General features: G+C 47.9%; 1 protein-coding gene across 2 annotated transcripts; it reads left to right on the top strand.

Moving 5' to 3' along the window:
* Nucleotides 1–56,402: 56,402 nt before the first annotated feature.
* Nucleotides 56,403–282,209, top strand: TCTN1 (tectonic family member 1). 2 transcript variants are annotated; one of them, XM_063964399.1, is made up of 15 exons: nucleotides 56,403–57,830; nucleotides 85,372–85,492; nucleotides 100,687–100,814; nucleotides 162,167–162,321; nucleotides 184,909–184,996; nucleotides 187,070–187,176; nucleotides 187,583–187,603; nucleotides 188,014–188,139; nucleotides 230,288–230,407; nucleotides 232,935–233,017; nucleotides 235,020–235,160; nucleotides 235,249–235,423; nucleotides 237,816–237,938; nucleotides 279,468–279,633; nucleotides 280,572–282,209. In XM_063964399.1, exons 1-14 carry the CDS (start codon nucleotides 57,812–57,814, stop codon nucleotides 279,609–279,611), a joined length of 1,551 nt encoding a protein of 516 aa, XP_063820469.1. In that variant the 5' UTR covers nucleotides 56,403–57,811; the 3' UTR covers nucleotides 279,612–279,633; nucleotides 280,572–282,209. The 2 variants fall into 2 exon arrangements, with proteins under 2 accessions (XP_063820469.1, XP_063820468.1); XM_063964398.1 differs by lacking the exon at nucleotides 56,403–57,830 and adding an exon at nucleotides 76,749–77,208.
* Nucleotides 282,210–288,358: the final 6,149 nt, after the last annotated feature.

The raw sequence follows: 288,358 nt of genomic DNA, 5'->3' as shown, positions 1-288,358 counted from the left end.
CCATGAAGTGGTTAAATGTTGTGTCTGCTTGCAAGTAAGTAAAGTAGCTACCACATGAGGCACATACAGGATTCAGGACAATATCTGCAGATTTGTGAACTAAGATTGCGGCAGCAGCCACTGCTCGCAAACACACCGGCAAGGCTCTGGCAACTGGGTCCAAAACCGCACTGTAGTATGCCACAGGGCGATGTTTATTTTTATGTCGTTTAGTTAACACACCTGCAGAATGTCTCATCGCTTTATGACAAAACAGGGAAAAAGCTTGTTCTAATGTGGAATGCCTAGCGCTGATGATGGTGTCAATGACTCTTTTGTCCACAATTGTTCAGGGATTTCTGAAAGCCAGCCTGGCAGTGCCTGTGAGACAGGCAGAAGCCTGTTGTCATCATACTGCCACAGGGCATCTCGTACAGCATCAGTGTGTTGCTCTGGAACATGCAGAAAGAATCCAGCAGATGAGCAGCTGATATAACATCTAAGTTTTGCGAGGAGATCGCGACTAAGCAAACTGACAGGGGCACTAGTGGACAACAAAAAACGTGTTTGTAAGAGGACATAGCGTGAAAGTCAAGGGCTCTGAAAGCATCATTTCAACGGGACTGTTTGAGATTCCTACTGCAGTGACAGTCTTGTCAGAGGTAGGAAAATCCTGATTACCTGCCATTAAAAAACAGAGGCTCCGGTGTCTATTAAACAAGAAATTGGCTTATTATTTATTATTAAATTTATCATGATTATCTGTAGCCAGTACTGGATACACTGGAGGCATGACCTCCTGTCAATCCCTATTCCCGGGACGTTGTCTAAAATCCCTATGATTGTAGTTGTCAGATGATTTAAGTCTCCACTGCACGGTGGTTTTCTTTTACAATCATGTGACAAGTGTCCCTTTTCTCGGCAGTTGTAGCACACTATAGCTCTCCAGGGAGCGGGCCCCCTCCCACTGGAGTGTCTTGTGAACTGGCTGAGCCGTCTGCTCAGCGGTTTCGATCTTGTACATTTATTAACTTCTGCCTGTTTATATCCTTTTCAACTAGGTTGGCCTCGTGGTGTCTATTCCACTCAATAATACTAGCAAGGGTTTTAGTTTTCCAATCAGGGGACTGAGTTTTGAGTCTGGACTGTATGGGTCTTTTCAGTCCTTCTACGTATGAAGTGACTAACAAAGGGGCTAGATCTGGCTTCCCTTGTATGTCCGGGATGCCACTGTGACATTTTATGGTTTTGAAGAATTTGGCAGTATAATCTGCTTCCTTTTGGTCCTGGGTAATTCCCATTATTTTAGTCCAATCAATAGTGGCAGGGAATGTTTTATGAAATGCTGTTTCTAGTTCTAACCACTTAGCAGCTAGCTGATCACTCGTGAGTTCAGCAGCCGCTGCAGCAGCAGTGTCCCATTTTAATTGCTGCATGAGGGTTGTATAATCATTGGGTTTGAACACGGCAAGTAATAATTGCAACAGATCTCTATATGTGGGCTGGTGAATTATTTTAGTCAGGATTAGATGATCCCATGCTGCCCTGGGATCTTTTCTAGGGTCGGGCATCTTCTCTGCTAAGGCTCTAAGATCCGATGCCGTCCAAGGAACATGCATGGAGTATGTAACAGCCGGCCCTGCACCTCCAGCCGGTGGGGCGGTGATGAGCCTCACTGGGTATAGTGCGGGCTGCAACATACTGGGTTCTGCAGGGGTCGAGGTCTGTGGTATCATGCGTTGACCTCTACCTCTGCCTAGGGGTGTTACAACGTAATCCAGGGTCCCAGTACCAGAAGAATCGGGTGACTGAGTCTGGAGGGAAGTTTCCTGTAGTGTAGGGTTATCGGGGAGGGGTGAAGAGGCTGCGACACCTCGAAGGGATGTCACGGACTGTTCATCCCCTGTTCTACTAACAGAAGAAGGAGCAGAGGCAGAGTTTGGGGACGTACCCACTGCCTGTGCTGCCTGACTCTGTGTATTCTGCATGAACTGATGCAGATATGGGTATAAAGCCTCCTCTCTTTCTCCTGTTTCCTCATCTTTGTCTGTTTTTAGGACCATAGTCCTTGCTGCATAAGGCGGAGGATTTGGCACTACTGATGGAAATAACAATGCCTCTGCTACCCATAAACAATAAGATTTCCATTCATCACAACTTTTCAACTTATTTCCTAAATTATTCAAAACATTTGCATCAAAGGTACCTGTAAGAGGAAAGGTTAGATAATTCTGTGTTTTCTTATTCCATTTTCTCAAGAATTTCACAGCCAAAACACCATGCTTGAATTTCATAATACTGGCCGGTGCACTCAGAGGGATCTCCCTCTTTGTGGACTGATTCTGCCCCATTTGCCTTCCTCTTGTGTACACAATTTTACCTCAAAAACCGGCTCTCACAAGCAAATGGAGTCTCCTGCCACTTGTAAGGAGATGAATCAATTATTTTCAATACAGTAAAGTATACCCACAAGCGTCACGTCTGACAAGAGTACTAGACCTTTTCTTTCCCCAGGCCGCTGTAAGTTTCTTAACAAGAAAAAGCAGTTTTACTGATATTTTTCTTATTAACCACAATACCTGCCATGAAAGATGGTCCCACAATTTTCTTTATACCTTCACCATACCCTGGGCAAGAAAGTCATACAATCTATTTCTTTTCCCTGCGTTATAAAGGCTGGTATTGTGAAGCTTTTACCTTTTTCTCCGTCCCTGACACGGGTACAGAGTTCAGTTTACACTCATACACTTAGTGTCATTCATCTCTTACATACATACATTGCAGCAGAAAAACCTTGTAATCAATTATTGCATCAGTTTAACCCTATACAGTACCAGCCTTCAATGCTGCGTAACACAACTGTATGTTATACAATGTATACCCTTTATATTTGTGGTAAATAAAAGAAGGTTAAGACTTGATAAAGAAACAATATTATCTACAAGCTTGAATGTTGCCGGAAAAATAGAAATGGTAATGATTACTGGAAAAGAATGGTGTTAGGTGTTAGTTTGAAAAAGAAGTATTATTCACACATTTAATCCAACACAGAAAAATATGCTTTTTCGTCTAGTCCTTACCTCAGAAACGAGGTTCTTTTCGGAGCGAGCACTGCACACACTGGACAGACGTGCTGTTTTGCTTATGCCGCAGAAAATAGAAGGTACGAAAAGTTTCTCACCTTACAGCGCTGTTTAGTTTCTGCGGCAGAGGACCCAGCAGTCTTGTTTGTCCCGTATGCGAAATGGGTTTTGTCCGACCGGGCACAGAAACATTAAATGTGGTCGCAATCAATCAAGGAGATACGCCAGGATCAGATGAAAAAGCATATATGGTTTATTTTACATCTAGGGCCCAGATGGGTGTCAGCAGAGCACACAGGCTCAGTGAGACAATTTGTGTTACAGTCATCACAGTTTATATAGCATAAAATACACATTACATCAGAAATGGCTTACGTGACAGGGAACATAGTTCGTCTTTATTACTGTCATCCAAATACAATACTTATTCATAATTATGAGCCAAGAACAACCCCGGGCAGTCACTTAGGGGCCACGAGTTACTAATAAAGCACTATACACCACTCTAAGCCCCTTAATTACGGAAAGTGGCCCTTATCAGTAGGTCATGCACATAAAGCACAATTAACAGAAAGCAGGTGCAGATGAGAACAGAACACTTCTTATACATGGTTCAGAATATATGTTTTCCTGCAAACAAGGAATATATTGATACATCAAGCGTTTTAACCCTATAGACATTCAGTCCCGGTATAAGGGGTCCAAATTTCTCTGACATAGGTCTATGCACAGCACCTGCAAGAGTGTAAATAGACTTCAAGCAACCCTCCACACGCTTATCCGTCGGTTCCTTCAAAGAGGTGACTGTAGTGACAGGCAGAGTAAAAGACACCACAAGACGTGCGACATGTGAGTCCACCGGCGGCAGTTTTTCCCAATTTTTACTTAACTCTGCAGCGAGGGGATAATGAGCTAGCATCTTTTTAGACTTTCACCTTGCGATCTGCACTAACTTTTCTTACGATTTTGACTCTATAGTCAAAATTGTAAGAAAAACTCTCACCGTGTGTACACACCATTAGGGAGACTCCCTGAAATAGTAGCAATCTCTCTGACTCCCTGAATAGTATAGCAATCTCCCTGATTGCACCTTACTCCCATTAGGTATAGGGTTACCATAGTATCCCTTTACACCACAATGCCTATGATTTACACAGGTTCTGAGGCTCAGGGGCGGATCCAGAAGAAAATGATAAGGGGGGCACCATGGAAGGGGCAAGTACATTTGCGTGTGGCTTCGGTGCATGTGAGGTGGCGCTTCTTATACAATGCCCACAGTTGTAGCGCTCATTATGCAATGTCCACTGTACTGGTAGTGCCCCTTATATAGACCCCATAGTAGTGGTGCCCCTTTTGCAATGCCCGTATTGCCCCCAGTAGTAATGTTGCCTGTAGTAATGCCCCCAGTGGTAATTCCCCTGCAGTTATGACCCCAGTAGTTTACCCCCCCCCCTTTAGTTTAGCCTCCCAGTGGTAATGCCCCCAGTAGTTTAGCCACCAGTAGTAATGCCCCCCTGTAGTTTGCCCCATTGTAGTTTAGCCCCTGTAGTTATGCCCCCTTGTAGCTTAGCCTTCAGTAGTAATGCCCCCAGTAGTTTGGCCCCTGTAGTTATCCCCCAGTAGTTTGGCCCCTGTAGTTAAGCCCCCAGTAGTTTGCCCCCCCTGTAGTTTAGCCCCCAAGTAGTAATGCCCCTGTAGTTAAGCCGCCAGTAGTAATGCCCCTGTAGTTAAGCCGCCAGTAGTTAGCACCTTTGTAGTTGGCCCCCAGTAATAGTCCCCCAGTAGTTTGCTCCCAGTAGATGCCACCTAGTAATAATGTCCCCCAGCAGTTTGCCCCAGTAGATGCCCCCCAGTAATAATGTCCCCAGTAGTTTGCCCCCAGAAGATGCCCCCCAGTAATAATGTCCCCCAGCAGTGTGCCCCAGTAGATGCCCCCCAGTAATAATGTCCCCCAGCAGTTTGCCCCCAGTAGATGCCCCCCAGTAATAATGTCCTCCAGTAGTTTGCCCCCAGTAGTAATGCCCCCTAGGAGTTTGCCCCCAATAGATGACCCCCAGTAGTAATGCCCCCAGTAGATGCCCCCAGTAGATGGCCCCCAGTAAAAATGTCCCCCAGTAGCTGCCCCCAATAGATGACCCCCCAGTAGTAATGCCCCCAGTAGATGCCCCCCAGTAGCTGCCCCCAATAGATGACCCCCCAGTAATAATGCCCCCTACGAGTTTGCCCCAATAGATGACCCCCCTGTAGTAATGCCCCCAGTAGATGGCCACCAGTAAAAATGTCCCCCAGTAGCTGCCCCCAATAGATGACCCCTCAGTAGTGATGCCCCCAGTAGATGCCCCCCAGTTATAATGCCCCCAGTAGTTTGCCTCCCCCCAGTAGTAATGCCCCTTGTTGATGCCCCCCCAGTAGTAATGTCCCCGGTAGTTTGCCCCCAGTAGATGCCCCCGCTGCATTAAGGAAGAAAAAAAACATACTTACTGAGCCCCGTTCCCGTTCCAGGCCACTGCAGTCCTCCTCCTCCATGGGCGTCCGCTCCTCAGTCAGCACTATGAGAGAGACGTCATGACTGACGTCTCTCCCATAGCGCACGGCGCACAGTGACAGCGCCGGAACTCAGTACTGAGCTCCAGCCTCCGGATGCCGCTGTGCAGGGAGACGGGTGCCCGCTGGTAACACAATCTCAGCGGGCGCCCATCATCTCCCTGTGCTGCGCCGGCGCCGGGTGGGGGGGACGGGGGACAGAAGGCCACAAATGACAGGGGGGCACGGGCCCGAGTGCCCCCCCCCCTGGATCCGCCACTGCTGAGGCTGGTGACATCGAGCCTGCATTTCACCTGGTTTAATCAGCCACAGAACCTTTGTAATCCATGAGTGTCCCAGTTTAAAGTGATAGTATGGTAAGCCTAATTATGTAGCTGTTATGTACTTGGAAAAAAATAAATGAGATATATATTTTCAAATGGGATCATCAGGGCCATATCCCTGCATTAATTATAAGGCACAGTGATCCCTATTGCTACAGTGTTTCTTGTGGCCACTTACCACTTATGGAGAACCACGTGTGAGTAGAGCACAAAACATGAACAAGACCTGAAATGTTAAACTGTCTTTTCGTCAATTGACATACCTCCCAACATGACCCTCTCCAGGAGGGACACAATGCTCTACTTCTGGACTTCTCTTAATTTATGATTGCCATCACCTGTTTTGAACAGGTTAATGGATAAGAAAGGTGTTTCACCACAGGTGAGGGCAATTGTAAATGAAGAGGGAAGTCCAGGAGCAGAGCAATCTGTCCCTCCTGGAGAGGGTCATGTTGGGAGGTATGAATTGAATGTCCGATATATCGTGGGCACGTCGGCAGGTGTGTACCAGCAAAATGTCTGTGGATATGTGATAGCCCACTGGTATCTGGTATGCAAGATCTGCGGTCACTGTGTATAGTACATCACCCTTACCTTGCCCCAGCTGGTCATGTGTTCAGGCACAGTTACCAGAGGGTCCCCTGAAGAATCAGGTCTTTAACTACAAGTACATTGTGGGTGTGGACTACAGGTGTCGGTGCAGCGCATAAAGAATTGGGCGCCAGGCCATCTCAGAAAAACAGCATAAAGTTTATTTCAACATCAAACGGATATTTCAGGGATAACTTGTGAACACTCCTCCAGCACAAAGCATATCAGTTACAGTGGATCCCATATCAGGGCACCTCCTCCAGCGCATCGCTTAGTCGCAGCCGCATTTTTATAGCGAACATCAGTACATACCAGGGCATTCTGTGACCAGTAGTGCTACACATCAGGTTGCCGTCTCTCTCTCTCTCTCTCTTACTTAGCGAGGATTCTTTTCCTTGGGGGCGCTTACTCACGCCGCATGGCTTTCCGACCACTTCACCCAGATACCTCTCGAGATACTTTTCCATGGGGGGCGCTTACTCACGCCACGTGGCTTCCGACCACTTCACCCAGATACCTCTTGAGACTCACACCTTGAGTACACTTTTCTCCTGGCATCACCCTTTCACTGGATTCTGCATACTGCTGCTCTCACACTGCGATGTCTCCCTCTGTCAAATGCTTTGCTGTGGCTGGCATCACTCCCCACCTAAACATGTGGGGAGCCCTCACTGAGGCTACATCTTTCTGGTTAATCCACCACACTTCAGCTAGCTAAAACATGTGCTTCTCCTCACTGTCTGTCTGCTCTCTCTGCTCTGCTGCTGCTGCTCTCATTCTGTTGTAGCTGTGTCGTGTCTCACTGCAGGACAACCTTTTTATAACCTTGCATTCCCAGGGTCACATTCTAAATCTGGGATTTCCCGCTCTGTCTTTCCCGCTCTCAGTTTCCCGCTCTGAGTCTGCAAATGAGTGAGTCATGCCCTTTGCATTTTGCAGACTGATCTGTATAGCTATGAGCTGTGCTGTTAACTCCTTCTGTGCTGCAAGCTGTAGGCTGCTGGCACAGTGCTTATGCAACTCCAGCAAACATTTTACTTTTATTAAAGTCATGCTGGCACCTGTAGTGCCACAGTTGATTTGGGCTGCAGTTTCAGGGTATCACATGCACCCCAGCTAAAATCTTGCGTGTCCTCACGCAACAGCAGTTTTCAACATAACATATAATGACAGTACATGTGACAAAAAAACAACAACAATCACATATTCAGGAAAACATGGCATGTCAAACATCACATTACATACAAATCACATATTCTGTTGCGGTTTTCAAACGAGTTACAGTCCAGAGTCACATGTGATAGTAAAATGTTCTAGACATCTTGTGGCAATTGCGCCAAACACAGAGAACCTGCCCTCGCCTGCCCTTGTCTCCCCCCACGTCTGGGTCAAAAGAGACAGGTGGCTCTCGTGGGCCCCTCCCATTAAACAAGTTTCTCCAACTTTAGGAAAATAGATATAGGGGACTACATTCCCCTTGCGTTCCTTGGCTCTTTTGGACACTCAGAAATGGCCAAACACAGTGCCCCCAAGGGTTTTGCTCCGACCGGGTGCACTGCATAGTCCCGATGTCCTGTGACATGAGTTCCACCTCCACAAATATTGCCCTTAGAGCCCCACGTTGGTAACCATGGTTGCTCGTATCCTGTTCGTGACGCCAAATGTGATAGCCCACTGGTATCTGGTATGCAAGATCTGCGGTCACTGTGTATAGTACATCACCCTTACCTTGCCCCAGCTGGTCATGTGTTCAGGCACAGTTACCAGAGGGTCCCCTGAAGAATCAGGTCTTTAACTACAAGTACATTGTGGGTGTGGACTACAGGTGTCGGTGCAGCGCATAAAGAATTGGGCGCCAGGCCATCTCAGAAAAACAGCATAAAGTTTATCTCAACATCAAACGGATATTTCAGGGATAACTTGTGAACACTCCTCCAGCACAAAGCATATCAGTTACAGTGGATCCCATATCAGGGCACCTCCTCCAGCGCATCGCTTAGTCGCAGCCGCATTTTTATAGCGAACATCAGTACATACCAGGGCATTCTGTGACCAGTAGTGCTACACATCAGGTTGCCGTCTCTCTCTCTCTCTTACTTAGCGAGGATTCTTTTCCTTGGGGGCGCTTACTCACGCCGCATGGCTTTCCGACCACTTCACCCAGATACCTCTCGAGATACTTTTCCATGGGGGGCGCTTACTCACGCCACGTGGCTTCCGACCACTTCACCCAGATACCTCTTGAGACTCACACCTTGAGTACACTTTTCTCCTGGCATCACCCTTTCACTGGATTCTGCATACTGCTGCTCTCACACTGCGATGTCTCCCTCTGTCAAATGCTTTGCTGTGGCTGGCATCACTCCCCACCTAAACATGTGGGGAGCCCTCACTGAGGCTACATCTTTCTGGTTAATCCACCACACTTCAGCTAGCTAAAACATGTGCTTCTCCTCACTGTCTGTCTGCTCTCTCTGCTCTGCTGCTGCTGCTCTCATTCTGTTGTAGCTGTGTCGTGTCTCACTGCAGGACAACCTTTTTATAACCTTGCATTCCCAGGGTCACATTCTAAATCTGGGATTTCCCGCTCTGTCTTTCCCGCTCTCAGTTTCCCGCTCTGAGTCTGCAAATGAGTGAGTCATGCCCTTTGCATTTTGCAGACTGATCTGTATAGCTATGAGCTGTGCTGTTAACTCCTTCTGTGCTGCAAGCTGTAGGCTGCTGGCACAGTGCTTATGCAACTCCAGCAAACATTTTACTTTTATTAAAGTCATGCTGGCACCTGTAGTGCCACAGTTGATTTGGGCTGCAGTTTCAGGGTATCACATGCACCCCAGCTAAAATCTTGCGTGTCCTCACGCAACAGCAGTTTTCAACATAACATATAATGACAGTACATGTGACAACAAAAAAACAACAATCACATATTCAGGAAAACATGGCATGTCAAACATCACATTACATACAAATCACATATTCTGTTGCGGTTTTCAAACGAGTTACAGTCCAGAGTCACGTGATAGTAAAATGTTCTAGACATCTTGTGGCAATTGCGCCAAACACAGAGAACCTGCCCTCGCCTGCCCTTGTCTCCCCCCACGTCTGGGTCAAAAGAGACAGGTGGCTCTCGTGGGCCCCTCCCATTAAACAAGTTTCTCCAACTTTAGGAAAATAGATATAGGGGACTACATTCCCCTTGCGTTCCTTGGCTCTTTTGGACACTCAGAAATGGCCAAACACAGTGCCCCCAAGGGTTTTGCTCCGACCGGGTGCACTGCATAGTCCCGATGTCCTGTGACATGAGTTCCACCTCCACAAATATTGCCCTTAGAGCCCCACGTTGGTAACCATGGTTGCTCGTATCCTGTTCGTGACGCCAAATGTGATAGCCCACTGGTATCTGGTATGCAAGATCTGCGGTCACTGTGTATAGTACATCACCCTTACCTTGCCCCAGCTGGTCATGTGTTCAGGCACAGTTACCAGAGGGTCCCCTGAAGAATCAGGTCTTTAACTACAAGTACATTGTGGGTGTGGACTACAGGTGTCGGTGCAGCGCATAAAGAATTGGGCGCCAGGCCATCTCAGAAAAACAGCATAAAGTTTATTTCAACATCAAACGGATATTTCAGGGATAACTTGTGAACACTCCTCCAGCACAAAGCATATCAGTTACAGTGGATCCCATATCAGGGCACCTCCTCCAGCGCATCGCTTAGTCGCAGCCGCATTTTTATAGCGAACATCAGTACATACCAGGGCATTCTGTGACCAGTAGTGCTACACATCAGGTTGCCGTCTCTCTCTCTCTCTTACTTAGCGAGGATTCTTTTCCTTGGGGGCGCTTACTCACGCCGCATGGCTTTCCGACCACTTCACCCAGATACCTCTCGAGATACTTTTCCATGGGGGGTGCTTACTCACGCCACGTGGCTTCCGACCACTTCACCCAGATACCTCTTGAGACTCACACCTTGAGTACACTTTTCTCCTGGCATCACCCTTTCACTGGATTCTGCATACTGCTGCTCTCACACTGCGATGTCTCCCTCTGTCAAATGCTTTGCTGTGGCTGGCATCACTCCCCACCTAAACATGTGGGGAGCCCTCACTGAGGCTACATCTTTCTGGTTAATCCACCACACTTCAGCTAGCTAAAACATGTGCTTCTCCTCACTGTCTGTCTGCTCTCTCTGCTCTGCTGCTGCTGCTCTCATTCTGTTGTAGCTGTGTCGTGTCTCACTGCAGGACAACCTTTTTATAACCTTGCATTCCCAGGGTCACATTCTAAATCTGGGATTTCCCGCTCTGTCTTTCCCGCTCTCAGTTTCCCGCTCTGAGTCTGCAAATGAGTGAGTCATGCCCTTTGCATTTTGCAGACTGATCTGTATAGCTATGAGCTGTGCTGTTAACTCCTTCTGTGCTGCAAGCTGTAGGCTGCTGGCACAGTGCTTATGCAACTCCAGCAAACATTTTACTTTTATTAAAGTCATGCTGGCACCTGTAGTGCCACAGTTGATTTGGGCTGCAGTTTCAGGGTATCACAGATAACACTGTTTACAGACATCACATGTGCCTGTCCAGTTGTGACTTCAGACACAATACATCGGGCCGATGATCAGTAACTAGGGTTGCCACCTCATCCCTTTAATCCTGGAGACCTATGAATAATACAGGTTCTGTGGCTGATTAAATTCAAGCCTGCATTCCACCTGATTTTAATCAGCCACAAAACCTGTGTAAATCAGAAGTCTCCAGAATTAAAGGGATGAGGTGGCAACCCTATCAGTAAGTGTATAAGCACTTACTGATTACCAGATACGGTAGTGGATTGGCCCGATTGTCAACCTAGTGTGTACCCAGTATTACTGAGCAAAGCTCAGGCACCGCAGTACACATCCACACCACGCTCACAGGTGCTGTTGCTTTTACAATCTTCCTAAAATGCTTTTTTAGAGTAGGCAAGTATGCATTGTTTTAGCTTACAGGGGGCGAAGGAGCCAAAGCTAGCCCCCGCAGCCCTATAAGGGGGAGTGGTGCCAGGCGGCCCGCGGGCCAATGGCGGGAATCCCGGGAGGGGGAGGGAGGGGGGGGTTGCAGGCAGGCTGGCAGGTCCCCTTCCTAAAACATGGCTGGCCCTACCAGCCAGTGGGAGTCAGCAGGAATAATTGCATAGGAGGAGGCAGCCAGGGGGTTAAAACAGGCTGCAGGGAAGGAGGGGGCCGTCTTACCCCCCAGCACAGCCAGGACACACACAGCGGAAGCGTGCTGGGCCCCTAACCCAGAGGTCGATGGATCGAAACCATCCTCTGCTAGTTTGGGGGATTACCAGCACATGCTGGTGGAATTAATACCCAAAGCCACCGAATCAGACTGTCCAGAGTCAGGAGGGGAAGAGCAGAGGCCCCCCCATGCCGCAACAGGCCTATAAACCCCCTCCCATAGAACCACAGCAACAGCAACTTTCACCCCTCATGCGGGAGAGTAGCAGACCCGACTCGAAATACAGGGTAGGGAGTAGGAGCAGCAGAGAAAGCTGGCATCGGTCGCCAGAGAATTGGGGGAAACGGGTGTTCGTTGCAGAAACCAAGAGGTATAACAGCCCCGCATGGCATCCCGGTTTTACTCCTAGGGGCACAAGCAATAGCGGACGGCGTGGGGGAGTCACTATGGACAAGGTGTCACTGGGGAGGCTGCAGGATTACCTCACCCACTCCCCCCTGTTCACCTCTCCCCCCCAGAAGGAGGTACCAGGATCTTTCAACCCCCGCCAACAGGCACCTTTCAATCGCGAGGGCAGAGAGGCAACGGAAGAGACGCCAGGGGCTGCGACAGGAAAGCAGAGGCCCTATATTAATGACAATGGCCCATTACAGCAAGGAGGGCAAGAAGACCCGTTACATACTCTCCTGACGCAAGCCAGAGGAGGAAAACAGGCGAGGCACAGCGTTCCCAAGGGCAGTGCGGACTACGCCTCGTCCAGTGGGGCAGCAGCGCAGCCGAGCTCCATGGCAAGCGCGGCAGAGGCTCCAGCGACAGAGGCCGTCACCCAGGCAAGCACGGCACAGAGATCTATCGACACGTCATCCCACGGGAACAGTGAGATGAATCATGCTTATAATGCTGCTGGTAACATGTTGGTTCAGCGTAATGAAATGCACAGTGGGGTCGTTAGTAGGGATAGCGCTGGTAAAGCGCACAGCAGTAACTCTAGTATTGTGCAAAGTCCAGCGGTTCAGTTAGCTAGCAGCAGCACACGGTTCAAAGATAATGGTCATGCAGGTGCGCAGGTCAGCAAGGGAGGCAATAGCGCATCAGATTCAGAGGACGACAAGTCCTGCAGGGTGCTAAAAGAGCAGCTGCGCTTGACAAGAGATTGTCCACCCCAGCGGCAGACGCGGCTTTGAGTAAGATGGGTCAGGCTGGGTTAGCTAAGTCAGAATTCTTGCACCAGGGAGGAGCAATGGATCACAAGCTAAGCGCGCTAGACTCACATCTTCCCATGCAGCTCAGGAAGGAAACTGAAAGGAGAGATTTCATCGATATATGCTCCCCTACTGAAGAAGGCTGGAGGGACAAGGAATGATGCAGCGAAAAAGGGGTGTGGCAAAAAGAGTCCTATAAGACAATCGAGCATTGGGTGAGTGGAATGTTAGCGTACTCAGGCTGATACGTGCAAGCGTTCCCTGACATGGCCATGAATATGATGAAGTACATCAACCTCATCTATTCTATTTACAAGGATCATGGTGGACAGGCATGGCGTAAATACGATGAAGCGTTAAGGCTTCGGGCGCAGGGTCAGAAGCCCATTAAGTTTGGCTCAAGAGATATCGATTTGTGGTTTAAGGCACAGACGAGAAGTGGAGGAGATAAAGGTAGTGCAATGCATATGCTGACAGGGAGGCCTAACACCCCCAGACAGGACAGGCTTAAGTGCACCAGAACTGCCTGCAGATTTAAGCACGGCTGAACGCACTTTAGTGGGAATCATCCTGCAAAAGAGTGCTATAAGCAGAAGGGAAAGCAGAGAGAGATGGTATCCGGAGCGCCCGTGCCTGGCAAAGGCAACTAGCACAGTGAGGCTGAGGGGGATCTGGTAGTGGCTATCCAGGTACCCCAAATGTTCGGAAGCCAAGTTGTTGTAGGAGGGTTTCCAGTGAGGATTTAGGATCCTGATAAAAAAAGGCGGTCCCCCAAGCGCCTTCAGCAGGAACCTGCGCTCCATCAGCGCGCAGCCAGAAGCAGCACGCAAGAAGTTTGTAAAAGAGCTATCCCTATCCGCCTTGCACAATTGATCCAGGGACGTGCCACGGGGAGCCGCTCAAGAAGGTCCAACAGACCGAGTAGAATGGGCCTTGATAGTATCAGGAGCTGGAAGTCCAGCCTGTACGTAAGCTTGTGCAATCACCATTCTAATCCATCTGGTCAAGGTCTGTTTATTCGCAGGCCAGCCACGCTTGTGAAACCCAAAAAGGACAAAGAGAGAATCAGATCTCCTAAGAAAGGCGGTTCTCTTCACATATATACGGAGAGCCCATACCACATCCAAAGACCGTTCTTTGGAGGACAAATCAGGAGAGATAAAGGCCGGAACCACAATCTCTTGGTTAAGGTAGAAAGACAACACCACCTTAGGCAGATAACCAGGGCGAGTTCTAAGAACTGCACGGTCACTGTGAAAAATCAGAAAGGGTGGACGACAGGATAAGGCACCCAAGTCTGAAACCCTTCTAGCAGAGGCAATAGCCAGCAAAAATAAGACCTTAAGTGTAAGCCATTTAAGGTCCACAGACTCAAGAAGTTCAAACGGAGACTCTTGGAGGGTATCCAGAACAACCGATAAAGCCCAAAGAGCCACAGGAGGGACATAGGGAGGTTGAATCCGTAAAACGCCCCGAGTGAAAGTATGAACGTCAGGCAGAGATGCAATTTTTTTCTGTAACCAAACCGACAAGGTTGAAATATGAACCTTGAGGGAGGCCAGACAAAGGCCTACGTCCAGGCCCTGTTGCAGAAAAGCCAAAAGTTTGGCAGTACTAAACTTCTACGCATCATAATTCTTAGCCGCACACCAGGTGAAGTAAGAATTCCAGACCCTATAATAAATCCGTACCGAAGCCGGTTTACGGGCTTTCAACATAGTTTGAATGACCGCCTCAGAAAATCCCTTGGCCCTCAGAACTGAAGCTTCAAGAGCCACGCCGTCAAAGGCCAGTCGGGCTAGATCCTGGTAGACACAAGGGCCCTGAATGAAGGGGTCTGGGCATTGCGGAAGTAGAAAAGGACGCTCTTTCGAGAGACCCTGCGGATCTGAGAACCAATGCCGTCTGGGCCACGCTGGAGCGATTAGAAGTAGTAAGCCTCCTTCTTGCTTGAACTCCCTTATTACCCTGGGCAGGAGTGACACTGGAGGGAACACTTATGGCAGCCGAAAGCTCCATGGAATTGCCAGGGCGTCCACGAACACTGCTTGAGGATCCCTTGCCCTTGCTCAGAAGATAGGAACCTTGTGATTGTGTCGAGACGCCATCAGGTCTACATCAGGTAGGCCCCACTTGCCCACTAGGAGTTGAAAGACTTCCAGATGAAGGATCCACTCTCCGGCATGTACGTCCTGACGACTGAGGAAGTCCGCTTCCCAGTTGAGGACCCCCAGAATGAACACTGCCGATATGGCTGGCAGATGGCGTTCCGCCCATAGAAGAATCTTTGACACTTCCATCATTGCCATGCGGTTTTGAGTGCCTCCTTGATGAGTTATGTACGCCACCATGGTGGCATTGTCCGACTGTACTTGATCAGGCCTGTTCTGTACCAGAGGCAGGGCCAGTTTCAGAGCATTGAACACTACCCGCAACTCCAGAATGTTTATCGGAAGGAGAGATTCCTCCCTGGTCCACCGACCCTGAAGTGAGTGTTGCTCCAGCACCATGCCCCAACCCCGTAGACTGGCATCCGTCATTAGGAGGACCCAGTTGGAGATCCAGAAGGGACGACCCCTGCTCAATTGTTGGTCCTGGAGCCACCAACTCAGAGACAGATGAACCTCCGGAGTCTAGGAAATCATGTGAGACTTGATCCGGTGAGGCAGGTCGTCCCACTTGGAAAGGATTAACCGCTGCAGAGGGCGAGAATGAAATTGAGCGTACTCTACCATGTCGAAAGCCGACACCATGAGGCCTAGTACTTGCATCGCCAAGTGTATTGACACACGAGGGCGAGAAAGGAAGCATCGTATCCTGTCCTGAAGTTTCAGGACCTTCTCCGGAGACAAGAACAAGCATTGGTTGTGTGTGTCCAGTAACGCCCCCAGGTGTACCATACACTGAGCAGGAACCAGCGAAGATTTCTTCCAGTTGATGAGCCACCCGTGGGCTTGCAGGGATTGGACCGTCAGTTCCAGATGACAGAGGAGAACCTCTGGGGAGTTCGCCAGGATCAACAAGTCATCCAGATACGGCAGGATCCTGATACCCTGACGGCGGATAAGGGCCGTCATGACCACCATGATCTTGGTGAATATTCGCAGAGCCATGGTCAGTCCAAAAGGCAAGGCCTGGAATTGATAATGGAGGTTGCCAATAGCAAATCGCAGATATTGCTGATGCGACATGGCAATAGGTATATGTAGGTAAGCATCCTGTATGTCCAGGGAGACCATATAGTCCTTGGGCTCCAGGGCCAGAACAATAGAGCGAAGAGTTTCCATACGGAATTTGGACACCTTCACAAATTTGTTCAAAGACTTGAGGTTGAGAATGGGCCTTGAGGATCCATTCGGTTTCGGAACTAGGAACAGCGTTGAATAGTACCCCCTGCCTCTTTGAGCCAGAGGCACCGGCACTATTACTCCTGTGTCTAGGAGGGATTGTACCACCAATTGTAGAGTTTTTGCTTTCAACGGATCCGAAGGGATATTTGTCGAGCAAAACTGGAGAGGGGGACGTTTCTTAAAAGAGATGGTGTATCAGTAAGTGACGACTTCCCTCACCCAGGCATCTGAAGTGGTCTGTAACTATACCTGATTGAACCGCAAAAGTCGGCCTCCCACCCTGGGGTCCCCCAGGGGGAGGCCCGCCCCGTCATGCAGCAAGCTTGTCTGGTTTGGAAGCAGGCTGACGGGCAGCCCAGGAACGTTTAGGTTTGGGCTTAGAGGTTTTGGAAGTGCGAGCCTGTTTCGGGTACGCCTGACCCTTTTCTTTACTTGGAGGTCGAAAGGAACGAAAGGTGGTACTCTTAGCCTTCGGAGCCGAAGGATTAGTACTCGGCAGACATGCAGTCTTAGCAGATGCTAAGTCAACAACAATCTTGTTCAGATCTTCCCAAAAAGGATGTTTCCCTTAAAAGGGATCACCTCCAAGGTCTTTTTAGAGTCCAGATCCACAGACCAGGACTGCAACCACGGAATCCAGTGAGCCAGAATGGACGTAGTAGACGCTTTGGCTGCCAGCACACCAGCATCAGAGGCCACCTCCTGTATGTAATGAGAGGCTGTGGTAATATATGAAAGACACTGTCTGGCATTATCAGAAAAATTCGGAGGTAGCTCCGCTTCAACTTCTTGAATTAAGTCTTCAATAGCTTTTGCAGCCCAAGAAGCCGCTATAGTAGGTCTATGCACAGCACCTGCAAGAGTGTAAATAGACTTCAAGCAACCCTCCACACGCTTATCCGTCGGTTCCTTCAAAGAGGTGACTGTAGTGACAGGCAGAGTAAAAGACACCACAAGACGTGCGACATGTGAGTCCACCGGCGGCAGTTTTTCCCAATTTTTACTTAACTCTGCAGCGAGGGGATAACGAGCTAGCATCTTTTTAGACTTTCACCTTGCGATCTGCACTAACTTTTCTTACGATTTTGACTCTATAGTCAAAATTGTAAGAAAAACTCTCACCGTGTGATGAGCGGATTCGGTTTTACTCGGTTCTCAAAACCGAATCTTATTGGCTCACTGATGTCACGTGTTTTGGATAGCCAATAAGATTCGGTTTTGAGAACCGAGTAAAACCGAATCCGCTCATCACTAGACTGTGTACACACCATTAGGGAGACTCCCTGAAATAGTAGCAATCGCTCTGACTCCCTGAATAGTATAGCAATCTCCCTGATTGCACCTTACTCCCATTAGGTATAGGGTTACCATAGTATCCCTTTACACCACAACGCCTATGATTTACACAGGTTCTGAGGCTCAGGGGCGGATCCAGAAGAAAATGATAGGGGGGGCACCATGGAAGGGGCAAGTACATTTGCGTGCGGCTTCGGTGCATGTGAGGTGGCGCTTCTTATACAATGCCCACAGTTGTAGCGCTCATTATGCAATGTCCACTGTACTGGTAGTGCCCCTTATATAGACCCCATAGTAGTGGTGCCCCTTTTGCAATGCCCGTATTGCCCCCAGTAGTAATGTTGCCTGTAGTAATGCCCCCAGTGGTAATTCCCCTGCAGTTATGACCCCAGTAGTTTACCCCCCCCCCTTTAGTTTAGCCTCCCAGTGGTAATGCCCCCAGTAGTTTAGCCACCAGTAGTAATGCCCCCCTGTAGATTGCCCCATTGTAGTTTAGCCCCTGCAGTTATGCCCCCTTGTAGCTTAGCCTTCAGTAGTAATGCCCCCAGTAGTTTGGCCCCTGTAGTTATCCCCCAGTAGTTTGGCCCCTGTAGTTAAGCCCCCAGTAGTTTGGCCCCTGTAGTTTAGCCCCCAAGTAGTAATGCCCCTGTAGTTAAGCCGCCAGTAGTAATGCCCCTGTAGTTACGCCGCCAGTAGTTAGCACCTTTGTAGTTGGCCCCCAGTAATAGTCCCCCAGTAGTTTGCCCCCAGTAGATGCCACCCAGTAATAATGTCCCCCAGTAGTTTGCCCCCAGTAGATGCCCCCCAGTAATAATGTCCCCAGTAGTTTGCCCCCAGTAGATGCCCCCCAGTAATAATGTCCCCCAGCAGTTTGCCCCAGTAGATGCCCCCCAGTAATAATGTCCCCCAGCAGTTTGCCCCAGTAGATGCCCCCCAGTAATAATGTCCCCCAGTAGTAATGCCCCCAGTAGATGCCCCCCAGTAATAATGCCCCCAGTAGATGGCCCCCAGTAAAAATTTCCCCCAGTAGCTGCCCCCAATAGATGACCCCCCAGTAGTAATGCCCCCAGTAGATGCCCCCCAGTAATAATGCCCCCAGTAGCTGCCCCCAATAGATGACCCCCCAGTAATAATGCCCCCTACGAGTTTGCCCCAATAGATGACCCCCCTTTAGTAATGCCCCCAGTAGATGGCCCCCAGTAAAAATGTCCCCCAGTAGCTGCACCCAATAGATGACCCCTCAGTAGTGATGCCCCCAGTAGATGCCCCCCAGTTATAATGCCCCCAGTAGTTTGCCCCCCCCCCAGTAGTAATGCCCCTTGTTGATGCCCTCCCAGTAGTAATGTCCCCCGTAGTTTGCCCCCAGTAGATGCCCCCGCTGCATTAAGGAAGAAAAAAACATACTTACTGAGCCCCGTTCCCGCTTCCAGGCCGCTGCAGTCCTCCTCCTCCATGGGCGTCCGCTCCTCAGTCAGCACTATGAGAGAGACGTCATGACTGACGTCTCTCCCATAGCGCACGGCGCACAGTGACAGCGCCGGAAGCCGGAGCTCAGTACTGAGCTCCTGCCTCCGGATACCGCTGTGCAGGGAGACGGGCGCCCGCTGGTAACACAATCTCAGCGGGCGCCCGTCATCTCCCTGTGCGGCGCCGAATGGGGGGGACGGGGGACAGAAGGCCACAAATGACAGGGGGGGCACGGGCCCGAGTGCCCCCCCCCCCCCTGGATCCGCCACTGCTGAGGCTGGTGACATCGAGCCTGCATTTCACCTGGTTTAATCAGCCACAGAACCTTTGTAATCCATGAGTGTCCCAGTTTAAAGTGATAGTATGGTAAGCCTAATTATGTAGCTATTATGTACTTGGAAAAAAATAAATGAGATATATATTTTCAAATGGGATCATCAGGGCCATATCCCTGCATTAATTATAAGGCACAGTGATCCCTATTGCTACAGTGTTTCTTGTGGCCACTTACCACTTATGGAGAACCACGTGTGAGTAGAGCACAAAACATGAACAAGACCTGAAATGTTAAACTGTCTTTTCGTCAATTGACATACCTCCCAACATGACCCTCTCCAGGAGGGACACAATGCTCTACTTCTGGACTTCTCTTAATTTATGATTGCCATCACCTGTTTTGAACAGGTTAATGGATAAGAAAGGTGTTTCACCACAGGTGAGGGCAATTGTAAATGAAGAGGGAAGTCCAGGAGCAGAGCAATCTGTCCCTCCTGGAGAGGGTCATGTTGGGAGGTATGAATTGAATGTCCGATATATCGTGGGCACGTCGGCAGGTGTGTACCAGCAAAATGTCTGTGGATAACATTGTTCACAGACATCACATGTGCCTGTCCAGTTGTGACTTCAGACACAATACATCGGGCCGATGATCAGTAACTAGGGTTGCCACCTCATCCCTTTAATCCTGGAGACCTATGAATAATACAGGTTCTGTGGCTGATTAAATTCAAGCCTGCATTCCACCTGATTTTAATCAGCCACAAAACCTGTGTAAATCAGAAGTCTCCAGAATTAAAGGGATGAGGTGGCAACCCTATCAGTAAGTGTATAAGCACTTACTGATTACCAGATACGGTAGTGGATTGGCCCGATTGTCAACCTAGTGTGTACCCAGAAAAAATACAATATGAGAGTGCGCTTTTCAAATCCAATGTAGATTTTATTATATTAAAATTTTTTTAAAAATTATTATTGTATACACACAATTTATATAATATAATATCTGCCGGCCGGCTACATAAAAAACTTATTTCCAATGTAATATAAAAGATACTATTATATATTCATAAACTTGCTTTCAAAAAACAAATCCTAAGTACTTAGATTCTCATTGTGCTGAGTTCTTATCCAAAAAAAACTCCAATCACTTTTCTCAAGTCACTCTGCCCAAGTCCATATATGTATAAGAATGTTTAGCAACTTATTGCACCAATTGTATTTGTTAGCAATCTGTTGAGCAAATTTAGACGCCAAGCAGGTGGTTAATAGTAATCTAAACCACAGCCTTCCTCACGGCTGAACAGTTCCATTTAGGCAGTTCATAAATTGATTTTGTTACAGCTGTAACTAAATGGAAATACTATGCATCGGTTTAAAATTGTATACCGTACAGAATGCCTCTGTTGTCCAGCTTGAAAGCATGCATACGGCGTCCCTCCTGGTTAGTGTCTCTCGTCACTGTCCATTTTCTCTGGAGGGGAGTCACTTTATATGTCAATCGCCGTTCTTATCCTCCCGGCGCCTGGCACTGAGGAAGCCGCCGATGCTCTCGAGTAGGCGGGGAAACGCGTCTGTCAGACACTCTCACACAGACCGCAGCATTCTGCACATCAGCTGGTCGGCGATTACAAACACCCCACAGGTTAGGGGTAGTGTGTGCCTTCTCTGCCGACATCAGTCCACGAACCTCCAGCAAGGCTGACGAGGAAAAATACCAGCCGTACGGCCAGGCGCCGGGAGGATAAGAACGGCGATTGACATATAAAGTGACTCCCCTCCAGAGAAAACGGACAGTGACGAGAGACACTAACCAGGAGGGACGCCGTATGCATGCTTTCAAGCTGGACAACAGAGGCATTCTGTACGGTATACAATTTTAAACCGATACATAGTATTTCCATTTAGTTACAGCTGTAACAAAATCAATTTATGAACTGCCTAAATGGAACTGTTCAGCCGTGAGGAAGGCTGTGGTTTAGATTACTATTAACCACCTGCTTGGCGTCTAAATTTGCTCAACAGATTGCTAACAAATACAATTGGTGCAATAAGTTGCTAAACATTCTTATACATATATGGACTTGGGCAGAGTGACTTGAGAAAAGTGATTGGAGTTTTTTTTGGATAAGAACTCAGCACAATGAGAATCTAAGTACTTAGGATTTGTTTTTTGAAAGCAAGTTTATGAATATATAATAGTATCTTTTATATTACATTGGAAATAAGTTTTTTATGTAGCCGGCCGGCAGATATTATATTATATAAATTGTGTGTATACAATAATAATTTTTAAAAAAAATTTAATATAATAAAATCTACATTGGATTTGAAAAGCGCACTCTCATATTGTATTTTTTCTGGTCTATATTGGGGTAAATGACCTAGTACCCCAGAGAGAGCTGCTTTCAAAACCGACAATTGCAGCGCCAGGAATATTGTGTTGTTAGTGTGTACCCAGTATTACTGAGCAAAGCTCAGGCACCGCAGTACACATCCACACCACGCTCACAGGTGCTGTTGCTTTTACAATCTTCCTAAAATGCTTTTTTTAGAGTAGGCAAGTATGCATTGTTTTAGCTTACAGGGGGCGAAGGAGCCAAAGCTAGCCCCCGCAGCCCTATAAGGGGGAGTGGTGCCAGGCGGCCCGCGGGCCAATGGCGGGAATCCCGGGAGGGGGAGGGAGGGGGGGGGTTGCAGGCAGGCTGGCAGGTCCCCTTCCTAAAACATGGCTGGCCCTACCAGCCAGTGGGAGTCAGCAGGAATAATTGCATAGGAGGAGGCAGCCAGGGGGTTAAAACAGGCTGCAGGGAAGGAGGGGGCCGTCTTACCCACCAGCACAGCCAGGACACACACAGCGGAAGCGTGCTGGGCCCCTAACCCAGAGGTCGATGGATCGAAACCATCCTCTGCTAGTTTGGGGGATTACCAGCACATGCTGGTGGAATTAATACCCAAAGCCACGGAATCAGACTGTCCAGAGTCAGGAGGGGAAGAGCAGAGGCCCCCCCATGCCGCAACAGGCCTATAAACCCCCTCCCATAGAACCACAGCAACAGCAACTTTCACCCCTCATGCGGGAGAGTAGCAGACCCGACTCGAAATACAGGGTAGGGAGTAGGAGCAGCAGAGAAAGCTGGCATCGGTCGCCAGAGAATTGGGGGAAACGGGTGTTCGTTGCAGAAACCAAGAGGTATAACAGCCCCGCATGGCATCCCGGTTTTACTCCTAGGGGCACAAGCAATAGCGGACGGCGCGGGGGAGTCACTATGGACAAGGTGTCACTGGGGAGGCTGCAGGATTACCTCACCCACTCCCCCCTGTTCACCTCTCCCCCCCAGAAGGAGGTACCAGGATCTTTCAACCCCCGCCAACAGGCACCTTTCAATCGCGAGGGCAGAGGGGCAACGGAAGAGACGCCAGGGGCTGCGACAGGAAAGCAGAGGCCCTATATTAATGACAATGGCCCATTACAGCAAGGAGGGCAGGAAGACCCGTTACATACTCTCCTGACGCAAGCCAGAGGAGGAAAACAGGCGAGGCACAGCGTTCCCAAGGGCAGTGCGGACTACGCCTCGTCCAGTGGGGCAGCAGCGCAGCCGAGCGCCATGGCAAGCGCGGCAGAGGCTCCAGCGACAGAGGCCGTCACCCAGGCAAGCACGGCACAGAGATCTATCGACACGTCATCCCACGGGAACAGTGAGATGAATCATGCTTATAATGCTGCTGGTAACATGTTGGTTCAGCGTAATGAAATGCACAGTGGGGTCGTTAGTAGGGATAGCGCTGGTAAAGCGCACAGCAGTAACTCTAGTATTGTGCAAAGTCCAGCGGTTCAGTTAGCTAGCAGCAGCACACGGTTCAAAGGTAATGGTCATGCAGGTGCGCAGGTCAGCAAGGGAGGCAATAGCGCATCAGATTCAGAGGATGACGAGTCCTGCAGGGTGCTAAAAGAGCAGCTGCGCTTGACAAGAGATTGTCCACCCCAGCGGCAGACGCGGCTTTGAGTAAGATGGGTCAGGCTGGGTTAGCTAAGTCAGAATTCTTGCACCAGGGAGGAGCAATGGATCACAAGCTAAGCGCGCTAGACTCACATCTTCCCATGCAGCTCAGGAAGGAAACTGAAAGGAGAGATTTCATCGATATATGCTCCCCTACTGAAGAAGGCTGGAGGGACAAGGAATGATGCAGCGAAAAAGGGGTGTGGCAAAAAGAGTCCTATAAGACAATCGAGCATTGGGTGAGTGGAATGTTAGCGTACTCAGCCTGTTACGTGCAAGCGTTCCCTGACATGGCCATGAATATGATGAAGTACATCAACCTCATCTATTCTATTTACAAGGATCATGGTGGACAGGCATGGCGTAAATACGATGAAGCGTTAAGGCTTCGGGCGCAGGGTCAGAAGCCTATTAAGTTTGGCTCAAGAGATATCGATTTGTGGTTTAAGGCACAGACGAGAAGTGGAGGAGATAAAGGTAGTGCAATGCATATGCTGACAGGGAGGCCTAACACCCCCAGACAGGACAGGCTTAAGTGCACCAGAACTGCCTGCAGATTTAAGCACGGCTGAACGCACTTTAGTGGGAATCATCCTGCAAAAGAGTGCTATAAGCAGAAGGGAAAGCAGAGAGAGATGGTATCCGGAGCGCCCGTGCCTGGCAAAGGCAACTAGCACAGTGAGGCTGAGGGGGATCTGGTAGTGGCTATCCAGGTACCCCAAATGTTCGGAAGCCAAGTTGTTGTAGGAGGGTTTCCAGTGAGGATTTAGGATCCTGATAAAAAAAGGCGGTCCCCCAAGCGCCTTCAGCAGGAACCTGCGCTCCATCAGCGCGCAGCCAGAAGCAGCACGCAAGAAGATTGTAAAAGAGCTATCCCTGGATAGAATGGCAAGCCCATTCGAGACCCCCTTGTCATCATCCGGAGTCTTACCTCCGGTTCTGGGCCCTACGGCCTTCCTGTTAGCTGGCTGGTGTGGCTGCGGCGGATGGGAGCTGCAGCAGCGAGGTCCTCCGGTGCGGCTGCCGGACGTCTTGAGGACGGGGTCCGGGTCCTGGGGAGCGGAGCATGGCAGCCGGAGGCAGGGCTGCCATCAGAAATTGTGGGGCCTGGGACTGGACATAACTGGCAGGGCCCCCCCAACTTGCCACTACGTTAAGACTCTTTAGGCTGGTCCCTAACAGTGGTGCAAGTAGAAAATAAATGCTTGCCAAAAAAATGGGTCTGGCCACGTCACACGGGGCGTGGCCAATGAAAATGGGGGCATGATACACATATGACCCCAATAGTGCCAGATACACATATGCGCCCACAGTGCCAGATGCTCCCACCGTGCCAGATACACATCTGACCCCAGCAGTGCCCGATACATCCCACCATGCCAGATGCACATATGCCCTCACAGTGCCAGATATGCCCCCACAGTGCCAGATGCACCTATGCCCCACAGTGCATATCCTTTTGCCCCATCCCTGCTGCTCACCGCTGCTGTGTGAGGGGAGGAGAGTGCAGCGCAGCGCCTCTCCTGCCCCTCAATGCTCAGTGAAGTCTGGTCTCTGGTTGCGGCGTGAATCTGAAATGAGGCGCCGGTTCATTAGTCTATCAAAGCTAATGAACCGGCACCTCATTTCAGATTCATGCCGCCACCGGAGACCGGACTTCACTGAGCATTGAGGGGCAGGAGAGGCACTGCGCTCTCCTTCCCTCACACAGCAGCGGCTGCAAGCATGGCAGTCAGAACCGGCGGTACTGCGTACCGGCTGGCAATTTCTTATTGGTACGCAGTACCGCCCCGTACAGTCATACTTTCAGCACTGGTCCCTAACCACCCTCATTAAATGAATCACTAATTATTCAATAAACTAATCACCTAATTAAATCAATCACTTGAATGAATTGTTTTAAAAAAAATAGCACTTTATTATTGCATGCAATTTTTTTTAATCAGAGACTCTGTTTTAAAGCTTATTAAAAAAGAAATGTGCGGTGGCCTGCGAGAGGCATATGTGATAACACAGGCCACAGCACAAGTGTGATGCATGACTGCAAAATATACCATACTATCCTAGTCTTGCTGCTACTCCCCGTCCGACCGTCACGCCTCTCCGGTGCTGCTCCTCAATCCGGCATGCAGCGGACCCTCTCCTCTACACTGGCGCAGCGTGATGTCACGTCACGCCACGCTGTGCAATAAACTTTATTGTTGTACAATAAACTTTATTGTACAGGTAACGGAGAGCGGGAGCAGAGATGGGGGGATGCCTGCAGGAACTGCTATACATGTGGTGGGCGGAAGCCCACAGCCCAGCTTCGCTTGGAGAACGGGGAAGCCGGGCGGTATGAGCTGCCCGGGCCCTCCACTCTCTGTCAGTGTGGCCGTGCCCGGGACAAGTGGACCCAGGGTAGCCCCTTGATGGCGGCCCTGGCCGGAGGTTTCGGTTTCCAAGTGTCCTGTTGCTAGAGTGCGGCGTCTGGGAGGCTGAGGCCAAAGGTAGTGGCTGTGTGCTGGTTCTACATGTGTCCTCTGTGCAGGGAGCCGCCATATTGGAGACCAAGCCAATAGGTATCCCAGTTCGCGTCTTTCACAACTGAGGGCTGAGGCTGACCTGGGGAAGCCTCAGATGTAGGGGCTGGCGTGTAGGTGAACCGAGGAGGTAGTATTGGGTTCGTAGACATACAGGAGATCTAGTACCATTTGCCCGAAGGCGTGACCACGACAACGAAGTTGTAAAAAGTATAGTCAGTTTTATTGAACACACAGCTTTAGACACCTTGGATATGCAATAACTTCACAGTAGATGTGCAGTGATAAATTACAGTACAGTTCCCAGAAGCGCAGAGGTAATTAGTGCTGTGGCTTGCAGAACAGAATGTTATAGAGACCTTGCCAGAACTGGAGATGATAAGTCCGTATGCCACAGCTAACCGCTGAGGAGAGGTATGAACTGGTACTGCCCAGCAAATGGTATACAGAGGCTGGAGTAACACAGATGCACAGAAGTATATGGTACTTGGAACAATTGCAGAGAGTGCCGGATGGAACTGGTATGAATGAAAGGTGTGTAGAACTCACCACTGTAGTTAGAGTCCGATGGTGAGCATCGATGGAAACTGTGGTTCGATGGTAGAATGGTCACAGATGCGAGCGATATGGGAATACCACTGATAACGTTGAAATGAACTGAAGAAACTGTAGAGCACCGTTTGTAGATTACCAGGCGACTCATGAGCACTGTGGAAAGCTTGGTAGGCCATGGAATATGCGCTGTGAAGTATGGAGAGCGGTGCTGCAGGAAGGAGAAGTTGAAACCGATACCAGGACACCGCTGGAGGCTGGAGGTGAAGCAGGACCAACGCTGTGAGCAGGAAGCCGGTGTCTGATTGTAGCAAGTAACCAGGAGCAATGCTGAAACACTGCAGAAGTCACGCTGCACAGCAGGATGGAAACAGGTGCGGGTCTCTTAGTGGAGCTGAATCACAGGAGCTGGGATACCTGGAGAAACAAGCAGTAGAATCCACAAGCAGGAGAGACATTTGTATAGGTTAGACAACCAAAGCACTGACGATTATCCAGCCAAGGAGCAGGATATTTATACCAGCTGGGAAGCAGGCATTGGCTGGATAATTAGGCAGAGTCCAGAGTGCAGCGGATAGGTTGTAGAATGACATGTGATGGGAACAAACATGGCTGCGCCCATGTTTGCCTTTGGAGGGAAAGTCTGTTTGCATATTCCATGTGGTAAACAGCAGTAATGGCGGCGGAGGTCGCGGAGGGCAGGAGACGCCATTCTTAAAAACAGTGCAACTAAACTGTAAGGCTGCCATGACAGCGCTGCGGGATCACAGGGAAGAGACCTGAGGCAATGACATACAGCGCACTGCACGCAGACAGCACAGATGGAATCCCATTTTGGAATGCTGGACCAGTCTCAGGAGACACTTGGAAGGTAAATAATGATGTTCAATTACCCGGATCGTGACAGCGTCCAGCCAATCCAGTGCAGTCTTCCCTTATAAAAAGGGGTTGATACTTAGCTATGGTGCCAGTGCTTCAAGTTACTTGCTGCTGTAAGGTGCTCAAGCGCTGCGCTCCCAGGTTAACCCCTGGTATCCTGGTTCTGTTGTGGCTGCCCGGTGGTCAATTCTGTTATTGCAGTCCTTTGCTCCCAGTCCACCTGCTCTTACTGTTTATCCGCTGGGTCCTCTATCTGGTAGAGAGCCTCAGTTTGCTGATGGTGCTCACAGCGATCCTCTCTTCAGCATCGTTTACAAATCACAAGTCATCTCTTCATTCAGTGTTCTTCAGCATTGTTTACAAATCACAAGTCATCTCTTCATTCAGTGGGGTACATTTACTAACATTCGTAATTTCCGAAAATAGGTCAAAGCTCAATCACGAATGACATCGACAGTGTAAAACTGCAACTTTTTGAATTTATTACGATGGATTTACTAAGCTGTCGTATTCGTGTTTTTCTTTTCTTCCGATGTCGATGTCATTCGTTTTTTTTTACCTAATTTTACGGCAGTGATTAGCAAAACACTGCCGTTTTTTTTTACAATCAATCTCGGCCGGATCTGTGTGATCCGTGCTGGGGTTCTTTATTTTTTATTTTTAATTAAACAATGTAAAATCCCCCCAAAAAATGCGTGGGGTCCCCCCTCCTAAGCATAACCAGCCTCGGGCTCTTTGAGCCGATCCTGGTTGCAGAAATATGGGGAAAAAAATGACAGGGGTTCCCCCATATTTAAGCAACCAGCATCGGGCTCTGCGCCTGGTCCTGGTCCCAAAAATACGGGGGACAAAAAGAGTAGGGGTCCCCCGTATTTTTAAAACCAGCACCGGGCTCCACTAGCTGGACAGATAATGCCACAGCCGGGGGTCACTTTTATATAGTGCCCTGCGGCCGTGGCATCAAAAATCCAACTAGTCACCCCTGGCCGGGGTACCCTGGGGGAGTGGGAACCCCTTCAATCAAGGGGTCCCCCCCCCCCAGCCACCCAAGGGCCAGGGGTGAAGCCCGAGGCTGTCCCCCCCCATCCAATGGGCTGCGGATGGGAGGGCTGATAGCCTTTGTTGTAAAATAAAAGATATTGTTTTTAGTAGCAGTACTACAAGTCCCAGCAAGCCTCCCCCGCATGCTGGTACTTGGAGAACCACAAGTACCAGCATGCGGCGGAAAAACGGGCCCGCTGGTACCTGTAGTACTACCACTAAAAAAATACCCAAAAAAACACAAGACACACACACCGTGAAAGTATAATTTTATTACATACATACACACATACATACATACATACTTACCTTAAGTTCCCACGCAGGTCGGTCCTCTTCTCCAGTAGAATCCAAGGGGTACCTGTTGAATAAATTCTACTCACGAGATCCAGGGGTCCAGGCTCCTCGGCAAATCCAGGGATAATCCACGTACTTGAATAAAACAAAAAAAACGGTTGCCCGACCACGAACTGAAAGGTGACCCATGTTTGCACATGGGTCACCTTCCCACGAATGCCAGAAACCCACTTTGCCTTCTGGCTAAGTGGGTTTCTTCAGCCAATCAGGGAGTGCCATGTTGTAGCACTCTCCTGATCAGCTGTGTGCTCCTGTCCTCACTGACAGGCGGCACACGGCAGTGTTACAATGTAGCGCCTATGCGCTACATTGTAACCAATGATGGGAACTTTCTGCTCAGCGGTGACGTCACTTTAGGTCAACCGCAGGGCAGAAAGTTCCCATCATTGGTTACAATGTAGCGCATAGGCGCTACATTGTAACACTGCCGTGTGCCGCCTGTCAGTGAGGACAGGAGCACACAGCTGATCAGGAGAGTGCTACAACGTGGCACTCCCTGATTGGCTGAAGAAACCCACTTAGCCAGAAGGCAAAGTGGGTTTCTGGCATTCGTGGGAAGGTGACCCATGTGCAAACATGGGTCACCTTTCAGTTCGTGGTCGGGCAACCGTTTTTTTGTTTTATTCAAGTACGTGGATTATCCCTGGATTTGCCGAGGAGCCTGGACCCCTGGATCTCGTGAGTAGAATTTATTCAACAGGTACCCCTTGGATTCTACTGGAGAAGAGGACCGACCTGCGTGGGAACTTAAGGTAAGTATGTATGTATGTATGTGTGTATGTATGTAATAAAATTATACTTTCACGGTGTGTGTGTCTTGTGTTTTTTTGGGTATTTTTTTAGTGGTAGTACTACAGGTACCAGCGGGCCCGTTTTTCCGCCGCATGCTGGTACTTGTGGTTCTCCAAGTACCAGCATGCGGGGGAGGCTTGCTGGGACTTGTAGTACTGCTACTAAAAACAATATCTTTTATTTTACAACAAAGGCTATCAGCCCTCCCATCCGCAGCCCATTGGATGGGGGGGGACAGCCTCGGGCTTCACCCCTGGCCCTTGGGTGGCTGGGGGGGGGGGACCCCTTGATTGAAGGGGTTCCCACTCCCCCAGGGTACCCCGGCCAGGGGTGACTAGTTGGATTTTTGATGCCACGGCCGCAGGGCGCTGTATAAAAGTGACCCCCGGCTGTGGCATTATCTGTCCAGCTAGTGGAGCCCGGTGCTGGTTTTAAAAATACGGGGGACCCCTACTCTTTTTGTCCCCCGTATTTTTGGGACCAGGACCAGGCGCAGAGCCCGATGCTGGTTGCTTAAATATGGGGGAACCCCTGTCATTTTTTTCACCATATTTCTGCAACCAGGATCGGCTCAAAGAGCCCGAGGCTGGTTATGCTTAGGAGGGGGGACCCCACGCAATTTTTTTTTTAAAAATAAGCACTTTCCCACCCCTTCCCACTGATATACATGCACGGATCTCATGGATCCGTGCATGCCTATCCAATCACGAATAAAAAAAAAAGTTCTGTTTTTTTTTAGCACTTTTTTACGAGTTGAAATTTTTCACGGCAGTGTTTGTTCTTTTTTGGCTTTGCACTTCTTAGTAAATGACCGAGATTCATACTTAAACAGCCGCGTTTTGACCGATGGTGTATTCATTCGTAATTTTTTACCTGAACTTGCAAAAAATTACGAATGCCCTCATCACTGCCGTGATTAGTGTTTAGTAAATGACCGAGATTAACCGAGATGACACTTTGAAGAAAAAACGGCATCTCGGTCAAAATCGGGAGCTTAGTAAATATACCCCAGTGTTTTTCCGCATCGTTTACAAATCACAAGTCATCTCTTCATTCAGTATTCTTCAGCATCGTTTACAAATCACAAGTCATCTCTTCATTGTGTTCTTCAGCATCGTTTACAAATCACAAGTCACTTCTTAGTAACATAGTAACATAGTATCTGAGGTTGAAAAAAGACAATTGTCCATCGAGTTCAACCTATTTGTGGTCTCCTATGCATGATGATTTGACTAAAATTTCTGACTGATGCTGCTGTCAGCCGTTACATTTTATCCCTATTTATAGTAACTATAATGCATGACTATGCACCATACCCCTGGATATCCTTATCCATTAGGAATTTATCTAACCCATACTTAAAGGTGTTAACAGATTCCGCCATTACAACTCCCTCAGGCAGGGAATTCCAAACACGTATTGTCCTTACCGTGAAAAAGCCTTTACGCCGTATTGTGCGGAATCTCCTCTCCTCTAACCTGAGCGAGTGTCCACGAGTCCTCTGTGTGGATTTAACCAAAAACAGGTCCCGCGCAAGCTCTGTGTATTGTCCCCTTATATATTTGTAGATGTTGATCATATCCCCTCTTAGTCTCCGCTTTTCCAATGTAAACATGCCTAGTCTTTCAAGCCTTTCCTTGTATTCCATCGTCTCCATGCCCTTAATTAGCTTGGTCACCCTCCTCTGAACCTTTTCTAGCTCCAGGATATCCTTTTAGTAGTACGGTGCCCAGAATTGTACACAGTATTCAAGGTGTGGCCTCACTAGTGATTTATATAATGGGAGTATAATACTCTCGTCCCTAGCATCAATACCCCGTTTTATGCATGCTAATATCTTATTAGCCTTCTTTGCTGCAGTCCTACTTTGGGTACTACTGCTTAGTTGCTATCTATGAGGACACCTAAGTCCTTTTCCAGTACAGAATCCCCTAATTTTACCCCATTTAGTAGGTAGGTGTAATTTTTGCTCTTGTTATCACAGTGCATTACCTTACACTTGTCTGTGTTGAAGCGCATTCTCCATTTGGCTGCCCATGCTTCTAATTTAACTAAGTCGTTCTGAAGAGACTCGGCATCCTCCTCTGTATTTATAGCCTTACACAATTTGGTATCATCTGAAAAAATTGACACCATGCTCTCTAGACCTTCTGTTAGGTCGTTAAATATTGAACAATAGCGGTCCTAATACTGAGCCTTGCGGCACACCACTTAGCACTTCAGTCCAAGTTGAAAAAGATCCATTAACCACAACGCGCTGCTCCCTATTATCTAACCAGTTTTTGACCCAAGTGCATATTGTGCTTCCTAGCCCTGATTCTTATAGCTTGTAGATAAGTCTCATGTGTGGTACAGTATCGAACGCTTTGGCAAAGTCTAAAAAGATTACATCCACGTCTTTACCCTGATCTAGGTTTGCGCTTACTGTTTCATAAAAGCCAAGTAAGTTGGTTTGACAGGATCTGTCCTTCATAAACCCATGTTGATTCCTTTTAATGACCTTATTGACTTCAAGGAACTTCTGAATACTATCTCTTAGAATACCTTCCAATACTTTTCCCACTATAGATGTAAGACTAACTGGTCTATAATTACCTGGTTCAGCTTTACTTCCCTTTTTGAATATAGGCACTACTTCCGCTATACGCCAGTCTTTGGGAACCATACCTGATATAACTGAATCCTTAAAGATCAAAGATAGCGGTTTTGCCAGTTCAGAGTGAAGCTCCATTAGAACCCTTGGGTGAATACTAGAGATGAGCGGGTTCGGTTTCTCTGAATCCGAACCCGCCAGAACTTCATGTTTTTTTTCACGGGTCCGAGCGACTCGGATCTTCCCGCCTTGCTCGGTTAACCCGAGCGCGCCCGAACGTCATCATGACGCTGTCGGATTCTCGCGAGGCTCGGATTCTATCGCGAGACTCGGATTCTATATAAGGAGCCGCGCGTCGCCGCCATTTTCACACGTGCATTGAGATTGATAGGGAGAGGACGTGGCTGGCGTCCTCTCCATTTAGATTATAAGAGACTGAGAGAGATTTACTGGAGCTGACTAGGAGGAGTACTGTTACTGTAGAAGTGTAGAGACTGAGTGGAGAGAGTTTACTAGTGAGGACAGTGCAGTTTACTTTATAATCCGTTCTCTGCCTGAAAAAAGCGATACACAGCACACAGTGACTCAGTCACATACCATATCTGTGTGCACTGCTCAGGCTCAGGCCAGTGTGCTGCATCATCTATTATCTATATATATATAATATTATATATATCTGTCTGACTGCTCAGCTCACACAGCTTATAATTGTGGGGGAGACTGGGGAGCACTACTGCAGTGCCAGTTATAGGTTATAGCAGGAGCCAGGAGTACATAATATATTATATAGTGAGTGACCACCAGACACACAGTGCAGTTTATTTAATATATCCGTTCTCTGCCTGAAAAAAGCGATACACACAGTGACTCAGTCAGTCACATACCATATCTGTGTGCACTGCTCAGGCTCAGGCCAGTGTGCTGCATCATCTATTATCTATATATAATATTATATATATCTGTCTGACTGCTCAGCTCACACAGCTTATAATTGTGGGGGAGACTGGGGAGCACTACTGCAGTGCCAGTTATAGGTTATAGCAGGAGCCAGGAGTACATAATATATTATATAGTGAGTGACCACCAGACACACAGTGCAGTTTATTTAATATATCCGTTCTCTGCCTGAAAAAAGCGATACACACAGTGACTCAGTCAGTCACATACCATATCTGTGTGCACTGCTCAGGCTCAGGCCAGTGTGCTGCATCATCTATTATCTATATATAATATTATATATATCTGTCTGACTGCTCAGCTCACACAGCTTATAATTGTGGGGGAGACTGGGGAGCACTACTGCAGTGCCAGTTATAGGTTATAGCAGGAGCCAGGAGTACATAATATATTATATAGTGAGTGACCACCAGACACACAGTGCAGTTTATTTAATATATCCGTTCTCTGCCTGAAAAAAGCGATACACACAGTGACTCAGTCAGTCACATACCATATCTGTGTGCACTGCTCAGGCTCAGGCCAGTGTGCTGCATCATCTATATATATTATATATCTGTCTGACTGCTCAGCTCACACAGCTTATAATTGTGGGGGAGACTGGGGAGCACTACTGCAGTGCCAGTTATAGGTTATAGCAGGAGCCAGGAGTACATATTATATTAAAATTAAACAGTGCACACTTTTGCTGCAGGAGTGCCACTGCCAGTGTGACTGACCAGTGACCTGACCACCAGTATAGTTAGTAGTATACTTATATTGTGATTGCCTGAAAAAGTTAAACACTCGTCGTGTGACTTCACTTGTGTGTTTTTTTTTTTTTTATTCTATAAAAATAAAACTCATTCTGCTGACAGACAGTGTCCAGCAGGTCCGTCATTATATAATATATAATATATACCTGTCCGGCTGCAGTAGTGATATATATATATTTTTTATATCATTTATCATCCAGTCGCAGCAGACACAGTACGGTAGTTCACGGCTGTGGCTACCTCTGTGTCTCTGCACTCGGCAGGCAGTCCGTCCATAATTGTAATACCACCTAACCGTGGATTTTTTTCATTCTTCTTTATACATACATAGTTACATAGACATCTTCTCTTTATCAACCAGTCTATATTAGCTGCAGACACAGTACAGTACGGTAGTTCACGGCTGTGGCTACCTCTGTGTCTGCACTCGGCAGGCAGTCCGTCCATAATTGTATACCACCTAACCGTGGATTTTTTTCAGTCGTCTTCTTTATACATACATAGTTACATAGACATCTTCTCTTTATCAACCAGTCTATATTAGCTGCAGACACAGTACAGTACGGTAGTTCACGGCTGTGGCTACCTCTGTGTCTGCAGTCGGCAGGCAGTCCATAATTGTATACTAGTATCCATCTCCATTGTTTACCTGAGGTGCCTTTTAGTTGTGCCTATTAAAATATGGAGAACAAAAATGTTGAGGTTCCAAAATTAGGGAAAGATCAAGATCCACTTCCACCTCGTGCTGAAGCTGCTGCCACTAGTCATGGCCGAGACGATGAAATGCCAGCAACGTCGTCTGCCAAGGCCGATGCCCAATGTCATAGTACAGAGCATGTCAAATCCAAAACACCAAATATCAGAAAAAAAAGGACTCCAAAACCTAAAATAAAATTGTCGGAGGAGAAGCGTAAACTTGCCAATATGCCATTTACCACACGGAGTGGCAAGGAACGGCTGAGGCCCTGGCCTATGTTCATGGCTAGTGGTTCAGCTTCACATGAGGATGGAAGCACTCAGCCTCTCGCTAGAAAAATGAAAAGACTCAAGCTGGCAAAAGCAGCACAGCAAAGAACTGTGCATTCTTCGAAATCCCAAATCCACAAGGAGAGTCCAATTGTGTCGGTTGCGATGCCTGACCTTCCCAACACTGGACGTGAAGAGCATGCGCCTTCCACCATTTGCATGCCCCCTGCAAGTGCTGGAAGGAGCACCCGCAGTCCAGTTCCTGATAGTCAGATTGAAGATGTCAGTGTTGAAGTACACCAGGATGAGGAGGATATGGGTGTTGCTGGCGCTGGGGAGGAAATTGACCAGGAGGATTCTGATGGTGAGGTGGTTTGTTTAAGTCAGGCACCCGGGGAGACACCTGTTGTCCGTGGGAGGAATATGGCCGTTGACATGCCAGGTGAAAATACCAAAAAAATCAGCTCTTCGGTGTGGAGGTATTTCACCAGAAATGCGGACAACAGGTGTCAAGCCGTGTGTTCCCTTTGTCAAGCTGTAATAAGTAGGGGTAAGGACGTTAACCACCTCGGAACATCCTCCCTTATACGTCACCTGCAGCGCATTCATAATAAGTCAGTGACAAGTTCAAAAACTTTGGGTGACAGCGGAAGCAGTCCACTGACCAGTAAATCCCTTCCTCTTGTAACCAAGCTCACGCAAACCACCCCACCAACTCCCTCAGTGTCAATTTCCTCCTTCCCCAGGAATGCCAATAGTCCTGCAGGCCATGTCACTGGCAATTCTGACGAGTCCTCTCCTGCCTGGGATTCCTCCGATGCATCCTTGCGTGTAACGCCTACTGCTGCTGGCGCTGCTGTTGTTGCCGCTGGGAGTCGATGGTCATCCCAGAGGGGAAGTCGTAAGCCCACTTGTACTACTTCCAGTAAGCAATTGACTGTTCAACAGTCCTTTGCGAGGAAGATGAAATATCACAGCAGTCATCCTACTGCAAAGCGGATAACTGAGGCCTTGACAACTATGTTGGTGTTAGACGTGCGTCCGGTATCCGCCGTTAGTTCACAGGGAACTAGACAATTTATTGAGGCAGTGTGCCCCCGTTACCAAATACCATCTAGGTTCCACTTCTCTAGGCAGGCGATACCGAGAATGTACACGGACGTCAGAAAAAGACTCACCAGTGTCCTAAAAAATGCAGTTGTACCCAATGTCCACTTAACCACGGACATGTGGACAAGTGGAGCAGGGCAGGGTCAGGACTATATGACTGTGACAGCCCACTGGGTAGATGTATGGACTCCCGCCGCAAGAACAGCAGCGGCGGCACCAGTAGCAGCATCTCGCAAACGCCAACTCTTTCCTAGGCAGGCTACGCTTTGTATCACCGCTTTCCAGAATACACACACAGCTGAAAACCTCTTACGGCAACTGAGGAAGATCATCGCGGAATGGCTTACCCCAATTGGACTCTCCTGTGGATTTGTGGCATCGGACAACGCCAGCAATATTGTGTGTGCATTAAATATGGGCAAATTCCAGCACGTCCCATGTTTTGCACATACCTTGAATTTGGTGGTGCAGAATTTTTTAAAAAACGACAGGGGCGTGCAAGAGATGCTGTCGGTGGCCAGAAAAATTGCGGGACACTTTCGGCGTACAGGCACCACGTACAGAAGACTGGAGCACCACCAAAAACTACTGAACCTGCCCTGCCATCATCTGAAGCAAGAAGTGGTAACGAGGTGGAATTCAACCCTCTATATGCTTCAGAGGTTGGAGGAGCAGCAAAAGGCCATTCAAGCCTATACAATTGAGCACGATATAGGAGGTGGAATGCACCTGTCTCAAGTGCAGTGGAGAATGATTTCAACGTTGTGCAAGGTACTGATGCCCTTTGAACTTGCCACACGTGAAGTCAGTTCAGACACTGCCAGCCTGAGTCAGGTCATTCCCCTCATCAGGCTTTTGCAGAAGAAGCTGGAGGCATTGAAGAAGGAGCTAAAAGGGAGCGATTCCGCTAGGCATGTGGGACTTGTGGATGCAGCCCTTAATTCGCTTAACAAGGATTCACGGGTGGTCAATCTGTTGAAATCAGAGCACTACATTTTGGCCACCGTGCTCGATCCTAGATTTAAAGCCTACCTTGGATCTCTCTTTCCGGCAGACACAGGTCTGCTGGGGTTGAAAGACCTGCTGGTGACAAAATTGTCAAGTCAAGCGGAACGCGACCTGTCAACATCTCCTCCTTCACATTCTCCCGCAACTGGGGGTGCGAGGAAAAGGCTCAGAATTCCGAGCCCACCCGCTGGCGGTGATGCAGGGCAGTCTGGAGCGACTGCTGATGCTGACATCTGGTCCGGACTGAAGGACCTGACAACGATTACGGACATGTCGTCTACTGTCACTGCATATGATTCTCTCAACATTGATAGAATGGTGGAGGATTATATGAGTGACCGCATCCAAGTAGGCACGTCACACAGTCCGTACTTATACTGGCAGGAAAAAGAGGCAATTTGGAGGCCCTTGCACAAACTGGCTTTATTCTACCTAAGTTGCCCTCCCACAAGTGTGTACTCCGAAAGAGTGTTTAGTGCCGCCGCTCACCTTGTCAGCAATCGGCGTACGAGGTTACATCCAGAAAATGTGGAGAAGATGATGTTCATTAAAATGAATTATAATCAATTCCTCCGCGGAGACATTGACCAGCAGCAATTGCCTCCACAAAGTACACAGGGAGCTGAGATGGTGGATTCCAGTGGGGACGAATTGATAATCTGTGAGGAGGGGGATGTACACGGTGATATATCGGAGGGTGAAGATGAGGTGGACATCTTGCCTCTGTAGAGCCAGTTTGTGCAAGGAGAGATTAATTGCTTCTTTTTTGGGGGGGGTCCAAACCAACCCGTCATATCAGTCACAGTCGTGTGGCAGACCCTGTCACTGAAATGATGGGTTGGTTAAAGTGTGCATGTCCTGTTTTGTTTATACAACATAAGGGTGGGTGGGAGGGCCCAAGGACAATTCCATCTTGCACCTCTTTTTTCTTTTCTTTTTCTTTGCATCATGTGCTGATTGGGGAGGGTTTTTTGGAAGGGACATCCTGCGTGACACTGCAGTGCCACTCCTAGATGGGCCCGGTGTTTGTGTCGGCCACTAGGGTCGCTAATCTTACTCACACAGTCAGCTACCTCATTGCGCCTCTTTTTTTCTTTGCGTCATGTGCTGTTTGGGGAGGGTTTTTTGGAAGGGACATCCTGCGTGACACTGCAGTGCCACTCCTAGATGGGCCCGGTGTTTGTGTCGGCCACTAGGGTCGCTAATCTTACTCACACAGCTACCTCATTGCGCCTCTTTTTTTCTTTGCGTCATGTGCTGTTTGGGGAGGGTTTTTTGGAAGGGACATCCTGCGTGACACTGCAGTGCCACTCCTAGATGGGCCCGGTGTTTGTGTCGGCCACTAGGGTCGCTAATCTTACTCACACAGCTACCTCATTGCGCCTCTTTTTTTCTTTGCGTCATGTGCTGTTTGGGGAGGGTTTTTTGGAAGGGCCATCCTGCGTGACACTGCAGTGCCACTCCTAGATGGGCCCGGTGTTTGTGTCGGCCACTAGGGTCGCTAATCTTACTCACACAGCTACCTCATTGCGCCTCTTTTTTTCTTTGCGTCATGTGCTGTTTGGGGAGGGTTTTTTGGAAGGGACATCCTGCGTGACACTGCAGTGCCACTCCTAGATGGGCCCGGTGTTTGTGTCGGCCACTAGGGTCGCTAATCTTACTCACACAGCTACCTCATTGCGCCTCTTTTTTTCTTTGCGTCATGTGCTGTTTGGGGAGGGTTTTTTGGAAGGGCCATCCTGCGTGACACTGCAGTGCCACTCCTAGATGGGCCCGGTGTTTGTGTCGGCCACTAGGGTCGCTAATCTTACTCACACAGTCAGCTACCTCATTGCGCCTCTTTTTTTCTTTGCGTCATGTGCTGTTTGGGGAGGGTTTTTTGGAAGGGACATCCTGCGTGACACTGCAGTGCCACTCCTAGATGGGCCCGGTGTTTGTGTCGGCCACTAGGGTCGCTTATCTTACTCACACAGCGACCTCGGTGCAAATTTTAGGACTAAAAATAATATTGTGAGGTGTGAGGTATTCAGAATAGACTGAAAATGAGTGTAAATTATGGTTTTTGAGGTTAATAATACTTTGGGATCAAAATGACCCCCAAATTCTATGATTTAAGCTGTTTTTTAGTGTTTTTTGAAAAAAACACCCGAATCCAAAACACACCCGAATCCGACAAAAAAAATTCGGTGAGGTTTTGCCAAAACGCGTTCGAACCCAAAACACGGCCGCGGAACCGAACCCAAAACCAAAACACAAAACCCGAAAAATTTCAGGCGCTCATCTCTAGTGAATACCATCGGGCCCTGGTGATTTATTAATCTTTAAATGTTTTAATCGGTCACAGACTACTTCCTCGCTTAAATAAGTACCTATCAGTGGGATATTCTTCATTCAGTGTTCTTCAGCATCGTTTACAAAGCACAAGTCACTTCTTCATTCAGTATTCTTCAGCATCGTTTACAAGTCACGAACCTTTCGTCTTTAAGAATTCACTCAGACTTATCTCCTAGTCGTGTGTATGATTGAGGTCTCATTAAAACTGAATTAATGTTTCTTCAGTGTATTGTGCTCAGTCATTGTCCTCATTGCCTACACCTCTACATCTTCCGGCCTAAGGGGGTCATTATAAGTTGATCACTAGCTGCATTCGTTCGCTGTGCAGCGATGAGGCAAAAAAAAGGCACTTCTGCACATGCGTATGCGGCGCAATGCGCACGCGCGACGTACTATTACAACGAACGATGTCGTTTCACACAGGGTCTAGCAAAGCTTTTCAGTCGCACTGGTGGCCGCAGAGTGATTGACATGAAGTGGGCATTTCTGGGTGGCAACTGACTGTTTTCCGGGAGTGTTTGAAAAAAAGCAGGCGTGCCAGGAAAAACGCAGGCGTGGCTGGGCGAACGCAGGGCGTGTTTGTGACGTCAAAACAGGAACTGAACAGTCTGAAGTGATCGCAAGCACTGAGTAGGTTTTGAGCTACTCTAAAACTGCACAAAAAAACTTTGTAGCCGCTCTGCGATCCTTTCGTTCGCACTTCTGCTAAGCTAATATACACTCCCAGTGGGTGGCGGCATAGCGCTTGCACGCCTGCTAAAAACTGCTAGCAAGCGAACAACTCGGAATGACCACCTAAGTCTTCAATTCATGAGTAAGAACTACATTCAGCCACCTCGTTTCCTTCCATTGCCGATAGCTGCTCCCTCAGTCAATTATCAGTTGTCAGATCTCCAACTCAAGCCATGCGTGACACCCCCTGCTGCCAGGCTTGGTAATTTCCCCCTTAGGTCTGGTGCCGAAAAAAGCGTTGGGAAAGTTCGGGCTCATTCAGCACCTATCCTTCCCAGACGGGGCATCGGTGAACAACGCCCTGGATGAGGAACAATGTTCAGTACGGTATCTGGTTGATAGATAGACAGTGTCTAGTTAGACAGCCAATAAATAGATACCATATGTTAGACAGACATTAGGTCGACAGGGTCAAAAGGTCGACATGAAAAAGGTAGACAGCACAAAAGGTCGACAGGGTCAAAAGGTCGACATGAAAATGGTCGACATAAAAAAATCTAGACACTTTTTTTTACATTTGACATGTATTTGGACTATTTCATACCTTCTCTATCCATGTCGGCATAGAGTTGGTTATAAACCTTATGGCGAGCACAGCAAGCCACCGTTTCCGAAGCATGGCGAGCGTATGCCTTTCTACAATTGGGGGTCCCAGATGACAAAACTATCCACACAAACCACAAAAATGCGAAAAACATGGTGTCTACCTTTTTTTTGTGTCGATCATTTTCATGTCGACCTTTTGACCCTGTCGACCTAATGTCTGTCTAACATATTGTGTCTATCTATTGACTGTCTAACTAGACACTGTCTATCTCTCAACCCACACCCGTTCAGTACAGTACCAGTCATTTGATCATTCTATTGCAATGGTCAGGAAGCAGGGGAAGGGAGCCTTGTTAGCAAAGCTAGACTTTGAATCAGCGTTTAGGCTGCTCACCCTACACCCGGATAGTTTCCACCTCATGGGTTTTCATCTTGATGGTAAATTTTTTTCGTGGACAAATGCCTGCCCATGGGCTGTGCCATATACTGCGCTTTGTTCGAGACCTTCAGCTCATTCTTGCAATGGTGCCTAAAAGTGCGTGCAGGGCACAGGTCGGTAGCACACTATTTGGACGATTTTCTGCTGGCAGGCCCAGCACAGTCAGATCAGTGCGCACAATTGCTGCATGAGCTCAAGGTTATGCTGGATGAATTTGGGGTCCCCATTGCCAGGTAAAAAAACTGAAGGCCCTAAAACAAAAATGTTGTACCTGGGCATTGAGATTGACACAGAGAGAATGCAATGCCGGCTGCTGACGGAGAAGGTCGGAAGGCTAGGCAGGGAGATCAGTAAATGCGCCAGGGCAGAAAAAGTGACCCTGGAGAGGATGCAATCGTTACTAAGCTTGCTCAGTTTTGCCTGCCGGGTAATCCCAAATGGGTAGGCATTTAGAGAGGGCCACTGCGGGGGTGGTCTTCTGTTTGCCGGCGGTCGGGCTCCCGGCGCTCAGTATACCGGCGCCGGGAGCCCGACCGCCGGCTTACCGACACTTATTTTCCCTCGTGGGGGTCCACGACCCCCATAGAGGGAGAATAAAATAGTGTGGCGCGCGTAGCGCGCCACCGTGCCCGTAGCGTGGCGAGCGCAGCGAGCCCGCAAGGGGCTCATTTGCGCTTGCCAAGCTGTCGGTAAGCCGGCGGTCGGGCTCCCGGCGCCGGGATGCTGGTCGCCGGGAGCCCGACCGCCGGCCACCCGTAGTGAACCCCCACTGCAGGGGTGAAGAAAAGGCATCACCTCACTCGTGTCAATAGGGAGTTGAAAGAGGATTAGTTGGTGTAGGAAGATTTCTTGCTACAGTTCAATGGGGTACGCATGTGTTTCAGTGCCGGGCAGTCAAACAACACATTGGAGCTATTCACAGACGTGGCAGGGGCCACAGGTTTTGGTGCATATTTACAAGGAGAGCGGTATGCAGAGACATGGCCAGACAGTTGGAGGGAAAAAGGCCTCACTAAATACTTGCCAGCATTAGAGCTATTTCCTATTGTGGTAGCGGTAGGCATCTAGGGCCATAGGCTTGCTAATAGATCCATCCAGTTTTGGTGCGACAATACGGGTGTGGTGCAAGCCGTAAACAAGCAATCGGCTTCATCACCGCCGGTAATTAGATTGCTGCGAAGCCTAGTGTTGGCATGCCTCCGGCACAGCATCGCATTCAGGGCAAAACACATGCCTGGGGAGCAGAATGTGATTGCAGACGCACTATCATGCCAGAAATGGGAGCTATTTAGGGCAGCAGCGCAGTTTGCGCGAGAAAAAGGCTTAACATGCCCCTCTCATCTTTGGCAGATAGTTGAGCCGATCAAAGCGAGTTGGTGGAAATGTCCCTGGCACCTAAGACGCAGAGAGCATACAGGGCAGCATGGGTGAGATGTCAGCAGTTCCAGGGGAGGGGCATTTCTGAGGGGCAAGATCCACTCCAGCAGTTACTGTCTTTTCTAGGAAAGATGAGGCAGGAGCATGTGTCAAAAGCCACGGCCAACGCCACGCTGGCAGGTTTATCTTTCTTTTCCAAACTACATGGCAAATGGAATCATACTAAGGCATTTGTGGTGTGCACCGTCATGAGAGGATGATGCTTGGTAGAATTAACCAAATTTTTCCCGGGTTGTGCAGCAGCAAGTACGAAGTGGTGCTGTTGTGGGCAGCATTTATTATAGCATTCAGCAGAGCGTTTAGAGTGGGGGAGCTGGGTGCAGAGTCAAATAGAGCATTGGGATCTGGGCTGCTAATCAAAAACTTAGTGGTAAGCAAGGGCATGGTGTTGTGCAGGATCCACAAGTCAAAGACGGACCAGGGAAGAAAAGGGAGATGGATCGAGCTGGCCAGGCACCAGGACACAGCAGTCTGCCCATTTGTGGCGACACGTAATTTTGCAGAAGTTAGGCCAGCAAGAGGCGAGAATGTCCTCATTCACGTGGATAGGGCGGCACTCACCAGGTACCAGTTCTCTGTAATCTTTAAGAGATGAATCACAGGATTGGGCTGGGATACCAAAAAATTCGGTACTCACTCTTTCAAGATAGGTGCGGCAACATACGCGGCCTGTCAGGGTCGGTCAATGCAGGAGATAAAAGGATTAGGAAGGTGGAGGTCTGACAGTTACAAAGCATATGTCAGGCCCATGGTTGCAACGGCACCACAAGAGTAATTGTTGTAATCTGCTGATGCTGACATCCCCTCCCCCCCTCGTGTTTCACAGAATTCGGTAGGTAGAAGTGGGTTTGGATCATTGGGCATTCGTATGTACACTGGGCAGCGGAGCGGGCTGCAGGCAGGCCATATGGGAGGCAGCTGGGGCTGCGGTAGGAGACAGGAACTGTATTTTGGTTCAGCAACAGGGGCATGTCATGGGTGCAGGCCAGAGAAGCCTTACATAAGGCCGAATGGGTGCCGGGGCAGCACGATGTGATTGTGTTTCACCTTGGTGGAAACGACCTCGGTAAGATCAAGTCGCTAGATATCATTAAGCTTGCCCGGGAAGACTTTGCTTGGATAAAGGCGCAGTGGGGCAGCGTACACATAATATGGTCTAAAATCATCCCGGGATTAACGTGGAGGGGAGCCAGGGTGGGCTCAGGAATTGACATGGCCAGGAAGAAGGTAAATGCAGCCATCAGTAAGTTGGTCACAGCCAGTGGAGGAAGCACCATTCAGCACAATGATTTGGCGGTAAAGTGCAGTGGTTTATACAGGAGCGATGGTGTACACCTGTCCAGCATAGGCCTGGACATATTCAACACATACTTGCCTACTTTTGAAAACTAGTTTCAGGGAGATTGTAGGTGTAAGCAGAAAGCTGCGTGTCATTCTCCTCCCAAAGGGTGTGTCTAACTTCACCTATGGGCATGTCTATTGCCACAAAGGGGTGTGTCCTTCATTGTTAGGCGCACACTCCACTGACTATATGGGAATTAAATAACAGAAATAGAGTACAGACACATAATAAGCCTAAGCAATGTAAAACAACCCCTTAAATGAGCAACACGGATGGTGTAATGGTTAGCATTACTGCCTCACAGCACTGAGGTCATGGGTTAGATTCCTACCATACCCCTAACTGTGTGGCGTTTGTATACTCTCTCCGTACTTACGTGGGTTTCCTCCGGGTACTCTGGTTTCCTCCCACAATCTAAAAATATATGGGTAGTACATTTAATTAGGCTCCCAATAAAATTAACCCTAGCGTGATTGTGTGTCTGTGTGTACATGTGGTAGGGAATATACATAGAGTGTAAGCTCCACTGGGGCAGGGACTGATGTGAATGGGCAAATATTCTCTATAAAGTGATGCAGAATATACGTGTCCTATAAAAATAACTGGTAATAAATAATAATAGAGAAAAAAACCCAGCATTTAAATGTAAACATATCGACCTACACAACCATTGTAAAGCAATTTGACATAAAATAGATGTAAGAGGCCACATAACAAGCCATGTTTAGGGATATCCATGCTTGAAAACAGACCGTGACATCACATTTGCGCTAAAAAAAAACCTATTAGGTCACCTGTGCTCAAGCAGGGCTAGACTTAAAACATGGATTTTCAGGGGGCAGCATTTAAATCTAGCTTTTACAACAGACCTGCTAACATGGTATGCAGTTAAAATACCGCCCGTCGGGATCCTGGCGATCACAATACTGACTCCTTTAGCCCGACAGGGCTACAATCCTGCCGCCAGAATACCTGCGAGGTAGGTGTTTCTTCCTCTGTGGGTGTCCACGACACCCATAGAAGGAGAATAGAACCTGTGGCGAGCGAAGCAAGCCACCGTGCCCGCAGCGTGATGAGTGCGAGCCCGCAAGGGGCCTCGATGCGCTCGCCCCCCTGCCACATTCTGGCGTATGGGATGCTGCTGTCGGTATAGCGACAGCCAGCATCCCGTATGCTGGGATACCATACCGATCCCGCTAACACATAACATACCTAAACAATGACATAGAGCATCACTTTCCTAACGCTCCCCCTAGTACCCTAACCTAACCATAAACATTTACCCTAACAACCTATCCCTGGTCCTAATAGCCCAACAACCCTAACCCAACTGTCATTCCAAACCTCTCCCTTACCATAACCCCTAATCTTAATATCTAAACCCAAACCGCTAAACCAACCCTAACATCCAATCCCTAATACCGAAACTCCTAAACCAAACTAAACCTAATACCCTAAACCCCATCCCCTAAACTAACCCTTATACCCTAACCCAAACCACTAAACCAACCCTAATACTTTAACCCTAAAGGGCAGAGTGGATGGGCCATTTGGTTCTTATATACCGTCAAATTCTATGTTTCTCTGGAAACTATAATACAAAGAGCAGCATACCACAGAGCAGATTTGTGTACGGGTAGCATACTACCAGAGGATACTGTAACACTGATCCTATCCCTATAACACTGACCCTATCCCTATAACACTGACTCTATCCCTGTAACACTGACTCTATCCCTGTAACACTGACCCTATCCCTGTAACGCTGACCCTATCCCTGTAATGCTGACCCTATCCCTGTAACACTGACTCTATCCCTGTAACACTGACCCTATCCCTGTAACGCTGATTCTATCCCTGTAACGCTGACCCTATCCCTATAACGCTGACCCTATCCCTGTAACACTGACTTTATCCCTGTATCACTGACTCTATCCCTGTAACACTGACCCTATCCCTGTAATGCTGACCCTATCCCTATAACGCTGACCCTATCCCTATAACGCTGGCCCTATCCCTATAACGCTGACCCTATCCCTATAACACTGACCCTATCCCTGTAACACTGACTATCCCTGTAACACTGTCCCTGTCCCTTTAACACTGTCCCTATCACACAACACTGGCACTATCCTTATCCCTGTAACACATCACTGACCCTATTCCTGTAACAATGATCCTGTCCCTATAACCCTATCCCTTTGATACTGCCCCTGCCCCTATAACGCTTACTATAATGCTGACCCTATCCCTGTAACACTGACCCTATCCCTGTAACGCTGACCCTATCCCTATAACGCTGACCCTATCCCTGTAACACTGACTCTATCCCTGTATCGCTGACTCTATCCCTGTATCACTGACTCTATCCCTGTAACACTGACCCTATCCCTGTAATGCTGACCCTATCCTTATAACGCTGACCCTATCCCTATAACGCTGACCCTATCCCTATAACGCTGGCCCTATCCCTATAACGCTGACCCTTTCCCTATAACACTGACCCTATCCCTGTAACACTGACTATCCCTGTAACACTGTCCCTGTAACACTGTCCCTGTCCCTTTAACACTGTCCCTATCACACAACACTGGCACTATCCCTATCCCTGTAACACATCACTGACCCTATTCCTGTAACAATGATCCTGTCCCTATAACCCTATCCCTTTGATACTGCCCCTGCCCCTATAACGCTTACTATAATGCTGACCCTATCCCTGTAACATTGACCCTATCCCTGTAACGCTGACCCTATCCCTATAACGCTGACCCTATCCCTGTAACACTGACTCTATCCCTGTATCACTGACTCTATACCTGTATCACTGACCCTATCCCTGTAACACTGACTCTATCCCTGTATCACTGACTCTATCCCTGTATCACTGACTCTATCCCTGTAACACTGACCCTATCCCTGTAATGCTGACCCTATCCTTATAACGCTGACCCTATCCCTATAACGCTGGCCCTATCCCTATAACGCTGACCCTATCCCTATAACACTGACCCTATCCCTGTAACACATCACTGACCCTATTCCTGTAACAATGATCCTGTCCCTATAACCCTATCCCTTTGATACTGCCCCTGCCCCTATAACGCTTACTATAATGCTGACCCTATCCCTGTAACATTGACCCTATCCCTGTAACGCTGACCCTATCCCTATAACGCTGACCCTATCCCTGTAACACTGACCCTATCCCTGTAATGCGACCCTATCCTTATAACGCTGACCCTATCCCTATAACGCTGGCCCTATCCCTGTAACGCTGACCCTATCCCTATAACGCTGACCCTATCCCTATAACACTGACCCTATCCCTGTAACACTGACTATCCCTGTAACACTGTCCCTGTCCCTTTAATACTGTCCCTATCACACAACACTGGCACTATCGCTATCCCTGTAACACATCACTGACCCTATTCCTGTAACAATGATCCTGTCCCTATAACCCTATCCCTTTGATACTGCCCCTGCCCCTATAACGCTTACTATAATGCTGACCCTATCCCTGCAACACTGTAACACTGGCGCTGTCCCTATAACACAACACTGGCACTATTCCTATCCCTGTATCACTGACTCTATCCCTGTAACACTGACCCTATCCCTGTAATGCTGACCCTATCCCTGTAATGCTGACCCTATCCCTGTAATGCTGACCCTATCCCTATAACGCTGGCCCTATCCCTATGTAAAGATGTGCCCTGTGGGCACATCTGTGTTGCTGTCCCTAGCTGGGGACAGCGCTGGGGCAGCTTGTCTGTCCCCAGCGCTTGGTGCGTGGCGGCGGGTGTCCGGTGCAGGGATTACCTTTTTCCCTGCACCGGACCAGAGACTGCAGGGGCGTTTGAATCTTGGCGCCCTCCGGGAGCCAATCGCGGCTCCCGGAGCGGCAGCCAATCGGAGAGTGACGCGGCGAGCCAATCGGCGCTCGCCGCGTCATAAGCCCCGCCCCCCGGCGTCTGACGTCAGACGCCGGGCGGGAGCCTGAAGAAAAGGCCGCGCCGAAGAGCGGCGAGGAGAAGAAGGAAGACGACGGGCGGGGGAAGGAGAGACCGCGTGCGCGGAAGAGCGCGGAAGATGACGCCGCAGGAAGAAGACGACGACGGCCGCGGGGAGAAGAGCTCCGGTGGTCGCTGAAGAGGCCGGAAGACGTCGGGCCCCGGGAAGGAGATGTCCAGCGGCGGCTGGACGCGGAGCAGCGGAGGCGACGCCGCTGGCCAGGACGGGTCAGCGGCAGAAGAGAGTGCCGGAGACCCCCCGGATCAGGTGAGGCCTCGGTGAGGCAAACTTCACCCCCCTCCCCTCTTCCTCCCTCGACCACCAGGGACGGGCATTAGGCCCGAGGGCACAAGTCAGGCCCTCTCGGCCTGTGGGCATTCAGTCGGGCCCTCCCGGCCCGTGGGCACAAGCGTGGTCGGCTCTCTGGGTCCAAGGCCACGTGCAGCCGGGGTTCCACCCGGCCCGTGGCCCAAGTACCCAGACCCGACCACATTGATAGGGGGTTTGGGCATTAGGCCCAAGCCACCTCAAAGCGCCGCAGTAGGCGGGCACTAGGCCCGGGGGCAGTTCAGGCATTAGGCCTGTGGGGACGTTAGAGGGCAGTAGGCCCTAGTGTATTTGTGGCCAATTAGGGATACATTAAGGTGACCTTGGGCACAAGGCCCAGGTCACCCAACGGGCAGCAAGTTAGGCGGGCGCTAGGCCCGTGGGCGAAGTCAGGCCTCCGGCCTGTGTGCAGTTAGGGGGCGCTAGGCCCAGTGAATAAGAGCCTCCGAGGTGAGTACAGGTGGCCCTGGGCGCTAGGCCCAGGCCACCCCTAAGTATTTAGGAAGGCAGATCTGAGGCCCACCTAAGGGAAGGCACAGGAGGTGGGTAGGCCGTGCGGTGCCCACCCCCTTCCAGCGGCAGGTAGGGATTTAAAGGGACAACACCGTGTGATATTGCATTCCGATATTGTGATGTATGTTGTTACCGTGCAGGGCAAAATGTCTGTGTTTGCATAGTTTTGTTGCACCACACCCACAGAGCTAGTTTGAGGGCTCTGCTGTTGTATTTAGTATAGGGTGTGACACTAGGGTAGAGTTAGGCCCTGCACGGCTGTTTCTCTTTGCCTCCTTACAGGGACCTGTAAGTGGAGAAGATCGGAGTGCAAGACTTGTGACGGTGAGTAGCATCCGTGTACGTTTGTCCCTTGTTTGTCCCCGAGCGCCGGAGTCGGGATTGCTCACGGACGTGAGAATCCTTTTCATCACACTACGTGCGAAAGCGCGAGTGTGTGAAAACTGGGTGGCTGAGGCTTTGTGCCGGTGATGACCATTCACCCAACCGGTGAAGGTCGCGGCCACCCCTGGGGTATCCCCTGTTCCAGTGGAAGAAGGGTCGATACCCCCTTTAATGTAAACCATTCTCTCCTCAGCTCGGTCGTCGGTCAGCTCCGAGAGGGAATCGCCGTGTCCGGATCCGAGTGAAGATTTCCAGGTCCGTTGAAGGTTCCGGTACCTGAAGGTGAGAGAGAGCGGCGCCTGGTGAGTACCGAGTCTACACCTGCACGGCAGCAGGCACCACACGCACCCCGCAGCCGCACCTCTCACACTTGGCGTAGTCGGCAGGATAAAAGAGACCGGATCACGGACACGATGTGGAACGCCACCAAGAAGACCTCCCTGCGGACGGCTCCGGAGAAGACTCACCCCCGGATGTGTGCGGACCAGAGCGACTGGGTGACGGTGTCTGGGGCAGACATCCTGAAGATGGTGCAGCGGTCGGTCCAGCGTGGAAAAGAAGAGCGCCGGGAGAAGGGGCGCAAGAAAGCCGCTGTGACGCCCTGCAAGAGATGTCGGCAAACAGGGCACTTTGCCAGCGAGTGCACTTGGCGAGAGACGTCCCCAAAGAAGGTGGTCCAGGAAGCGGACCGAAGACGTCAGCAGGGCCAAGTGAAGAAGGAGTCCCGATGTTTGCTCTGCGGAAACTACGGGCATGAGCACAACAGTTGTCCTTGGGACGAAGAGTTGAGCGAAGACGAGGTTGATTCCCGGTGTGAAAGCTGTGGAGATCCCCGACATCGGCTCCTGGAATGTCCATGGACGGAAGACAGGACGGACTACGAGGCCACGGTGAAGCAGATGACGGAGTCTCGTCAGCAGCTTTGGGACCGGGTGGCTGCAGAGACTGTGTGTGCGCTCTGCGAGGCGAGAGGACATGCGCTTCCCGATTGTCCGTGGAATGAAGACCGGATGATTGCGGATGGTCGCGCCCAGAGATGGGAGGAGGAAACCAGGGAAATGGAGCGGAAGACCCTGCTTGAAGGTAGTTCGCAGGTACCCATTTCCTCTGAGCCGGAACCAACGGGTGAAGATTCCCCAGTGAAGGAGGTGGACCAGGAACCCGTCTTGGAGAAGGCGGCAGTGGCCCTCCCTTGTTGGAAGTGTCGGCGACCAGGACATGCGGCCAGTGAGTGCCCCTGGGAAGATGCTGCGGACCTACTCTGTCCCAAGAAAGTGACCCCAGTAAGGCAGAATCCTTTCCCGCATCAGACGGAGGTGGACGACTGGGAGGTGAAGAGACCACGCTGCGAAGAAAAGCGTGAAGACCCAGTGACGGAGATGTCCGGAATCTCCCCGCGATGGAACCGTCCACGACCAGGACGTGCGGAACAGGAGTGTCCTGGGTACCAAGAGATGCCAGCGGAAACGAAGGAGTACGCTGAGGAAGTAAAGAATCCAGCGGAAGCGAAGGAGTACGCTGAGGAAGCAGAGGTGCCAGCGGAAGCGACGAAGTACGCTGAGGAGGAAAGTAATACCCCAGTCCAGATTTCGGAGGAAGACTCGGACTACGGTGAGCTGTCCGCCGACGAATCCCTCCCAGAACAGATGGAGGACGACTCTGGCATCGGAAGCGCCGACGAGAGTGACTGGCAGGATCGGGTGGAGTCGTGCTCCCAGTTGAATGCCCTCCATGAAGAGGAGGAGATAGTCCTGGAGCAATACCTGCCGGAAGTACCGAAATGGACGGACATACGGGGACAGGATCGCGATGCCGTGGGAGGACCCGTTCCAGAGGAAGACACAGGACCTTTGGAGATGCCCCACGAGGAAATGCAACATATGGTGGCTGTTGCCCGGGAGGAAACGGATGCCCCGGAGGATTCCGCTGTTGGGTGGTGGTCGATACCACACCCGGAAGACAGGGACAAAGCCACAGACGATATCGGAGGTCAAGAGTGGGTGACTGTTGTCCCCGTGGAGGAAGATTCCCCTTGGTGGCCCACGTTGAGCGACCGTGGGGAGATGCCACTTCCCCAGAGGATCCACCGATGGAGGTCAGGAGGAACGAAGAAGAGGAACCCGGAGCTGGAGGTGGAAGGATGTGGGGTCACAGCCTGTCCGGGCTGGACCCTTGAACACAACCTCGCCAGAGGGACCTCGGAATTCCCTGACCCGCGGACAATGGACGTCGTGGAGAACTTTGTAGGGACTACAAAGGAAAAAGGGGGGGGAAATGTAAAGATGTGCCCTGTGGGCACATCTGTGTTGCTGTCCCTAGCTGGGGACAGCGCTGGGGCAGCTTGTCTGTCCCCAGCGCTTGGTGCGTGGCGGCGGGTGTCCGGTGCAGGGATTACCTTTTTCCCTGCACCGGACCAGAGACTGCAGGGGCGTTTGAATCTTGGCGCCCTCCGGGAGCCAATCGCGGCTCCCGGAGCGGCAGCCAATCGGAGAGTGACGCGGCGAGCCAATCGGCGCTCGCCGCGTCATAGGCCCCGCCCCCGGCGTCTGACGTCAGACGCCGGGCGGGAGCCTGAAGAAAAGGCCGCGCCGAAGAGCGGCGAGGAGAAGAAGGAAGACGACGGGCGGGGGAAGGAGAGACCGCGTGCGCGGAAGAGCATGGAAGACGACGCCGCAGGAAGAAGACGACGACGGCCGCGGGGAGAAGAGCTCCGGTGGCCGCTGAAGAGGCCGGAAGACGTCGGGCCCCGGGAAGGAGATGTCCAGCGGCGGCTGGACACGGAGCAGCGGAGGCGACGCCGCTGGCCAGGACGGGTCAGCGGCAGAAGAGAGTGCCGGAGACCCCCCGGATCAGGTGAGGCCTCGGTGAGGCAAACTTCACCCCCCTCCCCTCTTCCTCCCTCGACCACCAGGGACGGGCATTAGGCCCGAGGGCACAAGTCAGGCCCTCTCGGCCTGTGGGCATTCAGTCGGGCCCTCCCGGCCCGTGGGCACAAGCGTGGTCGGCTCTCTGGGTCCAAGGCCACGTGCAGCCGGGGTTCCACCCGGCCCGTGGCCCAAGTACCCAGACCCAACCACATTGATAGGGGGTTTGGGCATTAGGCCCAAGCCACCTCAAAGCGCCGCAGTAGGCGGGCACTAGGCCCGGGGGCAGTTCAGGCATTAGGCCTGTGGGGACTTTAGAGGGCAGTAGGCCCTAGTGTATTTGTGGCCAATTAGGGATACATTAAGGTGACCTTGGGCACAAGGCCCAGGTCACCCAACGGGCAGCAAGTTAGGCGGGCGCTAGGCCCGTGGGCGAAGTCAGGCCTCCGGCCTGTGTGCAGTTAGGGGGCGCTAGGCCCAGTGAATAAGAGCCTCCGAGGTGAGTACAGGTGGCCCTGGGCGCTAGGCCCAGGCCACCCCGAAGTATTTAGGAAGGCAGATCTGAGGCCCACCTAAGGGAAGGCACAGGAGGTGGGTAGGCCGTGCGGTGCCCACCCCCTTCCAGCGGCAGGTAGGGATTTAAAGGGACAACACCGTGTGATATTGCATTCCGATATTGTGATGTATGTTGTTACCGTGCAGGGCAAAATGTCTGTGTTTGCATAGTTTTGTTGCACCACACCCACAGAGCTAGTTTGAGGGCTCTGCTGTTGTATTTAGTATAGGGTGTGACACTAGGGTAGAGTTAGGCCCTGCACGGCTGTTTCTCTTTGCCTCCTTACAGGGACCTGTAAGTGGAGAAGATCGGAGTGCAAGACTTGTGACGGTGAGTAGCATCCGTGTACGTTTGTCCCTTGTTTGTCCCCGAGCGCCGGAGTCGGGATTGATCACGGACGTGAGAATCCTTTTCATCACACTACGTGCGAAAGCGCGAGTGTGTGAAAACTGGGTGGCTGAGGCTTTGTGCCGGTGATGACCATTCACCCAACCGGTGAAGGTCGCGGCCACCCCTGGGGTATCCCCTGTTCCAGTGGAAGAAGGGTCGATACCCCCTTTAATGTAAACCATTCTCTCCTCAGCTCGGTCGTCGGTCAGCTCCGAGAGGGAATTGCCGTGTCCGGATCCGAGTGAAGATTTCCAGGTCCGTTGAAGGTTCCGGTACCTGAAGGTGAGAGAGAGCGGCGCCTGGTGAGTACCGAGTCTACACCTGCACGGCAGCAGGCACCACACGCACCCCGCAGCCGCACCTCTCACACCTATAACGCTGACCCTATCCCTATAACACTGACCCTATCCCTGTAACACTGACTGTCCCTGTAACACTGTCCCTGTCCCTTTAACACTGTCCCTATAACACAACACTGGCACTATCCCTATCTCTGTAACATTGACCCTGTCCCTGTAACACAACACTGACCCTATTCCTGTAACACTGACCCTGTCACTATAACACAACACTGGCCCTGTAACACTGACCCTGTCCCTGTAACAAAACACTGACCCTATTCCTGTAACACTGACCCTGTCCCTGTAACACAACACTGACCCTATCCTGTAACACTGACCCTGTCCCTATTACCCTATCCTTTTTACACTGACCCTTCACCTATAACGCTTACTATAACGCTGACCTTATCCCTGTAACACTGACCATGTCCCTGTAACTCTGGCCCTGTCCCTATAACACTGGCCCTGTCCCTATAACACTGGCCCTGTCCCTATAACCCTATCCCTTTTACACTGGCCCTCCCTCTATAACGCTTACCATAATGCTGACCCTATCCCTGTAACACTGTCCCTGTAACACAACACTGGCACTATCCCTATCCCTGTATCCCTGACCCTATCCCTTTTACACTGCCCCTGCCCCTATAATACTTACTATATTGCTGACCTTATCCCTGTAACTCTGACACTATCCCTGTAACACTTGCGCTGTCCCTATAATACTGTCTGTGCTCCTCCTAGGATGAGTGATAGTCAGCTTGGGTTTGCAAGTACCAATAACATGATTACATGCAATATCATCATGTAACCACAAGCACTGGCTCATGCTGCGCCTCACACAGAGTAGACACTCAGCACCCACTTTGTTAATTTTCTCCAGCCCTGCTCTCCCCACACCAGCCACATGCACCCCCATCCGTAACGCAGGATGGCTTAGTTAGCTATCTTACATTTAAACCGCTGCTGCTCCTGCCGCTGATGGGTTCTCCACTCCTGCCGCTGATGGGGTCTCCGCTGCTGCCGCTGAGGGGGTCTCCGCTACCGCCAATGATGGGGTCTCCACTCCTGCCGCTGATGGGGTCTCCGCTGCCGCCGCTGAGGGGGTTTCTGCTACCGCCGCCAACATCCTCCGTGCACACAGCCTCTCAGCCAGCTGCGCACTGCATGTTAAGCGGCCACCGCTACCAATAACCCTGTGGTGGCCGACAATTAAGCAACATGACATCGTCCATCCAGGCCCCGCCCCCGGCACTTCCAGAATGGCATATGTGCAGTCCGCATATTCTCACAAAAATAGTGAAAAACCGGGAGAACCTGGTAGATTTGTGGGGCAGCGGGAGGTTGAGGTAAAAACCGGGAGCCTCCCGCTGAATGCGGGAGGGTAGGCAAGTCTGAATCAACAATGCTTTGCAGGATGTCCTGGAAGATTTGGGGTGGTAGCCGCAGGGTGGGGCTTCGGTCCCCCAGTCAAGGGGACCTCGTGTGGTGGGAAGGGAGCGGTGCACAAGGCATGAAAGTAGGGAATTGTCAGAATGCCTCGCATATTCACCAATAGGTGGCCGCACTCCTGGTTCCAGCAATAATGCGGCATGGGCCATACGGGTTGCGCACCAGGTGAGGGTGCTGTGCGGATGATAGCTGGTCCCAAAATTGGAGGGGACATGGTCATGTACCTGCAAGTTTGGGACAGGCACGCCCCAGGTGGTACAACGTTGAGAGAGCCTTTACTCGCTGCTTTCCTTTTCCTTTCCCTACGATATGGTTTGTTGTGTTTAAGTGATTAATAAATAAAGCTGTGACCGATTTAATTAGCCCAAAGTTACTTAGTCTCATCTCAGTTATTGGTTGGCCAACATGTAAGGGCACCAGTAAGTTGGCCTCTACATCCTTACGGGGGCAGCCCGCGGGCCAGCGGCGGGAATCCCAGGAGGGGGAGAAGGTTGCAAGCAGGCTGGCCGGTCCCCTCCCTAAGACCTGGCCGGCCCTACCGGCCAGTGGGAGCCAGAAGGAATAATTGCAGAGGAGGAGGCAGCCAGGGGTTAAAACAGGCTGCAGGGGAGGAGGGGGCCGTCTTACCTCACAGCACGGCCAGGACACCCTCCCACCCAGCCCGGCGAGTGACAAAGGACGGGGGGAGAAGCTGGCATAGGGGCTAAACGCACACGATCCAACTGTACCTTTTTAGCAGTTACAGTACTTTTTTTCATGGTCTGTACCGATTTATGGCCCTCCAAACTTTCATTGAAAGTATAGGAGAAGGGGCGTTACCACACCCCCTTTACCCATGGCCACTCCCCCTTTCCTAATTTGTACCGATTTTTATGTGTAAAATGTTGTAGGGTATGTTAAGGAAGGACAGCCAGTGGTAAAGTTGTAATAAGGCCATGGCTAATTTTATGATATGTTTTCTTTAGTGAAAGTGTGTAAAAAAATTTGTAAAATTAAAATATATATATAGACACACAGCTTGAGTATCCCTTATCCAAGATTCAAAATCCCAACTTTTGGGGTCCCCTACTGAGATAATGACATATATATTATATATTATGTGTATATATAAATAATATATTATATAGATATATAATATACATATATATGTGTCATCTCAGTAGGGGAACCAAAAATGTGTGATTTTTTAATTTTGGATAAGGAATATATATATATATATATATATATATATATACATCCAAAAGTCCGGCTCTCCACATTAGTAAGACTTGCTGCGCCGGGTGCTTGCACAAGGGAGATAATGGGGGCGAAGGAGCCAGAATGGCCGCCGTAGCAGAATAAGGGGGAAGGCCGCCAGGCAGCCCACAGGACAGCCACGTGAATCCCAGGAGGAGGGGGGATAGGTTGCCAACAGGTGGGCTTACCCCCCCTTTTTTATCTGGCACCTGGCCGGTCCAGCCAGCCAGTGGTTGCAGCAGGGCTGTTTTTAGGGGAGGGGGCAGCCACCAGTGTTAAAAGCAGGCTGCCGGGGGAGAGGGGGGCATCTTCCTCCCCGTGCAGCCAGGACAGCCAGGACCAGCGGCAGGGACCCGCTGAGAGCGTTCAGCTCCGCCAGCAACATCAGAGGCAGCAGTCACCGCCACGGCAGTAACAACGGCACCAGCACCAGAGAGGCTGGCAGATGTATTAACCTGGAGAAGGCATAAGGAAGTGATAAATCAGTGATAAATGCAAGGTGATAAACACACCAGCCAATCAGCTCCCATATGTAAATTAACAGTTAGGAGCTGATTGGCTGGTGCATTATCCCCTTGCACTTAACACTACTTTATCACTGGTTTATCACTTCCTTATGCCTTCTCCAGGTTAATACATCTACCGTAGGGAGCGGAGAAGGCTAAGGAGGCAGCGGTAATTTCTACACACAGAATCAGCAGAAAGGATCGGAAAAAGGAGGCTGGCAGCAGGAGCGGGTAAGCAGTGATGCTTTACCGACCCATCCTCCTCTAAGCCCAGCAGCCCCATTGCAGCTAGTGCCCGCCCCGGCGACACGGGCAACGGCATCACAAGGACCACCGGACAGCGTGCATAGACCGGGAGGAAGGAGCGGCAGCGGGGGAAGATCTTCCATAAGCGAGGCGGTCGCTACTCGGGAAGCGTGCAAAGAGGACACTTCCGGAAGCTCCCACGGACCGAGGCATCGCTGGCAACCCGGACGCCAAGCACAGATGGGGACAGTGGGGAACAGGCGGGAGAGATGCAGGAGAGCTCGCGGATCGCCAGGAGGGAGCGGACCACGGAGAGCAGCGAGGCAGAACATCGGTCCCGGGGCAGGTAAATACGTGCTCCCTGTCTCCTGCGGCGCTCTGTTTATTCCCCGTGCTCTCTCCACCTCCGCACCGACACTGATCACCGGAACGCAGGGCACCACGGGTGCAGCACAGACCTCCCCCCGTCTCCCTCGGCCAGCATCAGCCTCCGCAAGCTGCCTTCAAAGGATGGTGAGCGATGGGGGGGGGAGGTGCCCCCGGCCCCACACAGGCAACTGTACCCCGCACTTCACCGCCGCCAGCTTTCACAGCCCTTGTTGGAGGTCTGCTAACGGCCGGACTTACTTCACCAGCACACCGGAGGGATGCGTGCAATCGCCGCAGCTCCGGCTCCTGCTACAGGGGCATCTGTGGAGGGACAGAGGATACCCGTGGTCATTGGACACCAAACGGGGGCGGGCGGGAGAGATGCCAGAGTACTCACGGGACCACCAGGAGGGAACGGACCACGGAGAGCCACTCACCAAGCAACGTCGACAGATGCTACCCGCGCCCTAGCTCGGCCACCCGCATCCCGCCGGTGAGGCCGAAGCGCACCAGGGAGGCTCCTCTATGCACCGCCATAAAGGAGGAGGCTTCCATCGACCAGGGCATCATGTGCAGCCAGGTCGGCGAACACGGACGGAGACGGCGGTGACTCTCCTGCTCACTAGAGCCAGGCATGCGGCCAGTGCGGTCCATGCCATGACCATCGGGTCATCAGGACAGCCGAGCGCCATAGCAAGCGCAGCACAGGCACCAACGACAAAGACCGTCGCCCAGGCAAGCACGGCGCAAGGACAAGATCGATGAGTTAAATCACACATATAATGTGTAGAATGCTGGTGTTTTGTTATTTCAGGGCATGCCTGCTTACTTGCGGAAACTAGAATAAGGAAGATCGCAGTAAGAGACGGCGGGCAAAGCGTGACGTGCCACCAAGGGCATACTCTGCCTTAAAGACATGGCTAGTTCCACATATGGTAGGGTCTAGGCCTAAAGGCTTGTTGTTGCAATACTGTATATTTCTAGTTGACAGTAGTAATGTAATTTGGGAAGTGTTGGAAGTATGGGATGCTAGCAGGGCTGTCTGCAATTTGGGTTTCTTGTTTGCAATATACACTCGCTATGACATGTCTTTTATCCACATAAACTAAGGGGGGATCCCCAGGCAATGCATTGAATATGCATTAGACCTGCGAAGGCATCCCTGGACACACAAGAACATTGTAAGTTTGGGGTATCGAATGTTGTTCTATCACGAGCACTGACTTGCTTACATCTGGCAGGCACTCCCTATAGTTAAGGTACAGTATGTGCTATTTTTTCATACCGTTACAGCATTAGCCAGATCATTACAGAAGATTCTGTGATGGCTTACGGGGCTTGTAGCCTGATACGGCCCAAATTAGTGACAGGGAAGCACAGGTTCTATTCCCCATACAGCTTTCTTTCACCAGATACTCAGAGTAATTAAAATGGGTAAATACAGAAAGATTGTTAACAGCAATTCTTACCCCAACGCTGCAAGCGGCAGCACACTATAGATGGGGGGACAACAGCAAGTAGCGCGTGTGCAAATGCTGCAGTATCTCCCTATCAAAGGTACCCGCAAGGGGGGGATAATGAGAGTTGGCAGCACAGTTATGTGCATTAACACGCAAAGCGTCGCCAATTCTGAATATCGTGAGCGAAGGGCATAATGGTAATGCCAGTGAGGTGTAAGTTACAAGTAAGGTTCCTCAGGCACAGACTGAGGGTAATGAGGATGCAAGTGCGCAGGCGAGCCGCCAAGCTACTCAATTTAAAGGATAATGTGTCCTGACAAGGGCTGAAAGGACAGCGGCATTTGGCAAGGGTAGCTGTGTCAGGAAGAGTGTTGGCCTATATGCTGGACACAGCTTGATGACTGGATGGTCTAAGGCGCTAGATGCAGGAATGATCTCTTGCCGGCATGTGGGAGCTCTGGTACCCGATTGGTGGCGTGGGTTCGGATCCCACCTCTGACACGTTGTGTGTTACTGTAGGGTTACGCGGAAGCATGTGCTAGCTTGGCCCGAATGCGATGAGATACATCAGGTTCATCCAGTGTCAATTTGGGGCACTAAGGGCCCAACAGGGGAAAGTAAGGATACTGGCCCACGTGTAGATCCGTGGCCAGCGGCCAGAGGCGGCATGACCAGCCACTACAGGAGCTTAGCTTGCCATCAGAGTGAGCATGGCCTTGGCCCGAGTCAAGGATACACTTAGTAAAAACATTCCTAGTGCATCATGATAAAGAACCAGATTATTTACAGCAATGCATGGTAGAAAATACACTATAGTCTTGTGCAGTATAATGTAACGCATGTATAATACACAATACGACAACGCGTTTAGGTGAAACTGTGGTTTTAAAGGGTCAGCGGTACATTAATCTTGGCGCGTGATAGCAGGCTGGGAGGGGTAAAGTGTAGGCGTGCGCGCAAGACAGGAAAGTTGCGCAACTCAAAGGCCAGCAGGTAGGCATGGCATGGCTGAGCAGGATCAGGTTAAGGGGATGCTTATTAAAGTTAAGCGCCTTGCAAAGGAGGATTATAAGCAGGGGGGTCAGCAGGAAGGTTTCCCGGAGCGCCTGCGTCTTATGTGGCTCACTAGGTGGTGTCTCTGATGTTGGGTGTGGGAAACCCAGGTGCAGTTCCCATGATGGGAAGTAGATATTTCAGCCTAGTCAGGCCAAAGGGGAGCCAGGAAAGGCCATCCAGGTGCCTCCAAGCTCCCTGAAGCCACTTTGTCGTGGGTTGGTTGTTGGCAAAAAGGTTTTTATTCAGCACTCGGAAATGTATGCGAGTGTTGATGCCGGATAGGTGGGAAGGCCCGCCCGCGGCTTACCTGAAAACAAGTGAAGAAACCCCCCCCCTTAAGAGGGGAATGCGAGTAAAGCGCATTAAGGGGGTCATTCTGAGTTGATCGCTCGCTAGCTGTTTTTAGCAGCCGTGCAAACGCTATGCCGCCTCCCACTGGGAGTGTAGTTTAGCAGAAGTGCGAACGAAAGGATCGCACAGCGGCTACAAAATAATTCTGTGCAGTTTCAGAGTAGCTTCAGACCTACTCAGCGCTTGCGATGACTTCAGACTGTTCAGTTCCTGTTTTGACATCACGAACAGCCCTGCGTTCGCCCAGCCACGCCTGCGTTTTTCCTGGCACGCCTGCATTTTTCTGAACACTCCCTGAAAACGGTCAGTTGCCACCCAGAAACGCCCTCTTCCTGTCAATCACTCTGCGGCCAGCAGTGCGACTGAAAAGCTTCGCTAGACCTTGTGTGAAACTACATCGGCCGTTGTGAAAGTACGTAGCGTGTGCGCACTGCGCCGCATACACATTGCATCGCATACGCATGCGCATTACGCCGCATACGCATGCGCAGAAGTGCCTTTTTTGCATCATCGCTGCACAGCGAGCATTTTCTGCTAGCGATCAAATCGGAATGACCCGCTAAGTCGCACGCGTATTCAGCACCTATTCCCCCTGTAAGGGACAGCTGTTAACGATGAACCGGACAAGGGACAACGTCTGGTATAAGATCAGTCGGACAACCGAAATGGTCAGAGCAGTCAGGAGGCGAAGAATGGCAGTCTGGCTAGCGAAAGCCAGAGACTGCCCCTGCACACAGGCAATCTCAACCTCATGGGTTCCCGGGTCAATCTGATATTTAGTTTTCATAACCTAAGGCCCTGTGCCATATGTTCTTATCCTTCTTGTGGTCGCGTAGCAATGTATTTGTTTGCGGCAGCACTGCATCCCCCTCCTAAAGATGGCACAGGGAGATAGCGATCATCAAGCACTTACTTCCCTGAACCCTGCCAAACCCACAGCCCATGCGCACTCCCTGGGCGCTGCACCTTTCTTATGACGAATTGCAATGGTTATTGTGGCAACAGGCCTATGACACAAAAGCGCATTCAGGGCGAACCCAAGGGGGGGGGGGGGGTAGCCTCTGAAATGTGAAATGTGGGACCAGGCATCAAGACGCTGCAGTTTACCCAAAGTGGGGAAGTGCAGGATATGGCGTAGGTGGGCCAGCAGGAGGAAGTTTTTCCCTAATTTGGGCGCCTTTCTTGAGGGCATTAGTCTTTAAGAGGGGCATCTCGCCAGTGGGCCGAAAATTCGGGAGGCGCCACCTTTTGGGGGGCTTAGCGTAGCGACTTCCGCTGCCAGTTAAAGGGTTAAGGAGGCGCGAAAGGGGAAGATGCGGTCAGTCATAAATCATATTTTCCGTCTGTGGTAGCGACAACGTCGCTAGAGCGATTGTTGTAACCTGCCATCAAATCACCCACCCTTGTGCTTTGCAGAGCTAGTTTGGTAGTAGGGGGTTTAGGAAGCATTGGCCAGTCAGGTGTGCAACAGGCTCCGGGAGGGTGGGGGTGGGATGCAGGATACATGGGCTGCAGCCAGGGGCTGCAGCAGGAGGCGTGTCATGGCAATGGTATATTAGTGCGGCAACAGTGCAGGTCACGAGTGCAGGCCAGTGAGGTCCGGGGCAAGGCCGAACAGGCACCAGGGCGGCCTGACACAATGTTGTTTCGCTGTGGTGAAAACGAACTAGGTAAGATCAGGTCACTGGAGCCAGCCAGTGGTGAGCGGTCACAGACACTGGAGGAAGTTCCATTCAGCGCAGTGTAGGAACCGTGAAGTGCATAGGCTGCACAAGAGGCGGAAAGGTTCGAGGTAGTAGCACAGGGTGGGGCTTTGGTCCTCGGGTTAATGGGGACCTTGTGTGGCAGGGAGGGAGCGAGGCACAAGGCATGAAAGTAGGGGATTGTCAGAATGCCTTGCATAGTCACCAATAGGTGGCTGCACGCCTGGTTCCAGCAATAATACGGCATGGGCCATACGGGTTGCGCACCAGGTGAGGGTGCTGTGCGGATGGTAGCTGGTCCCAAAGTAGGTGGGGACTTGCACGCCCCAGGTGGTACCAAAATTGTAGAGGGCATGGTCGCGTACCCCCAAGGTGGGGACGGGCACGCACCAGGTGGTAAAACGTTGGAAGAGCCTTTGCGCACTGCTTACTTTTTCTTACCCTTCAATTGGTTTGGTTGTGATTTATGTGAGTAATAAATAAAGTTGTGACCGATTTAAATTGCCCAAAGTAAAGTGGTCACGTCTCAGTTATTTGGTTGGACAAGTCGGGGTGCCAGTAAGTTGGCCTCTCCATCCTTATGGAGGCGAAGGAGCCAGAATGGCCGCCGTAGCAGAATATGGGGGAGGGCCGCCAGGACACCCACAGGACAGCCACGTGAATACCAGGAGGAGGGGGGGTGGGGTAGGTTGCCCCCACTTTCGGCCGGCACCTGGCCGGTCCAGCTAGCCAATAGTTGCAGCAGGGCTGTTTTTAGGGGAGGGGGCAGCCACTAGTGTTAAAAGCAGGCTGCCGGGGGAGGGGGGGGCATCTTACCTCCCCGTGCAGCCACGATATCCACCCAGCCTGGTGAACGTTAAAGGTATGCAGGGGGCTGGCCGGCCAGAAGCCAAGAAGAGGCCAGTCATTGGTAATTGTTAAAATTTCATGGGTGTTGCATTACATGTTTATTTGTGAAAATATGTCAAAAAACAAACATACAAAAAAAAATAAGATTTTGAATACCTACCGGTAAATCCTTTTCTCGTAGTCCATAAGGGATATTGGGGACAGAATTAGTACGATGGGGTATAGACGGGTCCAAAGGAGCCAGTGCACTTTAAATATCTTCCACTGGGTGTGCTGGCTCCTCTCCTCTATGCCTCCTCCTGCAGCTCAGTTATAGGTAAAACAGAGCCCGAAGGAGAGTGACATACTTGAGAGAAAGAACAACAACAGGTTTGGTGAGATTTGAACACCAGCACACCAATACATAAATAATTAAACATCAACAGCAACAGCTGAACAGGAACACGTAACAGAGAACCTGCAAAAAGTCACTGCACAGAGGCAGGCGCCCAATTTCCCTTATGGGGCCTAATTCAGATCTGTTCGCTCGCTAGCTATTTTTTGCAGTGCTGCGTATAGATAGACGTCGCCAATAGGGGAATGTATTTTAGCTTTGCAAGTATGCAAACGCGTGTGCAGCCGCCCTGTACAAAAACAGCTTGTGCAGTTTCTGAGTAGCTCTGAGCTTACTCAGCCGATGCGATCACTTCAGCCTATTCGAGGCCGGATTTGACGTTAGACACCCGCCCTGCAAATGCTTGACATGCCTGCGTTTTTCCAACCACTCCCAGAAAACGGTCAGTTGCCACCCACAAATGCCCTCTTCCTGTCAATCTCCTTGCGAACGGCTGTGTGAATGGTTTCTTCGCTAGAACCAATGCACAACAATGATCCGCTTTGTAACCGTATTGCGGTGCATACGTATGCGCAGTAGTTACCTGATTGCCGCGCAGTGAAAAACGCTAGCAAGCGAACAGATCTGAATTAGGCCCATGGACTACGAGAAAAGGAAAAACCAGTAGGTATTCAAAATCCTATTTTCTCTAGCATCCATAAGGCCGCACGCCTGGTTCCAGCAATAGTACGGCATGGGCCATACGGGTTGCGCACCAGGTGAGGGTGCTGTGCGGATGGTAGCTGGTCCCTAAATAGTAGCGGGCGTGGGTGTGTTCCCCCAAGGTGGGGACTTGCACGCCCCAGGTGGTACTAAAATTGTAGGAAGGTTCATAGCCGCGTACCCCCAAGGTGGGGACGGGCACACACCAGGTGGTACAACGTTGGAAGAGCCTTTGCGCACCGCTTCCCTTTTCTTACCCTGCGATTGGTTTGGTTGTGATTTATGTAATAAATAAAGCTGTGACCAATTTAAATTGCCCAAAGTAAAGTGGTCACGTCTCAGTTATTTGGTTGGACAAGTCGGGGTGCCAGTAAGTCGGCCTCTCCATCCTTATAAAAACAGCGGGTGTTGCGGCACTCCAAACGGCGGAGGAATCAGAGACGGTACACGGTCATATGAAGGACAACGTTTCAATGCCGGTTAATCTGGCATGACCTGATGAAGATGCCAGATTAAACGGCATTGAAACGTTGTCCTTCAAATGACTGCGGCCCTCATTCCGAGTTGATCGCTCGCTAGCTACTTTTAGCAGCCGTGCAAACGCATAGTCGCCGCCCACGGGGGAGTGTATTTTTGCTTTGCAAGTGTGCGATCCCATGTGCTGCAGAGCGGTACGAAAAAGTTTTTTGCAGTTTCTAAGTAAGTCTGAACATACTCAGCCCTTGCGATCACTTCAGCCTGTACGGTCCTGGAATGGACGTCAGACACCCGCCCTGCAAACGCCTGTGGTTTCCCTACCACTCCCAGAAAACGGTCAGTTGACACCCATAAGCGCCCTCTTCCTGTCAATCTCCCTGCGATCGGTTGTACGAATGGATTCATCGCTAGAAGCATTGCACAGCAACGATGCTGTTTGTACCCGTACGATGCGCATGCGCATTGCGGTGCATACGCATGCACAGTAGTAACCTGATCGCTGCACTGCGAAAAATGGTAGCGAGCGATCAACTCGGGATGAAGGTCCGTGTACTGTCTCTGATTCCTCCGCTGCTTAGAGTGCCGCACCACCCGCTGTTTCTGTTTATATATAAGGGCGGCAACACAGAGGCTACAGGTTTAGCTGCTATTTTGTGTTATACATACTTGAAATGGGTGGTCTTCAGTATGCCGACTGTCGGGATCCCGGCGGACAGTATACCGGCGCCGGGATCCCGACAGCCGGCATACCGACACTTTTTCTCCCTCGTGGGGGTCCACGACCCCCCTAGAGGGAGAATAAAATAGCGTGGCACGCATAGCGCGCTACCGTGCCCGCAGCGTGGCGAGCGCAGTGAGCCCGGAAGGGGCTCGTTTGCGCTCGCCACGCTGTCGGTATGCCGGCGGTCGGGCTCCCGGCGCCGGTATGCTGGTCGCCGGGAGCCCGGCCACTGGCATATCATACTACACCCCTTGAAACAGCCGGAGCCAGTATCTATCCGTTGGTTTTAAGGTATGGAGTCATCCTGCAGAACCTAATATGCTGTTATAAAGACCCCCGCTATATAGGAAGTACCCAGATTCAGAGGGTATTATTATATATACTTTCTTTCTTTCTCACAAGGATGTGGGCACATGATTTTTATTAGATACTCTCTATTGCACGAGGTGTTAGAAGTATTGCAATATTGCACTATCAGGGATCTTGTTCTTCTTCTTTTATACTCCATACATCGGATGAGTCTGGAGCATGGAGAAAGGAGAGACCGGAGGAGTAACAAGACCCTGCTACACGTTTGAATTTATCATCTATCTCAGCGTTTTTCAACCGCTGTGCCGCGGCACACTAGTGTGCCGCCAGCGGTTGTCAAGTGTGCCGTGGAGTCAGCGGAGTCAGAGCTGCCTTCAGTTTAATAGAATGGCCGGGCAGCGCTGGACTCTCCTAGGCGGCTCAGGCATGCCGCGGCCGTGACCTATGGAGACGTAGCAGCGTGCTCTGCAGCAGTCCTGGCCTGACAAGTGCACACACACAGGGATGACACAGGAGTCAGGTGCTGCCTGAGATGACACGAAGAGCCGGCATTGTGTAACACACACAAGCGTCCGGCGCACCACGTGACCGGCTTCCTGCATTCCAGCCCGGCCAGGGATCCACACGTCTTCCAGTCAGCCCGGTCACCTTTGCAACGGCCGGGCTCTGTCACCGCCTGATGTTACATTAGTCGCACACAGTGTACAGGGGGGTGCCGGGGTTACTGTGTCATTTGCACCCTGGGAGTATCCTGCAATCCTGCACTACTGTGCCATGTCCCCTATATATATATCAGTAATAAAGGGGCATCAGTCATTCATGGTCCATAGGCTGCAATGAGAGACAGGTGCATTTGCAGACACTGCTGGCCTATATTAGTCCAGGTTTTTTAATATTAACAAATATTGCTTACATGTCTGGTTGCTGTAAGGTTGCAATGGATTTGCATGTAATGTTAGTATAATGCTGCAGAAGGAAAAAAGTACAGTACGTGAGAGGAATTTTGCCTTCCCTACCACAGAATATAAATAGTATGTTGGAAAAGACAGACTTCATAGCTGATACAAGTCAATTTTGTGGACGGATCTTGCGTATTCCAAATCTGTGAGTATGAAACGTCAAACGACAGGCAATTATGCAGGACTCGGCCACTTGCAGCGGAAGGAGTGCAAATCGATAGTAACAAGGGCGTGTTGACGCAATTGCGGGCAATGCAGAGTTATACGTAGGCAGAAATACTACTTGCAGCAAGGATCAGGCTGGTGCACCTGAGCACTGATAATGGTGGCAGATTAGAAAACAAGCTTACGGCTAGGGGCGGTGTGTTCAAATAGATGGGCTCTCCTAGGCGGTTCAGGCATGCAGCAGCCGTGACCTATGGAGACGCAGCAGCGTGACATCATGAGTCACACATGCTCTGTTGCCTTCCTGCGAGCCCGCCAGATCACCTGCATGCCCGTCCCCCCGCCAGCCAGCTTGCCCCCTCACACTGCTCAATGCACAGCAGCGCGAGTCTTACTGTACAACCCCAGCTGATGAGGGACAGGGACAACAATGTGTGTTATTTTTTTTCTATAGAGAGCAATGTGATTGTTTTTTTCTGTGGGGGCCAGTCAATATAATGGTTTTTATATAGGGGCCAATGTGCATGTTTTTTTTCCCATGGGGGACAATGGTGTGCCTTGGCAATTTTAAAAACTTTTCAGTGTGCCGCAAGTTGAAAAAGGTTGAAAATCACTGATCTATCTGGTACGCATATAAATGCTTATTGAGTTATTGACACTGTTTACACGAAAGGTGCTAGGTCCTACCACTTCTATCTATCTATCTATCTATCTATCTATATATATATATATATATATATATATATATATATACACATACACACTGCTCAAAAAAATAAAGGGAACACTAAAATAACACATCCTAGATCTGAATGAATGAAATACTTATTAAATACTTTGTTCTTTACATAGTGGAATGTGCTGACAACAAAATCACACAAAAATTATCAATGGAAATCAAATGTATTAACCCATGGAGGTCTGGATTTGGAGTCACACTCAAACTTAAAGTGGAAAAACACACTACAGGCTGATCCAATTTTGATGTAATGTCCTTAAAACAAGTCAAAATGAGGCTCAGTAGTGTGTGTGGCCTCCATGTGCCTGTATGACCTCCCTACAACGCCTGGGCATGCTCCTAATGAGGTGGCGGATGGTCTCCTGAGGGATCTCCTCCCAGACCTGGACTAAAGCATCCGCCAACTCCTGGACAGTCTGTGGTGCAACGTGGCGTTGGTGGATGGAGCGAGACATGATGTCCCAGATGTGCTCAATTGGATTCAGGTTTGGGGAACGGGCGGGCCAGTCCATAGCATCAATGCCTTCGTCTTGCAGGAACTGCTGACACACTCCAGCCACATGAGGTCTAGCATTGTCTTGCATTAGGAGGAACCCAGGGCCAACCGCACCGTCATATGGTCTCACAAAGGGTCTGAGGATCTCATCTCGGTACCTAATGGCAGTCAGGCTACCTGGCGAGCACATGGAGGGCTGTGCCCCCCCAAAGAATTGCAACCCCACCCCATTACTGACCCACTGCCAAACCGGTCATGCTGGAGGATGTTGCAGGCAGCAGAACGTTCTCCTTGGCGTCTCCAGACTCAGTGAGAACCTGCTTTCATCTGTGAAGAGCACAGGGCACCAGTGGCGAATTTGCCAATCTTGGTGTTCTCTGGCAAATGCCAAACGTCCTGCACGGTGTTGGGCTGTAAGCACAACCCCCACCTGTGGACGTCGGGCCCTCATACCACCCTCATGGAGTCGTTTGAGTAGACACATGCACATTTGTGGCTTGCTGGAGGTCATTTTGCAAGGCTCTGGCAGTGCTCCTCCTGTTCCTCCTTGCACAAAGGCGGAGGTAGCGGTCCTGCTGCTGGGTTGTTGCCCTCCTACGGCCTCCTCCATGTCTCCTGATGTACTGGCCTGTCTTCTGGTAGCGCCTCCATGCTCTGGACACTACGCTGACAGACACAGCAAACCTTCTTGCCACAGCTCGCATTGATGTGCCATCCTGGATGAGCTGCACTACCTGAGCCACTTGTGTGGGCTGTAGACTCCGTCTCATGCTACCACTAAAGAGAAAGCACCGCCAGCTTTCAAAAGTGACCAAAACATGAGCCAGAAAGCATAGGAGCTGAGAAGTGGTCTGTGGTCACCACCTGCAGAACAACTCCTTTATTGGGGGTGTCTTGCTAATTGCCTATAATTCCCACCTGTTGTCTATTCCATTTGCTCAACAGCATGTGAAATTGATTGTCAATTAGTGTTGCTTCCTAAGTGGACAGTTTGATTTCACAGAAGTGTGATTGACTTGGAGTTACATTGTGTTGTTTAAGTGTTCCCTTTATTTTTTTGAGCAGTGTGTATATATATATATATATATATATATATATATATATATATAATAGGATTTTGGTACTTACCGGTAAATCCTTTTACTGCTGGGGACTCCAAAAGGACCATGGGGTATAGACGGATCCGCAGGAGCCTGGGCACACTATAAAGACTTAAACTCTGTGTGAACTGGCTCCTCCCTCTATGCCCCTCCCCCAGACCTCAGTTAGAAAACTGTGCCCAGGAGAGATGGACATTTCGAGGAAAGAAGTTGTTATTATAACACAGTAAGTGTCATACCAGCTCACACCTCAAACACACCGTAGGCCGTGGCATCCAGTAGAATACCGGCCCACGGCATGCACAACCCACAGCCACATGCTGCGAGAATATATAACACAAACCGTGTGTTCACATAAGCAACCATAAGATCCCGCATGCCATGGCATGAACGACAGTACCAATCGCCTGACAGAGAAACCACACCACCAGGGTGTAAATAAAACCAATCACTGCAGACATAGTACGCACTGGGACGGGCGCCCAGCATCCTCTACGGACTAAGAGAAAAGGATTTACCGGTAAGTACCAAAATCCTATTTTCTCCTACGTCCTAGAGGATGCTGGGGACTCCAAAAGGACCATGGGGATTATACCAAAACTCCAAAACGGGTGGGAGAGTGCGGACAACTCTGCAGCACCTAAAGAGCAACAAAAAAAAATTCCCCAACAAAAAGGATATCAAACTTGTCTACAGCAAAACCGTTTGATACCGACCAAAACACTTCTCTGCAAAGTTGACACGCCGAGAATCCCCGGGCATCCGCCCAAGATAAGCCCATCTACCCAGAAGAATGGGCCTCCAGTTAGAACTGTGACGGCAATCCAGCCGTAAAATGAACAAGCCTAACCGCATCACAGAGTCAGGATATAACAGACTGCATAACGGAATTTCCCAAACTACCCTGGGCCCCTGCCAGACAAACAGAGCTTCTGTTACTTGACACTGAGCCAAATTGGCGACCAGCACACTCAGAATCCCCGGCTAGATCGGTGAATTTTGACACAGCTAATGCGTAATTAATTACCAGCAACAAAATGGTCCGATATCTGTTAAATCCAGAAACCATTCTAGGTAGGACTACCAACCTAGTACCCAATTCTTCTGTGTCCACAAGCAAAGGTCTTGTGAAACAAAAAAACCACTTCCGACACCCGCCTTGCGGATGTTAAAGCTAATAGCAAGACCACCTTCCGAGAGAGAAATCTTGTAAAGAAATATTATTAAGCTTGCGTCCACCCCGGCCTGCAAAGTATGGATAAAACCGATCTAGCCGAAAGAGTTCCACAGAAGTCTTCGTGGATACACACCAAGACATAGAAGTACTCCAACTACGGTGGTAACCCTTTGTCGTTAGGTCCTTCCTATCCTGAAGAATTGAGGGAACGACCACGGCGGGAACATCCGTCCGGCTTAGGATATGGCATTCAACAGCCCCACCGTCAGACGAAGCCGCGGTAAGATCATGCTACCCGCCCTGATCTTGTTGTAACATTACCCCCCGAAGAGGAGGAGGGCCGTAACCTTCTATGAGTAAATCATGAAAAAATTGGATAGGGAACCCTCACCGGCTAGCCCGGATTTAAGAGGGCCACCGGAATCTTCTAACATCTTCCGCTGACCACCGCGAAAACAGTGAAAACGGAGAGGCCACATAGACCAAACTAAAGACACCCCTAGTGTCCCGAGGATGTCCACTACTATATCTTGAGTGTCCCTTGACCTGGACTAATCTCCTTGAGGCCTCTCTTTGAGGCGAGATGCCAACACGTCCAATTGTGACACTCCTCAAAGATTTGCCGCGTCTGGGAAAGCTTCTTAAAGATGACCGAAATTTCTCCGGCTGGATATCGCGTCAGCAAAGGAAAACTAATTTCCCGTCATTTACCTCCGAAACCGAAGACTGCTAAAATAACGTTTTCCAGACCTCCCCTTCAACTGCAAACTGTGCAACTTCTGCCAATGCCACTTGCTCCATTTTCCGCCATAGCGGCCTACGGACGCCACTGGTAACAAGTCGTCCAGCAGAGCCAAGACGGCAGAACCCGACGGCTACGTTCGACGAAAATAGCTCTTAAATCCAGAAAGCCAGCATCTGAGATCAGTATGTACGGACACCGGGCTCTAAACCTGGATCCCGAACCTTCCTTCCTCTAGAAGGAGAGAACCGAGTAGACACCACCTGAGCGATATTCTGGCCGTTTGTATTATGTTCCGGTGCCTGCTCCGGTGAGACCCAGACCAACTTCCCTACTGGTCCCGTAAAAAAAACCACTCTGGTAATACACCTGCACACCGAACAGGCCTCTTAGGCCGCAGCCATCTGTTTTGTAAGCGGAAGATATTGAAGAGGTGTCACCTCAAACCAACTCTGGATCCTCAGACCTCTTTCCACAGGAAAAAACATCTAACCAAAACCGGTCAGCATCTAGTCCGAAAACCCCATTTCCAACATCCGCGTCGTTGGGAACAACAGCCAATTCCTGAGTTTAAAAGCGTTAGAGGGAAACAACGATTTGCACCTTAATACAGGGACAGCCAGAGACTGTCTTGAACCTGACGCACCTCTGTATGGCATCGCGTACTACCTCCCTTTCCAGAAGGGAACGGCAGAACTATTAGAAAAACCAGCAAAGGGAAACAACCGGAACTCAGAATGTCCCCCTTTAGATTCTATGAATAACTCACCGGTCCTAGTCTATACCTGGACTGACTGAAACTTATCAGACAAGGGGTCACCGGAGTGGAAACCCGCCAGATAGACTCAGCGACCATTGGTGGATGTAGTGGAACAGAAACGACATCCGCTTCTGCGAACCTACAAGGCTGCAGTACCCTTACCTTCTCACTTTTCCTTGTCTGCACAGAAAGTAAAAAACAAGACCGGTATCGAACCGGTTAAAAATGACTGCATCCCACAAAAGAATGCATCACCAAACGTTGTGAAGGAGGGTAACTCACGAAATTAGACTTACCAGAGGAAACCGCCTAGAGTGACTGAATAGAGGCCACACTCTCAGTTGTACACCTCCCTCCAGCTTTTCCCTGGTACCTCCTCCGCATTTTTCCGGTCACACCTCCCGCTGTCACGAGGCGGCCTGCTATAACATTAGAAGGTAGACAAGCATAGGCATGGCTACCAACTCTGGGTAGGGTAATACTGTCGGATGCTTACCCGAATACAACACTTTCTCAAGTACAACCAGTGCAAATACTGTAAAATTATAGAAATAAAATTTCACTTAGCTGCCTGTGCATGCTCTACTGCGACCGGGCTCTGCGTCGACCAGGAGTTGACTGTCATAATTTTCTCTCTGCGTTGCGAAGAGAATAACATTCGGACTCCTTGAGAGGATTGAACCCAACTCGTCCCGACCAATCTAGAGCTTAATCAACAGAGCGATCAGCACATGATAAGAATACCATTATTTCAGCATTCATGGATAAACATCATGTAATACACCCCAAAAACACATACATCCTAAGCATGCATATATAAACATATATCTACATATACACCCATATAGATATAACCTATACGCAAGTGGATTGTCCAGACCTGTCAGGTCGATAGTGACAGTAATGTGTTGTAAACGTGTATGAACATGTACCGATATCTACCAGGAAGGTTAAGGTCGACATAAAACATAGTAAACATCGACCGGCAGGAATATTAAGCGACAAAATTAATAAAAATAATAACCTTGGGACCCCGAGGGGTCTGAGGGAAACATACCAAATAATTTGATAAAACTCCCCCTACATATCCCTATAAATATACATATATACATATACAGGTATAGGGCAATAACAGCCTGATAATTTTTTTACACGGGAAATACCGTTGATTCCGACAGGGCATCCACCAACGACTGTATCTTCGCTATCGTGTTTTATGTTCTAGGCATACGAACACCAATCTGCTAATACTTCATTTCCCGAATAAAGCTTCGCCATGTCCTGCGAAACCGACAGTTAACCCCACAGCAGCTCATGATCAAGCCCTCACATCTGCCGACTTATGTCGACCAACCGATAGTGGGTAACCAAACAGGGAAACAGTGAGATTATGCCTTACTACGAGGAATATGTATCCAATTTCAAACTTAATGCTATATGCCACCCCTATAGTATTAAAACACTGTGCACCCCCTCCATCTTCCTTTACAGCAAGTCCTGGCGGGGATCTTGAAGAAAATGGTGCTGACTCCTCAGAGAAAGCTAAACTCCGCCCCTTTCCGGTGCCTTACCGCCCCTTATCAGTATACTGGCTGGCCCCATATATCGTGTAAAACACGATATATCTTCTAAAAATGTCCCTCAGGGCACCCCCCCCCCCCCTTGCACCCTGCAAGCAAGAAAATCGTTGGCGTGTGGGAGCACCGGGGCGGGAACGCCGCTATGTCGGAAACGGCGGTGGGGGAGAAAAAAGGCGCACAGTGGCCTAACCCGCGCTATCGGGTGTCCGGGACACGGAACCCCCGGCTGCGCCAATCGCTTGTTCAGGGCGCTCCCCCCTCCGCGCGCTGCACCCGTGGGAAGCAGCGGCGGGGAGGAGAAAGCGCGTCGCACACCAACACGCGCTGGCAGGGGTCCGGGACACGAAGCTCCCGGCCGCGGCATTACTGTAATAAGTTGCTCAGGGCGCTCCCCCCCCAGCGCTCTGCACCCGTGGGAGGCAGCGGCGGGGGAGAAAGGCACGCAGTGCGCAAACACACGCTGGCGGAGGTCCGGGACACGGAGCCCCCGGCCCCGCCATAAAACAGTAAAAAGTTGCTCAGGGCGCTCCCTCCCCAGCGCCCTGCACCCGAGGGAGGCAGCGGCGGGGGAGAGAGGCGCGCAGTGCGCAAACACGTGGTGGCGGGGGTCCGGGACAGGGATCCCCCGGCAGCGTCAAAATAACGTCCTGCACGAGCACAATAGTAAAATGTTACACAGGGCGCTTTCCCCCCCCCCCTTCTATGTCATCGGCGGGGGGTTAATGGCGCGTAGCGCGCTTTACAATGCTGGCGGGGGGAATTAGACACGGTGCTCCCAGCACCTAACACGTTTTAAAGCCAGACTAATTCAAACCTCAGTAACCTGCCGCCCAGGGCGCTCCCCCCCAGCGCCCTGCACCCAGTGAGTGCTGTTGAGTGGGAGCAGGAGCGCAGCGCGACCGCTGTACCTCCGTTACTGAAGTCTTCTGCCGTCACTGAAGTCTTCTGATCTTCTAATACTCACCCGGCTTCTTTCTTCTGGCTTCTGTGAGGGGGTGACGGCGTGGCTCCGGGAACAAGCAGCTAGGCGCACCAAGTGATCGAACCCTCTGGAGCTAATGGTGTCCAGTAGCCGAGAAGCAGAGCCCTTAAACTAAGAAGAAGTAGGTCTGCTCCTCTCCCCTCACTCCCACGATGCAGGGAGCCTGTAGCCAGCAGGTCTGCCTGAAAATAACAAACCTAACATAAGTCTTTCAGAGAAACTCAGTAGAGCTCCCCTAGTGTGTGTCCATTCACTCCCGGGCACAAAGTCTAACTGAGGTCTGGGGGAGGGGCATAGAGGGAGGAGCCAGTTCACACCCAGTTTAAGTCTTTATAGTGTGCCCAGGCTCCTGCGGATCCGTCTATACCCCATGGTCCTTTTGGAGTCCCCAGCATCCTCTAGGACGTAGGAGAAATATACACTGCTCAAAAAAATAAAGGGAACACTAAAATAACACATCCTAGATCAGAATGAATGAAATATTCTTATTAAATACTTTGTTCTTTACATAGTTGAATGTGCTGGCAACAAAATCACACAAAAATTATCAATGGAAATCAAATTTATTAACCCATGGAGGTCTGGATTTGGAGTCACCCTCAAAATTAAAGTGGAAAAACACACTACGGGCTGATCCAACTTTGATGTAATGTCCTTAAAACAAGTCAAAATGAGGCTCAGTAGTGTGTGTGGCCTCCACATGCCTGTATGACCTCCCTACAACGTCTGGGCATGCTCCTGATGAGGTGGCGGATGGTCTACTGAGGGATCTCCTCACAGACCTGGACTAAAGCATCCGCCAACTCCTGGACAGTCTGTGATGCAACGTAGCGTTGGTGGATGGAGCGAGACATGATGTCCCAGATGTGCTCAATTGGATTCAGGTCTGGGGAACAGGCGGGCCAGTCCATAGCATCAATGCCTTCGTCTTGCAGGAACTGCTGATACACTCCAGCCACATGAGGTCTAGCATTGTCTTGCATTAGGAGGAACCCAGGGCCAACCGCACCAGCATATGGTCTCACAAGGGGTCTGAGGAACTCATCTCGGTACCTAATGGCAGTCAGGCTACCTCTGGCGAGCACATGGAGGGCTGTGCGGCCCCCAAAGAAATGCCACCCCACACCATTACTGACCCACTGCCAAACCGGTCATGCTGGAGGATGTTGCAGGCAGCAGAACGTTCTCCTTGGCGTCTCCAGACTCTGTCACGTCTGTCACATGTGCTCAGTGAGAACCTGTTTCATCTGTGAAGAGCACAGGGCGCCAGTGGCGAATGTGCCAATCTTGGTGTTCTCTGGCAAATGCCAAACGTCCTGCACGGTGTTGGGCTGTAAGCACAACCCCCACCTGTGGATGTCGGGCCCTCATACCACCCTCATGGAGTCTGTTTCTGATCGTTTGAGTAGACACATGCACATTTGTGGCTTGCTGGAGGTCATTTTGCAGGGCTATGGCAGTGCTACTCCTGTTACTCCTTGCACAAAGGCGGAGGTAGCGGTCCTGCTGCTGGGTTGTTGGCCTCCTCCACGTCTCCTGATGTACTGGCCTGTCTCCTGGTAGCGCCTCCATGCTCTGGACACTACGCTGACAGACACAACAAACCTTCTTGCCACAGCTCGCATTGATGTGCCATCCTGGATGAGCTGCACTACCTGAGCCACTTGTGTGGGTTGTAGGGAGGTCATACAGGCACGTGGAGGCCACACACACTACTGAGCCTCATTTTGACTTGTTTTAAGGACATTACATCAAAGTTGGATCAGCCTGTAGTGTGTTTTTCCACTTTAATTTTGAGGGTGACTCCAAATCCAGACCTCCATGGGTTAATAAATTTGATTTTCATTGATAATTTTTGTGTGATTTTGTTGTCAGCACATTCAAGTATGTAAAGAACAAAGTATTTAATAAGAATATTTCATTCATTCAGATCTAGGATGTGTTATTTTAGTGTTCCCTTTATTTTTTTGAGCAGTGTATATATATATACATACACACACACACACACACACACACACACACACACACACACAAATAAACAAATACGAAAATGAAGTTATAAAAACAAATGATGAAAAACCCCTTTTGCTTTCAAGTTTAGGTACATTGGTTCCTGATATAGTTTGATGTGAAGCTGTAATTCTGTCACAGTATGTGTGCGGGGAGGGAGCAGTGCACAAGGCATGAAAGTGGGGAATTGTCAGAATGCCTTGCATATTCACCAATAGGTGGCCGCACCCCTGGTTCCAGCAATAATGCGGCATTGGACATACGGGTTGCGCACCAGGTTAGGGTGCTGTGTGGATGGTAGGTGGTCCCAAAATGGGAGGGGGCGTGGTTGTGTACCTACAAGGTTGGGATAGGCACGCCCCAGGTGGTACACCATTGAGAGAGCCTTTACGCACCGCTTCCCTTTTCCTGCGATTTGGTTTGTTGTGTTTAAGTGGGTATCCGGTCTCTAGGTCGACAGTAACTACAGTGTTTAGGTCGACCACTATTGGTTGACAGTAACTAGGTCGACAGGGTCTCTAGGTCGACATGTTCTAGGGCGACAGGTCAAAAGGCCGACATGTTTTTCACATTTTTTTTTCTTTTTTTGAACTTTTTCATACTTAATGATCCATGCGAACTACGATTGGGAATAGCAACCGTGCCCAAAGCATGGCGAGCAAAGCGAGGGGACACAGTGCACTAATTGGTGTTCCCGGTCACTGTACGGAGAAAACGACACCAAAACAAATTAAAAACTCATGTCGACCTAGCATCCAAGTCAACCTAGTTATTGTCGACCTAGACACTGTCGATCCTCCATACCACACCCGTTTAAGTGATTCATAAATAAAGCTGTGACCGATTTCATTAGCCCAAAGTTACGTAGTCTCATCTCAGTTATTGGTTGGCCAACATGTAGGGGTGCAGGTAAGTCTGCCTCTCCATCCTTACTGGAGCTGCCATTACTATTTATTACCTCCCACAGTTGACAGCTATTTAAACTAATTAAAAACTAAACCTAAGAACAGCCACAAAACAGAAGATAAAGCCACTTTCATACAAGGTGCAGTAATAGGTGCAGTAATATAAGCGTTTAGTATTAAACTACAGCAAAATGGAGGACGTCTCAGTCTCTCTGCACAACTGCAGACATATTTCTTAGCTCAGCTGCTATATTCCCTGTCCTAGCCTTCCCGTAATGTCGTCATGAGCGAGGTGGCGTAGTTCCTGGAGCCCGGGCAGTAGGAGCCTTATTGTTTATAGCAACGCAGCAGCAGGCGGCCGCCATGTCCCGGTTACAGTGCTGCCTGCTGTTGGTGAGCCTCTGCGGGAGTGAGACAGGCGGAGCAACCACCGCAGATCCCCCGGGGACTGACCGACCCGACACCGAGCACGGCACCTTATCGCCCGATAACGTGACCGATCTCTTGGAGCTACTGGGGAACGAGACCGGCGGGGGTACAGCAAGTTACCCTGAGCAAGATACAGGCCGGCCCCCCCATACCGTTACCCTGGCAGCCACCCCAGGGCCGGACACTACGGACCTTCATTCAGAGGCACCGGGAGAGGCTGCTGTCACCCAGCCTCCAGTTCTCCTGGGAGACCCCGGCTCATCTGAGCTCCCACAGTCCCGGTCTGTCGCTGCCTATGTAGCCAGTGGTAAGCCTGGTCTCTGGGGCACATGTGAAGGGGGCACTTATGTGTGTAATGTCAGCAGGGAGTAATTGCGGAGCTCTCCTCTTTGACACTGAAGATTCTTTTACCGAAGTGTAAATCTGAAGCGCAAATAAATGCTCCTTTCTGATGTTTTACGCCCGTTTGCACCGGTTTTACAGTTAGGGGCATACTTATTATTAATAAAATGGATACAATGGCTCTCACCATGATGGCGTTAGCTACTGGGGTAAACTCAAGCGTGGCAAATTTTATAGAAAAGGAACAACATGGAAACGGGAGACTGCTGTAGATATCTTAGATGTCTGCTGCAGGCCATCATACCTCCGGAGGATACTTACTATTTACAGGTATCCAAGAAAATTGGGGGATATCCCACAAATAATTATTGATAAATAGGCTCTAATATTGGGCATACACTGTCCAATTATTGGTCCACCGCATTAAAGGGAAAAGGGGAATTTGTTGCACAGGAGACTCAGATGAACTTAATTTTATTTAGAGTTACAAAATATATAATTGAAAAGAACCCCTGTTATTAATTTTACTATTATATGAATATATAGATAGGGGGTGCTACCACAGATCATATCATTATTGTAGAAAAAAGAGAGAGAAGAGAGAAAGAGATCTGTTTCCGGTGCACATGAGTTTTTTGTAAAAATTAACTTTTATTATCTCCTTTAAAATAATTGGAAAGAATCTACTATTGCATCCAGAGTTTCCTGGATGCACTAATGCGAAATATTAAAACAAAACAAAGTATAAAGTGATATGAGAATAGACAAGACTTGTGTGTGAGAAAAAAAAACAGAAATAAATTGGTTAAAAACTCTCAGCTGGGCGTCTTTTTTGTGTCTATTAGCTGATATGTATTGTCTTATCTGACTAATAACAGTATATTCTGATATAATAGTGCTGCAGTAATATTTATATAAAGGAACAAATATTTACTTCTGGGTTTCTCTAAAATGTTACACAAATGTTACTCTTTAATTCTCCCAGACTGATAAATGTAACAATGTTGTTATATTGGCTCATCTAAAGGATTCTGGCTCACTGCCCAGATTATTGTAATAGATGTTTGCAAGTGACTGCTGGTTTACCTCCAGAGTGTTACAGGAAAATATTGTTAAATCATACAATATATTCCTATATTGCCAGTGATGTTATAATTATAAGAGTGAATCAGCCTCCCAAAATATTTCTTTGATATAATCTCAATATTCACGGCAAATCAGGTTATTCCTAGATAGATGATTTGTATGTCGATATACAGTAGTTAATTAGTAAAATAATATTTCCATTTGTTGGTTGGTATTTAATCCTCTGGGTTTAGCCAGTATATAATTTTATATCTATAGCAATATAGAGAGGGAAACAGCAAACACCTGTGATCTATATTAGATGTTCTATTGCTTAATCAATTATATAGACATATATATATATTATTGATCTTACAGGTGGCTAAATAGAGAAAAATGGTCAGAGTATATGTATTAAGTAGCCCTTAAGTGCATATAGTATATGAAGGCTTAGCATATGTCAGCATAGATAAATGATAGTAAGAATTACATGTATATTGATGCCGTGGGCTTACTTGATTAGTATAATGCCGCAAGTCACTCTCAAGTGTATGTGTGCTATAATCACAAATGAATATTCATTTGCACATTAATTAATACTGGTGGCTAGCAGGCACATATACACATCAGATTTTATCATATCTTTGCATAGATAAATTATATGCACGTGTGGTTATTGAAGAATCTCCATAGCCATAGTTATTTTGTTGAATTTATCACTCGCTTGTATATATGGATGCCTTTAGTATCTAATATATAGGTGCCGCCGGATTTAGTAAGGAAATACCACATTAATTAACACTCTTATATATAAAATAGATATATTCTGTGTACAGTGATTAAATTAGTAGTCACACATACACACTGTGTAGTACAGCACAGAGCGCTAATGATTACAGCGTGTGTGCCGTCCCGTATGTGATTAACTAACGTACACCGATGAGCATAGATATTAGAATTAACTTTTCAGTTAGACATTAGGATAGACATGTAGGACGCCCAGCCGGTACCGTCCTACGTACGTTTCGCAAAAAGCTTCGTCAGGGTCTTACTATCATTTATCTATGCTGACATAGGCTAAGCCTTCATATACTATATGCACTTAAGGGCTACTTAATACATATACTCTGACCATTTTCTCTATTTAGCCACCTGTAAGATCAATAATATATATATATATATATATATATATATATATATATATATATATATATATATATATATATGTCTATATAATTGATTAAGCAATAGAACATCTAATATAGATCACAGGTGTTTGCTGTTTCCCTCTCTATATTGCTATAGATATAAAATTATATACTGGCTAAACCCAGAGGATTAAATACCAACCAACAAATGGAAATATTATTTTACTAATTAACTACTGTATATCGACATACAAATCATCCATCTAGGAATAACCTGATTTGCCGTGAATATTGAGATTATATCAAAGAAATATTTTGGAAGGCTGATTCACTCTTATAATTATAACATCGCTGGCAATATAGGAATATATTGTATGATTTAACAATATTTTCCTGTAACCCTCTGGAGGTAAACCAGCAGTCACTTGCAAACATCTATTACAATAATCTGGGCAGTGAGCCAGAATCCTTTAGATGAGCCAATATAACAACATTGTTACATTTATCAGTCTGGGAGAATTAAAGAGTAACATTTGTGTAACATTTTAGAGAAACCCAGAAGTAAATATTTGTTCCTTTATATAAATATTACTGCAGCACTATTATATCAGAATATACTGTTATTAGTCAGATAAGACAATACATATCAGCTAATAGACACAAAAAAAGACGCCCAGCTGAGAGTTTTTAACCAATTTATTTCTGTGTTTTTTTTTTTTCTATCACACACAGTCTTGTCTATTCTCATATCACTTTATACTTTGTTTTGTTTTCATATTTCGCATTAGTGCATCCAGGAAACTCTGGATGCAATAGTAGATTCTTTCCAATTATTTTAAGGAGATAATAAAAGTTAATTTTTACAAAAAACTCATGTGCACCGGAAACAGATCTTTCTCTCTTCTCTCTCTTTTTTCTACAATTATTGGTCCACAAAATATTGAGTGGTACAGAAGGCTGTTCAAATGTTGCCAGCAGCCACTAGATGGCGTCCAAATGGAGCTATTCAATTGTAGCTCTGTTGGGGTGCAAATTACTGCCGGCATCTGCGTTTCAGCTTGCATCCTACGGGGGTGGTGAGCTGAAATGCTCGAAAAGTGACCCATTTAGTTGCCCAAATGGCACTTTTTTGCATTCGCACCCAGCACTTTGGACAGGTTTAGCCGCATATTGTATGCGATCTCCCGTCACTTTAAATGGGAGATTGGGCGTGATAATCATTTGAATACTGCACACGGTCTCTAAATTCATGTCCAAAAAAGAGGTGCATAGATGTTTCCTCATAGGTAATGCACCAAGGTCCTGAGGGTAGACTCACTCCTGTGAGCAGGGCTGCCATCAGAAATTGTGAGGTCAGCACTGCCAGAATAGCCAGGACCACCACTCTCTCCTCACCTTCCACTTCCCCTGCAGCCCCCACAACTTCCCGTGCTGGGCGCCAGTTGCTGCTCCAAGGGCAAAGCCGCAGAACACCAGGTGGTGCCCCTAGGCATAACTGTGGCAGGCTAGGATCACAGCAGCAGCATAGGGAAGGAGTCAGGAGCAGGCAGCCATAGAAGGACAGCGCTGGTAGTATTTCAAATTTGGAGCATGCCACGAACCTAGTAGAGCTCATGGATCAGCAGCCAATCAGAAGCTGCCGCTGTAAATTCAAAATGCTGCCAGCGTAGCCAATCTAAAGGCAACCTGCGGTGGGCTCCAATCCACACCACTGCCATGTGATTCCCCTCGTTATCAGGGCCCAGGACTGGAGTCCCAGCAGTCCCCTTCTCCCTTATGGTAGCCCTGCCCTTGAGGGCAATCCATGCAGAGACTTTGTATCTATTCTGGCCCTCGTTGAGGCCACGTTCTTGGTCAGGAGACCGCCGGTCAGCCATACTACACCCTTTCATTCATTTGCGTAAAATGCAAAGAAAATATGTGCTTGTTTAAGTGATCATGTAATATTTCAATATAAGGGTTAATATAATGGAAATAAGGCAATTTAACAGCCATAAATAATTCTCTCTCCATGATATGGTTACATTAAAACTTTTAACAGTAAATTTAAATCCATAACCGGGAAAAGATTAACAATTTTGATTATTTATTCAAATTTTCAGATATTGCCTTAAAATTCAGGGGCTGATTGACCAACGAGTTTTATCATACGCAGCAAGTTTTAAAACTTGTTGGCTATGATAAATGGTGCTCTAGCCAATCAGCTCCTAACTCTCGTGTTTGAAAAATGATAGCTGGGAGCTGATTTAGCCACTTAGCTGACGAATATTTTTTCCAAAACCTGCTCAGAAATTAAATTTTTGTTAAATTATTGAATTTGGTTTTAAATATTTAAATAAAGATTGTCCAAAATTAATTTTCTATGAAAAACAAACTAACATTCAACAAAAAAAAAATATTTTTAAAACATCAGTGCAAACGTTGATGGTTGGAACATCGTGACCTCTGTTTCCTGGCATCAGATCCTCTTAGCAGCCCCCCGGAGCGCCTTGAGAAGGTGAGAGGCTGTTTTGCTTTAAAATTTCCCCAGGCGCTGCTAATGTCTGCAGCCGCTGGGTGGGGGGGGTGCTACCTGGCTGACAGATCGGCAGCACGGCAGGCCCTGGGGGGAAGGGAACTAGGAAGCAGAGTCCCTCTGACAGCAGCAGCAAGCTTTCTGACTTATCGCATCAGATGCGACTATGTCAGGGAAGGCCCAGTCTGGTGTGGTCGCATCTGTGCGACTATGTCAGGGAAGGCCCAGTCCAGTGTGGTTACATCTGATGCGACTATGTCAGGGAAGGCCCAGTCTGGTGTGGTTGCATCTGATGTGACTATGTCAAGGAAGGCCCAGTCTGATGTGGTTGCATCTGATGCGACTATGTCAGGGAAGGCCCAGTCCGGTGTGGTTACATCTGTGCGACTATGTCAGGGAAGGCCCAGTCTGGTGTGGTTGCATCTGATGTGACTATGTCAGGGAAGGCCCAGTCTGGTGTGGTTGCATCTGATGCGACTATGTCAGGGAAGGCCCAGTCTGGTGTGGTTGCATCTGATGTGACTATGTCAGGGAAGGCCCAGTCTGGTGTGTTAGGGAAGGCCCAGTCTGGTGTGGTTGCACATCAGATGCGACTATGTCAGGGAAGGCCCAGTCCGGTGTGGTTACATCTGTGCGACTATGTCGGGGAAGGCCCAGTCCGGTGTGGTTGCATCTGATGCAACTATGTCAGGGAAGGCCTAGTCCGGTGTGGTTACATCCGTGCGACTATGTCGGGGAAGGCCCAGTCTGGTGTGGTTGCATCTGATGCTACTATGTCAGGGAAGGCCCAGTCTGGTGTGTTAGGGAAGGCCCAGTCTGGTGTGGTTGCATCTGATGCGGCCATGCCAGGCAAGTAGTTAAAACGAGTTGCATATGATAAAACTTATTGATCAATCAGCCCCACAGTTTTTATATTAAATTTTGTGCTCATTACGACTGGTAATTCCATTACCACAGCATGGTGATTCTGTTGCTTTGTGCCCAGGTTACACAAATTGTTATACTTTTACCAATTTTATGCAGATGTAGCCCCAGGATGTCCAAATCTTGCAATAAAATTGTGAAAATCTAGAGTAAATTCTAGAAGCTAAATTTATCAGTTTTGTGTATACACATAGTAACATGTCTCATGATGGGTGATTCCGTTGCTGACAGTGAAAGTAGGCTGATTTATCAAGGATACCTTACACAACATAGCACTTAAGCTATTTTGATAGTATTTTATAAGCGGTTTATTGTGGGCTTTTGGGTTATTAATTAATTTATTTATAGTTCTTATATAGCGCAGCATATTCTGTTGCGCTTTACAATTGGAAACAACAGTGATAAAACAAACCGGGGGAATAACAGACAGACATAGAGGTAGGAAGGCACAGCTCGCAAGCTTACAATCTATAGATGATGATTTGTTTACATTAGTGGTGGCAGTTGTATAATGAATAAAATTATCACTGTAAAAAGGGGATTTTGTTGTCCGTGGAACTGCTGTTACCACATCACTAACTTGGGAGATCTGCTAAACAGGCCCAACAGTAATCAGTAATATAAACTCCCAATACTTAATCTTACTAGATTGGTTGAATTGAAAGTTGCGCTTCCGGAGGTGATTTTGGAGTGGTGGGCATGGGGGAATCTTTGTCTTGGTTGCATTATTCTTAAAATTCAAAATGTATGCAAACCTCTGCATTATGTAAGTACATTATGGCGAGTGACTAGTGGGTTGGAAATAGAAAGAAGGATATCGTCTACATACTGAGCAGTTTTATATTTGTGAGAGCCTATGTTTATGTTTGTGCTACAGCAATACCCGGGATTTAGATGGATCCAGGCATCCAGTGGTTTGATCAATAAGGATCAGAGTGGGCATCCCTGTCTGGTGCAATTTTAATCTAGAATGACAGGGAGACAATTCATTGTTCCCCAATGTCTGATTTGTGTTAGAGCGGTTCCAGCTAGGTGGTGGGCCTTTTTGCATATTCAACCTTTTTTTTAATGGAATTCAGAAACATAATATTTAGCAATAACCCCAATCCCTAATGGTCGACAGGGTCAAAAGGTTAACATGTAAAAGGTTGACAGGGTCCAAAGGTCAACATGACAATGGTCGACACACTTTTTTCAATGTATTTTTCAACTTTTTCATACTTTATCATCCACGTAGACTACTATTGGGAGTAGTAACCTGTGCCAGGCTCAGAAAGACACCTTGCCTTCGCTCGCCATGCGAGGGGACGGGGTACACTTATGGAGCTTTGTTTGTGACAGAAAAGTGACAAAGTCCCCCCAAAAAGCTAAAGAAAATTGTGTCTACCTTTTTTGTATCGACATTTTGCCCTGTCAACCTTTTCTAATGTTTACCGATGCTATGTCGATCTTTTGACCCTGTTGACCTAACGCATGTCTACCATTAGTGGTAGACCTATTAACTGTAGACGTTTTTAGTGTAGATCTAATAATCTGCACCCATCCCATTTAACCCAAAATGTAACTTACTCTTTATTTTAGTTATGCTCAAGCATGAAATTAAGCTTCTTAAACACATGCTGAGTGCAGCGCACTGCCACCATTTATCAATGGTCAATAAATGTACATGGCTAACATACCAAATGGTATTCATGGCCAAGATCCCGAGAGATTCTTTTGTCTTGTTCCATAAATCTGGAGTAGCCTGGTCCATTCATCACAACCGGTCCCTCTCTCTTATACACCTTGCATAGGCCTTTATTCTTATTCTTATTATTTTGTTACCTTTGTTACCCGCTTTAGATTTCACACGAGTGGGAACTCCCTACTCCTTCCCTTCCTTGTTACTTTATAGTCGCCTTCCTCAACCTCTTCTTCCTCATTACCCTCCTCTATCTCCTCTTCCATGCTTTTTTCTCTTACAATAAGCCTTAAAAATGCAAGCATCGCTGATTTCCTAATGCACCTAAAGATTTATCTGTCCAATCTGGCTGGTTGGAATGAAAATCTGGTAATGTATGGGAGCAAATGACAATTGACCATTTGCTTCTAAATGCCGTAAAACTGACAAAAAGGTTGTTCAGACAAATTGGTTAAATCAAATGGATTTAACCAATTTGTCTGACCATTTTTGTCTGTTTTCCAGTGTTTGAGAGCAAATGGTAATTGTCCATTTGCTCTCATCCATTACCAGATTTTCATTCCAACCGGCCAGATTGGACAGATAAATCTTTAGGTGTATGGTCAGATTTATTATTAGTTTAACACTGAAAATGTCAGACACACAAGATTTTGTAGTTAAATCAAAATGTCAATATACTGTACTGTATTATCTGACACTTGAGTCACAGGAACCCATAATATAAAAATACTCCTTTTGATAGAAATGTTTTTGTAGTGATTGTGTCTAAATGTTATTGTGCTTTGTTGCCCTTAGTTACCAGCCTGTGTGTTTGCGACTTGCTGGTGGCCCAGTGCGATGTTAACTGCTGTTGTGATCCTGACTGCAGTGCTTCTGATTTCAGCGTATTCTCTGGATGTTCCATTCCTGTTGTAATGTAAGTTATCCGTTTCTGTAATGAACTCATAAAAAGTTAAGTGATTGATTTAATTTCTTGTTTTGTTTTGTCTTCTATATGGAGGGAAGTTTGACGCCACAGTTTTACTGCACCACTTTTACATCACATCTGTGCTATTGAGAAACCTTCTCTTTCCTCTATCTGACTCTCTATATATGGATTCCTGCTGGCTTACATTCACCCTCTTACAGAATGGCATTGCCCCAGTAAAAGCACTCTTTAGAGCTATTTATCAACTCATTCACATATAATACCTGCATTAGGACTGTAGTTTAGAAAAAGAAGATGGTTACAGCTCCAATCCACTAGGTGGCACTGTTATCATTTTTCCTTGTAAAGCATGCAAATACTGTGATCCTGATGCAGGATCTAAAGCAAATGTCACACTCGGAACTTTATATTTGAAAAAAAATAATAATGGGATTATGTTGGCATTTTTCACTTGTATAATTTAAGAGTGCACTTTTTATGGAATTTGAGACCACAGCTCCATAAAAAGAATAATGCACCAAAGCTTAATAGAATTTAGTGTTCATTCTAGCGACCTGCACCTTTTAAAACACGTGCAGTTCCTCTTTCCTGCTTTTCTTATTTGTCCAGCACTCTTGTATGCCTGGTGAAACTAGTTGATAAAGTATTTGTGCACCTGTGTACATGTACAGAAACAGCATAACATTATGGCTATAAAGCAAAGGGTTTATTTATCAAAGCTTGGAGAGATAAAGTACCAAACAATCAGGTTCTGTCATTTTACAGTCTGTGTTTGAAAAATGAGAGTTAATGGCTGATTGGTTGGCACTTTATCTCTCTCCAAGCTTTGACAATATCTCTCTCCCCCCCCCTCCCCCAGTCTAAAAATTGCTTTGACCCTGGACATTATGACAAATGTCATAGCCACAGTATATTGTGTCCTTGTATCTCTGTATTCCATAAGAATCCGCTTAATTGATTTTGCAACAACTTTGACGGTAGAGCAATTTAAACATGCTTGGGATAGGCGTATGAATATCCTTACAAAGAATTAAGTTTAAAAAAGGGTTGAAATTACCTAAAGGATACAAAAAGGGGCAGACTAGATGGACCAAGTGGTTCTTATCTGCCCTCAAATTCTATGTTTCTGTGAGAAAGAATCCAAAAAAACAGAATTGTTTTCTTTTTCTGTTTCCTATTTTATTAATGTTAGGCAGCTTGTGTCATACCTACTATTACTGGGCGCAATGTACATTTTGTAACGTGATGCATTCTTCACCATTTCTGCATTTTGAATGTTTTCATGTATTGTGATGTTACATGTCATGGAATCCCACACTTTCTTTATCTGTATGTTTTCAAGTTTGTATGACTTCTTTATTCTGTAAAATCAGTTTGACAAAAAAAAACCCCAGAATTCTGTTCCTCATTTTGGCCATTTTTCTCTGTAATATTCATGTAAAAAAAACCCTTAACACTATATGTTATCGAAAGTAAGCCCTAGTAGTCTTGCAAAAAATTCCAAAACAACATTTTAATATGTGCTCATGTTTACTAACCAATAAAATGGTTCCACAATACAAGAATTATATACAAAATGCGCTTCAACACTGGATAAATGGAATGCTTAAGACCGGTTTGTTTCCCAAAAATCTTAGTCTCTAATCGATGTCTCCAGGAATTTTCTCCAACAAGATAGTACATAGAGGAAGAAAAACAACAGAAAATTTCCAATCTGTGGTAATTTCTTAAGATGTAACAGGAATCATACAGAGGGACTATGGGATATAGAGTCTCCCCTCCTTAGGGTCTTTGTAAGATGTTCTGGGACCACCCGGAAAGTGTGTCAGTCATAAACACAGAATGCTCACTTTCTTGCTTACTTCAACATACGTATGTGGAACCACTATATAGAGAACTGTATAGAGAACCACTACACATTGGATTTTCTCTCTTTGCTTTTCCTCCTATGTCCCATATGTTGGAGCATAACCTGGTAAATTGGGAACCCTCTGGAGTGAAGTTTTTCTCGAAAATCCAAAAGATACCTTTATAGGAGTCCACATACGTATGTTGAAGTAAGCAAGAAAGTGAGCATTCTGTGTTTATGACTGACACACTTTCCGGGTGGTCCCAGAACATCTTACAAAGACACTAAGGAGGGGAGACTCTATCTGTATGATTCCTGTTACATCTTAAGAAATTACCACACATTGAAAATTTTCTTTTGTTTTTCTTCCTCTATGTACTATCTGGTTGGAGAAAATTCCTGGAGACATCGATTAGAGACTTTAAGATTTTTGGGAAACAAACCGGTCTTAAGTATTCCATTTATCCAGTGTTGAAGCGCATTTTGTATATAATTCTTGTATTGTGGTATTGTTTGTCTTCCAGTTGATAACTCCAGAATATATACATATTTGCAGCCTCTACACTTCCAGCGCAGGGAAGTATTGTTTCTTCTTTTTTCCCAATAAAATGGTTGTTCCCCACGTATCCAGCAAATTAATTAGTCTGGTCATGAGGGTCAGAAACCACCAAGTTATTTATTATTTATTTATTACCAGTTATTTATGTAGCGCACAAATATTCTGCAGTGCTTGCAGAGAATATTGGGCAATTCACATCAGTCCCAAGTGGAGCTTACAATCTAAATTCCCTACGCACTAGGGTTAACTTGTTTTGTTGTGGGACAATTAAACTACCTGTATATTTTTTGGATTGTTGAAGGCAACCGCGGTACCTAGAGGCAGTAATGTTAACCGCTACACAACTAGTTCCCAAACTAAAGGAACATACACACTTAGAGATATAGTAACCGATATCGCTTATTTTCCCCCTCCTGAGCGATATCATTTACTATATCACCCAGTGTGTATGCAGCTTACGACGGCCGATGTGCGGGTCATTAATGACCCTCAGTGTCGGCGCTACGTGCAGCTCAATTTGGACTCCTCGTCCAAAGCCACATGTACAGTCCGGCCATGGCATGACGTAATTGTGCGATATTGCACAGTGTGTATACCCACGTCGGGCGGAGCGGCGCAGGAGGGTTCACACTAGGCAGTGCCGCTCACGGAGCACATTACCTAGTGTGTACCCACCTTAAGTCTTCAAGGCACCCTAACAGTCCACATTTTCAGGATGTCCATGCTTGAACACAGGTTGTTTACTTAGTAATTTAATTTTAATGAATCCGCTGTATGGCCTGAAGCATGTATAGCCTTAAAGCCTGGACCGTTACAGTGCCTTGAGCATTGATTATGGGAACCACTGGGTTACACCATGGAGGTAGGAAAGATGTGATAACAGGATCTACTTAGTGGAGTGCGCAATCCTACCTTTCCAAACTGTCTTATTGTATGTCTGGACAATGACCATGTTCCAAGCCATAAAGAAATATTGAGAAAAATGATGCGCTGCCTGATTCAATATAAATGTAAAAAGTTTTAATACACATACAATCCAATATTTATACCACACGGCCGGTGATTCAACTATTCATATCACATATATTAATTAATAGCATAAGGGTTAAAAGTAGTAGCTATGTGTTAGTAATGGTGATCTTTAGACAGTCCGTTAGTCAAACAGAATCCAGTTTATAAAGCATGCTGTTAGAATGCAATGTGAATCCAGCATATTCCGTATTTGTTAATGCTTGCAAGCTCACAACCACAGTCTGTTATTAATTAGTCCATGAATTAGGTATACTTGCATGGCCACATTATAATTTGTTAGCACAGCTCAGCAATGAATGGACTGGTATACAGCTATTTGGCCAGGTGACGTCTCATCCTCTTTATAAGCCTTCGGTACTCACGCCGCCAGTGTTAGAATTAGTATATAGTTGCTGCCAACCACGGGTGACTCTCCACGTCATCAATGCATTTCTCTGCCTTTATAAGCTCAGCGGCTTCATCAGGGAGATGTTAGCATCTGACAATCACTCACATTTTAAAGCTGGCATCGCGTCTCAGCTTCCGGTAGCGCGTCTAGTTGCTCATGCGCACTTTGTGTGTTCCAATATGCGGATCACCGATTAGGAGCATTTCTGCTTCCGGTTACTCGTTTCTCACAAATCGCATATTGTGTGCGTTCCAGTCAATTCTCTTGCGCACGAGCTCTCCACTCCATGTCAATATTATGTCATTAGCTCTACAGTCCATACTGGAGATCATTCTATGTATGTACTTCTTTTTAGAGTGATTCAGCTGAACACCATACTTAAAATGCATATGTAAAAAACAACTTTTTATAAGAAAAGATATAATATACCAACTTTTTGCTTATGCCAAATTAGAATTATTTAGAATTATAATATACTATGGTCTGTCGGTACTAACAAAAACATTTAATATTGATCAATATAATATCACATCACTGCATAAAAATACATATCCTTAAAAAACATATCATATAATATTGCAATCTAGTACGATGGGGTATAGACAGGGTCCAAAGGAGCCGGTGCACTTTAAATTTCTTCAACTGGGTGTGCTGGCTCCTCCCCTCTATGCCTCCTCCCACAGGCAGTTTAGAAAAAAAGTGTCCTCAGGAAAAGATGCACATCTCTGCAGCTCCGGAGAGTTTTCTTCAATTTCTTTTTAAATCTTTGTTTTCTCTAACGTCCTAGTGGATGCTGGGGACTCCGAAAGGACCATGGGGAATAGCGGCTCCGCAGGAGACTGGGCACAAAGTAAAAGCTTTAGGACTAGCTGGTGTGCACTGGCTCCTCCCCCTATGACCCTCCTCCAAGCCTCAGTTAAGATTTTGTGCCCGAACGAGAAGGGTGCAATCTAGGTGGCTCTCCTGAGCTGCTTAGAGTAAAAGTTTAAATAGGTTTTTTATTTTCAGTGAGACCTGCTGGCAACAGGCTCACTGCATCGAGGGACTAAGGGGAGAAGAAGCGAACTCACCTGCGTGCAGAGTGGATTGGGCTTCTTAGGCTACTGGACATTAGCTCCAGAGGGACGATCACAGGCCCAGCCATGGATGGGTCCCGGAGCCGCGCCGCCGGCCCCCTTACAGATGCTGAAGCAAGAAGAGGTCCATAAATCGGCGGCAGAAGACTTTCCTGTCTTCATAAGGTAGCGCACAGCACTGCAGCTGTGCGCCATTGCTCTCAGCACACTTCACACTTCGGTCACTGAGGGTGCAGGGCGCTGGGGGGGGCGCCCTGGGAAGCAATGAATTTACCTTATTTGGCAAAAAATACATCACATATAGCTCCTGGGCTATATGGATGTATTTAACCCCTGCCAGTTTTCCAGAAAAAAGCGGGATAAGAGCCCGCCGTGAAGGGGGGCGGGGCCTATCTCCACAGCGCCATTTTTCCCACACAGCTGCGCTGGTAGGAAGGCTCCCAGAATCTCCCCTGCATCCTGCAACTACAGAAACAGGGTAAAAAAGAGAGGGGGGCACTTATTTGGCAAAATAACAGATATAAGCAGCTATAAGGGATAGACACTTATTGTAAGGTTGTCCCTATACATATATAGCGCTCTGGTGTGTGCTGGCAAACTCTCCCTCTGTCTCCCCAAGGGGCTAAGTGGGTCCTGTCCTCTATCAGAGCATTCCCTGTGTGTGTGCTGGGTGTCGGTACGTGTGTGTCGACATGTATGAGGAGGAAAATGATGTGGAGGCGGAGCAATTGCCTATAATGGTGATGTCACCCCCTAGGGAGTCGACACCTGAATGGATGGCCGTAATTAAGGAATTACGGGACAGTGTCGGCACGTTACAGAAAACTGTTGACGACATGAGACAGCCGGCAGCTCAGTTAGTGCCTGTCCAGGCGTCTCAAACACCGTCAGGGGCTATTAAACGCCCGTTACCTCAGTGGGTCGACACGGACCCAGACACAGACACTGACTCCAGTGTCGACGGTGAAGAAACAAACGTATTTTCCAGTAGGGCCACACGTTACATGATCACGGCAATGAAGGAGGTTTTGCACATCTCTGATACTGCAAGTACCACAAAAAGGGGTATTATGTGGGGTGTGAAAAAACTACCCGTAGTTTTTCCTGAATCAGATGAATTGAATGAAGTGTGTGATGAAGCGTGGGTTACCCCCGACAAAAAACTGCTAATTTCTAAAAAATTATTGGCACTATATCCCTTCCCACCAGAGGTTAGGGCTCGTTGGGAAACACCCCCTAGGGTGGATAAGGCGCTCACACGCTTATCAAAACAAGTGGCGTTACCGTCTCCAGAAACGGCCGCCCTTAAGGAGCCAGCAGATAGGAGGCTGGAAAATATCCTTAAAAGTATATACACTCATACTGGTGTTATACTGCGACCAGCAATCGCCTCAGCCTGGATGTGCAGTGCTGGGGTGGCTTGGTCGGATTCCCTGACTGAAAATATTGAATAGAGCATTTAAAGGATGCATTCCTATATATGCGAGATGCACAGAGAGACATTTGCACTCTGGCATCAAGAGTAAGTGCGATGTCCATTTCTGCCAGAAGAGGATTATGGACGCGACAGTGGTCAGGGGATGCGGATTCCAAACGGCATATGGAAGTATTGCCGTATATAGGGGAGGAGTTATTTGGGGGCGGTCTATCGGACCTGGTGGCCATGGCAACGGCTGGGAAATCCACCTTTCTACCCCAAGTCACCTCGCAGCAGAAAAAGATACCGTCTTTTCAGGCTCAGTCCTTTCGTCCCCATAAGGGCAAGCGGGCAAAAGGCCACTCATATCTGCCCCGGGGCAGAGGAAGGGGAAAAAGACTGCAACAGACAGCTTCTTCCCACGAACAGAAGCCCTCCCCCGCTTCTGCCAAGTCCTCAGCATGACGCTGGGGCCTTACAAGCGGACTCAGGCACGGTGGGGGCCCGTCTCAAGAATTTCAGCGCGCAGTGGGCTCACTCGCAAGTGGACCCCTGGATCCTGCAGGTAGTATCTCAGGGGTACAAATTGGAATTCGAGACGTCTCCCCCTCGCCGGTTCCTGAAGTCTGCTTTACCAACGTCTACCCCTGACAGGGAGGCGGTATTGGAAGCCATTCACAAGCTGTATTCCCAGCAAGTGATAATCAAGGTACCCCTCCTACAACAGGGAAAGGGGTATTACTCCACGCTGTTTGTGGTACCGAAGCCGGACGGCTCGGTGAGACCCATTTTAAATCTGAAAGCCTTGAACACTTACATAAAAAGGTTCAAGTTCAAGATGGAGTCACTCAGAGCAGTGATAGCGAACCTGGAAGAAGGGGACTACATGGTGTCTCTGGACATCAAGGATGCTTACCTCCATGTCCCAATTTGCCCTTCTCACCAAGGGTACCGCAGGTTTGTGGTACAGAACTGTCACTATCAGTTTCAGACGCTGCCGTTTGGATTGTCCACGGCACCCCGGGTCTTTACCAAGGTAATGGCCGAAATGATGATTCTTCTTCGAAGAAAAGGCGTCTTAATTATCCCTTACTTGGACGATCTCCTGATAAGGGCACGGTCCAGAGAACAGTTAGAGGTCGGAGTAGCACTATCTCAAATAGTACTACGACAGCACGGATGGATTCTAAATATTCCAAAATCGCAGCTGATTCCGACGACACGTCTGCTGTTCCTAGGGATGATTCTGGACACAGTACAGAAAAAGGTGTTTCTCCCGGAAGAGAAAGCCAGGGAGTTATCCGACCTAGTCAGGAAACTCCTAAGACCAGGCCAGGTGTCAGTGCATCAGTGCACAAGGGTCCTGGGAAAGATGGTGGCTGTCACGATCCGGGTATCTGGACGCCATTTCTTACCCATCAGATGCCTCCTAAGGCTGGCTCAGCGCTCCAGGACCGGATCCCATCTGTTATCCTGATGTGTACATTCCTGTATCCTCTCCTGTCACTCTGGGACACTGTCACAGTAAACGCCATATTACACCTGGCATGGCGTCTCCCGCGGCCTCCGCCGCCGTCCCTGAACTTCTGCATGCAGAGTGTCTGAGTGGCGATTACGTCAGCCGCGGCCTCCGCTGTGTCCGCGTGGTTGGATGTGCATCTGTCAGCCTGGCGCCTCCTGTCTCCGGTGGCCGGCGCCGCCATTACTGTTTTCATTACCACATGGATTACAAACCAAACTTCCCTCCAAGTGTCTGCATGGGCGCAGCCATCTTGGATTCTGTCAGCTGATCATTTCCACCAATCTGTTCTCAGTATTGATAATCTGCATAATTGCCTAGCCAATCCCTTCCTTGCTGCAGGTATAAATACACTGTGCCTGAGCAAGGAAGGCGTCAGTGCTTTGGTTGTCAAACCTAGTTCCTGTTTGTCTCTCTCCTGTGATTGTCTTCCAGGTTCCAGCTCCTGTCTCAAGACTTCCACCATAGAGACCCGCACCAGCATTCCACCTGCGGTGTAGCCTGACTCTCCAATCCATTGTGGATTCATCTGTTTCCAGCTACAACATTACCTGCTTCCAGCAGAGTACAGCTTCCCTTAAAGGGCCGGTGTCCTTTCTACACTTTACCACTCTCCACCGGTATTATTATTTCTCCGCTCTCAAGTTCTACATTTCAGTTCATATTTCATCGCTCCCAAGTTCATTTATTATTTGACTGGTTCCAGCCAGTATCCACTCCGTGCTAACAACAGTCTGGTTCCAGCCAGTATCCACAGCAGCTGTTTTATCTTCAGCAACCCAGCTTTTCCTGGAACACCAGCTGGCACAATCCTGGGTTATCTCCATTGCTACAGTCGGGCCTGGTAAGGACTTTCCATCTAGAAGATCATAAGAACTATCTCACACTACCAGTGCCCTGTGGCTCCTGCCATCCTGTAGTACCCAGGAACTGTATTTATTCTTTGCTGACTTTTACGTTTTCTTTTACTGCTGCTGTGTTGCGGAGTTGTCATAATAAACATCATTGACTTTTATCCAAGTTGTCGTGGTCACGCCTTCGGGCAGTTATTATTCATGTTACTTACATGTCCAGGGGTCTGATACAACCTCCCAGGTTCCGGTACATCTCAGCCCCTACAACTGAGGCTGCCTCCCGTCAGCTCAGGCCCTCAGTTGTGACAGTGGCTTCTTACGAAGCGATTCCATTCGGCAGATTCCACGCAAGAACTTTTCAGTTGGATCTGCTAGACAAATGGTCCGGATCGCATCTTCAAATGCATCAGCGGATAACCCTGTCTCCAAGGACAAGGGTGTCTCTCCTGTGGTGGTTACAGAGTGCTCATCTCCTAGAGGGCCGCAGATTCGGCATTCAGGATTGGGTCCTGGTGACCACGGATGCCAGCCTGAGAGGCTGGGGAGCAGTCACACAGGGAAAAAATTTCCAGGGCTTGTGGTCAAGCATGGAAACGTCACTTCACATAAATATCCTGGAACTAAGGGCCATTTACAATGCCCTAAGTCAGGCAAGGCCTCTGCTTCAGGGTCAGCCAGTATTGATCCAGTCGGACAACATCACGGCAGTCGCCCACGTAAACAGACAGGGCGGCACAAGAAGCAGGAGGGCAATGACGGAAGTGGCAAGGATTCTTCGCTGGGCGGAAAATCATGTGATAGCACTGTCAGCAGTGTTCATTCCGGGAGTGGACAACTGGGAAGCAGACTTCCTCAGCAGACACGATCTTCACCCGGGGGAGTGGGGACTTCACCCAGAAGTCTTCCACATGATTGTAAACCGTTGGGAAAAACCAAAGGTGGACATGATGGCGTCTCGCCTCAACAAAAAACTGGACAGATATTGCTCCAGGTCAAGGGACCCTCAGGCAATAGCTGTGGACGCTCTGGTAACACCGTGGGTGTACCGGTCAGTGTATGTGTTCCCTCCTCTTCCTCTCATACCAAAAGTACTGAGAATCATAAGAAGGAGAGGAGTAAAGACTATACTCGTGGCTCCGGATTAGCCAAGAAGGACTTGGTACCCGGAAATTCAAGAGATGCTCACGGAAGACCCGTGGCCTCTACCTCTAAGACAGGACCTGCTCCAGCAGGGACCATGTCTGTTCCAAGACTTACCGCGGCTGCGTTTGACGGCATGGCGGTTGAACGCCGGATCCTGAAGGAAAAAGGCATTCCGGATGAAGTCATCCCTACCCTGATCAAAGCCAGGAAGGATGTAACCGTACAACATTATCACCGTATTTGGCGTAAATATGTTGCGTGGTGCGAGGCCAGGAAGGCCCCTACAGAGGAATTTCAACTGGGTCGATTCCTGCATTTCCTGCAAACAGGACTGTCTATGGGCCTCAAATTAGGGTCCATTAAGGTTCAAATTTCGGCCCTGTCGATATTCTTCCAAAAAGAACTAGCTTCTGTTCCTGAAGTTCAGACGTTTGTCAAGGGAGTACTGCATATACAGCCTCCTTTTGTGCCTCCAGTGGCACCTTGGGATCTCAATGTAGTGTTGGGATTCCTAAAATAACATTGGTTTGAACCACTCACCACTGTGGACTTGAAATATCTCACATGGAAAGTGGTAATGCTGTTAGCCCTGGCTTCAGCCAGGCGTGTATCAGATTTGGCGGCTTTATCCTATAAAAGCCCTTACCTAATTTTTCATACGGACAGGGCAGAATTGAGGACTCGTCCTCAATTTCTCCCTAAGGTGGTTTCAGCATTTCACTTAAACCAACCTATTGTGGTGCCTGCGGCTACTAGTAGGGACTTGGAGGATTCCAAGTTGCTGGACGTAGTCGGGGCCCTGAAAATATATGTTTCCAGGACGGCTGGAGTCAGATAATCTGACTCGCTGTTTATCCTGTATGCACCCAACAAGCTGGGTGCTCCTGCTTCTAAGCAGACGATTGCTCGTTGGATTTGTAGTACAATTCAGCTTGCACATTCTGTGGCAGGCCTGCCACAGCCAAAATCTGTAAAAGCCCATTCCACACGGAAAGTGGGCTCATCTTGGGCGGCTGCCCGAGGGGTCTCGGCTTTACAACTTTGCCGAGCAGCTACTTGGTCAGGGGCAAACACGTTTGCTAAATTCTACAAATTTGATACCCTGGCTGAGGAGGACCTGGAGTTCTCTCATTCGGTGCTGCAGAGTCATCCGCACTCTCCCGCCCGTTTGGGAGCTTTGGTATAATCCCCATGGTCCTTTCGGAGTCCCCAGCATCCACTAGGACGTTAGAGAAAATAAGAATTTACTTACCGATAATTCTATTTCTCATAGTCCGTAGTGGATGCTGGGCGCCCATCCCAAGTGCGGATTGTCTGCATTACTTGTACATAGTTATTGTTACAAAAATCGGGTTATTGTTGTTGTGAGCCATCTTTTCAGAGGCTCCTTCTGTTATCATGCTGTTAACTGGGTTCAGATCACAAGTTGTACGGTGTGATTGGTGTGGCTGGTATGAGTCTTACCCGGGATTCAAAATCCTTCCTTATTGTGTACGCTCGTCCGGGCACAGTATCCTAACTGAGGCTTGGAGGAGGGTCATAGGGGGAGGAGCCAGTGCACACCAGCTAGTCCTAAAGCTTTTACTTTGTGCCCAGTCTCCTGCGGAGCCGCTATTCCCCATGGTCCTTTCGGAGTCCCCAGCATCCACTACGGACTATGAGAAATAGAATTATCGGTAAGTAAATTCTTATTATTTTCGATATCCTGTTTGGGCAGCAGCATACCTGCACCGTGGGAGTTAGGGGGGTAGGCGGTCACCGGCCTTACGAGGTGTCAGAGCCGCTTCCCCGCTGCAGGACCACTGTCCTGGGAGGTTGTTGTACAGCAGGGCACTGCGCCTTTGCGGTCACAATCGCAGCACGCTGCACACCCCTAACGATAGCCTGAAGGTGACATCAGTGGTGAGTACAAACGGGTCCCCCAGTTCATGGTGCGGCAGAACGCGGGCGCGGCATACGGGACACGCTATAGCCCCCTGTGTACACTGGCACGCGGTTGTGAAAACAGGTATTTATATTATGTTTTACACCAAAAGGAGACATTTGCCAGTATAAATAAGTGTATAGCTAGGGCGCCATTGCAGGGGGCAGAGCTACCTCAGAGCAGGACCAGCGGCTTCTTGGCACCTTCCTCTGCTTCCAGCAGCAGCAGGCACACGGCTCCTCCAACACTCCAAATACATATAGGGGTGTTAGAATGGGGTAGAGCAGCTATTATACTTGTAAATAATCCTCATAAGATAAAAAGACCGGTGTCCCACTGAGTCACAGTATACAGTTACAGCCTGCAGTCTCCCTGAGTCTGCTAGGCTTGGTGTGCTGGTCATTTTCTCTGGGTCTCCTACTCACATACCAATCAAGGGTAGGCCTGCTTGTACAGTGTCTGTGTTGTGTGTAAGAGTTTGTCTCCTGTGAATATGGTAAACACCATTTATGCACATGCAGGTTCTCTCCCCTCCCCTTTCTCATGAATAATGTTGCAAAGTCCTCACAGGCTTGTGAGGAGGCTGGGAGGGGAGGTGCAGCAGCCATCCTGGCTAAACTCCCTGGATGGCGGACATGTTCTCTCAGCCCTCTGCAAAAAGTCATAAGATACAGCGACAGCAGCAGACCATACTTGCCGACTTTCTGGCTGCTCTCTCCGGGAGAGAGCAGTCAGGTCGGCTCAGCAGCGGGGCGGGCAGTGATGGGGAGTGCAGAGGGGGGCGGGCCAGAGGCGTGACGGGGCGTGACAGAGGCGGAACGGGGCGTGGCTGCAGAAATAGCGTCACGTAAGCCCCCCCCCCCCCCCCCCCGCGGTGTAATGCCGCTATTACCGGCATTATACAGCAGGGGGCGTGGCTATGATGACGCGATTCAACAAGAATCGTGTCATCGCCTGCCCGGACAGTGGGGAACCCCTGCAATCGGGAGACTTGCCTGTTCTTCCGGGGGGCCGGGAGGGTCACCCAATTTTCGGGAGCCTCCCGGCCATTCCGGGAGTGTAGGCAAGTCTGCAGCAGACTGTATAGCAGACATGGCTGCAAGAGGCAGAGGAGAGACCCTTCTCCCTAGCTCAGCGCCGCATACACGTGGGCTGCCTGCATACTCTTAGTAACTGATGAAGAGGGACAGAAGGAGGGGGAGGAGGTGGACCCTATTATTGAGGATTCATCTCCTGCACAAGGGCTTGAGCCCCTCATAATTGCTATCAGGGATGTGTTACAACTCCCAGTAGAAGACGATGCAGTAAAGCAGTTGTTTTTCTCCTCACAGAAAAAGGTTAGCGTCACTTTATCTAATTCTAAGGAATTAGATGATATGTTTAAAGTTGACCTGGAAAAATCCTGATAAAAAATTCCAGGTGGCCAGATGCTTTTTAACACTTTCCCATTTTTTCCTGAAGGCAGGAGAAACTGGGAAGATCCCCTGTCTGTTTCCATATCTGTCTCACGCCTGTCTAAAGAGGTGGTGTTACTGGTCCCTGGCTCCTCGGCTTTGAAGGACCCTGGGGATAGAAAACTAGAAGACTACACTGAAGTCTATTCCACAGCAGCTGGTATATCACAAAGACCTGTGACAGCAGGTTTCTGGTTGACACATGTCATTCACACCTGGGCGGGCCAGTTCAAGAGGGCCTTGCGGGGGACATGTCTCTGGTGACTATGGTTAGTCTGATCAAACACATTCAGGATACTGCACGCATCCTGTGCGACTCTATTAAAGAGATAGGCGCTATTAATCTGAGTACTACTGCCATGGCAGTGTTGGCGCACAGAGCTTTATGGCTGTGCCAGTGGATAGCGGGCGCAGATTTCAAGCGTAGTGTGGTGTCTCTCCCTTTCTCAGGGGAGTGGCTATTCGGGGTTGAGTTGGTTTCGTAGATTTCCAAAGCTACTGCGGGCAATTCCACGTTTCTCCCCTCTGGGACCCCACCGGTTAGGCGTTCCTACCCGGGGCTATTTACTCAGTTCTTTTGGACCGCTATGTTTCGATCTTGAACCAGAGGTGCCTCAAACGCTGCACGAGGCACCAGAGGTAAGGCAAAAAAGCCAGCAGCTGCAGGTTCCCAGGAACAAAGCACCAGTTCAGCCTCCACTAAGGCCTCAGCATGACCGTGCATGCACACCCTGGGGGGATCTCGTGGTGGGAGCTCGGCTGCGTCACTTCAACCGCATCTGGGAAAGTTCCTGCTAGGATACCTGGGTACAGGACCTCATTTCTCAGGGCTACAAGTTGGAGTTTGATGGTGCTCCTCCCCACCGATTCAAATCAATCTTAACTGCTTTGGAGGATTTGCATATTACGCTGCAACAGGCCATCCTAAAATTGGTCCAGTACCGAGTCATTGTTCCAGTGCCACTGCAACAACGGGGCAGGGGTTATTACTCCAACCTGTTAGTGGTACCAAAACCGGGTGGTTCGGTAAGACCCATTTTGAATCTGAAATTCTTGAACCCTTTCTAGAGGTTTTCGGGTTCAATATGGAATCCTTGCAAGCAGTGATTGCGGTTCTGGAAGAACAGGAGTTCATGGTCTCCCTGGATATCAGGGACGCCTATCTCCATTGGATGCTGTGCGAGCCTTGAAGATCTATGTCAAGAGAGAGGCTCAGATCAGAAAGCCTATTTGTCGGCAGCCTTACTTGTTCCACAGTCTCTGAAAGCCCACTCTACAAGATCGGTGGGGTCTTCCTGGGCGGCTGCCTGTGGAGTCTCGGCCTTGCAACTATGCCGAGCTGCTACCTGGTCGGTAAAGAACACCTTTGTGAAGTTCTACAGGTTTGATACCCTGTCCAAAGAGGATTCCCAGTTTAAGCAGGCGGTGCTGCAGACGTCGCCGCACATTCCCGCCCGTTCTGGAAGCCTTGGGACGTCCCCATCGTACTAGTTTCGCCCAATATCCCTTATGGATGCTAGAGAAATTAGGATTTTAATTACCTGCCGGTAAATCCTTTTCTCGTAGTCGATAAGGGATATTGGGCGCCCGCCTCAGTGTGTTGACTTTCTGCAGGTTATCTTCTGTGGTTACCTGTTCAGCTGTTGCTGTCTTGTTTACAGCCGTTGCTGGTTGTTTTATGTTAGTGGTGTGCTGGTGTTTAAATCTCATCCACTCGTTGTTATGTTCCTTCTCCCAAGTATGTCCTTTCTCCGTCGGGCACTATTTTACCTATATCTCTAACTGCCGGTGGGAGGGGGCATAGAGGGGAGGAGCCAGCACACCCAGTTGAAGAAATTTAAAGTGCACCGGCTCCTATACCCCATCGTACTAAATTCCCCCAATATCCCTTATGGACTACGAGAAAAGGATTTACCGGCAGGTAATTAAAATCTTATTTTTATTTACAGTTTTTCTTTATTTTACAGCGGTGACGGCCAATTGTGTACACAGGTAGCCACTCTCTATTCAATCAATGCTTCAAGTGTTCCTCAAAGAATAACTGAAAAGGTGGAAGTAGTCAATCCGAATGTTTTCTGCATTCAAGCAACAAACTGTGAGTACCTACTAACGCCATCCACCTTAAAAGACAAAAAGAAATAAAATATGATGGACCCTTTGGGGTATATTCAATTAGAGCCGGAAACTGCCATCTTGACGGAAAGTCGGCAGTTTCCGACTGGAATTGGTCGGAAGGGGTTCCGACCTATTCAATCCGGGCTCAGTTTTTCCGACAAGTCGGGAAATCCGACTTGTCATAATACACGCAGATCGACGGCTTCAGCCGCCGAACCATGTGTATTGTCTGAAGCGGGGCCAGACCTGACAGGCTTTAGCCCAGCTTCCGACAATGTCAATCCGACATGGTGAATTGGGCCCAATGTCCGCACAATTCCTAATGTATATTTCTCTGACGTCCTAAGTGGATGCTGGGGACTCCGTCAGGACCATGGGGAATAGCGGCTCCGCAGGAGACAGGGCACAAAAGTAAAAGCTTTAGGATCAGGTGGTGTGCACTGGCTCCTCCCCCCATGACCCTCCTCCAAGCCTCAGTTAGATTTTTGTGCCCGGCCGAGAAGGGTGCAATCTAGGTGGCTCTCCTAAAGAGCTGCTTAGAGTAAAAGTTTTTTAGGTTTTTTATTTTCAGTGAGTCCTGCTGGCAACAGGCTCACTGCTACGAGGGACTTAGGGGAGAGAAGTGAACTCACCTGCGTGCAGGATGGATTGGCTTCTTAGGCTACTGGACACCATTAGCTCCAGAGGGAGTCGGAACACAGGTCTCACCCTGGGGTTCATCCCGGAGCCGCGCCGCCGACCCCCCTTGCAGATGCCGAAAAGTGAAGGTCCAGAAACGGCGGCAGAAGACTCTTCAGTCTTCATAAGGTAGCGCACAGCACTGCAGCTGTGCGCCATTGTTGTCAGCACACTTCATAGCAGCGGTCACTGAGGGTGCAGGGCGCTGGGGGGGGGGCGCCCTGGGCAGCAATGATAGTACCTTATTCTGGCTAAAAATACATCGCATATAGCCCCTGGGGGCTATATGGATGTATTTAACCCCTGCCAGGTCTCAGAAAAACGGGAGAAGAAGCCCGCCGAAAAGGGGGCGGGGCCTATTCTCCTCAGCACACAGCGCCATTTTCCCTCACAGAAATGCTGGTGGGAAGGCTCCCAGGCTCTCCCCTGCACTGCGCTACAGAAACAGGGTTAAAACAGAGAGGGGGGGCACTTATTTGGCGATATGTATATATATATTAAAATGCTATAAGGGAAAAACACTTACATAAAGGTTGTCCCTGTATAATTATAGCGTTTTTGGTGTGTGCTGGCAAACTCTCCCTCTGTCTCCCCAAAGGGCTAGTGGGGTCCTGTCCTCTATCAGAGCATTCCCTGTGTGTGTGCTGTGTGTCGGTACGTGTGTGTCGACATGTATGAGGACGAAGTTGGTGAGGAGGCGGAGCAATTGCCTGAAATGGTGATGTCACTCTCTAGGGAGTCGACACCGGACAGGATGGCTTATTTAAGGAATTACGTGATAATGTCAACACGCTGCAAGGTCGGTTGACGACATGAGACGGCCGGCAAACAAATTAGTACCTGTCCAGGCGTCTCAAACACCGTCAGGGGCTGTAAAACGCTCATTTACCTCAGTCGGTCGACACAGACACAGACACGGACACTGACTCCAGTGTCGACGGTGAAGAAACAAACGTATTTTCCTTTAGGACCACACGTTACATGTTAAGGGCAATGAAGGAGGTGTTACATATTTCTGATACTACAAGTACCACAAGAAGGGTATTATGTGGGATGTGAAAAAACTACCTGTAGTTTTTCCTGAATCAGATAAATTAAATGATGTGTGTGATGATGCGTGGGTTTCCCCCGATAGAAAATTATTGGAGGTATACCCTTTCCCGCCAGAAGTTAGGGCGCGTTGGGAAACACCCTTTAGGGTGGATAGGGCGCTCACACGCTTATCAAAACAAGTGGCGGTACCGTCTCCAGATAGGGCCGCCCTCAAGGAGCCAGCTGAGAGGCTGAAAAATATCCTAAAAAAGTATATACACACATACTGGTGTTATACTGCGACCAGCGATCGCCTCAGCCTGGATGTGCAGTGCTGGGGTGGCTTGGTCGGATTCCCTGACTGAAAATATTGATACCCTTGACAGGGACAGTATTTTATTGACTATAGAGCATTTAAAGGATGCATTTCTATATATGCGAGATGCACAGAGGGATATTTGCACTCTGGCATCAAGAGTAAGTGCGATGTCCATATCTGCCAGAAGATGTTTATGGACACGACAGTGGTCAGGTGATGCAGATTCCAAACGGCACATGGAAGTATTGCCGTATAAAGGGGAGGAGTTATTTGGGCTCGGTCCATCGGACCTGGTGGCCTCGGCAACAGCTGGAAAATCCACCTTTTTTACCCCAAATCACATCTCAGCAGAAAAAGACACCGTCTTTTCAGCCTCAGTCCTTTCGTCCCCATAAGGGCAAGCGGGCAAAAGGCCAGTCATATCTGCCCAGGGATAGAGGAAAGGGAAGAAGACTGCAGCAGGCAGCCCATTCCCAGGAACAGAAGCCCTCCACAGCTTCTGCCAAGTCCTCAGCATGACGCTGGGGCCGTACAAGCGGACTCAAGTGCGGTGGGGGGTCGTCTCAAGAGTTTCAGCGCGTAGTGGGCTCACTCGCAAGTGGACCCCTGGATCCTACAAGTAGTATCCCAGGGTTACAGACTGGAGATTCGAGACGTCTCCCCCTCGCAGGCTCCTGATGTCTGCTTTACCAACGTCTTCCTCCGACAGGGAGGCAGTATTGGAAACAATTCACAAGCTGTATTCCCAGCAGGTGATAATCAAAGTACCCCTCCTACAACAAGGAAAGGGGTATTATTCCACACTATATTGTGGTACTGAAGCCAGACGGCTCGGTGATACCTATTCTAAATGGGAAATCTTTGAACACTTACATACAAAGGTTCAAATCAAGATGGAGTCACTCAGAGCAGTGATAGCGAACCAGGAGAAGGGGACTATATGGTGTCCCTGGACATCAAGGATGCTTACCTCCATGTCCAAAATTGCCCTTCTCACCAAGGGTACCTCAGGTTCGTGGTACGGAACTGTCACTATCAGTTTCAGACGCTGCCGTTTGGATTGTCCACGGCACCCCGGGTCTTTACCAAAGTAATGGCCGAAATGATGATTCTTCAAAGAAAAGGCGTCTTAATTATCCCTTACTTGGACGATCTCCTGATAAGGGCAAGGTCCAGAGAACAGTTGGAAGTCGGAGTAGCACTATCTCAAGTAGCTCTACGACAGCACGGGTGGATTCTAAATATCCAAAATCGCAGTCGTTTCCGACGACACGTCTGCTGTTCCTAGGGATGGTTCTGGACACAGTCCAGAAAAAGGTGTTTCTCCTGGAGGAGAAAGCCAGGGAGTTATCCGAGCTAGTCAGGAACCTCCTAAAACCAGGAAAAGTGTCAGTGCATCATTGCACAAGAGTCCTGGGAAAAATGGTGGCTTATTACGAAGCGATTCCATTCGGCAGATTCCACGCAAGAACTTTTCAGTGGGATCTGCTGGACAAATGGTCCGGATCGCATTTTCAGATGCATCAGCGGATAACCCTATCTCCAAGGACAAGGGTGTCTCTCCTGTGGTGGTTACAGAGTGCTCATCTTCTAGAGGGCCGCAGATTCGGCATTCAGGATTGGATGCTGGTGACCACGGAGGCCAGCCTGAGAGGCTGGGGAGCAGTCACACAGGGAAAAAAAAAAAATTTCCAGGGAGTGTGATCAAGTCTGGAGATTTTTCTCCACATAAATATACAGGAGCTAAGAGCAATTTACAATGCTCTAAGCTTAGCAAGACCTCTGCGTCAAGGTCAGCCGGTATTGATCCAGTGGGACAACATCACGGCAGTCGCCCACGTAAACAGACAGGGCGGCACAAGAAGCAGGAGGGCAATGGCAGAAACTGCAAGGATTCTTCGCTGGGCGGAAAATCATGTGATAGCACTGTCAGCAGTGTTCATTCCGGGAGTGGACAACTGGGAAGCAGACTTCCTCAACACGACCTCCACCCGGGAGAGTGGGGACTTCATCGGGAAGTCTTCCACATGATTGTGAACCGTTGGGAAAGACCAAAGGTGGACATGATGGCGTCCCGCCTGAACAAAAAACTGGACAGGTATTGCGCCAGGTCAAGAGACCCTCAGGCAATAGCTGTGGACGTTCTGGTAACACCGTGGGTGTACCAGTCGGTGTATGTGTTCCCTCCTCTGCTTCTCATACCTAAGGTACTGAGCATTATAAGACGTAGAGGAGTAAGAACTATACTCGTGGCTCCGGATTGGCCAAGAAGGACTTGGTACCCGGAACTTCAAGAGATGCTCACAGAGGACTCATGGCCTCTGCCGCTAAGAAGGGACTTGCTTCAGCAAGTACCATGTCTGTTCCAAGACTTACCGCGGCTGCGTTTGACGGCATGGCGGTTGAACACCGGATCCTAAGGTAAAAAGGCATTCCGGAAGAGGTCATTCCTACCCTGGTCAAAGCCAGGAAGGAGGTGACCGCACAACATTATCACCACATGTGGCGAAAATATGTTGCGTGGTGTGAGGCCAGGAAGGCCCCACGAAGAAATTTCAACTCGGTCGATTCCTGCATTTCCTGCAAACAGGAGTGTCTATGGGCCTCAAATTGGGGTCCATTAAGGTTCAAATTTCGGCCCTGTCGATTTTCTTCCAGAAAGAATTGGCTTCAGTTCCTGAAGTCCAGAAGTTTGTCAAGGGAGTACTGCATATACAACCCCCCTTTTTGTGCCTCCAGTGGCACTGTGGGATCTCAACGTAGTTCTGGGATTCCTCAAATCACATTGGTTTAAACCGCTCAAATCTGTGGATTTGAAATATCTCACATGGAAAGTGACCATGATGTTGGCCCTGGCCTCGGCCAGGCGAGTGTCAGAATTGGCGGCTTTGTCTCACAAAAGCCCATATCTGATTGTCCATTCGGACAGGGCAGAGCTGCGGACTCGTCCCCAGTTCTCCCTAAGGTGGTGTCAGCGTTTCACCTGAACCAGCTTATTGTGGTACCTGCGGCTACTAGGGACTTGGAGGACTCCAAGTTGCTAGATGTTGTCAGGGCCCTGAAAATATAGGTTTCCAGGACGGCTGGAGTAAGGAAAACTGACTTGCTGTTATCCTGTATGCACCCAACAAACTGGGTGCTCTTGCTTCTAAGCAGACGATTGCTAGTTGGATGTGTAGTACAATTCAGCTTGCACATTCTGTGGCAGGCCTGCCACAGCCAAAATATGTAAATGCCCATTCCACAAGGAAGGTGGGCTCATCTTGGGCGGCTGCCCGAGGGGTCTCGGCTTTACAACTTTGCCGAGCTGCTACTTGGTCAGGGGTACACCCTAGCTGAGGAGGACCTGGAGTTCTCTCACTCGGTGCTGCAGAGTCATCCGCACTCTCCCGCCCGTTTGGGAGCTTTGGTATAATCCCCATGGTCCTGACGGAGTCCCCAGCATCCACTTAGGACGTCAGAGAAAATAAGAATTTACTTACCGATAATTCTATTTCTCGTAGTCCGTAGTGGATGCTGGGCGCCCATCCCAAGTGCGGATTGTCTGCAATACTTGTACATAGTTATTGTTACAAAAATCGGGTTATTATTGTTGTGAGCCATCTTTTCAGAGGCTCCGCTGTTATCATGCTGTTAACTGGGTTCAGATCACAGGTTGTACAGTGTGATTGGTGTGGCTGGTATGAGTCTTACCCGGGATTCAAAATCCTTCCTTATTGTGTACGCTCGTCCGGGCACAGTATCCTAACTGAGGCTTGGAGGAGGGTCATGGGGGGAGGAGCCAGTGCACACCACCTGATCCTAAAGCTTTTACTTTTGTGCCCTGTCTCCTGCGGAGCCGCTATTCCCCATGGTCCTGACGGAGTCCCCAGCATCCACTACGGACAACGAGAAATAGAATTATCGGTAAGTAAATTCTTATTTTTGCTTGATTACTGAGCATGTAACTATTGCTAGTAAGATAAAGAGATGTAGAAAAAAGTCGGATTGACACTGTTGGGAACGGGCCAAACCTGTCAGGTTTGGCTCGGCATTGAATAGAGAGCTGTCCGGTTCTTTCCGTGACCTGACAAAAATTGAATATACCCCTTTGTTGTAACACTTCAATAACACAATAAGGTGCCAGTCGTCATTCTTCCCATGTATTTAACATTACATTTTTGAGTATGGGCATTATTATGGGGGTACAGAAAAAAGAAAGTAACAACAAGGGGAATAAAAATGTAGGGTAGGGAAACAGGTCATCAACAGGCATCAAATAAACATAACAGAGAAGTTACAGTATACATAATTCAAACATCAGTGTCCATAGTTTGGGGTTTATTCTGATTAAATGAGGAAGAAGGACTCCACATAGTAGAATGCAGGGGGGGCACCTTTGCCTTCTGTGACATATAAATGCCATGGGAACCATTCCACGATAGGGGAAGAGGGGACTGTGGAATGTGGGCTCTCTCTAGTCTCCATTTCTCTAACGTCCTAAGTGGATGCTGGGGACTCCGTAAGGACCATGGGGGGATAGCGGCTCCGCAGGAGACTGGGCACAAAAGTAAAGCTTTAGAACTACCTGGTGTGCACTGGCTCCTCCCCCTATGACCCTCCTCCAAGCCTCAGTTAGATTTTTGTGCCCGAACGAGAAGGGTGCACACTAGGTGGCTCTCCTGAGCTGCTTAGTGAAAAGTTTAGTTTTAGGTTTTTTATTTTCAGTGAGACCTGCTGGCAACAGGCTCACTGCATCGAGGGACTAAGGGGAGAAGAAGCGAACTCACCTGCGTGCAGAGTGGATTGGGCTTCTTAGGCTACTGGACATTAGCTCCAGAAGGACGATCACAGGCCCAGCCATGGATGGGTCCCAGAGCCGCGCCGCCGTCCCCCTTACAGAGCCAGAAGACAGAAGAGGTCCGGAAAATCGGCGGCAGAAGCCGTCCTGTCTTCAACAAGGTAGCGCACAGCACTGCAGCTGTGCGCCATTGCTCTCAGCACACTTCACACTCCGGTCACTGAGGGTGCAGGGCGCTGGGGGGGGGCGCCCTGAGACGCAATAAAAACACCTTGGATGGCAAAAAATGCATCACATATAGCTCCTGGGCTATATGGATGCATTTAACCCCTGCCAGAATACATAGAAAAACGGGAGATAAGGCCGCCGATAAGGGGGCGGAGACTATCTCCTCAGCACACTGGCGCCATTTTCCCTCACAGCTCCGTTGGAGGGAAGCTCCCTGGCTCTCCCCTGCAGTCACTACACTACAGAAAGGGTTAAAAAAGAGAGGGGGGGCACTAATTACGCGCAGTATTAAAGATACAGCAGCTATAAGGGGAAAAACACTTATATAAGGTTATCCCTGTATATATATAGCGCTCTGGTGTGTGCTGGCAAACTCTCCCTCTGTCTCCCCAAAGGGCTAGTGGGGTCCTGTCCTCTATCAGAGCATTCCCTGTGTGTGTGCTGTATGTCGGTACGTTTGTGTCGACATGTATGAGGAGAAAAATGATGTGGAGACGGAGCAGATTGCCTGTAATAGTGATGTCACCCCCTAGGGGGTCGACACCTGAGTGGATGAACTGTTGGAAGGAATTACGTGACAGTGTCAGCTCTGTATAAAAGACAGTGGTTGACATGAGACAGCCGGCTACTCAGCTTGTGCCTGTCCAGACGTCTCATAGGCCGTCAGGGGCTCTAAAGCGCCCGTTACCTCAGATGGCAGATATAGACGCCGACACGGATACTGACTCCAGTGTCGACGGTGAAGAGACAAATGTGACTTCCAGTAGGGCCACACGTTACATGATGGAGGCAATGAAAAATGTTTTACACATTTCTGATAATACGAGTACCACCAAAAAGGGGTATTATGTTCGGCGAGGAAAAACTACCTGTAGTTTTCCTGAATCTGAGAAATTAAATGAGGTGTGTGATGATGCGTGGGTTTCCCCCGATGACAACTGATAATTTCTAAAATGTTATTGGCATTATATCCTTTCCCGCCAGAGGTTAGGGTGCGTTGGGAAACACCCCCTAGGGTGGATAAAGCGCTCACACGCTTGTAAGGGCTCTACCCTCTCCTGAGATGGCCGCCCTTAAGGATCCTGCTGATAGAAAGCAGGAGGGTATCCTAAAATGTATTTACACACATACTGGTGTTATACTGCGACCAGCAATCGCCTCAGCCTGGATGTGCAGTGCTGGGTTGGCGTGGTCGGATTCCCTGACTGAAAATATTGATACCCTAGATAGGGACAGTATATTTTTGCCTATAGAGCATTTAAAAGATGCATTTCTATATATGCGTGATGCACAGCGGAATATTTGCCGACTGGCATCAAGTCTAAGTGCGTTGTCCATTTCTACCAGTAGAGGGTTATGGACACGACAGTGGTCAGGTGATGCGGATTTCAAACGGCATTTGGAAGTATTGCCTTATTAAGGGGAGGAGTTATTTGGGGTCGGTCTTTCAGACCTGGTGGCCACGGCAACAGCTGGGAAATCCACGTTTGTACCCCAGGTCGTCTCTCAACATGAGAAGACGCCGTATTATCAGGCGCAGTCTTTTCGTGGACAAGCGGGCAAAAGGATCCTCATTTCTGCCCCGTGACAGAGGGAGAGGAAAAAGGCTGCAGAAATCAGCCAGTTCTCAGGAACAGAAACCCTCTCCCGCTTCTGCCAAGCCCTCAGTATGACGCTGGGGCTTTACAAGCAGAATCAGGCACGGTGGGGGGCCCGTCTCAATGAATTTCAGCGCGCAGTGGGCTCACTCGCAAGTAGACCCCTGGATCCTTCAGGTGATATCTCAGGGGTACAAATTGGAATTCGAGACGTCTCCCCCTCGCCGTTTCCTAAAGTCGGCTTTACCGATGTCTCCTTCTGACAGGGAGACAGTTTTGGAAGCCATTCACAAGCTGTATTCCCAGCAGGTGATAATCAAGGTACCCCTCCTGCAACAGGGAACGGGGTATTATTCCACACTGTTGTGGTACCGAAGCCGGACGGCTCGGTGAGACCGATTCTAAATCTAAAATCTTTGAACACTTACATACAGAGGTTCAAATTCAAGATTGAGTTACCCTTCTCACCAAGGGTACCTCAGGTTTTATGGTACAGAACTGTCACTATCAGTTCAGACACTGCCGTATGGAGGGTCCACGGCACCCCTGGTCTTTACCAAGGTAATGGCCGAAATGATGATATTCCTTCGAAGGAAGGGAATTTTAGTTATCCCTTACTTGGACGATTCCCTGATAAGGGTAAGATCCAGGGAACAGTTGGAGGTCGGTGTAGCACTATCTCAGGTAGTGTTGCGGCAGCACGATTGGATTCTCAATATTCCAAAATCGCAGCTGGTTCCGACGACTCGTCTTCTGTTCCTAGGGATGATCCTGGACACAGTCCAGAAAAAGGTGTTTCTCCCGGAGGAGAAAGCCAGGGAGTTATCCGAGCTAGTCAGGAACCTCCTAAAACCGAGCCAAGTCTCAGTGCATCAATGCACAAGGGTTCTGGGTAAAATGGTGGCTTCCTACGAAGCAATCCCATTCGGCAGATTCCACGCAAGAACTTTCCAGTGGGACCTGCTGGACAAATGGTCCGGGTCGCATCTTCAGATGCATCAGCGGATAACCCTGTCACCAAGAACAAGGGTGTCCCTCCTGTGTTGGTTGCAGAGTGCTCATCTTCTAGAGGGCCGCAGATTCGGCATTCAGGACTGGGTCCTGGTGACCACGGATGCCAGCCTGCGAGGCTGGGGAGCAGTCACACAGGGAAGGAATTTCCAGGGCTTATGGTCAAGCCTGGAGACATCACTTCACATAAATATCCTGAAGCTAAGGGCCATTTACAATGCTCTAAGCTTAGCAAGACCTCTGCTTCAAGGTCAGCCGGTGTTGATCCAGTCGGACAACATAACGGCAGTCACCCACGTAAACAGACAGGGTGGCACAAGAAGCAGGAGGGCAATGGCAGAAGCTGCAAGGATTCTTCGCTGGGCGGAAAATCATGTGATAGCACTGTCAGCAATTCCGGGAGTGGACAACTGGGAAGCAGACTTCCTCAGCAGACACGACCTCCACCCGGGAGAGTGGGGACTTCACCTAGAAGTCTTCCACATGATTATAAACCGTTGGGAAAAACTCGACAGGTATTGCGCCAGGTCAAGGGACCCTTAGGCAATAGCTGTAGACGCTCTGGTAACACCGTGGGTGTACCAGTCAGTGTATGTGTTCCCTCATCTGCCTCTCATACCCAAGGTACTGAGATTGATAAGATGGAGAGGAGTAAGCACTATATTCGTGGCTCCGGATTGGCCAAGAAGGACTTGGTAACCGGAACTTCAAGAGATGCTCACGGAGGATCCGTGGCCTCTACCTCTAAGAAGGGACCTGCTCCAGCAAGGACCCTGTCTGTTCCAAGACTTACCGCGGCTGCGTTTGACGGCATGGCGGTTGAACGCCGGATCCTGAAGGAAAAAAGGCATTCCGGATGAAGTCATCCCTATCCTGATCAAAGCCAGGAAGGATGTAACCGCAAAACATTATCACCGCATTTGGCGAAAATATGTTGCGTGGTGCGAGGCCAGTATGGCCCGACGGAGGAAATTCAACTGGGTCGATTCCTACATTTCCTGCAAACAGGAGTGTCTATGGGCCTGAAATTGGGGTCCATTAAGGTTCAAATTTCGGCCCTGTCAATTTTCTTCCAAAAAGAACTAGCTTCAGTCCCTGAAGTTCAGACGTTGTAAAAGGGGTACTGCATATACAGTCTCCTTTTGTGCCTCCAGGGGCACCTTGGGATCTCAATGTAGTTTTTGGGTTCCAAAAGTCACATTGGTTTGAACCACTTAAATCTGTGGAGTTAAAATATCTCACATGGAAAGTGGTCATGCTGTTGGCCCTGACCTGGGCCAGGCGCGTGTCAGAATTGGCGGCTTTATCCTGTAAAAGCCCTTATCTGATTTTCCATTCGGACAGGGCGGAATTGAGGACTCGTCCTCAGTTTCTCCCTAAGGTGGTTTCAGCGTTTCACCTGAACCAACCTATTGTGGTGCCTGCGGCTACTAGGGACTTGGAGGACTCCAAGTTGCTAGACGTTGTCAGGGCCCTGAAAATATATGTTTCCAGGACGGCTGGAGTCAGAAAATCTGACTCGCTGTTTATCCTGTATGCACCCAACAAGCTGGGTGCTCCTGCTTCTAAGCAGACTATTGCTCGTTGGATTTGTAGTACAATTCAGCTTGCACATTCTGTGGCAGGCCTGCCACAGCCAAAAATCTGTAAATGCCCACTCCACAAGGAAGATGGGCTCATCTTGGGCGGCTGCCCGAGGGGTCTCGGCTTTACAACTTTGCCGAGCAGCTACTTGGTCAGGAGCAAATACGTTTGTAAAATTCTACAAAATTGATACCCTGGCTGAGGAGGACCGGGAGTTCTCTCATTTGGTGCTGCAGAGTCATCCGCACTCTCCCGCCCGTTTGGGAGCTTTGGTATAATCCCCATGGTCCTTACGGAGTCCCCAGCATCCACTTAGGACGTTAGAGAAAATAAGAATTTACTTACCGATAATTCTATTTCTCGTAGTCCGTAGTGGATGCTGGGCGCCTATCCCAAGTGCGGATTGTCTGCAATACTGGTACATAGTTATTGTTACCAAAAAATCGGGTTATTGCTGTAGTGAGCCATCTTTTCTAGAGGCTCCTCTGTTATCATGCTGTTAACTGGGTTTAGATCACAAGTTGTACGGTGTGATTGGTGTGGCTGGTATGAGTCTTACCCGGGATTCAAAATCCTTCCTTATTGTGTACGCTCGTCCGGGCACAGTATCCTAACTGAGGCTTGGAGGAGGGTCATAGGGGGAGGAGCCAGTGCACACCAGGTAGTCCTAAAGCTTTTACTTTTGTGCCCAGTCTCCTGCGGAGCCGCTATCCCCCCATGGTCCTTACGGAGTCCCCAGCATCCACTACGGACTACGAGAAATAGAATTATCGGTAAGTAAATTCTTCTTTTCAATATGGAATTGAGTTTGGATACAAATTTAGCAAAAGGGGGAGAAGGAGATTTCCAATGCGGAGCTATAGTGGATCTAGCAAACAATTAAGATGTGCCTATATAGGATATAGCCCCACAAGAGGAAGTTAATATAGCCAGTCTATCAAATATTCGTAATGGGGGTGGGGGGGCTTTTGGGTAATGATCTGTCTGCAGCCTTAAGAGATGCAGGCCCAAATGTATTAAGCCTTAAAAAGTGATAAAGTGGAGACAGCTGAAGTGAGAAATGACCAGCCAGTCGGCTTCCTAAATGCTACGTTTCAAGCTGTGTTTGAAAAATGACAGGAGCTGGTTGGCTGGTACTTTACCATTCTTTATCTGTCTCCACTTTATCACATTTTAAGGCTTAATACATTTGGGCCTTAGTTTTAGTAGGAAGAGTGAAATCAAAATTAGTTGGTGAGCTCGAGATCCCAGGTAGAGGAAAACCATGAAGAAGGGCACCCTCCAAATATATCCAAGGTTTAGAGTGAGGAGGGAGAAACCAGTCACTTAATTGAGAAAGTAATGCCGCCTCATGTTACCTAGTCAAGTCAGGGAGCGTGAGACGCCCCTGCTTTTTAGTCTGGATCGTATGACCATAAGTCATTCAGGGAGCCTTATGTTTCCACACATAAGAAAGCATTAACCTTTTCATGAAAACCAATAGTTTGCGAGGAATTACATAGGGAATAGCACGAAATAAGTATATCAGTTTTGGCAACATCATCGTCTTAAATACCAGCAAACGGCCTAACCAAGAAACCTTGTGATTCATCCGTGCGGTGGCTAGAGACATTGGCTGAGCCAATAGAGGGATGTAATTAACATCATGGACATTTTGAATATGTGGCTTTATGAGTTCCCAGGTATGATAACAAAGATTCCTTCCAGGTGAAAGGAAAATGATTCTTCAAAGATTGCTCAGATTGTTTGTGGGAGGGGGGATATTAATAGGGAGAGCTTCAGTTTTGGTAGTGTTAAGTTCATAATGCGAAGCTGCACTGTAAGTGTACAGAATATAATGAAGAGATATCAATGATGTCTCTTGGCTACATCCAAAGAATAAAACATCATCTGCAGAAAAGCATAGTTTGTGGGAGGTGTTACTGATTGAAAGCCCAGGAAACACAGAGATGGATTGTTTGAGCTGGGGTTCAATACCTAGTACAAAATTTATCAGGGATAGGGGGCACCCCTATCTTGTACAGTACCAGTAGAGATTGGGAAAGAAGAATAATGAAAACCTTTACTAAACATGCATGCTGAGGGTCCAGTATATAGGGCAGACATAGAGCGGAAAATGTCCCCCTGGAGTCCAAGTTTAGATAGTACCTGCCACATATAGCCTGTCAAATGCTTTTTCAGCATCAAGAGAGAGGAGTAGGAATTCAGACAGGGTATTCAGCACCCACTCAACTAAATCTAAAACCTTACGAGTATTTTTGGGAGACTGGTGTCCATGAACAAAGCCCACCTGGTCTGTATATATCAATTGGAGTAGCAAGGGGTTTAGGCGATCAGCTTAACAACATTTTTACATCCATATTAAGAAGTGTTATAGGCTTATAATTCTTGCAGTCAGGGGGGTCTTTACCCAGCTTGGGAATGGTTACGATATGGGCGTCCACCATTTCCGCTGGAAAGGTACCAGTGCTAAAAGTCTCTGTATAAATCCATAAGAGAGTAGGGCAAAGGACCTCACAGAATGCTGAGTAAAATGAATTAATAAAGCCTTCAGGGTCAGGAGCTGTACCTTTTAGGTAGCTGTTGAATTATTAGCTGTATTCCTCTGTAGACCAAGGAGCTTTCAGAGATGCCAGGCGTTCCTCATCTAGAGAAGTAAGAGGGAGACTATCACGTAAAAGAAGGCTGAGGAATAGAGGGATCATCTTTCAGGTTATACAATTTACCATACTATGCTGAAAACAAATGAGCAATATCAAGGGGATTAAGACATTTTGAGCCAGTAGGAGTAAAGAGACATTTAATTCTATTACCGGCCTGATGACCTCAAAGCTTACGCGTCAGAAGTCGGGAGGCTTTGTTCCCAGCTATGAGAAACCTATGACAGAGGCGGTCAAGAGCCGTTTCCATACGAAGCATAAAAAGTTTCTGCAGCTGTTGCCTTACCTCCTCTAGTTGTTTGCGTAAAGCTCTGAAGGGCAGAGATTGATTCTGAGCTCACTTCTGTATGGAGCAGTGATGTGCGGTGAGGTGAGGCAGAGCCTTTCCTGTCTTACTTACATACATGCCATAGTTTTGACTATATAAAGTATATGAAAAATACAAAGAATATATTAGAAATATCTTTTTTGTATTATTCTAAACATTTTTATCATCAAAACTCTGAAGTAAAAAGTCTATGGGGGGTAATTCCGAGTTGATCGCAGCAACAAATTTGTTAGCAGTTGGGCAAAACCATTTACATTGCTGGTGTGGCAGATGTAACATATGCAGATAGAATTAGATTTGGGTGGGGTGTGTTCAAACTGAAATCTAAATTGCAGTGTAAAAATAAAGCAGCCAGTATTTACCCTGCACAGAAACAAAATAACCCACCCAAACCTAACTCTCTCTGCAAATGTTATATCTGCCACACCTGCAATGCACATGGTTTTGCCCAACTGCTAACAAATTTGCTGCTGCGATCAACTCAGAATTACCCCCTATGGCAGGTGAGGCAGAACTTTTTGGCACATCTCTGATCTAAACTCACTAAATTTCCAGCTTTGGCTCATATATTGTGTGTAAATATGGCTCTGGTACTAGCCAGTGCCTTTTGAAAAATGTACCTCACTGCATGCTCCTGGTATGGAGGAGTACCGCTTTCAAGACACACCAGTAAGTAGAAATAGAAGTATAGGGCCCGATTCAGTAAGGATTGCAAATTCTGCTAATAAGCAGAATTTGCAATCCTTTTGTTAGCATGGGGGCTGCCCATCGCAGGGCAAGGCTGCCTAGCATGCTGACCACTGCCTCCCCCCCCCCTTCAACATGCCGAAATTGCGAATGCCGCCACCATGTTCTTGATCGCGGCTGCGTGTGACGTCATGCAGGCGGCGCAATCACGCCCCCGACATGCTCCCGTTCGCACCGCCCCCCCTCGCTTGGCCCCTCCTGCGCAGGACAGGCGCTGCGCATGTGCCCATGGGGCGAACCCAATAATTCAGATTAGATTGCGGTTTGCGGTCCAACCTGACTTAACCCCATAATCAAGAGAATTATTTTGAGTATACAGGGTAAGAGAGTCAGTAAAGGCTTGTAGGTCTTTTGATCAGTCAGCTGCCACAGGCATGCAGAGGGGAAATGGCGACCATTGTCCAAAGTCCATAAAACTGGGGCGTGATCAGACCACGTAATAGGAAGAATTGTAGTTCTCTAGGTATGCTGAATGACACACTTGTCTAATAGTATAAAATCTATTCTGGAGTAGCTATTATGTACTGTAGAGAAGAAGGTATAGTTTCTCTCCGTACAAATCTGTGCACCAGGCATTGTATAGATCAAATTCCACAAGTAATTTCCTAAAAGCAAGGGAAGGACCCATATCACAAGAGGAACGGGTGCAGCCCAAGGAGAGTTTCTATCAATTTTGGGGTCAAGGACCAGGTTAAAATCACCCAATAAGTTAATTGCGCCTTGGCAAGTTTTCTTCAAAGTTTCTTATAGAAAAGGGACCTGGCGGGCGTATTAGGAGACTAATGTAACTGGGGTGTCTTCAACTATACCTGTGAGAATGAGAAATCTATCATTTTTCATAAGTGTAATAAATTTCTTACTGTATTACTAACCAGAACTCTGTAGTTTGTGGCATTAGTCTTAAACCAGATACAGATCTGACCTCATACATCTTTGCTGCAGTCACGCCAAACAGCCACTCTTGGCACGCCAGGTCGCGTGAGAATCCTCTAGTGTTAGGCGTCTTTTTTTTTTTTTTTTTAACGAAAATGTGTCTTATGAGCAATGTTGTGTGACTAGGACACACAAGGAGACTGTGCTGATTAATTTGATTTGATATTTGTATATTGTGTGTGACCGGGTCTCTGAATCTGTATACGAAATGTTACAATGTAGCAGCCGCAGCTTTTTTCCTATATAAGTTTCATTGTGCTCCGTTTACAGACTCAATAGGCAATATGCAGGTGTTGCATATCAAATTAATCAGCAACGTATCCTCGTGCATCCTAGTCACATTGTTTTAGCTCAAAAAGACTCCCGACGTAAGCTAAGTTGCATGGGACCTGGCAGATCACTCATGCAAGGCATCTCATGCTGCATAGATGTATGAGGACGCACCGGTATATGTGGCCAAATGATAGGTGACAAATACAATTTTTATATACTGGAGATTGTGTGGTGATGCAATGGTGTTCACAAATGTATGTGAGCTTATGAAGGTGTTTGTAGAATTGGGAGTAGATGTTCCGCTGCGGAATCCCAGGAATCCTATTTTTGGATGTCGCTGAAAGAGTCTGGGTACATATATTGGTGTATTTTTAACCTGACAACATTGACCTAAGGACATCATTGCCATGACATGGATAGTACGCGAATACCCTATTCTCCCTAATTGCGTGGCCACAGTCAATGATACTGTGGGTCACGAAAGTTTATCATATGCCAGCAATAATTTTTTCCACAAGTATAACAGAATCAGGTATATAGGGTCCAGATAAAGCTATGAATTGCCTCCCTTTTGATTGCAGTCGGTGTATTATCCAATGGTCTGTTCATTTGGTAAAATCGCATCCTATGGCTGAGAGAGAGAGAACTGCTTAAAATCACGCTAATTACATTTGTCAGCGTGTTGTGAATAGATACGAAAGATCTCCCCTAATACTAATAACGAACTAACAGAAGGTCTAGAGCAGGGGTAGCCAACCCTGGTCCTCGAGAGCTACCAACCGTGCACGTTTTCCAGGTCTACTCTTTTAAAATGTGACAGTAAGTAATAACTGCACATGTGCACCTGCCAGGTGAGCTGGAAAACATGAACTGTTGGTAGCTCTCGAGGACCAGGGTTAGCTACCACTGGTCTAGAGAGTATGGTGTCAATTTTTTCAGAAATTGTGTAAAGTTATAAATACGGAGGGGGATGCTGAGTCTCTTCAGAACGACTTAGTTAAAGTAGAAGCATGGGCAGCCAAATGGAGAATGCGCTTCAATACAGACAAGTGTAAGGTAATGCACTGTGGTAGCAAGAATAAAAATTACACCTACATACTAAATGGGGTAACATTAATGGATTCTGTACTGGAAAAGGACTTAGGTGTTCACATAGATAGCAAACTAAGCAGCAGTACCCAAAGTAGGATTGCAGCAAAGAAGGCTAATAAGATATTAGCATGCATAAAATGTGGAATTGTTGCAAGGGACGAGAGTGTTATACTCCCATTATATAAATCACTAGTGAGGCCACATCTTGAATACTGTGTGCAATTTTGGACACCATACTACAAAAGGATATTCTAGAGCTAGAAAAGGTTCAGAGGCGGGCGACCAAACTAATTGAGGGTATGGAGACTCTGGAATACAAGGAAAGGCTTGCAAGGCTAGGCATGTTTACACTGGAAAAGAAGAGACTAAGAGGGGACATAATCAACATCTACAAATATATAAGGGGACAATACACAGAGCTTGCTCAGGACCTGTTTTCGGTAAGATCAGCACAGAGGACATGTGGACATTCACTTAGGTTAGAGGAGAGGCGATTCCGCACAATGCGGCGTAAAGGTTTTTTCACAGTAAGGACATGTTTGGAATTCCCTGCCTGAGGGAGTTGTAATGGCGGACTTAGTCAACACCTTTAAGAATGGGTTAGATAAATTCCTAATGGATAAGGATAGCCAGGGTTATGGTGTATAGTCGCGCACTATAGCTACTATGAAAAGGGAATAAAACACAACGGCTGACATCCGCATCAGACAAAATTTAGACCAAAATAATCCTGCAAAGGAGACCACAAATAGGTTGAACTTGATGGACAAATTGGGGGAGATTCAATTCTTTTCACCCCTATCCACACTCGTTCTGTTTCTGCCCTCAGGGACGTTGTATCATTATTTCAGCTCGCTACCCCGGAGTAGTGAGGCACCTAACCCTTTACACAGTAAACCTGATTACTATGGGCACAATATGCACGATAACAGAGATCATTTTAGAAAGAAAATTGGGCGTGATATATCATTTGAATCTCACCCATTGTCTTTTTTTCAACCTTAGATACTATGTTACTATGTTAAAAACCACTTAACTGGCATGGTCAGATTTCATGCAACTGCGTCGTCCCACCATATCCCCCCGTTTTTGACGATGAGATCCGTTCTGCAGATGTGCATGATATAATGTTTAAATATTTAAAAATATACTTTTTCAACTTTATTAAATAAAATACATTTTAAAAAACAATGTTGTTAACTGACGATTTTTCCCTTCAAAAGCGTTAAGTGGTTAATAGGAGATGTATATTGGCGGATTATCAGTACAAGAACTGGTATGTCATCAATAAGGCACATGGCCAAATCCAACACCTCTGCTTGAAGACTCTGAAATGACAAGCGCGCAATAGATACTGCTGTCTTGCTGCACCTAATTGTAATGTAATAGTGTTTGAGTGTAGCATATATTAGTTTCTGGGGTTGGCTTTCAGTTGGAATATTGAATTATTTATGTTTTGTTTGTATTTTTCAATTTAAAATTCTTTTCAAATATTTGATATACAATAAAAAAAAAAAACTGCTGTAGAGAATGTTTTCTCATCCTCATATTAAATGTTTCTTCACCTTTGTGCTGTGTCTTAGAGGTGTTTATCATGTTTATCTGCTGCACTGTCTCCATTCATTCTACTGTTAAACCAGATCTTCAAGTTTGGGTGTCAGCACGCATTCTGCTTTGGCTAAATCTCATCCTTCATTTAGTGTTTTATGGTTAGTCAGTAGGCTAATCTCTATTGTGATGAAAGGGAACATGAGTAATCCTGGGTACACACTGTGGACATCACTCAGCATATCAGATAAACACTCTGATCCTCTGCAATCATCTGATTGTTGTGCACCATGTACACACTGAGCTATTTTTAGCTCAATGTGTACTTTATTTGGGCATCTCAATTTTCAAGCAGCTTATAAGGTGCGACCTCCCGATCCAACCATTGCAGGGGCATTTTAGCTATTTATCGGCTAACGCTCCTGCAAATGCACCTATGCAGTTATCAGCTTAAGAGCTCTGACTTGTATCTCTACAAACTAAACTGATCTACGTCTCAGAGAGCCTTCAGCTCACAAGAAGGGGCGTTACAACTGATCTACGTCTCAGAGAGCCTTCAGCTCACAAGAAGGGGCGTTACAACGCATTTGTATCTACATTTGCAACCATAATGTAGGCAAAGTTCTGAAGCAGAAATCACAAGATTCCTGGGCAGGTCTTCTCCAGCAGTGTATTCCTCAGGTGTACAGTATGTCAGGCACTCTTCCACTCAATTAGTAAATACATATTTGCTATTAGCTTTAAATAAAATGTAAAAAAAATACCCTCTAGAATACTGCAACATGTATAAAACTTCTATACGAATAAAAAAACAATACATCAGCCAGTCAGGAACAGTCAGCTGGTGCTTGCAACTGTCATCATATCATCATTATCTGCCCTCAAGCACCTGCATTTGATATGGGTACTGACAGGCGTTTATGTATCTCTATGCAAGTCTTCACATGTTCATGATTACACAAGCACACCCTGGCTATAGTCAGACTCCATTAGACCGGCCAATGCCTTTTCCCGCCTCTCCTTTCGGAAGCGGGTACAAGTGTCCTATTCAGACAAAGCTGCATACATAGGCTGTTTTGTGGGCATGTCCCAACTACAGTTGGAATGGTCACTTTTTTTTCTAATCCCTCAAGGGTGAATACGTCTGGATTCTGATTATTTATCTCAATAAAATTTCTGCTGCGGGGTACACTGGGTTCCACAGGGATAACATCGGTGTGTAGAGTTGGATCTTGATCCGAGGCACCAACAGGCTAAAAGTTTTAACTGTTCCCAAGATGCTCAGCACCGCCTCCTCTATAACCCCGCCTACGTGCACAGGAGGTCAGTTTGTAAGTTGGTTCCATGCAGGCAGGACACTAACAGACAGCTGAAAAGAGCTTTTAAAAGAAGATAGAAGACTTCAAGGGCTGCAGCATAAGCACTCTTAGTGCTAGATGTCATTTTGACATCTCATGCTGCAGCTCCATGACCTCCCCCGGCGGCGCTGTATACTGCCGCGCTCTGGTTGTTGGGTACTTACAGCAGAGGGCTCCGGTTTTTCACATCAGGCACACACACTCTCCGCAGCTCTCCGGGACCCGCTGTAAATCGCGATTCGGCGCGGCCATTAGGATATGGGCCTCGTGCGCTGGCGTGGACACTGTGTTGGTACAGGGACCCCACTAGACCACCAGGGCAGGGGCACAGGTCGGATTCTCCTATAATCCGTTTTATTGAGGCCCGCAGTACCCGGTGGTGAAGTCCAGCAAGGATATAATGCTCTGACCTGTAGCCCCTCCCCCAGCTCCAGGGCACCATTTACAGTAAATGTTCCCGCCCTGGAGCTGCATCTCTCTCTCTCCCTCACTCCCTGTTAGCGTTTGGGCGCCATCACTACATGCTGAGCTGATTCTGGGACTGCATAGGCAAAGTCTCCTCTGTAAAGCCGCCCGCATCATCAGCACTGTGCATTTTACAGTACACTTAAGTATTCTACATGTCTTTTGACAGTGTTAGTTAAGAAACAGTGCATTACTACAGGGCTATTTAGTACAAGTACCCTGTGGTCAGAGGCGGAACTACCGCCAGTGCAACCAGTGCGTTGCACTGGGGCCCGCCACTGTCCAGGGGCCCAAAGCATGTAATGAGTCAAACTGACTCATTACATGCTGCTGTGTGCTGCGGGCAACCGCCGCCCGCAGCACACAACCGCCCGGAGAGGAGAGGAGCGGAGCGCAGCGGACACGGGGGGAAGGAGGAGGAGGGAGGTGGAGGAGGGAGCCGCAGCAGCGCTGTTATAGGTTGAGGCGCTGCTGCTGCTGTCCCTCTACTTCACCATAGGCTGTCTTCCGACGCTGTGAAGCGCATCCCAGTATTCACAGCGGCAGAGAACAGCCTATGGTGAAGGACTGGGGCAGCAGCAGCAGCGCCTCAACCTATAACACAGCGCTGCTGCGGCTCCCTCCTCCACCTCCCTTCACCTCCTTCTCTCCTGCCTGGGAATCGGGATCTCTGCCAGAAGCTGCACCGAGGAGCCTGAGCCAGCGGAGACAGTAAGTATAATTCTTTCTTGCTTTCTTGCTTTCTTGCTTTCTTGCTTTCTTGCTTTCTTTCTTGCTTTCTTTCTTGCTTTCTGTCTGCCTTAATGTGCAAAAAGGGGGTATCTGCCTGCCGTTATGTGTAAAAAGGGCACGCTGTCTGCTGTTATGTGTAAAAAGGGCACGCTGTCTGCTGTTATGTGTAAAAAGGGCACGCTGTCTGCCGTAATGTGTAAAAAGGGCACGCTGTCTGCCGTAATGTGTAAAAAGGGGGACGCTGTCTGCCGTAATGTGTAAAAAAGGGCACGCTGTCTGCCGTTGTGTAAAAAGGGCACGCTGTCTGCCGTTATGTGTAAAAAGGGGGACGCTGTCTGCCGTTATGTGTAAAAAGGGGATGCTGTCTGCCGTAATGTGTAAAAAGGGGAATCTGTCCGCCGTAAGGTGAAAAAGGGTCTCTACCTGATGTAGTGGTGCTACTGTGCGGCGTAATTTGAATAATGGAGACTACTGTGCACCGTTTTATGAATTGGTATTATTTTGTGGCCGCACCCCTTCCCCACGAAGCCATGCCCCTATGTATTTTTGCTCGCGCCTACAGCGCGCACTGCCCCTGTTTTGCTTGCAGGGGTGGGGCTCCGATGCCGTTTCTTGCACACAGTGCTAAAATGTCTAGTTACGGCACTGTTGCTAGGTATCCATTTCTCTGGCTCTGAGCAGGTCCCCCTCACCAGATCCTCTCCAGGGGTGAGGGGGTGGACTTGGATGGGATGAGGAGGGGGGGCCCAAAGCATTTTGTCGCACCTGGGCCCACCTCTCACTAGTTCCGCCACTGCCTGTGATATACATCCAGTCTTTACTGTGCATTGATATATCTATAAGCCTATATAGCTTTACTTAGTACTACTTAGTATTGCTGGTCCAGTGCAGTTTTATTGTTTATCATAATTTCTGCATTGTACATGTGACTGTGTGTGCATATACTGTAGCTGCTGTGTGATATCTCCTTTGTGTATTTCACTCATACTGCTATCCCTATATTCTGAACCCTGAGGGGGGCTAAGTGCATCAGGGTTATTTTTTGATATAGGTATTTCACAGGATATACTTATTTTGTATTTTTCTCTCTGATTCTCAGTCACCATATACCTCCTGAATCCTCTGTTTGTGCTGTCACGCTGCATAGGGGTTTTTGGTTAGGTATCAGTGATCGCGCTTAGCCAAAAAAAAAGTGGGACCCAAGGACCCCTCACTTTTAAAAATTGGGGTCCTACCGGTCTTTTTCTGGGTCCCATCTGAATGAAGGTTCTTATTCATCTTAATCTTGTTTGGACACTACAAAAGTGTTGCAAGGTGGGGGGATGGGGTGACAATGCTGCTGGGCTGTGTAGCATGCAGGACACTCTGCACCAAAGGTGTAACTAGACATTTTGGTGCCCTTAGGCAGAAAATGAATTGGTGTTCCACCGCCCAGATCGCAAAGCATAGGCAGTGCCGCCGCAAAATTTTAGGGGCGTGACCACATAATAGTGCCAATTCACATTACACCACACAGTAGTGCCGCTTATACACATTGCACCAGGTAGAACCTCCTATGCACACTGCGCCAGGTAGAACCTCCTATACACATACTGCGCCAGATAGAGCACGTTATACATATTGCGCCAGATAGAGCACGTTATACACTTTGCTCCTGGTAAAGCACGTTATACACTTTGCGCCAGGTAGAGCACGTTATTATACACATTGCGCCAGGTAGAGCACGTTATTATACACAATGTGCCAGGTAGAGCACGTTATACACATTGCACCTGGTACAGCACGTTATACACTTTGCTCCAGGTACAGCACGTTATATATACACTTTGCTCCAGGTACAGCACGTTATACACTTTGCTCCAGGTACAGCACGTTACACACTTTGCACCCGGTACAGCACGTTATACACAATGTGCCCGGTACAGCACGTTATACACAATGCGCCAGGTACAGCACGTTATTATACACAATGCACTAGGTAGAGCACGTTATTAATATTATACACATTGCGCCAGGTAGAGCATGTTATACACATTGCGCCCGGTAGAGCACTTAATACACAATGCACCAGGTAGAGCACGTTATTATACTGCACCAGGCACAGCACTGAGGCACACTGCACCAGGCACAGCACTGAGGCACACTGCACCAGGCACAGCACTGAGGCACACTGCACCAGGCACATCACTGAGGCACACTGCACCAGGCACAGCACTGAGGCACACTGCACCAGGCACAGCACTGAGGCACACTGCACCAGGTACAGCACTGGGGCACACTGCACCAGGTACAGCACTGGGGCACACTGCACCAGGTACAGCACTGAGGCACACTGCACCAGGTACAGCACTGAGGCACACTGCACCAGGTACAGCACTGAGGCACACTGCACCAGGTACAGCACTGAGGCACACTGCACCAGGCACATCACTGAGGCACACTGCACCAGGCACATCACTGAGGCACACTGCACCAGGTACAGCACTGAGGCACACTGCACCAGGTACAGCACTGAGGCACACTGCACCAGGCACAGCACTGAGGCACACTGCACCAGGCACAGCACTGAGGCACACTGCACCAGGCACAGCACTGAGGCACACTGCACCAGGCACAGCACTGAAGCACACTGCAGTAACCACTTATGACCTCCAGCACCCAAACCCCCCCATCCCCCCGTCACATGAAACCTTCAGCAAGACCATTCAGCAGCGACCAACGCAGCCTACTGCAGCCCGGGCACACATGCCGCTGAGGAGGAGGGAGGCAGATACGAAGCGCTACTCACCGTCGCAGAGGAGGTGCCTGGTGATTGTGGCCGGTCGCTTGGTGCTGGCAGCGGAGCGTGCAGCGGGGAGGAGGCGGAGTCGGATGAGCGGGGCCAGTCTGTCAGTGCTGCCACACAGATTCATGTGCTGGCGGCGGGGCCCGGGTCAGCGTGGAGGAGGTGAGCAGGAATCAAAGCGGGCGGACTGGCGGGAGACACTGCAGCCTGTGATTGGCTGGAGACTACAGGAGGTGATTGGCTAAGAAAACAGCCAGTCACCTCCTGCGTTCCGCTGACCTGCTGGCACGATCGATGCAAAGTTGCAAACACACATCCAGATGAGCGCGTCCTGTGGGACCAGCTCATCTTCTAAATGTGAGTCCCGGGCGGCAGTTTCTGGGTAAAATACGCGCCATAGCGCGTATTTGCGATCACTGGGTATTATATCTGCTGATGTACTGTGTTGCCCGTGATTTACGCTTTCATATCCTGTCCGCTACATGATATGGTTCTGTGGCTGATCCCGCAGTACGCAGTGGTGATGCTGCAGATGCATTCGAGGAAAACGTTGCAGCGGAGGGTTCAGGTTCTGGGGGTTCCCTACCCCCCAGTCAGTTTGTAGCAACAGGGGTACATCACGACCCGCCTTGGGCTACTTTCTCTAATTTACTGACTACGCTGGTAACTAGACTTACGCCACCTATGGGACCGCACGTGCCTTTACAGCCACATATATCGTCCCTGCGGTTAATCCGCCATGGGCAGATCTCCTGTCCACTCAGTTACAGCAATTGAATCACTCATTGACTAAACAGAAACCTAACCCTCGCCCGCCTAAGACCAAGGGGTCCTCTAAGCAGGCCATTACTTCCTCACAATCCACTAATGTTTCAGATACTTCGTCCGATGAGGATGGCATTTATACTGACCCCTCAGACACTGATCCAGATGCTTCTGATGGGGAGTCTGTTTCACAGGTGGATGTTCCTGACCTATTAGAGGCTATCGGGCTGATTCTTCAAATTGATGATGACCCAGATCCTGTTGTTGCCTCTAAGAAACCTGATAGATTCAAATGTCAGAAGGTTATCAAATTCATTTTGCCTCATTCTGACCACTTAGTTGATATACTTCAGGAATCCTGGGAGAATCCAGGAAAGAAATTCACACCTCGCAAAAAGATGCTGGCTCACTATCCCCTCACTGCGGAGTTAAGTATAAATTGGGAAATGCCACCGCCGGTGGACTCGCAAGTCGCTCGGCTGGTGGTGTCCTCTGCTCTGCCTGTCACTACCGTCACCTCTCTGTAGGAACCAATGGATAAGCGTGCGGAGGGTTGCTTAAAGTCTATTTCTGCTGCGGGGTACACTGGGCTCCACAAGGATTAACATCGGGGTGTAGAGTAGGATCTTGATCCGAGGCACCAACAGGCTCAAAGCTTTGACTGTTCCCAAGATGCATAGCGCCGCCTCCTCTATAACCCCGCCTCCGTGCGTAGGAGCTCAATTTTGTAGTTGGTGCCTTGCAGTAAGCAGGCAGTCAACAGGGAGGGGGGCTGCTCCTGCAGCACTAAAGAAAAGCTATTTCAAGAAGAAAGAAATTTGAAGACTTCTAGGGCTGCAGCAGTGTCTGGATGTCAGTCAGACATCCCCTGCTGCAGCTCCATCACTCCCTCAGCGGCGCTGTATACTCCCACGCCCTGGTTGGCGGGTAATTACAGCGGAGGCTCCGGTGTTCTTCTAGTCAGTCACACACTCGCCGCTGTCCTCCCAAATCGCGTGGCCGCATCAGGGGGAGATAAGGGGTCTCTTTGGCCCGCTGTAATCGTGATCCTGCGTGTCCGGTGTGGACACTGTAAGGGGCAGGCGCTCCACTAGCCACCAGGGCACTGGGCACAGGTCGGTTTTCTTCATAAAACAGTTTGTTTGACAGCCCGCAGCGCCTGGTGGGGATGCCAGCACGGGGGAGAAGGCCTGACCTGTAGCCCCAGCCAGGAACAAAGTTCACGCCGCATAAATGTTGGCTCGCTACCCTCTCTCTGCGGAGCTATGTAAAAATTGGGAAACTCCTCCACCTGTAGATTCTCATGTGGCACGGATGGTAGTTTCCTCAGCTCTGCCAGTGACTACAGTCACCTCTCTGAAGGAATCGATGGATAGACGTGTGGTGGGTTGTTTAAAGGCGATTCACAGCTCCTGACAGGGGCTGTGCATAGGCCAACCATTGCAGCGACATGGGCTGCTGAAGTTGTTGAAGCATGGGCTCAGGAGCTGGAGGCGGAGCTACCTTCCAACGCTTCTGATCATGCTAGACAATGTCTCTCATATATTACCACGGCTTCTCATTATCTTAAGGAGGCGGCTTCCGATGCCGGGGTGCTGGCGGCCAAGGCTGCGACTACGTCCATCTTAGCTCGACGTATCCTTTGGTTGAGATCCTGGTCTGTGGATCTGGATTCTAAGAAAACCCTGGAGGTACTTCCTTTCAAGGGAGACATCCTTTTCGGAGAAAACCTCAATAAGATTGTGGCTGACCTAGCTTCTGCTAAAACGGCTTGCCTAGCGAGTACGGCACCTTCGGCGCCGAAGGCTAAAAGTACCTTCTCTCGCTCCCTTCGTCCTCCAGGACAGGCAAAAGGTCAGGCGTACCCGAAACAAGCTCGTACTTCCAAACCTCTTCATTCGGTGGTACGGTCCCTCCTGGACACAGGAGTGGTAGTACAGGTGCCTCTGGCTCAGAGAGGCAAGGGGTACTATTCACTGCGGTTCTAGTCCCGAAACCGAACGGGTCCTCGTGGCCCATTCTCAATCTCAAGTCTTTGAACAAGTATGTGAGGGTGTCCAAGTTTCGTATGGAAACTCTACTCTCTATTGTTCTGGCCTTGGAGCCTGGGGACTATATGGTCTCCCTGGACATACAGGATGCCTACCTGCATATTTCTATTGCAGTGTCACATCAGCAGTACCTGAGGTTTGCGGAAGGGCAACCTTCATTACCAGTTTCAGGCGTTAACTTTTGGTTTGGCCACGGCTCCGCGGGTGTTCACCAAAGTCATGGCCGTAATGACGGCTGTGCTTCTCCATCAGGGGATCAGGATCCTCCCATATCTAGACGACTTGCTGATCCTGGCAAACTCCCCAGAAATTCTCCTACGTCATTTGGATGTGACAATCCAGTTTATGAAAACTCATGGGTGGCTCATCAACTGGAAGAAATCTTCCCTGGTCCCTGCTCAGAGCATGGTACACCTGGGGGCATTGTTGGACACTCCCAGCCAGCGGTTGTTCTTGTCTCAGGAGAAGATCCTGAAACTTCAGGACAAGATTCGATGCTTCCTATGTCGTCCGGAAGTGTTGATACATTCGACAATGCAAATACTGGGTCTCATGGTGTCGGCCTTCGACATGGTGGAGTACGCTCAATTCCATTCTCGCCCTCTACAGAAGTTGATTCTGGCCAAGTGGGACGGCCTGCCTCACCGGATCAGGTCTCAAATGATCTCCTTGTCTCTGGGTGCCCGTCTGTTACTGAGCTGGTGGCTTAAGGACCACTGATTGAGCGGGGGTCGTCCTTTCTGGATCTCCAACTGGGTCCTTCTGATGACGGATGCAACACTCACTTCAGGGTCGGCAGACCAAGGAGGAGTCTCTCCTCCCGATAAACATTCTGGAACTGCGGGCGGTGTTCAATCCACTGAACCTTGCCCAGCATTTGAAACAGAACAGACCTGTTCAAGTACAATCAGACAATGCCACCACGGTGGCGTACATAAATCATCAGGGCGGCACTCGAAGCCGCATGGCGATGAGGGAAGTTTCAAGGATTCTTCAATTGGCGGAATGCCATCTGCCAGCCATATCGGCAGTGTTCATTCCGGGGGTTCCTCAACTGGGAAGCGGACTTTCTCAGTTATCAGGACATACATAAGGGCTGGTCCGGATCCAATTGAGAAGAAGTCCTGCTCCAAAGGGTAAAGACCTGACGCGTTTCGCTGCATATGCCTTGCAGCTTTTTCAAAGGTATGGTCAGGTCTTTACCCTTTGGAGCAGGACTTCTTCTCAGTTGGATCTGGACCAGCCCTGATCAATTTTCCAGCTATCCAGAGGAGTCCCAGAGAGGCACCATCCAACCACCGCATTGCATGAGGTACCCACTGCATATGGGACATTGCGTTCCATCTTTAATCCTCTAGCGGCATATGGAATCTATAAAGGACTCTCTAAATACCATATAAAAGGGACTCTCTACAGTGGATTATAACTGGACTCTTAACACTCTAGGGCAATATTTGGAACGGATCCTACAGAGCTTATTTGACACATGTCCTGAACCATTATTCTGGGTAAAAAACTTTTTATTCCTTTCTTGTATGCACATGGCACATTTAATTGTACGGAATATTGCTGTTTTTTTAACGGTTAGCGTTTTTAATAAGTTTATCAAATTGTATACATTTAGTGGATTATTGTTCTTTTCTCCTTGAAGCGCAGCCTCCCCTCTTTCTTTTCCAGTGTAAATATATTGGGAGTGACTTCCCTCTTAAATTTGGCTGCCGCTTAGCCGAGCATCTCGCCTCACAGCGCCCGAATACCCTTGGGTATATATTATCTCTTCTTGCATCTTCCAGTTCCTGCCTGCATACACAGCTTTCCTTGCCCACCCACATCCACACCTGCCCGACCGACCGCTGCTCAGTATTCGCAGAACTCTACTATGAACAACCCCTTGCCACTGAGAGACAGGGAGGAGGACAGCTGACCGGTAGGGGCTACTATTTGTTATTTTATTTCTCCTGTGGGGAACAATAGGATTTATGTGGGGAGAATAAGGATTTATGGATTTATGGGGGGAATAATGTGAATAATTCATGTGCAGAGCAATAGGATTTACGTGGGGAGAAATGTGATTGATTTATGTGTGAGCAACATGATTTATGTGGGGAGCAATGTGACTGTTTTTTCTGTGTAGGCCAATGTATGTGTGTTTTTTTTTTTTTTACTGTGAGGGCCAATGTGTGGTTTTTTTTTTTCTGTGGGGAACTGATGGTGCGCCTTGGCAATTTTAAAATATTGTTTGGTGTGCCGCGAGTAAAAAAAGGTTGAAAATAACTGCCATAGGGTCTGGAATTCTTACTTTGCTTGGTGCGCATCTGACAATCATGATGCTTACAAGTTTAGTACGGCCAAACTTTGGCCTTCCTACAACAGGGTCTGGCATCCCTCAAGGTTCACATCTCTGCCTTGTCGGTATGGTTTCAGAGAAAGATTGCTACCCTGCCTGATGTTCATACTTTCACTCAGGGGGTGTTACGGATTCAACCTCCTTATGTACCACCAGTGGCCCCTTGGGAATTGTCAGTTGTTCTGGAGGCCTTGCAGGAGTATCCTTTTGAAACTCTTGCGTCTGCAGACCTTAAGTGGCTTTCCCTTAAGGTTTTGTGTTTGCTGGCTATTGCCTCTGCTAGAAGGGTCTCGGACTTAGGTGCCTTATCCTGTAAGTCCCCCTATCTGATTTTTCACCGTGACCGGGCGGTTCTTAGAACGCGCCCTGGTTATTTGCCTAAGGTGGTGTCTTCCTTCCCCCTTAACCAGGAGATTGTGGTTCCGGCCTTTAGTACTCCTGCGTTGTCCTCCAAAGAGCGGTCTTTGGATGTGGTACGGGCTCTCTGTATCTACGTGAAGAGAACTGCCTCCATTAGGAAGTCTGATTTTCTTTTCTCTAACGTCCTAGTGGATGCTGGGGACTCCGTCAGGACCATGGGGATTAGCGGCTCCGCAGGAGACAGGGCACAAAAATAAAGCTTTAGGATCAGGTGGTGTGCACTTGCTCCTCCCCCTATGACCCTCCTCCAAGCCTCAGTTAGGTTTTTGTGCCCGTCCGAGCAGGGTGCAATCTAGGTGGCTCTCCTAAAGAGCTGCTTAGAAAAAGTTTTTAGGTTTTTTATTTTCAGTGAGTCCTGCTGGCAACAGGCTCACTGCATCGAGGGACTTAGGGGAGAGAAGTCAACTCACCTGCGTGCAGGATGGATTGGCTTCTTAGGCTACTGGACACCATTAGCTCCAGAGGGATCAAACACAGGCCCAGCCATGGAGTCCGGTCCCGGAGCCGCGCCGCCGACCCCCCTTGCAGATGCCGAAGATGGAAGAGGTCCAGAAGCAGGCGGCAGAAGACTTTTCAGTCTTCCTGAGGTAGCGCACAGCACTGCAGCTGTGCGCCATTGTTGTCAGCACACTTCACACAGCGGTCACGGAGGGTGCAGGGCGCTGGGGGGGCGCCCTGGGCAGCAATGTATAATACCTTTTTATGGCTAAAAAATACATCACATATAGCCCTTGAGGCTATATGGATGTATTTAACCCCTGCCAGATCTCACAAACTCCGGAGAAGAGCCCGCCGAAATAGGGGGCGGGGCTTATTCTCCTCAGCACACAGCGCCATTTTCCTGCTCAGCTCCGCTGTGAGGAAGGCTCCCAGGACTCTCCCCTGCACTGCACTACAGAAACAGGGTAAAACAGAGAGGGGGGGCACTTTTTTTGGCGATATTACTATATTTAAGCTGCTATAAGGATACAACACTTATATAGGGTTGTTCCCATATATATTATAGCGCTTGGGTGTGTGCTGGCAAACTCTCCCTCTGTCTCCCCAAAGGGCTAGTGGGGTCCTGTCTTCAATAGAGCATTCCCTGTGTGTCTGCTGTGTGTCGGTACGTGTGTGTCGACATGTATGAGGACGATGTTGGTGTGGAGGCAGAGCAATTGCCGGTAATGGTGATGTCACCCCCCAGGGAGTCGACACCGGAATGGATGGCTTTGTTTATGGAATTACGTGATAATGTCAGCACATTACAAAAATCAGTTGACGACATGAGACGGCCGGAAAACCAGTTAGTACCTGCCCAGGCGTCTCAGACACCGTCAGGGACTGTAAAACGCCCTTTACCTCAGTCGGTCGACACAGACCCAGACACGGACACTGAATCTAGTGTCGACGGTGAAGAAACAAACGTATTTTCCAGTAGGGCCACACGTTATATGATCACGGCAATGAAGGAGGCTTTGCATATCTCTGATACTACAAGTACCACAAAAAGGGGTATTATGTGGGGGGTGAAAAAACTACCTGTAGTTTTTCCTGAATCAGAGGAATTGAATGATGTATGTGATGAAGCGTGGGTTAACCCAGATAGAAAAGTGCTAATTTCAAAAAAGTTATTGGCATTATACCCTTTCCCGCCAGAGGTTAGGGCGCGCTGGGAAACACCCCCTAAGGTGGATAAGGCGCTCACACGCTTATCAAAACAAGTGGCGTTACCGTCTCCTGATACGGCCGCCCTCAAGGATCCAGCTGATAGGAGGCTGGAAACTACCCTAAAAAGTATATACACACATACTGGTGTTATACTGCGACCAGCCATCGCCTCAGCCTGGATGTGCAGTGCTGGGGTGGTCTGGTCGGATTCCCTGACTGAAAATATTGATACCCTGGATAGGGACAGTATTTTACAGACTTTAGAGCAATTAAAGGATGCTTTTCTTTATATGCGAGATGCTCAGAGGGATATTTGCACTCTGGCATCGAGAGTAAGTGCGATGTCCATATCTGCCAGAAGAAGTTTATGGACACGACAGTGGTCAGGTGATGCGGATTCCAAACGGCATATGGAAGTATTGCCGTATAAAGGGGAGGAATTATTTGGCGTCGGTCTATCGGATTTGGTGGCCACGGTAACTGCCGGGAAATCCACCTTTTTACCTCAGACCCCCTCCCAACAGAAAAAGACACCGTCTTTTCAGCCGCAGTCCTTTCGGTCCTATAAGAAGCGGGCAAAAGGACAGTCATATCTGCCCCGAGACAGAGGAAAGGGTAAGAGAGGGCAGCAAGCAGCTCCTTCCCAGGAACAGAAGCCCTCCGCGGGTTCTGCAAAGCCCTCAGCATGACGCTGGGGCTTTACAAGCGGACTCAGGAACGGTGGGGGGTCGACTCAAGAATTTCAGCGCGCAGTGGGCTTGCTCACAGGTGGACCCCTGGATCCTGCAGGTAGTATCTCAGGGTTACAGGTTGGAATTCGAGACGTCTCCCCCTCGCCGGTTCCTAAAGTCTGCTTTGCCAACGTCTCCCTCAGACAGGGCGACGGTATTGGAAGCCATTCACAAGCTGTTTTCTCAGCAGGTGATAGTCAAGGTACCCCTCCTACAACAGGAAAAGGGGTATTACTCCACGCTATTTGTGGTACCGAAGCCGGACGGCTCGGTAAGACCTATTCTAAATCTGAAATCTTTGAACCTGTACATACAAAAATTCAAGTTCAAGATGGAATCACTCAGAGCAGTGATAGCGAATCTGGAAGAAGGGGACTTTATGGTGTCCCTGGACATAAAAGATGCTTACCTGCATGTCCCAATTTGCCCTTCACATCAAGGGTACCTCAGGTTCGTGGTGCAAAACTGTCATTATCAGTTTCAGACGCTGCCGTTTGGATTGTCCACGGCACCTCGGGTCTTTACCAAGGTAATGGCCGAAATGATGATTCTTCTGCGAAGAAGAGGCGTATTAATTATCCCTTACTTGGACGATCTCCTGATAAGGGCAAGGTCCAGAGAACAGCTGGAGGACGGAGTAGCACTAACCCAAGTAGTACTGCAACAACACGGGTGGATTCTGAATTTTCCAAAATCTCAGTTGACCCCGACAACACGTCTGCTGTTCCTGGGAATGATTCTGGACACGGTTCAGAAAAAGGTGTTTCTTCCGGAGGAGAAAGCCAAGGAGTTATCCGAACTTGTCAGGAACCTCCTAAAACCAGGAAAAGTGTCTGTGCATCAATGCACAAGAGTCCTGGGAAAGATGGTGGCTTCTTACGAAGCAATCCCATTCGGCAGATTCCACGCACGAACTTTTCAGTGGGATCTGCTGGACAAATGGTCCGGATCGCATCTGCAGATGCATCAGCGGATAACCTTATCGCCACGGACAAGGGTGTCTCTTCTGTGGTGGTTGCAGAGTGCTCATCTGTTAGAAGGCCGCAGATTCGGCATACAGGACTGGGTCCTGGTGACCACGGATGCCAGTCTGAGAGGCTGGGGAGCGGTCACAGAGGGAAGAAACTTCCAGGGAGTATGGTCAAGCCTGGAGATGTCTCTTCACATAAATATACTGGAGCTAAGAGCGATTTACAATGCTCTAAGCCTGGCAAAACCCCTGCTTCAGGGTCAGCCGGTGTTGATCCAGTCGGACAACATCACGGCAGTCGCCCACGTAAACAGACAGGGCGGCACAAGAAGCAGGAGAGCAATGGCAGAAGCTGCAAGGATTCTTCGCTGGGCGGAAGATCATGTGATAGCACTGTCAGCAGTGTTCATTCCGGGAGTGGACAACTGGGAAGCAGACTTCCTCAGCAGACACGATCTACACCCGGGAGAGTGGGGACTTCATCCAGAAGTCTTCCACATGATTGTGAACCGTTGGGAAAAACCAAAGGTGGATATGATGGCGTCTCGCCTCAACAAAAAACTGGACAGGTATTGCGCCAGGTCAAGAGACCCTCAGGCAATAGCTGTGGACGCTCTGGTAACACCGTGGGTGTTCCAGTCAGTGTATGTGTTTCCTCCTCTGCCTCTCATACCCAAAGTACTGAGAATTATACGGCAAAGGGGAGTAAGAACGATACTCGTGGCTCCGGATTGGCCAAGAAGAACTTGGTACCCGGAACTTCAGGAGATGCTCACGGAAAATCCGTGGCCTCTACCTCTAAGACGGGACCTGATTCAGCAGGGACCGTGTCTATTCCAAGACTTACCGCGGCTGCGTTTGACGGCGTGGCGGTTGAACGCCGAATTCTAAGGGAAAAAGGCATTCCAGAAGAGGTCATTCCTACACTGGTTAAAGCCAGGAAGGAGGTGACTGCACAACATTATCACCGCATTTGGAGAAAATATGTTGCGTGGTGTGAGGCCAGGAAGGCCCCCATGGAGGAATTTCAATTGGGTCGATTCCTACATTTCCTGCAAACAGGATTGTCTATGGGCCTCAAGTTGGGGTCCATTAAGGTTCAAATTTCGGCCCTGTCGATTTTCTTCCAGAAAGAATTGGCTTCAGTTCCTGAAGTCCAGACTTTTGTAAAAGGAGTACTACATATACAGCCCCCGGTTGTGCCCCCAGTGGCTCCGTGGGACCTTAATGTAGTTTTGGATTTTCTCAAATCCCATTGGTTTGAGCCACTCAAATCGGCGGATTTGAAATATCTTACATGGAAAGTAACCATGCTACTGGCCCTGGCTTCAGCCAGGAGAGTGTCAGAATTGGCGGCTTTATCGTATAAAAGCCCATATCTGATTTTCCATTCGGACAGGGCAGAACTGCGGACGCGTCCTCATTTTCTGCCTAAGATGGTGTCAGCGTTTCACCTGAACCAGCCTATTGTGGTGCCTGCGGCTACTAGCGATTTGGAGGATTCCAAGTTGCTGGACGTTGTCAGGGCATTGAAAATATATATTTCAAGGACGGCTGGAGTCAGAAAATCTGACTCGCTGTTTATACTGTATGCACCCAACAAGCTGGGTGCTCCTGCTTCTAAGCAGACGATTGCTCGTTGGATTTGTAGCACAATTCAACTTGCACATTCTGTGGCAGGCCTGCCACAGCCTAAATCTGTCAAGGCCCATTCCACAAGGAAGGTGGGCTCATCCTGGGCGGCTGCCCGAGGGGTCTCGGCATTACAACTCTGCCGAGCAGCTACGTGGTCGGGGGAGAACACGTTTGTAAAATTCTACAAATTTGATACCCTGGCTAAAGAGGACCTGGAGTTCTCTCATTCGGTGCTGCAGAGTCATCCGCACTCTCCCGCCCGTTTGGGAGCTTTGGTATAATCCCCATGGTCCTGACGGAGTCCCCAGCATCCACTAGGACGTTAGAGAAAATAAGATTTTACTTACCGATAAATCTATTTCTCGTAGTCCGTAGTGGATGCTGGGCGCCCATCCCAAGTGCGGATTGTCTGTAATACTTGTACATAGTTATTGTTACAAAAAAATCGGGTTGTTCTTGTTGTGAGCCGTCTGTTCAGAGGCTCCTACGTTGTCATACTGTTAACTGGGTTCAGATCACAAGTTGTACGGTGTGATTGGTGTGGCTGGTATGAGTCTTACCCGGGATTCAAAATCCTTCCTTATTGTGTACGCTCGTCCGGGCACAGTATCCTAACTGAGGCTTGGAGGAGGGTCATAGGGGGAGGAGCCAGTGCACACCACCTGATCCTAAAGCTTTATTTTTGTGCCCTGTCTCCTGCGGAGCCGCTAATCCCCATGGTCCTGACGGAGTCCCCAGCATCCACTACGGACTACGAGAAATAGATTTATCGGTAAGTAAAATCTTATTTTTGTGCTGTTTGGATTTCACAAACATGGCTGGCCTGCTAACAAGCAGACCTTGGCAAGATGGATTAGAATGATGATTGCACATGCTTATGTACAGGCTGGTCTGCCAGCTCCTGCTACCATCAAAGCCTATTGTACTCGGTCTATTGCACCTTCCTGGGCGGCCCGCCATGGTGCGACCCTTGAACAATTGTGCAAGGCGACTACGTGGTCCTCAGTGAACACGTTCATAAGGTTCTATGCCTTCGATACTTCCGCCTCCCAGGATGCTTCCTTTGGACGCCGGGTTTTTGTGCCCACTACAGTGCGTCCCATCCCATAAGGAACTGCTTTAGGACATCCCCGATGTTAATCCTTGTGGAGCCCAGTGTACCCTGCAATAGAAAATTTATAGTAAGAACTTATCGTTGTTAAATCTCTTTCTGCGAGGTATACTGGGCTCCACAAGGCACCCACGCTGACGCACCTTGCTTCTTTGGGTTGGTATGGCATTAGCCGCTTACACCCTCTCCTGTCGCGAGTGTGTGGTGTATGTGGCTTCTAACGATTGTCGTCTCTGTTACCTGCTACTGCATTGGACTGGTTAATGAAAACTGAGCTCCTGTGCACGGAGTCGGGGTTATAGAGGAGGCGGCACTATGCATCTTGGGAACAGTCAAAGCTTTGAGCCTGTTGGTGCCTCGGATCAAGATCCTACTCTACACCCCGATGTTAATCCTTGTGGAGCCCAGTGTACCTCGCAGAAAGAGAATTAACAACGGTAAGTTCTTACCATAAATCTCGTTTTATACCCTTGCGGGAGCTGTGCATCGTCCCAGTATTGCGGCTACTTGGGCTGCACAAGCTTTTGAAGTGTGGGCTGAGGAGGTGGAAGCAGAGCTGCTGTCCATTTTTTCTGATCATGCTAGACAATGTCTTTCGTATATTGTTACAGCCTCTCATTACATTAAGGAGGCGGCTTCTGATGCTGGTTTACTGGCGGCCAAGGCCTCTACTACGTCCATTCTGGCTCACCGGATTCTCAGGTTGCAGTCTTGGTCTGTGGATCTGGACTCTAAGAAAACCCTGGAGGTGCTCCCTTTTAAGGGGAACATCCTTTTTGGTGAGGATCTCAACAAGATTGTTGCTGACTTAGCTTCCTCTAAGACGGCATGTCTACCTAGTACTGCTTCTTCGGCTCCGAAGGTTAAGAGTACTTCCTTTCGTTCCTTTCGACCTCCGGGTAAAGCAAAGGGTCAGGCATACCCGAAATAGGCTCGCACTTCTAAAACCACTAAACCCAAACCTAAACGTGCCTGGGCTGCCCGTCAGCCTTCTTCAGAATCAGACAAGCCTACTGCATGACGGGGCGGGCCTCCCCCTGGGGGATCCCAGGGTGGGAGGCCAACTTCTAAGGTTTACTCAGGTATGGTTGAAGACCACTTCCGATGCCTGGGTAAGGGAAGTCGTCACTCATGGATACGCCATATCCTTCAAGAAACGTCACCCTCAATTTTGCCTGACAGATGTCCTTTCGGATCCGGTGAAGGCAAAAACTCTTCATTCGGTGGTACAGTCCCTCCTGGACACAGGAGTGGTAGTACAGGTGCCTCTGGCTCAGAGAGGCAGGGGGTACTATTCACCGCTGTTCCTAGTTCCGAAACTGAATGGTTCCTCCCGGCCCATTCTCAACCTAAAGTCTTTGAACAAATTTGTGAGGGTCTCCAAGTTTCGTATGGAAACTCTTTGCTCTATTGTTCTGGCTTTGGAGCCCGGGGACTATATGGTCTCCCTGGACATACAGGATGCTTACCTCCATATTCCTATTGCCATGTCGCATCAGCAATACCTGCAGTTTGCTATTGGCAACCTTCATTATCTATTCTGGGCCTTACCTTTTGGATTGACCACGACTCTGCGAGTCTTCACCAAGGTCATGGCTGTGATGATGGCCCTGCTCCGCCGTCAGGGGGTCAGGATCCTACCGTATCTGGATGACTTGCTGATCCTGGTGAATTCCTCAGAAGTTCTCCGTCGTCTGGATCTGACGGTCCAGTTTCTGCAAGCCCACGGGTGGCTCATCAACCGGAAGAAATCTTCCCTGGTCCCTGCTCAGAGCATGGTGCACCTGGGTGCATTATTGGACACTCATAACCAGCGGTGGTTCTTGTCACAGGAGAAGGTCATGAACCTTCAGGACAGGATTCGATGTTTCCTTTCTCGCCCGTGAGTGTCGATACACTCGGCGATGCAGGTACTAGGCCTCATGGTGTCGGCTTTCGACATGGTAGAGTACGCTCAATTTAATTCCCGCCCTCTACAGAAGCTGATTCTTGCCAAGTGGGGCAGCCTGCCTTACCGGATAAGGTCTCACATGATCTCCTTGTGTCCGCAGTTCGTCTGTCACTGAGCTTGTGGCTACAGGACCAACGATTGAGCAGTGGTCGTCCCTTCTGGATCTCTAACTGGGTCCTCCTGACAACGGATGCCAGTCTGCGGGGTTGGGGCGCGGTGTTGGAACAACACTCTCCTCCCTGGTCCACCGACCCTAAAGAGTCTCTCCTCCCGATTAAACATTCTGGAATTGCGGGCGGTGTTGAATGCACTGAACCTGGCCCAGCATTTGATGCAGAATAGGCCTGTTCAAGTACAGTCAGACAACGCCACCACGGTGGCGTACATAAATCATCAAGGCGGCACTCGAAGCCGCATGCCATGATGGCAGTGTCAAGGATTCTTCAGTGGGCAGAACGCCATCTACCAGCCATATCGGCAGTGTTCATTCCGGGGGTCCTCATCTGGGAAGCGGACTTTCTCAGTCGTCAGGGCGTACACGCCAGAGAGTAGAGCCTCCACCCAGATTTATTTCAACTCCTAGTGGACAAGTGGGGCCTACCAGACGTAGACTTGATGGCGTCTCGGCACAATCACAAGGTTCCGGTCTTCGGAGCAAGGACAAGGGATCCTCAAGCGGTGTTCGTGGACGCACAGCCAATTCTGTGAAACTTTCGGATGCCGTACGTGTTCCCTCCGGTGTAACTCCTGCCCAGGGTAATAAGGAAATTCAAGCAAGAAGGAGGAATCCTACTTCTGATCGTTCCAGCGTGGCCCAGACGGCATTGGTTATCGGACCTACAGGGTCTTTCGTTAGAGCGTCCTCTTCTGCTTCCGCAACGCCCAGACCTCCTCGTCCAGGGCCCTGGATTTGGATTTATACAAGGATTTGGCCCGGCTGGCTTCGACGGCGTGGCTCTTGAAGCTTCAGTTCTAAGGGCCAAAGGATTTTCTGAGGTGGTTATTCAAACTATGTTGAAGGCCCGTAAGCCGGCTTCGGCTCGGTTTTATCATAGGGTCTGGAATTCTTACTTTGCTTGGTGCGCATCTAACAATCATGACGCTTACAAGTTTAGTACGGCCAACCTTTTGGCTTTCCTGCAACAGGGCCTGGACTTAGGCCTTCGTCTGGTCTCCCTCAAGGTTCATATTTCTGCCTTGTCAGTATGGTTTTAGAGAAAAATTGCGACCCCGCCTGATGTTCATACGTTCACTCAGGGTGTTTTACGGATTCAACCTCCCTATGTCCCGCCCGTGGCTCCTTGGGATTTGTCGGTTGTTCTGGAGGCCTTGCAAGAGTCTCCGTTTGAACCCCTTGAATCTGTGGACCTTAAGTGGCTTTCCCTCAAGGTCTTGTTTCTGCTGGCTATTGCCTCTGCTAGACGGGTTTTACACTTGGGTGCCTTATACTGTCGGTCACCGTTTCTTATTTTTCACCGTGACCAGGCGGTTCTTCAGACGTTCCTGGTTATCTGCCTAAGGTGGTGTCATCTTTCCACCTTAATCAATAGATTGTGGTTCCGGCCTTTATCTCTCCTGAATTGTCTGCCAAAGAGCGGTCTTTGGATGTGGTACGGGCTCTCCGTATCTATGTGAAGAGGACAGCCTCCGTTTGGAAGTCTTTTTGGTTTTCACAAACGTGGCTGGCCTGCGAAAAAGCAGACCTTGACAAGATGGCTTAGAATGGTGATTGCACAAGCTTATATACAGACTGGTCTTCCAGCTCCTGCTACCATCAAGCCCATTCTACTCGGTCGGTTGAAACTTCTTGGGCGGCCCGCCGTGGTGCGACCCTTGAACAATTGTGCAAGGTAGCTACGTGGTCCTCAGTGAACACGTTCATAAGGTTCTATGGGGGTAATTCTGAGTTGATCGCAGCAAGAACTTTGTTAGCAGTTGGGCATAACCATGTGCACTGCAGGGGAGGCAGATATAACATGTGCAGAGAGAGTTAGATTTGGGTGTGGTGTGTTCAATCTGCAATCTAAATTGCAGTGTAAAAATAAAGCAGCCAGTATTTACCTTGCACAGAAACAAAATTACCCACCCAAATCTAACTCTCTCTGCACATGTTATATCTGCCTCCCCTGCAGTGCACATGGTTTTGCCCAACTGCTAACAAAGTTCCTGCTGCGATCAACTCAGAATGACCCCCTATGCCTTTGATACTTCCGCCTCCCAGGATGCCTCCTTTGGACGCCAGGTTCTTGTGCCCGCACAGTGCGTCCCCTCCCATGAGGAACTGCTTTATGACATCCCCGATGTTATCCCTGTAGAACTCGGTGTACCCCGCTGCAGAAAAGGAGATTTATGATAAGAACTTACCTTTGTTAAATCTCTTACTGCGCGGTACACTGGGTTCCAGAGGGCGCCCACCCTGACGCACTTAGCTTCTTTGGGTTTGTATGGCATTAGCCGCTGATACCTTCTCCTCCTGTTGTGAGAATGTGGTGTATGTGGCTTCTAATGGTTGTCGTCTCTTTTACCTGCTACTGCATTGGACCGGTTAACAAAACTGAGCTCCTGTGCACGGAGGCGGTGTTATAGAGGTAGCTGCGCTGAGCATCTTTGGAACAGTCAAAGCTTTTAGCCTGTTGGTGCCTCGGATCAAGATCCAACTCTACACCCCGATGTTATCCCTGTGGAACCCAGTGTACCTCGAAGAAAGATATTTAACAAAGGTAAGTTCTTACCATAAATCTCCTTAATGTAGACGTATCCTTTAGTTGCGCCATTTACACGGCACACTAGACGATATATCTGGTACGTCATCTAGTGTGTACCCATTATATGTGCACTCCTGCAAGTCGCTAGCGACATTCCCCGTCAACCTGGGGATGTTGCTAAGGATTATGATGCATACTCAGCCTGACACTGCTGCCGACAGGACCCAGAATGTGGCAAGTGCATACACACTTGCTGATGCACATCTCCTGAAGCCCCTCCCCCCTTTGGATCCCGGCATCAGCAAGTGTGTCTGCACTTGTTGCATGCCAGGACCTGTCGGCAGCGATGTCGGGCTGTGTACACAGGGCTGTTTCTAGACAACTTGGCTCCCAGTGTGAACAGTAAAAAAAAAAAAAAGTGCCCCCCCCCACATAGACATTCTAAAATATGCCCCCTCTTCCCATAGACATAAAAAAAATGCATGCTTCTAGAGAGGGTGTGTGGCCTCGCTAAAATCGGCGTGGCCTCAGTGAAAGACTACCTTACACACCAGTTTTCTACCCTGCACCAGCAGACCTGGTCCACCACAGGAAAGAAAAAAATTCCACCATATTATGCCCCACACAGTAATTCCCCTTGCACTATATAATGCCCCCTGCACTATATTATTCCATACACCGCAATGCCAGTGATACATTATGCCCTACAGTAAGGCTTCTAATTACTTTTAAATTTCCTGCTCGTTGCCAAAAATTACATGCTCTGAATTCAATGCTCTTTGCCAGGAGTTTCATGCTCTGGGTGTCATGCTCATTGACAGGGGTGTAATGCTCGTTGCCAGGGGTTTTTATGCTCTGGGTGTCCTGCTTGTTGCCAGGGAATTTATGGTCTGGGAGTCATGCTCGTTGCCAGGGGTGTAATGCTTGTTGGCGTCAATCAGCAGAGCTATTATCTGCTCTCCCTTCTTCCGCCCACAGTACTCTGCTCGCAGGGCAAAGTTTTGTGAAATGACGCGGTTGCGTCGTGACATGAAACTCCTCTCTCTGTGCAGAGTACTATGGGCGGGGAGGAGGAGCAGGTAATAGCAACCAGCAGATGTTGAGGCGGGTGCCTGGATAGGCATTACACTGCAACATCCTTCCCTGGGACCTGCTGCTACTGGAACCCTTTGACGCTCCAGGACTAATTGTAAGGAGGTTTTGTTGCCACTATTCATGTTCCATAGAGTTACAACTAAATGTAGCCTGTGGCTTTAAATGTTCAAGTATTGTATGTAGATTGTTTTATGGTAGAAAACAACACATTTCAATGAGCATTACAAGGCCTTGAATAAAATCAATCTACATTATATATATATATAATATATATATATATATATATATATATATATATATATATATATATATATATATGAGAGCAGCATTATATCTCTAATAATGAATGGGCATTTTTTTTTTCTTTAATATTTCTTTATTGAGTCATCACGAGGAAGCAGGTATTAACATAACAATAGTAATTGCCATTTGCTTTGAATTAACTTGATGTCATACATTTATAACATATGTTAACAATAATAAATATTAACTGTTAAATATTAACCATTTGATCATGGTGTGTTAATTATGTCAATTCGTTGCACCAAAGTCTACATCAAATCTACAAAGGTAACATATAAGCCTCGAAGGGAGCCACCAACAAACCTCCAGCATCAGTACAAGGAAACAGGTGGATCCTGTGTTGCCAACCTCGTTAAATACCATGTGGTGTTTTTTAGGCTATGATGTATTTTCTGCCGTGTGGTAAGAGGAAGAGCAGAAATATATGATTCCCATAACATTAAAAACGATCCACCTGTTTACCCTTGTCCACTATCGCCTCCACCCAATCCATTCGGAACAGATGATATATTTGGGATAAAAATAAAGGTATCTGCGGAGGTGCAGTGTCTATCCATCCCTGAAGAATCGTCTTTTTCCTTGCTGCGCTAAGAGCTATAAGCAATTTTTTGCATTCTAACGGCATCCTAAGAGTCGAATCAATAATGCACAAAATTGTCCATTCTGATGTGAAAGGAACGTAGGTTATTAATTTAGCTTCAGCATATCGCCTAACGAGATGCCAGAAGTATTGAATGATTGGGCAAGCCCATAAACAGTGATAAGTATCCGCTTCGGATTGATGGCATTTCGGGCAAGAATGAGATTCTGAGGTTCCCATGTGGAAACGTTGCAGGGGGGATAAATACGTATTGTGATATATATTTAAAAACAATTCTGTATACATGCTAGCGGGTAAAACCTTGCGCGAGAACAGTAGGGCTTTTTCCATTAAAGGTATCGTTAACCTAGGAAAATGACTTAACCACTTAGACATGCCACCCGTAACTTTTGCATGGTCCAAGATTTTCCTCAAGAAAGTATAATGGGAGGAAATAGCTTTACGTTGTGGGACCGGGTAAGATAAAAGACTGTCTAGAGAGTTATTCCAATCCGCTATTGTAAAGTGTTTAAGAACATGAGTTACGTAAAATCGCAGTTGCACAAATGCTAAGGGGTATGGGCTGATCGTGGCAAACGTCGAGGATACCTCAGAGAAGGTTAGCACTCTCCGATCCTCTGTGGAGACCAAGGACCGAATAGAATGCAGCCCAGCCAATCTCCCCAAGTTGAAGGGGTGAGCAGCCATGCCGTCCAGAAATTCAGGGTTTTGGAGGAAGGGTAGATGCAGGGAGTGGTGATGATTCAATTTAGCATGATAGCGCAGAATGTGCCATAGTTTTCTGGTGGTCCACAGGAGTGGGTTGGATTTAATATAATCCGTAACCTCCTGGTCATGTTGGTGAAGAAAACATGTCAGATCAATGCCCTGTAAGAAATTTTGTTCCAAGAATGTGTTTGTATAGACTGAAATTTTTTGTATCCAATCTCCCAGGTGTCTTAAGAGAGCAGCGTGATTGTACACTTCAATATCAGGGAAATTGATCCCTCCATTTGATTTAGGCTGGGCCATTTTCCGCATCGCTATCCTAGCTCTGCCACCCCTCCAAACAAATCCCCTAATAAGTGTGTTGATTGACTGAATATCTGTTTTTGTAAGCAGGACCGGAAGTGTTTGCAGTGGATAGAGTAAACGGGGGATGGCTACCATTTTAAGTATGTTGGCCCTGCCCAAATAAAATTACGGAAGACCGTTCCATCCCTTTATATCGGTTGATAAGGTAGATATAGCTTTACTAACATTAAGTCTATATAAAGCATCTATGTTTTTAGTTATCAATATTCCCAGGTACAGAATATATGCATCGGCTCAATGTAGAGGATATTGAGCAGTCCATCGGGTGCTAGTGGTAGAGCCGCATAATAACAATGCCCTGGATTTGTCAATGTTTATGCTTAAACCTGAAATAGAACCGAACATTCGAATTTGTCGAGTATTTGTTGGAGGACCCCTTCAGGATTGCTGATATAAAGGAGTATTTCATCGGCAAAAGCAGAAAGTTTAATTTCCTGTGTACCTATTTTGATTCCCTGAAATGCTGTCCAGTCTTGGAGTATACGCAATAAAGGCTCAAGTGCCAGATTAAACAAGAGAGGGGATAAAGGACAGGCCTGGCGAGTGCCCCTTTCTAGATAAAATCATGGTCCTCTAACTCCATTTAGGAGGAGAGAGGCAGAAGGTTTATTGTGTGTATATATACCTTATATAATCAAGAAAGTTTGTTTCGAAGCCCATGTTTTCTAGAACTGTGTATAAATGTGGCCATAACATATCAAATGCTTATGAATGGGCATTTTAATGTATTAATTTTTATGATACTTGAGGGTGCTACATTTTTTTATATCCATAGCTGATACTTTTACCATAGTGCAGTAAATAGGCCTCTTAATTATGACCATTGCCTATGCCCACGCCTATAGTGAGCCAACCATTTTTTGGTATTGGGCAATCCAAAATATTTAAATGTTAAACCATATATATATTTTTTTTTTAAAATATGTTTATTGAGAAGGAACATGTAATAAAATAAAATACAAGTCGTATGTCACATTGCTTGTGAGAAAACAGTCAACCACTGCAAGGTACAGAAAGTGCCAATAAAAGAGTTGAACAAACACTTTTGAATAGTATAAACAAGGTTATGAGGACAATCAACCATATAGTTCAAGCAGGAGAATGTAACATCAGTCTATTAAATTTTTTTATTTATTTTTTTAATTAAAAGGGTGGTGAGCCTTTAATGAGGGATTCTGTATTATACCATGTTGCCAATCTAACTACTTTGCGCACATATTCCCTGGTGGCAGGTGGTAGCGTGAGCAGGTAAGGTAACCAAATGGCAAAAAATTTTTGCGAGCGCGACTCTGCGTCCAGGGCACAATCAACCCAATCCATTTGATATAGGTATGTTAAACGTGGTTACATGAGGGAAAGGGGTATCGGCTCCGAATGTATCCATTGGGATAGGATGGTTTAATTTGCTGCAGCAGCCACACGAGCCAACAGTAATTTCGTCCCTTTGGAATACGGGGGATCCTGAGTATTTATGAAGTTCCAGAAAGCCCAGACCATAGTAATATTAAAAGAAATGCGAAGTTCCACATTAATATACGTTTGGACTGCTGTCCAGAATGTTTGTACTAACGGGCATGCCCAGAGACAATGAATAATATCGGCTTCGGGAGAATTACATTTAAAACATAAAGAGTTGTCAGATACTCCAGTGAGGAACCTAAGTCTAGGGGTGTAGTAGGCTCTGTGTAGTATTTTAAAATGCATCTCTGCATAAAAAGATGAAACTAGTTGTTTATTTAGCACACCACACCACCGAATCACTGTCAGGAGATCAGTGTCAGGGAGGGTGTCTGTCCATTTGGCCATCCCTGTTGTGAGCTTAGACAGATCCAACCTTCGCCTAGTATGGGAATAGATCAAAGAAGTGTTATATCGGGCTCCTGGAGACTGTCGTACCAGGCCATCAAGAGGAAAGGTGAAGTCCGAGGGGTGCAATCGTGACAATTTACTAGTAACAAAGCTACGAATTTGGAAATAGGCAAACAGAGGAAAATGAAGAGTGGGGTATTTTACTTTTAGTTGTGCTAGAGTTAATATTGCAGAGCATTCTACATTCAGAAATTGATATAAGGAGGATAGGCCCTGGAGATGCCAGCCACGAACAATCCCATTATCCTCTCCACCCTGGAATTGTGAATTACACAATAAAGGCTGAAATAAAGAATCCGTTAGGGAGAGGTCTAAACGTTTCCTAAGTTTACGCCAAGCTGTACATGGGGCATGTAATAACGAATTAAGGAGTCTATCATGTTGAGGAGGGACCGCGGCAAAATGCAACAAATGTACTAAAGTGTGTTGAGGTGAGAAAGCCTGTTCCAAAGCTCTATTAACAAAATTGTTACTATCCCCTATCCAATCCAGAGCGTATCTGTAGTTGGCGGCAAGGGAGTAGTCTTCAGGACAGGGGAGATTAATACCTCCAAGTGCCGAGGGTTGTTGTAACTTAAAAAGTGCAATGCGGGGACGTTTGTTTGCCCAGATAAATTTAGTGAGGGCCTTATTAATAGAATGGACATCGCGTTTGGACAATATGAATGGGAGCATCTGGATTGGATAAAGTAGTCGAGGGAAGGAAACCATCTTATATAAGTGGCACCTACCCAGATAAGAGATCGGGAGATGTTGCCACTTCAGAAAGTCATTCGTCATTTGAGTGATGTGGTAAGAAAAGTTCACTGTATATAGGTCAGTGAGGAGTGGTGGGATACGGAGGCCTAGATATTTTAAATATCGGTAGGCCCATCTGAAGGGAAATGAGTCGCCCCAATCCTGTGCCGCCTCTCCTCCCAATGCCAGCGCCTCTGTCTTATCAAAATTAATAAGAAATCCGGAAATTAAATTAAAATCATGCAGCGTGGTTAGTAACGATGGAAATGCCTGTTTGGGGTTGGTAACAGGTCATCAGCAAAAGCAGACACCTTGACTTCGTTGTTGCCTACCTTAATACCTTGCCAAGTAGGATCTAGTATAAAATGACGTATCAAAGGGTCTAGGGCCAAATTAAATAGCAGGGGGGAAAGAGGGCCTCCCTGACGGGTCCCTCTACCTAACGTGAAGGCAGACGAGTTTAACCCATTTATAGTCAGATGCGCCTGAGGTAATGTATATAACATTCCGAATAGATGAATAAATTCCTCACCAAATTGCTGGACATGAAAAATACGTAGCAAATGAGACCAGGAGACGCGGTCAAACGCCTTATCGGCGTCACAGCTCACAACAAGAGCGTTTGGGCAGGGAGATTGTTGCGCACTATACATTGCTGCAATCAGCGTACGTATATTATGAACTGAGGTTCTACCTTTAACAAACCCTGTTTGAGCAGGATGCAGAACTCGATTCAGAATTGGTTGAAGTCTTATTGCAATTAGTTTTGTAAAAAGCTTCACGTCCTGGTTCAATAATGAAATAGGTCTATAAGATTGAGTATATCGGGGATCTTTTCCCGGTTTCGTAAACAGCACAATTCTGGCTTCACTAAATCCCGCGGGGGGAGGTTTACCCTCTAGCAGTGCATTGAAAAGAGATAATAAATGGGGTGACAAATGGGGGGCCAGGATTCGGTAATACTCCGCCCCAAACCCGTCCGGGCCAGGAGATTTGCCATTGTGCAGTGATTTAATCAAAGAAAGTAATTCCGGTTCTGTGACCGGTTCTGTTAAGGATTTCCTTTCCTCTTCTGTTAAAACAGGTAATTTTGCCCTCTCAAGGAATTGCATTCCAAGAGTCGGATGATCCAAGGGGGCTTTATAGAGAGTGTTATAATATTGTAAGAAGGCCTCAGAAATTGAGGGGGTATCAAAGATGGCTGTAGACGAATTTGTGAGTAGTTGGGGAATACGAGAAGGGGCGGAGCACGACCGAACCAGATTTGCCAACAATCTCCCGGATTTATTTCCCCCTCTGAAAAATCTATTCCGTTGTAAATCGTATGAAAATCTTGCCCGCTCCGTATGTAATGAGTCATATAGTTGCTTAGCAGCAAGATAGGCCTGTCGGTTGTCGGGTGAGTCCCTCAACAAAAGTGCGTCATAGGTTTTGGTCAGGTTACAAGCAAGGTCCCGTAATTGGATAGCGAGTAGCTTACGTCTCCTAGAAACATACTCCATAATATGTCCTCGAATCACTGGCTTCGAAGCTGACCAAAACAAATTGATGTCCTCCATATGAGTACTATTGTCTGCTACATAATTACGAAACGTTTGTTCTAGGTGGGTGCAAAAATCAGAGGATTTTGTAAGATAGGCTGGAAACCTCCAATTATATGACTGAGAGATAGGGGAGTGTAAATTTAGGGTAAACCAAACTGGGGCATGGTCGGACAATGATATGGGTTCTATTTTAGTTTCAGCCACGCGCTGTAATAGGGTGTCAGTGATTAGCCAATAGTCGAGGCGAGAAGAGGAGTGATGTGGATGAGAGTAAAATGTGTACTCTCGGGAGTCAGGGTGTTGGCATCTCCAGGGGTCGCAGAGCCGCAGTGAGTCGGTTAATAAGGACAGGGATTGGGGTGGTGTAGAAATATGCGATCTAGCAGAGGTGGATCTATCCAAACCCGGAGACTGGACAGTATTAAAGTCTCCGCCTAAAATAATCTCCCCCTCCGCCCATTCTTGCAGTTTATTATAAATTTTAGAAAAAAAGAGTGATTTAGGACCAGTAGGTGCGTAGATAGTAGCTATGGTGTAGAAAACACCGAAAATAGTGATTTTTATAAATAAATAGCGGCCTTCAGGGTCACTGAGACTATCATTTATTTGATATGTGAGGCGTCTATTAAAAAGAATCAGTACACCCCTTCGTTTGGCTAAATAAGAGGCCGATTTGAATTCCCCTATCCAGGAATCTCTCACAACATTAAGGTCTGCATTTTTCCAATGAGTCTCTTGTAAGAAAACTATGTCAGGCTTTAAACGTTTAAGATAGGAGAGAATCTTTCTCCTTTTGACCGGGGTGTTTAAACCCTCAACATTCCAGGTTACAAATTTAATATGGGACTGTACTCTAGTGGAGGTGGCAGCATTCGAGGACATTTAACCTACACCTACTCTAGGCCAAAATTCCCATTTAACTAGTAATGATAGACCCAACCAGCCCGTCCCAGCAAGCGGGCCGGCGAGCAAAATACCTGTACCAAATCAGTATAAGAATAAGAGGAACAATGGTGACAACGACATACAATAAATTTGTACAACATCTAAATCAAAATCCCAACTCAAAATTATTTTAAGTATTATACGAACCAAAGTGTTGAGGTCAATGGAGCGGCCCACCGAGACGACTAATTGATTTCGACTTAAAACATGCGTATAGTGGAGAACCGCGCCAAGAGACCATACAATAAGCAAACATAACAATAACAGATAAGGAAAGGAAAAAAGGGGGGTGAGGTTTAGTCGGAGAAGAGGAGGAAGAAAAAGAGTCAAAGAAAGTAGAGAGCATTTCAAAAAGAATTGAGAACAATAGGATAAGTGGTCACAGAGAGAGAGAGTATTTCGAGAAATGAAATAGGGAATAGGTGACCGTATACCCACATATATATAGATAAACAAACTATATATCAACCAGTGGGAGGACCCACTCTTAGTAGTTACTAAGAACCTGAGTGTGTACTATTCAAGAAGATGCAAATATACAAGGCGAACGGGTATCAGTCCTCATCGTCCATCCCGGCAGTGGGGCGTGAGGAAAGTGAATCTACAAAGTTCATGGCCGTCTTTGGAGTCTCGAAGAAGTAGGCCTTTCCCGCATGAGTGACTCTCAATTTAGCAGGATAGAGAAGCGCAAAGCGGTGACCCAGTTCAAAAAGTCTCTTGCAGACAGGCGAGAATTCTCTACGTTTGGAAGCAACCATATAGGAAAAGTCCTGGAAAAGCAGCAATTTAGCATCTTGGTATTTCAGGTCAGCACACTTTCTATAGGCATCTAGTATCATGACCATGTCAGCGTAATTGAGGACTCTAAAGATGACGGGCCGGGGTCTATCTCTTGTGGACTGCCATTCAGGGCCAATACGGTGTACACGTTCCACTACTATAGATCCAGAACCTGAAACACAGCCCAGTTCCCTAGGCATCCATTGAGAGACGAGCGTCATGAGGTCATGGGGTTTCACAGACTCCGGTAGGCCGATGAGGCGCACATTGTTTCTCCTGTTACGGTTTTCCAGGTCCTCAAGCTTATCCTGAATAGATGCAACAAATTTTTCTTGGTCAGAGAGAGCCGTCTTAGCCGTAGTGAGATCATCCTCTAGGTCGGATATTCTCTGTTCTGCCTCGGTGAGTCGCTGAGCATGTTGGTTCAGTTGAGTGAGAGCGGAAGCAAGCGAGTCTTTTAGAGGAGCCAATTTTTGGTCTAATAACTTAGACAGGATATCTGTTATCTCATTCGTCGAGCAGGATTTTGCAGAATCCATTGCGGATATGGACACAGGCTGGCTTCGGGGGCTAGAGTGTGAACCCAATGAGGGTGACGGAGGGCTGTCCACCGAGGAGCTATCACGGCCACGGCCTCTACCCGACTGATTGCTACGAGTGCCCCGCGACTGTTTGGCCGCAAATTTGTCCATCATCAGAATAATGAGATAATAACAGCAGTGAGTGCGGCCATAGACGGCTTGAGATATATAACAATATGAGCCGCAATATAATGTTCCTCCAGCAGAGGGAGTTCAATCCGAGCAATGAGATAATAGGTGTGTTCTAGATGAGTGATATTTCTTCCAGAAATAGAGTGTAGAGGTTGAGGGTATAATAAGAAGAGGGTATGGGATCCCAGGTCAAATTTAATAGGTTCCAACCTGTCCAGAGAGGACAGTCAGCAAGGATCACGGACCTGCCAGTGACCACAGCCGACTGCCTGTAGCAGCAGGGAGCTTTCAGCTTACCAGCTCGCCTCCTCCAAGATGGCCGCCAGATGCAGGGTAGATGTGATGCAGCCTGGGGAGAAGCCTCTTCCCGGCTGCCTAGCGCCGTAATGCTGCCTTTTCGGGACCCAGCAGGTCAGTGGCCGCCCTCCTGGGGGGGGTATGGTGGGCTGGTGACTCGGGCGCGGGCGAAGCAGAATCCTCCGCTCCGCCGCCCTGGAAGTCCGCGGCGGGTCGCGGCTAAAATCGAGGCCCCCGGCCTGTGGATGTAGTGTAGGCCGCGGGACTCCGGAGCTCCGTGAGCGGTCCCCGGCTCCCGGAAAAGTGTCCCCCGATAGCGGGCCCGGCAGGCAGAGAGGCAAGAGAGTGGGTGGCGCAGTATGTGTGGGCCAGAGGCACGGGAAGGCAAATGTATAGCGGACGCCGTGCAGAGAGCTCCAGGGCACGTCCTCCTCCCCTGCTGGCCACCAGGATCCCCGTTAAACCATATTTCTAAACAAGCGTGTGATAATTATCGCATTGAGAGCAAGTTTGTTCCTTATGTGGGCACATATAGCCAATCTCTATGTATCGTTATACTCCTGTAATATTACAGTACTTCTGCACTGTTCAGGAAAGATAAGTGTCTATAACAAGAGACTTAAAATATTACAGTATGTTTTATTTTTTATTTCTGCGACTACGGGCCGGATATAATGCAGTGCGAAATGTCCGGAGCTCTGAGATTCCTGCCGAACTCGCACGTTGTTTTTTTTAAAAGCGGCATTCATTTACAAGGTGAAAGCGACCTGGTTTCTTTAGCATCCATAAGAGATATTGGGGGAAACTAGTACGATGGGGTATAGACGGGATCCAAAGGAGCCAGTGCACTTTAAATTTCTTCAGCTGGGTGTGCTGGCTCCTCCCCTCTATGCCCCCTCCCACAGGCAGTTTAGAAAAAAGTGCCCTCAGGAGATGATGCACATCTCTGCAGCTCCAGAGAGTTTTCTTAATTTTCATTTAAATCTTTTATTTTTTTTCGGTATACTGTCTGGGAAACAGCATACCTGTGCCGTGGGAGTTAGGGTAGGGGGAACGGTCACTGGTCTTGCGAGCTACAGAGCAGCTTCCCCGCTGCAGGACCACTGTCCTGAGGGGCTGTTTGTTCAGCGGGGCACTGCGCCTTGGCTGTCACAGCCGCAGCACGCCGCACACTCATAACGCTGCCTGAAGGTGACATCGGTGGTGAGCACACACTGGGGCCCCGGTTCAAAGTGCGGCAAATCACGGGCGCGATGTACGGGACCCTCCCTGGGGGGTCCCACTAGGATCCCCCGTGAGTACACTGGCTCAACATGCTTAACTAAGCACCTGTGTGAGGTTTTAAGCTTATTAGAGACTTTGCCAGTATAAATAATATGCTTGGCTCCGGTGCCATTGGAGGGGGCGGAGCTTCCTCAGAGCTGGACCAGCGTCGTTTTGGCACCTTCCTTTGCTTACAGCAGCCATCAGCAGCATACACTCAGCGCTTCCTGCCTTACAGACACGCTGGAAACTGGTACAGGGTGTAGTTAAGGGGGAGAGCCGCTTGTGTACACTATTCTGAGCCTATTCAGGACTGCATTTATTAGTGTAATTGTGATTATAGAGCTGACAGTCTCCCTGAGGCTGTGCAGCTCTGGGTGTGCTGGTATTTCTTCCTCTCTGTGTGTCTCCTCTCACAGTAGGAAAAGCAGGCTTGCATTATAACGGTCTGTGTGTAAGTGTATTTGTTTATACTTACTGTGAAATATGGGTAAGCACAAACTGTGCAGTATCTGTCACACCAGATTCTCTCCATTGTCTGACTCTGTTTCCTGTGAGCAATGTAGTCAGTCTTCACAAATTACTGAAGAAGCTGGGGGAGAGGGTACAGAGCCCTACTGGTTAGGGTCTCTTAAAACTATGATTTCAGATATGTCCTCCCAGCTCACTGCTAATGTGCAGAAGACTCAACTACTGCAACAAGCTGCTGCAGATTTAGCTGCTAGGGCTGATGCACCTCTTGCCTCTCATACAGGTCCCCAGAAGCATGGTTTACCTGCTCTGCTCTCTGATACCGATGATGATGTCCAGGATGATGAGGATGACCCGGACCCCGTTAGTGGGAATCCCGATTCTACTCAGGGTATTGAACCCCTCATTTTGGCTATAAGGGATGTGTTGCAGCTCCCTCTAGGGGACGCTTCTTCACAGCAGTCGTTTTTCTTTGTACAAAACAAGCCCAATGTCACTTTCCCTGAATCTCCAGAGTTAGATGAGTTATTCAAACAGGCCTGGAAAATCCAGACAAAAAATTCCAAGTGTCCAAGAAGTTTTTGCGCACTTTCCCATTTGCTCCTCAAGGTAGAAAATTTTGGGAGGAACCTCCTGGGATGGATGTCTCCGTCTCTCGCCTGTCTAAGAAGGCGGTGCTGCCTGCCCCAGGCTCCTTTACTATGAAGGATCCTGGGGATACAAAGATAGAGACTACCCTAAAATCTATATACACTGCAGCCGGCCTTTCGCAAAGACCGGCCATTGCGGGTTGCTGGATGACCCATGCCATTCATTATTGGGCCACGCAAATTGAGGGGGTCCTCTCAGGGGATATGCCCTTAGAGACCATGGTTACCCTCCTGAAACACATTCAGGACACTACCCGTGTCATCTGTGATTCCCTCAAGGAGATGGGAAACATAAATGCTCGGACGTCGGCCATGGCGGTGTCGGCGCGCAGGGCCTTGTGGTTGCGTCAGTGGATTGCGGACGCAGCATCCAAATGTAATGTGGAGTCCCTCCCCTTTTCTGGGGAAGGGCTTTTTGGGGTTGAGTTGGATGCCTGCATTTCCAAGGTAACTGCCGGGAAATCCACGTTTCTCCCCTCTGGGTCTCCGCCGGCGAGACGTTCCTATCCGGGACCACCTGTCAAGTCCTTTCGGTCTCGCACATATCGATCAAAGGCCAGAGGTGCCTCCAGTGCAGCGAGAGGTACCAGAGGTAAGTCCAGAAAACCTGCCAGTTCCAGTCCTCAGGAACAGTCCACCAGTTCTGCTTCCACTAAAGCCTCAGCATGACGGTGCCCACCCCGAGGGGATCTGGAGGTGGGAGCTCGACTGCGTCACTTCAGCCGTGTCTGGAAGACCTCCTACCAGGATACCTGGGTCAGGGAGCTCGTTTCTCAAAGCTACAAGCTGGAGTTCAACAGTACTCCCCCCTCAACGATTTTTCAAATCAAGCTTACCACCTTTGGAGGATATATAAGTTATGTTACAAGAGGCTATCCGAAAATTGGTCCAGTCCCACGTCATTGTTCTCTACCGCAACGCGGCAAGGGGTTTTACTCAAACCTGTTTGTGGTGCCGAAGCCAGACGTTTCGGTCAGACCCATTCTGAGTCTGAAATCCTTGAATCCTTATTTAAAGGTGTTCGAGTTCAAGAGGGAGTCCCTGCGTGCAGTTAGCCTGGAAGAACAGGAATTTATGGTCCCTTGGATATCAAGGACGCCTATCTCCATATTCCTATTTGGCCTCCTCATCAGGCGTACCTGCGGTTTGCCCTGCTGGATAATCACTTCCAATTCCAGGCACTACCCTTCAGCCTGTCAACAGCCCCGAGAGTATTCACGAAGGTGATGGCGGAGATGACGCTTCAGCTCCGGATCCAAGGTATCAATGTGGTGCCTTATCTAGACGATCTTCTGATAAAGGCAAGATCCAGGAAAAACTTTTGTTGTTCCAAATAGACCGCACCATCCATCTTCTATCCGACTATGGGTGGATCCTTAACTTACAGAAGTTCCACCTGGAGCCAGCTCAGAGGCTCCTGTTCCTGGGGATGTTGTTGGATACTGTGGCACAGAAGGTGCTCTTCAGGAGATGGTCCACATGGTACTCCGCCCTACTCGGGTGTCCGTACATCTCTGCATAAGCTTGCTGGGGAAGATGGTTGCCTCCTATGAGGCAATCCGTTATGGGAGGTTCCATGCCAGAACGTTTCAGTTGGATCTCCTGAACAAGTGGTCCGGATCACATCTCCAGATGCACCGGATGATTCGGCTGTCACCTCAGGCCAGGATTTCCTTCCTGTGGTGGCTTCAGTCCGCCAATCTCCTGTAGGGCAGGAGTTTCGGGATTCAGGATTGGACCCTGCTCACGACGGATGCGATTCTGCGAGGATGGGGAGCTGTCACCCAAGGAACGCAATCCCCAGGCAGGTGGTCATCCCACGAAAGCCTCCTTCCAATCAACATTCTGGAACTTTGGGCGATCTGCAATGCTCTGCTTCAGGCATCTCCTCTGTTCAAGGATCTAGCGATCCAGGTACAGTCGGACAACACTACGACGGTGGCATTTATCAATCGACAAGGAGGGACAAAAAGCAGAACCTGCATGCGAGAGGTGTCAAAGATACTCCTCTGAGCGGAAAGAAATGCAAGAGCCATGTCAGCAATCTTCATTCCGGGTGTGGACAACTAAGAGGCGGACTTCCTGAGTCGTCACGATCTCCACCTGGGGTAGTGGGGGCTTCATCATCTGGTGTTCCACCAGATCATCGACCGATGGGGTTGCCTACAAATAGACATGATGGCTCCTTGTCTCAACAAGAAACTTCCCTGGTATTGCTCAGGAACCAGGGACCCTCAGGCGAGGGCAGTGGACGCACTGACGTCGCCTTGGCCGTATCGCCTAGTATACCTGTTTCCTCCGATCTTGTTGCTCCCAAGGGTGCTAAAGCGGGTCAGGGATTAAGATGTCCAGGCAATTCTAATTGGCCTCGGAGGGCGTGGTACGCAAATCTTCTGGACATGTCCGTCGAAGACCCTTGGCCTCTACCACTCAGAAGAGATCTTCTCCAACAAAGACTGTTCGTCTACCCGGACTTACAGCATCTTCGTTTGATGGCATGGAGGTTGAGCGGAACATCCTAGCTCACAAGGGCCTTTCCAAGAAGATTATTGCAACCATGGTTCAGGTCAGGAAACCTGTGACGTCAAAACACTATCATCATATCTGGAGGAGATATATCTCTTGGTGCGAGGAACGCTCGTATCCACCTGCAGAGTTTCACTTGCGTTCCCTACATTTTCTGCAGGCTGGTGTGGATAAGGGCTTACGTCTGGGTTCCATTAAGGTCCAGATTTCAGCTCTCTGCATTTTCTTTCAGAAGAAATTGGCAGTGTTGCCAGAAGTTCAGACCTTCTTGCAACCTCCCTTTGTGCACCCTGGGATTTGGATGTTGTGTTGAAATTTCGACAGGCCTCCTGGTTTGAACCTCTGAGGACGGTAGAAGACAAGTACCTTATGTGGAAGACAGTGATGTTACTGGCCCTTGCTTCTGCTCGATGTGTTTCAGAATTAGGGGCCTTATCGTGTAAAAGTCCATATTTGGTCTTTTACGAGAACAGAGCATAGCTCCGGACTAGACAGCAGTGCCTGCCGAAGGTTGTCTCTGTGTTTCATCTGAATCAACCTATTGTGGTTCTGTCAAGTCCTGATGCTTCTGCTCCTCCGGAGGCATTGGATGCTGTGCGTGCCTTGAAGATCTATGTCAAGCGTGCAGCTCGGATCAGAAAAACTGATTCCTTGTTCGTTCTCTGTGATGCGCAGAAGAAAGGGTGCCCTGCTTCAAAGCAGTCCATTGCTCGTTGGTTTAGGATTACTATTCAACAGGCCTATGTGTCGGCAGCCTTACCTGTTCCTAAGTCTCTAAAGGCCCACTCTACGAGATCAGTGGGCTCTTCTTGGGCGGCTGCCCGTGGATTCTCAGCCTTGCAACTATGCCGTGCTGCTACCTGGTCGGGGAAGAACATTTTTGTGAAATTCTGTAAGTTTGATACCCTGGCCAAAGAGGATATCCAGTTTGGGCAGGTGGTGCTGCATCAGTCTCCGCACTTTGCTGGTTGTTGTATGTTAGTGGTGTGCTGGTGTGTGAATCTCACCACCCTTTGTTGTATTATTCCTTCTCTCATATATGTCCTTTCTTCTTCAGGTACGTTTTTACCTATAACTGCCTGTGGGAGGGGGCATGGAGGGGAGGAGCCAGCACACCCAGTTGAAGAAATTTAAAGTGCACTGGCTCCTTTTGGACCCCGTCTATACCCCATCGTAATAGTTTCCCCCAATATCCCTTATCGACTACGAGAAAAGGATTTACCGCTAGGTATTAAAATCCTATTTTTGCCTTGTAAATGATTGCTGCTTTATCTCGGAGCTATGGCCGTCGCACACTGCATTGCATCCGGCGCTTAATCTTTGTTGACTTTACATATTATTTGCCAGGTCCCCTCAAGGCAGTGTTTAATTTCTCATGATATTTATTTGTATTCATTTGTACTACATGCTTCTATGCATTTCATGCATTATGGCCCTCATTCCGAGTTGTTCGCTCGCTAGCTGCTTTTAGCAGCATTGCACACGCTAAGCCACCGCCCTCTGGGAGTGTATCTTAGCTTAGCAGAATTGCGAACGAAAGATTTGCAGAATTGCGAATAGAAATTTCTTAGCAGTTTCTGAGTAGCTCCAGACTTACTCAGCCATTGCGATCAGTTCAGTCAGTTTCGTTCCTGGTTTGACGTCACAAACACACCCAGCGTTCGCCCAGAGACTCCCCCGTTTCTTCAGACACTCCCGCGTTTTTTCGCACATTCCCAGAAAACGGCCAGTTTCCGCCCAGAAACACCCACTTCCTGTCAATCACACTACGATCACCAGAACGATGAAAAATCCTCGTTATGCCGTGAGTAAAATACCTAACTTTTGTGTAAAATAACTAAGCGCATGCGCTCTGCGAACCTTGCGCATGCGCAGTAAGCGACTAATCGCAATATAGTGAAAATCGGCAACGAGCGAACAACTCGGAATGACCACCTATATGTCCTATAAAATCTCAGTGAGCCAGCAGAATATGAAGAATGTTTCTAGTATTTAAATTATTAAGCACGCTGTAAACAAGTGTTATTTGCACAAGTGAGAGAGCTTCTGGGGAGTATTAATATAGATTTCCAGTGTAATCAAACATTGTTCCCATCATCTCCTCATAATCTATTGGATAAGATTACTATGATTCCCCTGTTTTAGAAGATAACTGCTTATTTTTGCTTGGTATATAGGGGGGTACACACTGGGAGATGTGTGCTGAGAGATCTATCACAGAACGCCCAGCACACATCTCTCTCCTCGCTCAGCACAGCGCTATGTGTGCTGAGCGGCGGGGTGGGGGTTGCTCACTTCACACAGCGGTGAAGTGAGCGATCTACTGCATGCAGACCAATCTAGAACTGGTGATAGTGGGACCATGCACCGCTATCGCTATGGGGCATACACACGGAGAGATCCATGCTTAACTTCAAAGCAATCTAGTCAGATTGCTTAGGAATGAATCATACATCGCTACGTGTGTACCCTCCTTATGAGAGCTTAAGAGGCATACACACGGGGTGACTTGTGCTAATCGATCTAGGTTAGCACAGATCACTCAGCGCACACCACTATACACACAGCGATGTGTGCTGAGTGATCTGTGCTAACCAGTGTTCTTTATGCACATGCTAGGCGATCTAGCTAGATCTTGCCTGCATGTTCTAAAGATCTGAGCGGGCGATGGCGATGCGTGGGACTGCGCATCGCCATCGCTATGGGGTGTACATACGTAACAATCCGTGCTTAATTTCTAAGCGATCTAGACAGATCGCTTAGAAAATAGTCAAAAATCGACCCGTGTGTATGCCCCTTAACACTCACCCCGTGACTCTTCAGTACTCGAGCAAATCAAGGTATTGAAATAGTTATCATTGAAAATGTTACTGCTGAACACTGGTTAAGAACATCATGAACTCAAAGGAAACGCAATATTTACAGATACTGCACATTCACTGCTTCTGTTCCTGCATATCTTGGCAATTTATGTATTCTCTATAATCAGAGGGACTTGTGCAACAAATGACTTGTAACGGGTCTACTACGGTATGCCTGCGCTCGGGATCCTGGCATGCAGCATACCAGCGCCAGTATACCGGCAGCAGGGCGAGCGCAAAAGAACCCTTTGCAGGCTCGCTGCTTGCACCATGCTGCGGGCACGGTGGCGCCACATTATTTATTCTCCCTCCAGGGTGTTCGTGGACACCCCAAGAAGGAAAATAGTTGGCGGTATGCCAGCTGGCAGGATCCCGACAGTCGGCATATGAAATGCCACCCCTTGTAACAGCTCTTCATTGTATTTTCTACCACAACACAGTTTCAAGATTAGAGTTTTTGTATACAGTGGCTATATGTAGCATTCGCCTGCTTTAGTCATTGTCAGGTTTCATTTGCTTACTAGAAATGGAATTATATGATATTTTTTTATCACCGATCAAAATAATTATCTGAAACAACACTGTGTGGGTTATGTAATAGGGTCCGAGTTTGCCGGAAGTGCAGGATGCCGGCTGATCTCGGAATTTTTTTTTAAGCGGCAATCATTTACAAGGCAAAACCATGCTTGATTATGATTATAAAAACATCTATAAACCAATTCACAAAAAATTATTGTATATAATTTTATGCACCATGTGCTGCTGCTTAAGGTGAGGTAGCCACCTGATAACTTATCTCTAGGTAAGTTCATTAAAGAAATGAAGCAGTGCAAATCTTACATCAGTTAAACGATGCGAGATCACATATGGATTTATTAAAAGTATCTAAAATAATTGCACATTTCTGCATAATAAAAAACACATGGTATAAAAAATGAAAGCGCTAGTAAAAATCGTACTAGATGTGGAAGGATCATTAATAAGAGCCTCTGATGAAGCTGTGGTTAACAGAGAAACGTGTGAAACTTGTTAGAAATATAAGCTGAGTTGGAAAGTGCTGAAGCATACAGATAGATCTGTAGTGAAGTATATTGGAAGCTATCCAGTCCTCACTGGTATTAGGAGGACCATACACGTTGTTCCATGCAGACCCTGTGTAAACAGAAAATCATTCGCTGTGGGTTCCATGCCCTGTGCTTGCAAATTAACATTCCGCGCACTTCATGTGACATTTTCATGGTCCTGATTCCCTTGCAGCTCAATCAGAAATGGCAAGTTGCATACGTTGCAGGTTAATTCTGCTGAGTGCGACCTGCGTGAAGTGCATAAGTTAGATAATCACCCTGAATCCCAGAAAATGTACAAAAAAGATTGCAGAACAGTGTAGAAGGCTGTTAGTGGCTATAAGGTAGGTTTTGGAGACAGTTAAGTAGTGCCAAGTGGTAGATTTTTAGCAACTTTTACAAATGATAAAAGTAAGTCAATGTGTATGTTGGCAAATAATCCTGAATAATCCGAACGCAATGGGCCAGGAGAACGACGTAGGCATCCTGACCGTAAGTATAACCACCATGTTAGGCTTAGGGATGGGAGATGGGGATTAGGTTTAGGCACCAGGCAGGGGGTTAGGGCTAGGCGGAGGGGATGTTAGGGTTAGGCAGCAGGGAGGGAGGGTTAAGGTAAGGCTGCAGGAACAGGGGTTAGGATTAGGCACCTCTGCTTGGGGAAGTTAATGTTAGGCACTAAGGGGGGGGGGGGGGGGGGGTAGGGGTAGGCTGCCAGAAGGGAGCTTTAGGGTTATGGGGTGGGGAGAGGGGCGATCGCCCCTTACTTACCCCTGTCTGTGTTTCATCAGTGGGATCCCAGCATCGGGATTACAATCACCGGGATCTCATCCTGATTACCAAATAGACATGTCTATAGTATTATGGAGATACATGAAAGTATCTCTATAGTGAGTTTTCAATGTGTATATACAAGTTTGTTAAACGTTTGAAAAAAACAAAACAAAACAAAAACGCTTCCAATTCAAATCTCCAAGTGCAGAAACCCTTTCCCATTAATACAACCCCACATACTGTACATGTTCCACATCATTTAACCCATTTCCTGCTTTTAGAGACTATCTATAAACTACCTTATTATTTAATAGCAGGGTCTGCACTGCATCTTCTCCTTTAAAATAAGTATTCCCTACTTTTCACCTAGTCTGGAGCTGCAAACAGAAATCCATCTTAACTCCAATTGGGACCTGCATTAGCTTATGCAGATTTCTCATTGAATAGCAAAACATGGCAGCTGTTATGATTTAAAAATTTCTGTTTACCATCCTTTCCTATGCAACATGATGGATCTCAAGTAATATCACAAAGCAAAATTGTTCACAATTGCAGCGCCTGATGTGCAAAGCAGCAACCTTTGTCACAAGGGGCAGCGAAAGGTGTTTATACCAAGTATTAATACTAGAGGGTGTTGTGCCCGAGTTTACATATCTTGTCTATATTACATATTTTACCATCTATATGTTTTGTATTTTTTTCCTTGAATATTAAAGGTTACATTCCCCTAATGAGCGTGGGTTAGCCCTATCTTATTTTTACAAGCATAAAGCTGATTTTTGAGCCTTTCAAAACACGGACTTCTCTACCTGGGGCCCACCAGTCTTTAAGGATCATAGATATCCTTGGCTCATTGAAAAGAAATTATGTTGCTGTTGTTTTCATGTTTAATTGTTCTTTGTCTTGCACACCAAATTTGAGGACCGCAATGGTCTCTGTGTAATAATGATAGTCTTCTTGGAGAAGTGGGTCACTAATGTGTCTCTCTGTGCCCCCAACATCAGGGTTGTTTGTCTCCAATTCAGAAAGGTAGACTAGGTCACCTTATTATTTTTGGTAACTTTAATCTGGTTCCCTATCTCAAATGATATAAATCCTTCCAGGTGTCTCATACCTCTATTTACACGTGTGTGTGTGTGTGTGTGTGTGTGTGTGTGTGTGTGTGTGTGTGTGTGTGTTGTGTGTGTGTGTGTGTTGTGTGTGTATATGGTTGTATATGTACTTTGTTTGTGTTTTAATAATTGTATGTTATTATCTTCTAATCTTCCTCCATACAGATCAACCAGCGCTGTCCTATATAACTCCAGATAATCCAACAGCAACAAGCTTTGACAGTTTACTCACAGAGTTTGGTGGGAATGAGTTCAACACTGAAAATGGTGCACAAAATGCAGTTGGTTCAGCTGCCGCGCGTAACGCTACAAGATATGAGGTACTTGTTGTCTTGCTGTTGTAGAATATGATTAGAAGCTCATTGCCTGCTATCTCGATGGTGGTGCTAAATGCTTATCAGTGACTAAGTAATAATAAATCTGTTCCCCATTCCATTTAATGCAGTTGAAATTATTTATTGAAAGCTATATTCCATTGACTATTCTAGCAGAATGACAGTTGAAGCACCATTTATATATACCTATTTTCACCACATCAGTATGTAAGTAATGTACCAGCATTAGGTTTTTCATTAGATTAGCATGGATTTAGGTAGACCTATCAGTTTTTGAGCTTTCTTTCAGTAGGCTAAGTGCTAAATCAACCAGGAGTACTTGTACCTCAGAGTACTTGCATGCGGCATCTCTTGAGCAATTAGGGAAAAACATTGGCAGATTGTTTTAAAACAAAAATAGGGATCACTGCTGCGTATTTGTAGAACAGAGGGAGACATGTTAAAACTGGAGGGAGAAAGGCTGAAAGGTTACATACTGTAGGTGACATAAGGATGTAACAGAAAAGCTGTCTAATCAATGGAATAGTCTCTCTGTAGTTGCGGTTAAGTCCTATATAACACAATATGCCAAGAATATAAAAAATAAACAACAATAAATAAAGCGTCCCCAAAATAAACACACACGAGGGCAAAAAATAAATAAAAAAATGAACCTTCCAGCAAAGTGTGGAGGTTTAGTCACTTGGCACTAGGGAGGCCAATCCCGGGATCGGCGGGATCCCGGGATTTAGGCCCAAAAACGGCCGGGATTCAATCCCGGGGATTGAGGGATCAGCGTTGAGCGTCCTCGGGACGCTCAGACGCTGCCCGGCTCCCTCCTCCTGTCTCCCCCTGCGCAGCGTGACCTGTGACTGTGGCTGCGCTTTCAGCAGCCGCCGAGCCGGAAAGTACGGCGGTCTTCACCCGCCGCCTCCTCCCGGCTCATCCTGCACTCACCCGCTACCTCGTCCCGGCTCATCCTGCACTCACCCGCTGCCTCCTCCCGGCTCCCCTACACTCACCCGCCGTCTCCCCTACACTCACCCGCCGGCTCCGCTGCACTCACCCGCCGGCTCCTCCTCACCCGCTACCTGGCTGTGCAGGTTGTACAGGTTTTTTATGTCTGCAGGGCGGGAGGGGCGGGGCGTGGGGGGAGGCCGGACACAGTCTAAAGCCAATCCCGGGAATCCCGGGATTGACCATTTTTCAATCCCGATACCCGGGATTGATAAAATGGCCCGGGATTGGCTTCCCTACTTGACACTCCACACATCTGTGTTTGAGTACTTAGGGTGTTTACACACGGAACGATTCAGCAAACGATATGGGCGTTCCTGAGTAAACAGAAAGACCAATCATTCATAAGATAACAATGCCAATGCGCGCACCCGCGGGCCACTAGCGATAACTACAGATCTTTTGTACATGCAAGAAGATCTGAGGCTGTTGCTAGCCATGCCATGTTGCCGCATTATGACCGCTCCCATAGGAAGTGAATTACATTGAGTGTATGTCGGAACAATAGTCAGCAATGCTATTAGACACTAAGCTCACATTAGTCTTTTGTAGGGGTCATGTTGAATGCTGAGGATCAAACCTTGCTGCGTGTGGGGTGGTGCAGGCCAGTTAGAGTGCCCTATATCATAGTACTATGGCATACCTCCCAACATGACCCTCTACAGGAGGAACAGAATGCTCTGTTCCTGGACTTCCCTCTAAATGTATGATTACCATAACCTCTGTTGAACAGGTTAATCGAAAAGAAAATGAAGAGGGAAGTCCAGGAGCAGAGCATTCTGTTCCTCCTGGAGAGGGTCATGTTGGGAGGTATGCTATGCCTAGCTATGGACACTAGAATGACTGTGAGGCTGGGAGGCCAAATGGAAGAGGACTTTTACACTGGCTGCTCGTGGTTGGAACTGCTAGTTTTTTGTTGGGAATGAATGCAGATAACTGCGAGTAGGATACTGAAACAGTAGCTGTTATACTGCGAGTTGTCAGAGAATGACAGAAGCAGCAAATGATTATGCAGGAGATGATGCTACAGACTGCCTGCGGGTGGCAGGAGCACCATTAAGCAGCATGGGAGATAGCAGAAGGGGGTGGTCTTCTGTTTGCCGGCGGTCGGGCTCCCGGCGCTCAGTATACCGGCGCCGGGAGCCCGACAGCCGGAATACCGACAATTATTTTCCCTCGTGGGGGTCCACGACCCCCATAGAGGTAGAATAAAATAGTGTGGCGCGCGTAGCGCGCCACCGTGCCCGTAGCGTGGCAAGCGCAGCGAGCCCGCAAGGGGCTCATTTGCGCTCGCCAAGCTGTCGGTAAGCCGGCGGTCGGGCTCCCGGCGCCGGGATGCTGGTCGCCGGGAGCCCGACCGCCGGCCAGCCGTAGTGAACCCGATAATGACAGGGGCGCTCACCTGGCACACACTGTCGTAGTAATACATGGGGGGAAGCTGTATCAGCACATATAACATGCGCAGATACCACTCCCCCCCCCCACATCGCCGCTTTGTACATCTACCCCAGAGTGCCTTGGCTCTTAGGTTCCTGTATTTCTGTGATTCAAGTTCTCCAGTGTTGTTCAAGCTCACTGTATTTCCTCATTTCCAGTGTTGTTCCAGAGCACTATGCTCACTGTTATCTTTTAGATAGCATGCCGATATGCAGGGCAATGCAAGGACGGTCAGTTGCACTGACTGTTCCAACACCTGCAGCTGTTGATTTCAGCAGCTGCAGGTTTCGATGCACATACACCACAGCCAGGAACAGCACTGTCCCTGGCTGCGGTAGCTGCCAGCCCACCGGGCTGCATGTGAGATCTTGCGAGAGTAGCGAAAGCTCGCACATGCGCATTGGAGCCGGCCAGGGGAGAGTCACAGGGCATCTCTACTAAGCTATTGCTCAGTGGGCTCCAGCAGCGATCAGCAGGGGGGAGTTTTCACTCCCCACTTTAGCATCTGAGATGTTAATACATTTCTGTGCTTCTGCTTCCTGCTTTGCCTCTGTAATGCCTTGGGCAATGTTCTACTGGGAAACCCTGGGTCCAGTCATTCATGTGGATGTTAATTTGATGTGTTCTACCTACCTGAATATTTAGGTAATCCTTTTGTGGCAACGGTATTCTCTGATGCCAGTGGCCTCTATCAGCAGAATAATCTGCCTGCCACACTGCATGGATTGTTTGAGGAACATGATGTGAGTTCATAGTTTTGCCCTGGCCTCCAAATTCACCAGATCTCAATCTAATTAAGCTGCGTGATCCAGTCACCCAGCAATGTTGGCCTGGGGTCAGTGGGTTGTGTTAGTGTCGACAGAAAACATAAGGAAAGTTTTATGTGTGAACTGTATAAACTTAAAGGAGTTAAAGGATGTACTTGTAATGTCCTGGTACCAAATACCAAAAGACACCTTCAGAGTCCATTCCTCAGTGAGTCAGTGGCGCACAGAGGGGTAATGGCATATTAGGCATGTGGTCATAATGTTTTGACTCTTCAGTCAATGTAGCAATGTCCACTCATCTGTAAAGCATTATAATAGGATAATAGGAATGGGGTCCTTGGGACACTTGCGGGGGTGCCTAGGACTGGTGGTCCAGGACCAAGTCAAATTATTTACGGTCAATGTAAAAGGCAAAACCATGTCCATAATAATATATGTGAGAACAAACGGGAGCAAATCTTGTCCCTCACCACACAAGTGTACCTAAGGATGATTATATAAAAATAATTTACTTAAGTTAATGTTTCTTTCTAAATTACTCAATAAGAAACCTTTAACCTAGGGGTGCCGTGAATAAAATTGTGACACTCTAGGGCTCTGTGATTCAAAAAAGTTTGAGAACCACTGGCTATGGGGCTGCGTACTGCAGGTGTGGTGTTTCCATTTTGAAACCTTGTGGTATTTTGAAACCTTGTGGTATTTACATTTGGAAAGAAATGATATGAGGAAATAAGACTTTTCATTGACCTATACTGTACATATGGGGGGAGGGGTGACAAGCATTTGATTATCACATTGGAGGATTACAAAATTGGGAATAAAGTGCAACGGTAAATTCCTTCTTATAATGCAGGATTCTTTCTGGATGTCAAAAGGGATTTAGGGCCTTATTCAGAGCTGAACGCAGCCGCTGCGTTTGTTTGCTCTGAAGGCTGGTGTTTTGCCGTCTGCACAGACTGGATGCAATAGTGCCATGATTGACAAATGACAGCCGCCTGTGGGCGGCGGGCGGCCGATGATGTTTCCTGCGATAGGAATGGATATGGCGGTGGTGGATAATGGCGGTGGTGCCCCTGCATAGCTACGTAGGCAAGGCTCAACCTCTATTCAATGTAGTTGCATCGCGGAGCATTGCCTCACATGCTGGTGGTCTTGCCTTGTGCTGGGCGGCCCCCAGCATGTGAGTGGTATGGTCGCGGATTTTTCTGCGACAGCAAAATCTGCAACCATCTCTGGATAACCCCCTTAGGCAGCACAGCTCTCTGTTGTCTTCCACATGGTGTCCCATAAAAGTTATTATGCCAGTCAGTCATTGTTCTATATGATATGGCTTATGTGAAGTTTATTTATCAAATAAGTCATGGAAAAGATAATGCACTAGATAATGCTTTTGACATTAACGTCATCTACTGCAACAGGGTATGGCATAATCGGGAGCGATTTTGGATGCAAGGTGAATTTGTTTCATATTTTCTGATGTTTCTGCAGTTAAAATGCCAGCTTTCGGGATCTCGGTGTTCAGGATACCGACAATACTGACAGCCGGAATCCCGGCGCACCAGGGATATTCCCACTCGTGGGTGTCCACGACACCCATAGAGTGGGAGTAAATCCTGTGGCAAGCGCAGCGAACCACCGAGCCCGCAAGGGGACTCTTGGCACTCGCCCCCTTGCTGGCATTCTGGGGGACTGGATGCCGCTGTCGCGATATTGACAGCCGACATCCCGTCCGCCGGTAGAGTGTATGTATTCCTTCTGATGGGCTCATTTGCAACTTCCTGTAAGTAAGCATTCAGTTTGTTGTGCTTTGGGGCATATTCAATTGTGGGTGATATTTTAAAAAATCCCGCGGTTATTTCCACAACTAATAGAAATAGAGCAAACACACTATCCGCACAGGTACCAGTATTCGTAAGTCAAACTAGAATTATTAATAAAACAAAAAACATAGGAACGCCTATAATTTACTGTTATGTGCTTCATGTATAGATTCATTACAGAAATAGAACAAATCAAATCATATCATGGACAAAAGGGTATAGATAAATTCCAAAGCAAAAGAAAGAATTCTCCTTGGTTGATGCACTTATGATAAAATATTCATTTTGTTAGGTAACTTATTAAGATTTAAATCAGATTTGATAAAACAGTCAAATACAAAAGGATAGAATAAGTGCAATAGGAGAGATATAGGGGTATATGCAATAGCGGGCGAAATCGCGGCAATTATCGCCGTTTTTTCAATTCGACCAAATTCGCCAGGTGAATTCCGGAAGGTGGCTTCCGGAATTCACCATATGCAATGAAAAACGGATTCGCCAGAGTCGCGGGCGAAAATCGGCCGATTTTGCGGATTTTACCGCGATTTTAAAAAACGGGAAAAAACGGGGAAAAACCCGAAAAAAAAATGGCGTGGGGTCCCCCCTCCAAAGCATAACCAGCCTCGGGCTCATTGAGCTGGTCCTGGTTCTAAAAATGCGGGGAAAAAATTGACAGGGGATCCCCCGTATTTTTAAAACCAGCACCGGGCTCTGCGCCTGATGCTGGTGCCAAAAATACGGGGGACAAAACGAGTAGGGGTCCCCCGTATTTTTAACACCAGCATCGGGCTCCACTAGCTGGACAGATAATGCCACAGCCGGGGGTCACTTTTATACAGTGCCCTGCGGCCGTGGCATCAAATATCCAACTAGTCACCCCTGGCCGGGGAACCCTGGGGGAGTGGGGACCCCTTCAATCAAGGGGTCCCCCCCCCCCAGCCACCCAAGGGCCAGGGGTGAAGCCCGAGGCTGTCCCCCCCCATCCAATGGGCTGCGGATGGGGGGGCTGATAGCCTTTGTGTTCAAAAAAAAAGATATTGTTTTTTCCATTAGTACTACACGTCCCAGCAAGCCTCCCCTGCAAGCTGGTACTTGGAGAACCACAAGTACCAGCATGCGGGAGAAAAACGGGCCCGCTGGTACCTGTAGTTCTAATGGAAAAAAAATACCCAAATAAAAACAGGACACAGACACCGTCGACAGTAAAACTTTATTACACACTGCCGACACACACATACTTACCTATGTTCACACGCCGACATCGGTCCTCTTCTCCATGTAGAATCCCGGGGTACCTGAAAATAAAAGATCAATTATACTCACCTCAACAGGCTCCAGAGATAAATCCACGGACTTGGCAAAAAAAGAAAACGGACACACGGACCACCGGACTGAAAGGGGTCCCATGCTGACACATGGGACCCCTCTCCCCGAATGCCGGGACATCACGTGACTCCTGTCACTGATGTCCCTTCAGCCAATCAGGAAGCGCTACTGCCGTGGCGCTCATCTGATTGGCTGGACGCCGTCTGTACTCTGACAGCGCCTCGCACAGCTCACTCCATTACTTTCAATGGTGGGAACTTAGCGGCTAGCGGTGGGGTCACCCGCCGGTCACCGCTGACCGGCGGGTGACCTCACCGCTAGCCGCTAAGTTCCCACCATTGAATATAATGGAGGGAGCTGTGCGATGCGCTGTCACAGCGATCAGCCAATCAGGTTAGCGCAACGAAGTTGCGCTTCCTGATTGGCTTAGAGACCTGTCAGTGACAACTGTCACTGACAGATCTTAATCGTGGATAGGTGTCCCATGTGTCAGCATGGGACACCTTTCAGTCCGTTTTTGGTGCGGGTAAATGCGCTTTCTTTTTTTGCCAAGTCCGTGGATTTATCTCTGGAGCCTGTTGAGGTGAGTATAATTGATCTTTTATTTTCAGGTACCCCGGGATTCTACATGGAGAAGAGGACCGATGTCGGCGTGTGAACATAGGTAAGTATGTGTGTGTCGGCAGTGTGTAATAAAGTTTTACTGTCGACGGTGTCTGTGTCCTGTTTTTATTTGGGTATTTTTTTTCCATTAGAACTACAGGTACCAGCGGGCCCGTTTTTCTCCCGCATGCTGGTACTTGTGGTTCTCCAAGTACCAGCTTGCAGGGGAGGCTTGCTGGGACTTGTAGTACTAATGGAAAAAACAATATCTTTTTTTTTTTAACACAAAGGCTATCAGCCCCCCCATCCGCAGCCCATTGGATGGGGGGGGACAGCCTCGGGCTTCACCCCTGGCCCTTGGGTGGCTGGGGGGGGGGGACCCCTTGATTGAAGGGGTCCCCATTCCCCCAGGGTTCCCCGGCCAGGGGTGACTAGTTGGATATTTGATGCCACGGCCGCAGGGCACTGTATAAAAGTGACCCCCGGCTGTGGCATTATCTGTCCAGCTAGTGGAGCCCGATGCTGGTGTTAAAAATACGGGGGACCCCTACTCGTTTTGTCCCCCGTATTTTTGGCACCAGCATCAGGCGCAGAGCCCGGTGCTGGTTTTAAAAATACGGGGGATCCCCTGTCAATTTTTTCCCCGCATTTTTAGAACCAGGACCAGCTCAATGAGCCCGAGGCTGGTTATGCTTTGGAGGGGGGACCCCACGCCATTTTTTCCCCGGATTTTACCGTTCCAGCAATAAAAAAAATAAAAAAATAAAAATATTATTTTAAAAAATATATAAATAATATTTGTGCCTCCCCCCAAAAAAAAAAAAAAACCTAATCCCTTCTAATATAAATAGATCTGCTATTCCTAAAAAAAAAAACACAAAAAAAAACATGTTTAAAAATTTTTTATTTGTTTTCACCCTCCAAAGTGTGGCGGAGTGAAAATCGCGAATTTGCTGTCTAAAAGCACTGCAGGCGAATTTCCAAACTTGAATTGAATATGCTGGAGGCGAATTGCAGCATCTGTACCATTGCAGAAAAGGCGAATTCGGAAAAAGGCGAATTGAGAAAAGGCGAATTTTGACGGGCCGTTTTTTTGCGAAAAATGACTGCACTGCATAGGCGAATTGATTTTTGGAGGCGAAAACGGCCCGGAATTCGCCTATTTTGCCAATTCGCCCGCTATTGCATATACCCCATATTGTGTAATTTAAAAAATAAACCGAACTGCCTAGAGTTCAATTAGTGACCTTAGGGCCTAATTCATCATGAGTTGTAGCTGTACTACTATTCGCACAACTACAGCTCGCTAGAATGCGGAGAACGCCCCTCCCCCTTACAAGTGCAGCAATAAGGACAATTCTTTCTTCTGCTTTGGAATTTATTCCTACAGCTCCAAGTTTCTTCCTGCAGCCGCAAAGTTTTTCCTATTCAGTTCAAGCATAGAAAATAATACGCGGTAATTTGTATATAAATTAACACTGCTTTTTTCCCGCAGCTTCAGGGCAAGTCCAGTTTTTCCTGAAATCATTATTTTAAGGGAAAATTACTTGCTTCAGAACCCCTGGACACCTCCTTCTATTGACTAATTTGGCTTTTGGAAGTTTTCAATTAGCCTAATTGGTCCAATAATTAGATTGCAGAGCATCGCAGGTGTGAGGCATGCATGTTGCCCAGGCACCGCCCTGCTGGTAGCTTCTCTAAGGGATTCTTGCTGCCTGGCTGTGGAAGGAAGGAGCATGAGTCCGTCCCTGGGAACAAGATGCTTGGATTTGCAGAAATGAGCCAGTAACATCTAGTTGCCAGGGGGGCCGCAGCCAGAGACGGGCATTACTCAGCACTCCCACAGGGGATCTGAATGTGCAGGTGGCCACAGGGAAGCGGAGCAGCAGCAGCTAGCGTCAGGGGATGAGTCCAACCGGGGGATCCTGCCCACTGATCAAGGCTCCGAGGACCCACCTGCCCCACCACCGGGTCACCAGCTTCTTCATCGATAACATTTTGATGGAGGTCAGAAGTAGGCGCCTCACAGCAGGATGAGGTATTCGAAGGCAGCTGGTGCACAGCGGCTCACACTGGGGCAGAGCCTAGGCATCACAGAGGTGTTTCTTTTTCATTGCCATCACTTTTTCCTTCTCCCCGCAGGCTTTTGCAGTAAATATTTTGCAACCATTTTTTTTTTCAATTGAATATTGCTGGGTTTCTCCAGAACCCACCTTGCATGTATGGTCCGTAAACTGCGTATGCGCCGAAGTACTGGCACTGAAGTAAACCTATCTCATGGACTGGCTCCTGTCCCTGTGTGTGCTATTAAATGCATCTGGGCAGTGTAATTGCTTACTGCAATGCGATTTTGAGCGCTATTGTCACACCCATATTGCATTGCAAATGCCATTATTGATATATGCGCCCTGTAGAATAAAGCCTGATCCAGTGGTGTATCTATTATGGGTTCAAAGTGTGCACCCATTGTATTGTCTTACTTGGCAGCTGCTCTCAACATTTTTCTGGTGATTTCTTTTGAAATCTGCTGCTAGTGTCATATTCCCAAAGAAATCACCAGACATATAGCAGATGTGCCATAAAAACAAAACCTGTTGTAGATCTGAACATTCTGCTTCTATTACTGTGTTTTGTGTATTGGTAGTTTTGGTTATGGCTGATTGGTTCAGTAGCACCAGACAGAAGTGTTCGGTTCCTCTTCTGCATACTAGATATCCTGTTTGCATGAAATGTCAGTGTCAGTCTTTACAAATGACTAGTGAAAGTGTTAGTTACAGTTATTGTAATGTGGCTGCACCCAACTCAGAATATGTGCAAATTGAATATGCTTCAAATGCAAAGAAAGTTTTGGCCTATGGGTGCCATGAAGAGAATGATGATTTTCAAAAAAGTTTAGGAACCACTGGCCAGTATAGCTACTAGCAATATATATTACACCAACAGGAACTGTAATGACATTGTATTCAAATACATATACTTTAATATTGAGTTGGTCACCCCTTTTGCAGCTATAACAGCTTCCACTCTTCCTGGAAGGCTCTCCACAAGATCTTGTGTTTCTGTGGGAATGTGTGCCCATTCATTCTGTACAGCATTTATGAGGTCAGGCACTGATGTTGGATGAGAAGGCCTGGCTCGCAATCTCCGTTCCAGTTCATCCCAAAGGTGCTCCATGGGGTTGAGGTCAGGGCTCTGTGCGGTCCGGTCATGTTTTTCCACACCAAACTCATCAAAACATGAGCCAGATGTACTAAGCCTTGAAAAGTGATATTGTACCAGCCAATCGGCTCATAACTACCATGTTACAGGCTGTGTTTGAAAAATGACTGACTGGTTAGTTTGTAATTTGTCACTCTCCACTTCAGGGTTATTATTTTCCTTTTAAACTGGTCTGTTAAGAAATTGTTGTTATATGAAAACTTAATTGCTTAGTAGCAATGCCTTACCCAATAACTTAAGACCCACTAAAATCTTGGTATTTTGGAGAAGTATGTTTGAATTTATGAAGCTGTCCCGTGTATCATGTAGAATCACCCTTTATCACTTTTCAAGACTTAGTACATCTGGCCCTAAGCCTTTATAGTCCTTGCTTTGTGCACTGGGGCACAGTCATGTTGGAATAGAAACGGGCCTTCCCCAAACTGTTGCCACAAAGTTGGAAGCATAGCATTGTCCAAAATGTCTCAGTATGCTGAAGCATTAAGATTGCCCTTCACTCATAGGCGCCGATTCCGTGGGTGCTCCTGGGCCCGAGCACCCACCGACAACAAGGAGCACCCACGGAGCCGCTGCCCCAGTAAAGCTAGCCGGCGCAGCCCCCGCAGTAGATTGGGACGCGCTGGGGGCTGCGGAAGCGCTTCCGTACCGTAGTAGTGTAAAAAAACAACAGAAAATGACAGACACTAAAGGTCACATTTGACCTCTAGCGCCTGTCTCCTCGGCAGCGGGCATTTTGAGAGGGTGTTTTTTACACTGGTATGGTACGGAAGCGCTTCCGCAGCACCCAGCGCGTCTCAATCTACTGCGGGGGCTAGCAGTAACCCTACTGATGCCCTCACCCAGCCTCCCTAACTTTACTGTGGCAACACGCAGGAATCCACTGGCAACACACAGGAGACTCCTGGCAACACGCAGGAAACCCCTGGAAACGCACAGGTGACCTTTGGCAATGCGCAGGAAATGCCTGGCAACGCACATGAAACGCCTGGCAATGCACATGAAACCCCTACCTCCTCGCAGGAGACTCCTGCGAGGATGGAACCGAGAGCATGAAACCCCTGACAATGTGCATGAAACCCTTGGCAACCAGCATGAGACCCCTGACAACAGGCATGTAATTTAAAAGTAATTTGAAGCTTTACTGTGTTTCATAATTTGTAAGTGGCATTATTGTGTGTGGGGCATAAAATGGTGTCAGGGCCATAACTGTGTGTGGCATAATGTGTAATTGGTGTTCGAGTGTGACATAACGCATAATAAGTGTTACGGTGTGTGACATAATGTGTAATAGACATTACGGTGTGTGGAATATTGCGTAATGGGCATTACGGTGTGTGGCATATTGGGTAATAGGCATTACGGTGTGTGGCATATTGTGTAATAGGCATTACGGTGTGTGGCATATTGTGTAATAGGCATTACGGTGTGTTGCATAATGTGTAATGGGCATCACGGTGGAGTGGCATAATGTGTAATGGGCATTACGGTGGTGTGGCATAATGTGTAATGGGCATTAGTCACTGCCGCGGCCATCTGTTCTTTCCCGCTGCCACCTCCCGCCGGGCACTCACCAGCAAAAACATAAATCGGCACCTTGCTTCACTGGAGAGAAGGGATGTCTAAAGGGTGTGGGTGTGCTGCTGCACTCTGTCCAAGTTATACCCTATAACAGTGGTTTCCAAACTTTTTTGAATCACGGCGCCCTAGAGTATGAGAATTTTTTTTTCACGGCACCCCTGGGCCAAAAGTTTCTTATTGAGAAATTTAGAAAGAAATATTAAATTAAGTAAATTGTATTTATATGTCATCCTTAGGCTCAATTGTGTGGTGAGGGACAAGATTTGCTTCTGTTTGTCCCCATATTTTATGACTGACAGCTACTAACACTGGTTTTGCCTATTGTATTGACCATAAATAATTTGAATTGGTCCTGGACCACCAATCCAAGGCACCCCTGCAAGTGTCCCGATGCACCCTAGGGAGCCACGGCACACAGTTTGGGAACCACTGCCCTATAACCATAAATGAAACTACAAAAAATGTGGGGGTGACAGAAAATTGCGCGCTAGGGTTCAGAGTGATAGAAACCTGGACGATACAGCACCCTGTGTCTAGGTACAAAATAAGATGTTACTTCCCTTATTGCAGGTGTCTTGATACTTTATATTATATATGTATATATGCTCCTATATGTCAAACGTCACAGGATATGTGGAAGAAAGAAATAATATCCCACATGGTGTATTAATGTTCCAACAAATAAGTTCATATATATATTAGGAGCTGCATGCACATGCTTAAAAATGTATGCACGGATACAGTAAAAAATGGAGGCTTTACCAGATTGGTATGCAATCCAACCATGTAGAATGGAGTCTTAAATCTCTGTTGCGTGCCCACTCCAATATTTCAAATGTCAATCAGAGTCCGCTCTGGCCCCGAACACCAAGAAACCATCGCAGCAGCTAAGTAAGTCCTGGGCAGTGCAGAGACTGCACAAACTGGTGTTTGTGCAGCTCTGCTACAAATGCGATCGCACACCTGCACACACCAGATACCCTCCCCCTGTAGGTGGCGACTATCTGATCGCAGGGATGCAAAAAACGCACCAAGCGATCAGGTCTGAATTACCCCCACAGTCCAGAGCGGTGCAGAGAACAGGGGTATCCAAAGTAGGACTGCAGCAAAGAAGGCTAATAAGATATTAGCATGCATAAAACGGGGTATTGATGCTAGGGATGAGAGTATTATACTCCCGTTATATAAATCACTAGTGAGGCCACACCTTGAATACTGTGTACAATTCTGGGCACCGTACTACAAAAAGGATATCCTGGAGCTTGAAAAGGTACAGAGGAGGGCGACCAAACTAATTAAGGGCATGGAGACGATGGAATACAAGGAAAGGCTTGAAAGACTAGGCATGTTTACATTGGAAAAGTGGAGACTAAGAGGGGATATGATCAACATCTACAAATATATAAGGGGACAATACACAGAGCTTGCGCGGCACCTGTTTTTGGTTAGATCAACACAGAGGACTCGTGGACACTCGCTCAGGTTAGAGGAGAGGAGATTCCGCACAGTACGGCGTAAAGGCTTTTTCACGGTAAGGACAATACATGTTTGGAATTCCCTGCCCGAGGGAGTTGTAATGGCAGAATCTGTCAACACCTTTAAGAATGGGTTAGATAAATTCCTAATGGATAAGGATATCCAGGGGTATGGTGCATAGTCATGCATTATAGTTACTATAAATACGGATAAAATGTAACGGCTGACAGCAGCATCAGTCAGAAATTTTAGTCAAATCATCATGCATAGGAGACCACAAATAGGTTGAACTCGATGGACAATTGTCTTTTTTCAACCTCAGATACTATGTTACTATGTATGTACATTAATCCCCAGGGGCCCCAGTGCAGGTCACCTGCTGCACCACTGAAAGTTCTGCCCCTGACTGTGATAAATTGTAAAACATATTTCTCATACGTCCTAGAGGATGCTGGGGACTCCGTAAGGACCATGGGGTATAGACGGATCCGCAGGAGCTTGGGCACACTATAAAGACTTAAACTGGGTGTGAACTGGCTCCTCCCTCTATGCCCCTCCCCCAGACCTCAGTTAGACTTTGTGCCCGGGAGTGAATGGACACACACTAGGGGAGCTCTACTGAGTTTCTCTGAAAAGACTTTATGTTAGGTTTTTTATTTTCAGGGAGACCTGCTGGCTACAGGCTCCCTGCATCGTGGGACTGAGGGGAGAGAAGTCAGACCTACTTTTTCTTAGTTTAAGGGCTCTGCTTCTTTGGCTACTGGACACCATTAGCTCCAGAGGGTTCGATCACTTGGTGCGCCTAGCTGCTTGTTCCCGGAGCCGCGCCGTCACCCCCCTCACAGAAGCCAGAAGAAAGAAGCCGGGTGAGTATGAGAAGAACAGAAGACTTCAGTGATGGCAGAAGACTTCAGTAACGGAGGTAAACGCAGCTCCCACACACCAACGGCACTCACAGGGTGCAGGGCGCTGGGGGGAGCGCCCTGGGCAGCAGTTACTGAGGTCTGGTTTAACTGGCAAAAGAGCATACTACGGGCCCCGGGCACCGCGTACGATACCCCCGCCAGTTCATAGCAGCGGTCGCGCTGCGCGCCGACTTTTAGTGTTATGTTGGACATATATAACACTAGTTGATTTAGATATGAGCATGTATTCATTCTTGTGTGTATTTTCTGTGTGCTCCCTGTCAGATATACCCACTTTAGTTCACTAGTGTCAACAGGCGTGAGTGTTCTGTCATAAACACCTATGGGGTTCACGGTCGGCATCGCCGACGCATGTGGGTACTTGATACAGTAGTCAACAGGTCGGTAGTGGTATGCTTGTAAAAAGTAAATACTATATGGGAGGCACAGTAGTATGTGGGTGACCCTGTCGGCACCAACTGTTATCACCGGGTGTAAATGGACATGCTGTAACTGACTTATACCTGTATATATACATTTATAGGTATATGTATGGTAAGGTTCCATGGGCCTGTAGCTGGAGCACAGACATGGTAGTTTTTGTGGGGGAGTGATATTGGATTTGTATAGGTATACTTCCCTCGGACCCCTCGGGGTCGCAAGAATGTAATTTTGCCTGGTTACTAATCCCTGCTGTCGACGAATACTAGGGTTTTCTGTCGACTATAATGTTTCCTGGTAGATCCAGAACTGGGGCATTTCAGTACATGGTCATACACGTTCAGAACACATTAATGTCACTAGGGACCCGAAGGCTCCGGACAATCCGCTTATATGTATAATATCTATCTATCTATCTATCTATCTATCTATCTATCTATCTATCTATCTATCTATCTATCTATCTTTAGGATATGTGTGTGTATGTGTATTACAATATGTATATTCATATTATGATTTATAATGAATACTGAAGTAATAGTATTCCTTCTCATGTGCTGGTCGATAAAGCTCTAGGTCGGCCGTGACTCACATCCTCTCAGGGAGTCCGAAGGTTTATTCTTTTCCCGCCACGGATAGAATACTGTGAAAGTCACCTCCTGGTCGACACGGGGCACTGTCTCAAAGGATCGTATACAGGAAAGCTAAGTGATATTATATTTCTATGCTGTGGGCTTATTTGCATTACATGCACATGAGGGAGTGTTTGTATTCGGTAAGACATCAGATAGATTTACCCTAAAGAGAGAGGGGAGGTCCCTTATGTTGGTTCTTCTCTATAACATTGCGGCAGGCTGCCGTACGTATACAGGAAGTGTGGCCGGGGGAATGCTGAGGCTGACTCCGAGAGTTACTGGAGTTTTTCCCTGGGACGGTGTACCGCTGTTTGGGGGGATGCCTCAGTTCAGTCAATCTCGGTGGATACTGCTGGTGAGTCTAACTTCGGGAGTTAGATTCCCTCACAATGGTTAGTGACGCATTCTTTTGTGGGATGCAGTCGTTTTAACCGGTTCGATACAGTTCTTTTTTCCTTTTCTGTGTAGCCTGTGGAAGGTGAAAAGGTAAGAGCTCTGCAGCCTTGTTAGGTTCGCAGAAGAGGATGTCGTTTCTGTTTCTACCACATACACCACATGTCGCTGAGTCTATATGGCTGGACACCACTCCGGTGAGGACTCCATTACTACTTTCAGTTAGTCCGGGAATAGACTAGGACCGGTGAGTTACTTATAGAATCCAAAAGGGGACATTCTGGAGTTACAGATGTTTCCCCGCACTGATTTTCTAATGGTTATTGCCGTTTCCCCTCTGGAAGGGGAGGTAGTACGCGACGCCATACCAGAGGTGCGTCAGGTTCAGGGCCTTGTCCTCCTGTCCCGGTTACAAAAAAAAAAGTTTACCTGCGTTGTTCTACGCTTTCAGATTACCTTAAGGGATAGCCAGGATTGTTTTTGCCATTTCACCGAAGTGATGGTAGTATGATGGTTTTCTTTCAATAGTAAGAGTCATTGTTATTCTGTACTGAGACGTTCTCCTGATTGAGGCGAGGTCAGGAAACAAGGGGTGCAAATAGTTGTTTCTCTCTGACTGTTCTTCAACACAGGGAAGGGCTGTTGTTCCCAACGACGCAGATGTCGGAGGTTGGTATCAGAGTAGATACTGAACGGTTGAGGTTCTGTGTTTTCCTGTGGAAAGAGGTCTGAGGATCCAGAGTCGGATCAGATTTGCAGTGTCAATCTATCAATATGTTCCGTTGATGAAGAAGTTGGGTGTGGCCTAAGAGGCCTTTTTTCGGTGAGCAGGTCAAATGCCAGAGTGGTTTTCACGGGACCAGTTGGAAATGTGGTCCGGGTCTCACCGGCACATGCACCGGAATATAATCCTAATGGCCAGGATATCGCTCCTGTGGTGTCTGCTCGGTTCTCACCTCCTAGAGGGACAAAGGTTCGGGATCCAGGATTAGATCCTGGTGTCCATGTATGCAGATCTCCGAGGCTGGGAAGCAGTCCTTGCATGGGAAGTATTTCCAGAGGAAAAGGTCAAGCTGCGAAGCTTGTCTACAATAAGCTTTCTTGAATTAAGAGCTATTTTCAACGAACGTATTCTTTGTGATCTGCCCGTGTTAATTCTGTAGGACGACTTGACAGCAGTGGCGTAAGTAAGCCGCTAGGGTGGAACAAGGAGCAAAGCGGCAATGGCAGAAGCTGCAATAGTTTTCCGCTGGGTGGAAAGACTGGTAAACGTTATATTAGCAGTCTTCGTTCCGAACGTAAACGACGGAGAAATAGATTTCCTCTGCAGACACGATCTCCATCCGGGAGAAATACAGTCGTCATCGAGAAGTTTCACAGAAGTGACAAGTCTTTGAGGAGTGCCTCAATTGGGCATGTTGGCATCTCGCCTCAACGAGAGACCTCAGGGATATTGTTCCAGGTCAAGGGACACTCAAGCTATAGCAGTGGACGCCTTCGTGACACCTTGGGTGTTTTTTCAGTCGGTCTATGTGTCCCCTCCGCTTTCATTCTTCTGAAGGTGATAAACGTAAGAAGAACAGAGGTTCCGGCGATCCTCATTGTTCCGGTCTAGCCAAGGAGGGCTTGGTATCCAGTTCTTCAAGATTTATTCATAGAAGATCCCTGGCCTCTTCCTCTACGTGAGGAACTGTTGCAGCAAGATCCGGGCGTGTATCAAGACTTACCGCGGCTGCATTTGACAGCGTGGCGGTTGAACGCCATATCCTAGTCCGAAAGGGTATTCCCAGTGAGGTCATTTCTAGTGATGAGCGGATTCGGTTTTACTCGGTTTTACTCGGTTTTACTCGGTTCTCAAAACGGCATCTTATTGGCTCACGGATGTCACGTGTTTTGGATAGCCAATAAGATGCCGTTTTGAGAACCGAGTAAAACCGAGTAAAACCGAGTAAAACCGAACCTCGCTCATCACTAGTCATTTCCACACTTCTTCAGGCTAGAAAAGAAGTAATGGCAAAACCTTACCACCGTATTTGGCGTAAATATGTGTCTTGGTGTGAATCCACGTAGGCTCCTACGGAAGACTTTCAGCTGAGTCGTTCTTCTCCATTCTTTGCAAGCAGGTGTGCATGCAGGCCTAAAGTTAGGCTCCGTTTCAGGGCAGTTTTGGCCTTATAAATTTTCTTTCGAAAAAAAAGAAGAAAAAAAAGAATTGGCCACCTTTCCGGAAGTTCAGACTTTCGTGAAAGGAGTACTGCACATCCAACCTTCATTTGTGCCCCCATTGGCACAATGGGGTCTTGACGTGGTGTTGCGTTCTTGTGTCACAATTATTGGAACCTTTATTAAAGGTTTTTTTTAAATTTCTCTCTTGGAGAGTGGTCATGCTATTGCCTTTGGGTGACCGCAAGGCGGTTGTCGGAAATAGCGGCTTTGTCTCCCAAGAGCCCCTGTTTGATCTTCCAAATGGATAGAATTGAGAACTCGGATAGTAGTTCTGCCGAAAAGGGTTTTCTGTGTTTATTAAACAGCTGCCTATTTTGATGCCTGTGGTAACTTCAGCATTGGCTGATTCGAAGTCTCTCGATATAGTCAGGGCTTTGAAGATTTATGTCGCCAATTGGGCTCAGATTTGGGAAACAGAGGCTCTGTTTGTCCGGTATGCTCCCAGCGTGCTTGGGGCACCTGCGTCTCTGCAGTCTGTTACACGCTGGATCTGTAATACGATTCGGCGTGCTAGTTCTACGGCTGGATTGCCGTTACCAAAGTTGGGGGGAGACCCATTCTACTAGGAAGATGGGCTCTTCTTGGGCGGATCCCCGAGGTGTCTCGGCGGGATAACTTTGCCGAGTGGCTACTTGGTCGGGTTCAAACACCTTTGCTAAGCTCTACAAGTTTGATACCCTGGCTGATGGGGACCTCATGTTTGCTCAATCGGTGCTGCAGAGTCGTCCGCACTCTCCCGCCCGGTCTGCAGCTTTGGTATAAACCCCATGGTCCTTACGGAGTCCCCAGCATCCTCTAGGACGTATGAGAAAATAGGATTTTAATACCTACCGGTAAATCCTTTTCTCTTAGTCCGTAGAGGATGCTGGGCGCCCGTCCCAGTGCGTACTGTGTCTGCAGTTATTGATTTTGGTTGCACTTTGTGGTGTTTCTTCTCTGTCAGGCTATCGCTGACGTTGTTCATGCCATGGCATGCGGTTTCTTATTATTGGTTGTGTTGACACTCAGGTTGTGTTACATATTCTCTCAACATATGGCTGTATGTTTTTCATACCGTGGGCTGGTATTCTGTTGAATGCCATGTTTTGCGGTATGTTCGTGGTGTGAGCTGGTATAACACTCACTGGGGTAAATTTACTAAGATGGGAGTTCTATTTAAGATGGGATGTTGCCCATAGCAACCAATCAGAGTCTACTTCTCATTTATTTAGCACCTTCTAGAAGATAATACCTGGACTCTGATTGGTTGCTAGGGGCAACATCCCATCTTAAATAGAACTCTCATCTTAGTAAATTTACCCCACTGTGTTTAAATTATAAATTCTTTCCTCAAAATGTCCGTCTCTCCTGGGCACAGTTTTCTAACTGAGGTCTGGAGGAGGGGCATAGAGGGAGGAGCCAGTTCACACCCAGTTTAAGTCTTATAGTGTGCTCAAGCTCCTGCGGATCCGTCTATACCCCATGGTCCTTACGGAGTCCCCAGCATCCTCTACGGACTAAGAGAAAAGGATTTACCGGTAGGTATTAAAATCCTATTTTTGTGAGTGCTCATGTACAAGCTAGATCTAAGAAAAAAGTTTATATGAATACAAATATGGGCTTCACTTTTCTGTGAGTAGTTGTATGAGGAGCCGGATGTAGTGTGCTCTCTAAAGGAAACATATCCTTGCAGGACACTGTATGACTGCCTAGTATAGTATATGACGAGATAGGTGAATTATATATTTAGTACTCAACATCTAGTTATAGATGTATAGCTTTGTGCCAATAACCAATACATATTATGGAAAGACTTATCTGGAGATCCTAGAGAATTTGCTTGTTCCCAAAGCGAGAGATTAGTGCCAGAAGTGGATGCTAGTAGCTGTAATGGCAGCATACTTTGTATGAACAAAAGCGATATACAGTAATGTAAAACCACAATTCATTTTATTATAACACAGAGTACAAGCTATAGAAAAGGGAATCTATGCATAAACAGCTTATCTGTAATTGTAGACTTGAAGAATTAGCCAGCCTTCTTAGATCTAAACAGCTAGTTTGTTATAGGAGAAAACCCATTTTATGGGGAAGCCTGCATACTTACGGCAAGTACCAGCACATCGGAATATGTTCTCTACAAAGGAAAACTGGAAATCACTTCTGGATGTTGGTGATTATCCCAGCATACACGCGAAACTCGCATACATGCATATACACGTTCCTACTGGTAAAAAGTCAACATATATTTAGCAAACTGCTTTCCCAAAAGACATTTAACCACTTAACTGGCATGGGTGGTCATTCCGAGTTGATCGCTAGCTGCATTCGTTCACTGTGCAGCGATGAGGCAAAAAATCGGCACTTCTGCGCATGCGGCGCAATGCGCACGCGCAACGTACTTTCACAACATCCGATGTAGTTTCACACAGGGTTTAGCAAAGGTTTTCAATTGCACTGCTAACCGCAGAGTGATTGACATGAAGTGGGCGTTTCTAGGTGTCAACTGACCGTTTTCAGGGAGTGTTCGAATAAACGCAGGCGTGGCTGGGCGAATGCAGGGCGTGTTTGTGACGTCAAAACAGGAACTAAACAGTCTGAAGTGATCGCAAGCGCTGAGTAGGTTTTGAGCTACTCTAAAACTGCACAAAAATATTTTGCCGCCGCTCTGCGATCCTTTCGTTCGCACTTCTGCTAAGCTAAAATACACTCCCAGTGGGAGGCGGCATAGCATTAGCATGGCTGCTAAAAACAGCTAGCGAGCGATCAACTCAGACTGACCACCATGGTCAGATCACATTTGACTGTGCCGTCCTCCAGTGTTTGACAAGGAGAGCTGTTCTGCAGATCTGCATAAATATTTAAATATTTAATAAAAATGCCTTTTAACCTATATTAAATAAAAAATTTACAAAATACAAGGTTATGAATGGTTTTGAAGGGAAAATCGTCAGTTAAGTGATTAAGAGCTAAATTAAGCTGAAAACCTATTTTAAGATCATTTAGTTATGAGTTGTCGGATGTGTTTTATTAATTCTACTGCATTGGCAAAATGTGTCATGTATGATATAATGAACACGTACTCCCATGCCTATTGTTCCCGTCCTAAAAACGACTTATCTGTCACTACTGTGCTCATATTCTGGCTGATTATGTCTCTCCAAACGTATGTGACTAATTGCTGGTTGCAGTTTTGTGCATTTATTTTATAGCTACCTTTTCTGACTCTACTTATGCTGAAACTAAATCCCTAAAAATGGTTCTCACCTAATAAAACGATCACTATATTACAAAAGAACTAACACTACTGCAGATACATTGACCATAGAATTAACTGAAAGCTCCTTTATTTATGATATTTGACAGGTTTGTGCATTTCCAGGTGGCCCTTCTATTATAGAGGTGATAATTCTAATCCGGTGACGATAGTGACAGCTGCTTATAGCACCTGCAAGTTCCAAAACCGCTCACCACCAAAAGTTTATGCAGTATATTTTAATAATTTATGTATTTACTTTTGAAAGTGAATACCTATTTTAAAACCTGTTACTTTCTGTCATAATGTTTTATGTTTTCCATTACATTAAACGTTATCAGGGGACAGCTACGAAAAGTGAAGTAAAAAATAACAGCAGTGAGAAGTAGCATTAGATGGCAGTTCCTCAGTCACGATTATGAGACCAATAAAATAACCACTATTTATTCAAGTTTTTCCTTTCTTCTAACTAGTCTCCAGTGGGGTTGGGGCTGGGAGACCGACCCCGGGATCCTGGCAGCAGAATGCCGGTGTGTGTGTGGCGGGAGGGGGGGGGGGGTGAAGGAGGGGGGGCGTTTGCCACAGGTTCTGTTTCCACAGGTTCTATTTCCACTCTATAGGTGTCATGGACACCCATGAGGGTGAATAGTCCCTGTGGGTAGGCATTCTGTCTACCGGCATTTTGATTGCTCGGGATCCCGGCGTCAGCATGGTGACCGCCGGGATCCAGACCGGCGGTCACATGACCGTATCTCCTCCATTTTAATGCTGGGCATACCTTATACAGATAATTGTACTGGGTATGTATGCATCTGTACTGAAAAGATATATCATTCGGACATTTTGAAAACGTCCAGGATGTCTGTCTGATGCAATATTTAGCTGTAAGTCGGCCACATGTAGACATGTATGCATGTTTATGGCTGAGTGACATTTCCCCTGTTCTTTCACACCGGAGGAACAGCAAAATATCTCCTCCTCAGTGAAGGAACCCAGATATCACGTAGAGTCAGGAGACCGCCAGTCACAATACTGATGCTGGGATCCCGGCTGTTAGATGGTGCGCAGGGGGGAGGGGGGGGGGGCAGAGCGAAAACAAAGCCCCTTGTGGGCTCGCTGCACTCGCCACAGGTTCTATTCCCACTCTATGGGAAAGGGTTAAGTGTTGTCAAGATGTAGAATCTTACTCACTCTACAGGCTGTATGGACATGATGAAAGGAAAACATAAACTGCAATGTTAGCAGATCAACTCATGCTACATGTATTAATTGTTAATGATTTAATAAGTGTACTCATTCCCCTGCTGATAATGAGTGTAAATTGGACATTGGCCCCACAATCAATCAACTACATACGAAATATGAATTATGATTTTTCTTTTTTTTTTTAAGAATATGCAATTTGGGCAAAAAGAAGACCACAGGCTGCTTATTAAAATGTACATTTCTGAGTAGTTTTCATCATTTTTGAATATATATTGTTTAACTGTTTTTAATTTCTTATTACGTTTGTAGTACGGTTCTCCAATCCTGACTCCAAACTCGTACCTTACGCTCCCCGCTCCTCTGGGCACAAGAGCTTGCACAGACAGTAACCCAGTCGGTAAGTGTGTCGTTTGTTATTATGGAGCGCTTACAACATAATTTGTTCATTTCGATCATTCAGGTCATTGTGCACTTTTTTCACTTTACATGTTTCCATAGCTATTGTCCTTTATTTGTTACTTGTTCCTTATATGATAAAGTGATGAATATTGGCAGAATGATCTACTGGATATTGATTCTATCAAAATCAATTATTTAGAATGTAAGAATGTTTTATTGATCATTGGGAGAATGACTGTAAACACTTATCTAATTTTAAGAAACCGTAAACATTTAACGCAAATTACTTAGTAGCCAAATTGGTTTTCTTTTATTACACATAACAATATTCTAAATGGTTTTTAAATCAAAACAACGTTTTAAAGGCTATTTAATAAAGAACTAACTCAATATTTTAATACAAACAAGATGCACACAAACCAGTCTGTGAGAAACCTCCCTTGGGAATAATTTATTCCATGCAAAGTATTTAAAGGGTACACAGTCCTCCTACCCATAATGTTTGATCAGAGACCCCCTGATAAGTAGTGTTTATAACCTCACTATACTTTGGAAGAGATGCAGAAAAACCATGGTTTTAATACTATTTCATTGCATTCTACATTTCGTCAGTGTATCCTGTTGCTTCTTATTTCCGGAGGCTGGTTTCATGAAGCAATATGAATATGCTGATTTCACTTCTTGCTATGGTACATCATAACGAAACCAGTACAACACATAGCCTAAGTCTATTTAAAATAATAAGTCTATTTAAAATAATTTCTTACCGGTCATTAAATGTTATTTAAATGAGCGCTATTAAATAGAGTATCTAAATGTTTCCATAGGAAAGCAGCTGAACCGAATTGGAGCCAGTATTTGTGGGTGGTCCCAGGTGCATCATTCTTGCAACAGCGTTGGGCATTTACACATAGGGATCAACCTAATTAGGTGCAAGTTGCCGCTTCGTTTCAGTGCGAATTTGTCCGAATTCACTCAAAGGTGCTGAGTTTTGAGTGAGTTTGAGCTACCGTAAAATAAAAATTTAGTACACTGCTTAAAATCCCCACAAAAAGTTCACCAGAACAAATGATTGGTTGTTTCTATTTAGGAGGTATAGCTTGTTACTACAGATTCCACACTCCACTAATCCCAGTTACAAAACGTAATGGTATTTAGAACTAGGTAATATACTTGTAGGCATTAGCTATCAAGGCTGCTACATTCTGGAAGTGATTTCAGATCCACTCACATGTTTGACCTGTTACCCTAGTCATGGAGGGTATATGAGCAGTCCTTTATTATAACATCTTTGTAGCTGAGAGGATCCCTACTGAAGCAAACTGTATATACCGGATCTTATTTATTTTTCTCTTGGGTTTAATATTCCAAAACTATGGTACCAGCTCCAAACTGTACTATCCCTTCATGTCTCAATTGGAGATACCTAAATAAAATGATTCCAACTATGGAATTGTTCTTTAAATTGGGTATATATAGACCTTCCTAAATATATCCGTATCTTTTCTGCCTGCTTGCCCAGAGATGAAACATTAACATGGGATTACCCTAGGATTAGGTGAGGGACATTAATATGAGTTAAGGGTAACCAAAGAAGACCAAAGAATAGGCAGTATTATGACATTTTGCTTTTTAGAAGAATTTGTGTTGATTCGATTAAGCAGTTTCACAAAATCTGGCATTACAGTCCAGGTTTTAAGGATATCCATGCTGAAGTCCAGATGCTGACATCAACTCAACTGAGGCACTTATTAAGTCACCTGTGCTCAAGCATGACTATCCTTAAACCTGGACTAAAACAAAACCGGCTATTTACTGCACATAGTGCTACAAAATTCAGGTCACCTTGTATTAAAGTAATTTCTAACATCTAAAATAAAAATGTGAAAGCTGGAGAATTAGGGAAGCAATGTAAAACAGTAACTTGTAGGATATTTGTTTACTGAATGGACTTCTTCACTGCACCAGCTAGCACTGCTTTAATAGCAGTCACATGAACTGCATTTGGTAGCATTGCTTGCTAGCACGGACTCCCATCTTTCGTCATGTAAATGACTCTTCTTATTGATAGGTTTTTTGGAGAGCCAGGATTTCATGTGTAGCCGAAGTATACAGATAGAAAATTGTTCTGTTCCTGCCCTGACATTTGGGACATACAAAAACATTCAAATTTTGCCGGTAAGTAACTAAATAATAATTCAGCTTTGGGTGGAGTATCCTTAATAAAACTTGGTTGCAAAATGTTACATGGGCTATTGTGTTCAAGCTGCCCCCCTGAAGGCTATCTGCTGCTCGGCTTCCAACATGGCTGCAGCCTCTGGCAGCATTTGTCAGGGGACAATGTACCTCTTGCCTGATAGAAAGCCATGTCATCAGACATTTTATTGACCTCATTCCGATCATATTCTAATTGCATTGCATGCTGCAGGTCAGCAGATAAGCCAAACAAGCCTAAATGCCAGACAAATAATCTTCTGGAATCGGATTTTATGGAGGATACTCCAAAGGGAATTGAATTGTGTAACTATTCTTGAAATGCATTTTGTACATATGTGTATTACACTGATATATATTTTTTTTACAGGTGCCAAATTCACAAAATGGGGTAAGAAATGATCGTTCTTTGAATCTAATTCGGTTATTGCCAATTAGCTACATTGTAGTTTACAACACTGGCTACACCTTTGAGAGAAGAATCAATGATGTTCTATTTGCATGTAAAAATTGGTACTTTAGGAAAACCATATAATGAAGGGTGCAACTGCGCAGTGTCTGCCCGCTATGGAGTCCAGAGGTGAGAGGGCCCAATGTGGGATCACATCCCCTCAAGACCCCTCTATCTTCGTTGCTGCCCAAGCTGTGGTTATTTAAGTAAAATGTATAGCCACATTCCTTTTGGGAACTTTGTACTCCACTAACACTTGTTAGACTGATCACGGTTACTCCGTAATGTGTGTAAATTCATATGCATGTGTCTAGAAAAAACCCTAATGTGTATATATTGTTTTACTGCAGCTAAATGTGACTATACAGACTATTACACTGCAGTCCATAGATGGTGTTCTCATTCGTGGAAATCTTAGTGACTATGTACCTTCCTATGACAGTAATACAGGGGTCTGTAGCAATGCTGTTCTGGAGGTAAGTCATGGTCTTACTTAGTAGACAATACAGTATAATGTTTGCATTACATGTGTTTTGCCCTTATTGTGGGTCGGGATCTGGTCGGGATAGGCTCAAAATGCGGGTGCTGGCATCCCGACAGCCGGGATCCTGATCGAGTGACTGCCAGGACACCGCAGAGGTAAGCGCGGAGAGGGGGGGGGGGTGTTAGGTTTAGGCTGCAGGAGGAGGGTTAGGGTTAGGCTGCATGGGGAGGGTTAGGGTTAGGCAGCGGAAAGAGGGGAGTTGGGTTAGGCACCACTGGAGAGGGTTAGAGTTAGGCTACGGGAGGAAGGGTTAGGTTGGAGTAAGGGAGGGTTATGGGGTGGGGTAAGCTTGCTACCCGACCCCTACCAGAAATCAAACAGCAGGATGACCGTCAGCATCCTGCCCGCCAGAATTTCAGCCCCAACCCTTATGGGTTATGTATGTACATGGCAGATTTGTCCAAAATAGTACTTTGACATGCAAAGAGTGGTTGTAAATTTAGATCACAAAAATGTACCGTACAAATGTGTGTTTGGGAAATGTCACCAGGTTACTCTGCAATTAGTGGACTTCCCCAAACTTCCCTATACGTCTCACCTCCTCTCATTGATCAGGATCACACATCTACAAAGCAATTATAGCAAGCTGGAGAAAGAGCACAGGCAGAGAAAACTGGTGCGTGTCATGTATATACTTTGTGCTTTCTGTAGCTACAGATGTGACCTCATACATCGTTGCTACAGTCGCGCTAAACAGCCTATCTTGGCACACCAGGTCCCTTGAGACTCTGCTAGCGTCAGGCTTCTTTTTTTAGGTTCTTTTTGCTGAAAATGTGTCTTATTTGCAACACAAGACTCTGCTGATTAATTTTTGATATGCAACACTTGTAAATCTGTGTGCGACTGAGTCTTTGAATCTATATACAAAGTGCAATGAAGCAGTGGCCACAGCTTTTCTCTGACGTCCTAAGTGGATGCTGGGACTCCGTAAGGACCATGGGGAATAGCGGCTCCGCAGGACACTGGGCACAACTAAAGAAAGCTTTAGGACTACCTGGTGTGCACTGGCTCCTCCCACTATGACCCTCCTCCAGACCTCAGTTAGATTTCTGTGCCCGGCTGAGCTGGATGCACACTAGGGGCTCTCCTGAGCTCCTAGAAAGAAAGCATATTTTAGGTTTTTTATTTTACAGTGAGACCTGCTGGCAACAGGCTCACTGCAACGAGGGACTAAGGGGAGAAGAAGCGAACCTACCTGACTGGAGATAGTTTGGGCTTCTTAGGCTACTGGACACCATTAGCTCCAGAGGGATCGAACACAGGACCCGACCTCGATCGTTCGGTCCCGGAGCCGCGCCGCCGTCCCCCTTACAGAGCCAGAAGCATGAAGATGGTCCTGGAAATCGGCGGCAGAAGACTTCGGTCTTCAACAAGGTAGCGCACAGCACTGCAGCTGTGCGCCATTGCTCCTCATGCACACCTCACACTCCGGTCACTGATGGGTGCAAGGCGCTGGGGGGGGGGGGGGGGGCGCGGGCGCCCTGAGCAGCAATATGAATACCTTGGCTGGCAAAAAATCACAATATATAGTCCCAGAGGCTATATATGTGATAAATACCCCTGCCAGAATCCATGAAAAAAGCGCGAGAAAAGTCAGCCAAAAAAGGGGCGGGGCTATCTCCCTCAGCACACTGGCACCATTTTTTCTTCACAGTGCAGCTGGAAGACAGCTCCCCAGGCTCTCCCCTGTAGTTTCAGGCTCAAAAGGTTAAAAAGAGAGGGGGGGCACTAAATTTAGGCGCAATATGTGTATACAAGCAGCTATTGGGGGAAAAATCACTCAGTTATAGTGTTAATCCCTGCATTATATAGCGCTCTGGTGTGTGCTGGCATACTCTCTCTCTGTCTCCCCAAAGGACTTTGTGGGGTCCTGTCCTCAGTCAGAGCATTCCCTGTGTGTGTGCGGTGTGTCGGTACGGCTGTGTCGACATGTTGGATGAGGAAGGTTACGTGGAGGCGGAGCAGAGGCCGATAAATGGGATGTCGCCCCCTGTGGGGCCGACATCAGAGTGGATGGATAGGTGGAAGGTATTAACCGACAATGTCAACTCCTTACATAAAATGCTGGATGACGTAACAGCTATGGGACAGCCGGCTTCTCAGCCTGCGCCTGCCCAGGCGTCTCAAAGGCCATCAGGGGCTCAAAAAACGCCCGTTACCTCAGATGGCAGACACAGATGTCGACACGGAGTCTGACTCCAGTGTCGACGAGGTTGAGACATATACACAATCCACTAGGAACATCCGTTGCATGATCTCGGCAATGAAACATGTGTTACACATTTCTGACATGAACCCAAGTACCACATAAAAGGGGTTTTATGTTTGGGGAGAAAAAGCAGCCAGTGTTTTGTTCCCCCATCAGATGAGTGAATGAAGTGTGTAAAGAAGCGTGGGTTCCCCCGATAAGAAACGGGTAATTTCTAAAAAGTTACTGATGGCGTACCCTTTCCCGCCAGAGGATAGGTCACGTTGGGAGATATCCCCTAAAATGGATAAGGCGCTCACACGTTTGTCAAAAAAGGTGGCACTGCCGTCTTAGGATACGGCCACTTTGAAGGAGCCTGCTGATAAAAAGCAGGAGGCTATCCTGAAGTCTGTATATACACACTCGGGTACTATACTGAGACCTGCAATTGCCTCAGCATGAATAGTGCTGCTGCAGCGTGGTCTGATAACCTGTCAGATAATATTAATACCCTAGACCAGGCATTCCCAACCGCGGTCCTCAAGGCACACCAACAGTGCAGGTTTTAGTGATATCCAGGCTTCAGAACAGATGGTTAAATCAAAATAACTGAGCTACTAATTAAGTCACCTGTGTTCAAGCCTGGATATCACTAAAACCAGGACTGTTAGTGTGCCTCGAGGACCGCGGTTGGGAAACACTGCCCTAGACAGAGATAATATTTTGCTAACATAGAGCATATTAAAGACGTCGTCTTATATATGAGGGATGCACAGAGGGATATTTGCCGGCTGGCATCCAGAATTAAGGCAATGTCCATTCTGCCAGGAGGGTATTAGAGACCCGGCAGTGGACAGGTGATGCTGACTTTAAAAGGCACATGGAGATTCTGCCTTATAAGGGTGAGGAATTGTTTGGGGATGGTCTCTGGGACCTCGTATCCACAGCAACAGCTGGGAAGAATTTTTTTTTACCTCAGGTTTCCTCACAGCCTAAGAAAGCACCGTATTTTCAGGTACAGTCCTTTCGGCTTCAGAAAAGCAAGCGGGTCAAAGGCGCTTCCTTTCTGCACAGAGACAAGGGAAGAAGGAAAAAGCTGCACCAGACAGCCAGTTCCCAGGATCAAAAATCTTCCCCCGCTTCCTCTGAGTCCACCGCATGACGCTGGGGCTCCACAGGTGGAGACAAGTGCGGTGGGGGCGCGTCTCGGGAACTTCAGGGACCAGTGGGCTTGCCCACAGGTGGATCCCTAGGTTTTGCAAGTAGTATCACAGGGATACAAGCTGGAGTTCGAGGCGACTCCCCCTCGCCGTTACCTCACATCAGCCTTGCCTGCTGCCCTCGGAGAAAGGGAGGTAGTACTGGCGGCAATTCACAAGCTGTACTTCCAGCAGGTGAAATCAAGGTACCCCTCCTTCAACAAGACCGGGGTTACTATTCTAAAATGTTTGGGGTACCGAAACCAGACGGTTCGGTGAGACCCATTCTAAAATTGAAATCCTTGAACACTTATATACGAAGGTTCAAGTTCAAAATGGAATCGCTCAGGGCGATTATTGCAAGCCTGGAGAATTTCATGGTATCACTGGACATCAAGGATGCTTACCTGCATGTCCCTATTTACCCTCCTCACCAGGAGTACCTCAAAATTGTGATACAGGATTGTCATTACCAATTCCAGACGTTGCCGTTGCTCTGTCCCCGGCACCGAGGGTATTTATCAAGGTAATGGCCGAAATAATTATCCCGTACTTGGACGATCTCCTTATAAAGACGAGGTCCAGGGAGCAGTTGTTCGTCGGAGTAGCACTATCTCGGGAAGTGCTACAACAGCACGGCTGGATTCTGAATATTCCAAAGTCGCAGCTGGTTCCTACGACGCGTCTACTGTTCCTGGGTATGGTTCTGGACACAGAACAAGAAAAAAGGGTTTCTCCCGGAGGAGAAGTCCAAGGAGTTGTCGTCTCTAGACAGAGACCTCCTAATACAAATACAGGTGTCGGTGCATCAATGCACGCGAGCCCTGGGAAAGATGGTAGCTTCTTACGAAGAAAATTCCATTCGGCAGGTTCCAGGCAAGGATCTTCCAGTAGGATCTGTTGGACAAGTGGTCCGGGTCGCATCTTCAGATGCATCGGCGGATAACCCTGTCTCCAAGGGCCAGGGTGTCGCTGTTGTGGTGGCTGCAGAGTGCTCATCTTCGAGAGGGCCGCAGATTCGGCATATAGGACTGGGTCCTGGTGACCACTGATGCCAGCCTTCGAGGCTGGGGGGCAGTCACACAGTGAAGAAACTTCCAAGGACTATGGAAAGTCAGGAGACTTCCCTACACATAAATATTCTGGAACTAAGGGCCATTTACAATGCCCTAAGTCAGGCTATACCCCTGCTTCAACACCGGCCGGTGCTGATCCAGTCAGACAACATCACGGCGGTCGCTCATGTAAACCGACAGGACGGCACAAGAAGCAGGATGGCGATGGCAGAAGCCACAAGGATTCTCCGATGGGCGGAAAATCATGTGTTAGCACTGTCAGCAGTGTTCATTCCCGGAGTGGACAACTGGGAAGCAGACTTTCTCAGCAGACACGACCTCCACCCGGGAGAGTGGGGACTTCATCCAGAAGTCTTCCAAATGATTGTACACCGTTGGGAAAGGCCACGGGTGGACATGATGGCGTCCCGCCTCAACAAAAAGCTAAAAAGATATTGCGCCAGGTCAAGGGACCCTCAGGCGATAGCTGTGGACGCTCTGGTAACACCGTGGGTGTACCAGTCGGTGTATGTGTTCCCTTCTCTGCCTCTCATACCCAGGGTAATGAGAATAATAAGAAGGAGAGGAGTAAGAACTATACTCATTGTTCCGGATTGGCCAAGAAGAGCTTGGTACCCAGAACTCCAAGAAATGATCTCAGAGGACCCATGGCCTCTGCCGCTCAGACAGGACCTGCTGCAGCAGGGGGCCTGTCTGTTCCAAGACGTACCGCGGCTGCGTTTGACGACATGGCGGTTGAACGCCGGATCCTGAAGGAAAAGGGCATTCCGGAGGAAGTTATCCCTACGCTAATTAAAGCTAGGAAAGAAGTGAACGCAAACCATTATTACCGCATATGGCGGAATTATGTTGCGGGCTGTGAGGCCAGGAAGGCCCCAACGGAGGAATTTCAGCTAGGTCGAATTCTGCACTTCCTACAGTCAGGGGTGACTATGGGCCTAAAATTGGGTTCCATTAAGGTCCAGATTTCGGCTCTATCGATTTTCTTCCAAAATAGAACTGGCTTCACTGCCTGAAGTTCAGACTTTTGTTAAGGGAGTGCTGCATAGTCAGCCCCCGTTTGTGCCTCCAGTGGCACCGTGGGATCTCAACGTGGTGTTGGATTTCCTGAAGTCGCATTGGGTTGAGCCACTTAAATCCGTGGAGCTAAAATACCTCACGTGGAAAGTGGTCATGCTGTTGGCCTTGGCGTCGGCCAGGCGTGTATCAGAATTGGCGACTTTGTCATGCAAAAGCCCTTATCTGATTTTTTTTATATGGATAGGGCGGAATTGAGGACTCGTTCCCAATTCTTTCCTAAGGTGGTATCCGTTTTCATGTGAACCAACCTATTGTGGTGCCGGCGGCTACTTGGGACTTGGAGGATTCCAATTTACTGGACGTAGTCAGGGCCCTGAAAAATATATGTTTCCAGGACGGCTGGAGTCAGGAAAACTGACTCGCTATTTATCCTGTATGCACCCAACAAGCTGGGTGCTCCTGCTTCTAAGCACACTATTGCTCGCTGGATCTGTAGCACGATTCAACTTGCACATTCTGCGGCTGGACTGCCGCACCCTAAATCTGTAAAAGCCCATTCCACGAGGAAAGTGGGCTCTTCTTGGGCGGCTGCCCGAGGGGTCTCGGCTTTACAAATTTGCCGAGCTGTTACGTGGTCGTGTTCAAACACTTTTGCAAGAGTCTACAAGTTTGATACCCTGGCTGAGGAGGACCTAGAGTTTGCTCATTCGGTGCTGCAGAGTCATCCGCACTCTCCCGCCCGTTTGGGAGCTTTGGTATAATCCCCATGGTCCTTACGGAGTCCCAGCATCCACTTAGGACGTCAGAGAAAATAAGATTTTACTCACCGGTAAATCTATTTCTCGTAGTCCGTAGTGGATGCTGGGCGCCCATCCCAAGTGCGGATTGTCTGCAATACTTGTATATAGTTATTGCCTAACTAAAGGGTTATTGTTGAGCCATCTGTTGAGAGGCTCAGTTATATTTCATACTGTTAACTGGTTATAGTATCACGAGTTATACGGTGTGGCTGGTATGAGTCTTACCCGGGATTCAAAATCCTTCCTTATTGTGTCAGCTCTTCCGGGCACAGTATCATAACTGAGGTCTGGAGGAGGGTCATAGTGGGAGGAGCCAGTGCACACCAGGTAGTTCTAAAGCTTTCTTTAGTTGTGCCCAGTCTCCTGCGGAGCCGCTATTCCCCATGGTCCTTACGGAGTCCCAGCATCCACTACGGACTACGAGAAATAGATTTACCGGTGAGTAAAATCTTATTTTTTCTGTGTCAAGTTCCTTTGTGCTCTGTTACACACAGATATGCAAGTGTTGCATATCAAATGAATCAACATAGTCTCCTGGTGTGTCCTAGTCACATTGCTTTGCAACTAAGACGCATTTTATTGCAAAAAAATAAGGCCCACCGTAAGACCGAGACCTGGCGTCTCGCTTACGGCAGGCATCTCTCGCTGTGTGGTATATTGAAGCTAGATTCTCAAACACTGTCCTCAAGGCATCCCAAAGGCCCAGGTTTTAAGCTTGGCCACAGGTGACTTAATTAGTACCTCAGTCAATTTGATTTAACCATCTGTGCTGAGCCATGGATATACTTAAAACTTGGGCCGTTGGGGTGGTTTGAGGACCGTGTTTGAGAACCTCTGGGTTAGATGTATTAGTACTTCTACCAGCTATAAAGGGATTTTTTGTTGTAATATGCGATGAACAAAATGGGAAACTTGTGGTTTATCTGCTGATGTGATAAAGGCGTGAAATACAATAGGGCTGTGTTTTCCAAAACTCTCAGCAGCTAATCGAACAAAACTAACCTGTATAAGAACAAATATTGCCTTTGTTTCTCTGCATAATCATTTGTATTTAGTTTTCAGTAATTTGCTCAACTAAGGAGTTAATAAATGCATTCACAATAAAATCATGAAACTCATAAGGATTAAAGCAAAAGCTGTTCAAACCATGTATTATGAGTTTATGTTCCACTGTTATCTTTATATGCATCATTGATAGGGATCATTGATCTCTCTCATGCTCTCACTTTGTTTCCCATGAACCTATTAGAAATGGATTATGGAGCGAAGTGGTATATGCTGTCAGTTTATCAGTATACTTTAGGCCAGGGGAGCACAACCTTTCTCATACGTCCTAGAGGATGCTGGGGTCACTTCAAGAACCATGGGGTATAGACGGGATCCGCAGGAGACATGGGCACTCCAAGACATTCAAATGGTGTGACCTGGCACCTCCCTCTATGCCCCTCCTCCAGACCCCAGTTTAGAATCTGTGCCCAGTGAGACTGGATGCACTCTGAGGAGCTCTACTGAGTTTCTCTGAAAAGACTTTGTTAGGTTTTTTATTTTCAGGGGGGCTGCTGCCAACAGTCTCCCTGCTTCGTGGGACTTAGGGGAGAGAAGTCAGACCTACTTCTAGTGAGTTTAAAGGCTCTGCTTGTTTGGCTACAGAACACCATTAGCTCCTGAGGGTTTGGAACACTAGGTACACCTAGGGGTTCATTCCCAGAGCCCGCCGTCACCCCCCTTGCAGAGCCAGAAATCAGAAGGCAGGTGAGTAGAAGTAGAAAAGAAGACTTCAGTGACGGCTTATGAGGTACCGCATAGCGATCACGCTGCGCGCCATGCTCCCACACACAGCGGCACTGCAGGGTGCAGGGTGCGCGGGGGGGGGGGGGGGGCGGCGCCCTGGGCAGCATATAAATCCTCATATGTGACTGGAAAAAAATTGGTATGAGTGCCTGGGCACTAAATCCTGACCCCCGCCAGTATAAATATAATGAAAAATAGCGGGGCTGAAGCGCGCCATTAAGGGGGCATGGCTTAGCCCTCATAGCTCACATCAGCGCCATTTTCTCTCCACAGAGTTGTAGAGACGCTGGTCCTTCCTCACACATAACAGAGTGAAAAATGGGGGGGGGGGGGGGGGGGCACAGTTGTTTTGGTGCAATATAAGTTAGTTATAAAAGCGCTACAGGTCTGATTATATAAAGGTTTTCAGAACAGGGATTGAGCGCTGGGTTGTGAGCTGGAAAACTACATCTGTGTCTCCCTGACAGACTTTACTGTGGGTCTGTCCCCTATATGCCCGGTGTGTCGGTGGATGTTTGGTACACGTGTGTCAGCATGTTTGAGGTTGAGTGATCTTCCCACAAACGGCTGTGGGAGTGACCCTGTTGGCACCGCCGACTCCTGAAGGGGCTTGGTGCGTGTGTGTCAACATGTCAGTGGCTGAATGTTTTTTTTTCCCAAGAGGAAAATATAGTGGGGACACAGTCATGTGTTGGTGGCCCTGTCGGCACCACTAATATCTGACTGGGTAAAAATTGGCATGATAATGTGATGCATATCAGAAAGGCTCTATATATGTATGTGTATGTATATATATATATATATATATATATATATATATATATATATATATATATAGTAAGGTTGCAAAAATCTGTGTCCCAGACACAGACGTAGAAATATCTATGGAAGATCATAGCTATATTTCCCTCAGACCCCTGGGGGTCGCTAATCAGATTATTTTGCCCAGTTATTACTCCCTGATATCGACACGGATACTGTTTCCTATGTCGACCATAATGTTTCCTGGTTAGATCCACAAAAAAATAATAATAATAATAAAGAGAGCATTCAGTATATGATTAGTGCAAATTAAGGACTTATTAACGTCATTGAGGATACTGACAAAAGGGTCTATATATGGGTATATATATATATTTATAATGAAAACTGAGGTAACATTCCTCCTTCTCATGTGCTGAGCGCTCTGTGTAAGAAAGTCTAGGTCAGCCCTGACAAGATGGTTTCAAATCCTCAAGTGGATTCCAATTGTTTATTCTTTTCCCGACGCGGACAGAATAAAGTATGAGTCGCCCCCTGTTCTGCACGGGGCCCTGTCACAAATCCAGCGGATCGTATGCAGGAAGATACGTTATTTTCTGATTGTGTCCACGCGTACGTTGGATAGACCTGCCATTACATGCGCATGGGGGAGTAGTAGTATTCAAAAATTGGTCGGATGACTTGTCATCCAATATAGATACCCTCCTTACGTTGGGTCATATCAAGAACACTGCAGCATGCTTTTGTGTGACTGCAAGGGATATAGGACTATTGGGTTCACAGGCCAATTCCATGGCGGTCTCGGTTAGGAGGGCGTTGTGGATTCACCAATGTAATGCTAATGCTGAATCCGAGAAGAAATAGAGTCTCTGCCCTATGAAGCCTGGTTTGGTGACGGCCTAGTTAATTTGATCTCGACAGCTGCTGCTGGTAAGTCTACCTTCTTGCCCTATGTTCCCTCACAACGGATGATGACGCATCATTGTCGGATGCAGTCATCTCGGCCCAATAGATACAGATTCCCTTTTCTTTGCAGATAGAGAAGGGAGAAAACGGAAGAGGTCCGCAACCTCTTCAAGATCACAGGAGCAGACATCATCCTCTGTTCTGCCACATCCACCGCATGACGCTGGGACTCTTTTTGTGGGAGTCCACACCGCTGGGGCCACGTCTGAAAACGCTTCAGTCAGTCCCGGAACGGACCTGGACCCGTGGATTTTACGAATAGTGTCCCAAGGGTACATACTGGAGTTTCCAGACGTTTTCCCCTCACCAATTTTTCAAATTAGAGATTCTCCTCCGTATGGGGAGGTAGCATGCGACACAATACTAAGGTTGTATTAGGATCAGGTCATTGACCTGGTTTTCCCCTGTCACAACAGGGAGAAGGTTTTGTATTCAAGCCTCTTCGTGGTCCCGAAAACAGACGGCTCGTCAGACCAATCCTAAATCTGAAATCCCTCAATTTCTACTGAAAGAAATTCAAATCCAAGATGGAATCTCTCAGGGCAGTGATCTTCAATCTAAAAAAATAATAATTTTTTTTCCCACGGTCTCAGTAGACATGAAGAACCTCCGCATTAGGCTTGCCTGAGGTTTGCAATTCAGGGGTGTCATTACCAATTTCAGACGTCTTTCCACGGCTCCAAGGATCTTCACCAGGGTGATGGTGGTAATGATGCTTCTTTGTTGCTAGTAAGGAGTCAGTTATCCCGTACTGGGACGGTTCCCCGATAACGGCGAGTTCAAAACGTTGCACTCTCCCTGACAGTTCTTCAACAACAAGATTTAGCTCCTGAACTTGCCAGAATCACTGTTGGTCCCAACTGCGCAGTTGTCTGTTTGGGAATAATACTAGACACAGAACTGCAAGGAGTTTTGTTCTTCCAGTGGAAAAGGCTCTGGAGATCCAGAGTCTGGTCAAACAAATTCCGAGACCAGCAAGAGTGTCAATTCCATCAATACATTCGGTTGCTGGATAAGATGGTTGCGGCCTAGAGGCCACTCAATTTGGCAGGTTCCATGCCAGGGTGTTCCAGAGGGACCTGTTGGACAAGGGGTCCGGTTCCCACCTACACCGGAGGATAATCCTGTCTTCAAAGACCAGAATCTCACTCCTGTGGTGTCTGCGCAGTTCTCACCTCCTAGAGGGGCGCAGGGTCGGGATCCAGGCCTGGATCCTAGTGACCACAGATGCGAGCCTCCGAGGCTGGGGGGCCAGTCACTCAAAAGGAAAACTTCCAAGGAAGATGGTCAAGTTAGGAAACTGATCACCACATTAACGGTCTAGAGTTAAGGGCCGTTTACAACTATTTTCTACAATGAAAAACAGAACAGAAATGGCAGAAGCCACAAGGATTTTCCGCGGGGCGGAAAAACATGCAAGCGTTGGTCAGTAATGTTCGTTCCAGGAGTGGACGACTGGGAAGCAGACTTCCTCAGCAGACTATCTCCATCCAGGAGAGGGGAGACCTCTTCCAAGTAGTCTTCGAAGACATGTCATTGGGATTTCTTCAAGTAGGAATGATGGCATCTCGTCTCAACAAGAAGTTTCAGAGTTCCAGGTCAAGGGACCCTCAAACAGGAACAGTGAAGACACTGGTGACACCGTTGGTGTTTTCAGTCGGTATATGTATACCCTACGTTGTTTCTCGTTCCAAAAGTTCTGGGTTCATAAAAAGGAAATTCAGGCGAGCCTCATGGTCCCAGACTGGCCAAGGAGAGCTTGGTATCCAGATCTCAGGAATTACTCTTAGGAGATCCCTGGCCTTTTCCTTTGCGCGAGGACCTGTGGCTGCAGGGGCCATGCGTGTATTAGGACTTACCGTGGCTACGTTTGACGACATTGTGGTTGAGCGCCAGATCTTAGTCCGTAAGGATATTCCCAAGGAAGTAGTTCCCACACTTATTCGGATTAGAAAAGGGGTAACGGCTAAACATTACTACCGGTTTGGAGAAAATAAGTTTCTTGGTGTGAATCCAATAAGACGCCAACGGTAGAGTTTTCAGCAATCAAAATCGGCCTTATCGGTTTTCTTTCAGACTCAATTGGACTCCCTTTCAGAAGTTCAGACTGTCGTGAAGGGAGTGTTGCACATCCAACCTCCGTTTGTGCCCCAGTGGCACCAGGGGATCTTAATGGGGTGTTGCAGTTCCTTCAATCACATTGGTTTGAACCTTTACGTAAGGCGGAGTGAAACTCCTCACTGGTAAAGTGGTCGTCAGGTTGGCCTTGGCATAAATAAGGCGAGTGTCTGAGTTATCGGTCTGGCCTCACAAGAGACCTTATTTGATCTTCCATGAAGATAGAGCAGAGTTGGAAACTCGTCAATAATTTCTACCGAAGGTGGTTTCTTTCTTCCACATATACCAACCTATGGTGGTGTCTGTGGCTATGGACGCCTTCGCTGAATCGAAGTCTCTGCAGGTGGTCAGAGTTTTTGAAAATTTATGGCGCCAGGACGGCTCCATTTAGGAACACAGCCTCTGTTTGTCCTGTTTGCTCCCAGCAAGATTGGGTGTCCTGCTTCCAAGCAGACCGTTGCGCGCTGGATCTGTGGTACGATTCAGCATGCTCATCTCATGGCAGGATTGCTGTTACCGAAATAAGTGAAGGCCCATTCTACTAGCAAGGTGGGCTCGTCTGGGGCGGTTGACCGGGGAGTCTCGGCATTGCAACTTTGCCGAGCGGCTATTTAGCAAATAATTGGGCTATGTTTTACAGCTTTAATACCTTGTCCGAGGTTGACCTCGCATTTGGTTATTCGGTACTGCAGAGTCGTCCGCACTCTCCCGTCCATTCTAGAGCTTTGGTATAACCCCATGGTTTTTGAACTGACCCCAGCATCCTCTAGAAGGTATGAGAAAATAGGATTTTAATATCTACCGGTAAATCTTTTCTCTGACGTCCTAAGTGGATGCTGGGGACTCCGTCAGGACCATGGGGATTAGCGGCTCCGCAGGAGACAGGGCACAAAACTAAAGCTTTAGGATCAGGTGGTGTGTACTGGCTCCTCCCCCTATGACCCTCCTCCAAGCCTCAGTTAGGTTTTTGTGCCCGTCCGAGCAGGGTGCAATCTAGGTGGCTCTCTTAAGGAGCTGCTTAGAAAAAGTTTTTAGGTTTATTATTTTCAGTGAGTCCTGCTGGCAACAGGCTCACTGCATCGAGGGACTTAGGGGAGAGAAGTTCAACTCACCTGCGTGCAGGATGGATTGGCTTCTTAGGCTACTGGACACCATTAGCTCCAGAGGGAGTCGGAACACAGGTCTCACCCTGGGGTTCGTCCCGGAGCCGCGCCGCCGACCCCCCTTGCAGATGCTGAAGATAGAAGGTCCAGAAACCGGCGGCAGAAGGCTTTTCAGTCTTCATGAAGGTAGCGCACAGCACTGCAGCTGTGCGCCATTGTTGTCACACACTTCACACCAACGGTCACGGAGGGTGCAGGGCGTTGCTGGGGGCGCCCTGGGCAGCAATGTATAATACCTTATTCTGGCTAAAAATACATCACATATAGCCCCTGGAGGCTATATGGATGTATTTAACCCCTGCCAGGTCTCAGAAAAACGGGAGAAGAAGCCCGCCGAAAAGGGGGCGGGGCCTATTCTCCTCAGCACACAGCGCCATTTTCCCTCACAGAAATGCTGGTGGGAAGGCTCCCAGGCTCTCCCCTGCACTGCACTACAGAAACAGGGTTAAAACAGAGAGGGGGGGCACTTATTTGGCGATATGTATATATATATTAAAATGCTATAAGGGAAAAACACTTATATAAAGGTTGTCCCTGTATAATATAGCGTTTTTGGTGTGTGCTGGCAAACTCTCCCTCTGTCTCCCCAAAGGGCTAGTGGGGTCCTGTCCTCTATCAGAGCATTCCCTGTGTGTGTGCTGTGTGTCGGTACTTGTGTGTCGACATGTATGAGGACGATGTTGGTGAGGAGGCGGAGCAATTGCCGGTAATGGTGATGTCACTCTCTAGGGAGTCGACACCGGAATGGATGGCTTATTTAAGGAATTACGTGATAATGTCAACACGCTGCAAGGTCGGTTGACGACATGAGACGGCCGGCAAACCAATTAGTACCTGTCCAGGCGTCTAAAACACCGTCAGGGGCGTTAAAACGTCCTTTTTTTACCTCAGTCGGTCGACACAGACACAGACACGGACACTGACTCCAGTGTCGACGGTGAAGAAACAAACGTATTTTCCTTTAGGGCCACACGTTACTTGTTAAGGGCAATGAAGGAGATGTTACATATTTCTGATACTACAAGTACCACAAAAAAGGGTATTATGTGGAGTGTGAAAAAACTACATGTGGTTTTTCCTGAATCAGATAAATTAAATGAAGTGTGTGATGATGCGTGGGTTTCCCCCGATAGAAAATTATTGGCGGTATACCCTTTCCCGCCAGAAGTTATGGCGCGTTGGGAAACACACCTTAGGGTGGATAAGGCGCTCACACGCTTATAAAAACAAGTGGCGTTACCGTCTCCAGATACGGACGCCCTCAAGGAGCCAACTGATAGGAGGTTGGAAAATATCCTAAAAAGTATATACACACATACTGGTGTTATACTGCGACCAGCGATCGCCTCAGCCTGGATGGGCAGCGCTGGGGTGGCTTGGTCGGATTCCCTGACTGGAAATATTGACACCCTTGACAGGGACAGTATTTTATTGACTATAGAGCATTTAAAAGATGCATTTCTATATATGCGAAACTCTGGCATCAAGAGTAAGTGCGATGTCCATATCTGCCAGACGATGTTTATGGACACGACAGTGGTCAGGTGATGCAGATTCCAAACGGCACATGGAAGTATTGCCGTATAAAGGGGAGGAGTTATTTGGGGTCGGTCCATCGGACCTGGTGGCCACGGCAACAGCTAGAAAATCCACCTTTTTTACCCCAAGTCACATCTCAGCAGAAAAAGACATAGTCTTTTCAGCCTCAGTCCTTTCGTCCCCATAATATCTGCCCAGGGATAGAGGTAAGGGAAGAAGACTGCAGCAGGCAGCCCATTCCCAGGAACAGAAGCCTTCCACCGCTTCTGCCAAGTCCTCAGCATGACGCTGGGGCCGTAAAAACAGGTGCGGTGGGGGGTCGTCTCAAGAGTTTCAGCACGCAGTGGGCTCACTCGCAAGTGGACCCCTGGATCCTACAAGTAGTATCCCAGGGGTACAGATTGGAAATTCGAGACATCTCCCCCTCGCAGGTTCCTGAAGTTTGCTTTACCAACGTCTACCTCCGACAGGGAGGCAGTATTGGAAACAATTCACAAGCTGTATTCCCAGCAGGTGATAATCAAAGTACCCCTCCTACAACAAGTAAAGGGGTATTATTCCACACTATATTGTGGTACTGAAGCCAGACGGCTCGGTGAGACCTATTCTAAATGGAGTCACTCAGAGCAGTGATAGCGAACCAGGAAGAAGGGGACTATATGGTGTCCCTGGACATCAAGGATGCTTACCTCCATGTCCAAATTTGCCCTTCTCACAAAGGGTACCTCAGGTTCGTGGTACAAAACTGTCACTATCCGTTTCAGACGCTGCCGTTTGGATTGTCCACGGCACCCCGGGTCTTTACCAAGGTAATGGCCGAAATGATGATTCTTCTTCAAAGAAAAGGCGTCTTAATTATCCCTTACTTGGACGATCTCCTGATAAGGGCAAGGTCCAGAGAACAGTTGGAGGTCTGAGTAGCACTATCTCAAGTAGTTCTACGACAGCACGGGTGGATTCTAAATATTCCAAAATCGCAGCTGTCTCCGACGACACGTCTGCTGTCCCTAGGGATGATTCTGGACACAGTCCAGAAAAAGGTGTTTCTCCCGGAGGAGAAAGCCAGGGAGTTATCCGAGCTAGTCAGGAACCTCCTAAAACCAGGAAAAGTGTCAGTGCATCATTGCACAAGGGTCCTGGGAAAAATGGTGGCTTCTTACTAAGCGATTCCATTCGGCAGATTTCACGCAAGAACTTTTCAGTGGAATCTGCTGGACAAATGGTCCGGATCGCATCTTCAGATGCATCAGCGGATAACCCTGTCTCCAAGGACAAGGGTGTCTCTTCTGTGGTGGCTGCAGAGTGCTCATCTACTAAAGGGCCACAGTTATACATTCAGGACTGGGTCCTGGTGACCACGGATTCCAGTTTGAAAGGCTGGGGAGCAGTCACACAGGGAAAAAATTTCCAGGGAGTGTGATCAAGTCTGGGGACTTCTCTCCGCATAAATATACTGGAGCTAAGAGCAATTTACAATGCTATAAGCTTAGCAAGACCTCTGCTTCAAGGTCAGCCGGTATTGATCCAGTGGGACAACATCACGGCAGTCGCCCACGTAAACAGACAGGGCGGCACAAGAAGCAGGAGGACAATGGCAGAAACTGCAAGGATTCTTCGCTGGGCGGAAAATCATGTGATAGCACTGTCAGCAGTTTTCATTCCGGGAGTGGACAACTGGGAAGCAGACTTCCTCAGCACGACCTCCACCCGGGAGAGTGGGGAATTCATCGAGAAGTTTTTTCCACATGATTGTGCACCGTTGGGAAAGACCAAAGGTGGACATGATGGCGTCCCGCCTGAACAAAAAACTGGACAGGTATTGCGCCAGGTCAAGAGACCCTCAGGCAATAGCTGTGGACGTTCTGGTAACACCAGGGGTGTACCAGTCGGTGTATGTGTTCCCTCCTCTGCTTCTCATACCAAAGGTACTGAGAATTATAAGACGTAGAGGAGTAAGAACTATACTCGTGGCTCCGGATGGGCCAAGAAGGACTTGGTACCCGGAACTTCAAGAGATGCTCACAGAGGACTCAGGGCCTCTGCCGATAAGAAGGGACTTGTTTCAGCAAGTACCATGTCTGTTCCAAGACTTACCGCGGCTGCGTTTGACGGCATGGCGGTTGAACGCCGGATCCTAAGGGAAAAAGGCATTCCGGAAGAGGTCATTCCTACCCTGGTCAAAGCCAGGAAGGAGGTGACCGCACAACATTATCACCACATGTGGCGAAAATATGTTGCGTGGTGTGAGGCCAGGAAGGCCCCACGAAGAAATTTCAACTCGGTCGATTCCTGCATTTCCTGCAAACAGGAGTGTCTATGGGCCTCAAATTGGGGTCCATTAAGGTTCAAATTTCGGCCCTGTCGATTTTCTTCCAGAAAGAATTGGCTTCAGTTCCTGAAGTCCAGAAATTTGACAAGGGAGTACTGCATATACAACCCCCTTTTGTGCCTCCAGTGGCACTGTGGGATCTCAACGTAGTCCTGGGATTCCTCAAATCACGTTGGTTTAAACCGCTCAAATCTGTGGATTTGAAATATCTCACATGGAAAGTGACCATGATGTTGGCCCTGGCCTCGGCCAGGCGAGTGTCAGAATTGGCGGCTTTGTCTCACAAAAGCCCATATCTGATTGTCCATTCGGACAGGGCAGAGCTGCGGACTCGTCCCCAGTTTCTCCCTAAGTTGGTGTCAGCGTTTCATCTGAACCAGCTTATTGTGGTACCTGCGGCTACTAGAGACTTGGAGGACTCCAAGTTGCTAGATGTTGTCAGGGCCCTGAAAATATAGATTTCCAGGACGGCTGGAGTCAGGAAAACTGACTTGCTGTTATCCTGTATGCACCCAAAAAACTGGGTGCTCTTGCTTCTAAGCAGACGATTGCTAGTTGAATGTGTAGTACAATTCAGCTTGCACATTCTGTGGCAGGACTGCCACAGCCAAAATATATAAATGCCCATTCCACAAGGAAGGGGGCTCATCTTGGGCGACTGCCCGAGGGGTCTCGGCTTTACAACTTTGCCGAGCTGCTACTTGGTCAGGGGCACACCCTGGCTGAGGAGGACCTGGAGTTCTCTCACTCGGTGCTGCAGAGTCATCCGCACTCTCCCGCCCGTTTGGGAGCTTTGGTATAATCCCCATGGTCCTGACGGAGTCCCCAGCATCCACTTAGGACGTCAGAGAAAATAAGATTTTACTTACCGATAAATCTATTTCTCGTAGTCCGTAGTGGATGCTGGGCGCCCATCCCAAGTGCGGATTGTCTGCAATACTTGTACATAGTTGTTGTTACAAAAAAATCGGGTTGTTATTGTTGTGAGCCGTCTGTTCAGAGGCTCCTACGTTTGTCATACTGTTAACTGGGTTCAGATCACAAGTTATACGGTGTGATTGGTGTGGCTGGTATGAGTCTTACCCGGGATTCAATATCCTTCCTTATTGTGTACGCTCGTCCGGGCACAGTATCCTAACTGAGGCTTGGAGGAGGGTCATAGGGGGAGGAGCCAGTACACACCACCTGATCCTAAAGCTTTAGTTTTGTGCCCTGTCTCCTGCGGAGCCGCTAATCCCCATGGTCCTGACGGAGTCCCCAGCATCCACTACGGACTACGAGAAATAGATTTATCGGTAAGTAAAATCTTATTTTTTTCTTAGTCCGTAGAGGATGCTGGGCGCCCGTCCCATTGAGTACTGTATCTGCAGTTATTGGTTGTGGTTACACACAGGTTGTGTTACGGTTTTTTGTCAGCATATTGCTGCAAATTCTTCATGCCGTTGGCTTGTGTTTTGTTGTATGCCACGTTCTGCGGCATGCTTGAGGTGTGAGCTGGTGAGATGCTCACAGTGGTTTAACAATAAATCCTTTCCTCGCAATGTCCGTCTCCCTGGGCACAGTTCCTTAAACTGGGGTCTGGAGGAGGGGCATAGAGGGGGGAGCCAGGTCACACCATTTGAATGTCTTGGAGTGCCCATGTCTCCTGCGGATCCCATCTATACCCCATGGTTCTTGAAGGGACCCCAGCATCCTCTACGGACTAAGAGAAAAGGATTTACCGGTAGGTATTAAAATCCTATTTTTCCAGCCCAAGAGCCACACGGAGAGATAGAACTGATTGAAGGGGTCGCAGTAAAGCTTTACTTGCTTAAACATATAAAATATGTAGATTCTCCTGCGCATGCATTACCTTAGTAAGCTCACTGTGAATCTTGCCAACAGTTTACAAAAGACGAACACCTGTTGTGAGCTGTGCTCCCAGCTGAAACTTTCTCAGGTCATCCTGCAAGAAGCATAGTATAAGCCACTTGTAGACTAGATTGGGTATCATTGTATATATGGAACAGTCACCTACTGTACTTAAAGTGGCCACTCTAATCAGACTTACATAAGTACATGGAGGCTTAATAAATGTATACATGACTAGAGTAACTACTTTAAGTACAGTAGATGACTGTGCTGTATGTACAAAGATATTTAATACAAGTATACAAGTGGATTACAGTAAGCATCTTGCAGAACGACCCGAGACATTTTCAGCTGGGAGCACAGCTCACAACACTGCTATAAGATGCTGTTAAATACTAAATATTTATAATTTTATTATTAAACATTTCTCATTCATCCATAGGGAATACTGGGATGGTGATTTACAGTAGGGTATAGATGGGTCCTTGGAATCGGTGCACTTTAAATTTTTCAAACTGAGTGTGTGTGCTGGCTCCTCCCCTCTATGCCACCTCCCATCAGACCAGTTTTAGAAAAAGTGCCCTCAGAGCCAGTCACACTCTGGAGGGCTCCAGAGTTTACTTTCCATTTTACTTTATTATTTACTTTCTCTTTGCAAACAACACAGGCAAGAAGTTGGCTACTACCTGCCTGCGCTACATGGGATCATTTGGGGGGCGACCTATTCCCACCTATCTGAGAGGTTGGCGCCCGGTCCCCGGCTGCTGGGATATCGGTCCCTGGGTAGCTCACAGGCAGCCATTGAGGGCTTGCTTTGGAGTCCTGCAGCCCCGTTGCCACCCTTAAGCAGCCGAACAAGGCAGCGGTAAGTAGGACCTGGAGACTTGGCTAGCGGGGGTCCCGGGGCAGGTGGCAGCACAATCCTTGCAGAGCGATCTACCCCCCAGCTCCAAACAAGTGCAAGCAGGCACTCTGGCTTAGTGGTGAGGTCACTGGGTTTGCGCTCACCAGCAGCACACACAGCGGTAATCCCGCTCAGCTCCATATAGTGCACTAGGCACCGAGAGCACACTGCACGCTACTGCAAACTAGAGATGGCTACTGACTCTCTGTCTCAACACAGTGACTCGAATCATCAGGAAGTGTGAATGATTCGAGTCACTTACAGTTTAATGTGTCGAGACAGCTGCAGCAGTAGCCACTCTCAGCCAGAGGGAGGAGACTCAGCGTGTCGTTCAGTCAGTGTGTTCCTTGTCTTCTGCTCTGAGTGTCATCTGTCTCACACTGACTGTGGGAGGGACGAGGGAGCAGTCATGACTAACCAGTCAGTGAGTGCTGCACTGCTGTGCCTGATTCATTCATCCTGAGTCTGCCTGTGAGTCGAGACCGTTGTACACTGTGTAGACTCAGTGACTCAATGGACGAATCTGATTCATGCAGCATTAGCCTGCAGGAGGTGGAGCCCCTGCGGTACAGTGCACTCAGCTCAGTGCTCATTCCAATCCAAATGAGTCATGACTCATGTGCCGAGACACTGACTTGAGACACTCCACTGAACTGAGTCATGTGTCTCAACACAGTTCAATTAATCACTTTGCCCATGACTACTGCAAACAGCGGTAATACTGCTCAGGGAGGCGATATATAAGTAAAGAAAGGGGGCGGAGCTTATATGACTGGCGTTCTCCTTGCACTAAAGCACCATTTTTAGACTGCTTCCAGCAGACAGAGTTTGCAGACTGCACGCTACTACAAAAAAAAAACGGACAGCCCTCACAGGCTCCAGGTATAGTTATCACGGGGGGGGGGGGGGGGCTAGTGTAGGAGAGCTTATAGACAATATATAGATACAAGTATGTTTATTATAGTCTGCCCTGGTCTCTATTTCAGTAGGTGGCTGACTAGAGCCAGGCTTAGTGGGCAGCGATCTAAAGCATGGAATGCTCTTGGTACACCAGTATAATATGAATACTGGGTGGCTCATCTGGTAGAGAGCATGTATTAAACCTTAAAGGAGAGACTGTCACGGGTACCTGCAATAGTGTAATACTGGGTTAACAAGATGAAACTCAGACATCTATTTAACTGCATATTAATTATATATATGGAGAGAGTTCAGCCTTCGCCAGGGGGCAGGCAGAACAAGGTTCTCCTCACCTTCCTCAATTAGTGTCTAGAACACGCCTGCTTCCAGCGGTGTTACACTCTGATGAATCAGAGGACGACATGCCGCCTTGGAAGTTAATAACTTTAGACAGGCTTCCCTCTCTTAGACCTCTCTGCTATCGCACACTTCTGTTAACTTATATATCTGTGTGTTTGATCCTCTGTGATAATGGCAGGCATAGGCACTGCATCCAAGGGTTCACAAAGGCTGTTCACTTGCAGGGGCTGTACTAGCAAGTTTACACAGTCATGTATATGGGTTTCATTTTAATGCGGACAGTGTACTAATGATTCTGTCTCACAGTCAGCCCTACAAGAGTCTCCATTTGAACCTCTTGAGTCTGTGGAACTTAAATATCTTACGCTTAAGGTCGTGTTTCTACTCCCCCTGGTTATTTGTCTAAGGTGGTGTCATCTTTCACCTTAACCAAGAGATCGTGGTTCCGGCTTTTATCTCTTCTGGTTTGTCCTCCAAAGAGCGGTCTTTGGATGTTGTATGGGCTCTCTGTATTTACGTGGAGTGGACTGCCTCTCTTATGAGGTCCGATGCCCTTTTTTGTACTTTTTGGTTTTCACAAATGTGGCTGGCCTGCGAATAATGGTATGAGGGAAAAAGAAAACTCTATACTGGGGTCACTCTTATCTATAATAGGAAAAAAGAATCCAGAACGGTATCAATGTTGATCAGTCTAAAATCTACTATTTATTAGATATGCATTAAAATTAAAGGAACAACACAGACACACATATAAAAAAGGGAAAACTATGTTCCTGGACAGCGAATAAATGCCGTATAGGTATCAATAATTTATTGATTAAACCTGTGCAGGTACATTATAAATAATGCGTGGATTTTATGGGCCAAAAATTTATTCTGACTGTAATGAGTCCTGATTGTTAGTTTTATTGCATGCGCTTAGAGAGGACACTCCAATATTATGTAATAATCACTAGAATGCCCATTGGGCTAGTTCAATATACATCACAGATAAAGAAGTCCCTGAAAATGCCATTTTGCAAATAAGATAGGGAAATGTTACCAGTATCACACACATGTAATGAGTATTGTTATGGTCCCATCTAGAACAACATTCAGCTTAGCAACTATGGGCCAAATGTAATAGAGTGAGAGTTTCAGAGTGAGAGATTTGGTAAGGTTTTGCAGGTTTTTTTTTTTTAAGTGGCAGTCATTTACACAGCAAGATCAACCTGGTTTTGCAGTGTAAATGATTGCCACTTTAAAAAAAAAAAATTAAAAACCTTACCAAATCTCGCACTTCTGAAACTCTCACTCTATTACATTTGGCCCAAAGTGTCAAATCCCCTATAAGTAACACAGAGACAAAATTGTCTCACTCTTTGAATGCCAGAGAATAATTCCCTTTAGTAGCAGAATAACTGCTCCTGTATCAAACAGCAATGTATCAAGTATACCTTCAAGTTGTAAGGTACAGCAAAACAGTATAAAGTACAAAATCTTTATCTGACACCTTACCTCTTAAGGCACTTACCCAGTGCAATCGCTGCTCCTAATACAACAGCAATATATCATATAAACCTTCAGGTTGTAAGATACAGCAGAACAGTATGAAACAAAAAATATTTAACTGACACTGTACCTCTTTGGGCCCTTATCCAGTGCAATCTCAAATAGTAATTGGAATGATAGAGCATTAAAGGGCACAGAAATCATTTGCAAACCTGGTGGCTGTGTAGAAAATCAATACCACTGTATCACATATATTAATCAATTAAAAAAATTATCATAGCATTGCTTATAGTCCAAATAATATCATGTGAGCATCCAGCAAATAATATCACCAGCAATATAAGCTTAACGACCTCGATGTAAGTGGTACCAGGTTTTATGCCTTTGATATTTCCACCTCCCAGGATGTTTCCTTTGGATGCCGGGTTCTTGTGGCCGCTACAGTGCGTCCCCTCCCATGAGGAACTGCTTTAGGACTTTCCCGATGTATTCCCTGTGGAACACAGTGTACCCCGCTGCAGAAAAGGAGATTTATGGTAGACTTACCATAGTTAAATCTCTTTCTGCAAGGAACACTGGGTTCCACAGGGCACCCTGACGCACTTAGCTTCTTTGGGTTTGTATGGCATTAGCTGCTGGTCTCTTCTCCTGTCGTGAGAATGTGGTTCTATGTGACTAACATCTGCCTTCTCTTTTACGTGCTCCTGTATTGGGCTGGTTAACGAAACTGAGCTCTATTGTTCGGTGGCCATGCAATGCATCAGCCTGTTGGTGCCTCTGGATCAAGATCCAACTCTACACCCCCGGTGTATTCTGTGAATGCCAAATTGATTTCTCACAAATATTTAAAATGCCCGCTCTAATATATATTGTAAACGCCTGCACCTCTTATTACCATATCCCATGAATGTGCGCTATACATAGCAAAACACTGCATCCTATAAGAGAAAACAATATACCCACACATTATCTGAGTTCCAAAGCTCATTGATGTATATATTTGTTATTAAAAGGATATGGATTCAATATATATTACAATGTACAGTATACCTATAATTACATGATTACAACTCACACAGTAAGCAGTTAATAGATACAGTTACATACAGTTACAGGCCAGCGATACAATACCATTCCCTCAATGCTTATGTCTCTCTCTTTCTCTAAAATCATGCTGGGACTACATCTTACGCTGAGACCAAAACAGGAACTGAGCTGGCAATAACTCCATCATCGTCTCAGACCTTACAGCAACTCTGAGACCGAAACAGGAACTACCTTCCTGTGTGATCAGCAATGTGTTATCTAGTTTGAGGGAGGGGACTCTCTCTCATTCATGATTAGTCACTAGTTTCTTTGTATGTGCTAATCAGGTTCAGCCTTGAAGACATCCAAAGGGCTGGCCTGAGTTTCCTGTCCACCACCTGTTTGGAATATCTATTGTTCTAATAAAAGTGATTTTAGCTTTTATACATTTAATCATAATTATCCGCTGCAATGTCCCACAACTTCACAACAAGCATCAAATGAATCTACACATCAATCTGGTTGCTTCAGTAGTAAACATGACCGGTCTATCTGGTTTCGTTCAAATAATACACATACATGACATTACTTCATTATATATAATTTTAAATCATCATGATGTCTGGCGCTTGATATTATTATAGTTATGTACTGTATGAAATAAGTGTCTAATCCATCTCTGTGGCATGTCCGTGTAAATGCGGGTGTTACCATGTATTGCTGTGCTCACTGCGCGTATTTGCAAGTATAGCGTTTTATAATGTGTGTAGTTTGTATGTTCTCTTTATGTAATTTATTTTGATTTCGACAATTCCCTGAGGAACCCAGTGTATCTCGCAGAAAGAGATTTAACTATGGTAAGTCTTTCACAAATCAATCTCTCTCTCTCTCTCTCTCTATATATATATATATATATATATATATATATAATTAAAAATGCTATTTAATTATAAAAATTCCATCATAGCCAATTTCAAGAGGCGTGGCTACACCCAGATAAGAAATTTCACATCCAAAGGGATTTTATCTTCCTTGCCTTTTCCTCCTGATAGTAGGTAACTCTGGGAATAGCCACCAATTGTGGACCCATTGGTCTCCTGTTTATCGAATATTGTACTTCCGGTACCAGGGACTACCTCATTTAAGGAGTCTTCGGACCGACAGTTGGAGAACACTCTAGAATTTAGCGGGAGTAGCCCTTCGACCATAGAGACAGCAAAAGGGATACAAGAAGACAGACCCCAGGGAAACTGATCACTCTAGAGCAACACATACAAGAGTTGGCAAATTATCTGCGTGCGAGGCTTCCAAAGAAATAGGACTGCTTACTTATAGGGAGGCAAGTCCACTTATCTTCCTTCGGCAGCTCCACCTCCAAGACATGCAGGGTTTGGAAGGAGAGCCACAGGTGCCTCTAATGCTGAGACTACTGCTAGACCTGCGGCACAACGTCCTTCCCTCTCACCTGGGGGATCCCAGGGGGAAAGTGCATTTCAAAGACTTCAGCCATATCGGAGAAAGCCTCTGCCAGGATGCCTGGGTCAGCGATCTAATCATCTGGGCTACAAAACATAATTCGACTGAATTTTCACCAGTTTTACAGAAAAGCAGGTAACTCTACAGGAGGCCACTCACAGGCTTCTGGAAGTAAGGGTGGTTGTGCCAGTTCCAGCACATCAGGGGAAAAGAGGCTTCTACTGAAAATTACTTATAATTCCCAAGCCGGACGGTTCGGTCAAACCTATCCTCATCCTGAAATCTCCGAATCCATATCTTCATGACTTCAGATTTAGGATGGAATCTCTGCGAGCGGTGATTGCAGGGTTGGAGGAATGGGAATTCTGGGTATCTTTGGATGTCGAGGATGTTTACCTCCATGCCCCAATATGACCTCTGCACCAGGTTAGAAATGATGTTACAACTCAGCATACAGAGGGTGACCATCATCTCTTCTCTAGCCTACCTATTTATACTGGCAGAAAACAGCTGCAAGACAGCTTCTCCTGATCCATCATTGGTGGATTAGAAAACTTCCTGACAACAATGAGTTTCATACCTCTGGACAGGGCCAAAGCAATTCAACCACGTCAAGGTTCAGTCCATCTCTGTAGGTAAGATGGCACCTCCTTTGAGGCCTTTCAGTATGGCTGGTTGCCGCTCCCAGACATTCCAGCTGGCTTTCCTCACCAAATTGTCGGGATCATACCTGCATATGCATCGAATGGTATGCCTGTTACCTCAGGCAAGACTGTCTCTTCTGTGGGGGTTACAGCCTCCACACCTGTTAGAGGGTTGCGCTTTTGGCATATCCAACTGGGTGCTACTAACCACGGTTGCAAGTCTCTGGGTTGGGGGGGCAGTAGCCCAAGGTTCTCAGTTCTAGGGACGTTGGTCTGTAGTGGAAGCCACTCCTCCGGAAAACAGATTGGAACTGAAAGCGATCTGCAACGCCCTAGGTCAGGCTTTACATTTGCTAAGAGGTCAGGCCATTCAAGTGCAATCTGACAACGCCACGGCTGTGGCATATGTCAGCCGCCAAGATGGAACAAAGAGCAAAGCTTCAATGTGAGAGATAACCAGAATCCTTCAGTGGGCTGAGTGGTATGCCACAGCAATTCGACAAGCTTCATAAAGCAGTTTAGTGGCCTAAGGGTTAGGTGCACTGCTTTAGGGTGCGGAGGACTTGGGTTCGATTTCTTACCATCATCACGTATTCCAACAACTGGTCTCCAGGTGGAGTTGGCCACAGATCGACCTACTGGCATCTCGCCACAACAGGAAGCTACAGCATTATTGCTCCAGGACAAGAGACACGGAAGATGTAGCAGTAGACGCTCTAACAGCTTCCTGGATGTACCTGTTTCCTCCGTTCCGCTACTACCGCGGATGCTACTGCGGGTAAAAAAAGAGAGAATTCGGGCAATCCTCATTACCCAAATTGACCTCGCAGAGTGTGCTACGCCGATCACACCTCGCCTCGGGTCAAAAATCCATGGACCCTGCCACTGCAGGAGGATCTGCACCACCAGGGACCTTTTTATGTTTATCCAGACTTACAGCAACTACGTTTAACAGTGTATCTGTTGAACCGGGCGGGCAAGCTCTCAACGGAATTCCTGCGTCAGTGATCCTTACTAGGCTCCAGGCCAGAAAGGAGGTCACTTCCACGCACTACTGCAAAATTTGGATGAGATACGTCACTTGGTGTGAACGGAGACCATATCAGCCAGCGGCCTTCACGTCAGGTCGATTTGCCTTTCCTGCAGGCAGGAGTAGACGCTGGTCTCCGCCTAGGTTCTCTAACGGTACAGGTGTCGGCCTTGTCAGTGTATTTCAATGGCACTTGGCAGCTCTCCCAGACGTTCAGACTTTTTTCAGGGGACTTCTTTGTCTACATCCCCAATACTGCACCGTGGAATCTTACTTTAGTGTTAGCATTTCTCCAGTCCTCGTTGTTTGACCGTAGGACACTGCCAATTGAAGTGTCTCAAGTGGCAGACCGTAACTCCTTTGCTCTGGCATCAGCTAGATGACTCTCTGACTTAGTGGCCCGGTCATGCAGGTCCTTTTCTCTCATTTTCCATGAGGTCAGAGCAGAGCTTAGCATTCGCCAGTGCTTTTGCCATGGGTATTTTCGGACTTTCATATCAACCAGCCAATAGTGGTGTCATGACTGTGATTTTGTGAACCCGGTGTTAGTGCAGTCTGTGCGGGCAACTGGAGAACTATGTGAATACTAGGCTGGTCTGTAGGAATCAGTGAGAAGAAGGAGCAATCCCTGACTGGGGATCGAACCCGGGCCTCGGCAGAGGAAGCCGTATCCTGACCACTGGATCTCCAGGGACTTTGATAGCAGGATGAATGTATAGGTGAGACTGTACTGGATATAGTGTCACAGGAGTAGGTGCTTATGTACTCGAGGTTACTGGCAAGATAGTAAGACGGACTGGTTACTGGTGAGACTGGGATGCAACTGTAATGCGTGCTGGTACCGGATATAACTGGAAACGCAACTGAAAGTAGGACGATGACTGTGGCTATAACTCTAATACGAGGCTGAAGAACCCTGCGGCTGTGACGGTAGAACACTGCAGCTGTGGTTTCCAGTTGAGACTGTGGAACACTGCACCGTGCCTTTAAGATGAAACACTGCAACTGTGCCTTTAAGTGGAGACTGCGGAACACTGTACTGTGCCTTTAAGATGGAACACTGCAACTGTGCCTTTAAGTGGAGATGGTGGAATACTGTACTGTGCCTTTAAGATGAAACACTGCAACTGTGCCTTTAAGTGGAGATGGTGGAATACTGTACTGTGCCTTTAAGTTGAAACTCGTGGAAATACTGGATATCAATGGCAACACAAATGTAATCCAAACTGGGTAACAAAGAAACAGTTTTTACAGGAACCAAAGTACAAGTGTTACCTTTAGGGAGCTCAGCTTCAAAGCTCACACAGAGCTGTGTGTGACACGAGGAACTGGCCCAGTTTCCAACTCAGTCTCCCGACTTATACTTCCTGGTCCTTGGTGATTGGTGAGCAGTGTCAGGTGATGCAGAGAGTCTCAGGCTGGCAGAGGATTGGACAGCTCTGGGTCTGGTGAACAGTCACTGTCATGTGAGTACTCTAGCATAGGCTGTGATGTGGAGTGAGGCCTAGCAGGCCGAGAGAACACTGAAGCCTGAACTTCTGCAAAACATAGGATGCTGGCTTTTAGGCCTAAACTTCAGATTGCTGAATTCAGACTCACACAGGAGATCACCACAGGTGGAGCTCGTTAACTATTACCTTCCAGGCAGAGAACTCAGGAAACTCATGGTATTGGCAAGCTGTTTATCCCAGTGAGCAGAAAGATGCAGGAATCAAGACAGAGATGGCAGAGGTAAGTCACCAAATGTGAAAACTACAGTCAGGATTGTGACAGTACCCCCCTATTCAAGGGTGGACTCCGGACACCCATCTTCTTAGAGGAACTTCAGAAATTCATACAGAAGAACTTAGGACCTTCGTCGATGCCTCTTCTTCTTACGGGAACATTTGGTTTTGACCAGGGAGAGCTGAATCTCCTGTAAAGAAAAAACTTCCTTAGAAAACATGGGACCTCCCATGAAAGGAGTAGCATCATGAACTGGATCAAATTCAGAGTCTGAGTCCAAGTCTGATGGAAGATATGAATCTCCCTTAGATACACAGTTTGCAGATGAAAAGGAAGTGCACTGGAGTTTTAAATTCTCTGGGCTAGGAGAGACTCCTACATGAGCAATTTTAATGGTCGGATTCTTACCAAAGGAGATTCTTAGATTATCCCTGGGAGGACAGCACAAACTTCCTTCTGCATTCCCTTTAGAGCATGATTCTTTTACCGAGTCAGATTCCAAAGGTTTAGGACTAAATTCTTTAACCACAGCATTACTAAAAGTCTGTAAATCATGGAATACAGGATCATTACTCTCAAAAAGCGTGTTGGCCCACTCCAAAGCTCTTCCTCTGAATGCCAGGAACAGATATTGAGTAACGTTGGAAGGAGTTACTGCACCCGAAGGATCAGACTCCATCAGAGAGAGAGAGAAATTGATCAACCAGAGCGGCATATTGCAATAAATCTCCATCAAAGTAAATAGGTGGTAAACCATCAGACGAAAGCTTAGAGGCTGAAACCAATGATGCACTCTCAGAAGCTAGATTGGAGTTAGTTTGTGGAACGTCAGGCTGATGAGAAACTATCCCTTCTGAAGTAGTCTGGCTGAAATCCTCAAATAAGACTGACAAATCACTTGAAATCTCCTTCTGGATGGAGATGCTAGTAATTTTCCCTGAAGCTGCGACACTTTAATCTGCGACTGAGGCAAATAACTCTGATGACTGGATTGAGGAAGCAACATCAGTATCCTTCTCAGCAATATTAGTCTGAAGTTCTTTATCCGAATCAGCAGATGGAACATTAGGTTGCTCAGACAAGCTTAGGGACAAAGCTGAGAAAACTGTACTCAGATCGGTATCCAGCTCTGTAGCACGTTCAGACTTTAAGTGAGTAGCCTTGGGATTTTTCTTGACTTTGGCGGCTACAGCAGAATTATTCCGACATTGATGAGAAGAGGTATTAGATTTCCCTGCAGAAGCTGTGGACTCAATGCTGGAAGACGAGGAAACAGAATCAGTGACAGACTGAAGTCTAATTTTAGAACTAGATGGTGAAAGTCCTTTACTCGGACCAATGCTTGGAATTGGTTTGAGTCCAGATGAGCTTGAACAGACTGAAACGAGAAATCTTTGGCTGGACGAGTAGGACTGGATTGGATCCGAGGATACTTGAATTGGCTGGAGCCAATAGAGACTGACTAGGCTGGTCCTGGAGTATCGCTGGACCGGATGGAACCGGGACGGACTGACCAGGCTGGGCCTGGAGTATTGCTGGACCGGCTGGAACCGGGACGGACTAACCAGGCAGGGCCTGGAGTATTGCTGGACCGGCTGGAACCGGGACGGACTGACCAGGCAGGGCCTGGAGTATTGTTGGACCGGCTGGAACCGGGACGGACTGACCAGGCAGGGCCTGGAGTATTGCTGGACCGGCAGTAGCCGGGACGGGCTGACCAGGCTGAGCCTGGAGTATTGCTGGACCGGCTGGAACCGGGACGGACTGACCAGGTGGAGCCTGGAATATTGCTTGACCGGCAGGAGCCCTTTCTTCACAGGGCTGAACTAAGGCAGGAGCCCCCTCTTCACGGGGCTGAACTGAGGCAGGAGCCCCCTCTTCACGGGGCTGAACTGAGGCAGGAGCCCCCTCTTCACGGGGCTGAACTGAGGCAGGAGCCCCCTCTTCGCTGGGCTGAGGCAAGAGCCCCCACTTCACGGGGCTGGGCTGAGGCAAGAGCCCCCACTTCACGGGGCTGGGCTGAGGCAAGAGCCCCCACTTCACGGGGCTGGGCTGAGGCAAGAGCCCCCACTTCACGGGGCTGGGCTGAGGCAAGAGCCCCCACTTCACGGGGCTGGGCTGAGGCAAGAGCCCCCACTTCACGGGGCTGGGCTGAGGCAAGAGCCCCCACTTCACGGGGCTGGGCTGAGGCAAGAGCCCCCACTTCACGGGGCTGGGCTGAGGCAAGAGCCCCCACTTCACGGGGCTGGGCTGAGGCAAGAGCCCCCACTTCTTGAGGCAAGAGCCCCACTTCACGGGGCTGGGCTGAGGCAAGAGCCCCCACTTCACGGGGCTGGGCAGCACTCTGTAGACTCTCTGGCTGGGCAGCACTCTGTAGACTCCCTGGGGCTGGACCCTCTGAATCCCTCACTGGAGCTGGACGCTCTGAACCCCTCACTGGGGCTGGACGCTCTGAACCCCTCCCTGGGGCTGAAGACACGGACGCCCCTCCTTGGGCTGTAGACACGGACGCCCCTCCTTGGGCTGTAGACACGGACTCCTCTGTGACTCTAAATGGCTTGAACATTCTTCTCTGGACACCCAACTTGGGATAAGGTCTTTTAATCACCGGACCCCAGTCATAAATTTGAGTCTCTTTCAGAGTAGCCTTCTTGATACCCCCGTCAGCAGTAGCAGGATCGGCTATTGTGGATGACTTGTAGACATGAGCACTATGATACTGAGATTTGTCACCATTCCCTGGCTTGCGAAGAATGCAGTCTTTAACAAAATGACCGGAATTTCCACAGTAAAGACAGAGGTGTAGCTCCCTACGCCGCTGACGTTCAGCTTCAGAGAGCTTGGGCCGTGGATAGCTCTGATGAACAACTTTTCCTTGCACAGAGGAAGAGACTCTATTAACTGGATGGGACAAAACAGGATCAACAACGTTGGTAGTATTCCTGAAGAGATCAGGCATCACAGAAAGAATACTAGACAAAAGTTCTTGTAACTGTAATAACATCTGGTAGAAAATCTGCAGTTGGTCAGGAGTCTTAGTGCAGAAGGTCAGAGAATCTCTGGAGAACGAATTCCGCTGCAGACACTGTGCCAATTGATGCTGAGTCGACTCCAAACTCTCCAGTCGTCTGCAATATTGCTTAGGAGGTCCTGCGTCAGACAAACACTTTCGGCCGGGTCAATGGGGCCAGTTCCTACTGTCATGACTGTGATTTTGTGAACCCGGTGTTAGTGCAGTCTGTGCGGGCAACTGAAGAACTATGTGAATACTAGGCTGGTCTGTAGGAATCAGTGAGAAGAAGGAGCAATCCCTGACCGGGGATCGAACCCGGGCCTCGGCAGAGGAAGCCGTATCCTGACCACTGGATCACCAGGGACTTTGATAGCAGGATGAATGTATAGGTGAGACTGTACTGGATATAGTGTCACAGGAGTAGGTGCTTATGTACTCGAGGTTACTGGCAAGATAGTAAGACGGACTGGTTACTGGTGAGACTGGGATGCAACTGTAATGCGTGCTGGTACCGGATATAACTGGAAACGCAACTGAAAGTAGGACGATGACTGTGGCTATAACTCTAATATGAGGCTGAAGAACCCTTCGGCTGTGACGGTAGAACACTGCAGCTGTGGTTTCCAGTTGAGACTGTGGAACACTGCACCGTGCCTTTAAGATGAAACACTGCAACTGTGCCTTTAAGTGGAGACTGCGGAACACTGTACTGTGCCTTTAAGATGGAACACTGCAACTGTGCCTATAAGTGGAGATGGTGGAATACTGTACTGTGCCTTTAAGATGAAACACTGCAACTGTGCCTTTAAGTGGAGATGGTGGAATACTGTACTGTGCCTTTAAGATGAAACACTGCAACTGTGCCTTTAAGTGGAGATGGTGGAATACTGTACTGTGCCTTTAAGTTGAAACTCGTGGAAATACTGGATATCAATGGCAACACAAATGTAATCCAAACTGGGTAACAAAGAAACAGTTTTTACAGGAACCAAAGTACAAGTGTTACCTTTAGGGAGCTCATCTTCAAAGCTCACACAGAGCTGTGTGTGACACGAGGAACTGGCCCAGTTTCCAACTCAGTCTCCCGACTTATACTTCCTGGTCCTTGGTGATTGGTGAGCAGTGTCAGGTGATGCAGAGAGTCTCAGGCTGGCAGAGGATTGGACAGCTCTGGGTCAGGTGAGCAGTCACTGTCATGTGAGTACTCTAGCATAGGCTGTGATGTGGAGTGAGGCCTAGCAGGCCGAGAGAACACTGAAGCCTGAACTTCTGCAAAACATAGGATGCTGGCTTTTAGGCCTAAACTTCAGATTGCTAAATTCAGACTCACACAGGAGATCACCACAGGTGGAGCTCGTTAACTATTACCTTCCAGGCAGAGAACTCAGGAAACTCATGGTATTGGCAAGCTGTTTATCCCAGTGAGCAGAAAGAAAGATGCAGGATCCAAGACAGAGATGGCAGAGGTAAGTCACCAAATATGAAAACTACAGTCAGGATTGGGACAAGTGGTCCCTGTTCTTATGGCCTCCTTTGGCTACTCCACGATCTCTTGTTGTGGTGCGGCCGCTCTGAATCTACGTTCCGTGGAAGGCCGATGGCAAGCAAACAGGACTCCCTGTTTGTGCTGTATGTCGCTAACCAGATTGGCTGACCGGCGTAAAAGCAGACGATTGTTCTCTATCCAACAAACCTGTGTTAACTCAGTTTGCAACTGCCGTCTTTTGTTACGGCTCGTTTTACCCATTTAGTGGGCCCTTTCTTGGCAGCTACCTGGGGCGTTTTTTTCCTGCCTTACAGTTATGTCTGGCTGCTGTTTGATCGGGTACAGCAGCCCGACATAACTGGCAGGTGTTTTGGCAGGTTTCTAGGTTGATACTTTGACAGCGTCAGACACTCACTTTGGATGTTTTTATTTTGCACGGATCTCAGCACACTCCCGTCCGTGATGGGATCTCTGTGACGTCCCCACTGTAAATCACCATCCCAGTATCCCCTATGGTTGAATGAGAAAATGGGTTTATGGTACGTACCGATAAATCCTTTTCTCAGAGTCCATAGGGGATACTAGGCGCCCGCCCTGTGCTTTCTTCCCTGCTCAGCAGGTTCTGGTTGTGTGTTCAGGTGATGAGGTTATTGTTCCTTCTGCCTTCAGCTCTGTTCTGCTTTTCTGTTCCGGTTATCTTTTTGTTATCTGTTCTTTCCTCCTCTTCAGTTATGTTCAATCTTCTTTGGGTTCAGTTTTCTAGAACTGGTCTGACGAGAGAGGGCATAGAGGGGAGGAGACAGCACACACTCTGTTTAAAGTGCACCGGCTCCAAGGACCCATCTATACCCCCACTGTAAATCACCATCCCAGTATTCCCTATGGACTCAGAGAAAAGGATTTACCGGTAAGTACCAAAATCCCATTTTTAAAATATTTAATATCTAACGGGGAATTCAGTTGCAGGTGAAGGGTGTGTATTGCTGTTTCCGCTGCATTTAAACGCTTGCAATGGCACCGCGTCTCACACCCTTCGCCCGCTCGTCCGAATCCCAAATTCGTATAAAACTGCTCATTAGCCTATGGGGCTGTGAGCAGTTTTGTGCGAGTTTGAGTTGCCATAAAGTACGGCTGTTGCTGCACTGATTCAGCTGGGCAGGTGTCTTCGCCTGCAATTGAATTCCCTTCTTATTGGGATATCCAATTACCCAAGGTCGATGACCGTGGGTAATTGTATCGCCAGGCGCTATACTATTAGCCCTAATGCATAATGCTCCTCCCCCCGATGCCGACACTTATCGCTGATTATGCTTCAGGATCCTCAGCAAATGCCGACACCGCGATAACACATGGGATTGGGGACTTATCCCCGATCCTATGTGTTATCTGGCGATGGTGCGTCCATTTTTGCCAGATGAAAATGGCCTGTAATGAGATACCGCGATATGACCATCGGTCATTTAATCGCGATATCCTGCTATTTTCACCAGGTGAAAACGGATTTTGGATAATAGGATACCTCCCTTAGTATTTAATACTGTCAAATACTGCAGAAGTTTAAAGAAGTCTAAATTTAGAAGATATTAGCTTCTAAAATATAAATAAATAAATATATATATATATATATATATATATACATACATATGTACCTGCACTTATCTCGGGATGTGGTTATGTGACCGGCAGTCGGGAGACCACTGGTCACTATACCGATGCCGGGATCCCGACCGGTAAACAGCCTGACGGTCGTGGGTGACCACAAGTGGGAATAGTCCCTGGGTGGGTGTTCACAAGAGTGTGAATAGAAACTGTGGTGAGCGCAGCGGGCCACCAAGCCCACAAGGGGCTTTGTTGCGCTGCCCCCCCCCAGCTGGCCGACTGGGGGGGGAGGGAGGCAGCGCAACGAAGCTGGGATCCCGCCATATGTATGGTGACCGGCGATCTCCCAAACGCCAGTTAACACAAATCCAACCCCTCCTCTCTCCCGATGGATACTGCTGTTCAAGGGGTCATGTCCCGAAATGTTGGTATGTCACCACTTTTTTAATACACTTGAAAACTGTTTAGTCTCCAAGTCCTGCTGCCTGTTCATACTGGAACATATTTATATGATAAATAACACACTTTCTGCAGCAGGTTACATTGGTTTCCACAGGGAAACATCAGGGTGTAGAGTGGATCTTGATCCAGAGGCACCAACAGACTAAAGCTTTAGGCTGTCCCAGGATGCATTGAGGCCTCCTCCATAACCCCTCCTCCAGGCACTGTGAGCTCAGTTTCAGTTGATGTCTGCAGCAGCAGGTCACTTAACAGGTGGGCTGCACTGGGCAGCCCTGAAAAATCTTTTTCGGACAGAACATTTCTTTAAACCTGGGCTGTCAGCGCTGTATGTCATGGTGACACTTCAGCGCTGCAGCTCCATCACCTCCCAAGCGGCGATGCATACTCCCGCTGGCTCAGTTCCCGGGTACTTGCGGCGGAGACGCTATGGCTTTAGGCACATGGTCACAGTCGCTCTCCTTGTTCGCGTGGCTGCTACGGGTTGGAGGTAAGAGGGTCCCCCAGGTGGGACCCGCCATTAAATTGCATTCTGTCCGCGACCTAGGAAGACTGGTCGCGGCGCTGGCGTGGACACTGTCACCGAGCAGGGACCCCACTAGACCACTGGGGCGTATTGAGTACAGGACGGGTGTACGAACACCCCATTTAATAAGGCTCACAGTACCCGTGGTGGAAGTCCAGCATAGGGGAGTTGGCGCTTGACCTGTAGCCCCTCCCCCAGCCCAGGGCGCCATCTACTGCAGATTTTCCCACCATGGAGCTGCCTCACACGCTCACTCACTCCCTGACCGAGTCGCTGGGCGCCATCTACTAAGCATAGTTGCGGCTAGTCTCTGGGACTGCAGGGCAAGGTCTCCTTTGTACCGTCGCTTGCATACAGCGCTGTGACTTTACAAACACTTGAGTATTCTACATGTCTTTATACAGACAGCTAGTTAAGAAAAAGTGTACCTATTACAGGATATATTGTACGAGTATTCTGATATATGCCTCCAGTCAGTCCGCAGCTCCTGTAACCAATCAGGAGCCATCCTAGGCTGCGTTCACAAACATACTGGGCACTCTGGTGGAAATACTTACGCCCCTATGGGGCCACCTGTGCCATTACAGACACAAATTGTTCCTATGGTTAATCCACCTTGGGCGGAAAATTTGTCTAAACAGTTGCAGCAATTAAATCATTCCTTAGTTAGACAAATATCTACTCCAGGTCACTCTAGTGTCTCTGGGTCATCTAAGCGGGCTGCTTCCTCCTCACAATCCACGAATCTCTCAGATGTTTCATCTGAATAGGAGGGGGAGCAAACTGTCCTGTCAGACACTGAATCAGGTGTTTCTGACGAGGATTCTCCATTGCAAATTGATGTCCCTGCCCTTGTGGTTGCTATTAAGCAGATCCTACAAATTACTGATGATGATGATTCCACTACTGTGGCTAAGAAAACTGAAATGTTCTAATGGTAGAAGGAGGCTAAAAATCTATTACCCCATTCTGACCATTTAGTGGACATCAGGCAGGAGCCCTGGTCTAATGCAGGGAAGAAATTCCGTCTGTCAAAACGGGCCTTGGCTCGCTATCCTTTCCCTGCAGAGTTAGCAAACAAATGGGAAAATTCATCGCCGGTGGATTCTCATGTCACCCGCTTAGTGGTGTCGTCCACTCTGCCTGTTTCCACTGTCACTTCACTGAAGGAACCGACAGATAAGCGTGTGGAGGGATGCCTGAAATCTATTTACTCCCTTACAGGTGCTGTACATAGACCCACTATTGCGGCCTCTTGGGCCGCAAAAGGAATTGAAGCATGGGTTCAGGCATTAGAGGAAGAGCTGCCCGAGGATATATCGGACACTGCCAGACAATACCTGTCTCACATTATCACCGCCGCCTATTACATTCAGGAGGCGTCCTCTGAGGCGGGTGTGGTGACAGCCAAGGCGTCGACTACGTCCGTCCTGGCTCGCAGTATTCTGTGGTTGAGATCATGGAAGGCGGACCTAGACTCCAAAAAGACCTTGGACCTAGACTCCAAAAAGACCTTGGAGTTACTCCCCTTCCCTGGGATCATTTTGTTTGGGGAAGACTTGAATAAAATTGTGTCTGAATTAGCAGCTGCTAAGACTGCTTTTCTCCCAAATACTAATCCTTCTGCACAGAAGGCAAAAGGTACCACCTTTCGTTCCTTTCAGCTTCAAGGGAAAGCAAAGCATGCCTGAGACAATCTTGTGCTCAAAAAACTACTAAGCCCAAGGCAAAGCAGTCCTGGGCGGCCCGTCAGCCTGCTTCTAAACAAGACAAGCCTGCCGCATGATGGGGCGAGCCTCCCCCCTGGGGGACCCCAGGGTGGGAGACCAACTTCTGCAGTTCAGCCAGGTCTGGTTAAAGACCACTTCAGACGCATGGGTGCGGGAAGTTGTCTCTCACGGGTACGCAGTCTCCTTCAAGAGACGTCCCCCTCGCCAGTTTTGCACCACGGTTATCCCTTCGGATCCGTTAAAGGCGCAAGCTCTGCAAAAGGTTGTGGGTTCCCTCCTGAAGACAGCAGTGTGGTAGTGCCAGTTCCTCTGGCCCAGAGAGGCAGAGGTTACTACTCGACCCTGTTTCTAGTTCCGAAAACCAATGGGTCTTTCCGGCCTATACTCAACCTCAAATCACTGAACAACTGTGTGAGAGTGTCCAAGTTCCGTATGGAAACACTCCGCTCGATTGTACTGGCTATGGAACCCGGAGACTATATGGTATCCCTGGATATACAGGATGTGTATCTGCATTTACCTATTGCCATGTCGCATCAGAAGTATCTGCGGTTTGCTATTGGCAACCTCTACTATCAGTTCCAGGCTCTGCCATGTGGACTGGCTATGGCTCCTCGGATCTTCACCAAGGTAATGACGGTCCATCTCCATCGCTAGGGAGTCAGTATCCTGCTGTATCTGGACGGCTTGCTGATTCTGGCAAACTCCCACGATGTCCTCCTCAGTCATCTGCAACTTGACGGTAAGCTTCCTACAAGCCCACGGGTGGCTCATCAATTGGAAGAAATCCTTGCTGGTTCTAACTCTGAGCATGGTGCACATGGGGGCACTCCTGGACACACACAGTCAACGACTGTTTCTGTCTCCAGAAAAAGTCCTGAGACTTCTGGCCTCCCTCAAGGTTCACATATCTGCCTTGTCAGTATGGTTTCAGAGAAAGATTGCGTCTATACCTGACGTTCATACATTCACTCAGGGTGTCTTACGGATTCAGCCTCCTTATGTTCCTCCTGTGGCTCCATGGGATCTGTCTGTTGTCCTGAATGCCCTGCAAGAGTCTCCATTTGAACCTCTTGAAACTGTGGACCCTAAATGGTCTTGTTTTTACTGGCTATTACCTCTGCTAGAATGGTGTCGACCTAGGCGCATTGTCCTGTCGTCCACCCTTTCTAATTTTTAATTGTGAACGGGCAGTTCTTAGAACTTGCCCAAGTTATTTACCTAAGGTGGTGTCATCTTTTCACCTTAACCAAGAGATTGTGGTTCCGACCTTTATCTCTTTTGATTTGTCCTCCAAAGAGCGGTCTTTGGATGTGGAGAAGATTGCCTCTATCGGGAGGTCAGGCTCCCTTTTTGTCTTGTTTGGTTTTCACAAATGTGGCTGGCCTGCGAATAAGCAAACTTTGGCCAGATGGATTAGAATGTTTATTGCACAAGCTTATGCGCAGGCTGGTCTCCCAGCTCCTGCTGCTATTAATGCCCATTTTACTCGGTCTGTTGGACCTTCTTGGGCAGCTCGCCATAGCGCGTCCGCAGAACAATTGTGCAAGTGGGCTACCTGGTCCTCTGTGAAGACGTTTATTAGGTTCTATGCCTTTGATGCTTCCGCCTCCCAGGATGCTTCCTTTGGACGCCGTGTTCTCATATCCGCTAAGGCACGTCCCCTCCCTTGAGGAACTACTTTAGGACATCCCTGATGTTTCCCTGTGGAAACCAATGTAACCTGCTGCAGAAAAGGAGAGTTATGGCAGACTGTTAACTCTTTCTGGGAGGTATATTGGGTTCCACAGGGTGCCCACCCTGACGCACATAGCTTCTATGGGTTTGTATGGCATTAGCCGCTGGTCCCTTCTCCTGTCGTGAGAATGTGGTTCTATGTGACTAACATCTGCATTCTCTCTTGCCTGCTCCTGCATTGGACTGGTTAATGAAACTGAGCTCACAGTGCCTGGAGGCGGGGTTATGGAGGAGGCCCCAAAGTATCCTGGTACAGCCTAAAGCTTTAGCCTGTTGGTGCCTCTGGATCAAGATCCACTCTACACCCCGATGTTTTCTGTGGAACCCAATGTATCTCTCAGAAGAGAGTTAACAATGGTAAGTCTACCATAACTCTCATTTTTCATGCAAGAAAAAAGAACCAGCATGCACATTTCAGTAGCTTCGTTTTTACTTGAAAAAACGTTAAAGATCCATACAGTCAAAATGTAATGGCAGCAGCAGCCCAACAGCCGTTTCAGCCACAATCAATTGGTCTTCCCCTGAAGGAACAGACTGGTGCTGTCGGTCAGAGTGGACCTGCACAGTCTCACAAGATTGCTAAATCTGAGACTCTGACCTCTGCGGCCACTAAGGCAAGCAGCCTTACAGGTCTATTCAATGTATGTCCAACAATGCAGTATTCAATTTGCGGCCAAAAGCTGTCTGATGATTTGCAGAGAGAGTTAGATTTGGGTGGGGCATTTTGTTTCTGTGCAGGGTATATACTGTCTGCTTTATTTTTACACTGCAATTAAGATTTCAGTTTGAACACACCACACCCAAATCTAACTCTCTCTGCACATGTTATTTCTGCCCACCCTGCAGTGCACATAGGGGGTCATTCCGAGTTGTTCGCTCGTTGCCGATTTTCGCAATGGGGCGATTAAGGCGAAAATGCGCATGCGCATGGTACGCAGTGCGCATGCGCTAAGTATTTTAGCTCAAAACTTAGTAGATTTACTCACGTCCGACCGAAGAATTTCCATCGTTGAAGTGATCGGAGTGTGATTGACAGGAAGTGGGTGTTTCTGGGCGGAAACTGGCCGTTTTCTGGGAGTGTGTGGAAAAACGCAGGCGTGCCAGCATAAAACGCGGGAGTGTCTGGAGAAACGGGGGAGTGGCTGGCCGAACGCAGGGCGTGTTTGTGATGTCAAACCAGGAACGAAACGGGCTGAACTGATCGCAGTGTAGGAGTAAGTCTCGAGCTACTCAGAAACTGCTAAGAATTTTCTATTCGCAATTCTGCTAATCTTTCGTTCGCAAGTCTGCTAAGCTAAGATACACTCCCAGAGGGCGGCGGCCTAGCGTGTGTAATGCTGCTAAAATCTGCTAGCGGGCGAACAACTCGGAATGACCCCCATGGTTTTGCCGAACAGCTTACAAATTTGCTGCTACGATCAGGCCTGAATTACCCCCAAGTCTCCAAAACAGAAGTTATATGCTCCCCCCTCCACCTTCCTCCAAGGCCACTTTTTCCCAGCTCTCAATCTCAGTTGACAATACCTCCCTTTCCCATGTTCCCCAAGTCTAATTTCTCTACTCTTTCCACAAACAGTAACTTTAAAGACTTGGCTATTTCCATCTCTGCAGCATTTCCATGATCAGGCCATTCCTCGTCATTAAAATCCTCATACACATCCTTATGATCTCTTGCATTGATAACTGTGATGTGCTTCTTGTGGCTTACTAGCTTACCCTTAACCCTGCTGCTCAACTCATTTTCCCCTCTCACTGTTCACCTTTGCCTTCCCCCCCATATCATGCTCCACTTACTCCCTTTCCCACAGAATCAAATTCCTCTCCCTCACATCTCCAGCCCCGTTTCCACTCACTCCCTTGCGCCCACCTACTTTTCTCGGACAATGACTGACACTTTTCCTCCACTGGTCAGCTCCTACCAGGCCCTTCTACAGTGCTACTATGTCCTTTGGGATGCTTTTCCACAATCTGTCAGACACTCTTCCATTCCCAGCTTCCCAGCCTTCAAATGTGACTGCAAAACTCATTTCTCACTCTGCTCCCCATCCCTTTGTGTCCACCCACAACCTCTCTAGAAGTAAACTTTTGCAAACAGGACATCTCTATTTCTGTAGTCTCTATGGGCGATATTGAATTGTCATATCACGCCTGATCTCCTGTCTAAAGTTATCGGAGATCACGGGGCGATATTCAATTGTCCCCAGTTATCGCTCCTATCGCGTCCATAGCAGTCAGGTTTAGCCGCGTAAAAAGGTCACGCATCCATTGTCCAGACTGCTCCCCTTAAACGGATCATTGACGTCCACAAACGTTTAAAGTCACGGGCATGACCACGAAAAGTCCAGTTTGGGCGCCCAAACGGGTCACTTTGTGTGCATTTCAGCTCGCCATGCTGAAATGTTTATAACGTTGGCAGAAACAATTGAATAGCTGCTGCCAGGGGTGGTAACAATTGAATTCCGCCCACTGTAATTATGAAATCTGTGGATTATAATTATGTTAATTTGTTTATATGCAAAGTTGTGAATTTATCTATAATTGGCCTGTTTACTCTCCATGTACTATGTCATTTTGCTGTATTTTCCATTAATTATGTACAGAGCTATGTAAACTTTATAGCGGCTTATAAATAAAATATAACCAGATAAATGTTTATTATCCAGCAAGTTTGGATGTTTAGGGCTGCTGCTGATGACCTAATCAGCGGAGTATGGCAGATAACGCATACTGGCGCATTGGAGAGATGAGGAGGTGTGGGAGCTAATGGCACACAAGTCACCATCCAGTTTGCATGACCTCATTTTTGTGAGCCAAAAAAGCATCCCCTTTAAATTACAAAACACTGAAAGCCCGGGGAACACACGGCTCAGCATGAGTAAAACCTGGGTCAACGGTGTAGTGAAAGGGGTGATCTGAGCGAGGTCCCGGCATGAAAAACACAGGTTGGAGCCGATAGAGATATGGAATAGAGGTAACCCACGCACTGACACTGAAGCCCATCCAAGACTCCATGTCTATTCAAAAACAAGTACATACGTATATAAATAATGTTGGTTAGGCAATTTATGGTAGAACTGTTAGGAAATGTTATGTATTTCAGCTTCAATTAGTATTTCACTTCTACATTTACTTTTATGTGATATGGTTTTAAGTGCTTTGTTTTGCTCTTTAGGGCAGTTACTCTGTGACATATACAGATCAAGGGGAGATTACAAGTGTATCGGTGTCTTTTATCCTTGGAGCCATTAACAAGAGCCCGTTTCAACAAAAGTTTCACATACACTTCATTGAGGTATAGAATATTATAATTGTTTTATTAGCAAAATACCATCTTCATCTTTTACATCGGGGACTCCCACTCATTGTGACCAGGCTGGATGCGTTGCACGATTATAGGAAATGTCAAACTATATTGTAAAAGAAATTGTAAAGATGCCCGGTTGTTGGAGATTCTAGTGCACTAATTTAACAGGTGTTATCCGGTTGGAAAACCTTGTTAATTTTTGCTTGCACCCCATAGATGTGCGAGCAGAGGCCAGCAAGGTGTTCCTACCATTATAACCTCCTATCTGCGCAGCTACACGTCATGCTAGTACAGATGTAGCCACGCTCACTCATCCTGCAACATGGCTGCACCTGCACACTTGCTGCGGATACGACTAGTCGCACCTGCGATCAGCTTCATAGAGAGCCTATGGTCGCAGGTGGCGGCGTGTGCACATCACCAGTGACGAATTTCCCATTAGACACAGGAGGCACGTGCCTAGCAGCGGCATATGGATGCTTGTATTGGTACTGTCAGCCCAAAAAGTGCCAGTAGCTTCAAAATATTTCCACTGTACTGTACCATATGCCATCTTGAATGGAGTGCAAGTGGACAGGACATGCACATACTGCCCCTGTCAGCTGCTCTACTTATTAAATATGTTTTACACAAATTATTCTATTTGGCTATCATCAAATGATGGCTTATAATCAATCAATAAAATAATAAAATTAGGTGTGTGGGGGGGGGCAGCTGTTACAGTTGTGCCTAGGGGCAACTTCACCCCTAAATCCGCCCCTGCACATCACGCTAAATGAGTGGCACCTATGGCTAGGTGCAGGATGGCTGAGCGTGGCTATCTCTGTATACGTCACAACCTCCTGCTTAGTTGAATATCTTCCTTACTGTTAACTGCACTCATGTAACTGGTATACTAGGAACATTTGTCAAATAGGTAATAAAGGGCATAATTCAGACCTGATCGCTCCTCTGCGTTTTTACAGAGGTCTGCGATCAGATAGCTGCCACCCATTGAGAGTGAAAACCTGCCCCGTGCAAGTGTGCGAATGCATGTGTACGCAGTAGGGAGGCCAATCCCGGGATCGCCTTCTCTCCCCCCCCCCCCCCCCCCCCCCCCCTACAGTCTCTCTCACCCACGGCAGCGCTGGACACCCAGCTCAGAAGCTGCCTTCTGAAGCGGGCAGCAATGTCTCCTTGCCTCCATGCAGTCTCTCTCACCCGGGCAGCCCTGATCACCCGGCTCAGATGCTGCCTTCTAAAGCCGGGCAGTAAGGGAGCCTCACTACCAGACGCCTGCATTTACCTCCCCTCTGGACCTTGGGGACCGCTCTACTCATTTGTATGTTTTGTTTTTTTAACTTGTAACCCCCCTGACCCCCTCCCCCACATACATAAATTAAAGGAGGACAGTTCAATCCCGGGAATCCCGGGATTGAGATTTTTTCAATCCCAATACCCGGGATTGAAAAAACATCCCGGGATTGGCCTCCCTAGTACGCAGTGCGAAAACTTCACCAAACAGCTGCAAATCTGTTTGCAGCTCACTCTCCGAATGATTTTTCCAGTCTGTGCGAAGCCCCGGACTTACTCCTACAATGCGATAGAGTCAGGTTGATTGGGGCCGGAGCTGACATCATCCACCCTCCCTGAAGACGCATGGGAACGCGTTTTTCCTGACACTCCCAGAAAACAGCCAGTTACCACCCAGAAACGTCCGCTTCCAGTCAATCACCTTGCGTACGCCAAGTGATCTAAGTTTTTGCACCATTCTGTCGCTGTTTGGGCTCGTGCCTGCGCATTGCAGTGCATGCGCTGTCATTCGGTAATCGGACGTTGTGCGATTTTGCACAACGATCAGGTCCGAATTAAGCCCAAAGTACACTCTACTTATTTGTCTTGTAAAAGGGAAAATGTACGTTTGCAAAATACGGCTGCACCGATGTACGGCAGAGAAGGGCTTTGTAGCGGCATTTACATAGAGTCACAGATGGGCTACAGCCAAACGATTCTACAGTGTCTGCATCCACCTCTGAATCAGCCTTTAATGTTAAACTATGATGTATTAATGCTATTTACCAATAACAGATAGAACATTTGGTGACTTCAGAGAATTGTGCATCAGACACTTTACTTTGTTACAGAAATAAATATTGAACACAACTGAGAACAGCTAGATAATCATTCAGTATATATTATTTATCTGATATTGCTACTGTCTTGGATACCATACAGCTGAACCTTGGTGCAGGATATCTACAACAGGAGGCAGCCTAATCCAATGCTTGTCTTCTCCTGCAAGATAACCGTTGATTAATTGAAATGATTGTTGTTTACATAGTTTTCTACTGTGAAATCATTAACCGACTCTAGTTACTGTTTCTGATTGCTCACTGCCAATGGTACCGATTGTGTTTCTGAGGTAAATAGCATCCCCTGAGTTGAAAGGAATGAGGTTTATAAATGCAGCACAGTCAACAATGTTTTCTAGATAAATACATTATCTGTGTACATCCAATGCTCTGTTCCGTTACAGGACGGCTCAGCATCAGCTCCTCTGAGCGGGAACCCAGGCTATGTATTCGGGCTGCCTCTAGTAGCTGGCTTTAAATTGCCACAATATCCTTTTTATTTGGTGATTAATAGAAATAATTAATAAATCGGAGTCTCATACCAGTGATGCTGCTTATTAGATCATCCTGTTCAGTGTTATTGGACACACATGCTAAGAAATGCAATAACTGTATAACTACTGATAAAGCTGGCAACTTGGGGCTCTCAGCTGCTATAAGACACTACTTGTCTTAGTGGGTCTCCATGGGGTTAATTTACTCTGGTTTTTGTAATGCTATGCAGTGGCCATTATGTATTGTGTGCAAACACACCTGCAGTATATACAGTAGTTTGTGTATTTAACAAACAAAGACAAGTAGAAGGGCCGTAATTGCTTGACCAGAAAGGAATGAAGGTGAAAGGTGTCTCTCCCTGGAGTACACTAAATGCAATGCTCTTGGTCTAGATTTGTTTCCAAATGCTGTGGTCATATATTTCATCATTGACTGCGAAATAAGTAGTATTAGCTAATGTGACCCTTAGTTGAGCATACAACCAACATTTTATTGCAATTTAATATATACAATGAGAAAGTAAGTTTATCATTGTTTGATGTAGGCAATATCAGGTGAATGTAGAGTCATGAGCCTGCTATAATATAATATGCGGCCTTTGCTGAGGTAATTAATATGAAGCTCTGTTAGAATATGTACAAGGGAGAATAGTATGGGGCAGGCATGTCCAATCTGCGGCCCTCCAGCTGTTGAGAAACTACACATCCCAGCATGCCCTGACCTAGCTTTAGCATTCACTGACAGCAAAACTGTGTCAGGGCATGCTGGGATATGTGGTTTCACAACAGCTGGAGGGCCGCAGTTTGGACATGCCTGGTATAGGGAAATGCTGGTTTAATCAGGCATGAGGCACCACAGAGATATCAGCAAGGAACTACCCAGTCTACAGGCTGACATGGACTTATCCTGGGCACTTAAGAACTGGATCAAAACTATTTTTTTAAAATAAGGACGTTTATGAAAACTGCTGGTTGCCTGCATAGAAACCAGTCAGCTTTTATTTTACAAACTGCTATAGAAACATCACACAGCTTTTTCTTGTGGATCAGGTTTCATACATTTATCCCATCAAATATTATCAAAAACTGCTTCCACCTTTACATGTAGGTTCATGTGTGGCCTGTTCTCAGGATATCCATTACTGTTCCAATCTATCCAGGACTGGAAATGTCATGTGCAAAAATAATAAGATGGGGACATAAAAGCGCATTGAGTCCTGTTAGAGAAAGTGTTATATAAATAAAATTATTATTAAATTAATAAATGGTATTTGATACCTTAGGAATAAGTTAGTACAATGGAGCCCCAGACACAGTCCAGATTCGGTCACAATTGACCAAATTTTTCGGAATTCGCAATGTTGCTGCGGCTCCAGTCGCAGTGACTGTTAGCCACAGTCTGATTGACAGGCTGCCAGTGTTTTGGGTCTGCTTCGTGCTGAAGCCAGTGGCTGGGCCACAGCAGCGTAGTTCTGCCGGACATCCTGAGTAAGCTGATGCAGCATCCGATGGTCGCAATATTGTGCCAATGCTGCATATTTGGACGAAGGCAGCGGACCAAATAAGCCAGCTGTAAAAAGACGCCTCATAATCCATTTGCATATTGATACACAACCGATGCGTACAAAAACTGCGACATTTGTGGCCACCTCTGATTCTGGCTCAATGTTAAACGGTTCAGACGGTTATCGTTTCTGTGTGCGTGTAAACTGGCACATGCTGAATGTTTCTTTATTAATCAGTCACCAAACTATGTATAAACAGAAATGTACAAAGTCTGGGTACTATATTATAGTCATTGATCTAGAAGAGGTTTCTGTAGACGTCTACTGCAACGAAAAAAAGTGGCAGCATTTAAGGAAATCGGAAGAAATGTGTTTCCAAGGAAGTTGGTATTTTCTTGTTTCAATTAAAACATAAATGTACACAGCTTTGCTCTTCAGCTGTTTCAGTTGCTTTTCATGTGATCACATAACTCCTTAACAACTTGTTTAAGTCCGGCATTATTCGGAGTACTAACAGATTTGGGCAACTAACTCTGCTTAAAAGCTCAAGTGACCAGAACTGTTTAGCAGAAGATGGAAAAAGGGCTCCCGTGTTATTTGGGTATAACATGATGTCTGGCTGCACACTCCGGTAACTACACTTATTTTCTTTTATGGAAGTCACAGGTGCTGTTTGTCTTGGGCATACCTTCATTTTACTCTCTTGTTTATTTCTACAGTATGAATTATTCTGATGCTGCATTTTGTCAGATTGCTGCAGACACCACACTGAACGCACTTACAGGCCAGCAGTTTCCAGACTATGTGGCTCAGTTTGGAAATTCTCAGCCAGAAAATGTATTAGACTGGGTGGCAATTAATTCCATCATTCCTGTAGAACAAGCCAGCATCGAGGTAACATTACTGTAAATACACGGGGGACAAGTAATGGAAATGTGATCCAACCCAACTGCTATTAGGCGTTCTTGCAGCTTTCATTTTTAGCTCATGAATACAGGTCTTGAGTAATTATATTACCACAATTCACAGTTGTTGTTTATTAACGGTTATTAGATGATCCTCTGAAAACTATTTAAAAATAAAGTCCGCAAAATGGAGTTGAATGGAACACTCCTTTCCCCACACTTGCTGGTGTGGAGGTGTACCTGCCTGAATGTCGGTGGGGAGGGGAATGTACCTGCCTGAAGGACAATGGTGAGGGGGGGAGGGGGCATACCTCACTTATATCTTATTGATTGCAAGAAAAAGGTAAATATGTCACATTTATCATACCTTTGCAATTGCTGGGTATTTATTATATTACTAGAAATGTGGAAGGGTTATCAAGTAGGTCTCTCCTGATGCAAGGCGATTTACAATTCCTTACCCTATAAAATAGAGCTTGCAATTTAGGTGTAGCAAAATAAACCATGGTTCCTCTCATATCCCCTTCCAACTAAAAACACACAGACCACAGATCGGGGGTATATTCAATTGCAGTCGGATCCTCTCCAACTGCTGCCTATTCAGAAGCGGGCGTTTCTGCCAATTTCCCCCTCCCTTTCGACCATTCATTTCTGCCCTCTCTTATGGGCGGAAATGAATGGTCGAAAATGTCCCTTTTCGACAGTGCCGCTGTCGAAAAACACATGGATGAGCAGAGATTCCGCTCATCCATGTGTTTTTCAACTTGGCAGAAAACCGGCACTTCAATTGAATATTGAAGTGTCGGAAAATTACGATCGCCGGAAAGTGTCGGCTTTCCACCTTGGCGGAACTTCCGACCAGAATTGAATACTGCCCGGTTCTTTTCCACAATCTGCTGTTGTCTGACCACTAAGACATCCCCTGATTTCTCTTTTTTACCCCCTCATAGCAACCCCTTGAGATTGTCTCTCTTAGTCACACCCTGAACACATGTAACATAAGAGAGTTTGCAGCTGTGACCCCAAGTGCTTCTGCCATCACTGTTCGCCCTGTTCCAATCCACTGCTAATTAATATTACGATAGCTATGGCTACACTAGATATTCTGGGCCGCTTGATAGCCACAATAGGGGCCTGATTCGAAGTTGTCCGCTATTGCATTCGCAGCTGCGATTGCAATTTATGTGCAACAATTTGCTAATGCCGGCGTACAGACACCCCGCGTGAAGTAGTGTAAGCAAATGTTGCTACACCCACTTTCCCTAACTGCGTTGTGTGCTGTTCCACTGTGGGTTGTGAACACGCCTCCATCTGCACAACATCAGATGCACATCGACTCATTGAGTAAGTTCTGGGCTGTGCATATTCCAGGTCAACCTCCTTACTAAAAATGGCTTCTGGGACTCTGGTGCTGTGATTGGGAGTGCAGCCACATTCGCAGACACATCCCTGGAACTCCCATAACACGGCCACTTCCCTGTCCCCACCCAGAAACACCCACAGATTGCAGAGGTCTTCTCAGGACCTTGCGATCAGAGACATTGTGAATGCCATTCCAAAAAAAACACTTGCGCATATGCAGTGAGACTCTCCTTGGGGTTTGTCGAGTGTGCAGTAGCAAAAAATCCATTAACTGCGAAAACATCAGCGTAACGTTGATCGCTTAACTGTGAAAACACCGGCCCTAGGTCTGCAGTTTGTCTTCCGCTTACAGCACATATTTATACAATGCAATGCTGTTGTCTGGCCAGACCATAAAACAATGGTATCTGTTTCAGTCTAGGTTGTTGTGAAATAGTGAATAGTGGCTTGGTGATCAATACACGTCTTGTGTCAAGTAGCCAACCGTAGACCCTCATTCAGCTCTCTGTCTGAGTTACCAAATGTCCATTTGGCAATGATAACCCAACAGCGTAGGTCTCTAGAGTAACTTTTTTTCTCCTGAGCTTAGGGTCATGCAGACTGTGGCCGTTCTAGATCTATAAGTGGTGAATAACAGATGGTATTTGCCGAACATAGGAGAACTCTTCCTTATGTCATTAAGCAGTGCTGACTCTCAAATTAAGATCAAAATATTAGTTTCTGAATTAGAACAGCTTGGTCTTCCCAGAAAAAAGCTTGTTCCAAATATAAAGGGACTATTAAACAGTCTGTAGTGAGTGCTCTTAATGGACTTCGGTGGCTGCATCAATTTTAATGAACTATAGTAAAATCCTAGCTTGATCCTACATGAATGTATCTCCAGAAGATTTAGCTAAATATTTTCATGAACTGCTCATGTTGTACAATTACGCGAGTGCTGTTGATTTTGGTTCTTATTATCATATATACTGCAATGTTTAGGAAGGTTTTCACCAATACCTATTGTCTTCTGCTTTAAGGGTATGTGCAAAATCCCAGTTTCCTTGAAGATGGAAGTTAGATGGACAAAATTTGGCTCCTTGGTTAACCCTCAAGCACAGATAGTGAATGTGACGCAGGAGATTACTAACGCTTTTATCCCAGTAAGTGGCATTTTGCTCATTACCCGGATATCGATCACTTCTCCTCTTCATTGTATGTAGAGTAAAAATAAGCAATGCTTTATAAAAAAAAAAGATGCTGACCACATTTGGGGCGTTTCCGTGGAACAGTAGCCCCTGTTGTGATGTGTTTTATGGTTTTTATCTGCCCACTGGAGAGCATTGTAGAGATCTGGCATTACTGTGTTGGCTTTTATAATTATAGCACAGTCAGCATCACAATGACAGAGATCACATTTGCCTCCATTTTGCTGTCTCTGCAATATTGTAAATGCTGTATGTATACAGTAGGAATTCTGGGGCTTATATTTAGTTGCCCGCATGTCTTGCGATTTCTAGCACCGCGCATGCTTCATAGCGAGGCGTGTCTAACTTGCACAGCGGGCTCCTCTTCCGTGCAGTCGCCCCCTACCTTCTGTGGCGGCACCATCTTCCCAGTGATATTCTGGAAGATGGCACGTGCACAGAAGATAGCAAAGTCTTTGTCACAGTGCCAGAGTCTTTACTTCCATTGTGTGGCGCCATCTTGGAAAGATGGAGCCGGCTGTAGAGGGCCCTCTGCTTGCCAGCAGACATATCAGGTAGTATCTGGGTGCAGGGTGTGTGGAGAGGGGCCAAACTTGGGCGCGTATGTACCACAAAGCTTGTACTCATTATAGAGAGGCCTATGGCTCTGTTGCTGAGCAAATGCGTGTACAGACGTAAACCTCTCAGTCGCATCGCCAAATTCTGCTGAATGGGCTTAACTGGGTGGCAACAAGGCGTTTCTTCATAGGCTGGGTTTAGGAAGGGCATGTAGCCGGTATTGGGGCTGTGCAGAGTTGGGTGTTCGCAGAGATCGTCTGTTTTGATGCAGGTTTCTTACACCAACTGTACGAATAAGTATGGTGCAGCCGCAGAGATGTGTGAGTATGTGCATTTAGCTTTCTGTTTGTGTTTGAACGTAATTATTATTATTACATTTTATTTATAAGGCGACACAAGCGTTTTGCAGCGATGTACATACGGTAGACATTTGAACAATACAGGGTACTCAGAATTTGAGATTACAGTAACTGAAAAACTAAAACAGAGCACAGGTAACAATTTGAACCACAATTCTGAGTACGCAATGCAGCTGAGATGTAATCGGCATACTACAAGAGCCATGCAGCCATTGGAAGAGATAAACGGTAACGAGCGAGAAATGTGGGTATAGACAGTCACTGAGTAGGAGAGAGCTGGAATTAAAGTGTGAGTAAGAGGGTTGTAAGAACAGGAGGGAAGAGAATTCTGCTCCAAGGAGCTCACGATCTGATTTCTGTGCAGCCCTCTGTGCTATCACATGTATATGAATTACATTACCTCTTAGAGACAAGAGATGGGTGTTTTCTGGATTTGAACCCACAAATCAGCAACTAGTAGACAATCATAAATATCATTGACATATCCTAACATGTCAACAAAAGCTGAATATACATTACCAAAAAGCGTTATCAGAGAGGCAAACAGTGGGAATTTGGAGGCCTCACAGAGTGAGGCGCTGTCGTTATAAGGAACTGATCATACTTCAGATCTATGGAAATCCAGTGAAATTTCTTGGGAGGATCTGCATAAGTCAGGCTCACGTTTGGCAGTCTTTAAAGTTGCCCATAAAAAGTAAAATTGTTTTAGCGTGTTTTATATTCATAAAAATAATAAAGTTGGGATACAAAGATACACTTAGCTTCCTTTATGTTAAAGTCTTCAGTCAAATGACCATGGTGGAATTCGAGTTATATGCAAAACAAACAAAGAACAATAAAAACATAGTGCAACCTGTTATGGTGCAAGGAGTGGTTGTGCATATATACATTTCTGCAGTGGGGTACACTGGGATTCCACAGGGAATACATCAGGGCGTAGAGTTGGATCTTGATCCGAGGCACCAACAGGCTAAAGCTTTGACTGTTCCCAGGATGCATTGCACCGCCTCCTCTATAACCCCGCCTCCAGGCACTGGAGTTCAGTTTGTAAGTTGGTGCCTCAGAGCAGGTCACTAACAGGTGGGGCTGCAATAGGCAGCCCTGAAAAGAGCTTTTTAAGAAGACTTCAAGGACCGCAGCTCTATTTATGTCAGTCTGACATTCTGTGCTGCGGTTCCATCACCTGCCCAGCAGCGCTGCATACTCCCGCCGCTGGGTTCCCGAGTACTTGCAGCGGAGGCGCACCGGTCATCAGGCACACCACTGCTGACGCTCTCCAGGATCGCGTGGCTCCACACCAGGGAGGAGGTAAGAGGGTCCTCCAGGTGGGACCTGCCGGTTAATTGCGCCGCTGGCGTGGATACTGTACTGCACAGGGACCCCACTATATCCACCAGGGCAGGGGAGCACAGGTCGGATTTACTAAAATCCGTTTTACATAGGCTCCACAGTACCTGGTGGTGAGGACCAGCATAGAAGATAACCTGTAGCCCCTCCCCCAGCTTCGGGCGCCATCTACTGCTGGTGTTACTGCCCTGGAGCTGCATTTCACTCTCCCTCACTCTCTGACAGAAATTTTGGTGCCATCTTCACTACTAGCTCGGCTGATCTCCGGGACTGCAGGGCTCTGTCTCCTCTGTAAAGCCACCTGTCTCATCAGCGCTGTGCATTTACAGGCACTTAAGTATTCTACATGTCATTTTAGACCGTGTTAGTTAAGAGCAAGTGTGCTGCTATCTGAATATTTAGTACACGTATTCTGTGATATACATCCAGTAGGTGTAGTACGGTATGCCGGCTCACGGCGACCAGCATACCGGCGCCGGGAGCCCGACCGCCGGCATACCGACAGCGTGGCGAGCGCTAAGGAGCCCCTTGCGGGCTCGCTGCACTCGCCACGCTGCGGGCACGGTGGCGCACTACGCGCGCCACACTATTTTATTCTCCCTCCAGGGGTGTCGTGGACCCCCACGAGGGAGAATAGCTGTCGGTATGCCGGGTGTCGGGATTCCGGCGCCGGTATAATGTGCGCCGGGATCCCGACATTCGGCATACTGAAGACCACCCCATCCAGTATCTACTGTGTATTGTTATTTCTATATTCATACATATTTATATGTAGTTTTACTAGTCCAGTGCAGTTTTATTGTTTAGCTGTAATTACTTCTGCATTGTACCTGTGACTGAGTGTGCCTGTAGCTGTTGTGTGGATTTCATTCTCCTGTATCACACATATTGCTTTCACTATATTCTGTACCCTGAGGGCTAGGTGCGTCAGGGTCTCATATATCTTAAATCCTCTGTTTTGTGTCCTGTGTTTACTGTCACATAACATAGGTTTTTTTTGCAGGTATTGTGTTTGTCTGGCTATATTGTACTGTCACGCTCTAAGGCTACATTCCCTATAATGTCTGCCATACAGGGCGGGAAATCCGCGGACGCTTCTGCATCCTGGATTTACCTAAGGGGAAGTGTTAGCTGCTGGTTCAGGCGCTGGGTGCCATACACCTCCCTGTCAACCCGCAGCACCTGTGGCCAATCAGGACCCACCTTGGGCAGCGTTCTCAAGTATGCTGAATACACTTTTAACACATCTTACATTCCCTGTGGGACCTCCTGTGCCATTACAGCCACGTATTGTCCCTGTAGTTAATCCGCCCTGGGCGGACACTCTGTCTACCCAGTTACAACAGTTGAATCAATCTTTGGTTAGACACAAGTCTACCCCACGCCCCTCTTGGGCTGCGAAAGGAATTGAAGCATGGGTTCAGGCAATTGAGGATGAGCTACCTCAGGATTTTTCTGACACTGCCAGACAATATCTGTATTATATTCCCACAGCCTCCCACTATATTCAGGAGGCGGCCTCTGATGCAGGTGTAATGGCGGCAAAGGCATCTACTACGTCTATCCTGGCTCATCGAATTCTGTGGTTGAGGTCCTGGAAGGTGGACCTGGACTCCAAAAAGACCTTGGAGGTGCTCCCTTTTAAGGGAGACATACTATTTGAGGAAAATCTAAACAAGATTGTGACTGACTTGGTGACTGCCAATACTGCGTTTCTCCCATGTACTAATCCTTCTGCTCTGTTGGGTAAGAGTGTACCGCTTTTCGTTCCTTTTCGACCTCCAAGAAAAGCAAAAGGTCAGGCATAACCGAGACAGTCTCGTGCTTCCAAAACCACTAAGCCCAAATCTAAACAATCCTGGGCCGGCCGTCAGCCTGCTTCCAAACAAGACAAGCATGCTGCATGACAAGGTGGGCCTCCCCCTGGGGGACCCCAGGGTGGGAGGCCGACTTCTGCAGTTCACTGAGGCCTGGTTAACAACCACTTCGGACGCCTGGGTGCGGGAAGTTGTCTCTCACGGGTACACAATCTCTTTCAAGAGACATCCCCCTCGCCAGTTCTGCACGCCGGTTATCCCTTCGGATCCGTTAGTCCCTCCTGGACACAGAAGTGGTAGTGCCGGTACTTCTGTCTCAGAGAGGCAGGGGATACTATTCGACCTTGTTTCTAGTTCCGAAGCCAAATGGGTCCGAAGACTATATGGTATCCCTGGACATACAGGATGCTTACCTGCACATACCTATTGCCATGTCACATCAGCAATATCTGCAGTTTGCTATTGGCAACCTACATTATCAATTCCGGCCTTTTGGATTGACCATGGCCCCTCGGATATTCACCAAGGTCATGGTCATAATGACGGCCCTTCTCCGCCGTCAGGGAATCGGGATCCTGCCGTATCTGGACGACTTGCTGATCCTGGCGACCTCCCTAGATGTCCTCCGCAGTCATCTGGAACTGATGGTCCAATTTAAACAAGCCCACGGGTGGCTCATCAACTGGAAAAAGTCCTCGCTGGTCCCTGCTCGGACCGTGGTGCACCTGGGGGCACTGCTGGACACACACAGCCAATGATTGTTTTTGTCTCCAGAGAAAGTCCTGAAACTTCAGGACAGAATCAGATATTTTCTCTCTCGCCCAAGAGTGTCGATACACTCGGCGATGCAAGTACTAGGCCTCATGGTGTCGGCTTTCGACATGGTAGAGTACGCTCAATTCCATTCCCGCCCTCTGCAGAGGTTAATCCTTTCCAAGTGGGACAGCCTGCTTCATCGGATCAGGTCTCAAATGATCTCCTTGACTCCGGAGGTTCATCTGTCATTGAGCTGGATCTCCAACTGGGTCCTCCTGACAACGGATGCCAGTATGCGGGGTTGGGGCGCAGTGTTGGAGCAACACTCTCTCCAGGGTCGATGGACCAGGGAGGAATCTCTCCTCCCGATAAACATTCTGGAATTGCGGGCAGTGTTCAATGCGTTGACACTGGCCTTGCCTCTAGTACAGAACAGGCCCATTCAAGTACAATCAGACAACGCCACCATGGTGGCGTACATAAATCATCAAGGCGGCACTCGAAGCTGCATGGCAAGGCTGGAAGTATCGAAAATCCTACGTTGGGTGGAACGTAATCTGCCAGCAATATCGGCAGTGTTCATTCCCGGAGTCCTCAACTGGGAAGCGGATTTCCTCAGCCGTCAGGACGTTCACGCCGGAGAGTGGAGTCTTCATCCCTGAGTCTTTCAACTCCTAGTGGACAAGTGTGGCCTACCAGATGTAGACCTGATGGCGTCTCGACACAATCACAAGGTTCCGGTATCCGGATCAAGGACAAGGGATCCTCAAGCAGCGTTTGTGGATGCACTGGCAATTCCATGGCATTTTCGGCTGCCATACGTGTTCCCTCGAGTGTCACTCCTGCCCAGGGTACTACGGAAGTTCAAGCAAGAAAGAGGAATGCTACTTCTAGTCGCTCCAGCATGGCCCAGACGGCATTGGTTCTCAGACCTGCAGGATCTATCAATAGAGCGTACTCTTCTGCTTCCACAACGCCCAGATCTCTAACTCTCTCTGCACATGTTATGTCTGTCCCTCCTGCAGTGCACATGGTTTTGCCCAAATGCTAACAAATTTGCTGCTGCGATCAACTCAGAATTAGGCCCCATATCACTACCACTTGTGTGTCCCACTAACACACACCTTATTGTGAAAAGCTGCCACTCAGTTATAGTTGAGGGGTGTATTAAGATTTGAGTTGCTATCACCTGGTCTAAAACACGTAGTTCACTTACCTTGGCGCCTATTTCTCCCTTTATTATATATATATATATATATATATTTATTTCTCTTGCGTCCTAGAGGATGCTGGGGTCCATATTAGTACCATGGGGTATAGACGGGTCCACCAGGAGCCATTGGCACTTTAAGAGTTTAATAGTGTGGGCTGGCTCCTCCCTCTATGCCCCTCCTACAGACTCAGTTTAGAAAATGTGCCCGGAGGAGCCGGTCACAGCTAGGGGAGCTCTACAGAGTTCTTCTGGTAAAGAGTAATTTTTTCTTTCAGGTTTTTTTATTTTACTGGGGGGGGGGTGTGAGTGAGTAGTGTCCACCCCGCGGTGTCTTGAGCCACTGCTCCCGCTGACTGGACGGTGGCTCCAGAGGGGCCTAAACCCCCCCTGCCGCAGGGGAACGCTCACCCTGGCAGCAGGCTGCCGCCACCCCCTCAGAAGCTGAAGTGTGGCGAGTCAGTCACTGTCCCCCCTTGCAAGTGGGGGGACAGTGTGAAGAGGGCGGCTACGGGTCAGGAGCGCGGTTGTTCCCGCGCTCCTGGAAGGCTCAGCAGTACCTTGGTGCGGCGCTTGGGAGGGAGCGCCCTGAGCCAGCTCCGGACCCTGCACTGGTTTTCTTCAGCGTGTCGGGGTCTGGGGACCCAGGTCAGCATATTCCTCTGGCCAGTATAATTATGTTGTGAGCGGAAAGACCGCGCCATTGAAGGGGGCGGAGCTTCTCCTCAGAGCGGACCCAGCAGCGTTCAGCGCCATTTTTCCTGCCTGCAGCCACGGTTCACTGGATCCAGGTCCCTCCAGAGCTTTCTCCAGCAGTCTGTACGGTACCAGGGGGCTGTAGAAGAGGGTGGGGGGGCTGCTTAAAGGCTGTGTCACCTATTAAGGGACACAGTCAGCGCTGGGTAGGGACTCCCTTTGCCTGAAAAGTGCTATGTCTGGGTTGGCTACAATCTCTGTGTCTCTCTACCATTCTTGGGGGGACAGGGGGGAAACTCTGTCCTCAAAATACCCTGTGTGTGCAGATCGCAAGGTGGATGCTACGCTGAAATCCATTTGCACGGCTTCGGGGGCTATATTGCGGCCTACTATAGCCTGTGCTTGGATTGCTAAAGCTATTGCCAGGTGGTCGATCACTCTGCAGGAGGAATCGTCTACTCTGGACAAAGGTGACGTTGATTTGTTTTTGCGTAATGTCCAGGATTCTGCAGGGTTCATGGAATCCACCAGGAAGGACCTGGGATCCATGGTTGCGGGTATCTCCTCCATGTCAGTCTCGGCTTGAAGAGGTCTCTGGCTGCGCAACTGGTCTGCGGATGCGGAATCCAGGAAGTGTGTGGAGGGCCTTCCGTACAAAGGTCAGGCTCTATTTGGGGAGGCGCTGGATGCGTGGGTTGCCACGGCTACCGCGGGTAAGTCTCCTTTTCTCCCCTCAGCTACACCGCCTTCGAAAAAGTCCTTTTTATCTAACACGTCACAGTACTTTCGGGCCGCGCGGCCTAGGAAGAATAAGCCTTCGAACACCTTCTTCAGAGGTGGTCGTGCCAAAGGAAAGAAACCCGCTCCTGCAGGTTCCCAGACCCAGAAGCCCGCTTCTGATACCCCTAAGTCCTCCGCATGACGGTGGACAGCTAGGCCTGGAGGAAGGTCAGGTGGGGGCGAGACTCCGGCAGTTTAGCCACGTCTGGGTGTCGTCGGGTCTGGACCCCTGGGTTCTGGATATAGTGTCCAGGGGGTAGAGTCTGGAGTTTCAAGAGCCCCCACCTCACAGTTTCTTCAAGTCAGGCTTACCAGCGCTGCTGGCGGACAGGACAATTCTTCTGGAAGCCATCAGGAAATTGGTGGTGTCAGAGGTCATTGTTCAGGTCCCTCTTCAGCAACGGAACAAGGGTTATTATTAGAACCTTTTTGTGGTACCGAAACCGGATGGTTCGGTATGGCCTATTCTAAATTTAAAGTCTTTGAAACCTTATCTCAAGGAGTTCAAATTCAAGATGGAATCTCTGAGAGCTGTCATTTCAGGGCTGTCGTAGAGGGGAGTTCCTTGTGTCCCTAGACATCAAGGATGCTTACCTCCACATTCCCATTTGGGCGCCGCATCAAGCTTATCTCAGGTTTGCGTTGATGGACGATCACTATCAGTTCCAGGCGCTGCCGTTTGGCCTCTTAACAGCACCAAGGATCTTCACCAAGGTGATGGCGGAGATGATGGTTCTCCTCCGGAAACAGGGGGTGAACATAATTCCATATCTAGACGATCTCCTGATCAAGGTGTCATCCAGGGAGAGGTTGTTGCGGTCCATCGTGCTCACGACACAGCTGCTCAGGAAGCACGGTTGGATCCTGAACCTTCCAAAGTCTCATCTGAATCCGACAAGGCGGCTGTCTTTCCTGGGAATGATCCTCGGCACGGAAGTGCAGAGGGTATTTCTCCCGGCAGAGAAAGCGTTGGTGATTCAAACAATGGTCCGGGATGTCCTACGGCCTACCCGGGTATCGGTTCATCAATGCATACGCCTTCTGGGGAAGATGGTTGCCGCCTATGAGGCTCTGCAGTACGGCAGGTTTCATGCTCGACCTTTTCAAATCGACCTCTTGGACCAGTGGTCGGGCTCTCCCCTACACATGCACAAGAGGATACGCCTGTCTCCAAAAGCCAGGATTTCACTCCTCTGGTGGCTGCAACTTCCACACCTTCTGGAAGGGCGAAGGTTCGGAATTCAAGACTGGATCCTTCTGACCACAGATGCAAGTCTAAGAGGTTGGGGAGCGGTCGCTCTTGGGGAAACCTTTCAAGGACTATGGTTGGATCAAGAGTCACTTCTCCCAATAAACATCCTGGAACTCAGGGCCGTTTACAACGCCCTTCTGCAAGCAGCACACCTTCTACAGGATCGGGCTGTTCAGGTGCAGTCAGACAATGTGACCACAGTAGCCTACATAAACCGACAAGGCGGAACGAAGAGCAGAGCTGCCATGGCAGAGGTGTCAAAAATCCTCATCTGGGCAGAAAGGCACGCGGTGGCGATGACGGCGATCTTCATTCTGGGCGTAGACAGCTGGGAAGCAGACTTCCTCAGCAGACACGATCTCCATCCAGGGGAGTGGGACCTCCATCCGGAGGTGTTCGAGGAGGTAACCGGTTGGTGGGGGGTTCCTCACATAGACATGATGGCCTCCCGCCTCAACAAGAAGCTACGGAGGTACTGTTCCAGGTCAAGAGACCCACAGGCAGTGGCGGTGGACGCACTGGTAACACCTTGGGTGTTCAAGTCAGTGTATGTGTTCCCTCCACTTCCTCTGATACCAAAGGTTCTTCAACTCGTGAGAAGAACAAAGGTTCTGGCAATCCTCATTGCTCCGGACTGGCCAAGGAGGGCTTGGTACGCGGATCTGCTGGATCTTCTGCTGGAAGATCCACAACCTTTGCCTCTTCGGGAGGATCTGCTTCTACAGGGACCGTTCGCTTATCAAGACTTACCGCGGTAAGTCTTGATAAGCGAACGGTCCCTGCTTCATTTGACGGCATGGCGGTTGAATGCCAGATCTTAGCTCGGAAGGGTATCCGAGTGAGGTCATTCCTACCCTGATACAGGACAGGAAGGGGATAAAGTCTAAGCATTACCATCGCATTTGGAAGAAATATGTCTCTTGGTGTGAGGCCAAGAAGTTCCCGGCGGTGGAGTTTCAACTGGGACGTTTTCTCCTTTTCCTGCAAGCAGGGGTGGATATGGGACTGAGACTGGGCTCCATCAAGGTCCAGATCTCTGCTTTGTCCATCTTCTTCCAAAAACAATTGGCTGTTCTTCCTGAGGTTCAGACCTTTTTGAAGGGGGTTCTGCACATCAAGCCTCCCTTTGTGGCGCCTTCGGCTCCATGGGATCTTGATGTGGTGCTGCAGTTCCTACAATCTGCTTGGTTTGAGCCTCTACAGGAGGTTGATCTCAAGTTTCTCACGTGGAAGGCGGTCACCTTGTTGGCCTTGGCTTCTGCACGACGCGTGTTGGAATTGGGGGCTTTATCTTGTAAAAGCCCCTATCTGATCTTCCATGAGGACAGGGCGGAACTTAGGACTCGTCCACAGTTCCTACCTAAGGTTGTGTCGGCTTTCCACATCAACCAACCTATTGTGGTGCCAGTGGCTATTGACTCCTCAATTACTTCAAAGGCCTTGGATGTAGTGAGGACTTTGAAGATTTACGTGAAGAGGACGGCTCGTCACAGGAAAAGTGACTCCCTGTTTGTCCTCTATGATCCAAAGGAAATTGGATGTCCTGCTTCTAAGCAGTCGATTTCACGCTGGATCAGGTTCACTATCCAGCATGCTTATTCCACGGCAGGATTGCCATGTCCGAAATCCGTAAAGGCCCACTGTACTCGTAAAGTGGGCTCTTCCTGGGCGGCTGCCCGGGGTGTCTCGGCGATACAACTCTGCCGAGCAGCTACTTGGTCTGGGTCGAACACGTTTGCCACGTTTTACAAGTTCGATACTTTGGCCTCTGATGACCTCCAGTTTGGTCAAGCAGTGTTGCAGGAGCCTCCGCGCTCTCCCTCCCATACTGGGAGCTTTAGTACATCCCCATGGTACTAATATGGACCCCAGCATCCTCTAGGACCTAAGAGAAAATAGGATTTTAATTACCTGAAACGGTAAATTCTTTTCTCGTAGCCCGTAGAGGATTCTGGGCGCCCGCCCAGTGCTTCGTTTTCCTGCATTGGTTATGGTTCAGTGTTACCTGGTTCCTAGGTAAGTTCTGCGTTATTTACTGTTTCAGCTGTTGCTGAGTTGTTCCGGCATGTTAGCCGGATTTGCCTGTCGTGTGAGCTGTTATGAATCTCGCCACTATCTGTGTATTTCCTTCTCTCGAAGTATGTTGTCTCCTCGGGCACAGTTTCTAGACTGAGTCTGGTAGGAGGGGCATAGAGGGAGGAGCCAGCCCACACTATTAAACTCTTAAAGTGCCAATGGCTCCCGGTGGACCGTCTATACCCCATGGTACTAATATGGACCCCAGCATCCTCTACGGACTACGAGAAAAGGATTTACCGTTTCAGGTAATTAAAATCCTACTTTACATATTATATATATATATTATATATAATTTTATATATATATAATTTCTCTGACGTCCTAGTGGATGCTGGGGACTCTGAAAGGACCATGGGGAATAGCGGCTCCGCAGGAGACTGGGCACAAAAGTAAAAGCTTTAGGACTACCTGGTGTGCACTGGCTCCTCCCCCTATGACCCTCCTCCAAGCCTCAGTTAGATTTTTGTGCCCGAACGAGAAGGGTGCTCACTAGGTGGCTCTCCTGAGCTGCTTAGTAAAAAAGTTTAAGTATAGGTTTTTTATTTTCAGTGAATCCTGCTGGCAACAGGTTCACTGCACCTAGGGACTAAGGGGAGAAGAAGCGAACTCACCTGCGTGCAGAGTGGATTGGGCTTCTTAGGCTACTGGACATTAGCTCCAGCGGGACGATCACAGGCCCAGCCATGGATGGGTCCCAGAGCCGCGCCACCGGCCCCCTTACAGAGCCAGAAGACTGAAGAGGTCCGGAAAATCGGCGGCAGAAGACATCCTGTCTTCAATAAGGTAGCGCACAGCACCGCAGCTGTGCGCCATTGCTCTCAGCACACTTCACACTCCGGTCACTGAGGGTGCAGGGCGCTGGGGGGGGGGCGCCCTGAGACGCAATAAAAACACCTTATATGGCAAAAAAATACATCACATATAGCTCCTGGGCTATATGGATGCATTTAACCCCTGCCAATTTTTCCTTAAAAAAGCGGGAGAAAGGCCGCCGAGAAGGGGGCGGAGCCTATCTCCTCAGCACACTGGCGCCATTTTTCCTCACAGCTCCGTTGGAGGGAAGCTCCCTGACTCTCCCCTGCAGTCCTGCACTACAGAAACAGGGTAAAACAAGAGAGGGGGGGCACTAATTTGGCAGATAAATCTATACAGCAGCTATATAAGGGAAAAACACTTATATAAGGTTATCCCTGTATATATATAGCGCTCTGGTGTGTGCTGGCAAACTCTCCCTCTGTCTCCCCAAAGGGCTAGTGGGGTCCTGTCCTCTATCAGAGCATTCCCTGTGTGTGTGCTGTGTGTCGGTACGTTGTGTCGACATGTATGAGGAGGAAAATGGTATGGAGGCGGAGCAATTTCCTGTAATAGTGATGTCACCCCCTAGGGAGTCGACACCTGACTGGATGGTCTTATGGAAGGAATTACGTGATAGTGTCAGCACTTTACAAAAGACTGTTGACGACATGAGACAGCCGGCAAATCAGTTATTACCTGTACAGGCGTCTCAAACACCGTCAGGGGCTCTAAAGCTCCCGTTACCTCAGATGGTCGACACAGACCCAGACACGGACACTGACTCCAGTGTCGACGGTGAGGAAACAAACGTATTTTCCAGTAGGGCCACACGTTACATGATCACGGCAATGAAGGAGGTTTTGAACATTTCTGATACTACAAGTACCACAAAAAAGGGTATTATGTGGGGTGTGAAAAAACTACCCGTAGTTTTTCCTGAATCAGATGAATTAAATGAGGTGTGTGATGAAGCGTGGGTTTCCCCCGATAAAAAACTGCTAATTTCTAAAAAATTATTGGCATTATACCCTTTCCCGCCAGAGGTTAGGGCGCGTTGGGAAACACCCCCTAGGGTAGATAAGGCGCTCACACGCTTATTAAAACAAGTGGCGTTACCGTCTCCTGATACGGCCGCCCTCAAGGAACCAGCTGATAGGAAGCTGGAAAATATCCTAAAAAGTATATACACACATACTGGTATTATACTGCGACCAGCAATCGCCTCAGCCTGGATGTGCAGTGCTGGGGTGGCTTGGTCGGATTCCCTGACTGAAAATATTGATACCCTGGACAGGGACAGTATATTATTGACTATAGAGCATTTAAAGGATGCATTTCTATATATGCGAGATGCACAGAGGGATATTTGCACTCTGGCATCAAGAGTAAGTGCGCTGTCCATTTCTGCCAGAAGAGGGTTATGGACGCGACAGTGGTCAGGTGATGCGGATTCCAAACGGCATATGGAAGTATTGCCGTATAAAGGGGAGGAGTTATTTGGGGTCGGTCTATCGGACCTGGTGGCCACGGCAACGGCTGGGAAATCCACCTTTTTACCCCAGGTCACCTCTCAGCAGAAAAAGACACCGTCTTTTTAGGCTCAGTCCTTTCGTCCCCATAAGGGCAAGCGGGCAAAAGGCCACTCATATCTGCCCCGGGGCCGAGGAAGGGGAAAAAGACTGCAGCAGGCAGCCTCTTCCCAGGAACAGAAGCCCTCCCCCGCTTCTGCCAAGTCCTCAGCATGACGCTGGGGCCTTACAAGCGGACTCAGGCACGGTGGGGGCCCGTCTCAAGAATTTCAGCGCGCAGTGGGCTCACTCGCAAGTGGACCCCTGGATCCTGCAGGTAGTATCTCAGGGGTACAAATTGGAATTCGAGACGTCTCCCCCTCGCCGGTTCCTGAAGTCTGCTTTACCAACGTCTCCCTCCGACAGGGAGGCAGTATTGGAAGCCATTCACAAGCTGTATTCCCAGCAGGTGATAATCAAGGTACCTCTCCTACAACAGGGAAAGGGGTATTATTCCACGCTGTTTGTGGTACCGAAGCCGGACGGCTCGGTAAGACCTATTTTAAATCTGAAATCCTTGAACACTTACATACAAAGGTTCAAATTCAAGATGGAGTCACTCAGAGCAGTGATAGCGAACCTGGAAGAAGGGGACTATATGGTGTCTCTGGACATCAAGGATGCTTACCTCCATGTCCCAATTTGCCCTTCTCACCAAGGGTACCTCAGGTTTGTGGTACAGAACTGTCACTATCCGTTTCAGACGCTGCCGTTTGGATTGTCCACGGCACCCCGGGTCTTTACCAAGGTAATGGCCGAAATGATGATTCTTCTTCGAAGAAAAGGCGTCTTAATTATCCCTTACTTGGACGATCTCCTGATAAGGGCAAGGTCCAGAGAACAGTTAGAGGTCGGAGTAGCACTATCTCAAGTAGTACTACGACAGCACGGGTGGATTCTAAATATTCCAAAATCGCAGCTGATTCCGACGACACGTCTGCTGTTCCTAGGGATGATTCTGGACACGGTCCAGAAAAAGGTGTTTCTCCCGGAGGAGAAAGCCAGGGAGTTATCCGACCTAGTCAGGAACCTCCTAAAACCAGGCCAAGTGTCAGTGCATCAATGCACAAGGGTCCTGGGAAAAATGGTGGCTTCTTACGAAGCGATTCCATGCGGCAGATTCCACGCAAGAACTTTTCAGTGGGATCTGCTGGACAAATGGTCCGGATCGCATCTTCAAATGCATCAGCGGATAACCCTGTCTCCAAGGACAAGGGTGTCTCTCCTGTGGTGGTTACAGAGTGCTCATCTTCTAGAGGGCCGCAGATTCGGCATTCAGGACTGGGTCCTGGTGACCACGGATGCCAGCCTGAGAGGCTGGGGAGCAGTCACACAGGGAAGAAATTTCCAGGGCTTGTGGTCAAGCATGGAAACGTCACTTCACATAAATATCCTGGAACTAAGGGCCATTTACAATGCCCTAAGTCAGGCAAGGCCTCTGCTTCAGGGTCAGCCGGTGTTGATCCAGTCGGACAACATCACGGCAGTCGCCCACGTAAACAGACAGGGCGGCACAAGAAGCAGGAGGGCAATGACGGAAGTTGCAAGGATTCTTCGCTGGGCGGAAAATCATGTGATAGCACTGTCAGCAGTGTTCATTCCGGGAGTGGACAACTGGGAAGCAGACTTCCTCAGCAGACACGACCTCCACCCGGGGGAGTGGGGACTTCACCCAGAAGTCTTCCACATGATTGTGAACCGTTGGGAAAAACCAAAGGTGGACATGATGGCGTCCCGCCTCAACAAAAAACTGGACAGATATTGCGCCAGGTCAAGGGACCCTCAGGCAATAGCTGTGAACGCTCTGGTAACACCGTGGGTGTACCAGTCAGTGTATGTGTTCCCTCCTCTGCCTCTCATACCCAAGGTACTGAGAATCATAAGAAGGAGAGGAGTAAGGACTATACTCGTGGCTCCGGATTGGCCAAGAAGGACTTGGTACCCGGAACTTCAAGAGATGCTCACGGAAGACCCGTGGCCTCTCCTCTAAGAAAGGACCTGCTCCAGCAGGGACCCTGTCTGTTCCAAGACTTACCGCGGCTGCGTTTGACGGCATGGCGGTTGAACGCCGGATCCTGAAGGAAAAAGGCATTCCAGATGAAGTCATCCCTACCCTGATCAAAGCCAGGAAGGATGTAACTGTGCAACATTATCACCGTATTTGGCGTAAATATGTTGCGTGGTGTGAGGCCAGGAAGGCCCCTACAGAGGAATTTCAACTGGGTCGTTTCCTGCAAACAGGACTGTCTATGGGCCTAAAATTAGGGTCCATTAAGGTTCAAATTTCGGCCCTGTCGATATTCTTCCAAAAAGAACTAGCTTCAGTTCCTGAAGTTCAGACGTTTGTCAAGGGGGTACTGCATATACAGCCTCCTTTTGTGCCTCCAGTGGCACCTTGGGATCTCAATGTAGTTTTGGGGTTCCTAAAATCACATTGGTTTGAACCACTCACCACTGTGGACTTAAAATATCTCACATGGAAAGTGGTAATGCTGTTAGCCCTGGCTTCAGCCAGGCGTGTCTCAGAATTGGCGGCTTTATCCTATAAAAGCCCTTACCTAATTTTTCATACGGACAGGGCGGAATTGAGGACTCGTCCTCAATTTCTCCCTAAGGTGGTTTCAGCGTTTCACTTAAACCAGCCTATTGTGGTACCTGCGGCTACTAGGGACTTGGAGGATTCCAAGTTGCTGGACGTAGTCAGGGCCCTGAAAATATATGTTTCCAGGACGGCTGGAGTCAGAAAATCTGACTCGCTGTTTATCCTGTATGCACCCAACAAGCTGGGTGCTCCTGCTTCTAAGCAGACTATTGCTCGTTGGATTTGTAGTACAATTCAGCTTGCACATTCTGTGGCAGGCCTGCCACAGCCAAAAAGCCCATTCCACACGGAAAGTGGGCTCATCTTGGGCGGCTGCCCGAGGGGTCTCGTCTTTACAACTTTGCCGAGCAGCTACTTGGTCAGGGGCAAACACGTTTGCTAAATTCTACAAATTTGATACCCTGGCTGAGGAGGACCTGGAGTTCTCTCATTCAGTGCTGCAGAGTCATCCGCACTCTCCCGCCCGTTTGGGAGCTTTGGTATAATCCCCATGGTCCTTTCGGAGTCCCCAGCATCCACTAGGACGTCAGAGAAAATAAGAATTTACTTACCGATAATTCTATTTCTCATAGTCCGTAGTGGATGCTGGGCGCCCATCCCAAGTGCGGATTGTCTGCAATACTTGTACATAGTTATTGTTACAAAAATCGGGTTATTATTGTTGTGAGCCATCTTTTCAGAGGCTCCTCTGTTATCATGCTGTTAACTGGGTTCAGATCACAAGTTGTACGGTGTGATTGGTGTGGCTGGTATGAGTCTTACCCGGGATTCAAAATCCTTCCTTATTGTGTACGCTCGTCCGGGCACAGTATCCTAACTGAGGCTTGGAGGAGGGTCATAGGGGGAGGAGCCAGTGCACACCAGGTAGTCCTAAAGCTTTTACTTTTGTGCCCAGTCTCCTGCGGAGCCGCTATTCCCCATGGTCCTTTCGGAGTCCCCAGCATCCACTACGGACTATGAGAAATAGAATTATCGGTAAGTAAATTCTTATTTATTTTTTTTGTTTGTTTGTTTATATACTGTATAGTAGTTATGAAAGTTATTCACACTCTGCCATTTTTTTATATGTTTTAATTAAGATTGACAGATGTCATAAGAAAGTTCCAGAAAGACTAATACCAAGGTGGATATTCAATTAGCCCCTGTAATTTACCGGGGCTAATTGTTCCGCCGGGGGCTATCTAATTAGCCCCGATAAGCCGGCGCGTGCCGCGGCTTATCAGGGATTTTGTTTCACCTGCCTCCGGCAGACGAAGCAGAATCCCCGGAGACAGACCAGTTTTCGTCCGAAAACGGGGCTGTTACACTGAACCTGTGTGTTATCGGGAGAAAGGGTTTTTTTTTTACAGGAGATCCATCTGGATAACCTGTAAAAAAAAATTAAAAAAAATTGCTGAAACATCGGGAAAAAGATATTCCCCTAAGCCTTGGAGAGAGATAAATTGAACAGAGATGAAGCACCAGCCAATCAGCTTCTACCTGCCATGTTACAGGCTGTGTTTGTAAAATGACATGAGCTGGTTGGCTGGTACTTTATCTCAGTACACTTTATCTCTCTACAAGGCTTAGTACATAGACACCATGGGGCAGATGTATTAACCTGGAGAAGGCATAAGGAAGTGATAAACCAGTGATAAATGCAAGGTGATAAAGGCAGGAGCCAATCAGCTCCTAACTGTTAATTTACGTTTTGGAGCTGATTGGTGCATTTATCACTGGTTTATCACTTCCTTATGCCTTCTCCAGGTTAATACATCTGCCCCCATATTCCCTAAGACCTTTCCATAAAGAATATAGCATTACAGACTCTCCTTGTTATGGTGTAACCCAGTGGTTCCCATACTTTTTTTTAATGATGGCGCCCTCGAGTATCAGAATTTTTTCACGCCACTCCTAGGCCAAAAGTTTCTTTGAGAATTTTAGAAAGCAATAAGTAAATTATGTTTATGTGTCATCCTTAGTATCTTTAGTGTGTTGCGGGACAAGGTTTTGTCTATTACTTTGACCAGAAATAGTTTGAATTGGTCATGGACCACCAATCCAAGGCACCCCTGCTAGTGTCTTGAGGCACCCCAGGGTGCCTAGGCACACAGTTTGGGAATCACTGCAGTAACCAAACAGCAGAAGGAACGGGATTTGGACTAGTTCGTGATTCAGGGAGGCGGGAAGGGGTGTAATTGATATTTCTCTATATGCTCAATCATGCAAGCAGCATTGAATTTTGGTCCGATCTCTTGGAGGGGCATTAAGTTGGTCAGTGGTTAGTGACTACGGATCTGAGGGATCCCTGTGCATGGACGCAAACTGAGTTTTTCCATACAGCGCATGCACAGATGTGAAATGATAAATTTTTCATATCCCTGTCCTATTCTGAGTTGGATGCAACATGGACGGATCTGTCTTTCCATGAAACTTGGCATTAGTGCAAGTGCATGGAACTGCCGTGACTTGTGGGTGGGCCATGGACGTGTATCAGTAGCCTAAGAATCATGTGTATGGGGAAGGAAAGCTAGACCTCTTGTACCTAGCATGAGGCAGGTGTCGCTACTAATGATGGGTGCGGCAGTTGGCGTAAGGTCAGTGGGCAGACACTAGCAGGCGCACAGCCCCCACATTAGCCTTGCACATTTTGGCTATAGCATAAGGTAGGAAATCAGGCTCCGCGGCTGCCAGCAGCTACAGCCACTGAATGTCTGGCAAGCTGTACGGAGGCCCTGATCCAGAGATGTATGCAACACCAATATATATGAAGTTGAGTGATCACTGGCTGCCTGTGCATGCGTCATGGTCTCACTGCACACACGCAAAGGTACCTAAGCGATGCTGCTCACTGAGAAGGTATAGTCACAAAGTGACTGATAGTCAGGGACTGTTGGGTAGTGGCAAAAATGCGGGTGATTGACACACAACATCAGCGTCTCCATTCCCGTCCTCATTCTGTGCGACCATAGGGTTACTCAGGAAGCTGATCACCGAAGGATCTGCCACCGCCACTGCATGTTAGTGTATTGCTGCTGGTACAGATCGGTTATCACACAGTCACATTGCAAGACTCTTCAACTGAAGGGGGCTTCAAAGTGGGTTTGTGTAGCAGTCAGCAGTGACTGTAGCAAATCACTATGAAATGAGTGGAGAAAGATCTGTCATAGTTCAGCAGCCCCCTTAAACTATCTTTCTTGGTGCTCCTTTGACAGCTGGAGCCCGGCGGCCAGTGCCTCCAATGTCTCTGAGAGTTATGCCACTAGGCGTTGGCCCAATGGGCTTAGTTTTTTATTCCTAATACTGTTTTCTGAGTGCTGCTGCATATAGCTGCTAGGTTATCAGTCAGTAGCTGTGCCAGGAATTGGATTTCCTGCCTCCTTGACAGGCTCAGCTGTCATTCACAGCCCTGTAACCCCCCCTGCCTCACACACATGGAAGCAGCAATACCCGCTGCGGCGCATGCTCTTTTCTGCACATGCGTGAAAATAAGAATTTACTTACCGATAATTCTATTTCTCATAGTCCGTAGTGGATGCTGGGAACTCCGAAAGGACCATGGGGAATAGCGGCTCCGCAGGAGACTGGGCACAAAAGTAAAAGCTTTAGGACTAGCTGGTGTGCACTGGCTCCTCCCCCTATGACCCTCCTCCAAGCCTCAGTTAGGATACTGTGCCCGGACGAGCGTACACAATAAGGAAGGATTTTGAATCCCGGGTAAGACTCATACCAGCCACACCAATCACACCGTACAACCTGTGATCTGAACCCAGTTAACAGCATGATAACAGAGGAGCCTCTAAAAAGATGGCTCACAACAATAATAACCCGATTTTTGTAACTATGTACAAGTATTGCAGACAATCCGCACTTGGGATGGGCGCCCAGCATCCACTACGGACTATGAGAAATAGAATTATCGGTAAGTAAATTCTTATTTTCTCTGACGTCCTAGTGGATGCTGGGAACTCCGAAAGGACCATGGGGATTATACCAAAGCTCCCAAACGGGCGGGAGAGTGCGGATGACTCTGCAGCACCGAATGAGAGAACTCCAGGTCCTCCTCAGCCAGGGTATCAAATTTGTAGAATTTAGCAAACGTGTTTGCCCCTGACCAAGTAGCTGCTCGGCAAAGTTGTAAAGCCGAGACCCCTCGGGCAGCCGCCCAAGATGAGCCCATCTTCCTTGTGGAGTGGGCATTTACAGATTTTTGGCTGTGGCAGGCCTGCCACAGAATGTGCAAGCTGAATTGTACTACAAATCCAACGAGCAATAGTCTGCTTAGAAGCAGGAGCACCCAGTTTGTTGGGTGCATACAGGATAAACAGCGAGTCAGATTTTCTGACTCCAGCCGTCCTGGAAACATATATTTTCAGGGCCCTGACAACGTCTAGCAACTTGGAGTCCTCCAAGTCCCTAGTAGCCGCAGGCACCACAATAGGTTGGTTCAGGTGAAACGCTGAAACCACCTTAGGGAGAAACTGAGGACGAGTCCTCAATTCCGCCCTGTCCGAATGGAAAATCAGATAAGGGCTTTTACAGGATAAAGCCGCCAATTCTGACACGCGCCTGGCCCAGGCCAGGGCCAACAGCATGACCACTTTCCATGTGAGATATTTTAACTCCACAGATTTAAGTGGTTCAAACCAATGTGACTTTTGGAAACCAAAAACTACATTGAGATCCCAAGGTGCCACTGGAGGCACAAAAGGAGGCTGTATATGCAGTACCCCTTTTACAACGTCTGAACTTCAGGGACTGAAGCTAGTTCTTTTTGGAAGAAAATTGACAGGGCCGAAATTTGAACCTTAATGGACCCCAATTTCAGGCCCATAGACACTCCTGTTTGCAGGAAATGTAGGAATCGACCCAGTTGAATTTCCTCCGTCGGGCCTTACTGGCCTCGCACCACGCAACATATTTTCGCCAAATGCGGTGATAATGTTTTGCGGTTACATCCTTCCTGGGTTTGATCAGGATAGGGATGACTTCATCCGGAATGCCTTTTTTCCTTCAGGATCCGGCGTTCAACCGCCATGCCGTCAAACGCAGCCGCGGTTCTTAGAACAGACAGGGTCCTTGCTGGAGCAGGTCCCTTCTTAGAGGTAGAGGCCATGGATCCTCCGTGAGCATCTCTTGAAGTTCCGGTTACCAAGTCCTTCTTGGCCCATCCGGAGCCACGAATATAGTGCTTACTCCTCTCCATCTTATCAATCTCAGTACCTTGGGTATGAGAGGCAGATGAGGGAACACATACACTGACTGGTACACCCACGGTGTTACCAGAGCGTCTACAGCTATTGCCTGAAGGTCCCTTTTCCCAACGGTTTATAATCATGTGGAAGACTTCTGGGTGAAGTCCCCACTCTCCCGGGTGGAGGTCGTGTCTGCTGAGGAAGTCTGCTTCCCAGTTGTCCACTCCCGGAATTTCTGACAGTGCTATCACATGATTTTCCGCCCAGCGAAGAATCCTTGCAGCTTCTGCCATTGCCCTCCTGCTTCTTGTGCCACCCTGTCTGTTTACGTGGGTGACTGCCGTGATGTTGTCCGACTGGATCAACACCGGCTGACCATGAAGCAGAGGTCTTGCTAAGCTTAGAGCATTGTAAATGGCCCTTAGCTTCAGGATATTTTTGTGAAGTGATGTCTCCAGGCTTGACCATAAGCCCTGGAAATTCCTTCCCTGTGTGACTGCTCCCCAGCCTCGCAGGCTGGCATCCGTGGTCACCAGGACCCAGTCCTGAATGCCGAATCTGCGGCCCTCTAGAAGATGAGCACTCTGCAACCAACACAGGAGGGACACCCTTGTTCTTGGTGACAGGGTTATCCGCTGATGCATCTGAAGATGCGACCCGGACCATTTGTCCAGCAGGTCCCACTGGAAAGTTCTTGCGTGGAATCTGCCGAATGGGATTGCTTCGTAGGAAGCCACCATTTTACCCAGAACCCTTGTGCATTGATGCACTGAGACTTGGCTCGGTTTTAGGAGGTTCCTGACTAGCTCGGATAACTCCCTGGCTTTCTCCTCCGGGAGAAACACCTTTTTCTGGACTGTGTCCAGGATCATCCCTAGGAACAGAAGACGAGTTGTCGGAACCAGCTGCGATTTTGGAATATTGAGAATCCAATCGTGTTGCCGCAACACTACCTGAGATAGTGCTACACCGACCTCCAACTGTTCCCTGGATCTTACCCTTATCAGGGAATTGTCCAAGTAAGGGATAACTAAAATTCCCTTCCTTCGAAGGAATATCATCATTTCGGCCATTACCTTGGTAAAGACCCGGGGTGCCGTGGACCATCCATACGGCAGCGTCTGAACTGATAGTGACAGTTCTGTACCATAAACCTGAGGTACCCTTGGTGAGAAGGGTAAATTGGGACATGAAGGTAAGCATCCTTGATGTCCCGAGACATCATGTAGTCCCCTTCTTCCAGGTTCGCAATCACTGCTCTGAGTGACTCAATCTTGAATTTGAACCTCTGTATGTAAGTGTTCAAAGATTTTAGATTTAGAATCGGTCTCACCGAGCCGTCCGGCTTTGGTACCACAACAGTGTGGAATAATACCCCGTTCCCTGTTGCAGGAGGGGTACCTTGATTATCACCTGCTGGGAATACAGCTTGTGAATGGCTTCCAAAACTGTCTCCCTGTCAGAAGGAGACATCGGTAAAGCCGACTTTAGGAAACGGCGAGGGGGAGACGTCTCGAATTCCAATTTGTACCCCTGAGATATCACCTGACGGATCCAGGGGTCTACTTGCGAGTGAGCCCACTGCGCGCTGAAATTCATTGAGACGGGCCCCCCACCGTGCCTGATTCTGCTTGTAAAGCCCCAGCGTCATACTGAGGGCTTGGCAGAGGCGGGAGAGGGTTTCTGTTCCTGGGAACTGGCTGATTTCTGCAGCCTTTTTCCTCTCCCTCTGTCACGGGGCAGAAATGAGGAACCTTTTGCCCGCTTGTCCACGAAAAGACTGCGCCTGATAATACAGCGTCTTCTCATGTTGAGAGGCGACCTGGGGTACAAACGTGGATTTCCCAGCTGTTGCCGTGGCCACCAGGTCTGAAAGACCGACCCCAAATAACTCCTCCCCTTAATAAGGCAATATTCCAAATGCCGTTTGAAATCCGCATCACCTGACCACTGTCGTGTCCATAACCCTCTACTGGTAGAAATGGACAACGCACTTAGACTTGATGCCAGTCGGCAAATATTCCGCTGTGCATCACGCATATATAGAAATGCATCTTTTAGGGGGCGTGGCCTGGCTGGTGTGCTGTGAGGAAGCGTTTCATGTGAGCTCCTGCAGCCCCACACATAAACCGGCTATTACCAGTGGTTTACTGTACCCCACGGGCGCACAGACACAGATACCTGTGCCCTTTGTCACCCAGGGCGAGGGGCTTCGGTCGCGGAGCCGGGGAGCCCTTTTAAGGGTTCCCGCGGGTTGCGGCCTTCCCCTCCATCAGAAGCCGGGGGCTGGAGTACGGCTTCCCCCCCCCCTACACAGCGCAGACCTGCGACCTGCGGACGGCGAAACCCGGGAGACGAACTCACCATACCCCGGCGAGGACTACAGGCGAGTGGAGGGAGTTGCCCCCCGAGCCGGAGTTGACCGGAGATCTCTGCGAGTGAGGTCGGAAGACGGAGCTCTGAGCGGCGGACGGCGGCGGCCTCGCGCGGCGGGTGAGTCACACGCTGGTGCTTCCCAGCGTCTCACCGCGGCTATCTCTCCCCGCTGCCCCGACACACAAAATAAACATTTTTTCTTCTCCCACGGGACATCGCATTACCGGCCCTCGTAGGGGCTTTATCCTGGCCCTGCTCACATCCCCGGCCTGCCAGACGGGACGGCGGGAGACGCGGCGGCCATATTAGCAAAGACCTGCCTCAGCTCTAGATCCCCTGGGGACGCCGAGGTTGCTCTCGCTCAGTATCCCACTCCTGGGCCAGGGAATATAAAAGTACAGTATAACCCTGCATTGCAGCGGGGGATGGGAGAGCTCGCGGACCGGAGTCTGGGCAACTGCGTATCCCTTCACCTACCCTCCCCAGATTCGCTGTGCTACGTCAGGTCTGAGCTCCCACAGAACAGGTCCTTATGGTCCAAGCACACCTCATAGGCGCTGTTCCCCCATCTGGCTGCACTGCCTCATACATACGGCCGACGGGGCACCTCAACGCACAGCACCTGGGGAGACACACTACCTGGCACGTGCTCTCCCCCTCCTAATCATTCACCACTGTTAGCTGACATATAACTGTGGGCCTACGAACACTGATACCACCAGGGGCACCCTCAGGGCGCCATCTCCTACGCCCACACAGACAACGGATGCGGCCCATTGGACGACCCCAACAGTGACCCTGGGAGATCCTAAACTAACTGGGGGTTCAAGGGTGTACCTTACCACCTCAGCGCACTCGATCGGGCTCTGCGGGCCATCCTCCTGTGAACCGTTTACCATGTGATCTTGTCATGCAGCGCTCCAGGTCCCGTGTGCGATTCTAATGCTCTAGGAGCTCCCCCATACCTGCCCAGGTGTTGACTACCAATTTTTCTCACCCCTCACCACCACGATGCCTAAAGGGGGGAAAAAGACGAACGCCCATAACTTGGTGGGCTACTTCAAGAATTCTACCCCATCCTCCACCCGGAAAACTGCCTCACCCCCACCCACCTCTGACCGGGACTCAGATGATGACTCTTCCTCTACACCCGCCACAAAAGCAGGCGTCGCCCTTCTCCTGTCCGAAATGCGCAACATTAAAAAATCAATCCGCGCGGAGGTACAGGAGGCTATATCGGGCCTGAAAAACGATGTGGACAACCTGGGCTCCAGAGTTGACGCCATCGAAAGAAAACAAGAAGAGCTCATCGCCTTCCAACAAGAATCGGAACAGGAGATGACTCAAATGCGTACCGATGTTATGCTGTTGGCAGATAAACAAGAAGATTTAGACAACAGAGGCCGTCGGAACAATCTTCGAATCCGTAACGTTCCCGAGACGGTGGAGCAAACCCACCTCATGGATTACCTGTTCCGCCTCTTCCGCACTCTCGCCCCCTCCGTTCCAGACGACATGTTACTCCTAGATAGAGCTCACAGAGCCCTGCGTCCTAGATCCCAAGATGCTACAACACCGAGAGATGTGATCCTACGGTTTCACTACTTTGCGGTCAAAGATCAAGTTTTCGCCAAAGCCCGGAGGTCTCCGGTTACCTCTTTCGAAGGCTCAGATCTTTCAATCTTCCAGGACCTGTCACCGGTTACGCTGAATAGGAGGCGGGAACTAAAGGACATAACCAAAGCCCTGAGAGACAACAACATCAGATATAGATGGGGCTTTCCCTTTGCCCTCCAGGTCAGGGCGGATGGTAAATTCCTCTCTGCCAGATCTCCTGACGAAGCCCTACAACTGCTCCGTCAACTGAACATCTCCGGCCCCCCGGCCGCCTCTCAACGACCTCTACCAGTCAACACCTCCCCTCCCCTCACGGCCCCATCCCCAGAATGGAACACAGTTGGACCGACAACACGTGCCTCTTTGGATACATGAGCCGACATATGTTAAAGGCCTTACAGGGCCGTGATGCCCGAACGGGCTCTCGGCGTACCACGGGGGATCTCGTTGCGCTTTGCTGAGGCTCGCATGGGGTGCAAAACCCTCTATATAACAATTATTTACTGTTTATTGCCCTGCTGCATGTCTGGCGGGCGGGCCTTCTCGGGCCCCTGGGGCAGGGGCTCCCCGCGGCTGGCCGCGGGGGCTACTGTCCCCGGTGGCCCGACTGGGCCGCGGCCTCTCTCTTATTACCTTATACTACTCTAAGTGTTGCTATTGTTGCCTTGTGATTGCCATGCCGTGTTTACCCTTGGTTCCTTTATGCTCCCTTTCCTCCCCCCCCCCTCCCCCCTCCACTCACCCCCCATTCGATGGCGCGGAGCCCTCTAGATAACTGCTGTTGACCGCTTGTTGCCTTGGTGAATGTGTTTTGGGTGGGCCTTCCCGGGCCCTTGGGACAGGGACCCGCGCGCCTGGCCGCGCGGACTCCTGTCCCGGGCGGCCCGACTGGGCCGAACCTTCTTTTCCTAATCTAAACTGATCCCAATGCTACTACTGTTGCTTCGTAATAGACATACCATGTGTACCTTTAGTTCCCTCGAACTTGCTTTTCTCCCCCCCCCCTGTTGGATCCTTCTGCCTACCAACCGCAATATGCGGCTCACCCCCTTCCACTCCCCCCTCCCCTCCCTCTCCTCCCTTCCCCGTTAGCTCCTTTGGCCTATAAACCGCAATACATACATTTAAATTGAGTTTGTTCACACACGGGACCCGGTCTCCTCTCCGATCGGCCGGGTTCATCCACCCCCCACTCGACCTCCGAGGTCGACGTCGGACGAACTGGACCTGCGGGTCTCCTTCTTCCTTGGGTCCGACTAGTGAGAATGGAATTTCTCTGTTATCAAGTTACTGGTACTAATCTTTGCCTATGCTTCTTCTGTTCTCTTACTCTTTCTCCCCCTCTTTCTCTGATTTCCTCCCCTTTCCTCTCCCCTCTCTCCCCAGGGGTCCCGCTGATGCGCTTCCACAGGAATTGTGCTCCACCTCAACATCATGGTTCTTAGAATAATTACCCTGAACACGAAGGGATTAAACAGCCCACGTAAACGCTCTTTTTTTATTCCAGTCCCTTAAACAACTTAGGGGTGACATCGTATTCCTACAGGAGACCCACTTCTCGGGTAAGTCGCATCCCGAACTTAGATCAAAATCTTTCCCACAATCTTTCCATGCTTGCGACCCCATGCGCAAGAAGAAGGGGGTCTCTATACTCTTTGCCAGCCACCTAGATTTTACCCCCTCTGAAATACTGAGGGACCCTGAAGGCAGATACTTGCTATTAGTAGGGTTGCTAAACGGATCCCCCTATACGTTCTTGAACGTATATGCTCCAAACCAGCTTCAGGCCCCTTTCTTCCGCTCCCTAAATAGCCTCTTAGCCTTGCACAGAAACGGCAGCGTGGTGTTGGGGGGGGACTTTAATATAACTCTGGATAGCGACCTGGACAGATCAAAACCTTTGCCCAGATCCATGCGCTCCTCTCACTCGCGCAACGCAGCCGCTCTAAACCACCTGCTGTCACAGCACCTCCTCTTCGACACCTGGAGAGCGAAGGAGTCAAATGCTAGGGATTACACATATTATTCCCCCATTTTCGATGTTTACACAAGATTGGACATGATATTCCTAAGTGCGGAACCAGCCCAATGTATCCTTGACGCCTCCATCCACCCTAGCACATAGTCAGACCACGGCCCGGTTTCTGTGGACGTCCCTGGCCCGCACCCTCCCGTTCGGCACCCTGTTTGGAGGCTGAATGACAGACTCCTTCTGAACCCTCAAACAAAAGCTCACATAGCTGCCGAAATCTTACACTACTTTAAAACAAATACATCCCCATCTATTTCCCCTATGTTATTATGGGACGCCCACAAAGCAGTAATACGCGGACGCCTGATTAGTGCCTCATCTTATAACAAGAGGACCAGATCCAAACGCATCCGGGAGCTCACGGACTTAGTGACGTCCCTCTCACAAAAACACAAAAAAACAGGGTCCGAAGCAGATCTCTCGTCCTTGTCCGCGGCCAGGGGAGAACTAAACATGCTCCTGACGGCGAAGGTAGAGACTAGCCTGAAATGGCTTAATCAGTCCTTTTACGAAAAAGGGGATAAAGCTGACCGACTACTAGCTTCTAGACTTCGGGCTAAACTTGCTAGGAACAATGTCCTATCTATCCAGTCCTCCTCTGGCAAGAAAACAGCTGATCCTAAATGTATTACTGAAGCTTTCTCTCGCTTCTACGAAAAGCTGTACAATGCCCATGGGCCCACTCAATCGAACCCGGACTTTCATGAGGCCATCCGTGCCTTCCTGTCCCAATGCCAGCTGCCTTGTCTGAGCCCATTGGACGCTGCAGGATTAAACTCTAAGATCTCCGACGAAGAAATCGCCACCGTGGTTAAAGCCCTAAAACTTACCAAGGCGCCGGGCCCAGACGGCTTTACGGCCGCCTATTACAAGACTTTTCTTCCCCAACTTGCACCCCACCTTTCATCCCTCTTCAACGCTGTTTTACAGGGAGCTTCTTTCTCCAAATCGGCTCTGGAGGCTAAAATTATAGTTATTCCCAAGGACGGCAAAGACGCTTCTAATTGCGCTAACTATAGACCTATCTCGCTACTTAACTCGGATATCAAGATCTACGCAAAAATTTTAGCCCTCCGATTGAATAGTGTATTACCACACCTTGTCCATAATGATCAGGTGGGATTTATCCCCGGCCGCCAAGCCCGAGACAACACAAGACGTGTTGTTAGTCTTGCTCACTACATCAACCTTACGCACACTCCTGCTCTTTTGCTTTCTCTGGACGCAGAGAAGGCGTTTGACAGGATAGGTTGGCCCTTTCTATTCGAAACTCTGGCCCATTTCGGCTTTCATGGGGAATTTCTCACAGGAATCCAGGCCTTGTACTCGAGCCCTTCCGCCAGAGTATCTGTGAATGGAGTGCAGTCGGACCCTCTAGTTATCTCCAACGGCACCAGACAGGGCTGCCCACTCTCGCCTCTGATCTTTGCCTTAGTTATAGAGCCACTAGCAGCCCGCATTCGAGCCTCGCCCGACATCGGGGGGCTGAGGGTGGGGGGTTCTACTTACAAAATCTCTCTGTTTGCAGACGATGTCCTCCTATCGCTTTCCTCACCACACACTTCTTTGCCGAACCTTTTTGACCTCCTCCTTGAATATGGCCAAGTCTCGGGGTACAAAGTTAACTGGTCCAAAACGGAGGCTCTCCCCTTCCACATCCCCCCTCCCCGATTATCCCACATGCAAAGCAACTTTAAATTCACCTGGTGCGCTTCTAAAATTCGTTATCTGGGGATCTTTATTACACGCTGCTACGGAGACTTATATAAGGAAAACTTTTCGCCACTGCTCAAAAACCTTAAAGCCGACCTCCATAAATGGCAATCACTAATTATCTCCTGGCTGGGTCGCATTGTAGCTCTGAAAATGAACATTGTCCCCCGCTTACTTTATTTGTTTCAGACACTACCAGTGAAGGTTCCAGAATCTGTTTTAGCACAAGTCCACTCATGGTTGCTCCGATTTGTGTGGAGAAACAAGGTGCCTAGAATAGGCTTCTCAACTCTGCGCAAACCAGTGCAGGAAGGAGGTAGAGGTTTCCCAGACATCCGTCTATATTATTTGGCCTCCCATCTTAGCCAGGCGGTAACCTGGTTCGCCCCTACACAGACTTTACGCTGGCTTCAGCTGGAGACTGCACTTAGCCACATCCCATCTTTGTCATCCCTACTCCTATCCCCTCTTAGAACTAGATCTCCCCACCTACAATTGCACCCGGTGCTAGATTTCACCTGTCAGATCTGGGACTATTGCACGCGTCGCTTTCACTTACTGTCATCTCCCTCGGCGCTTACCCCCTTATGGGACAACCCTTCTTTCGCACCGGGTCAGTCACTGTCCCGCTCGGGTCCATGGGTGGAACGGAACATCCGCTTTGCTCTGGACATGCTCTCCGATGGAACTTGCGCTCCTCTATCGGACATCATGACGAAATTTGACTTCCCGGAGGCGAACCCTTTCACCTATTTCCAGCTGAGACATTTTGTCACTTCTTTATCAAACTCGTCCCCGTTCCAACCTCTCACCACGCTGGAGTCCTACTGTTATCACAAACCACTCGAGCGAGGAATCATCTCTCTGCTGTATTCCCTTCTCCAGACTCGGGATCAGAAGACGACCCCGGCCTTCGTACTCCAGTGGGAACGGGATCTAGGACCGGTGCCTGATGACTATGATTGGTCGGACATCTTTGCTGCGGTCGCGAAGTCCTCTATCTCAACCCTGGTAAAGGAAAACGCATATAAAATCTTATACAGGTGGTATCTTGTCCCCTCAAGACTCCACAAAATGTTTCCATCCTCATCACCCATGTGCTGGAGAGAATGCGGGGAACATGGCTCTTTCCTCCATATTTGGTGGACGTGCCCTAAAATCACAATATTCTGGGATGCAGTCGCACACCTGTTGAGTGCAGTACTCCAGACTCAAGTACAAAAAGCCCCTTGGTCCTTCCTGCTAGGCCTCCCCATTACTAACGCACCCCCAAACTCCGGTAAACTACTGACACAGATCCTAAACGCAGCTAGATGCTCAATTGCCCTTCAATGGAAACAGAGGGAGCCCCCCCCTATTAAACAGGTCATCAACAAAGTATGGTATCTCGCAAGCATGGAAAAAATTACTGCATACCTCCATAATAGATCTTTCCAGTTTCTCCTGAGTTGGGAACTATGGTTCGACTCACAGGCTCCCGCAAGTGGATTACGATCCCCCGGGAGCTCGATGGCTCTCCTGCTCTGAGTTCGGTGATCTCCTATCCTGACGAGTAGTTACAAGCTTGCCCTTAAATGTGACCTCTTCGTGTCCCTCAGGTAGCACTTTCCCTTTTTATACTAACGCCCTATACGAGGTCAGCGGATTGAGGAGGCGCACTAGCGGCGCCCCCAAACCTGGGTCTTCCCCCCCCCCCCCTATCCTATTCCCATCCCGTCTTGTCCCGTTCCCTCTTCTCTCTCTTCATGCTCTCTCTTTCTCTCCTTAGACTTCGTCTTTCTAATGCCATAGTTAAGTGCGTAATCTCCGGTTCCCATCCGACAGTAGGGTCTCTTTTTTCTTTTTTCTCACCCAGAGGTATAATCCATAACTGTTTCTCGTTTTAACAAATGTATGATTAATGACTCATATGTTATCTTATTCTTCTTATTTACCTCCTTTCTTTCCTGTCGCAAGCTGGGAACCGCATGATCTTTGTTCTAAGGTTATATCTCTGTTTTTGGTTGTATTTGTTACATGACAACAGCTCACCCCACGTGTGGTGGGGAGCTGTGGTGATATTCATAACCTAAAAATTAAAATAAACAATTTAAAAAAAAAAAAAGAAATGCATCTTTTAAATGCTCTATAGGCAAAAATATACTGTCCCTATCTAGGGTATCAATATTTTCAGTCAGGGATTCCGACCACGCCAACCCAGCACTGCACATCCAGGCTGAGGCGATTGCTGGTCGCAGTATAACACCAGTATGTGTGTAAATACATTTTAGGATACCCTCCTGCTTTCTATCAGCAGGATCCTTAAGGGCGGCCATCTCAGGAGAGGGTAGAGCCCTTACAAGCGTGTGAGCGCTTTATCCACCCTAGGGGGTGTTTCCCAACGCACCCTAACCTCTGGCGGGAAAGGATATAATGCCAATAACATTTTAGAAATTATCAGTTGTTATCGGGGGAAACCCACGCATCATCACACACCTCATTTAATTTCTCAGATTCAGGAAAACTACAGGTAGTTTTTCCTCACCGAACATAATACCCCTTTTTTGGTGGTACTCGTATTATCAGAAATGTGTAAAACATTTTTCATTGCCTCCATCATGTAACGTGTGGCCCTACTGGAAGTCACATTTGTCTCTTCACCGTTGTAAGGCTTACTCCTCTATTCTTTAACCCTCGATGTGATAGTCTCTTAGACGTCCGTGAGTGTAAACCTTATGCTACAAGTAACATGCAAAACACAAGCAGTAAAGATTCACACTGTTTATTGTTTGTTTAACAAAAGTATATAAAAGAAAGGATTTAGGGCGTGTATGTCCCAAGTCAATAACTAATTGGACAGAACACAAAAGGGGGTTAACATAACATGATTGGCTAGGAACTGCCGCAGCGGAAGGATATACATATATGGGCAAGTTTGTACTCACACAGAAAAGTTATGCACACGGTATAAAAAGATAACAGACAAAGACAGTAGCAAAAATGTGCTGGAACAAACAGTTCTGTAACACAAACAATTCTATGACATGTGAAGCAGAGACGAGCTTTAACCCTTTCATTCCCCTCTTAGAATCATTATTGTTATACTATATGATTCTAACAAAGCTTACGTCTTTCTGCACGCCAGTGGACTAGATACTGGGCGTATGACTCAGGGCCAGGTACCTCAGTTTCAGTAGTATGGGACAGGGCACCATTGTACATTATAGCATTATCGATACCTTTGGAGGTGAGCTTCTTACAGCACGGGATAATACAGTAAACAATAGTGGTAACAAGAATAAGGGTAATAAGTATAACTATACCTATTTGTATAAGGGCTTGTTTCCAGTTTTCAACCCATCCAAAGTATTGGCTCCATGGATTATCAACACCTGAGTTCCTTTTGAGTTCCTTTGATAATGACTCTAGTTTCTGTATGGCTAATGTTATTTTACCGTTAGGACCTGTGTTATCAGGGATATAGGTACAACATCCTTCGGCTTTGTTGATGTAAACGCATGTACCACCTTTTTCTGCTAGCATCATATCCAGAGCCATCCTATTTTGGAAGGTCATATGGGAAGTAGCTTCCAGTTGCTCAGATATTCCCAGAAGGGCCTCTTTGGTATCATTAACAAATCTTTGTTGGTTATAATATATATAGTTAATCCACGCTACATTTTTGTTTACAGTCACTATAGGGAATAAGGATTCAAATCCTGCAGCTACCTCGTCTCTAGCTTTGAACTCATTTGGAACCCCTCTTGGGACCCCTATAGCATCAATGTATACATGGGGGTCAAAACTACCTCCTGGGAGTGTCCTTTTCTTCCGAAGGATAGGGGAATTAGAGGAAGGAGTGGGGTGGTCTTCGGTGATCATTAGAAGGTGGCATTATGACTTTGGCCAGGGCACACTCACCATGCCAGGGCGTATCCAATTTGATCCTAAGTTTCATATCCCCGCATATATAGTAGATGTCGCCTAATGATCTAGTTTGATTAACTAGGACAGTTGTCCTTCTTTCTGCGCAATACCCTGGTGGGAAAGGTTTTAAATCCCTTCCTTTGGTGGTGTTGGATACATAACAGGTATAATTCCCGGGGTATATGGTTATGGTACTTCCGGGATTAGGATTTTTTAATAATATAGGATATTCCTTCTTCCACATTTCACACTGACTATCATTATTTTTAGTATCATTGTATTGGCTAAAGAAGCATCCTTCTTGATCTAAAGGAATGTTTAAAGGTACTGTACCTAAGTGGGGCCTAGATTTGCCACATACGTAACAATTGCTCATATTATGTTTTGCAGCATTATACTTCATCCATTCTAGCCAGAAATTAATGTCAGAGAAACCGGTTTCAATGGCTAGGATGTCTTCAAAAGTGGGGTTATTAATGGCTACCATATCCTTAAAGGTAGCAATATGAGGCCTTAAAGGTTTACCTTGGGGAGAGACTCTGGACTGGTATGCTGGATGTTTAAACATATCCCATAAATAAAAGATCTGTCTTGCGCTAAAGTACCCTGTTTTCCACCATATCCCAACTACATAGGTACCATTATCTGCTCTGCTAGGGTGTTGGATGTTTAGTCTAAACCTGTATGCATTCGGGCCTTCATCCATCTTAAAGATAGACAGTCTCTTGAGTAGGGGTACTCCATCAGGTTGACTCCATCTGTTTAAGGCGTCTGATGGTCTGTACCCCCAATCAAGTCCCGTGTTCCACCCCACGGATCCCCAGGAGTCACAGTTATATCCCCACCAGGAATCAGTAACACAAATATAAACTGTTTCGGACATCCCTGCTTTCCTTCTTTGCTGTATGAAATGTTTGTTGTCAGCAAGCTTGGGGAACATAAAATAGTCTAGGACATAGGTGGCTACGTGTGTGTTGGAGGAATTATACCACAAGGTGGGAACCCCGTCGGTGTGTGTAATGTCAACTACACATGTTGTGAGGTGGATGTGGGCCAGTAGGGCTATCAAGGTAGTCCCCAGGGTAAAGATAGGGGGCATTTTCTTCATCCTCCTCTGGTCTTCTGTCTTCGCTAGGTGGGAGGTCAGGGCTGTCCGCCCCTGTTCGTACCTCACTGGAATCACCTGTTTCCTCCTCTAGGTCTGGTCTAGGAATTTTCTTTACTCGGGAAGCATGGATCCAGGTGGGACTCTCTTCTGTCAGGACTGCGGTTCGGGTTACAGCAACGACTTCTGTCTCTGGACCATAGGTGAAGTCTCCCGGAGTCTTGTTCTTTGGGAGTACTTTTACCACGACTCTGTCTCCAACTTTGAAAGGATGTGTTGGTTCCTGTGGGTTCAAAGGATTTTTACAAACAACATCATGTTCAATCTCATCAAGTTTGGTTATGAGGGCCCTGACATACTCTTCCCTTATAAGTTCTAGATCTCCTTCCTGTATTATCAACGGTTTTTTTGCCCATGGGGTGGGAAAAGGCCTACCCATCAATATCTCAAAAGGGGAGTACCCTAGGGTTTTCTGTGGGGTCATCCTAATTTCTGCTAGGATGATAGGGAGGACTTGCTTCCATTTATGGAAGGTACCTCCTGTGGCCTTCCTTAGTTTGTCTTTGAGGGTCCTATTCATTCTTTCTACGACCCCTGAACTCTGCGGGTGGTACGGGATGTGAAACTTCCATTCTATTTGCAAGGCCTTCACTAGGGCCTGTGTGACTTTGGCTGTAAAGGCTGTGCCTTTGTCGCTATTTATCTGCAATGGGCATCCCCATCTCGGGATGATTTCCTGTGTTAGGATTCTAGCTACTGTCTTAGCATCCTCTGACTTAGTTGGGAATACTTCTGGCCAGCGAGAGAACATATCTACAATGACCAGGGCATATTCTTGTTTGCCTATGCCAGGGATATGGGTAAAATCAATTTGTAAGTGTGTAAAAGGGGTGGTGGGGTATTCAAGATGCTGGTGTTTCGCTTTATTAGGGTTGTTAGGGTTGTTCCTGAGGCAGGTGATGCATCTGCTAACATATTGGTCCACAAGTGTTTTGGCCTCAGTAACATAAAAATCCTTGGTTAGTAGGAGGAGTGTTGTGGCTTTACTATGGTGACCAACACCATGGTAATGGGCAATGAGCAAAGGGGCACTGGACTGGGGTATACAGGGTTTCCCCTCTTTGCAGATTAATCCTGATTTAGGATTTTTCTGCAGAATTGGGTAAGTCCAGTCGGAGAGATCAGTATTAGTCGCAGCAGCTTGAAGTTGAGTGAGCAGATGGACGTTGTCAAGGGAGGGAGGGGCCATGACTGCCATGTGAGAATGGGCAGTAGGCTGTAGGGCCGCTTGTTTAGCAGTAGTGTCTGCAAGGGCGTTGCCAAGGGAGATATTATCCTTGCCGCCAGTATGTGCCTTGCAGTGGATAATGGCAATGTCAGAAGGGAGGGTAATGGCATGTAACAGATCAGAGATGAGCTGCGCATGCGAGATACCCTTGCCATCTGCCCCGAGAAAGCCACGGCGTTGCCAAATGACCCCATGGTCATGAACAACGCCGTGGGCGTATCTGGAGTCAGTGTAAATGGTAACAGGCTTGTTCTGGTAGAGCTGACATGCTCTAGTGAGTGCAATGAGTTCTGCAGCTTGCGCGGACTGATAAGGTATTGGTAGGGCTTCCAACACAGTGTCAGGGAGGGTGACAATGGCATAGCCAGCTTGGTATGTATTGTCATTGGGCCTACTACAGGAGCCATCAACAAAAACTATGTCTGCGCCTGGTATGGGAACGGGAGACATGTCAAGTCTGGGAGAGGTTTCAGCTTCAATGGAAGCAGCACAGTCATGTAGGTCGGGTGGTTCATCCTCGGGACCTTTCAAGCCTAAAAGGGCATTGAGAATGGGTGTAGGGCCAGAAGAACTGGCAGTGTACTTGATGGTAAGTGTAGGGTTGCCCAAAAGAAGTACTTCATATCCACTAAGGCGTTGTGCTGACATGTGCTGTGTGTGTAAGCCTTTAAGTATTGCCAGGACATCATGTGTGGTGTGGAGTACTGTGGTGTGGCCTAAAGTGAGGGTAGTGGCCATTTCTGCAACCATTGCACAGGCTGCCAAAGCCCTGAGGCAGGCAGGCATACCTTGCACAGACACTGGCATGACTTTGGAAAAAAAATGCCACGGGGCGCAACTTCCCTCCATGAAACTGTGTGAGCACCCCCGCCATGGTTTTACAATTGTCCCTTGCATATAGATGGAAAGGTAGTACATAATTGGGGAGGCCAAGTGCCGGACTTTTCATCAACATACATTTTAAACTTTCATATGCAGTTAACATTTCTTGTGACCATTGTACAGTTTTAGGTTTGTCCTTCAGTGTGGCTTGTCTCAAAATGTTATCATAATAGGAGCAATCAGATATCCACTGTCTGCAGTAATTTACCATACCCAGGAAGGACAGTAGTTCCTTCTGGGTAGTTGGGGTGACCAGGCCCAATACAGACTGTATGCGTTGTGGACTGATTTTCCTCTCTCCCTGAGTGAGCACAAAACCTAAGTAATCAACATGCTTTTTACACCATTGCATTTTTGTTTTGGACACCTTGTGTCCACATTCACAAAGCCAGTTTAGTAATGAAACACCATCCTCTCGGCAGGCCTCCTCAGTTTGACTACAGAGCAGCAGATCATCTGCATACTGTAGCAGGACTGAACCATGGTGAGGTTGCCAGGGCCTCAATGTGGCCTGGAGTACAATGCTATAGACAACGGGTGAGTCAATATAGCCCATGGGTAATCTGCACCAGGTAAGTTGTTTACCCTCAAAAGAAAAGGCAAAAAGTAATTGTGTCTGTGAATCTACAGGTATGCTGAAAAAGGCATTCTTCAAATCAATTACAGAGAAGAACGCAGCATCTGCAGGGATTGCAGAAATGAGTGAGTTTACGTCTGGAACAATTGGTGCAATTTGGGACTATTAGCTGATTGATCGCTCTGAGATCCTGTACAAATCTTATACTGCCATCAGCTTTGGCAACAGGGTTCACAGGAGTACAGTATGGTGATACAATATGTCTGAGAATACCCTGTTGTAAGAATTGCTGTATCATGGGGCGGAGACCTTCTATCTTTTCTGGTGAGAGGGGATACTGCTTTTGATAAACAGGTTGTGAGTCGGGTTTGAGATTGGCCTTATATGGTGTGCATGAGATTAGGCCAGTGTCATATGGACCTTCTGACCAAAGAGCGGGGTTTACTTGGGCGAGGTCAGGCATGTTGGTAGTCATTTCCCAAATTGGAATATGAGGGGATTCAATATCCAACCCAGTACCAGTAGGTGAGGGCAGAATAGAGATGGAAAGTTTGCTAAGCAGGTCCCTACCTAGTAGGTTGATGGGGCACTCAGGTATGACTGTGAACCTATGTTTGCCCATGCGCAACCCCTTTGTTGTGGAGACAGAGAGGGCCTTGGTTAGGTAGGCATTGGTGGGTATCCCATTGATTCCCATTGAAGGAGCAGTCTTTTCCAAATCACCATCATATAGGTCAGAACACAAAACACTGGTTGTTGCACCGCTGTCCACTAAAAAGGGAATTTTACTTCCATTTATAATAAGTGGCAGCAGAGGTGAATCTTTCCAATGACGGGTGAGTTGAATAAAGGCTGGGATACCCTCCTCCGGGCCCCGTCAGTGCGCGGGGTCTTGCCAGTCAACTCTGAAACGTACATGATCAGAGAGAGGGTTGTCATGGCGTGGGCGGGGGTGTTGTTGGGGGGCAGGATTCAGAGCAGGCTGTCGAGGTGTCTGAGGGGGCTGGGGGCAATCTCTTGCCCAGTGACCATCCTGGCCACAGTTGTAACAGGAGGTGTGCCGTTTGCCGGCCATGTCTCCTGTAGGTGATTTATGTTGGGGTCTTTGGAATCTTCCCTGACTGCGGGGTTGGTTCTGTCTGTCAAAGCGTCTGGAGTTCTGATAGTTATGAGTGGGTGCAGGTTTCTTTACATCAAAACACCCTGCAGCCTCTTTCTCCTATAGATGTTTTTCAAAATCTTTCGTACTATCAGAAGTCCAGGAAGAGACGCTTTGCTTAACAGAAACTATGACAGAAGGTAGAAGGTTGTTAATGAAGGTGGAAATGAGTAAGCTTTCCGAGTTAAGCAAAGGTAAGCCAGCGTCATCTGTCCAACAGTCCTTAAACCTTTTCCAAAACTCAGTAACAGACTCTGAAGGCTTCTGTTTACAAGCTACAGCGACAGGCAAAGAAGCACGGGTTTTAAAGACTTCCTTCATATGTGTATCAATTTCCTTCCACATATTCTCGATACCTGTCTGTGTGTTGAGGGTGTAGGTAGCGGCACTATTTTGTGCAGCAGGTGTGTGGATGGCAGGGACCTTTGTCCAATCCCATCCATTATAGTGGTCGGTTACACCATCTATAATCAGCCTCATGTCTTCTTGTGTATAGCTGCGTCCTTTGCAAGCTTTGCGCAAATAAGATATACAGCCAGCGGGGGTAACGGTAGGCTTGGGACAGTGTTTTACTATCCTGTCTAAATCTTCTATTTCAATGGGTTTTATTAACATTTGGTCTCCCACTGTCATAAAGGGTAAGTGGAGGGCAACGGTGGTGGAAGAAGCTTCACCGCCGTCAGAGAATTCAGTTCCTCCTCGAGTGACATGGGGGGAGAAGGAGCCCTCGGCAGCGATAGTGGAATCGGCTGTGCGGCGGGTGGCTGGTTGTTTAAGGGATGTGGGCTGGGAGGTTATTATACTATTATCTAAACTCTGGGTTACTGGTGCGTTAGGGATAGAGCTAGTGGACGCATTTTCTAGCAGTGGAGGTGGAGGCGATCCCATCTGTTGTGAAAGGGTTACTGCTGCTAAGAGATCTGTGTCTTTAAGAGCAGGATATACTGGGCTGTAAGGGGGAGGCGAGAGGGTTTTCAAAGATTTACAGGTTCTCACTTCCTCCTTTCTGTGCTGTTGGGAACTGATATTTTTAATCCTCCTTTGTTTCTTATTGATGGATTTATCATACCAATAGGGTGCTATGGTCAGCCACTGCTCACCCCCGGCCCGCATATATGTCATATCCCATTGTGGATCATGATCATACCACGGCCAGGCTTCCCTGTCCCCTAAACAAAGACCTTTAACCATATCCATATAGAAAGGGTAATTACTGCCTTCCCGTGGAAATGGGTCCTGTCCTGCTTTCTCTGTCCACCCTGCTAAATTATCCACCCAGGGATCAATCAAATAATAATCAGAGGTAGAATTACGGGCCACGTATTCTTTACATGTCTCCCCGGGTAGGGGAGGGGGGTATACAGTTTTCTTACTCTGACCAGAGCCCATAGTAAAAACACAATTTCCAACAACTTTCTATGCATGCATCAGCTAACCAGTTAATTAGTTATTGACAATATCACAATATCATCTGCATAGTACTTTAACAAAACAATCGATAGTAATAATCTGTACGTTTACTCACCACTCGTACAGGGACTTGGAAATGCAGCGTATTGTGATAGGAAGCAAGAAAGTTATAAGGGTATTCAACAGACGTGCACTTACCACCCGTCAAGCTGAATACATGAAACTTATACTCTAATATCTGTTATGGCCATAACATAATAAGTAGACAATCAAATCGAGGTAAAATCTACGTTATGTATAGACTCCCAGGTCTATTTTAAGTATCCCAGATACTAACGTCTTTGGAGAATTGCGCTTGGACCCCTGGTCACTTCTCAGACGTATCTTTAAGTCCCAGACATTAAAGATGTTAGGTCACGTGTTCCCAGAACACTGACACGGATTCAGCTTCAGTGTATGACCGCAATCCCGTATGGCAAAGACAGACAATAAATTCTCTATCTCACCGGTCCGGGGACGATCAACTGAATTCCGGAATTCGAGCCCCCACTTGTAAGGCTTACTCCTCTATTCTTTAACCCTCGATGTGATAGTCTCTTAGACGTCCGTGAGTGTAAACCTTATGCTACAAGTAACATGCAAAACACAAGCAGTAAAGATTCACACTGTTTATTGTTTGTTTAACAAAAGTATATAAAAGAAAGGATTTAGGGCGTGTATGTCCCAAGTCAATAACTAATTGGACAGAACACAAAAGGGGGTTAACATAACATGATTGGCTAGGAACTGCCGCAGCGGAAGGATATACATATATGGGCAAGTTTGTACTCACACAGAAAAGTTATGCACACGGTATAAAAAGATAACAGACAAAGACAGTAGCAAAAATGTGCTGGAACAAACAGTTCTGTAACACAAACAATTCTATGACATGTGAAGCAGAGACGAGCTTTAACCCTTTCAACCGTCGACACTGGAGTCAGTATCCGTGTCGGCGTCTATATCTGCCATCTGAGGTAACGGGCGCTTTAGAGCCCCTGACGGCCTATGAGACGTCTGGACAGGCACAAGCTGAGTAGCCGGCTGTCTCATGTCAACCACTGTCTTTTATACAGAGCTGACACTGTCACGTAATTCCTTCCAACAGTTCATCCACTCAGGTGTCGACCCCCTATGGGGTGACATCACTATTACAGGCAATCTGCTCCGTCTCCACATCATTTTTCTCCTCATACATGTCGACACAAACGTACCGACATACAGCACACACACAGGGAATGCTCTGATAGAGGACAGGACCCCACTAGCCCTTTGGGGAGACAGAGGGAGAGTTTGCCAGCACACACCAGAGCGCTATATATATACAGGGATAACCTTATATAAGTGTTTTTCCCCTTATAGCTGCTGTATCTTTAATACTGCGCGTAATTTGTGCCCCCCCTCTCTTTTTTAACCCTTTCTGTAGTGTAGTGACTGCAGGGGAGAGCCAGGGAGCTTCCCTCCAACGGAGCTGTGAGGGAAAATGGCGCCAGTGTGCTGAGGAGATAGGCTCCGCCCCCTTATCGGCGGCCTTATCTCCCGTTTTTCTATGTATTCTGGCAGGGGTTAAATGCATCCATATAGCCCAGGAGCTATATGTGATGCATTTTTTGCCATCCAAGGTGTTTTTATTGCGTCTCAGGGCGCCCCCCCCCAGCGCCCTGCACCCTCAGTGACCGGAGTGTGAAGTGTGCTGAGAGCAATGGCGCACAGCTGCAGTGCTGTGCGCTACCTTGTTGAAGACTGACGTCTTCTGCCGCCGATTTTCCGGACCTCTTCTGCTCTTCTGGCTCTGTAAGGGGGCCGGCGGCGCGGCTCTGGGACCCATCCATGGCTGGGCCTGTGATCGTCCCTCTGGAGCTAATGTCCAGTAGCCTAAGAAGCCCAATCCACTCTGCACGCAGGTGAGTTCGCTTCTTCTCCCCTTAGTCCCTCGATGCAGTGAGCCTGTTGCCAGCAGGACTCACTGAAAATAAAAAAACCTAATTTAAACTTTTACTCTAAGCAGCTCAGGAGAGCCACCTAGATTGCACCCTTCTCGTTCGGGCACAAAAATCTAACTGAGGCTTGGAGGAGGGTCATAGGGGGAGGAGCCAGTGCACACCAGCTAGTCCTAAAGCTTTTACTTTTGTGCCCAGTCTCCTGCGGAGCCGCTATTCCCCATGGTCCTTTCGGAGTTCCCAGCATCCACTAGGACGTCAGAGAAAACATGTTTTTACTCTTGATAGTTCAAGATGCTAGCTAAAATCTAGCCTACTAGTCGAATTGATTAGCAGCACACTTATATTTGTTGTTCTTTGTAATATTTTAGTAACAGCTGTGTGATATGGAAATTATGGCTGGCTCTGAATTCCTGCAGTACCACTAAATGTACTGTTTGTTCACAGAATAACTTGGGAAGAGAAGTGTTTGTGCAGATCTCTACTTCTGTGACGTTTCTTGATGTGTCCCAGTCTGCAGTTCCTGGTTACAGAGCTCAGCCGACCATTGATGCAAAGTTACCCTTTGATTTCTTCTATCCATTTGTATAAAGGGAAAAAAAACACCCAGCAGGTAAAACATTATCTAGTTATATATCTCAGCTCTGCCAATATTACTTGGGATCTGTGAATGATTGGTCAGTACTATGCATTACTGTAGTGTGGCTGCAGTATGTGCCACACTGTCCTTGATCTAAAAGCTGCTGTAAATGTTGTCTACGGCCGGATTCACAGATGTACACAAACACGATTTATTATCATCCGACGCATGCACTGCACATGAGCCGCGATGGTCTTGCAAGGGTTTATTGACAAAATGATTGACAGTTAGGGACCATTTGTGCCCGTTATGTGGAAGGGAGGCATTTGATATGCCGGCTGTCAGGATCCCAGCGTTCAGTATACAGGCGCCGGAATCCTGACAGCCGGCGTACCGACAACTATTTTCCCTCTTGGGGTGTCCACGACATGCCTGGAGAGAGAATAAATTAAGGGGCTCTTTTGCGCTTGCCCCGCTGCCGGCATGCTGGCGGTCGGGATCCCAAGCGCCGGCATACCTTAGTAGACCCATGTGGAGTGGCAGCAAAATGCAGGTGTGTCAGGAAAGTTTTCGATGCATGCCCCAGCCTGCCACTGCTGTCTCGTACGCTGTTACAAGTCTCTGGCGTCTTACTTCCTGCAGCCATAGGTCTACTCAGACGGTCCGTAATAGACTGATCTGTAACCAACACTGGACCTCGCCTAGCCGCTGGTGTTTCAGTGTAATCCAGGTGGCTTCGGCATTTGCATGTGTTTGTACACACTCACAGATGCCTTAAATTATAAATTGAATATTGCTTACAGTAGTGCAGATGCCATGGTTATGGTTAACCATGGTTATGGTTACATTCCTTCATTCAATAAGTAATTGACATTATGAGGAAGCTATGGACGCTCTTCTTGGGGCTACATTTAGTGTACGATAGCAGGATTGTTTCCATACTCAATGTCACAAATGTTTTTCTCTTGCAGATCTACGATTCATAAATTCGGTGTAAAATGCGTATGCTGTGAAAGGTTATTTTCAAGAAATCTGTTTCAGTCTCACTATAATTCTACTCATTTTAAGGAAGGTCTATTATACCTTAAATACAATTTGATGAACATAAATATCATCTGGGAAAACAGCTGTGTGTCATAACAATTTTTCACAGTGAAATGGACCACACAAAGAATTTATGGAACAGATTTTATACCGTATTCTATCTGTCCTACTCTTGGTTCACTAGGAGCGGCCATGATGCTCTCTCTCTGGCTCATATTGTGCCAACTGAAATTAAAAAGTGTTTTTCCTAGAAAATTATTCATAGAAAACTATTTAAGTTTGGTTCTGATTTAACCACTTGCCTGGCATAATGGTATGTGATATGACCGCTGCCAGGAGTGCGTTTCCTGGCTTGGTCGTATCACATACGCCGGTGCCGCCTCAATGTGTCCCCCTCTGTATGGAGAAAATCTGTTCTGCACAAGTGCAGAACAGTCTTCCTCCTGCTGCAGCGGCGCTCTGCACATCACTCCCTAAATTGCTCCCCAGAATGGCTTGCAAGTGGCATTCTGAGGCGCATGCAACGGACGTTTCCCAGCACTTCACTTCTATACTGGTCTCTGCATGTGTAGAGATCAGCTGCGCTCTGCAAACGTTTGAGGGAAGGGGGTGCTTTTTCTTTATTTATTTTTTTTGGAGGGGAGAGAAATCAGGCTGTATTAAGCCCAATGGTTTGTTTGGCTGTGGACACCCTATGTGTATGTATGTATAATGTGTATGTATGTATATACATATACACACACACTATCACCAGTACGGGGTGGGGGTGATAATGGTGGGGATCATTTTGCCACTGTGGGGGCTATTTCTATTAGGGGAGGGAAGTGTTTTACAATGGGGGCCTATGGACACGTGGGTACAAAACACCCCCAAAGTATGTCTTTTTTAATCAAATATTTAAGTATATTTTTTCAAATAAATATTAAACTTGCTTTAAAAATAAAAAACCCAAAACCCAACAACTATTTCTGACCGTTTTTATGGGGGAGTGCGGGGATTTGAGTATTTGAGAAATGCTTTGTTCCTACTTCCCAATATGATAGACAATTATTTAAATTAACAAATTATGGTTCACATCTCTTTTTACCCCATAAGACAACTATAAACTCAGTTGGTATATTATGTATGCTTATGCTTGATGTAGTTCCAGTCTTCTTGGTGTATATGTGAAACACTTGCAGCGTATTTGTCAGATATAGATCAGGCATACATCAGATGCATTAACTATGTTTTAAACATTTGTCTTGGTAGCAAATTACTTACCCACGGTCAATGACCACGGGTAATTGTATCACCAGGGGCTATCCTATTAGCCCCAATGCATTGTCCTCCTCCACCCGATGCCGGCACTTATCAGGGATTATGCTTCAGGTGCCTCATTCAACCGAAAAATTGGGCTAGATGCATCATCGCTTGGAAAGTGATAAAATGGAGAGAGATAAAGTACCAGCCAATCAGCTCCTAACTGCCATGTCACAGGCTGTGATTGAAAAAATAAGAATTTACTCACCGGTAATTCTATTTCTCGTAGTCCGTAGTGGATGCTGGGAACTCCGTAAGGACCATGGGGAATAGCGGGCTCCGAAGGAGGCTGGGCACTCTAGAAAGATTTCAGACTACCTGGTGTGCACTGGCTCCTCCCACTATGACCCTCCTCCAAGCCTCAGTTAGGATACTGTGCCCGGACGAGCGTACACAATAAGGAAGGATTTTGAATCCCGGGTAAGACTCATACCAGCCACACCAATCACACCGTACAACTCGTGATATGAAACCCAGTTAACAGTATGAAACAACTGAGCCTCTCAACAGATGGCTCAACAATAACCCGATTTAGTTAACAATAACTATGTACAAGTATTGCAGATAAACCGCACTTGGGATGGGCGCCCAGCATCCACTACGGACTACGAGAAATAGAATTACCGGTGAGTAAATTCTTATTTTCTCTAATGTCCTAGTGGATGCTGGGAACTCCGTATGGACCATGGGGATTATACCAAAGCTCCCAAACGGGCGGGAGAGTGCGGATGACTCTGCAACACCGAATGAGAGAACTCCAGGTCCTCCTCAGCCAGGGTATCAAATTTATAGAATTTTGCAAACGTGTTTGCCCCTGACCAAGTAGCAGCTCGGCAAAGTTGTAAAGCCGAGACCCCTCGGGCAGCCGCCCAAGATGAGCCCACCTTCCTTGTGGAATGGGCATTGACAGATTTTGGCTGTGGCAGGCCTGCCACAGAATGTGCAAGTTGAATTGTACTACAAATCCATCGAGCAATAGTCTGCTTAGAAGCAGGAGCACCCAGCTTGTTGGGTGCATATAGGATAAACAGCGAGTCAGATTTTCTGACTCCAGCCGTCCTGGAAACATATATTTTCAGGGCCCTGACCACGTCTAACAACTTGGAGTCCTCCAAGTCCCTAGTGGCCGCAGGCACCACAATAGGCTGGTTCAAATGAAACGCTGACACCACCTTAGGGAGAAACTGGGGACGAGTCCTCAATTCTGCCCTATCCATATGGAAAATCAGATAAGGGCTTTTATAAGACAAAGCCGCCAATTCTGATACTCGCCTGGCAGAAGCCAAGGCCAATAACATGACCACCTTCCACGTGAGATATTTCAGATCCACGGTTTTTAGTGGTTCAAACCAATGTGATTTTAAGAAACTCAACACCACGTTGAGATCCCAAGGTGCCACAGGAGGCACATATGGGGGCTGAATATGCAGCACTCCCTTTACAAATGTCTGAACTTCAGGTACTGAAGCCAGTTCTTTCTGAAAGAAAATCGACAGAGCCGAGATCTGTACCTTAATGGAACCCAGTTTTAGGCCCATATTCACTCCTGCTTGCAGGAAATGCAGAAATCGACCTAGTTGAAATTCCTCAGTTGGGGCCTTTTCGGCCTCACACCATGCAACATATTTCCGCCATATGCGGTGATGATTTGTTGTAACCTCTTTCCTGGCTTTAATAAGCGTAGGAATGACTTCCTCCGGAATGCCCTTTTCTTTCAGGATCCGGCGTTCAACCGCCATGCCGTCAAACGCAGCCGCGGTAAGTCTTGGAACAGACAGGGCCCCTGCTGTAGCAGGTCTTGTCTTAGCGGCAGAGGCCACGGGTCCTCTGAGATCATCTCTTGAAGTTCCAGGTACCATGTTCTTCTTGGCCAATCCGGAACCACGAGAATTGTGTTTACTCCTCGCTTTCTTATTATTCTCAATACCTTTGGTATGAGAGGCAGCGGAGGGAACACATAAACTGACTGGTACACCCACGGTGTCACCAGAGCGTCCACAGCTATCGCTTGAGGGTCTCTTGACCTGGCGCAATACCTCTCTAGTTTTTTGTTTAGGCGGGACGCCATCATGTCCACCTGTGGACGACCCCACTGATGTACAATCATTTGGAAGACTTCTGGATGAAGTCCCCACTCTCCCGGGTGGAGGTCGTGTCTGCTGAGGAAGTCTGCTTCCCAGTTGTCCACTCCCGGAATGAACACTGCTGACAGTGCTAGTACATGATTTTCCGCCCATCGGAGAATTCTTGTGGCTTCTGTCATTGCCATCCTGCTTCTTGTGCCGCCCTGTCGATTCACATGGGCGACTGCCGTGATGTTGTCTGACTGGATCAGCACCGGCTGGTGTAGGAGCAGGGATTTTGCTTGACTTAGGGCATTGTAGATGGCCCTTAGTTCCAGAATATTTATGTGAAGGGAAGTCTCCTGACTTGTCCATAGTCCTTGGAAGTTTCTTCCCTTTGTGACTGCCCCCCAGCCTCGCAGGCTGGCATCCGTGGTCACCAGGACCCAGTCCTGAATGCCGAATCTGCGACCCTCCAGAAGATGAGCACTCTGCAGCCACCACAGAAGAGACACCCTGGTTCTTGCAGACAGGGTTATCAAGCGATGCATCTGAAGATGCGATCCGGACCACTTGTCCAACAGGTCCCACTGAAAGATTCTGGCATGGAACCTGCCGAATGGAATTGCTTCGTAAGAAGCTACCATCTTTCCCAAGACCCGCGTGCAGTGATGCACCGATACCTGTTTTGGTTTCAGGAGGTCTCTGACTAGAGAAGACAACTCCCTGGCTTTCTCCTCCGGGAGAAACACTTTTTTCTGGACTGTGTCCAGAATCATCCCCAGGAACAGTAGACGTGTCGTCGGGACCAGCTGTGACTTTGGGATATTCAGAATCCAGCCGTGCTGGTTCAGCACTCCCTGAGATAGTGCTACTCCCACCAACAACTGTTCTTTGGACCGTGCCTTTATTAGGAGATCGTCCAAGTACGGGATAATTAAAACTCCCTTTCTTCGAAGGAGTATCATCATTTCCGCCATAACCTTGGTAAATACCCTTGGTGCCGTGGAGAGTCCAAACGGCAGCGTCTGGAATTGGTAATGGCAATCCTGTACCACAAATCTGAGGTACTCCTGGTGAGGATGGTAAATGGGGACATGCAGGTAAGCATCCTTGATGTCCAGGGAAACCATGTAATCCCCCTCGTCCAGGCTTGCAATAACCGCCCTGAGCGATTCCATCTTGAACTTGAATTTTTTTATGTACATGTTCAAGGATTTCAAATTTAAAATGGGTCTCACCGAACCGTCCGGCTTCGGTACCACAAATAGTGTGGAATAGTAACCCCGGCCTTGTTGAAGTAGGGGTACCTTGATTATCACCTGCTGGGAATACAGCTTGTGAATTGCCGCTAGCACCGCCTCCCTGTCTGAGGGAGCAATCGGCAAGGCAGATTTTAGGAACCGGTGGGGTGGAGCCGCCTCGAATTCCAGCATGTATCCCTGAGATACTACTTGAAGGATCCAGGGATCCACCTGTGAGCGAGCCCACTGATCGCTGAAATTTCTGAGGCGGGCCCCCACCGTACCTGGCTCCACCTGTGGAGCCCCACCGTCATGCGGCGGACTTGGAAGAGGAAGCGGGGGAGGACTTTTGTTCCTGGGAACCTGCTGTCTGTTGCAGCCTTTTTCCCCTACCTCTGCCTCTATACAGAAAAGACCCTCCTTTTCCACGCTTGCTTTTCTGGGTCCGAAAGGACTGAACCTGATAAAATGGCGCCTTCTTAGGCTGTGAGGGAACATGGGGTAAAAATGCTGACTTCCCAGACGTTGCTGTGGAAACTAGGTCGGAGAGACCATCCCCAAATAATTCCTCCCCTTTATAAAGGTAAAACTTCCATGTGCCTCTTGGACTCTGCATCTCCCGTCCACTGACGAGTCCATAAGCATCTCCTAGCAGAGATAGACAATGCACTTACTTTAGATGCTAGCCGGCAAATTTCCCTCTGTGCATCTCTCATATATAAGACTGAATCTTTTATATGGTCAATCGTTAGCAGAATAGTGTCTCTGTCTAGTGTGTCAATATTTTCTGACAGTTTTTCTGACCATGCAGCGGCAGCACTGCACATCCAAGCTGACGCAATAGCTGGTCTAAGTATAATGCCTGAGTGTGTGTATACAGACTTCAGGATTGCCTCCTGCTTTCTATCAGCAGGCTCCTTAAGGGCGGCCGTATCCTGAGAGGGTAGTGCCACCTTTTTTGACAAACGTGTGAGCGCTTTATCCACCCTAGGTGGTGTTTCCCAACGTGACCTATCCTCTGGCGGGAAAGGGAACGCCATTAGTACCTTCTTAGGAATTACAAATTTTTTATCAGGGAAAAGCCACGCTTCTTCACACACTTCATTTAGTTTATCTGATGGGGGAAAAACTACGGGTAGTTTTTTCTCCCCAAACATAATACCCTTTTTTGTGGTACCTGGATGTAAATCAGAAATGTTTAACACCTCTTTCATTGCCTCAATCATGCAGTGAATGGCCCTGACAGGCATTAGGTTTGACTCATCGTCGTCGACACTGTTATCAGTATCCGTGTCGACATCCGGGTCTGCAAACTGAGGTAGCGTGCGTTTTAGAGCCCCTGACGACCCCTGAGGCACCTGGACAGGCACGAGCGGAGATCCCGGCTGTCCCACATTTGGCATGTCGTCAAATTTCTTATGTAAAGAATCTATACGTGCACTCATTTCTTTCCATAAGTTCATCCACTCGGGTGTCTGCCCCGCAGGGGGTGACGTCCCTTCAAAATGCATCTGCTCCGCCTCCACCTCATTATCCTCATCAAACATGTCGACACAGCCGTACCGACACACCCCACACACACAGGGAATGCTCAACAGAGGACAGGACCCACAAAAAGCCCTTTGGGGGGACAGAGTGAGAGTATGCCAGCACACACCAGAGCGCTATATATATACACAGGGACTAACTGAGTTATGTCCCTAATAGCTGCTTTTCATATAATATATGTATATATACTGCCAAATTTAATGCCCCCCCTCTCTTTTCCCTCTTACTGTTACTGTATATTGCAGGGAAGAGCCAGGGAGCTTCCTTCCAGCCGAGCTGTGAGGGAAAAATGGCGCCAGTGTGCTGAGGAGATAGGCTCCGCCCCTTTTCGCGGCCTATTCTCCCGCTTTTTATGGAATTCTGGCAGGGGTATTTACCTCATATATAGCCTCTGGGGCTATATATTGAGGTATTTTAGCCAGCCAAGGTGTTATTATTGCTGCCTCAGGGCGCCCCCCCCCCAGCGCCCTGCACCCTCAGTGACCGGAGTGTGAAGTGTGAGAGGAGCAATGGCGCACAGCTGCAGTGCTGTGCGCTACCTTGGTGAAGACAGTGTCTTCATGCCGCCGATTTTCCGGACCATCTTCTTGCTTCTGGCTCTGTAAGGGGGACGGCGGCGCGGCTCCGGGACTGAACACCAAGGACTGGGCCTGCGGTCGATCCCTCTGGAGCTAATGGTGTCCAGTAGCCTAAGAAGCCCAATCCGGCTGCAAGCAGGCGAGTTCGCTTCTTCTCCCCTTAGTCCCTCGCTGCAGTGAGCCTGTTGCCAGCAGGTCTCACTGAAAATAAAAAACCTAAGTCTATTCTTTCTAAGAGCTCAGGAGAGCCCCTAGTGTGCATCCAACCTCGGCCGGGCACCAATTCTAACTGAGGCTTGGAGGAGGGTCATAGTGGGAGGAGCCAGTGCACACCAGGTAGTCTGAAATCTTTCTAGAGTGCCCAGCCTCCTTCGGAGCCCGCTATTCCCCATGGTCCTTACGGAGTTCCCAGCATCCACTAGGACGTTAGAGAAATGACAGTTAGGAGCTGATTGGCTGGTACATTATCACTCTCCATTTTATCACTTTCCAAGCGATGATGCATCTAGCCGATAATCCGCAATAAGTGGCCTGCTGGAGCCGCGATAACACGTGGGATCGGGAACTTATCCCCGATCCCATGTGTTTTTGCGCGATTGCGGGTCCAATTTTGACCGATAGAATCAGCCTGGATACCGTGATAATGACCATCTGTCATTAATCATGATATCCGTCCGTTTTCATCCGCTGAAACGGTATCAGGGCTAATTGGATACCACCCTAACATGGAATAAGGTAAAAACAAATCGTTGAATATAGAGAAGCACTTCCTCCCATCTACAGAAAGGAAGGAGGAAGACAAAAGGGTAAAATATGCTCATTAAAGAAATCATAGTCTGTACACCTGCAATGAAGAAAGCACCTATCCGCATCAGAATTTAATCTGCATCAGCCAATCAGAAGCAGCTAGCTTGTGCCGGCAAGTCTTCAGGGATCAATTCTACCAGCTCTGAATCGGCTACCAATGGGCAAGTATGCT

This window comes from Pseudophryne corroboree, chromosome 1 (genome assembly GCF_028390025.1).
Source record: "Pseudophryne corroboree isolate aPseCor3 chromosome 1, aPseCor3.hap2, whole genome shotgun sequence".
NCBI classification, from domain to species: domain Eukaryota; kingdom Metazoa; phylum Chordata; class Amphibia; order Anura; family Myobatrachidae; genus Pseudophryne; species Pseudophryne corroboree.
Note: the sequence above shows the minus strand (reverse complement) of the source record. Positions and strands in the feature narration are given on the sequence as shown.

What these genes read in the sequence shown, in the direction of transcription:
- TCTN1 (XM_063964398.1), top strand. Translation starts at nt 76,836, where the DNA reads ATGTCCCGGTTACAGTGCTGCCTGCTGTTGGTGAGCCTCTGCGGGAGT. An exon ending in GTAGCAATGCTGTTCTGGAG is followed by an intron (nt 188,140 to 230,287) that starts GTAAGTCATGGT and finishes TTTGCTCTTTAG; the next exon opens with GGCAGTTACTCTGTGACATA. An exon ending in ATGTCTGGCTGCACACTCCG is followed by an intron (nt 235,161 to 235,248) that starts GTAACTACACTT and finishes TTATTTCTACAG; the next exon opens with TATGAATTATTCTGATGCTG.